Source organism: Polypterus senegalus, chromosome 12 (genome assembly GCF_016835505.1).
Source record: "Polypterus senegalus isolate Bchr_013 chromosome 12, ASM1683550v1, whole genome shotgun sequence".
Taxonomy (NCBI): domain Eukaryota; kingdom Metazoa; phylum Chordata; class Cladistia; order Polypteriformes; family Polypteridae; genus Polypterus; species Polypterus senegalus.
This window is the reverse complement of record NC_053165.1, coordinates 126,453,205-126,741,562: the sequence shown is the minus strand read 5'-3', so window position 1 is coordinate 126,741,562 and position 288,358 is coordinate 126,453,205. Positions and strand designations below refer to the sequence as shown.

The 288,358-nt window shown below is 39.6% G+C and overlaps 1 protein-coding gene across 1 annotated transcript; it reads right to left on the bottom strand.

The window, feature by feature from the left end:
• Positions 1 to 46,957: 46,957 nt before the first annotated feature.
• On the bottom strand, positions 46,958 to 265,029 carry crtc3 (CREB regulated transcription coactivator 3). The gene is made up of 15 exons (XM_039773390.1): positions 263,739 to 265,029; positions 215,369 to 215,476; positions 215,121 to 215,249; positions 204,074 to 204,135; positions 175,532 to 175,594; positions 159,395 to 159,501; positions 154,071 to 154,109; positions 120,966 to 121,051; positions 102,920 to 102,969; positions 82,626 to 82,843; positions 78,610 to 78,878; positions 67,582 to 67,764; positions 49,791 to 49,871; positions 49,511 to 49,700; positions 46,958 to 48,948 (listed from the first exon to the last, which is right to left on the bottom strand). The coding sequence occupies exons 1-15, from the start codon at positions 263,868 to 263,870 to the stop codon at positions 48,746 to 48,748; spliced, it is 1,920 nt and encodes a 639-aa protein (XP_039629324.1). The 5' UTR covers positions 263,871 to 265,029; the 3' UTR covers positions 46,958 to 48,745.
• Positions 265,030 to 288,358: the final 23,329 nt, after the last annotated feature.

Below are 288,358 nucleotides of genomic sequence, written 5' to 3'. Positions count from 1 at the left end.
GCGTTGTTACTCTCACTGCACCTTCATCTTTTTCTTCTTCTTTCAGCTGCTCCTGTTAGGGGTTGCCACAACAGATCATCTTTTTCCATATTACTCTCACTGCACCACTCGGAGTATTTATATCACTGTATCTGAGTGGGGAATCACAGCAGCAGCTGATCGGAAAGAGAATTATCGATATACGGCATCAAGCACATTCACAAACAGTTTCATTCCAAGAACTATAAATGCACTCAATCAGTTCATCAAGAGCTCCTTGTAGAACTGTTTCTACTTATAAGTACAATTACATCACTGTAAACGTGCGATACAGGTATAATATTGCACAACCTGAGCCACTTTATAAAGTGCGTATTTACATATGATGATGATATCATTTTTAAGATGAAATGTAGCAAAATATGTTTATTATATTATACAGAAAAAACTTTCACTTCATTTAAATAATCTATATTGTTAATAAATAAACATGTGAAGACACAGTGTCTCAGCGCTATAGCGAGACGCTGGTACTCCATTCACGGATTGTTTCTGTCTCACGCTGTATTCTTACTGGGACTGGAGAGTTATAATTTCACGAATGTAATGGATTCTGTGTCCTGACGGACGAAAAGAAAACCCATTTAAGAATCACGTAGTGATTCACACACATAGAGCACATAGAAGATCAAATACAAAACAAAGCTTTTAACGTGCTACTTTAGTTACGATGGGATTTGAGAAACTAGTAAATTAAAAGATTTTAAGATGAAGTTTATGATGTTCTACTTTAATGACAAAATAAACTACATGATTAAAGTGAAAATGTCGAGATTGAAGTTGACATTTCGTGCTTTTTCCCCCACTGTGTGCCTACTTCTTTTCTCTGTACCCTAATAAGCTTTCATATGACACTCAGACGGTGGACTACAACTCGCCTTTCTACAGTGACTTTGATATTTGACAACTTCTTTTTTATTTCGAGCACTGTGCGACATTATGAATTTGAGCTTTCAAGTCTCTCCAACACTCTATGTCACTCAATCAACTTCCTTTTGTTGTTTATACCACTGTTTAAACCAACAAACAGTATGTTTTTCCTTGCCTCCACTTGGTATTCGCTGAAATTCTTATATTTTCCCTCTTGCTTTTGCCATTGCCTTTTCACAGAACGCTGAGCTTAAGGGCTATTTATATTGATTTGCATATTCAAAAAGGCGTAATTCTGGTTACTTTTCACGCTGATCAGGATTTATGTAGCGGAAGAATGTGGAAGTTGGTGAATGCACAGATTTATGCATCTGGATTTTTCTGTGCATAAGCACACTTTGGCTTTTGTGCTTACGTCATGTTATAGTGTGAATTCTACGCACAGCGTTATGCATGAGGCCCCAGATGTGCAAGCTGGCTTCAGGAAAGGCACAGGCACTCATGATCGCATTACTAACCTTCTATGGATTTCCACAGAGTATCAGGAAGATCTCTACATGTATTTCATTGATTATTCAAATGTGTTCAATGTTCTCTAGCTCAACAAGCTCTGGGCCTGCCTGGAGGAAATGGGCACACCACCACACCTGACAAAGCTCATAAAATTGCTCTATCAAGATCAAGAAGCTATAATCCCGACACCACATGGAGACAAGGATTGGTTCAAGATTGGAAAGGACACATGCCAGGGATGCATTCTGTCATCAGCAGTTTTCAACATGGATGCAGAAGCTGTCATGTGGCGAGCAGGCCTGGATGAGTTGAAGACTGGCGTGAAAATACACAGTAGAAACACCACCAACCTCCGATATGCTGATGATACTACTCTGCTGGCTGAAAACAAAAAGGATCTCAAATATTTAATCATTAAAGTCAAAGAAAAAAGTGAGAAGGTTGGACTGCACCTGAATATCAAGAAAATAAAGATCATGACAACAGCAAAAAATACAAGCATCAATATCAAGATCAACAATGAAGAAATGTGTTGAAGAATTCATCTTTCTTGGCTCTAAAATTGATTGCTGTGGCAAATGCACTTCTGAGATCAAAAGACAGCTGGCACTTGGGAGAAATGTGATGATCAGTATGAATAATATATAGAACAGCCTGGCAACTAAATGTAGATTAGTCAGTGTGCAATATATGGCTGTGAATCCTAGACACTGAGAAAGGCATACAGGCAAATGATCGATTCTTTTGAGCTGTTGTGCTGGAGACATCTGCTATGCATTCTGTAGACAACCAGAATAAAAAATTAATCACTTCTGGTATGGATGAAACCGAAATTATCACTGGAGTCCAAGATAAACAAAAAGCTCTCCTAATTTTGTCACATTATGCAAAGCAAGTCACATGAGAAGGATGTCATGTTTGGAAAGGTCAGTGGCAAAAAAGGAAGAGGTTGCCCAAGAACTCGCTGGCTAGATACCATCAAGAAAGATACTGGAAAGAAATGAAAGAAGCCATGAGAGATCAGAACACATGGGAGTGTCTAAAGAGTCATATTTAGCTGACCAGGTAAACGAAACATTTGGATGTTGACTGAGACACGCCCAGTGATGATGAGTAGCTGTCTTGTGGAAGGAATGTAACATTTAATTTTTAACATTCAAAACATTTTTAACATTTTATCCTTGAAAGAAAATGTCTTCTTTATATTTTATAATTATCAAAGAACATTTTTCCCTAAGACTTGATCAGGGTCTGAAGGAAAGATGTTTTATACATATAAACATTTTTAAGCAAAGTGGAGACATTTTAATTTATGAAATATTATGCATTTTCAAAACTCACATTTTAACCCAAATAAACTCAGAGCTTTAGAAATGTATCAGATATTTGTACATTTGTGCACACAATATCGCCCTGTGGTGGGCTGGCGAGCATTCTTCAAAAGCGGTCTGTTGCAGCATGGTCAGAGAAGCAAAGAATAGAGGTTCATAAACTATTGAATTTACATACAGTGTCAATCAGTGCATATATTTACTCTGGGTGGTTTGTTGATTTACACACAACTGACTTTAATAAAATAAAAGTCTATTATATTATATTCTGGTTCTTCTTATACCTTTGAGTTGATCCACCACTCTTGAAATTTCTGTGCATATAACAATTGTCCATTCTGGTTGTTTTACAGGACATCTTCTGATTTCTTAGTCATTTTTCAGTATAATTTGTTGTTCACTTGACCTTTATCTGGTTTCCTGAGTTGCCTGCAAAGGTTTCATTTATTAACCCTTTATGCTATTTCTTTAAGATGAATGCTATGTTACCCTAAAATTATTCTTCCACAATCCATTCAAAAGTATAGGGTGGTCCAGATCTAATTATGCAATTTTCATTACGCAATAACTTATTAAGTTCATTACACAGAAAATCACCCTAAAAATCCTGGACCACTGAGAAGTCTGCGAACTGACGACATGAAGAATTGTCTTTGCGCTGGACTGGAATCGTCCGCACATAAATCAAAGTCATCCAGACAATCTGGACCACCCTGTAGGTGAATATATTACTATGTCATTTGTTAGATCGTAACGGTAACAGTATTTAGATGGGCCCAATGCCTGTTCTCATCTGAGAGCTGCTCTTGCTCAATTTCAAACGCAAGCTGGGTTTTTTGTTCTCCTTTCCAAACCCACAGAGTTGCCACAATTGCTGTAAAGTCCACCTGCTCTGTCATGCTGGTGAAAATCCTGCTATCTATGCCCACTGTAACAGGACACAAAAATACAATAAAAAGAATTGCGGAATTGTGGTGATTCCCATATATTGTGGTGGTTGAAAAGCAACTGATAAATATGGTAAATGAGAAACAGCCATCTTCTTCAGAGGAGAGCCTTCATTAGGCTGACCTGTAAATGGTGTGGATGCCAGTTATGATGTCTGCAAGCCAGAATGGACGATTCCAGGAGGCTGGTTCAGAGTGTAACAACTGTTAAATGAGCTCTGAGGTTGTCACCCAGACCTACATGTGTGACATAATGAAGAAGTAATCAGTTCTTGAGTTAACTTTGTTTTAGATGTCATAGCTGCTACAGATGAAGACTATGGTGGAGTGATATCTACTCTATATATAAATAAAATCCTAAGCCTAAAAGTGCAACGATTTTATGTGACTTTTTTGTCATGATTATACCTATATTGTATCATTCTTTTCAGAATTTATCGAACTTTAATATGATGTTGTTAGATTTTCAGATTCTTATTCCATTTTTAAATCATAAACTAAAAAATATCAAGAACTCACATCCTGCGAGACGAGACTTTGTGCTAAGAGATTTAACTACACCTGGGGCCGGAAATAAAAGACAAAGAGTAGGACAGCTGCTGTACAGGCTTTTAAATGTTCAAAGCACCATGCAAGTGGCAGGTCACGAAGCGCGGCAACAGCAGCAAGCCAGCAGCTGATTGAGCAAAGCGAAGGTAAAAAAAAAACTGTATTTGTTTCCCATTGTATCACAGTTTAAGAGGGGGTTTCAGAGGAGCGACCGTGTTTCCTTGGGGTGCATTCAGCCCCCCTCTTCACAACGCGAGCGGCAGAGACACGAATTGGCTGGCGAGTAGCACAGGCCGGCGGGGGAGGGGTTTTGGCAAGCAAATCGAGCAGGGTGGCGAACCCTCTAGTGTTGCATATAAGTTGATAACATTATGTATGACTTTATTTATAGAAATAGCATTTTACTTGCCATTATGTTTAAAACCCAGGCACAGGAGTTGCACAAACCAGTGTGTGTCTTCATGCCAGTCTGAAGACTGGATAAATGAGGAGGCTTACGTCAGGAAGGGCATCTGGTGTAAAATTTTGTGAAATCAAAATGAGGGGGAAGACGTGTCCGGAGGCAGGAGGAGAGGAGGAAGGTAAAGAGAGTGGAGCTGAGGGTAGGAACATTGAATGTTGGCAGTATGACTAGTAAGGGGAGAGAGTTAGCAGATATGATGGAGAGAAGAAAAGTTGATATATTGTGCATGCAAGAGACTAAATGGAAGGGGAGTAAGGCCAGTTGGATCGGAGGTGGATTCAAATTGTTCTATCATGGTGTGGATAGGAGGAGAAATGGAGTAGGGGTTATTCTGAAGGAACAGTATGTCAAGAGTGTTTTGGAAGTGAAAAGAGTGTCAGGCACAGTAATGATTATGAAGCTGGAAATTGGAGATGTGATGATGAATGCTGTTAGTGCATATCCCCTCGCAAGTTGGGTGTGGGATGAGAAAGAAGATTTTTGGAGTGAGACAGATGAAGTGATGAACAGCGTACCCAAGGGACAGAAAGTGGTGATAGGAGCAGATTTCAATGGACATGCTGGTGAATGGAACAGAGGAGATGGGGAGATGATGGGTAGGTATGGTGTCAAGGAGAGGAATGAAGAAGGTCAGAGGATAGTGGATTTTGCCAAAGTATGGGCATGGCTGTGATGAATACGTATTTTAAGAAGAGTGAGAAAAATAGAGTGACGTACAAGAATGAAGGAAGATGGACACAGGTAGATTACATCCTATGCAGAAGAGTCAATATGAAGGAGATTGAAGACTGCAAAGAGGTGGCATGGGAAAGTGTTGTTAAGCAGCATTGGATAGTGGTCTGTAGGATGACATTGGAGATCAAGAAGAGGAAGAGAGTGAGGGCAGAGCCAAAGATCAAATGGTGGAAGTTGAAAAAGGAAGACTGCAAGGTTGAGTGTAGGGAGAAGATGAGACAGGCACTGAGTGGCAGTGAAGAGTTACCAGACAGTTGGAAAACTACAGCAAGAAGGGTGCTTGGCGTGACATCTGGACAGAGGAAGGAGGAAAAGGAAACCTGGTGGTGGAATGGAGAAGTACAGGAAAGTATACATAGGAAGAGGATGTCAAAGAAGAAGTGGGATAGTCAGAGAGATGCAGAAAGTAGACAAGAGTACAAGGAGATAAGGTGCAAGGTGTAGAGAGAGGTGGCGAAGGCTAAAGAAAAGGCATATGATGAGTTGTATGAGGGGCTGGACACTAAAGAAGGGAGAAAAGCCGATTGGCTAGACAGAGAGACTGAGCTGGGAAAGATGTGCAGTAGGTTAGTGTAATAAAGGATAAAGATGGAAACGTACTCACAAGTGAGGAGAGTGTGTTGAACATATGGAAAGAATACTTTGAGAGGCTGATGAATTATGAGAACGAGAGAGAGAAGAGGTTGGATGATGTGGAGATAGTGAATCAGGAAGTGCAACGGATTAGCAAGAAGAAAGTGAGGACAACTATGAAGAGGATGAAGGATGGAAAGGTCATTGGTCCAGATGACATACTGTGCAAGCATGGAGGTGCTTAGGAGAGATGGAAGTGGAGTTTTTAACCAGATTGTTTAATGGAATCCTGGAAAGTGAGAGGATGCCTGAGGAGTGAAGAAGAAGTGTACTGGTGCCAATATTTAAGAATAAGGGGGATGGGCAGGACTGCAGTAACTACAGGGGAATAAAATTGATGAGCCACAGCATGAAGTTATGGGAAAGAGTAATGGAAATTAGGTTAAAAAGTGAGGTGATTATTAGTGAGCAGCAGTATGGTTTCATGCCAAGAAAGAGCACCACAGATGCGATGTTTGCTCTGAGGATGTTGATGGAGAAGTATAGAGAAGGCCAGAAGGAGTTGCATTGTGTCTTTGTGGACCTGGAAAGAGCATATGACAGGGTGCCTCAAAAGGAGTTGTGGTATTGTATGAGGAAGTTGGGAGTGGCAGAGACGTATGTAAGAGTTGTACAGGATATGAACGAGGGAAGTGTGACCGTGGTGAGGTCTGCAGTGGGAGTCACGGACGCATTCAAGATGGAGGTGGGATTACATCAGGAATTGGCTCTGAGCCAGTTCTTATTTGCAATGGTGATGGACAGGTTGAGAGATGAGATTAGACAGGAGTCCCCGTGGACTATGATTTTTGCTGATGACATTGTGATCTGTAGCGATAGTAGGGAGCAGGTTGAGGAGACCCTGGAGAGGTGGAGATATGCTCTAGAGAGGAGAGGAATGAAGGTCAGTAGGAACAAGACAGAATACATGTGTGTGAATGAGAGAGAGATCAGAGGAATGGTGAGGATGCAAGGAGTAGAGTCGGCGAAGGTGGATGAGTTTAAATAAAAACCTTTTTAAATCAACAGTACAGAGTAATGGGGATTGTGGAAGAGAGGTGAGAAAGAGTGTGCAGTCAGGGTGGAATGGATGGAGAATTGTGTCGGGAGTGATTTGTGATAAACAGATATCAGCAAGAGTGAAAGGGAAGGTTTACAGGACAATAGTGAGACCAGCTATGTTTTATGGGTTGGAGACTGTGGCACTGACCAGAAAACAGCAGACAGACCTGGAGGTGGCAGAGTTAAAGATGCTAAGATTTGCATTGGGTGTGATGAGGATAGAGAGGATTAGAAATTAGTACATTATAGTATCAGCTCAGGTTGGACGGTTGGGAGACAAAGTCAGAGAGGCGAGATTGCGTTGGTTTGGACATGTGCAGAGGAGAGCTGCTGAGTATATTGGGAGAAGGATGCTAAGGATAGAGCTGTCAGACAAGAGGAAAAGAGGAAGGCCTAAGAGGAGGTTTATGGATGTGGTAAGAGAGGACATGCAGGTGATGGGTGTAACAGAACAAGATGCAGAGGACAGGAAGATATGGAAGAAGATGATCCGCTGTAGCGACTCCTAAAGGGAGCAGCTGAAAGAAGAAGACGACTTGTTATTATGTCTAAAAGTTAAGGAAAATAGACAAACCAGTATTTTTTTCTCTTTAAAAACTTTAGGAATGCTAAATTCCTGAATTGCTGGCCACCTGTGATAAAGAGGGCTAGTTTTAGTGACTTAATGACTTGAATTTCCTTTCTTGGTTGTTTGCTTAAAGGATGCTGGAAAGAAGCAAAATTTTTCATAAGTTGCCCGTATTGACCCCTAATTAAGACAGTGGTGCAGGGGCCATTGGAAGGCAATGGTAAGGAAAACACTGATAAACTGGTACATGGCATTGCGAGAATCTTTGGAACTCTTAAAAAGAAAAAACAGAAACTGAGGTGGCTAAATTCTGCTGATGACACACCTCAGTGCATGCATCAAACCCAAGTGAGGAGTTAGAAAGGTTGTGCAGGCTGTACTGATAAACCACAATGTGGTAATGTGAGTATGATCTAAATTCTGAAAAGAAAGACCTTAAATCAAGGTGGCTAAGTGGTTGAGTTGGTTAAGTTCTATTAAGGTGGCACACCATGGTACATGCACCTTCACTCTGTTAAAGGGTAAGCTCAGAGATATGCAGGTAGATGAGCCTGAGTTGTCTTGGGTAATGGACTGTCTGTCAGGCACACCGCAAGTTTGTGAGACTTCAGGACTGTGTCTCTGATACGGCTGTGAGCAGCACTGGAGCACCACAAGCAACCGTCTTATTTCCTTTTCTCTTCACTCTGTACACCTCCACCTACAAATGTAACACCAGGTTATGTCACTTGCAGAAATTCTCAGATTATTCTGCACTTATGGATTGTAATGATGAGAGGTATGAGAGAGATTATATGTTACTTGATGCAGAAAGCATTGTCGACAACTTAACAAGAACTGGTTACTGACTTTTGTTTTTGCAAGAACTTCTGTTTAATTAAGGTCAGTTGCAGGTCATTTCAGGGGCACATCAAAGGTTCTTTGTTTGTAAACCAGTGACCAGGTAGAGCTGATTGCCTTTTAATTGTGGGTAGTTAGCACTGCAGCTCTAGCAGAGTGTTTAAGGAGTTACAGAAAAACAGCATCGCAGAAAGAGCGGAGTAATTTTTCACAATATGAAACCAAACAATAGCAATACCAAAAGAATACTGTCTTGAAAAACCAATTACCAACATAAAATATTAGAGAAGAATCTGTAAAGAAGAAAAGTAGAAAAATGGTTCTCAAGTCCATCACCTGCAATACATGTAATATGTGGGCTGTTATTCAAGATCCCACCACATATGTGATAACTGTGTGAAAACCTCACCACAAAGGGTTTTTACTCTTGAAAAACAGCTCTAGACTCACCAAACTGCAGAAGTGCAAACCAAATTTTTTTTTATACTTCTGTCCAAATTAAAGAGAGCAGCAAGCAGTTAAAGACTCAAGTACTCAAAAGAGGAATACGTATCTCATCAGAAAGCAAGATTGGAGTAACCAATGGATATACCTTGCTTCAAATGTCTGAAAAAAATTCTGCCTTCAAGCCAAGTTAAACAGAATGAGGGGCAGAAGAGGGAAAAATTTGTTGTTGGAGATTCAGTCCTCCAAAATACTAGCAGCTAAGTATGCAGTAGAGATTGTGAGTCAACCACGGTATGCTGCTTACCAGGAGCAAGAGTTTCCCACATAACCAAAAGTGTGGACCGCTTACTGGAGAGGGCAGATGAAGATCCCTTGGTTATACTGTAGATCATATTGAAAGAAATCATATTGGAAAGACAAGTGCATGTCCTCTGGAGACAAGCTAAAGACCACATCCAAATCTGTATTTTTTTCCAAAATACTTCCAGCACCAGGGAAAATACTACACAAGCAGATTTTAAATATTCAGCTGTAAGGCATGGATGAAGACATGTTGCGAACAAGAAGGTTTTACTTTCTCAGCCACTGGAATGCCTTTTACCGTAAACATTTACTGACCAGATGGACTACATCTACAAAAGGAAAGGAAAAAACATTCTAGGGGGAACTGTGCTGACATTTTTAGATAATGTGGGGGTGAAAAACTGAGGAAGGCACAAAAAAACCCAAAAAAACAGCCAACCCGACCAAAAAAAAAACTTAACCGGTAACACAAAAATGTTTAAAATGTTTACTCCTTAATACGAGAAGCATTAAAAATAAAATGCATGAACTAGAGGCATTGACTTGGGACTGTGATATTATATGAATTACAGAGTCATGGCTAAATGGGAGCGACAGAGAGCAATATTAGTGGCTGCTCATGCTTCAGGAGAGACAAACAAGGAAGGAAAGAAAGAAAGAAAGAAAGTGGTGAGACGCTATATATGAAAAATAATATTCAGACCCAAATCTTCAAGAGGCGAGCAGGAAGCACATCACAGTCACTGTGGGCTAAGCTAGTAAGGAATAAAAGGCAGAGATCTGGTTATCTGAGTTTACTACAGGGTGCCAAATTGGCATGTTAGATAATAACAAATTATTTAATCAAGTAAGACATACAGTGGTGTGAAAAACTATTTGCCCCCTTCCTGATTTCTTATTCTTTTGCATGTTTGTCACACAAAATGTTTCTGATCATCAAACACATTTAACCATTAGTCAAATATAACACAAGTAAACACAAAATGCAGTTTTTAAATGATGGTTTTATTATTTAGGGAGAAAAAAAATCCAAACCTACATGGCCCTGTGTGAAAAAGTAATTGCCCCCTTGTTAAAACATAACCTAACTGTGGTGTATCACACCTGAGTTCAATTTCCGTAGCCACCCCCAGGCCTGATTACTGCCACACCTGTTTCAATCAAGTAATCACTTAAATAGGAGCTGCCTGACACAGAGAAGTAGACCAAAAGCACCTCAAAAGCTAGACATCATGCCAAGATCCAAAGAAATTCAGGAACAAATGAGAACAGAAGTAATTGAGATCTATCAGTCTGGTAAAGGTTATAAAGCCATTTCTAAAGTTTTGGGACTCCAGCGAACCACAGGGAGAGCCATTATCCACAAATGGCAAAAACATGGAACAATGGTGAACCTTCCCAGGAGTGGCGGCCGACCAAAATTACCCCAAGAGTGCAGAGACGACTCATCCGAGAGGTCACAAAAGACCCCAGGACAACGTCTAAAGAACTGCAGGCCTCACTTGCCTCAATTAAGGTCAGTGTTCACGACTCCACCATAAGAAAGAGACTGGTCAAAAACGGCCTGCATGGCAGATTTCCAAGACGCAAAACCACTGTTAAGCAAAAGAACATTAGGGCTTCTCAATTTTGCTAAGAAACATCTCAATGATTGCCAAGACTTTTGGGAAAATACCTTGTGGACTGATGAGACAAAAGTTGAACTTTTTGCAAGGCAAATGTCCCGTTACATCTGGCATAAAAGGAACACAGCATTTCAGAAAAAGAACATCATACCAACAGTAAAATATGGTGGTGGTAGTGTGATGGTCTGGGGTTGTTTTGCTGCTTCAGGACCTGGAAGGCTTGCTGTGATAGATGGAACCATGAATTCTACTGTCTACCAAAAAATCCTGAAGGAGAATGTCCGGCCATCTGTTCGCCAACTTAAGCTGAAGCGATCTTGGGTGCTGCAACAGGACAATGACCCAAAACACACCAGCAAATCCACCTCTGCATGGCTGAAGAAAAACAAAATGAAGACTTTGGAGTGGCCTAGTCAAAGTCCTGACCTGAATCCAATTGAGATGCTATGGCATGACCTTAAAAAGGCGGTTCATGCTGGAAAACCCTCAAATAAAGCTGAATTACAACAATTCTGCAAAGGTGAGTGGGCCAACATTCCTCCAGAGCTGTAAAAGACTCATTGCAAGTTATCGCAAACGCTTGATTGCAGTTATTGCTGCTAAGGGTGGCCCAACCAGTTATTAGGTTCAGGGGCAATTACTTTTCACACAGGGCCATGTAGGTTTGGATTTTTTCTCCCTAAATAATAAAACCATCATTTAAAACTGCATTTTGTGTTTATTTGTGTTATATTTGACTAATGGTTAAATGTGTTTGATGATCAGAAACATTTTGTGTGACAAACATGCAAAAGAATAAGAAATTAGGAAGGGGGCAAATAGTTTTTCACACCACTGTATGTGCAACAAAGAAGACATAATGGTCAGAGGTGATTTTATCCGGGATGCAAAGAAGGTAATTGAAATGGTGCAGATGGCAAATGCCATTTTTTCCCCCAGTTTGCCTCCATCCCAAGACGTGGTGATGTCTGTCTAGATCTCATTTGTTCAAACAATAAAGACATAGTAACAAGAACAGACAATACCGATTAAGCAACGGCAATCACAACATAGTAAAATTTGAGATAAGCTTTGAAAACACACAATTTTTTCAGTACTACTTCAGTAAAAAGATGATAAAAGAGAATTTAAGAAACCTTAGGGACACAAATGGATAAAATATTTCACCCAAGTATTTATAAGGGAAAAAACAGGTGGAATGCCTCATGCAGAAATAAAAACAAAGTCTAAGTTCAACATTTTAAAATAAAAGAGTCAGATGTGCTTCAAGCCCTCAATACAAACCCCTGAACCTGGTGGGATCCTACCAATTGTATTGAAGGAAATGAAAGATGTCATCTGTAAACCCTTATCAGTCAAATTTCAGCAGTCACTTCAAAATGGAGAAGCACCTAAGGAGTGGAAAGTTGTAAATGTGACTCCAGTCTTCAAGAATGGAGACAAAATGGATCCAAGTAATTATAGACTAATTAGTCTTACTTCTGTGCCATGCAAAATTATTGGAAATTATAATAAGAAATAAATTAGAAAATGGCCTAAATGAAAATAATATTCTAAATAGTAGCCACATGGGTTTATAAGAGGAAGGTCGCTCCAAATACAATCTTTTAGATTTTTATGAAGAAGCAACTGGAATTGTCGACAAATACAAAGCATGCAATGTAAATTACCTACACTTTCAAAAATCCTTTGACCCACACCAAAAAGATTAATTCTGAAAGTAGAAGCTGTAGGCATCAGAGGTAACTTACAAAACTGGATCTCTTGTTGGCAGGAGACAAAATATACAAATAATAGGAGAATGCTCCACATGGAGAAAAAGGTCTGGAACCCCAAATTTTCTTTGGTACTTTTTATTTATTGCCTTCACCCTCCATATCTGGCGTAGTCATCAGGATTTGTTGGGGTAAAATGACTGAACTCGCAGACCAAACATCAGACGGATCATGTCACCCAGATGCAGTTGCAGGTGGCCTGGGACAATGCTGCCAAAGCACAATTCCCTGTGTTGGGTCTTCTATACAGCTATTGGTCCCCATGCATCCCAGAGATGACAGCCATGCCTCAGCACTGGCCGCAATGGGAGTGGGTGCATCTTCTACCTCAGTTTTTGTCAGGTGAGGCACAATGTGCCTACTATGATATGGAGGTGCACCTGCTGATTAACCGACATTAAAAAAAGAGATTCTGGCCCACTATGGGCTTATCCTAGTCTGTCAGGCCCAGTGCTATTGGGACTGGTGGTTTGACTGTGAAGTCTGGCTCAAGCCCAGGTGTTTAATTTGTCGAGAAAGCTGGCCCGCTGGCTACCCCCTAGGTAACAAAATAGCAGATCAAGGGGTGAAAATAGTCACAGCTGATTACCTCATCCACACTCTACCAGAGCACTTGGTGGCAGATGATACAATGGACTGTGGAGAATGATGTGAATACGAGGCTGTGGATAATGCTCTCCTGTTTCCTTTTTCAAGTGCGGCCCTAATCAAAGAGCATCCTGGCTCTGTATGGTATAACACCACCATTATTGCCACCACTTTGCCCCAACAGAACAATATGATGGAAAGCAAGCCTGTCCTACCTGTAAACATGGAGAGGCCTGACACCATCCCACTACTGTCTGTTGGGTGCACAAGGAACCAGCCAAAAGCTGCATGTGGTCATGGTGTCACAATCTTCATACACTGCGAAACTGGGAAGAGACTGGCTGCAAAGAAAAGTTGGGGAGTTCCACCTGCATCTGCCTCTGAATGGTAACCTCATGATGAATGGAGACGAACCACCCCAAGCTGATACATCTCCATACATGTAAGCAGGTGAGGGCATGGCAACCCAGTATGATGTGAGCAATGTGAACAGCAAGAACAGGGGTGGGGGAGGGGGTGGTTCAGGGGTTGGGGGGATGTGGTGTTGTGTGCTTAGGTATGTCAACTGTCATTTGGCACCACGGCTCACTCCTTAGCCTCCATGCAGCTTCAGCCCCACTTCCTGCCAGTCCCCTTTAAAAGCGAGCAGTGGAATGATGACTCCTTGAAGTTTGCAAGGAATGCAGTCACCTCTGTAGATGGTCAAATGACCAGGGGCCTCATGTATAAACGGTGCGTACGCACAAAAATGTTGCATTCTCCTGTTTCCATGCTCAAATCATGATGTATAAAACCTAAACTTGGCATAAAGCCACATAAATTTTCACAGTACCTCATACCTTGGTGTACGCAAGTTCTCCACTTGGTTTTGCAAACTGGCGGCACCCAGCGTTAAAGCAGTGCTTTTGTTCCAGTGTAGTTTCCCTTTCTTTTTTAGATCCACATCCCTGATGCGGCTTTATCAAATACACTGAAATTAACCACATATTGTTTATTAGTTTAATGCATCTGATTGTAATTAACCTGTAACAATATAATGGTCCATGGAATGGTCACACTATTCTAAATACCATAGCAGCTTTAGCATTGTTAGTCTCACTGCACCTTTTTCTTCTTCTTCTTTCAGCTGCTCCCATTAGGGGTTGCCACAGCGGATCATCTTTTTCCATATTACTCTCACTGCACCACTCAGAGTATTTATATCACTGTATCTGAGTGTGAATCACAGGTGTACAGCAGCTGATCGGAAAGAGAATTATCGGTATACACCATGAAGCACACACTGCCACAGCCATGCTGCCTATTTGAACTGCTGTCACACGGCAAACATTTCAGAGCCTTTCTTATAGGGACATTGAGGTTCAGAAACTGTTTCACCCCAAGAACTCTAAACGTATTCACAGTCCATCAAGTGCTCTTTGTAGAACTGTTTGTACTTATTAGTACAATTACGTCACTGTAAACTTGCGATACAGTTATAATATTGCACAACCTGAGCCACTTTATAAACTGCGTATTTACATATGATGACAATATCATTTTTAAGATGAAATGCAGCAAAATATGTTTATTATTTTATACAGATAAAATTTTAACTAATCAACATTGTTAATAATTAAACATGCGAGAACACAGTGTCGTAGCGCTAGCAAGGATCTATTCCTGGATTGTTCCTGCCTCGCTCTGTATTCTTTCTGGGGCTGGCATGACACTGGAAGGAAAGATGGATAGAATAATTTAACATGTACTACGAAGATATTTCAATGTTACTTAAAAGTTTTGTAGAATCACCATTCTCAGCTTACAGATGGCTTAACATATATTACATAGCTTATTGTGTGGCGATTGGGTACTTGGAGAAAGAAAAGGAAGGACAGGAATTGGGAATTAGTACGTTTGAAAGAGACAGTACTGTATGGTGCAGCAAGCATCTTGTGTGAGGCAGAAACAATCACTGCACCACCGTGTTCCCATGTTTAACAACATGCTTTAACTCCTATCACCATGAAAATGATATCAATTATACATCTCAGTATTTTAATTATTCAGAGAGCTGTAATATCACGAATGTAAAGGATTCTGTGTCCAGTCGGAGGAAGAGAAAGCCTGTTTAAGAAAGATGGGATTTGAGAAAGTAGTAAATTAAACGATTTTAAGATGGAAGTTTATGATATTCTACTTTAATGACAAAATAATAAAATATTAAAGTTGACATTTTGAGCTTTTTTCCCCCACTGTGTCCCTATTTTTTTTCTTTTCTCTGTACCCTAATAAGCTTTCATATGACACTCAGACGGTGGGCTACGACTCGCCTTTTCACAGCGACTTTGATATCTGACAACTTCTTTTTTATTTCGGGCTCTGTGCAATTTTGTGAACTTGAGCTTTCAAGTTTCTCCAACACTATGTCACTTGATCAACTTCCTTTCATTGTTTATACCACTGTTTAAACCAACAAATAGTACGTTTTTCCTTGCCTCCACTTTGTATTCGCTGAAATTCTTCTATTTTCCCCCGTGCTTTGCCATTGCCTTTTCACAGAACACTGAGCTTAAGGGCTATTTACTGTATATTGATTTGCATATTCAGAGAGGCGTAATACTGGGAGGAGTTTGAGGAGTGGCAGCAGGTGCAGGCACGAGCATTACTTTTCGCGCAGACCAGGATTTATGGATCGGAAGAACGTGGAAGCTGGTTTTCGCACAGATTTATGCATCTGGATTTTTTTGTGCGTACAAACATTTCCGCTTTTGTCTGTATGCCATGTTCTAGTGTGAATTCTACGCTCTGTGTTATGCATGAGGCCCCAGCTCTTTCATGCCTCCCAAACCACACTTCATGTTACAAAATGATTTGTTGGATGAGATGGCTGAGCCTCAAGGCAAAATGCAAACCCAGTTTTTAGTCCCCTGCCTTTATCGCCAACAGGTCAGTGACATTGTGTATAACCCACCTAATGGGGGCTTATCTGGCGTTTGAAAAAACATTGGAGAGAATCAATGCACGTTTCTTTTGGCCTGGTGTGCATAAAGAGGTGTACAGTTTTGCAGAATGTCAAGGAGTGTCAAGGATAACACACCTCGCGTTTACCTGCCAATCATTGACATCCCGTTTGAGGGAATTGGCGTGGATATGGTCGGCATACTCGAACTTTCATCATGGGGACATAAATTCATTTTTGTGTTTGTAGACTATGTCACCCACTATCCATAGGCCATTCCTCTTCAACTGGCTAACTCCAAAACCATTACCCGAGAACTTGTAGGGGGCTTTTCATGCATCAGTATCCTCCAAGGAGGTCCTGACAGGCCAGGGGTCACCCTTCACTTCGCAGACCTTTAAGGGAGGTTGTCAAGCTGCTCTGCTTTACCTACCTCAAAATGTTTGTGTACCACCCTCAGACTGATGATGGCCTAGCAGAGCATTTTAATCAAACTCTAAAACAGATGTTGAAGATGGCGGTGTGTGCAGAAGGGAGAGATTGGAACCAGCTCCTGGTTCTTTTTGCTTTCCAGGAAGTGCCCCAAGCCTCAATTGGATTTTTCCCCTTTGAACGCCTGTATGGAAGATGTCTAAGCAGGCTGTTGGATCTGATAAGGTAAGGCTGTGTGAAGGGAAGAAGGAGTGTCCCCCACCCTCAATATTCTAGACTAAATTACAGCCTTACTCGACTTCTTTTTAAAACTGTGGCCCTTGGTTTGTGATTACTTAAAAGCAGCTCAGCATAGTCAGACCCGCCTTTACAACCAAGCCTGCAAGAATTCCACCTGGGGGACTGAGTAATGGTTCTAGCCCCCACATCGCACTTCAAGCTCCTGGCAGGACCCCAACAAGGTCAAGGAGTGAATGGGACTGGTGGATTATTTAATACGCCAGCATAATCTGCATCCCTCCGAGCCTATTTATCACGTAAACCTCCTCAAGTCCTGATATGACACGGCTGACTCACGTAGCATGGCTTCTCTTGTAGTAGCCTTATATAGGTGCACCAAACAGCATAATTTTAGTTGCATTTTTTCCAGGTTTCCAAAATCGAGCAGCTACTGAGTTGGGAAAGTAGGATCCAACAGGTTCCAAATGTGTAACAAAAGAAATTTCTCAGTCACAGAAAGTTCATTTTAAAGAGGTTTAGTGAAAATTAAAAAAGGCAATTCACAAAAATTCAGTTTTTACACACAAAGAATAAAAGGCAAAAAAAGAAAAAAGGTTTCTTCCCGGTTTCTTTACAATCTTAACTTTCTCTTGTTAAACTTCTGTTACTTTCTATTACTTAAAATTTGTTACTTTTCTATGGCAGAGTTACAGGCTTCACTACAGAACATACAATGCATTCAGTACGATTTTAAAACTGTTTGCCCTCCATGCCTTATATGCTGCAAAGCAGATCGTTAACTGAACTAGGCTCTCTAGTTAGAATGACAAAAAATAATTAGTATATACCATTTACAATTTAGTATGTGGGGGTTAAAATAGAACCTTCCATTGGATATGCATTAATATATAGGCAAACATTTTAACATAACTAAGAAAATGCTATCAATTTAACATAACCTAACTAACTAACAAATGGCTGTTACATTAATTATAGGGAAACATATGGCAGAGGCAGCTACTATTCGATGCCATAGCCCAGGTGCAAGGAGCAGTCAAACCTAGGCCGGGGCAAATGGCGGTGATTGCCCACGACATCATGAATGAGCCAGGGGACGTAGTAAGGGAACATCAATACTGCCAACCAGAGACGAAGTGGGCCAAGGTAGAGCTGGAAATAAGATGGACTTGGGAGCTATTGAGCAGACTCACAGCCTCTGGTCCAGTCCCATCGTACTGATCCCCAAGACTGACAGAAGTTGGCACTTCTGCAATGAGTTCCGCTGGATTAATCACGGCAGAGGGGACTGGGCGGTCTCATGGTCTGGAATCCCTACAGATTTTATTTTTTCTCCAGCCGTCTGGAGTTTTTGTTTTTTCTGTCCCCCCTGGCCATTGAACCTTACTCTTATTCGATGTTAATGTTGATTTATTTTTTATAATTATGTCTTTCATTTTTCTATTCTTTAATATGTAAAGCACTTTGAGCTACTGTTTGTATGAAAATGTGCTATATAAATAAATGTTGTTGTTGTTGTTGTTCTGTTTTGATGCCTATTTCATGCCAAGAGTGGATGACCTCCTTGAACAGCTGGACCAGGCCCAGTACCTGTCCAGTTTCAACATGATGAACGGATACTGGCAGATCCCCTTAACAGAGTTCACAAAAGAGAAGACAGCGTTTAGCACTCCTAGTGGCCATTAATACCCATGTCTTACCCTTTGGACTACACAGGACCCCAGTGACTTTCCAATGTCTGGTGGACATAATGCTGCATCCTCATCGTTGTCTATGCCAGCACCTGGGAAGAACACTTGCAATATCTCTCGGCCACATCCTCTGTGCTATACGGGAAGCGGGCCTCTGGATCAAACATCAAAAATGTTATTTCAGGCTGACTGAGCCTAAATACCTGGGTTACATGGTGGGCAGCGGAAAGGTCAAACCACAATGGTCCAAAGATGGTACCATTTGCAGTTGGCCACACCAAAACACACCAAAAGGCAGGTTCAAACCTTCCTAGGATTAGTAGGATATTATCTGAGGTTTGTGCCCTGCTTCATTGAGATGGTGGCGCTTTTAATGGATCTCAAGAAGAAGAGGGTGCCCAACACAATGAAATGGGGAACTGAAACAGAAGCCACATTCTGTGGCTTGAAAGTGATCATCACATCTGCTCCTGTATTAATTACCCATTATTTCTCTTGGTCTTTTTTTCTCCTTGACCCCATAATGAGCCAAATCCTCGATGGAGCTGAAGACCCCATCAAATGTCTCATCCCGAAACTTTTGGATCAGGAGAGAAAGCTATACAGCGATCAAATGGGTGGCGAGACACCTATGTTACTATCTGCTTGGGAGGGAGTTCACTCTGATGATGGACCACACTGCACTTCAGTGGTTAGCCCCTCCATTGGGAACCCCCGATCGTTCCTAAACCTCCAATCATGCAAGTTCACCATCCGGCATTGGTGAGCGACATCCCACACTAATGCCAACACCCTCTCCCAGATCCACAACATCACAATAAGATCTGCCTGCCCCGCTGAGGCTGGGCTGGGGCAGGGGCTTATTATGCCTGGGCATCTAAAAATCACCTTCCAGGTTCAAACAAGGCATGGAATAACCCACTGGGACAGGAGGGGGTGCCAAAGCTAACTGTATCATCTCTTTTCTCTTCCCTACCTCTGAGAAACTCAGGGACGAATCCCGTAAGCTACACACCTTATGGTCGGGAAAGTATAAAGCTGAAGGCTAATGGAAGACTGAGTCTCAGTTGAGACTAAAAGAGCATATATTAAGCCTGTTTTTCAGTTGCACCACTGCATGCATATTTCTTTTCTATTTTTTGGACAATTGCACTAAACAGGGTGGCCCAGTTGGCAGCTCAGATGTCCTTTGGTAATTACTTACTGCCTCCACAATATTTATTTATTCATTCATTCATTCATCTATCTATCTGTTGCGAGCTCATGGGAGTGCCACAAGCCCACACACCCCAGACACAATTATGCCAAGATAGTCCTAGGTGAAAATGTTTTTTTTTTCACAATACCTTCTTTTTCCAGTATTTAAAGTCCACACCACAATCAATGATGAACAGTGTCTCCTTCTGCTCCTCCAGTTGAGTTTTACAATCTGCCATCCAATTGTGACTCAAACTTTGAGGCAAGACGGGTTACTTTTATGAAAACCCTGCGAATGTCCAGACTGGGGCCAAACCAGAGAAGCACTGGTCAGAATCCCCCAGTCCATCCATTCTTCTTTAATCTCAGCTGGGATAGGAATCAATAACCATCCGGGACGTGCCTCCTCTCACATTGTCCTTCTTTAACGGCCTCCTGGCAACAGTTCACCTTCTATCCCAGTCGGGACGCCAGTCCATCCACCATAGCACTTACTTGTCTACCTAATAAAGAGCTTTTCTAAAAAACCCTCACCCTACAGTAATAGTACTAACCCTTTACTATTTGAAATGATGTAGTTTTAGACCTACTGTAAGTAGTAATTTTTGGAGAATCCCTCTGGATGGTTAAGATTAGTTGGAAATTTTACTTTACTGTGGATAGAGACCAGTATACTTGGGCTCATATGCTACAAGGCTTCCACAATAACCAAACTTGTTTAATTGTCCTGACATGCAGTGTGAATTGTAAGACTTCATATACACAGATGTATGCCTTTCTAAACAATGCCCAATCAATTCAGTTTGCCACAGTGGGCCCCAGAAATGGTCTAGATACATCTCAAGGATAATTAAAACTCATAGGATGTACCTGGGCCAGATTTGGAGTGCCAGAGCAAAGTGTCTGAAAACTTAGATAAATGACAGATTTTTTCTTTGACTTTTAATACATTTACAAACCTTCCTGCTGACATGGTTTCATTTTGGCATTAGTGTTACTGGGTGTAGATTGATGGGTAAAAATTAAAATAAATCAACAACTTAATAAAGTGTGCAGAAAGTGAAGAGGTCTACATACTTCCTGAATCCACTATAAGTAAAATAGAAAACATCCATAATGGAGAAAGAGTCCAGGGGTGTTTCTGGGAAGCAGAGCAGCAGGTGTAGCACCTCACACACATATACACACTCACACCAACAGAGCATCTTAGAGCACCAGAGGAGAATAGCTGAAAACTTGAGCGATAAAGTAATCAAATCTACCAGTAAAGAAATAAATTACAGCAGGTGGAAAAGCTGATATCCGACCAGGAGAAGAAATCAGCAGCATGAAGTCGGCAGCCAGCGGATGATGCAAACTTAAATGTGAGGGTCTCCCATTAAACCAGCTAAATTTGAAGGAGCCAAAGTTACTGAAGACACAAAAATAAAGATGAACTCAGTGTTACATGTAAGGTCAACTTGTTCTTTGCCTGTCAAAGGCACATTTATACATTGTGTGTCCTGCAGTATGTACAGTACAGCCTATGTTTTCTGGCTGAAAATGCAGACAGCTTCACCTGGAAAAAAAAAAAAAGTTATTTGATTGGGAAAATATGTGCATTGGAGGACAGCATTAGTAATCTGATAACATTTAGGAAAACGAAAATTGGATTGACTCAGTTTGTTTAGACAATTCAGCCATTTCTAATTCAGCTTCAGTTCTTCCAGGACCACTGTAGTCAGTGAGTGGCCAAAATCAACAGCACCAATGGAGCACCAATTCAGTCACAGGGTGAGTGGTTAACATTGTGACAGGGGTCTATGAAGGCAAAGTTTAGTTTCTCAGCCCCCAGGTCACCAATTCAGACCCAGAACAGACTATCAGTGCTTAGCAGAACATCTGTCAAGGCCAAGAAAAAACTCATAATGGGCAACTCCATTTTGTTGAACGTTCGAATTCCAAATTATGTTAATCCAACAGTTAAAGTTAAATGTTTCCTTTGGCAAATGCATCTGACGCAGAGGCTAAATTAGACTTTCTGGCAATGATTAAGTATCTGCCTTTTTGTTTTATGTTGACACTAACGATAACACTTTACAGCAATCTGAGGTATTAAAGAGGAACTTCATATCTTTATGCAAGTTAGAAGAAATTGTCAAAATTTCATTGTGTCTCACCCTTAATCAAAATTATATATAGAGGATGTAATTGATAGCAGACTGTATTCCCTTCACTGCTTGTTAGAGACCTTAGGCCACATATATAAAACTTGGTTACACTCAGAAACATTCGTAAGCCATTTTTATGCCAAAATCAGGATTTATAAAATACAAACTTGGCAAGGAAATTGACTTAAGGTCATTGAAGGTTTTAATCATCTGTTAGTCCTACGCACACCTTTTTCAAGTTGGCATTTTAGGGACTTGTTATTCTAATCCTGTAATTGAACAAAGATTATGTGATTTCTGCATAATGTAAGATCCAATTCAGCAAACAACTCCAGCAGGATGGCCCTGGGATATCTAAATTAGCTTGTAAGTCAGTTTTCATCACAAAAATTATAGAAAGATTGTTTTTTTTTTTGTTTGTCTACATATTTTAATTTTGGCACAATAGGCACTTTCTTATTTTGAGAAGTTAGAAAATATATGAATAGCATAACATTTTGGTACAACTTAGTTAACAGGAAAGTTGGAGCGCTTCCTGTTATCGGTCTCTTTGATGAAGCAAATAAAGATCACATTTTTGTGTTTCAAATATTCTGCAACAGGGTATGTGTGGCATATGATGCAGATTTCCTCAGACTGCCACCATCACCCTGTGTACAGGCAGGCATAAGCCACAGCCACACACAATATTGTTTTAATCGCTTATATTGACTACTGGTGATCTGTTTTGTCATCTGTGTCTTTCAAGCATATACAAAAGAAAAAAAAAACTAACTACACCAAATTCAAACTGAAATAACCTCTCTCAGACTCAATCAGAAACAGCAAACTAACCTGCAATTGAAGAGTATTTATCTGTTAAAGGATTTGTGAAAGGCAAATAAAAGTTGCTTTGGACAGGACACATCATAGTACTCACTCACTGATCCATCCATCCTCCCTCCAAACCTGCTTATCTAAGGCAAGGGGGAAGCAGGAGCCAAGGTTATTATAGTTTTGCCTTTTTATATTAGTTTTATTTCTGTATTATTTCTGATCTTTCTTGGAAATTCAGTTTAGTTTTAGTTTTCCTTCACCATGTATTTTTAGTTTTAATTTACTTTTTATTTCACAAAGACATTTCAATTTTATTTTTTTATATATATATTAGTTTCAGTTTTAGTAGTTATGGTATGGTTAAGGAGCTACTATGGAGTTTAGTTTTGTGTCACAATCAGACAATTAACGGGTTTGGATATGATACAAGTTTAATGCTAGTGAAAGCTTACAGCACTACATGGTTTACTATCTGGTTTTGCTTTGTCTGATTAAAACCAAGCACCAGATACTGAATATGAACAATTGTATACAATTGTATCATTTAAAAAAATATTTTCTATGTCATTTGTACTGAACAATTGTGTGCGGTTGTTGGCACATTTCTTCTTTTCCTTTTCTTGCCCAGAATGGGCCAATTTGTGATGAAATGTAAGTGAATTTTAATGTTTGAGAGTTTTTTTACTGTAAATGTCTACAGCCTACAATATGTCCTGCTCAAAAACAATGTGCTTACAATTAATGCCTGCAATATTGTACTAAACTAGGGGGCTTCGCTCGCCAATATCCCTGGCCAGCGCTGCGCGCCAGCCACTTCACATCTTTGCCGCTCACGTTGTGAAGTGAGGGGCTGAGCGTACCCCAAGGAGACGTGGTCGCTCCTCCGAAACCCCCACTTAAACGGTGATACAATGGGAAACAAATTGTTTTTTTTTTTTAACCTCCTCTTTGCTCAATCAGCTGCTGACTTGAATCCGCACCTGGCATGGCACACTTCTGTCATATCACCTATGTCCATATATTCGCTTTTACTTTTTCATCAATATCGCATTGAATTTTTATTCCGTGTTTGGTATTACATCGTGACAACACAACGTATAATTGCCCATGAGTGAATATCATTTTTTTCTCTCTACAAGAAATGTGTCTGGCAATAGCATTCACACAAATGAAAAATGATTTCTCTTGCGGGATTTCACTTTCACCAAACAACAAATATTTTAATTCTCACGGATACACCTCTTCATTGGGAAGAAACCCTACTTTTTTTTCCTTGCTGGCAACACGAATTAGATGATGTACAAGTCTCCCACTTGAAGTTTAAATTTGAACAATATATTCAATCTCTTCTCACTGTTCCGTTATTTCACCGAGTAATATTTCCTGTTTGTTCACGCTAATGTGATCTTTACTATACTTTTTCGAGACTTTTGAATTTTTGTACTTCCATTATCTTTAACTTGCTCTGCATGTGTATCGCGCCAATGTTTTTGAATTCTATACAACATTCTATTTTGTCATCTACTATTTATTTCCGGCCCAGGGCATAGTTAAATCTCTTGGCACAAAGACTTGTCTTGTGGGATGTGAAAGTGTCTTTCCGAGAATATCACATCTTGTCTCCTTCCAAGATTTTTTTTTTTTTTTTATAGAGAGAAATCTCCCATAGTGTTGATATTTTCTATCAGCCATATTGATGACTGTTTCCATCTCAGGCACATAAAATTTATAGATGGAACTAAAAAATCAGAAAATAGATTATATTGTGTTCTGAAAGGTGTGATCATGAAAATCATGGGGGCTTAGGAAGAACAGGGCTTAGGCTTGAATCAGTGTGCAGACCCCAGCTAGCTGTATTGAGAGAAACAAAGAAAAACAAGCATGTAGTGTCAAGGTTAAGAGTAGTGAGACTTGAGTAAGAGCAGGTAATAGGAGTATGGACAGCCACAAAATGACAGAAACAGCATCTAAAATTAGGAGCAATATATACATTTTCTAAATTCACTTATCCAGAACCGGACTGCAAGGAATCATGGAGCCTATCTAAGCAGCTTTGGATGCAAGACAGGAAAAATCCCTGGACAGGGTTCCAGCCTATTGCAAAAACATTATATGCAATATGTATGACATGACTGATGTTAACACAAAAAAAAAAATGTCAACTATCTATTTTGAGAGGGAGAGAAAGATTGAAAAGAGGAAGACAAATATGTTAAAACATAATTCTGCCACCGGATTATTTTCACAATATCATGTATTTTGAGCTGTGAATGTAAGCTAAAAAAGTTGAATTAATAAATACAGAATAAATACAAAAACACATTAGTAGGTTTAGTTTTTCAGTAGTTGGCAGATTCTCTTCACCTACCTACCTGTAGTTGAGTAGAGACATTGCCAACTCAGGAATTTTACAAGGTTTGTACCGGTTCACTGTTAAACAACCTTTTTAAAGCAAAAGTGATGCTGATCTTATATGTTGACTGTCAGTCTCTTGATCAGTGCCATTTTATGTTCAAAAAGAATTTTTCCTGTGCGAAGTGGCAGGTGAATTACTGTCAACAAAATGCATGCAACTGACAAATAAACTAAAACGTTACTAACACAAGGTTTTTCTGCCCATACAATAAAGATTCTGTTAACCAGCGCATTCTAACTTCATGTGTTTGCGCTTCTTGTATATCAAGATGTAATTCAAAGAAATGCAGCTCATCATAACGGACATGCAAATCACACAGCCTGGAATTTAGCTTATTGTGTGCTGCTGAATTAATTGCTGTGTACATACTGTATCTTGGACTCGGTCAGAATTACAGCTAACATGCCGTCATTTATGAACATAATTGAAATTCTGTAAGGGATTATCTGTATCTAAGACTCCTCTCTTAGCTTCACTAACACTTGGACCAGAATTTGTCATGCTGTCACTATCAGCTCCTGAAGAACTGCCACTATTATCCCACGCGCCGCTATTCAGATTGCACTGTCACCGCAAATGCTTTGTGAACACCTGCCCGCCGTCACATCACTGGATGTACAGTATATATGCGGGCGACTCATGGCGGATGACTTTTTGTTTTAGAGTTTAAAGTTTCAAGGGTTAAAGACTAACAGCAGTAATATTTATTCAAAAACCAAACATTGATTTCTTATAAATATTTTGATTCATTTTTGGTTAAGCTCAACTCATGTCTGGTTGTTATGAAAACTATAAATATTTTTTGTAAATAATTTTATTTCAGTTACTCTTTTTACCTACTTTAATAGTTTTGTTTAGTTTTTCATTTTAGTTTTGTTTATTTTATTTCAGTTTACAAAAATGTTTTTTTTATTAATAGTTTTAGTTTTCGTTAACTATAACACCTTTGGTCAGAATTACAGCTACCATGCCGTCGTTTATGAACAGAATGAAATTCTCTAAGGGATTATCTGTATCTAAGACTTCTCTCTTGAGCCCCAGAGATCCGGTAAACCGCAGCTTTGAAAGCTACTGAGCGCATTCAAAGCAAAATCATCACCTTGGTGTGCTGACACCTCCAGAATCTCTCTTGCTGTCGATATCAGCTCCTGAAGAACTGTCACTTATCACACAGCAAATTGCTTTTTATTTCACACGCCCGTATTCAGCTTGCTCTGTCACTGCAAAAGCTGTGCCAACACCTGCCCTCCGACACCAGCCGTCGTTTACTGGATGAATGCAGTATATGAGGGCGGCTCGTGGTGGGTGACTTTGTTTCAGAGTTAAAAGTTACAAGGGTTAAAATACTACTGGCAGGAAAATGTATTCAAAAATCAAATATCAATTTCTTGTTAATATATTTTGATTAATTTTGGGACCCCTGCAGCCGAGGTTACCCTTGTGTAAGTCTGGTTGCGATATAAACTAAAAATACTTTTAGTAAATTATTTTATTTAGTCTTTTTAGCAACTTAGTTTTTCATTTTGGTTTTGTTAATTATTTTATTTCAGGTTATGATTTTTTTTTTATTAATAGTTTCAGTTTTGATTTTAGGTTTTGTTAACTATAACAACCTTGGCTTGAGCCTATCCTAGGAAGCAATGGGAACAGGCAGGAATAATCTCTGGTCAGCCTATCACAGGGTGAACAACACATACCTGCATAAACTACCATTAAAAGTTTGGGTTTACCCTGAAATGTTCATGTGTTTAAACATACCTTTATTTATCAAGATACTATTAAATTGATTTAAAAGTACAGTTAAGGCATTACTAATGTTCAATGTAAAAATCAAGGTGGATTTAAAGAATTTATGGGTTATCATTGACTCTAACCTAAACTTTAAATCACATATTAACTACATTACAAGGACTGCATTTCTTCACTTAAGGAATATAGCAAAAGTTAGAACTCATAACTTTACAAGACACTGAAAAATTAATTCACCCTTTTGTTTTTAGTCAACTACATTACTTTACTACTGTCATGGAATTAGTGTACAATGAAGCAGCCAGAATCTTCCTTGTAAAACACAAAATCTGAGCACATCTCACCAGTTTTAGCGTCATTATGTTGGTTACCCGTGTCGTTCAGAATTGACTTTAAAATACTACTAATGGTGGATGAAGCCTTAAATAATCTTGCTCCATCCTATATTTTGGAATGCCTGTTCCCCTACACTCCAAGTCGTAACCGTGTATGTTCAAAGGAAGATCTGCTTATAATTCTAAATGCCAACCTGAAAAGTGGTGGTGAGGTGGCATTTTGCTGTTATCTTGAATACTTTAAGCATAGAAATTCACCAGGCTAATACTGTAGAACATGATGCTAAAATCCCATTATTTTAAGTTGTCTTTCTCGTAGCTACAGTTGTATTCTTAATAGACTGTATGGGTAAAGAATTATTATATTCTTCAGGGATCTGCAGTCTTTACAAATCCCCAATATCCTCTGCTGCCTTTTCCGGTTCTTCTGTGGTGCTGATCTGTGCCACCACCACCTCATCAACTCACCATGGAGCCCCGTGAGATGATGGAATGAAGGCAGGTGTCTTATCTGTCCACGAGACCAACTTATGCTGGGTAGAGTGCCCAGTGGGGGCTGGGTGGTCCCTGGGAACCCCTGCAGGTTTTGTCTTTTTTCTTCAGCCTACATGGAATTTTTATTTGTTTTTTTCTGTCCTCCCAGCCATTTGACCTTATCTTGTTTTGTTGTTACCGATTCTTTAATATTATTGCCTAGTCTTGTTTTTATTTGTTTATTTTTTAAACTTCTAATCTTGTAAAGCACATTGAGCTACACTGTTATATGAGAATGTGCTATATAAATAAATGTTGTTTATAATGGCTATGTTTGCTTGAAATGAGATTTATTATTCACAAACGGCTACAAAGCCCCATTATTCTCAGAATCAATTCTGTCAGGGTTCTAATGGTAAACTCAATCAGCTTATCTTTAATTATTCATATGTCAATGCTAATCTGTTATTAGAGAAACCTTTTGAACTGCATTAGCACCATTGGAAGCTGCCATCCTGAAGTTCAGTTCTGGATTAAAAAATGGACAAAATGAAACAATGTTCTCTCAAAACAGGTCAGTCTATTGTTTTTTTTTTTTTTTTGCAGAATGAGAGCTATTTCATGTGCCAAATTACCAAGAAACTGAAGATTTCATACAAAAGTGACCACTAATGTCCTTAGAGAAGAGGACATAATGGATCTAACCAGGATAAAAAGAAGGGAAGGCCCGATGGACAACTGCATTAGAAGATAAGGACATCAGAATCTGTAGTTTAAGAAATAATAACACGTGCCAAACACCAGTGACATCTGCAACAGAGATGACGACTCCAGGGTGCTGAGCCTAATACATTTACCAGTCATCTTCTATCCACTGTCTGTTTGTTTGTCTTTTTGCCCATTTCAACCTTTTCTTTTTATTTTCACATACAACTTTTTCTTTAAAACTCTGCCTCTAAGACCAGCATCCTAGAGTCGTGTTTTCTCTGTTGCAGATAACACTGGTGTGTACTTAAGCATTTTAGTTTTACATGTTTCCACTGGGAACTATTGCTAGAAAATGTAACTTTAATTTTCCGTTGAGATGACACAGAACTTTACCTTCTTTTTAGACCAAATGACATTTTTCTGATGCTGCCCTTAATCTGTTGCATCAGAGAGATGGAGAGAATGATGCTGGATACAACAACGTTATCTTGAAACTAGCATATAGTTTAAAGCACACATTTCAAAACTATAAAAAACATTATATACTGTAAATATTGAAAAATAAGACATTTTCTAAATATCAGGGATACTGAGAAACTAATTCTTGCACTTATTTCTAGTAGAATTGACTGCTGCAATGTGGTGTTTGCTGGCTGTTCAAATCGTTCTTTATGTACCTTTCAACAAGTCAAAATGCTGCTGCAAGAATTATTACACAAACCAGAAAGTACAAACACAACTCCAGTTGTTAAATCCTTACACTGGCTCCTGGTTAAGCTTAGGGCTGACTTCAAAATCATGCCTTTAAATGGCCAAGGCCCTCTTCTACTTCTAGGTGCTGTACAAGTAGCAGCCTTTTAACACTAGAATTACTGAAGCCCACCTTAAAATCCCTTAAAAGCACCTCTCCATCAGCGTCTTTATGTTATTTTTTTTGTACATGTGTCAATCAGCACAAGCAGCCTGCTGTCCCATCGCCCGCATTGATGGAGCTCAACTCTCCCAACTCAAGCCAAGGCTCCTTATCTGCGTGTGAGATCTGGAGTTGTACAGGATAAATAACACAGTATAGTGTATATTGTTATCTGGAAAAAAATGCATTTCATGTGTGTTCTGTGTGTACAAAGATAAGTGTAAGTGTAGGATGAAAGGAAATGTGAGGCAAGAAATGCTGAACGATTACCTAAAGCAGAAACATTTTCCATGTTATACTAATAATGACGTGAAGTGTATAATGTGTGAAGATTTTAGTCTAAATATCAAATAAACACGTGTGCTTTTATTCAAGAACTAAAAAATAAAAAAAAATCATTTGATGTACATGTTGCTGTCAATGAGTTAAAAACTCAAGCTCAAATGTCAATTGACAGGAAGTTGATATGTATTATTGAATGATGAAGAGGTAAGAACTGCTGCTTTATAACCCAGGGTACCGGGTTCATGTCTTGGCACTCTGAGTACTATAATATAATAAAAACATACATTTGATTTGAGTCTGTATTACCCGGTGTAAATTTTGGTTACTTAAAAAAAGAAAAAAAAAAACAAACAAGTGCTAACTTTGACAATATTCAGTTTTATTTGGTCAGTGATGTTCATGTGGTACAACGAACTTGCCTCTCCCTCTCTGAGTGGATGGCATTTATCTTCATTCTTTTCACAAGACCAGCGATGACCACAGTTGGTGCTGTGGCTGACGCCTGCTCAGAACTATCTTTTGTATCGGCAATCAAAGATACCCCGTGACCGCTATCAGACTACCATACGGCATTTGCGTTGATAAACCCTGTGAGTCAGTAGTTATCTGACTCATACTTGGTACATCATTTATTATTTAAATCACTCTAGATAAAACACAAACTATAGAAAATATAAAAGCAATGTGGTATTTATTAATGTAGAAAAATACCATATAGAAGAAAATATAATAGAAAATAAAATAGCAAAGTCTGGAGTTAGTCTTTGAAATTTTACTAAAAGTCAGAAGTGTCATGGAGTGTATGTTCTGGGTGGCTTTTGGTTTAGCGATCAGCATTGTTCACAGTTACATTTTCTGACATCCAAATCAGATGATCTCATGTCTCTTGATCTGATGTTGCTGTTCTGTCATTGATTTTCTTCCCCTTCTTTTTTCCTCCACTTTTGTCCATCAGATAAGCCATATTTAAGTTAAAATGCACACATGGGCTTTCGGTACATGTGACATTGTACACATTTGATTGGCCATCCTGTCCTGATGACGAATTATTCTGATCAAAGTGATCTTTAAAGTAACTCCACACTCCTTTGTTTCTCAAGATGTAAACTAATTTGGTAATCTCTAGTTCTATGGCATTCATCTGTTCACAAGTTATAAATTGATTAAAACAGGTTCTGTGGTATGTGCTCATTATCCATTCCCAAATAACATAGTAATTAAAAAACAATCAGACTGGAACAAATGCATAAATTACTTTTACAATGCAAAAGGATGCTTGCAATGACTGTAAGTCCTGTAAACTTAGTTCATCCTAGTTTGTTGGAGAAAAATGATTCAAATTTAGTTGGCACTTGAAGATTTTCCATACCAGAACAATGAGCAATGTTCAAATAAGATAGATAAACTGTCTGCTCTTGTAGCGGGTCATGGAGCATACAACTACTGTGTCATTTTGTGTTTGACGGGAGTTGGCTTAAACCTCATTTACCATGTCCTGGAGTGAAACATTGTCAATTTTTCAAACTGTAGACTGCTTTAATTAAATTCTTAATTATTTGCTCAAACACACCAAGGTGAACTACATTTACAGAACTTTAATTACAGGTACTGCAAGGACACTTTCTCATACATTGTTCCAGTATTGTACTAGTAAATTACATAACCTTACTGCATCTGTGCTAATTGGTTTACAACTAGAAAAGGACAGAAAAGGAGAAAGGCACCCGTTTCAATTAGTTTATAACCTGGAAAATGGACACAGCAGGAGTAGAAGTTACAGAATTAGTTTATAGTTTGAGAAAGGAAGTAGAACAGAGGTACTTAAAAGATCAAACACTGATCAGATTCATTCATCATAAGGACAAGATAGCCAGTCAAATGGGTAAAATGTCACATATCCCGAAACCCCACGTGTGCATTTAAAATAAATATGACTTGTACAAGTGACCAAAAGAAACGAAGACCAAAGGGCAACAATGGAAGTGATGTCAAAGATTGAGACACTTGTGACAAATTCATCTGGTCGTCAGAGAGAATAATCATTGAATAACATTGACTGCTAAACCAAAAGCTGCCCAGGACAACATCAAATCCTTGACATTTATGATTTTTAGTAAGCTTTTTTTTATCTCCCATTTTCTTCTATTTGATATTAATTTATGTTAATAAGCACACCGTGTTGCTTTTATTCTTTGTTATTTATCTAGAGTGACTGACATATAGTAGTAAACTAGCAAAATACCCGCGCTTCGCAGCGGAGAAGTAGTGTGTTAAAGAAGTAATGAAAAAGAAAAGGAAACATTTTGAAAATAACGTAACATGATTGTCAATGTAATTGTTTTGTCACTGTTATGAGTGTTGCTGTCATATATATATATATATATATATATATATATATACATACACACACACACACATATAAACATATATATATATATACATATACATATATACATACATATGTACATATATATATATATATATATATATATATATATATATACACTAATAAAAGGCAAAGCCCTCACTGACTCACTCACTCACTGACTCATCACTAATTCTCCAACTTCCCGTGTAGGTAGAAGGCTGAAATTTGGAAGGCTCATTCCTTACAGTTTCCTTACAAAAGTTGGGCAGGTTTCATTTCGAAATTCTACGCGTAATGGTCATAACTGGAAGCTATTGTTCTCCATATACTGTAATGAAGTTGAGCTCGAAAGCCGTGGGGGCGGAGTTTTGTGTGACATCATCACGTCTCCCACGTAATCACGTGAACTGAATGTCAACGCAGTGCGTAGAAAACCAGGAAGCACTCCAAAAAGCGCTGAAGAAAAAATGCATTATATAATTGAGAAGACAGCGAAACAGTAAGAAGCGAGCGAGTGACATATACAACCATATTCATGAGTGCTGCTACCTCGGAAAGAAAGCAAGGTGTAAACCTAAAGTTTAAATTAAGTTCATAGACAGGCTGCCGCTGGCGTTTCACATGCCCACAGGTAATGCGGGATACAAGTTTAATGAGAGGATGCAGGATATAAATGAGAGTTTTGATCACTTTGTAACTAAGTTAAAATTGTAGGTGAAGGGCTCCGAGAGACTGTGTTTGTGGGGGATTGACAGTTAAGGCGGGTGGGGGAATACGTCATCAACTCCCCTCCCATTCACCTCATTTCGCTCTGAGGTGAGCACCACAGCTAACGCAGTCTTACAGAAGTGACTTTGTGACGTTGCCACCAAATACTCACAGAAAAATCCACAAGTTAATACACACGCTGTCTCTAGAGTTTCTCCACACTGAATCCTCCAGGCACTACTTACAAAAGGTTACATTAACAATCGTGTTACGTTATTTTATAAATGTTTCCTTTTCTTAGCACAAGCACAGCTGAGAAGCTTCGATGCACGTGCTCCATAACGTGCTAAAAAATAATGCATTTAATCACACTTTGCATTCCAAACAAAGGGGAACTTCTCTCAATGCATGATTCCCTGGTACACCGATTACATTGATCAGCGCTTCCCGATTCATTTTACCCTCGCACCACCTTGGTTTGAGAAGAAGTATGAAAAAATATGAGGTTAACACAGAAAAACAGATCACCAATTGAAGCTTTATGAATAATCGATTCGCCATCAATGATTGTTTTGGTAAAGCTATACTCAGTGTAATCCTCCTTCCATTTTATAATTTTTCCGCCACTAGCCATGATTAAATGAATGGTAAAGAAGTAAGAGTTAAGCGAGGGTGACTTATTCAGGCAGGCAGGCGACAGCTCAATAGCTCGAATTTGGATATAAGTGGGTTCTATTTAGTCGCCAGAAATATCTTTGGTAGGAATGGAAGTTGAATTTAGTCTTCAAATTTCTATGGTAAAGAAAATGTTATGCAATGATGACTAAATTTAACTATATAAAGTCAAAACTTGTATATATAAAGTCAGCGCTGCAATATCCATCCATTTCCCAACCCGTTCAATTCGACCACAGGGTCACGGGGGTCTGCTGGAGCCAATCCCAGCCAACACTGGGCGCAAGGCAGGAACCAATCCTGGGCAGGGCACATGCATCATTTTCAAAATATTAACCGAACAGTGTTTTTAAATTTATTTTTCTGAATACGTTTTTGTTAACTTAGTTCAGTTCAGTGTCGTTTCAATCAATATATTTTGACTTTATATATTCAGGAATGACTTTATAAATTCAAGTTTTGACTTTATATATTCTGACGCCGACTTCAGAAAATCAATGTATTTGCCTGTTTGGCAGCCCATAGTATATGTGTGTGTGTATATACAGTACAGGCCAAAAGTTTGGACACACCTCCTCATTCAATGTGTTTTCTTTATTTTCATGACCATTTACATTGGTAGATTCTCACTGAAGGCATCAAAACTATGAACACGTGGAGTTATGTACTTAACAAAAAAAGGTGAAACAACTGAAAACATGTTTTATATTCTAGTTTCTTCAAAACAGCCACCCTTTGCTCTGATTACTGCTTTGCACACTCTTGGCATTCTCTTGATGAGCTTCAACAGGTAGTCACCTGAAATGGTTTTCACTTCACAGGTGTGCCTTATCAGGGTTATTTAGTGGAATTTCTTGCTTTATCAATGGGGTTGGGACCAGCAGTTGTGTTGTGCAGAAGTCACGTTAGTTGGACGATCATTTATTTTTCAACAGGACAATGACCCCAAACACACCTCCAGGCTGTGTAAGGGCTATTTGACCAAGAAGGAGAGTGATGGAGTGCTGTAAATGGTCATGAAAATAAAGAAAACAATTGGACTTTTACCTGGTGTCTGGAGTCGTGGACAGAGGTTCAACGGAGCGAGAGCGCCCCCTATCTACCACAATATATATATATATGTGTGTGTGTATATGTACAGTGGTGTGAAAAACTATTTGCCCCCTTCCTGATTTCTTATTCTTTTGCATGTTTGTCACTCAAAATGTTTCTGATCATCAAACACATTTAATCATTAGTCAAATATAACACAAGTAAACACAAAATGCAGTTTTTAAATGATGGTTTTTATTATTTAGGGAGAAAAATCCAAACCTACATGGCCCTGTGTGAAAAGTAATTGCCCCTGAACCTAATAACTGGTTGGGCCACCCTTAGCAGCAATAACTGCAATCAAGCGTTTGCGATAACTTGCAATGAGTCTTTACAGCTCTGGAGGAATTTTGGCCCACTCATCTTTGCAGAATTGTTGTAATTCAGCTTTATTTGAGGGTTTTCTAGCATGAACCGCCTTTTTAAGGTCATGCCATAGCATCTCAATTGGATTCAGGTCAGGACTTTGATTAGGCCACTCCAAAGTCTTCATTTTGTTTTTCTTCAGCCATTCAGAGGTGGATTTGCTGGTGTGTTTTGGGTCATTGTCCTGTTGCAGCACCCAAGATCACTTCAGCTTGAGTTGACGAACAGATGGCGGACATTCTCCTTCAGGATTTTTTGGTAGACAGTAGAATTCATGGTTCCATCTATCACAGCAAGCCTTCCAGGTCCTGAAGCAGCAAAACAACCCCAGACCATCACACTACCACCACCATATTTTACTGTTGGTATGATGTTCTTTTTCTGAAATGCTGTGTTCCTTTTACGCCAGATGTAACGGGACATTTGCCTTCCAAAAAGTTCAACTTTTGTCTCATCAGTCCACAAGGTATTTTCCCAAAAGTCTTGGCAATCATTGAGATGTTTCTTAGCAAAATTGAGACGAGCCCTAATGTTCTTTTTGCTTAACAGTGGTTTTGCGTCTTGGAAATCTGCCATGCAGGCCGTTTTTGACCAGTCTCTTTCTTATGGTGGAGTCGTGAACACTGACCTTAATTGAGGCAAGTGAGGCCTGCAGTTCTTTAGACGTTGTCCTGGGGTCTTTTGTGACCTCTCGGATGAGTCGTCTCTGCGCTCTTGGGGTAATTTTGGTCGGCCGGCCACTCCTGGGAAGGTTCACCATTGTTCCATGTTTTTGCCATTTGTGGATAATGGCTCTCCCTGTGGCTCGCTGGAGTCCCAAAGCTTTAGAAATGGCTTTATAACCTTTACCAGACTGATAGATCTCAATTACTTCTGTTCTCATTTGTTCCTGAATTTCTTTGGATCTTGGCATGATGTCTAGCTTTTGAGGTGCTTTTGGTCTATTTCTCTGTGTCAGGCAGCTCCTATTTAAGTGATTTCTTGATTGAAACAGTTGTGGCAGTAATCAGGCCTGGGGGTGGCTACGGAAATTGAACTCGGGTGTGATACACCACAGTTAGGTTATTTTTAACAAGGGGCAATTACTTTTTCACACAGGGCCATGTAGGTTTGGATTTTTTTTCTCCCTAAATAATAAAAACCATCATTTAAAAATCAGATTTTGTGTTTACTTGTGTTATATTTGACTAATGGTTAAATGTGTTTGATGATCAGAAACATTTTGTGTGACAAACATGCAAAAGAATAAGAAATCAGGAAGGGGGCAAATAGTTTTTCACACCATTGTATATATATTATATATATCACACACACACACACACATTTATATATACATATGTATGCATATTTATATATATATATATATATATATATATATATATATATATATATATATATGTGGATTTATGTATATATGTGTATATATGTGTGTGTGTATATATATATATATATATATATATATATATGCCAGCAACACTCATGACAATGACAAAACAATATATTGACAATCACGTTACATTATTTTCAAAATGTTTCATTTTCATTACTTCTCTAACACACTACTTCTCCACTGCGAAGCGCGGGTATTTTGCTAGTTTTAAATACAAATAATTTTTATTTAGTCGACAGAAATATCTTTGGTAGGAATGTAAGTTAAATTTAGTCATCATTGCATAAATTTTTCTTCACCATAGAAATGTAAAGACTAAATTCAACTTACATTCCCACCAAAGATATTTTTGTCGACTAAATAGAACCTACTTATATCCAAATAGAACTTGAAAGGATATATTTTTTCGAATCTGATCGCGCATTTTAGATCAACTTGATGCACACCACATCGAGCCCGCGTGCTATTGTGCTCTCGCCTGCCTGCCTCATTAAGTCACCGTCACTTCGCTCTTACTTTTTTACCGTTCATTTAATCATGGCTAGTCACTAAAAAAATTAGATAATGTAAGGAGGATTACACTGAGTATGGCTTTACCAAAACAACTATTGATGGCGAATAAAGTATCCATTATTCATAAAGCTTCAATTGGTGATCTGTTTTTCTGCGTTAACCTCATATTTTTTCATACTTCTTCTCAAACCAAGGGGGTGCGAAATTGGCATCGTCCGTCACAGGGGGTGCGAGGGTAAAATGAATCGGGAAGCGCTGATATATATGTATGTGTGTGTGTGTATATATAATATATCTGTTGTCGAGGATGCCAGGGGCCACGACCCGGCCGGGACACCTTGAAGGACTGGAAGTGTGCGTGCACCCATCTGGGATCACGTGGTGTCCGCCTTCCTCGTTGCTTTTGGGGAGCCACGGGTTCAGGGCATGGAAGCCCCACCCTGTAGGGGCCCGTGGTCACCGCCAGGAGACGCCCCAATGCCTTGGGGACTTGTGACCTCAGCACTTCCGCCACATCAGGAAGTGCTGGGGGGAAGATTTAGAAGGGCACCCGGAGAGCTGCTGGGAGAACAGCCAGCACTTCCGCCACGCTGACACGTTGCCAACGAGGGAATGCCGGAAACCACCTGGGGCTCATCCGGGAGCGTATAAAAGGTGCCGTCTCCCTTCATTCGAGGCTGGAATCGGGTGGAAGAAGGACAAGGCACGAGAGAGGTGTGGAGGAGGCCTGAAGAAAGGCATTTTTGAGGCCAGGACTGTGTGTTTGGGGTGTTTTGTGCACATTGAATTGGGTCTGAGTGACCATTTATTCTTGTAAATATTGTAAATAAAACGTGTTGTGGTGACAAACAAGTCCAAGGTCAAGTCCACATCTGGCCTGTTTCAAGGCGGGGACCTGATAACAAATTTGTTGTGGACAGCGCGGCGCAGCAGAGGATCCCACCCACGTACCGCGGATGCTTCGTGCACACAGCCCCCCGGGGTAAAGAAACCACACGGACAGCCAGGGGTCCGCAGGAGGGCCGTTTTCCCCTGCGGCGGCAGGCGGCGTGCATGGAAGGAGTGCAGTGGGCTCTGATGAGCGCGCTGTTGCTGGAGGCGCCCGGGACGGCATGGCGTCCAGAGAGGCCACGCCGAGGATGTTTCCTTGGTTAGACGAGTCCGGGGAGGTGAGTTCCCTGCCTATCGGCAGCCACGTGTGTTTTCTTTTACAGGCAGGGACTTCCCGGATCCGCGTCAGTGGTGGGCGCATGCCAGTCTGCGGGGCTCTGGCAGCACGGCGGCAGCCGCGAGGGCTGCAGAGGAGGAAACGCTGCAGCTCGAGAGGCGCCGGCAACAACAAGGCATGTCGCCGCCGCAGAAGGGGAGGCAAGATGGCCGCGGACCAGAAGTTCCTCCCCCTGACAGGCATGCGATTGGATGGTGTGTCTTGTGTCCCCGCCAATGACTGCAGAGAGGCGGGGCCAAGGAATGTCCATCACGTGCAGGGGGGAGACCCGATTGGGCCAGAGGAGGAGGCCCACAGGAAGTTGCCGGCGTCGGAGGCTGACAGACAGGTAGGCTCCGCGTCGGTTAACTTCCTGTCTTTGCCGGCTGCTCTGTCGGAGCTGGATGCGTGCCTTCAGCCCGCGGAGCAGCGTTTATTCCAGGTGCTACGTGCCCTCCGGGCAGAGATGCAGGTACTGGAGAGGAAGGCAGTCGCTTCCATAGAGGAGCTACAATTAGCGATCCCACGGCACGGCGCTGGATTCTCCAGCCGGAGCAGCATGGCGGGGAAGGTAGGTTTCGCCGTCCCCGTAGAGCATGAGGGAGGGTCTGCTGAACATGGCCGTGATTCTAAAGATCAGCTTCAAGTAAGCAGCCCTCCGACAGTAGGTGCGGCGCAGCTGGCTGTACGTGCGGCGAGGGGGCAGTACGTGAGGATGCTGAATGGACACGGGCTGCTAAGTACCCCGGGTCCTAGCTCCCTCCGCCCCGAGTTGGCTGCGGTCTCGTGCCGCTCTGCAGGGACGCAGACGGGAAAGAGGCTCTTTCTTTGTAATAAGGAGTCTCAAACCGTCAGGGCGCCCCAGAGTGACAGGAGGAATGGCAGGCTGAGTGCCGGTTCCTCCGATATGTTGGGACGTGGTGCTGGGTGCACACGTCTGGGTGCTGGACCCCTGAGGCCTGCAGGGAGGAAAGGAGTGCAGGCGGTTCCATCTATTCCAGCAAGAGGAGGGACACGGGACCCGCGGAGAGGGCGCCGAACAGGCAAGTGCCGGGGTGTCGGATGGAGGGGGGGAACGCTGCCAGTGCATGGCACAAAGAGACGCCGGGGAAGGGTCTCTAGGCAGCGGTTCTGCCCCTTTCTTTCTGTCTGTTGCAGGACCGGACCCCGAACTGGCAGCAGGACCTACTCCATTGGGAACCTGCCCTCAGGAGACGGGCCGTCTGCGGGAAGGACTCTCTGCTGGCGAGGGGGTGCCACCACGGCTGCCGTAGGCCACGGAGGAGCGAGTAGCTCCTACCAAAGGGGCACGGAGACCTCGGAGGGGGTGCCAAACGAGTGGTCGCCGGGGTGCCGGTAAGAGCGCAACCTGTGCGTGGCACAGGGGGACACCAACTGGTGGTGTCCAGGTGGCGTCTCCGCCCCAATTCCTGTTGGGAGAACAGGGCCGGACCTCGACGACCCAGGAGTAGGACCCGCTTCGGGGATATGCTGCCCTCGCGGGGCGGGCCGCTCCTCCTGCGTGGTCTTCGCTGGCTGTGGGGCAGTGTCGACGATGCCAGGGGCCATGACCCGGCCGGGACGCCTTGAAGGACCGGAAGTGGGCGTGCACCCATCTGGGATCACGTGGGGTCCGCCTTCCTGGTTGCGTTGGGGGCCACGGGTTCAGGGCATGGAAGCCCCACCCTGTATGGGCCCGTGGTCACCGCCATGAGGCGCCCCAATGCCTTGTGACCTCAGCACTTCCTCCACACCAGGAAGTGCTGGGGGGAAGATTTAGAAGGGCACCCAGAGTGGGAATGCCGGGAACCACCTGGGGCTCATCCGGGAGTGTATAAAAGGGGCCGTCTCCCTTCATTCGAGGCTGGAGTTGGGTGGAAGAAGGACAAGGCACGAGAGAGGTGTGGAGGCGGCCCGAAAAAAGGCATTTGTGAGGCCAGGACTGTGTGTTTGGGGTGTTTTGTGCACATTGAACTGGGTCTGAGTGACCATTTATTCTTGTAAACATTGTAAATAAAACGTGTGGTGGTGACAAACAACATGTCCGCCTGTCTGTGTCCGGGTCAAGTCATATATATATATATATATATATAAATAGTTTTTTTCTTGTCAAATAATAAACAAAGAGTATGCTACACATGTTTCGCCCTAATTCTGGGCTCATCAGGCATACACACTCACTGCACACCCTCTCGGGAATCGATCCTCGGACATCAGCGCTAGAGGCGGAGCCTCCTGCGTTGCACCACGGCGTGTGGTTCATTTATTTGACAGTATGTAGATCGGCGTATATATACAGTATATATATATATCAAAATACCCGCGCTTCACAGCGGAGAAGTAGTGTGTTAAAGAAGTTATGAAAAAGGGAACATTTTAAAAATAACATGATTGTCAATGTAATTGTTTTGTAACTGTTATGAGTGTTGCTGTCATCAAGGATTTGATTATCATTATTTCTTTCAATCAGGTTCGTATTTGGAGGATGTGTTGTGTTCAAGTTACATTCCGTGTTTGTCAACTGTTGTAAAGATAACAGGTTTCATTCATTGATTCCTTTCTTACTGCATCAATAAACAGCTCGTCTTCTTCTTTATTTGAGACATCACACACTGCATGCACAGGTTTTTTTTTTTTTTACAGTCTTCCTTTAGCTGGACATTGACTTTTTCCACCGTGTGCTTTGCTTCTGCAGTAGCTGCACTTATGAATATGCTTGTATGCGTCACTCGCTTCATATTCTTTTGCTGCCTTCTCAATTGTGTAATGCTTTTTTGTTCAGCACTTTTTGGAGCTCTTGCTTTTTGTCTGCGTACTGCGTTCACAGTCAGTTCACGTGAGCCACTCGGACTACATGCATCGAAGGTTCTCAGCTGTGCTTGTGCTATCTCGTGGGATGTCCACAGCTTTATTTAATGTTAGCTAAGACCTGGCACTTAAAAGTTTCTCTCGCAGTTTCGCTGAGTTTGTGCCAAACACCACCCTGACCATCTCATCTTCGTTTCCATAAGCACAGCCCAAAACCCAAATATTTAGTGGCAGAGTGTTTCTATTGGATTGCCGCTGACGGACGGCCTTCTATGGGCAGGCACTCAATTACGTGGGAGGTGTGACTGTGACGATGAGAGATGCAACTCCGACTCACACGGCGACGGAGCTGCAGGCTATGGCTGGTATATATGTACATAAGTAGGTTCCAGTTATGACCGTTACGCGTAGAACTTCGAAATGAAACCTGCCTAACTTTTGTAAATAAGCTGTAAGGAATGAGCCTTCTACCTACACAGGAAGTTGGAGAATTAGTGATGAGTGAGTCAGTGAGTGATTGAGTGAATGAGTGAGTGAGTCAGTCAGTGAGGGATTTGCCTTTTATTAGTATAGAAGAGCACCAAGTGTGGGGACGATAGCTGTTTTCTTGCCTGCAGGGTTTATCAAGGCTATTGTCACTCATATACATTAAAACAACTGAGGTAAAAGTAGGACAGTATTTGGTTTGTAAGCAGCATATAATAAAAACAGTTGAGCATGTTTGTTAGCACTGGTGATAGTGACTTCCTTTGTAGCAAATTTGATGTAGAAAATTGCAGAATGACTGACAATTGTCTTCACTCAAGACTTTGTCTGCCTAGGATCTCTATGCGTGTAAAAGGAATTCTCTGTGGAATACTGTAGGATGACTGGCAGTTAACATTACCCAAAACTTTGTCTGAATAAATGTGTGTATGTGTATATGCTCTGTGTGTGTGTGCATCTGTGTGCATGTTAATCTTAATACTGAGGTGTGGGAATGGACCAAATCAAATTATGAAAATTGTGTGCATCATCAGTTCTACAATAATATATACCTGACAGTCTTTTAATGCGGGATAAATTTCATGTTATTCATGCAGACAGAGACCCCTCTCTCCAAATGGGGACTCGGCAATTCTCGGAGACACCAAAACTTTATCGATGGCTTATTCTGATCCTACAATTATGATCAGAATAAGCTTTTGTAATGTTCCACTGGAGGAGATAACAAGCTGCACCTGATGTATGTAAATGTTAAAGATGCCTTTAAGTGTTAACTACAGACACCTCTGGGCATATCTGACCACAACCTGATTCATCTTGTTTCCAGCTACAAGCATGTCATTAGATGGCAACCCTGTTACCACCATGATAGAGAGGAAGTGGAGCCTGGAGGGTGAAATGGCTTTGAATAACTGCTTCAAAATGACAGACTGGGAAACGATGTCCGAGTCACATTAAGATTATACTAAGGAACTCAGTCACTGCATCACTGAATATATTAAAAACATTAGAACAATCTAGACAAGAACAGGCCATTCAGCCCAACAAAGGTTGTCAGTCCTATCCAATTAATTCTTCCAAAATAACATCAAGTTGAGTTTTGAAAGGCACTAAACTCCTGCTATCTACCAAACTACTTTGTAGCTTACTTCATGTGTCTATGGTTCTCTGTGTATTGAAAAACTTCCTATTTGTGCAAAATTTACCCTCAACAAGTTTCCAACTATGTCCTCTCATGCTCTTGATGAACTAATTTTTAATTAACAGTCTTGATCCACTGTACAAATTGCTTTCATAATTTTAAACATCTCAATCCTGTCTCCTCTTAATCTTCTTTTGGTTAAACTGAAATGTTCAGCTCTTTTAATCTTTCCTCATAATTCATCCCCTGCAACACTAGAATGAGCCTAGACGCTCTCTGCATTATAAAGTCTTGAACATAACCTCCATAAACTTGAACTCTTCACATCATGCTATAATCTAACCTGACAATTGATAGTATCGAGTCCACTACGTCTAAATCTTTCTCATAAAAGGTATACTTTTGATTTTCAGACCTCCTATTTTGTATTCAAACCTTATATTTTTACTTCCTACATATAACACTTTACATTTACTAAGATAAAATTTCATCTGCCACAAATCTATCCAAGCGTGTATGCTGTCCAAGTTCCCTTGTATTGATTTAATAGAATATCTGCCAATCCACCTAGCCTGGTATCATCTACAAACTTAACCAGCTTGTTACTTCATCCTTAGTAGTCCCTTTTACCACTGGGAGGTTATCCACTTCCTCACACGTGAAGGCCTGAGGAAAAAAATGCAAGTTTAGAGCTTCTGTTATTTCATTGTCTGTCTTCTGTGTCAAGTCTTTGTTACCCTCAAAGACCATGCGTTGCTTTCCAAACAACAAACCCAAGCTTACTAAGGAGGTAAAACGTCTTGTGAATGATAAAAAGAGCACTCAACTATGGTGACAAAACGGCTCTGAAGGAAGCACAGCAAACGCTGAAGAAAAATCTGAGTAAAAGAAAAGCTTACAAAGCTAAAATAGAAACAAACTCACTCAGAATAACATGAAAGATGTCTGTAAAGGACTGGACATTAATTACTAGACTCATGCAATCCAGGGCTCAGGTGCTAGAAAAGGATATGGACAAAGCTAATGCCCTGAACCAATTTATTAAACAGATTTTCCCTCTCACTGCCACCTTCTTTCTAAGTCCAATCCCCCTCACCCTCCGTACTACATAAACACGTCCTACCACTTTAACTACCACTGAAATGGCCAGTGATGAGTCCACCTCGGAATATTAGTATGGGCTGTAAAGTCAGACCTAACAAAAGCTGTGGGAACAGATGAAGTCAGTCCAAGATTTTAAAACCTGTCCCAATTGCTGTTCTGTCTATCCTTAAGGCTCAAGAAAGTGCTGCTGCTGTGGAAAACATCTTGCATATCTTCTGTTCCGAAGAAGATACATACCTCTTCACCTAATGACTACAGACCAATAGTACTTACATCTCACATTATGAAGACCTTTGAGGGGCTGGTCCTGGACAATACAAGTCTTCTTATAGTAGACAACTCAGGTCCAACTTCAGTTTGCCTAACAAAGACGAAGTGGAGTAGAGGATGCAATTATACATCTGCTCCACAAGGCTTAGTCTGACCTGAACAAAGCTGACAGCACTTTGGTGGTTATGTTTTATTAATTTCTCCAGTGCCTTCGGTACCATCCAGCCATCCACCCCTGTTAAGTGGTAAGCTCAGAGATATGCTGGTGGATGACATTGGACAATGTGTACAAAAGACCACAGTTTATGAGACGCTCAAGGACTGCGTCTCTGATAAGGATGTTAGCAACCCTGGAACTTCACAAGGAACTGTGCTGTCTCATTTTCTCTTTACTCTGTACACCTCAGTTTATAAATATAACAGCAAGTCATGCCACTTGAAAAAATAATCAGATGATTCTGCACTTATGAGGTGGATGAGACAGTGTATAGAAGTCAAGTGAAGAACTTTGTTTCTTGGTGTAGAAGGAATTATCTGCATCTTAACACTAGAATCCCTAAAGCCTACGAAAAAAAGTCCAATCACACATAAGAACAACACAGCTGCACCAGGCGTAAAGACAAAAGATGGCACCTTTTGGATGAAGCAAGAGGTTGGGCATCGTCCTGCCAGTGGATATTATTGGTCAAACTGCCACGCATGTCCTTCAACGAAACAGCAGGGCATGCCGAGCTCTCCATGGTATGCAAAGTTCTGTTTGTGATGGTTTTTATATGAAAAACACTCATATGTTACTAAAATAAAAGCCACATCAAAAGTTATTTACCTTGATTTATTTACTTATCTCCCTACAGCGTAAAGTCACAAGTAGACTACAGATCTTCCTGTGTTTGATCGACATGGGCATGCTGACAATCTACGTGTGCAATGCCACTCCTTATTCAGGAAAAGATCCTAGTTGTCCCATGGGAGAAAGACTTTTCGAGACTAAGGTCATAAAGTTATGAAATCGTAACAACAGTTGTGGAAAGTGTGTCAGGAGCTTCCACCTGCAGCAAAAGTCTTTCGCTTACTGAAGCAGCACTGCACATGTAGCTTTCAGCATGCCCGGGTTGATCAAACACAGGAAGCTCTGCAGTCTACTTGTGACTTTATGCTGTAGAGAGATAAGTAAATAAATCAAGGTAAACAGATAAATAACATTCGACGTGGCTTTTATATAAGTAACATATAAATGTTTTCATATAAAGACCATCACAAAACAAAATCACAAACAGAACTTTGCACGATACCTTGGCAAGCTCGGCATGTCCTGCTGTTTCGCTGAAGGACATGCATGGCAGATTGACCAATAATATCCACTGGCAGAACGATGCCCGACCTCTTGCAGCTTCCAAACCGTGCCATCTTTCGCTTTTACGCCTGGTGCTGCTGCGTGTTTCTTATGTGTGAGTGGACATTTCTTGCGGGAAGGCCTTCTGTTTTCTTTCTCCGATGAAGAACCCTCATCCGAGTTCACCTCTGTTATAGTACGTCTTTATTTCAAAACAGCAGTGTCAGATCAGGAGGAATGTAAATGTGACTGGGAGAAAAAAAAAAAAAAAAAAACACACTAACCATTAAAAGTACCATAAATTTACACCGGCTGTTAAAGACTCAAACCAAATGTAACTTTTTATTCTATAATAGTAACAATAAGTGCAGCTAACTACTCAAAATGATAAATCTGGTTAGCGGCCGGGCTTGAACCTGCGACCTCTTGATTATAAGTCAGTAGCTCTCACCACTGCACTACCCAAGCGAATGTGTCAGCATCATACCCTAAACAGATTTCTTTCTCTTTTGAATAAAAGCACGCTTGTTTTGTTATACGTGTACCTTTTGTGAAAGTGTTTGATACTTGGATGTCAGTTTTCACACATTACATACTTCATGTCAAAATTTTGTTGTTAGCATTGTAACATGAAAAAAAGATTGCTTTTGGTATGTGTTCAACATTTCTTTCATTTCTCACATTTCCTGTCATCCTAAATTTACACAGGACGTTGGGGACATGGAACACACATGAAATGCATGTGTTCCAAATAATTAGATATTATTTACCCTACACAACTCCAGTCACCTTACACTGAAATTAACAAGACTTGAGTTGGGAGAACTTTTTGCCTGAGTTGACTGCAGTGCTAGGGGGGAAAGGATAGCAGGCTGCTTGCTGCTTGTGCTGATCGACACAATTACAAAACAAAAGATGCTAATGGAGAGGTGTGAAGGGATTTAAGTTGGGCCGGATTTAAGTTTTTTCGTAGGCTTTAGGGATTCTAGTGATGACATCAACAAAACTAAAAAATAGGATACTGACTTTTGCTGAATCAAAGAGCCTGTAAGTCTGGTCACTATTCAAGGAGTGGATGTACAGGTGGTCCGCTTCTACTTGGGCAATCCACATTAATGACAGGTTGGACTGGTATTGTAGCACAGAGAAACCATATAAGAAAGGGCAGGTTTCATTATGGGAAGCATTTTGGACCCCCCGGAGGTAGTATCAAAGCAGAGAATTAAAACAAAACTGAGTGCCATTATAAATAATGGTGCACATCCTCTTTCGAAAACATTAAAAATGAGTGCTATTAGCCAATAAAATATTTAGCTGAAGTGTGTCAAGAAACACAACTGGGCCTCCTTTACACCAAATGCAAAATGACTGCATAATGCCTCATTTTGACTGAAACTGCCAAGTCAGAATTTTCTTTCTTTTTAATTTTCTTGCTTTTTAGTTATTCTGATTTGTGTTAAACAATAATGCATGTGTGTAAATATATTTATTTCTCTCTTTCTCTATCTATTTGAAGCTATTACTTACAATAATAATAATAATAATCTTAATATTAAGAGCTCAAGATGCCGGCCACTTAGATAATTCCATAGATTAAGAAAATAACAGTGGGAGGGATGCTTTTATAGTACTAACAGGAGCCTGAAGCTGTGGAATGATCTACCTGTAACTATAAGAGGTGCCCCTTCAGTTTAAACTTTTAAATTCAGGCTGAATTAATTAATGGGTATATACTCTTTTTTTTCATTTATGTTAATCACTTTCTACTTGTTTTTTTTGTGTGTTTATATGTACTGTTTCTGAATTTAGTGTAATCTATTCTTGTGTTTTAACCTGAGAATCTGTCACAGTGCTCTGCACCTTCACTCAATAAAGGACACTGTGCAAAAATAAATTGTATTATATTAATACAAGGTATCATTCAAACACAAATAATTGTTCAAGAAAAATTGAAGTTATGTTTTTATTACTGGATTAAAAGCTAAAAATATATTGTATCCCTTAACCCATCTCATGGGAAGTACCACATTTACATCTGATCTTTCTAGCATATTTTTCTGTACATAATCTGGTCAGATGTGCATCTTTTTCAACCTTATGAGGGGGAGTGGAACCCCCACAAATTCCCAGAATCGGTCAATAGCATGGGAGTAGGGTTTAGTTATTGACTATGCCACTAGGTACAACATTACTACAGTTTTGGTAATCAGTCTACTATGTGATATTGTGCCATACTGGTCGAGATGTGTATTTATTCTACAAATGTGTACATGACTTTGGCACATTTTTTTATTACAAACCGAAAAAAGCATGTCAGGGCATATTGAACATGAAGAGAATGACGAGTGCATTTTGTTGACAATAACAGACTAGTTAATAAAATGTTTCTCCTGGACAGGCTGTTAATAGGTAACATTACGCTGAACTGCTGAGGCATCTGTGGGAAAGCATCAGGTGCTATATAAATAAAACCTATTATTATTATTACTAGGAAATAAACACTGCGGTGGGTTGGCACCCTGCCCAGGATTGGTTCCTGCCTTGTGCCCTGTGTTGGCTGGGATTGGCTCCAGCAGACCCCCGTGACCCTGTATTCGGATTCAGCGGGTTAGAAAATGGATGGATGGAAATAAACATGCTATGTGGTGGCTCATATAAAACTGCATACATCATTGTACCATGACAGTGCACCTGAACACACCATGTTATCAGTCAAAGAGTTTTTAACCAAAACCAATCTGATTTCACTTCCTGCGACGTTGCTTTGCTTCTGACATTAAAAGTGAGACCGAAGGGAAGATTATTGGCTGCTATGTTAGAGATCCTGAGAGTAAAAAAAAAAATCGCAGGAGGCTCTAGACATGGTAAGAAAAGTACAGGAAATGTTTCCAGGAATGGATGTAAGAAGCAAATAGTAGTATTACATCTAAAGAGGAATATCTGAAAAGTGACTAAAAGGGAATTGGTGTAAGTTGCATATTAAAGTTTCTTTCTTTTATATAAATTCCAAGAATTTTTAAGTCACCCCTCACACTTTACTATTCTACTTTAGCATACTTATTTCTTGCAATTTTGTACAGTTCATTAGGCTCAAGCTGTTATACAAATAATTTGTTACAAATACCTTTAGTTTCCCATATTTTACTACCTTCAGAATAAATCTAATTTTTTTTGTATAAAAAGTAAGGGAGATGACAACTTCTTAAATCTTAGACACACTATAACTAATACACATTTCTGCTTTAACTGACTTCTGGTATATTTACTCTATCTCAAAATATCCCTATTGGATATTTTGTTGAAAGTTAATCTTGTGGACAAAGAAAAGGTTTCAAAAATATTTCGAAATCCTGTAACAGTACCATAAGATTTGTGGTAGCTAATCTCAGAAAACAAAGTAATATCTCTTCTTGTAACCTAGTATAAAAGGTCGCATTCTTTGCTGATATTTTACAAGATGTCAAGCAAATACTTTAGAACATGCTTTGGAAATGATTCATACTTCACATGATATGTTGGAGCTAACAAGTCCAAAATACTGAAGATAAAGGATAACTTTCTTTTCAGTTTTTACAATATTATGAGACAAATGAAATTATGAAGAAATAAGAAGTCCCCCACCCACACCTTAAATGTTCCATTTTGTTCTTGTTTCATCAGATTCTCTCCTTTACTATAGCTTGTCATTGCGAAATCCATCTTCCACTGAGGGATCAGGCAAAATCAAGTCAGGATCACTTAACATATTTAGTCCATCAAGAGTAAGGGGCTCAATATGGAGTTCATTTTCCAAAGGGAAAACACTCTCTGAGTCGAAGCATTCTGGAACCCCAGCCAATGCACTGATATCTTTCGATAATCTTGGATTAGACTCATCTGCAAAAAGACAAGAGAGACCCATGTAAAGCATTTACTGTAAATCAATTCTCTATTCACATTTTGTAACAAACTGTAGATCTAGAAAAGTACAGGTTGAGTATCCCTAATCTAAAATGTTTAAATTCCAAATGTTATAAAATCTGGAACTTTTTGTGTGCCAACATGGCATTTTAACCACTGAGTGTATGTGAACAACATTATAGGCAGATTCCAAACAGCTTTATTCATTCTGAGCAGGCATGTGTGGTGGTTTGCAGTGTCTGGTGCAAAATAACATATCCTGAGCCTATACTTGGTAAACAGCTCTATAAAAATAAACTGAATTATGAATAATAACATCAGTTTCACACAATTTTATTTGGAGCTTAGTACAATCTTTGCTAAAAGTTATTGGAGTGGTGAACCAGAATGGATAACTTAATTCAAAAAAGATTAAAAGAAAAAGACATATGAAACATGCTTGAACAATATATAGCACATCTTTGTACAAAATAGCAATGGCTATGAATTACAATGTCATATTATTTAACCCTCAGTAAAAAGTATATAGTGCATTTACCAGTCAGTATAATGTTGGGGATGTTACTTTCAAAGCACTGCTGTATCTGCAGGGAGTCTTGTAAGTTTCTCTGACTGCAACCAAGCTTTATCCCAGAAGATGGTGAGCAGCTGATGTCTGAACTTTGGTTGAAATAGCAGCCTCCAGGTAAAGACCCAAATGCATTCTCCAATGTGTTAAACTGCCTAAGCTGCAGAAGTGGAAATATCAAAGACTTACAAATAATCACTTACATTTGAAGAACATATATTTCATTTTACATTAAATACATTTTTAGTACCTTATATGTCAGAGATTTTGGATACTCCCCTGAGGTATCAGTATCCATGAATGGATCAACCAGGAATTCTCCAACAAAATCCTAATGTTGAGAAAGACAACGAGGGAAAGACGAGATAAGAAACATTGCTAGCACATAAAACACTTTTATTTCTATATGAACTTTAACCATGTATTCAAATGGCTCTAAAAATCCACTTATGGTAGATACTTTATTTAAATATAAATATATTATGGTCATTAACTAATTACATTTCATCCATTTCCACTGGTAATGGTCTTATAGTCATAGCAGGTCAGTTTAAACCTATAACCTGGAACAAACCTCAAGTGACTCCCACATGCTTCCTGGGTGACTGACACATATTTGTTTAACCTGTTTTGGGCCTTTACACAGTACTGTAGGCTGTGATTTGGCTTTACTCCTGATCCTCCCAAACTCATCAGCTTCTTATCATGTTTTGGAACGTAAGACCACTCAGTCGGTAGAGCGGGTGGTCCAGCAATCGGAGGGTCGCAGGTTCGATCCTGGCTCCCGGCATGAGAATGCAGCTGTTGTGTCCTTGGGCAAGACACTTAACCTACCTTGCCTGCTGGTGGTTGGTCGGAAGGATTGGTGGCGCCAGTGTTCGGCAGCCTCACTTCTGTCAGTGTGCCCCAGGGCAGCTGTAGCTACATAGTAGCTTATCATCACCAGCGTATGAATGTATAGGTGAATGACTGTTGTGTTGTAAAGCGCCTAAGGGGTTCTTGAACTCTAGTTAGGCGCTATATCAAATACTGACCATTTACCATTTACATTATCATCATCTGCAAATAACAGAGATGCAACTTTCAAGAACCCAGAATCAATATTTTCAAAAGCATGAGCTACCCACTACATTTGTTTCTGAAAAACAAAACAAGCTGAAGAAATAAAATACAGCCTTAAGCAAAAGTCCCATTACACAATGTTTTCTCAGGATTGCTGAAAATCATAACCTATGTCATATTTACATATTCTAGCACTGTCATTCTCTCCTCTTTTCCTGCCAGCCAAAGACGTACTGCCTGATGATCTGGCAATGTATGAATGGTTAATAGCTGTTGCGAGATCTACTTGAAATCTCACCCTTCATTTATTTTTTCCATGCTGTTATGGTATGTAACAAACGAGACAGCAGACAGACAAGCTTCTCTGTTATTTGTAGCAGGCATGTTGAAAAATTCCTCATGGCTACATCTTATGCATTGTACTTCTGGCTGAAGGAACTACAACTCTCAACTCTTGCATTCAAAAAGTCCTTCCCTCCTACTGAAAAGAAAATCAAACCTGTTTGATTTTATCCTAGTCAGTGTCAGACTAATTGGTCTCAGCCACTGGGTATGTCACAATAAATGTTCGGCTTCACAGGAGCACACCGGAGAATGACTTCTGACTGGCAAAGATTATGTAAACAAAGCCTGTGAAAATAACTAAAAAAGTCATCTAAAGTGACATAAATGACATAGGACCCCTGCAGTGATCCCAACTTCATGGAGGGATAGTATTTCTTTGTAGCAGCGCATGGTGTGACACATCAGATTTGCAAGATAGTGCTAGTACTTATAGTCAACCACTCAGAACTATTCCTTACCTAAGCCCACCCTCAATAGTTCCTGGTTAAATGAAAAGTACATACCTTTAAGTAGGAGCTTAAAGAAGTTCCAAGAACTAAAAATGGCCTGGGTTTCTCAAGTGGGAAAGCACCTTTAACTGAGTCACATGCCCACTTTATACAGGTTCCTTTCAATAAGGATGTAAATAACTCTGCTTATACAAAGACTGAAAGGTACATAGTAAAGGCCCCTGAATTCAATTTACCTTCAGCAGTCTGTGCAATATATCGCCAAAACTTGTGAAATTCTAGTCAAGACTGGAATACTATAGCAAACCATCAGATATTTGTTCAAGGACAAAAGGTGATCCATTGTTCTGCAGAAAAGCAAGTGCATATTGCTTTTAATACACTGACTATCTGAGAATCAATGAACAACTAGAGTATACAATTAATGGCATTTCCAAAAGAGGGGAAGAGCAACAGGAACACATTGTTTTGTATCTCTTATTTAATTATGTTCTTACATTTAAAAGCAGCCTTTATTACCCTTGACAATTCCATTTTATTATACACACTTTGAAATTTATATTGGGTCCCTGGCAATGTAATTATGTAATTTAGTACATACCTATTAAAATAATTTTAATATATACAAAAATTTGATGGCAGTAGTCAGGCATTTCATTTAGAAAAATAAATATATAGTGCCCCTCAGGGATGCATTCAGATCAAAGCTGTTTTCACTTCACTTATTGTCATTAGGAGATATAGTTACAAAAAATGATATCTTTCACATGAATGCAGATACTCTGCTATAGATTTCCTTTGGAGTAAATTATATTTCTTCTACTGTGTCTTTAATTGTTATCAGCCTGTTAAAATATTGGATTAGCCTTAACTACTCGTCTCTGAATATAGAAAAAACTGGTAGAAATTATACAGAAAAGAAGTAGTTCCTGTCACTTTTTAAAAGATAAGTTCAGCATTGTTCAGGACAAAGTTATTTCTTCACAGATTAAGTTCTTCTTATAAATTTTTAAATTCTCAGACTGTACTCGCATTTTAAAATGAAGCTTGAAGGACATGAGTCCAAATATGAAAACAAACACCTTAAATTACTGGATATGTTCACTTTGAAGCAACAAAGGTTTCAATTCAAGAAAAAGTGCCTTATTCATTTCTGAGGCATGCTTATTAGAACTTTTTAAACTTAAACTTTTATTAGAGATTCTTGGTACTATTTTTCTTGAGGTAACTCTCTTTTTTAATATGTTGTGCTGATGGACATAATGAATTAATGTTATTCCTTGTGCTGGATGCTACTTTTATTATAGAGAACTCATATGTGGTATTTTAGACTGTTTATATTATTTGGACAAAATTTAACTCTTCGTTTTGGTTTTTGCAGTCAGTTGTTTATGCAACACATAGATCATGTCATGTAATGGTCAGCAGCGCAACAATGGCGTATGCAAAGTTCCGCTATAAATATGGAGGCTCCACAATGTAGTATCATCCTTTGTTGGAATTTTTTTTTCCAAATAAAACCTTTGAACATAGTTAGTTTAACAGAATCACACACAGATACAGTGGTTTAATGGCATATGATTATTTTGTCTTAAATGGCACCTTGTATAGAGTCAAGTTCCACACTGTATTGGTCCTTCTAGCTACAGCCTTAGATGCTCTGCTGTGAGGATACCACCTTCCTGCACTATGCACTTCATCTGTGGCTTGTTCCTTCCACTCTGTTCCATCTCCTTTTTTTCCTGCATATGGAAACTGGTGTAGGCTGTGTACTAATTATTTCAAGTGTGTGAAAAACATAGCAATGCCATTGCAATGTGGGATGATTGTGGTAGGCGATACTTTTTGTCTGCTATGTTCTGTGTTATTATATTTTACATAACCTACAGTGACATTTATGCCGAGCGGCAGCATAGGTCATTTTGGTCAAATGTTCAATTAACAGTTCCATTGTACTTTGTACACATGAAAATTAAGCTGAACTGATTATACTACATTGCATTTTTTACCTTAGTCTTAGATATTTGAAAGAGCTTATGCCACCTACACATTGATACTAAATTCACAACACCAGTTAACCCTCAGCTTTGAAAAAAAAAATACTGGGCAAATAAAAATGACAGATAATGTGATACAGCAAAGTCACAATGAAACAAACTGAAAAGTCACAAGACAGTTATCAAATTTTATATTGTAAGCTGAGTCACTCCTGTTGAGGGCATACTAATAAATGAACAACTGAGTAAAAAGTAAGTAGTAATTTTCACTGTTTCTTTTTGGTAGACATTTACGCAAGCCCAAAATGTTTCTGTGGTGCATAACTGAAATAACTGGAATGATGACATTTTTTTTGCATTTGTCTATAATTTTCTTCATGTAACATAATGAAAGACTGAGTGTGACATTTTTTCACTAATTATCACCTTGTTATCCACAGAACAGAGACAGCAGTTCAACCAAGGAGTGCAACATTCAATAAGGTCAATTATAACAGGAGGAAAGGATATTTTAAGGTGAAAAAGATATGCGAGAGGAAACATGTACCTGGGGCTAAAAGGTAGACAAACAGTGAGGTAAAGCACACAGCCCACCTTCTTTTAAAATGAACAAATCTCAGGAATTTGTTTTGCTCTTTTTTTCGCATCCAAAAACAAAATTGAAAAGTTGTTTAAAAGCATGCAAGTTATCTCAAGATGTGGATTAATACTCAGCAACATGCCGAGTAAAAAAAAAACAAAAAACTGATGAAGTCAATAGGTTTTAGGCTTTTTTTCATGTTTGAATTTGTGCCTCCTTGTGAAGCCCATTTGAAACTGCAAGAATAGACACGATACTTTTCAATTTATAAAAAATGCTTCACTTTACATCACGATTATTAATTATACAAGTTAGTAAAACTACTATTTTAAATAAAGAATATTCAAGATCACCATAATAATTGAATTCAAAGATGGACATCTTTTATTACAACAATCTTAAAGGACTGCGGTGGGTTGGCACCCTGCCCAGGATTGGTTCCTGCCTTGTGCCCTGTGTTGGCTGGGATTGGCTCCAGCAGACCCCCGTGACCCTGTTCGGATTCAGCGGGTTAGAAAATGGATGGATGGATCTTAAAGGAGCCTGTCATGTGATTAGGTCTGTTAGATGTAACAATCCAATAATAATAATCTACATATATAATCGACCAAGTCGCCCAACCATGGGAAGCACGACGGAGCCCCGTCCTCCAACTCTAACCCCCCACGCCCACCCTTGCTCTCGAGACATGCGCACTGCCTGCTCATGTGCCCGCCCCCAACACCTCACCAAACACATGTTTACACGCTGCATACAGCGATTCCCATCCGCAACAAATATGCTTCTTCTTAGATGGTCCTGCAGGAACAGGGAAAACCTTTGTCTACAAAGCCCTGATTCATACCATCAGAGCTAGGGGAGACATTCCTACAACCGTAGCATCTACAGGAATAGCTGCAACATCAGAGGTGTGACCAGAACATCATGTGTGGGTGGGCATTTGGCTTGTCTGGGGGGGCAAAAAATATCCATCCATCCATCCCCATTTTTGTAGGGGGGTCAAATAACAATAAGAACATAGTTTTATATAACATATAAAAGCAAAAATTGTGGCATAAATCATAACCTATTGTTCAATAAAATTAACAGAGGCAATGGAACTTGCATTATTATTTTTTGTGAACAAATATAGAGCTACATCTACAAGGTAAATATCAATAAAGTCAAATGTATACAACATATGAGAGCAAGAACAGAAACGTTGCTCATTGTAGTCATTAGGGAGGCTATGGGATATCAGTTTCCAGTGTTTAACCTGGATATTATCTACAGGAACAGTCTGCGGTTGCTCTTGGCAAATTCTGAAATAAATTCATTCATGTCTAGATTTACTGTGATGTTTTTCTCATGTGCCAGAATGAATAAATTTCTCTTCCTTGAATGAAGCATTGTTCGGCGGAGTGAAGTGAGAATGCGGTTCAAAGTAGAGAAAGAGCTTTCGCATGCAGCTGAAGACACACCAATGATAAGTGCTGTGACATATAGCGAATGCAACATAGGGAAGGCCTGTTTATACTGCTGAATGCATTTGCGTGCTTTAGAGAGATTAGCATCAGCTGGCAATTTATTGATCAACATTGCTTTTGCCACAGCAATTTCATTTTGCAAGCACATGCTGTTTTGCTCTGTGCCTGCAAGTGCCTGAAGTGGTTTCAGGAGAGAATGATCAAGAAATAATTCTGATTTTGGGAGGAGAAGCGATGTGGCCCTCAATAATTCAACATTTCTCTGAGAGAATCTTGTCTCCATTTCTACAATAGCTCTATCAAGAATGCTGAACATACACACGTGGACAAAATTGTTGGTACCCTTCAGTCAATGAAAGAAAAACTCAAAATGGTCACAGAAATAACTTTAATCTGACAAAAGTAATAATAAATAAAAATTCTATGAAATTTAACCAGTGAAAGTCAGACATTGATTTTCAACCATGCTTCAACAGAATTATTTAAAAAAATAAACTCATGAAACAGGCCTGGACAAAAATGATGGTACCCCTAACTTAATATTTTGTTGCACAACCTTTTGAGGCAATCACTGCAATCAAACGATTCCTGTAACTGTCAGTGAGACTTCTGCACTTCTCAGCAGGTATTTTGGCCCACTCCTCATGAGCAAACTGCTCCAGTTGTCTCAGGTTTGAAGGGTGCCTTTTCCAGACGGCATGTTTCAGCTCTTTCCAAAGATGCTCAATAGGATTGAGGTCAGGGCTCATAGAAGGCCACTTTAGAATAGTCCAATGTTTTCCTCTTAGCCATTCTTGGATGTTTTTAGCTGTGTGTTTTGGGTCATTGTCCTGTTGCAAGACCCATGACCTGCGACTGAGACCAAGCTTTCTGACACTGGCCAGCACATTTCTCTCTAGAATCCCTTGATAGTCTTGAGATTTCATTGTACCCTGCACAGATTCAAGACACCCTGTGCCAGATGCAGCAAAGCAGCCCCAGAACATAACAGAGCCTCCTCCATGTTTCACAGAAGGGACAGTGTTCTTTTCTTGATATGCTTAATTTTTCCGTCTGTGAACATAGAGCTGATGTGCCTTGGCAAAAAGTTCAATTTTTGTCTCATCTGTCCATAGGACATTCTCCCAGAATCTTTGTGGCTTGTCCACATGTAGTTTGGCAAATTCCAGTCTGGCTTTTTTATGATTTGTTTTCAACAATGGTGTCCTCCTTGGTCGTCTCCCATGAAGTCCACTTTGGCTCAAACAACGACGGATGGTGTGATCTGACACTGATGTTCCTTGAGCTTGAAGTTCACCTTGGATCTCTTTAGAAGTTTTTCTGGGCTCTTTTGTTACCATTCGTATAATCCGTCTCTTTGATTTGTCATCAATTTTCCTCCTGCGGCCACGTCCAGGGAGGTTGGCTACAGTCCCATGGATCTTAAATTTCTGAATAATATGTGCAACAGTAGTCACAGGAACATCAAGCTGCTTCGAGATGGTCTTATAGCCTTTACCTTTGACATGCTTGTCTATAATTTTCTTTCTGATCTCCTGAGACAACTCTTTCCTTCGCTTCCTCTGGTCCATGTTGAGTGTGGTACACACCATGTCACCAAACAACACAGTGACTACCTGGAGCCCTATATATAGGTCCACTGACTGATTACAAGATTGTAGACACCTGTGATGCTAATTAGTGGACACACCTTGGATTAACATGTCCCTTTGGTCACATTATTTTCAGTCTTTTCTAGGGGTACCATCATTTTTGTCCAGGCCTGTTTCATGAGTTTATTTTTTTAAATAATTCTGTTGAAGCATGGTTGAAAATCAATGTCTGACTTTCATTGGTTAAATTTCATAGAATTTTTATTTATTATTACTTTTGTCAGATTAAAGTTATTTCTGTGACCATTTTGAGTTTTTCTTTCATTGACTGAAGGGTACCAACAATTTTGTCCACGTGTGTAGCCCTTTTAAAAGTCAGATAAGGAGCAATTTGTTTATTACAATCACCATGCCCAAGCGTAGACACGACAATATTATCATCAAGCTGTGAATTAATTTTCCATTTCCTTTTGAGCGAATTGGTAGGCCTACTTTCACACTGAGAGAAATGCTCAATTGCATTGGCTGGTGTCAGCACACTAAGCACATGAAGGAGGAATTTTCCTGAAGAAATTCTGCCTTTTTAATTGTGTCAAAAGACCACATGCCTCTATGTAAATTTCAAAAGGGGCAGTGTCAGCCTCTGCTACCTCTGAGAGAAGCCCCCTTATAGCTTCCTCATTGTTGACAATGGACTTTGTGACATCATAATGACTGGTCCATCGTATTTCTTGAAGTCTTTTAAGTGTGGGTGTATCGTATGTGTGTGAAACATAATGTCTGTGAAAAAATGTGCTCAATGAATTTGACCAGTCAAAGAACTTCTTAGCCAAAGGTTCTGATTCCATTGTATGTATCACTGCTAAATGGAGCTGGTGGTTGTAGCAGTGTACATATGGAATGTACTTACCAACTTTGTTTTGTAACAAAGCCTGGACACCACGCCTTGCCCCAGACATGACAGAAGCACCATCAAAACACTGACACACTAAATTGTATGGGCTATAACCTAACTCAGAGAGATGTGACAGAATTTGGTTACAAATATATTCAGCATGAAGCTGATTCAGTTCAATTAAGCCAATCAGGTGTTCTTCAGGGATGGAGTTCTGGACGAATCTAATCACTACAGACAAATTCTCAATGTTACAGCGATCTCTGGTACCATCACTGTTAATGCAAAGTCCAGGAGAGTCAGCTTTTTCATATTATTCATTCAGACGCATGTTTGTGGATGCTGCCACCGTCTTTTTCTAGAGCTTTTTTCCATTTAGTGTAGCCGTGTTTGGTGAATATGTCCTCACGGTCCGAACTGGAAACACTAAATTTGCGGCAGGGAAAGCAAAAGCTGGCATCATGGACAACAAAATATTCAAGCCATGGTTGATACTGATACCAGCTTGCACTAAAACATCTGAGTCTTTCCGAATGCGTGCTTGGAATAATTAATTAAAATGGGCTGGGATGGGCTATTAATTAATTAAATGGGCTTATTTAAGTCTGGCAGTCCGGACTGTATATTTTGTTGAAGGCAGAGGTTTGGAGTACCCGACATGGGTGCGGAGCTGGAGGATTGTGTAGGCTTATCTAAATCTTTTGGAGTGTCAGTTCCTGACATGGGTGCGCTGTGCTCCGTATTGGTAGCAGCAGTGCTGGGCTCAACCCTGGAGCCAGCAGCTTGTGGAGGGACAGAGGTTGACGATGTCTGTTTTTTAATAAGCCACTTATGCATAGCCTTTGGTGTTACCAACCAGAAAATAAAAGAAGAATGGTACGTATACGCTGTTTTAATTAAAGAATGCGGTCAACAGTTTCAAAACGTGCTGCAAAATGTGCGGCGAAGTGAACTGTGAGCAGCAAGGTGCCTGTCTAATTAGAAAGCAACTCAGTTTTGAAAATCAAATGTTATTTTTCTCCAGAGCTTCAATTGAACAGACAGAGCATTTCGCAGGGCGGGCACGGCTTGTCTCTGGGGAGGCAGTGCCCACCCCAGCCCCCCTGTGGTCACACCTCTGTAGCAACATTGTTACCGGATGGACGTACTACACATTCTGTTTTTAAAATACCATTGAAGCTGACTACTGCTGCCACATGCAACATCAAACCTACCTCGCCACACGTTCAACATCTTCTGCAATCCAAATTGATAATATGGGACGAGGCGCCAATAACACATGCATACGCATTCCAGGCAGTTGAAAGGATATTATGTGACCTCATGGTTGACACGCGGACATTTGGAGGGAAAACAGTACTATTGGGTGGAGATTTCCGACAAATATTTCCCGTCATTATGTGTGGCTCCCGAGTACTTACTGTCGCCAGTTGCATTAACAAGCAACCTTTGTGGCCTCACATGCATGTACTTACACTGACGACAAATATGAGAGCTCTTTCTCACGAACAACATTTTGCAAAATGGCTCCTTGATGTTGGAGATGGGAAAAATGGAACAGCTGTAACATTACCTTCACATTCTTCGCCTTTTAATTCTGATCCCGTTCAACAACTATATGGCGACATTGACTTCTCAACTGTGACTCTGGAACAACTCAGTACGCGAGCTATATTAAGCGTCACCAACGAAGACTCGCTACACCTTAATGAAGAAGTACTTTTGGGGTTCTTCCAGAGGGTCTTAAAGTGGAGAAAGACAAACAAATTGTGATTGCATTCACTACACTGTTGGCACGCAGACTTATTCTGATAAACTGGAAGAACCCAAACTCTCCTCTTTTAAGTCAGTGGGAAACTGATGTGTTATATTATTTAAAATTGGAAAAAATCAAATACTCAGTTAGAGGATCTGTGCAGACTTTTTTCAAAACATGGCAGGATCTAATCAGTAATATTTTGAAATGATTTTATAAAGCACAGAGAATTTGTTGATTTAGGTATTTTTAAAAGCCTTAAATTTTACACCGTTTGGCTTGCTCTCTCTCTCAAGGGTGGGGATCGATCTGTTCTTAGCATAATTCTTTTTTTTTTTTTGTAAAAACTTGATTGCTATGTATTGATTGTAATAAAATTAATAAATAAAAAAAAAAAAAAAAAAAAGAAGTACTGAAACTTATCCCTACCGACGAAGTAACTTTCACCAGCGTTGACTCCATCGTCACAGACGATCCCGCAGATCAAATTTCATTCCCCGAAGAATTTCTTAACAGTCTTACTCCCACTGGCAAGCCTCCGCATAAACTCAAAATTAAAATTGGTTCAGTCGTCATGCTTCTCAGAAACCTCATGCCAGCAAGAGGTCTCTGTAATGGCACTAGACTGACTGTTACCAGCATTCACCGCAATGTACTGGAGTGTAAAACTATTGCAACTCCTACCTCACAAACTGTCCTTATTCCCCGGATTTCCTTGAACCCATCCGATTCAAATTTGCCTTTTACTTTCACACGCAGACAATTTCCTGTTAGATTAGCCTTTGCAATGACAATTAATAAAGCACAGGGCAAAACTTTCAAAAAGATATGCCTGTATCTGCCAAAACCAGTTTTCAGTCACGGACAATTGTATGTTGCTCTCTCCAGAGTTCCATCTTTTCATTCACTCACAGTCGTATCCTCAAACCCACCCCATTTGGACAACTGTGTCTTTCAGAAAGTGTTCACCCATCAATGAATAATTATGTGGCGTATGCTACGCCGTAGGTCGGCTAATAATAATTCTTTAAGTATCTCTTTTCTCAAAACTCAGAGCTCTTAATATAGTGACTGGGGAGCCACCACTAATGTGTAGCAAGAACATAGATGATACAATGGCAGCTATTTTGCACCAGTACTTTCACCATGCATTGTCTATTAGGTGGTGATGTGGTAAGAAAGAGAGCCAATTAGAAACAGGGAAAGATTAAGGGGCCAGAATGATTGGGCCATGGAGGGCAATTTAGCCTAGACATTGGATGATCCCTGGGTTTTTTCATAAAGAGCAGGGTGCATCCCAAAGGATGGTGCCATTTTCACAGCACAGTGTCCCATCACTGTGCTAGGGATTCACATTCTGACCATAGGGTAAGTGCCTCCTGTTGGCCTCACCACCACCTTTCCCAGCAGTAACTCAAGCTGTTCCAAGTTGGTTTCCTATTCATTTACTGGCTGGGTTCAAACATGCTTAACTTCAGGTGGATGACATCTTTTGTAGTGCATGTGGTAATGGCTACTGGCATACTAGAAAATACAACAAAGCAGCAATCTTAAGTTAGGATCAATTGCATATGTAAGATATTCCGTACCATTTGTATCTCTACACAGATACCAAGGAAATAAGATAATGCAAATTATTACTTTTAATTTTGTGTCGAATAAAATTTATACATAAGAAATTCCTCTTTAGATATAAATATTTACCTAACATTTTAAATCTGTTTAACTATCTTTGGACTGTTGTATGAAATTAGCACATAGGCAAGTTAAAGATTATCTGCATGCTGATTTGTGCAAAACTAATATGTTTCTTTATTGTGTTATGCAATTGAATCTCACTTACTTAAAATTGCTGCTTCACTATATTCTTTAGTTTTGTCATAGAGAACTCTAATTCACATTACAGGCCTCCCTCAAGCTTGTTGTAATAAAGGTGTATCTATTTGTAATGGTGATCTTGAATATTCTTTATTTAACTTAGTAATTTCCCAGACAGGATTATATAGTCAGGTAAGGTCTTTACAAATTTACACAGGAAGTGTTTCTGTAACAATTATTCCTTTTCTTGTTCCTTTAACTAATCAAAGTTTTTAACATCATCAGTTCAAAAGAGATATTATCATCTTTGGATGTAAAACCAATCACAGCAAGAATACCAATTGCTGTTATGAACAAGCCTTGCTAAAATCTGGAAATACAGTTTGCGATCATTATTTTTATTCTTAAAAGAACAGTGGTGTGATATCAAAGGTCAAACCAGTCTGGAATCAGCTTTATAGTTGAAGCTGAAATCCTTGTTTCTCTTTCCTTTCTGTAACTAGGTGGCTGAGGTAATTTGGAGTGAATAGTCAACACATGCAAAAACAACAAGTTCCATGGCACCCTTTGGGAAAAACCGGATAACATTTTATCTATAGGTAAAGTAGTAACCATTAAAGAGAAACTGGGGTTATATGGCGTATGATAAGAGTCATCTTTGGCGCTTTAGCAATTCCAGGAGAACTTGTAACAAGGTAACAGTGGTTTGTCCTTGCAGTTAAATGAACATAAGGAAACCAATTTCCAAAGTAGTCCCACTACAACATAAAACTGACATAATTTTCTACTTTAACCATATCTGCTTCTAATTATATAGTTATGTGTATGACAGTGGCACTGATTGAATTTTCCCTTTTTTAACACTAGAATTACCAGAGCCTACGAAAAAACTCGTAATTCCGTCCCACCTTAAATTGCTTCTTAAATCCCTTCACACCTCTCCGCCAGCGTCCTTTGTCTTCTAAATGTGCTGATAAAGAGAAGCTTGGAGCAGCCGGCTATTCCATCCCCCCACCAATTTAGAACGTGCACGAACTTCAGCTTGATTGAGTATCTGGGAGTGAAGTGGAGTTTTAGAGTGGAAATAATAGATCGTTGTTTGGAACACACGCATTTCATGTCTGTTCCGTTTCTACAGTAATCTGTGTCAACACATTGTTAAAACAGAAACGTTTTTTATATTCTAGTAGTAGATGACAAAATGTAGGCATAAACTATATAATGTTTGAAGCCTGAAGTCCAAATAGCAAAGAAACATTTTCACAAGAATAACACAATTGCGCTTTTATTCAAAAATATAACTGCAGAAACAAAAGCCGCTTTAACATGCAACATTGACAGTAGTTTATTGTAACTGCCTCTGTGGTTCAATAGACTCAGCCCCGCTTGGGAATCAAGAGGTTACAAGTTCGATCCTGCCCCCTTCCGTTTTGAGAAGTAAACTGCACTTAGTCTTACTATTTTAGAATAAATGCATACATTTGATTTCAGTCTGTAACAGCCGGTGCAATTTATGATCCTTGTAAAGGTTAGCTTTTTTTTTATTCACTTTTCATTCTCTCAGTCGCGTCAGAATCAATCCATACAACCCCATCTGACACGGCTGTTTTCACTAAAGACGCTATAGCTCTGCAGTGTCCCACGATGCATACTAACCCCCCCCCGGTTCTGACACACAAACGCTGGCTAAGCTGCCTTCTTCGTATCTCACCGTCACTTGCTTTTCTTTTTTTTCCGTTTTATTGAGTGTTCCTGCCAGTCCCGCATGTTGCTGTATGCTGTTTCTTTTGTACTCCAGGACATGCAGAGGAAAGAATGGTAAAGACCAGTAACTTCGGCGCTATATGCAATCATCAGACACTCCCCATCTGCCCGTGTTGTTCAAACACAGGAACATATATTGGTGTAAAAGTATAACAAAAGTGCACTTTTATTCAAGTGCACTTTTTCCATCGCCTTTTCCTGTAAGAAGCAATGTACACACTTCTCTATGCTGTGGTTTCTATTACACACCTGAAAGAAAGAGACAATATATGTGAAAATATAATCGCACTAATGCAATATTATTTGAAAACGAACAGCGCCAGATCGGGTGTGAATTTATGCAGGAACTGGAAATTCTCTGATGCGGACCTTCCCCAGGGAAGAAAGTACAGTGTCAGGTGCTCATTCAGTGTAATAGAAACCATAGCACAGAGAGGTGTGTACACGGCAAACAAGTACACGTGTCAGAAATGTAGGAAGGACGGTCCTTGGGTGTGTGGGAACTGTTAATATTTGAATGTGATGATTTTATATTGCACTTCTTAGCATTGCACCATGCAAGCTGTCGTATCAATCGCCTACTGTAACTTGCTTTCTTTTTTCTTCGGTTATACAGGTAGTTTTGAATAAAAGTGCACTTGTTTTGTTTGCGAAATGAAGTGTCTGCGTGCACTTTTCGTGGCATTACACGTGTATTTTTGAGCATGCCCGCTTGAGCAGTAAAAAGTATTGAAAAGTATAACAAAACAACGGGCAGATGGGGAGTGTCTGATGATTGCATATAGCCAACTTACTGCTCTTTACTATTCTCTCCTCTGCATGCCCTGGAGTACAAAAGAAACAGAATACAGACGCGCTATAGCTCTGCGTTGTACCACGATGCATACTAACACCCCCCCACCCGGTTCTGACACACAGACGCTGGCGAAGCTGCCTTCTTCGTATCTCACCGTCACTTGATTTTCTTTTTATTCAGTTTTATTGAGTGTTCCTGCCAGTCCCGCATGTTGCTGTATGCTGGATATTTTCACATGTATTGTCTCTTTCTTTCAGGTGTGTAATAGAAACCACAGCATAGAGAGAAGTGTGTACATTGCTTCTTACAGGAAAAGGCGATGGAAAAAGTGCACTTGAATAAAAGTGCACTTTTGTTATACTTTTACACCAATATATGTTCCTGTGTTTGAACGACACGGGCAGATGGGGAGTGTCTGATGATTGCATATAGCGCGGTTACTGGTCTTTACCATTCTTTCCTCTGCATGTCCTGGAGTACAAAAGAAACAGCATACAGCAACATGCGGGGACTGGCAGGAACACTCAATAAAACTGAAAAAAAGAAAAGCAAGTGACGGTGAGATACGAAGAAGGCAGCCTCGCCAGCGTTTGTGTGTCAGAACCCGGGGTTGGCGAATTGCCGTTAGTATGCATCGTGGTACACTGCAGAGCTATAGCGCGTCTTTAGTGAAAACAGCCGTGTCAGATGGGGTTGTATGGATTGATTCTGAACGCGACTGAGAGAATGAAAAGTGAATTTAAAAAAAGCTAACCTTTACAAGGATCATAAATTGCACCGGCTGTTACAGACTGAAATCAAATGTATGCTTTTATTCTAAAATAGTAAGACTAAGAGCAGTTTACTTCTCAAAACAGAGGGGGGCAGGATCGAACTCGTAACCTCTTGATTCCCAAGCGGGGGCTAAATCTATTGAACCACAGAGGCAGTTACAACAAACTACTGTCAATGTCGCATGTTAAGGCGGCTTTTTGTTTCTACAGTTATATTTTTGAATAAAAGCGCAATTGTGTTATTCTTGTGAAAATGTTTCTTTGCTATTTGGACTTCAGGCTTCATACATTATATAGTTTATGCCTACATTTTGTCATCTACTACTAGAATATAAAAAAACGTTTCTGTTTTAACAATGTGTTGACACAGATTACTTTAGAAACGGAACAGACATGAAATGCATGTGTTCCAAACAACGATCTATTATTTCCACTCTAAAACTCCACTTCACTCCCAGATACTCAATCAAGGCATGAGCTGAGAGAAGTTCGTGCACGTTCTAAATTGGTGGGGGAATGGAATAGCCGGCTGCTCCAAGCTTCTCTTTATCAGCACATTTAGAAGACAAAGGGCGCTGGCGGAGAGGTGTGAAGGGATTTAAGAAGCGATTTAAGGTGGGACGGAATTACGAGTTTTTTCGTAGGCTCTGGTAATTCTAGTGTTAAATGTCAAGAAATGTGCTTTTGCAAGTTTTACATAACTTCAAAGGTTCTAAATGTGGCAATTCAACACTCAGTGCATATACATGTGTCGTAATAAAACAGTTCACAGAAATCAGATTTCTAAAATTCCATGTCAACTGTTATTCCAGTTAGAAAAATTGGGTTATTAGCCTCTGAGAAACCTAGTTAACAGAGGTAGATTTCTGCTTGAATAGCCTGGTTATGTGGCCATGTAAAGCCTTAAACACGCTACTGTTAAGGATTTTGTAGTCTGCACATGTCTGTTGCACTTTGTCAGCCAGTGCATTTATTTGCTTCAAATATACTTTCAGCAGCCATAGGTAGAAGCTTCCATAAATCAAATTTCCAGAGACAAATGTTTGGGTGATCACATCATTCTTTCTGCCTATAATTTCAGAAATCACTGAATTTATGTTTGATCTGAACATATGTCTAAAAGCAGTAGGGTCACACATTAAAAGTAATGCAAGTCACATAGATTACTTGTTACTTTAGAAAAGCAATTGTACTAACAGAATAATCATCTTACTGAAATAAAAATACCTGGATTACTATTATTCCAGCAAGAAAAACACATACTGGGTCCTTTTCAGGGTCCAATCGTACAGGCAAGGATAAAAATGCAGAGTGCAATCCGGAAATAGAAACATATAAATAAAGTGTCAGTTTGACTAAGCATATTTATAAAATACAAGAAAATTATCAGAGGTGTCATGCTTATTTTCAGATTCACAATAGTTGAAGATTATGATCTAACTCTTTATTTTTGTGTAGTCTAACAATGCTGAAACATTTTGACAATAATAAATTTGCCGCAAAAGGTCTGCAGCCAAACCCCATCTTAGATACCTCATCACATTATCAAAGGCTGCCTGAACAATGCCATGCTTTGTGTTGACTTAGATTGACCTTTTTATTTTCTTCTTATCCAATATATATTAGTTTTATTAGTTTCTCAACGTACCCGGTCTTGTGTTTCGTCTACAATCAGATCATTCAATAGTGCTGTTAGTAGCATCAAAGGCAGTGTTAGCATTCACTTCAAAAGCCATTGGCTTATGTTACCAATGACATTTGTAGATAGATAGATAGATAGATAGATAGATAGATAGATAGATAGATAGATAGATAGATAGATAGATAGATAGATAGATAGATAGACAGACAGACAGACAGACAGACAGACAGACAGACAGACAGACAGACAGACAGACAGACAGACAGATAGATAGATAGATAGATAGATAGATATTTGTACAAGAAAGAGTAGAGGTAGAGTCTTCATATAAACAACCATGCTCACATACACAAAGTCAACTGTTGATTTAAATGTGGCCATGCTCTATGCTAGGATCTCAAGTTTTCCATTAAAGAAATATCTGTGCTGAACAGTAGATGTGAGTCCTCCCTTCAGAAGATGTCAGCACTGCTCATTAATGCAAGACACTGGCACATTTCAGGAATAAATATGAATTGTCTGAGCCATACTGAAGCTTCTTTACTGATGTTAAAAAGTCTCCTGTTATCAGCTGGGATCCTTGATTTGTATCTGGGCTTTACAACTGAAAAACTTCACTCCTGCGTTCACTCTCTACATAAGATTCACTGCCTCTGCTGAGCCCTAATGCTACATTGCGTGTCAAGAAGCCATAATATTAGTGCTCTGTTCTGCGTTCCTACCAACAGCTGTTAGTTTAAACAAATCTCTGCCTATACTAATTGAGTTAAACCCTTTGGTTTTGAGTGTTTTTATTTCCAAAAATACTGTTAGATAAAACCCCATACATTTGCTATCATAACTCCTGGTTAACAAATTTCCCTTTACATTTTGTGTCCTTACAGTTAAAACCCATACTATACAATGTAATTTTAAAATCAGCTACCAGTAATGCTTTAATTAGGTAGACTTTATCTGGCATACACATTTCCTAGCATCTTAAAATACTAGCATTGAATGATAAAGCTTCTTCAGGTAGTACTGTAATTGCTAATGTGGTAACTGTTATTAAATTGTATTAGGAATGTCATGCAATGTGTAACACAAATGTAAGAGATCATAAGTACCATATTCATGCAAGCAGGGTCAAGACGTATAGGTGAGACTGGCTGATGATGCTGATTATGTTGCCGCTGTTGGGATGCCTCTGCTGGGAAATTCTGGGAACGTGACTGCTGTGAAGTCTGCTGATAGAAGGGGTAGGGAGGTGGCGGTTTTATTGGTAAATTGCTGGTGCCCAAGGAAACATCCTAGAATCAATAAAGTGCACATGTAAGTGATAACTCATTTATTATGCCCTCTTCAATGTACTGTGAGTATGCTAATCACCTTCCTCTAAAATTCTATGCTTAAAATTTGGCAGTAATATATAGTACAGTATATATAATATATATATATAAGATGACAAACATATTATAAAACAAGCCATTTAGAGCAAAATAATTCACTGTTTTCAACACATTTATTGTTTCAAAATATGTCAAAAGTGAAATTTGGGGTATAACATGACTTGCCCTATTATGAACATTATTAACTCTTTCCAAACTTTTGTGCAACACATTTTAGAAAAACTATACCTAACAAGACATTTCTATGCATATTCCTTTTTTGTCCTCCTCAGGCTGACATCCATCTAATCTCTCTGAAACTGCTAATATACCTCTTTCAGGCTTTACAAAATTTAAATGCAGTATGCAGTAACACATTTTGTAATTCATTACAATAGTTTCAATAGGAATTTAACTTTAAAACTTTAAACAACATCAATTAGGGTATAACCATTGACAATATTATTCAAATCATATTGAAAATCTACTGATGCAGAGTGCTGTAGCAGAAATTAGTTTCCAACTCCATCTTTATTACTTGAGATTTTCCTCTACCAGAAGTATATATGGTGTTTTAATAAAAATAAGCAAACAAACAAAAAGCAGTAAAAGTAAATTGTAAATACTTTTAAAATGTTCACATATGAAGAGAATTGTATGAACAAGAGAATAATAAAAAAAACAAAATGATATACGGATTATTATACAGGCTTCTACCAAATTAACTCCAATAATGTTACTCAAATTTGTGCATGCAAAGAAATTCTTTTAAATATCCTGATTTGTCTTACAAACTATGATAAAGCTGAATTTTTGCAGTTAACGAAGACCAAATCTGAAATGATTTTCAAACACTTGCTGGTAGCGCTAACACTGTATTTTCTTTGCAGTCATTCCAAGTACACCTTGTTGTAGTGTATGTTGGGAGAGGGCTGCACATTGGTAATGCTCATTCACAAACTCAGTAATTCTCACAGCTGATACTGTGCTCAAAGTCCATCTGCCAGCCTGCCAAACAGGAAGATGCTGGAACCACAGGTTGTAGTGTGGTTTACTTGTGTGCTCATATTCTACCTTCAGGCAAGTTGCCACCTGTGTTGCTCGCATATCTTCTTACAGTATACTGAGCATTGTGACTCCAGATATAGCATTTTCTCACCACAAATGTGGGATATTGTTGGGGTCAGGAATGCTTAAAACTGTTTTCAATTTAAATTAGTAATTTTGTGTTTACGCTACAAACTTTCACTTTATGAAGGCGTTTGCATTTCCCAAAAATTATCAAGCTTATTGAATAACAAACAAGTCAGTGAACCATGTAGGTTAAAAATAAGGGAGTTTTGCAAGTGTTTTCTGAATCCCTGTGTTATCCAACATTTAACAAACGTGTTTAAAGCACTTCTTTGCTGGTTCCTCTGCAGAATCCATGTCAGAAAAGCACAAACTATTGATAATGATCTCACATATTTTAATTCTCAACTATATATTATATTGTCACGTCAAACATGTGAAAATATTTAAAAAAAAAATCAGTTTTGATTAAAAGAGGTAATCAAATCTTAATTAAAACCAGCAAAAGTGCATAAAGACCAAATCAGTTTAACCAATTAGTCAAAAATCTATAAATGGAATCAAAACTGACATGGCTTCCTTGCAAATTAGATACATAAATAAATAAATAAAAAGCTTGACAAGCATCAATATGAGGAAGCAAAAACTTCACAAAAGACAAGTTAAAACAACTTATGGAGGAGGTGGCAAAGAAATGAAGTGCTCATGGAAGTACAGTGATCCCTCGCTATATCACACTTTGACTTTCGCGGCTTCACTCTATCGTGATTTTTTTCTCATACACGCTTACGTCACTACGCATGCTTTCTGAGAACTTTTATCTAAGCCCTACGATGGCTCCTAAACGTGCTGCTTTTTCTAAGCCTTCTGACAATAAAACTAAGCACCGGAGGAAGATGCTAACTATCCAGGAGAAGGTGAAACTCTTGGATATGATTAAAGATGGCAATACCCTACAAAAGCCTCCTCACGCATATGAAAAGACAGCGCCAGCAACTGCCTATCAAGATGTTCTTCAGCCGCGCACCCAGATACCCACTGCCTACTCCTAGTGCTTCTTCAGCGGAAGAAGACAACAACGCACCTGCTGAAGATACTGCACCTCCTGAAGACTCTCCTACTGAGGTTGTGCCTTCATAGGTTAGTGGTTGTGTGTAAGAACTGTGTGTGTTTGTGTGCAATTAAATGTACAGTACAATAATCTACTATATAAAAGCGTTCAGGATTGTCCTTCCGTCCCGTGAGTGCAAAGCGTAACGGTATTCCGCTTATTACAGACTTACTACTTGCGGCTTGAGGTATGAAGCGACGCGATGTGAGCAGAGTTCTGGTGCTCTCATCGTTCCCTTGCTTTTGTGCACGATGCGCTGGAAAAATAGACAAAATTATGTCTCTGGAAATAATTAATGTTGAGTACAAATGCCTCACCACGTAGTAAATATCAGGGGAGATGGTGCTTGCTTATTCTCATCTATAGCTTATTTAGTGCATGAAACTCCGGCTTTAGCGGTACAGATTTGGGCTGACATTGTACGACTTTGGACAGGCACTTGAGGGGATAAAAAACTTAGGTTTTCGGGAGATGTTATGAATGGGCACTTTGATGTTCTCATTCCCTACACTTACATGCCTGATGTACACATGGAGCGCACAAAAATTGAGGATAAAAGTCGGTCGCCTTAAATGGCGAGTGCGCCTAGTAATATGATATTTGTAACGTCTAATATGTCTTATTTTCTCTTATTTTGTCTAATATATTGGGTAATACGAGTGCAATGGTGACTAAAGGGTGTTATTTCATGTCTAGAGGGCTCTAATAATGTTAAAAAAACGTACTTAGAAGGTCGTAAACAGGTTTTCTATACTCTAACTGCAAAATATTCGATTTATAAATAAAGAATCCTACTTCGCGAAAATTAATTTATCACGGTAGAGTCTGGAACGGATTAACCATGATAAACGAGGGTTCACTGTAATGGCAAAACCAATTTTAGTGTCGGGCATCCCCTTCTATTGGAAACTGTATGAAGTTGCATGTTTATTGCAATAGTAACCTGGTCACTGCATACACAGATATGGACAAAGCAGCCTTGCTGAGGACATGTGCATCACCGACTATGTACAGGAATCCAATGGTGGCATAAAAAGGAGAGCTATCATAAGTTGCACAGTTTTATATCGATAAGAGGTCCATGGCACACTGCATCTTTTAAATAAATAATTGTGTCCAGGGGAGTGTGGGCTTCAATTGGGTGCAAGTGTGTGTAAGCATGCTTCACTCCAGAGTTGATTGGGGTGCTTGGGTAATCGCGCATACACATGCAAAGGCGAGTGGATCAGTCAGGTGCCTCATTTACACCTCAGAAGTAGCAGCATATCACACCTGCACAAATCAGGCCAGATTAAAGGGGACGGCACAGGACAAGGAGGAATCAGAACAGAGAAGGAAATTGGAGGATAAGGAAAAGGAATGGAGGTTAACAAAAAGGATGAAGGGAAAAGGGCAGGAACTGACAGAGCCAGAGCAAGACAGTGAGAAAGCAGGACGACAGGAAAGTGAACCAAGAGGAAGTAGAGAGTGGCTGGCACTCGGGAAGGGCCTGTGGGTCAATCCTGTTGAGCATCCTACAGAGCAGTGAAAGTTTCCGCAGACATCAAGGGTCTGGTGGCAGTAGTAGGAGCAGGCTTGGAGTGGCACCCCATGGAACATTGACAGATTGGTGGTGTGGACATGGATGTGGATTAAGGGTTGTCTGCGCCTGCTGAATGACGTCTCATGCTGCAGGATTTGAAAAGGGTGAGCCAGGGAGACATCGGAATTTAGATAGGAAGCACAGCACCGTAGCTTGCTTTGTGATTTTTAACCTCATTTTAGAGGATTTTTTACTGAAATTGTTTTTAACTTCCACATTCACTTGTTTTAATGAATTTTTTATTTATTGAAGACTTTGATTTGAGGCAATGCACTAATTGCACTTGTTTTTGGTTTGATTTTTAACCCTTAACTACTGTACTTGCGCTGGTGTATTTTGTACACTAACTTCAATTATTTTTGTCCAATGTCCTTTTACTTGAACCAGCCCGTAGCATCCGCCATCTATCCTCAGCTTGATTTACTACAAGTATAGTGTCCCTCCAGTGTGCCCCCAGCTGGTTTTATGAGTGGATGCGCAGTTTCAAGTTCAATATGCTGCATTTGGTACACCACACAGATACTTCCACATGTATGACAACAATGAGATTTTCATCTTGCAATGACTTTGTCTGCAAAGAATATTCAACAACTAAAGTGAAGTGTGATACATGTGCATATCCTGTAGTGGATTAAAGTATGATGTCCTAGATTGTGTTATACTATTCAGTGATATGGTATTAAATTACGTTAAAAACGTACAATTTAAAATTACAGGTAAAATTCAGTTACAACGAATATCTTCACAACAAAATTTTCATTACAACAAAGTATTTTTATGGTCCCGACAGTCTTCCCATATAACACGAGTCTATAGAAATCTCATTACTATGAAATACATTCAGCAGCTACTTTCATTAGAATAAAGTGCCCAAAAGACCTTGAAATGTCTGAATGAATCATCCACAGAGCAGTTAGTTCTGTGGTCACAGCTAAGTTGTAAACAACGATCCCCAAACAGAAACATTGTACATTTTTTTTCTTTCTTCAAACTTTGCCCATAATTTTCTGCAGGAATTTCTCCCTAGCCATCTGCCTCAACGAAGGCATTTTTTATCATCTCTTCATCTTGGAAGGACTTCTTATGCTTAATGATCGAGTGACTCACCTGGAACGATGCTTCGGTGTGTCTGCCTTTGCTTTTGAATTCAGCCGAGTGAAGAATGACGGCTGTCCGATTAACTGCAATTTTAGTTCCCTCTCCTTTCTCTTTCTCAGATCGCTTTTTGGAAGGAAGTCAGTTTCGTAGTTTTTATGAACAGTTCGAAAGTGCCTTTCCACATTTTCTTTCTTTGGAATAGCAATGATAGATTGACAAGTCAGACAAACGCACTTCGATTGTGACATTGTGACAGAAAAAAATTCTCTTCCTTTCCACATCCAGCCCATAACCAACGCATTTTTTTTAAATCCCTACTTTAGTCGATATAAATTGGAAGGCTAACTAGATCACTTAGAAAGCCTGACTTTTTCAGTAGCTTGCGTGTTTGATCGTGTATACGGGATGACCAGTGTGTTAGAAGAAAAGAGATCTCAGACTGGCCGCCCTATATGTCAATCAAGTGGCAAATGCCACAGGGAGGATATATGATAGACTAACATTTAAAAAAAAAATTTTATTGAATGCAACGTGATCTATCTGCACTACCTTTCCGATTTCCAGTCGATCGCGATCGACGTATTTGGCACCCCTGAGATATGCTATACCTGAGAGACAGCAGCCCCCTAGTAATTTTTTTTTCACCTTGTGGTTTAGGTATTTTGTAAAATTTTATGTTGTCTGACTGTGAAAATATTCTTTCCTCTGCTTTTTCTTAACCTGCTGGCTATTTTGTAAACATTTCACTATAACCCTGCTTGCAAAGAAACTGACAAAGCAGGCTACTTTCACATAATGTGACACATAATACTCAGAAATAGATAATAATGCATATTTTTACAGACTAAATTACCATGGAGGACAGATGGGTACACCAATAGCATATAAAGGATGAACCAGCTGAAGCCAGGAGCATTTCCATCTCCCATATGACAGGTGACAGTGGTTTTACCAAAGTGCTCCAGTTTGGACACCTGCAGAGGTACAAGGGAGTTGGTGTCTGAAAGTGCAGCCCTCTTGGGGTCCCTGGATGGCACTATAGGGTGCTGTTGGGGGAGGACTTCCAGTTGACCCGGAAGTGCTTCCAAGAGGAAATACTATGACACCAGAAATATTCCTCAGTCCAGAATAAAAGGAGCCTGGCATCTCACCTGAATGAGTTGGGGAATACTCAATAAGAAGAGCAGAAGAAGAAGACAAAGAAGATTCACTTGTTTAAAATTGTGATTTGGTTGGTATTGCACATTTTGTGATTTATTGTGGGGAAATAAAATCCTTTATTTGAACCTGGGACTGTATTGGGTGGTATTGTGTCTGAGGTTTGGGACTCAGTGGCCACCCTTATTTGCAGATGAGTGTATCTGTTGTGTCCATAAGTAATGTAAGAGCCAGTGATCTGGCACATAACTTGTCTCATAGCTATGTACTTCATCTGGTGGAAAGAAAAGAAATTGCAATGCAAGCTAAGACATACTGCAGGCATGGCACACTAGTTGACTCAACCTCATAATGCAAGCTCTCATGTAACAGGCACTGTATAGTATAGTATGTACTTTGTCACCATTTTCAAATACTTCCTGTGTTCGTCTGAATATGGCATCCAGTGACAGGTACAACAGAGTTTTCCTTACAGGTAAGCACCTTGACTGGATGCTGACCATTTAGCAGAGTTCTTCCTAAGCATGTGTCCCAGCCTTCACAAGGAGTAGAGCCACTGAAATGGGGAAGCAATTACTTTGCATCATCAGTTAGTGGTGGATTTTTGTGCTATTATTATGTCCCTTCCATCTCTATGAGGTACTGTATGGATGTTCTTGCATAGGGTCAACATGCTATACTGTATATACTCATGGTTCCAACTCAATTTAAATTTGCTTTTGTTATTTGTATTTTCAGATTACATTAAAGGCTGTGACTTAAAGGTAATAATACTTACAATTTAAAACAAATAATGAAAACTTTATCAGTTTACAAGGGCTGATCTCACATTCAAGGTTATTATAGTTAACGAAAACTAAAATCAAAACTGAAACTATTATTAAAAAATAATTTTCGTAAACTGAAATAAAATAATTAACAAATCCAAAATGAAATACTAAAAGAAACTATTAAAGTAGCTTGAAAGACTAACTGAAATAAAATAATAATTTACTAAAAATAATTTCAGTTTTTAAATGAATATTCTTGTTGTTAGTTCTTAACCCTTATAAATTTTAACTTTAAAACTGAAAGTCATCCACCACGAACCGCTCGCACATTCATCCAGTGAACGGCAGATAGTAAAGGAGGGTGGGTGTTCACACAGCAAGCTGAATACGTGCATAAAGTGTGTGGAATAGAAAGCGATTTACGTGTCGCCTTTCCTTACGCTTGTTGTATATAAAGATGTAATTCAAATGCCTGAAATCGGAATGTGCTGCTTTACCGTATGAAAAAAACAACAAAAAAAAACACGAGTGAGTAAAGTTTCAGTTTATTTCTCAGGTGCCTGCTTTTTGTTGACAATAATTCACCTGCCACTTTGCACACGAAATATTGAGAAAGTATAGTAATCATAAAACAAATTCGACCTCGAGATTTTGATGAATCTCTCCATTTTAGACCTTCCCGAGCCTGAAAATACAGTTTTTTGTAATTATGTTATTGTGTGTGTATATAAACATGATAACGCAAAATGCAACTAGATAGATGGATGAAATTTGGCATGTGGTTGCTGCACCAAAACTGTAGATCTGTATTAACCTTTGGGCAAAATCCGTCAAGTGGTACTTTACCTGAACACATACTCGATTTTTTTTTTTTTTTGCAGCTCAGAGTCTGATTTATTCAACTTAACTTTTATAATAATTGTTCAATATATTATTAATTTGATTTGTTGTTGATAGTTCTTTAATATACATAATATAATCATTTTCTTGCAGTTGACTCCTCAAATATCCATCCCCATATCTGAGTATACAAGAAAGTCGAGGGGAGACCATTCCCGATTTTTGAAAATAAAATGGCACTGATCAAGAGACTGACTAGGTCATCATACAAGATCAGCATATTATACTATTCTGTCCTCTGCATCTCTTGGAGTTCAAAAGAAATACCAACATGCAGCAACATGTGGACACTGGCCAAGATCGGAACAAAAAACCAAATGCGGTCACTGACTACAACAGCATGAAGGTATGCAAATGAATATAATGTTGCATAAGTGCAACAATGTTTTCCGAAATGTACAATACAGGTCATAAAATTAATTATTCCAAATGTCATATATACCTACCTAAGTCTCTCTTTTTGGCAGCGCAGCTCTGACATCATGGATCAGAAGGTGCATACTAATTCAGCGTGAGCAGGAGCACTCAAGAATAAAACTGAATAAAAACAATTGACATCTACAGTCATTCTCAGTCACGCACGACACTCACATTCACGTCCACAGTTTTCCCAGTCCCAGTCTCGTTCGCGCACAAGATCTGACACAGTTTTCAAATAAAGAGAGGGTTTGTTTGTTTGTTATACCATGTCTTTATCTGAAAATGGTGTCAGATCTGGGGGGTGTGTGGGAGCTTGAACGTGAGTAAAAAAAAAGAAAAAAAAGAAACCGCTAACTTTAACTATAAATTTACAGATGCAAATCAAATGTATGTTTTTATTGTATGATATTAACAATAAGAGCAGCTCACTACTGAAAAATGGTACATTTGGGAAGCAGCTGATATTGAAACAGCGACCTCTTGATTGGAAGGCAGCAGTTCTTAGCATTGCACCATTGCACCAACCTGCTTTCTTTTTTCTTCGGTTAAATTCTTGAATAAAAGTGCACTTATTTTGTTATACTTGTACCTTTTGTGAAAGTGTTTATTTCATATTTGTATTTCAGGCTTCACACATTATACATTTCATGTCTACATTTTTTTTCAATTATTACTAAAACATGAAAAACGTTTCTGTGTTAAAACACCGTTTTTACATAGATTGTTGTTGACACGGAACACACATGAAATGTATGTATTCCAAATGACGATGTACTATTTTACCCTATAAAGCTCCAGCACTTCACTCGAAGATAAACACTGAGCACTGACAAACTTCTTTGTGAAATGAACTGCAGCGGTGGGTGGGGGGATGGGATACCAGGCTGCTTACTGCTTATCGACACATTTACAGGACAAAAGATGCTGACGGAGAGGTGAGAATGGATTTAAGGTGGGCCAGATTTACGAGCTTTCTCATAGGCTTTGGTAATTCTAGTATTAAAGAAGGCTAATTTATTTCTACTATGTGATTTCTTTTTTCTTTAATTTTATTTTTTTTTATTATTAATTTTATTACAATCCATACATAGCAATCAAGTTTTTACAAAAAAAAAGAATTATGTTAAGAATAGATTGATCCCCACCCCTGAAAGAGAGAGCAAGCCAAACGGTGTAAAATTTAAGGCTTGTAAACATACCTAAATTAATAAATTCTCTGTGCTTTATAAACTTATTTTAAAATATTACTGATTAGATCCTGCCATGTTTTGAAAAATGTCTGTACGGATCCTCTAACTGATTTTTTCCAGTTTCAAATTATATAACACATCGGTTTCCCACTGACTTAAAAGAGGAGAGTTTGGGTTCTTCCAGTTTATCAGAATAAGTCTGCGTGCCAACAGTGTAGTGAATGCAATCACAATTTGTTTGTCTTTCTCCACTTTAAGCCCCTCTGGAAGAACCCCAAACACAGCTGTTAATGGGTTAGGAGGGATTGTGAGTCCAAGGTTGTCTGAGAGGTAATTAAAATTTTTGTCCAGAATAATGTTAATTTGGTGCAGGCCCAGAACATGTGACCCAGTGAGGCTGGGACTTGGTTGCAACGTTCACAGGTTGGATCATGCCCTGGAAACATTTTGGAGAGTTTTAGTCGAGACAGATGTGCTCGATATATAATTTTGAGTTGTATAATTGTATGCTTTGCGCATATGGAGCTCGAGTGAATTCTCTGCATTGCTAATTTTCACTCCTTTTCTGATATATTAATTGAGAGATCTTTTTCCCAGTGTCCTCTTGGATCTTTGAAAGGAAGGGATTGTAAAATGATTTTATATATTGTAGAGATGGAGTCTAATTCCTTAAAATTGAGCAATATTTTTTCCAGCGTGGATGAGGGTGCAAGATGAGGAAAATCTGGAAGGTTCTGTTTAACAAAGTTCCTGATTTGAAGATAGTGAAAGAAATGTGTAGCTGGAATTTTAAATTTGGAATGTAATTGTTCATAGGATGCAAAGACGTTGTCTATATATCTCCTATGTGATTTCTTACCGCTGTGTCAGTAAGGGAGGGGTATCACCTTTTAATATCATGTCTATAAAGATTTAGGTTATGCAATTACAAAATAACTTTTTCCAACAAGAGAGCTAATGCCCCCTGCTGGATACAGGCCAACACAATAATACTTTAATAGTAGGAAAAACAAGTAGACAGATAGATAGATAGATAGATAAATAGATAGATCGATAGATAGATAGATAGATAGATAGATAGATAGATAGATAGATAGATAGATAGATAGATAGATAGATAGATAGATAGATAGATAGATAGATAGAATAAAAAGAGATTCTGCTTCCTCAATTTAAATGCTTATTCTAAAATGTTACTGATTAGATCCTGCCAGTTTATGAAGTTTTGTAAAGATCCTCTAAGTGAAAATTTGATTTTCTCCAATTTCAGATAATATATAACATCAGTTATCCATTCACTCGAAAGAGGTGAATTAGGATTCTTCCAGTTGAGCAAGGTAAATCTACATGCCAATAGTGAAGTAAAGGCAACTACAGTTTGTTTGTCCTTCTCCACTTTAAGCCCATCTAGAAGACTTCCTGAATCTAAGTGCAACATGTGCACTTGGAGAAAAAAATGCAACTCACCTGGGCTATAGAGGATACAGATGGTGAGATAGCAGAAGGGAATTGCTTGGTAGGGCTCCCACAGTGTTCCACACCAGGTGACACAGTAAGAGGGCTGACTGGTGTACGATGGCGCCGACGTGATGATCCACTTAGGCCTCCCGGTTGTGGACTCGGAAGTGAAGAAAATCGCAGAGGCATGTTAACTGAGGGATTGCTGAGAGGAAACTGAAGGTGGGGACTCTTAATTGGGGCAAGGAGTGAAGGATTGTTCAAGGATGGAGAGATTCCTGCACAAAAATGCATAATAAATAGACAAAGGGTATTACATTTTATGTAATGTAACTACCTTAAAATTAAAGTAAACATTTAAGAATATAATTTCCTGGTGCTTAGTCTAAAATTGCCCAGTTTCCATTCATCCATGTCAAATTCACATACTCAGGAGTCATAATTAAGTTTTAAAGACCTAACTGAGAAAAATGTAGACTTCCCTCCAAAAACATGTCATGCATGACCAGTCTAAGTGTAATTTTTTTTTTTCATTTTATTAAAATCCATTCCACATTCCATACAAATAAATCAATTTTTACAAAAATAGGAACGAAAACAAATCAACCACCACCCCTGAGAAAGAGAGCTAGGCCAGCAGAGTAAAACTTAAAGCTAGTAAAAATAAGTAAATAGATGAATAGGTGAATAAAGATAAAAAGAAAAAAATGGGGAGAGTATCTGCTTCCTCAGTGTTTTAAAAGCTTATTCTAAAATTTTATAGATTAGATCATGCCAAATTTTGAAATAGTTTTGCACAGATCCTCTAAGTGCGAATTTAGATTTTTTCCAGTTTTAAATAGTATATACCATCAGTTACCCACTGACTTAAAAGAGGAGAGTTAGGATTCTTCCAGTTGAGCAAGATAATAAGTCTATGTGCCAATAATGTAGTAAAGGCAATTACAGTTTGTTTGTCTTTCTCCACTTTAAACGTACAATATATTAATCATTGAAAGAAATCACAGGAGTTAAAATGAACATTTTCTCATAGGCGCTAAGATTTTTGAAAAGGGGTTGTGACACCACTTATTGAAAACAGGAAAGAAATCCTCACTTGAAGAAATCTTTTTCTGGGAGAACTAAAATAAAGGGATATCATAAACGCTTTCATAAAGTATATACAAAAATCAAGGAATAACTTGCATAGCTAAGAGCTACCAGTCAGAAAGGACTAGGCAAGCAGAAGCTCCTATTATTGGCTTTACTTACTAGTGCACATTTCAGTATTAAAACATAAGAAAACGTGCTGAAAACAGACCATTCAGGCCAACATGCCTGTCTGTCCTGTTCACCTAGAATCCCCTAAGCAGCATCAAGCTGAGATTTCTAAGTCCCTAAAGTCTAACCTTCCACCACACAACTTGCCAATTTATGCCATCTGTCTCTGGTTCTTTGCCTGAAGAAAAACTTTAACATTGTGCAAAATCAGCCCTTAGCAAGTTTTCAACAGTGTCCCTATGTCTGTTTGCTTAAAATACTCCACAAGACCTGCCATATTGGGGATGCTTTGACCATGTCACTGGCCCGCCGCCAGGGGGGGGACAAACGGGACTCTGGTCCGGGGCCCTAACAGAAGGGGGCCCCTTCACGGTTGATTTTTTTATGCTGATGTTGTGTGCATAGATATATATTCGGACAATTATTCAAGACATGTGTCAGAGGTGGCTGGGGTCGCGACCCGGCCGGGACGCCCAGGAGGACCGGAGGAGGGCTTGCGCCTTCCCCAGACCATCTGGGGGCGACCGCCCTGGTTCCTTTGGGGGCCCGTGGTCGCCCCCATGCCTTTGGAGTCCTGGACCACAGCACTTCCACCACACCAGGAAATGCTGGGGGGAAGAGGAGCAGGGACACCCAGAGTGCTTCCGGGGATGCAGCCGGCACTTCCGCCACACGGGGGTGTTTCCATGGAAGGTTGCCGGAACCCACCTGGAGCACATCCGAGTGATGATAAAAGGGGCCGCCTCCCTTCATTCAGGGCAAGAGTCAGGAGTGGAGTGGACTGAGCTGGAGAAGAGAGAAGGAGGCGGTCTGAAGAAAGGCATTGTGTGGTCAGGACTTTGGGGGTTTGTGGTGCACCTTGAGCTGTGTAAATAGTGTAAATAAACGTGTTTGTGGGTGACATGAACGTGTCTGCCTGTCTGTGTCTGGGCCAGCCTCCACACATGTAATAGAAACGTTAAATCATTTAGCTTACAACAATACAAGTGAGTGTTTTAAAAGCCGCACGCTCCGCGCAAGTAGATATCGTGCTTATGTCGTGTGAAGCACGCTTGTCAAAGAGGGCTGGCAGCGGCACACTTCTCAAAGACAAAGGAGAGCCGACGTCCTTGAGCTTGACGTTGAGTAGTATGTTTGTTGTACAGGGTACATGGATAATGGATTGACTTTGCCGCTGTAAGTGAATACTTCTGTTTCACACACACAGGCACTGTTCTGTTTCAGACAACAGTGATATTGTTGTGCACTATCGTGGATGTTGACGTGTATGGTGTAGCAGAAGTCCGTCTCCGCAGTTTGATAATTCATTCGCTTGGGTGTTTATTGTTGCTTTTAAAGCAGTGATGAGTGTACGTTGGTTTTGTGTGTATCACTAAAGATTCTGGATCACCCGGATTTTTTGAAAACTTTGAAGTTTGACACAGCAAGTTACTATACTGATTGTACACCATGTAGATAACCCTAACCGTTAGTATATATTAAAATGTTCAGATGTTACTCCTATTCATTGCATTGGTATAATTGTACCGTTACACGTTAGATAATACATAGGCCTATCTCATTAATGTATTGTTTCAATTCTGCTACGAGCTTCCGTTAGCACTGGCTTCCCTTCTCGTAGTAAAACTTTGATGTGCGAGAAGGCGTAACTCAAGTATAGTATTCATAAATGCAGCATTGTTGCTGTCGGATAAACTACATTTTGATAATTTTTTATACGTATTTGAAGGTTTTGGCATGTGGGGACCCGGGGGAAGGCAGAGGGGCCCACACGTACCCAGTTGTCTGGGGTTCAAATATTTCTGGCAACGGGCCTGCATGTCATCTTGCCATCATAATTTGATCCTTCTCAAAGTCGGTGAGATCCAAACACTTTCCCATTATTCCTGCTTCCAACACATCACCTTCAAGAACTAACTTGTCACTTACTCCACGATATATCCCACCCCTCGACAAGAACAATTGTAAGGAGATAATCAATGTTACTCACTTCACGTCATTGGTTTTAATGTTGTGGCTGATCAGTGTAGAATGGTATTTTGGCGAAGAAGCCCAAACATACATTGACAGGCTGGATCTGAGTGATAATCTATGACTTGGGAAAATGGTTTGTTGTCAGTAAGATTTTATTGCTGCAACTGCTGCAAAAGGTGACTCCATCTAACACTAATGTAATGGATACTTATGTCAGATTATTTTTGTTATATTTTTTCTTCATTTTTGCGGTTATAAAAATAAGCATAAGCTGCATACATTTAGATTTGGACTGAAACATACAGAATTACTTTAGACTTCTGGTAATATCTTAACCTTTTCAAAACAGTCCAAAGTAAAATTTTCTAATGTTTCCTCTGCATCATCACCTTCAAGTGCTGAGACTATTCTGACACTAAACATTTTACTACTGCACAATTTTGCTATGGAAAAACTCCATAAACATTAGGGAATTATACATTTAGGAAACTATAAATGTAACTTTTAAGTCTTACATATATTTAAGTTGAAGTTTTATACTGAGCATGTTGTGTTGACATGTCATTTAATTTGTAAATGGTAAGTAAATTTAATTATTTTTCTAAGTTTTTAAAAATATTGTAAAATATTTATCATTTATTTGTTTATCAATGTATAACACTCAACACAAAACTATTATCCAAGAAATCGTTTCAAGTCTAATAATAATTAACCTATCTTGTAAATCATACAAAATTATTCTCAATCTGTTACATCATGTGTTTCCTACACCTAAACACTAGCAAACAAACCTTCAGAGTTTCCAAAGCCAAGCTGTCTCATAGCAGAAGGCAGATTGCCAGTGCTGTCCCCACCGCTCAGTCTGGGATATCTAACATCTTCAGGGTCCAATGGGATGGGTAGAGGTGGGGGAAAATGCAAGCTTGTCAGATCTGGAAGTGATCCACCACTATTTAAGGTCCCCTGGAAATGGGAGAGTCCAATATTCTGGTCCATGGATGGAAATACACTGTGTCAAAAGAGACAGAAAACAAGGACTTTACTTTGAAATATTTCTTTACAGAAAAATACATGTTATATTTGTACAAATTATCTGAACAGCTGGCTGTTTGGATAGGTCATGAAGTTACTTTAAAATAAAATTCAAATATGTGGCTGACTGTACTTAACACTACACAATTTTCTTCATGTTACAATATCCTCATAAATAATTGCAGTAAAGTTATAGCTATGTCAATTTTAACCCTTGAAAAAATAGCATTCTTTGATAAAAAAGGGTTCACATCCTTCTGCAGATTTTTAAAGCAACTTTTACACTCTTCAGCATTATTACATTTGCAACCATGTAAAAAGTAGTTCACGTTTACTGATGTGTATGCTGAGTACAATGAGATTCTTAACTACATTTAACAATAGTAGTAAAACAGGTCAGACAATAAGCAAATCTAAGAGTAATATACTAAGCTAATTTAATTTTTAATTTGTACGGCTTTGTATCCCTTAGCTGAGTGGGAGCTGTATCACAATGTCAAGCAGCCAGTTGTGGATGTATTCCACTTTGCACCTAAAGAATTTGGAGAGCATAAACAACACGAGGGCTTCCCTCAGATGTATGAAGAAGTAAAAGCTATATAAACTGTACTGACAACAGCAAAATGAAAAACCAAACTTAGTCAAGTGGAAACCTGGGGTCTCACGTGTAGTATTCATTGATTTATCTATCCATTCTCTAAACCTCCATATCCAGTACAGGGGGCAGCAGGAGATTATCCTAGCAAGCAACAGTTACAGGAAGGAACAACCCTTGCACAACTTTGCAGGGTGAACACAAAAACACACACACACGGCCGATTTGACATTGCCAATATTCCTAACTGCTTAACTTTATAGACTGCTGGTTGGAGAAACATTACATTTACTTATTTGGCTGATGCTTTTATCCAAGGTGACTTACAACCTTTATGATACAATTGGTTACATTTCTTTTGGTTTTCCAATTGGAGCAGAGGCAGGTCAAGTGACTGAATTGCTAAACTGACATTACTGGAATTGTTTGACCTGTTTAAGAATTAACAGTTTGTCTTTGTTTCAGCATTCTTATCTGATTAGGTTAATGTCTAAGAAATTATTGATTTTTATCTCTGACAATAGGTTCCATCTGGTCATTCAATGGTATATTTGTATATTAATTAGTTTTTCTAAAGGACAAGTAGGAGGCATGGCTCAGCATTCTTAGGATGGTCATGCCTAACAAATAGATGACATAAAATAACAGACAATATTCTATTGTGGGGTCTTTTTTCTTTATGTTTGAGAATGACATAAGGTGCTGTGTGTACAATGGCCCTCAAGGGCAAAACACAAAACAAACGAGTGTGGAATTAACATTAATAAGTAAGAGTGTGAAATTATCTTTAGAAAGTGAGAGCATGAAACAAATAAAAAGTGAAAGCATCAAATTAACAACAAAAAATGACAATGTGAAATTAACAATAAAAATGTGAAAGCATCAAATTAATAATAATATTTGAGAGCATGAAATAATGAAAAAGAGCATGGAATTAATAATACAAGTCCAGAGTGCGAATTTAGTATTAAAAGCTGAGAGCAAAAAATTAAGATTTAAAAGTGAGTGTGAAATTTACAATAATAAGCAAAAGTGTAAAATTAACAATAAAAAGTGAGAGCATGAAACAAAAAAGTGAGAGTTTGAAGTCATCCATAAAAAGTGGAATCATGAAATTTAAATAAATGGGAGTGTGAAATTACTAATAAAACATAATAGTGTGAAATTAAAATTAAAAAGAGATAGCATGAAGTTGATAAAAATGGAAAACAGAAATTAACTTCACAATGGAAATAGCAAAAACAGAAATGGCATTTTGAAAATGGAAGTAATGCACACAGTGGCTGCACAGCATGCTGGAACCTGGAATTTACCCATGGTAAAGATGAGTGAATAACAAAATAGCCACAGATTCTAAGAAAATCAAGTCATCAATGTGTTGAAATTATCCACACAAGGGTAAACAGCCACTGCTTTCCACTATGTCACAGACAGATGTGTGTCCATCAAAGCAGTGGTAAAACAGAAGTGCAATTCGCCTGGGTCTGCTGGGATTGCAGATATAATCTACTATTTATATGTAAAATGTACACCACCTACTGACCCTCACTGACATCGTTAAAGTAAAACAAACAGTGTTACCTTTTAATAGATAGGATAACCTGCACCTGTAAGCCTACTGATCTGAAGAACTGTATGGGAGTTTATTGCATCTTCTCACAGAAAACCACAACATTAATTTCAAGGATTTTATTCACTCACACATATCAAGACTACCCAGTATTCTATTAATATGAAATATATGAGACATACATGGTATTATTGATGGGTAGGTGAGGTAAGCCAAACACAAAGCAATAAGAATACAAAGCCAAATGTCACTGCATTCTTTCCTGCAACATCGAGCCAAAGGCAGAGACAATGCAGTGCATCTTGATGATGTGTGAGCAAATAAAAGCAGTGAAGGAGGACAAGCCTTTCAGATATGAGAGAAATGTACAAAATTCATCCAAATATCTGACGTGTGATTCAATGATGTACATTATTGTTATATACTGTATATAATATATATTATATACAGGTATATGTGGCTGTAACATTGGAACCTCCAAATTCTGGTATCTTCATGTGCATCTTGTAATATCTACTACTATGCTTCTGCTGCTTAACTATTGCTGCTTATCTGCGCCAGTACAACCTGTCCGGCTCACCTCCTCTGCTGTACTGCTTCTTTGCTACTATCAGGTATTGTTCTGTACTATGGTAAAATAATCTTATGACAAACTCCTTCATATTAAACATTTTGTCCAGAACAAATGGTCAGATTGGAATGACCTGGTATTGTGTGTCGCCCAAAATATCTACATCGTGGGTCAGGTTACCGCCACCGCTGGGCTGCAAATAAAAAGTTCAATGATGGCATTTTCTCAGGAATTCACCATCGTATTCATGGCTATGCAAATAGGAGTGTCAGCGTGCCATATTTGCAATTTGGTAAAATAAACTCTGATCACAGATCTGTCCACAATGAAACCTTGACAACTTATATTGCATCACTTAATGGCATTGCGCTGGTGCTATCAGAATTCATTACAGACTCCAACCTTGACATGCTTTGCCTAACAGAAACTTGGCAAAAACCTAATGATTTTACATCTCTCATAAAGGCAAAAACATCCGGATACATATACTTCTCAGAGCCTCACAGCTTAAGACAAGGAGGAGGAGTCGAATAATTGATAGAACTGAAGTAAACATCAAAAGAGTCCCAGTTGACTGCCTATTGTCTTTCAAGTGTCTGGCTCTTAAGCTAATAATGAAATCATGTCCTGTCTTACTCGTTCTCTATCGTCCCCCAAAATACAATGTGTCTTTTTTATCTGATTTGACTGAATTATTAACCCACTTAAGTCTCCTTTCACAGGGAGTCATTCTTCTTGGCGATTTCAACATCCATATTGACATTACTACATGTAAGGTGAGAAATGAATTCCTATCCTTGCAAGTTTTAACTTGATACAACTTGTGGTCATATATTGGACTTGAACTGCACATCTGTCTGATCTGTTAGCAACACTTATAGCAGTGATTTTAGACTCTCTGATCATAAAGCAATACTTTTCACTGTCTCATTACCTCTCCCTATATGTCAAAATTCTTTCAGAAACCTTAGAACTAACAATTATAGAGGGACAGATATTTTTATTTCTGATCTTTTTCTGTCTTCACCTTTTCTATCAACACTAGGTAGTCTTGTTGACTATTATAACACAGCCCTTCTTTCAGCACTAAATAAAACAACTCCTTTAAAGCACAAGAAGTGTTTCCTTTAAGCACTCAGCTTCATGGTACAATTCAGAGTTACTGTCTATGAAAGCAGCTGGCTGACACCTTGAGATAATGTCACGAAAGACTGGCCTCACTGTGTACATTCAGGCTTTCTCTGACCATCAAAAGGCATACATGGATGCATTAACTGCAGCCAACAACTATGGAAGAATAATTTTAGGGTAACATAGCATTCATCTTAAAGAAATAGCATAAAGGCTTAATAAATGTCAGAAACCTGTTCTGGCACACCAGGAAACCAGATAAAGGTCAAGTGAACCACAAAATGTACACTGAAATATAAGAACTGGTTTAGGAAAAATACTGAGCTGGTCAAGAAAATCATTTACCAAAAGAAAGGTTGATGTAATATACAAAATGTATTGAAAGATGACTAAGAAATCAGCAGCTGCCCTATAAACGAAAATGAACAATTGTTATATCCACAGAAATTTCAAGGGTGGTGGCACAACTCAAAGGTATGAGAAGAACCAGAATATAACAGACTTTTATTTTATATAAATCATTTGGGTGTAACCCAGTAAACCAACCAGAGTAAAATGTATGCACTGATTGACAAAATATGTAAATTCAGTAGTTTATAAAATTAAGCTCTATTCTTTGTTCTCTTTGACCATTCTGATTATTCTGACCAGGCTGTAATGGACTACTTTTGGAGAATGCTCACTCTAAGGCATTTTGCAGAGGAGTAATTAAAAGATACAATGAACAACTTTTCTCCTGCCCGATTACTGAATTGTCCTGTTAGATGATGTTTCTTTCTTTAATGCGATGTTAAATTTCTACCACAGAACACACATTATGGCAGAATAATAGAAATTGCCCATTATAACCCAAGGGTTTCGTTCTCTGTAGTTAACAAACTACTTCAATCTGTATCTGGCCCAATTACCTCCTCTACCAAAGTCTGTGAAACATTCCTTCACTTTCTCCGAAATAAAGTTGAAAATCTAAATAATTCAACTAACGTAAATTATTTCAGTGTCTTCCAGCTCCTTTTCTAAATTTTCACCAGTCACATCAGAATTTATTAATGAGCTGGTTTGTAAGATGAGGCCCACTACCTGGACCCCATCCCCAACGCACTTCTTAAATCCTGCCTTCACAACATAATCCTGACTGTTACAACAATAATAAATACATCCCTACATCCCATTAACACTGGCTTTGTGCCAGTCACTTTTAAAATCCCAATGTTAAAGTCTGGTTTTGATGCTAAAAATCTTAACAATTTTCAGCCATTTCTCACTAACCTTTTCTGTAAAAATTGCTTGTGTACATTGTAGCCTCCCAACTCACCAATTACTTAACTTCTAATAATTTGATCAAATCCTTTCAGTCTGGTTTTTAGGGCAAAGCACAGATGTGAAACTGCTCAGCTATGGGTAACTAATGATTTGTTTATGGAAGCAGACTCTGGACAAACCAGTATATTAATTTTGTTAGACGTTAGTGCAGCATTTGACACTGTCAGACATGACATTCTACTGTCCAGAATGGAGAACTGCTTTCCAGTGGTTTAAGTCCTATTTGAGTGACCGATAAGAGTTTGTTAGTCTTGGCAACAGCAAGTCCAGCTCAGTGCTGGTCACACAAGGAGTTCCTCAGGGCTCTGTTCTGAGCCCTCTGCTCTTCTGCATCTACATGCTTCCCTTTAGGTCATATTATTCGTACCTATGGACTTGGTTATCATTTTTAAGCAGATGGTACTGAACTCTATTTAAATGTCAAAAGCGAAACTTCATCAGGGCTTCCTCAGCTCACAACTTGCCTAAGTGAAATTAAAACCTAGAAGAACTCTTTAAAATGAAATTGCAACAAAACTGGACTCTTACAAATTGGCACCAAAGTGCAGCTTAAGGAAATGAGCTCCTTCTCAGTCACCCTTGACAGTGATCTCATCAGACCTTCTTCTAATGCAAGGAATCTTGGTGTCATTTTTGATCCCCCTTTTCTTATTCCACCCACATAAACCACATTAAGAAACGTTCATACTTTCACCTCCGTAACATATACTTTGTTCGCTCATTCCTATTCTTTTCTTAATGCTGAGAAACTTGTCCTTGTTTTTATCACATCCCGCATCGATTATTGTAATTTCCTGCTGGCAGGTGCTGCTTTTAATCTTCTATCACAGCTACAGTTGATTCAAAACTCTGCTGCAAGAGTCTTAACAGAGACCAGCAACAGCGAGCACATAATACCCATCTTGCTTCTCCTCACCTGGCTCCCCATGTCTTAGACCGAGTTTATACTTAACGGGACACATGCTCCTGTGAACGCTACAGCTACACAAGCACGTGTACTTAATGGAAATCTGGAAGATTCCACCAGGTGGCAGTGCAAGATATCATTACCGTGAGGACAAGTTTGGCTTTGTTGTGTTGAGAATTACTTTAAACCCCCATTAAATTTCGAGTTGGTCTTGTCCGATGCGAGAGATGGACGTCTGAAGTGGAGCTTATTTGCTTATTATCCTGAGATATCCTGTATCTATTCAACCCAAGGAGACTGCTACAGTATATATGTAAGTATATATAAACATGGCCAGCAAGAAAGGGGGTCCGAAAGAATCGAAAACTAAAGCTGCACCCAAGCTAAGATCAGCAAGCCCTAGCTCAAGATACGGCCTTTCAGAGAAAGCCTGGATCAACTGGGCGAAAGTATAGACTCTTCGGGACCAAGGTCCGCTACATCATCGCCGGCTGAGAGTGAAAAGGGGAGCGAATGTACGATCGTGAGTGCAGATCTCGATAGCTCGCCGATCGGAGAACACCTGAAACTGGAAAAGGCCTTACAGTCCGTGATCTCAATTACTCCATGCTAGCCGGGAATAGCGGGGACACCGGCTACAGTAGAGCTTGACGCTTCACCTATGGTACAAGAAAGCACAATTGAAATGTCTACACTGCAGGTGATGTTCGCTGAACACATACAAGATATAAAGAAAACCGAGAAGGCAAACGAGAAAGCAAAGACAAAGGCAAATGAGAGACTGAAACAGGAATTGAAACAGGAGATGCTGGCATTGAAACAGGAATGGCAACAAGCAAACTAAACGCAGCGGCAGGAGTTGCAACAAGCAAATGAAATGCTGCGGCAGGAGTTGCAACAAGCAAACGAAACGCTGCGGCAGGAGTTGCAACAAGCAAACGAAACGCAGCGGCTGATGCTGCAACAGGCAAATGAAAGGCTGCGACAAGAAATGCAAGTGGAGATGCGACTGGTGCTGGGTAAAACTGAAATGCTTACTGATCAATTGGAGGATCTCAAGGAGAAATTTATGACTAGGATTGAATTAGCCGAAAATTTAGCTACCAGTGCTGAAGAAAAAGCAGAAAATGTCAGTTCCGAATGCAAAAAACTCGGAGACAGACAGACAATAACCTAATTTATTTGGAATTCAAAACATCCACGCATCAAAAGAGCGACCCTACAAAGACAAAAGGCAGAAGGCAGCATGGCTCTACCTAACTTCCAGTTTTATTACTGGGCAGCAAATATACAGGCGATAAGAACCTGGACACAAATAGAAGAACATACATAGGCTTGGACCGCAATAGAAGTAAAATCTTGCAGTACTTCTTTGTATTCCTTTGCTCTGTGCTCCAATAAACACACGTTATCGGCAATATACAAATAACCCAATTGCGCTCCACTCACTTAGAATCTGGAACCAATGTAGAAAGCATTTTAAGATGGAGAAGCTTCTATCTGTGGCACCTCAGCAAGAGAACCACCTCTTTCAACCTTCACAAACATATGCAGTTTTTAATATCTGGAAAAAATTTGGAATTAACTTGCTTAGAGATCTTTATATAGACGTCTTTGCATCCTATGAACAATTACAATCCAAATTTAACATTCCAGCTACACATTTCTTTCACTATCTTTAAATCAGAACCTTCCAGATTTTCCTCATCTTGCACCCTCATCCATGCTGGAAAAAATATTGCTCAATCTTAAGGACTTAGACTCCATCTCTACAATATATAAAATCATTTTACAATCCCTCCCTTTCAAAGATCCAAGAGGACACTGGGAAAAAGATCTCTCAATTAATATATCAGAAAAGGAGTGGAAAATAGCAATGCAGAGAATTCACTCGAGCTCCATATGCGCAAAGCATACAATTATACAACTCAAAATTATATATAAAGCACATCTGTCTTGACTAAAACTCTCCAAAATGTTTCCAGGGCATGATCCAACCTGTGAACGTTGCAACCAAGTTCCAGCCTCACTGGGTCACATGTTCTGGGCCTGCACCAAATTAACATTATTCTGGACAAAAATTTTTAATTACCTCTCAGACAGCCTTGGACTCACAATCCCTCCTAACCCATTAACAGCTGTGTTTGGGGTTCTTCCAGAGGGGCTTAAAGTGGAGAAAGACAAACAAATTGTGATCGCGGAAGGACCTAAGAATTCCCAGAATTCATCTTGGTTCCTTCCCAGCATGCAACACTCTTCATTTCCGGTCCCTCATCATAAATCTTCCCCCATTCCGCCATTTGGGCAGTCTCTGTTAGAACCTACAATTAATGTATGAATCTACATTGACTCATCTTGTTACAGTATACGGGGCCAGAAAACCCCAAACCTTTATGTTTGTGTGGACTCTTTATTACAGTGGCGTAGTCGGCAGGATTCAGAAAGTCCGAAAAATGTCTGAAGGACAGGACGTTAACTCCGTACTGACAGGAATGGCAGCCCAAATCCAAGCTCTGCAGCTCGAACAAGCCGCGACCAAACGCGAGTTGGAGGATACCAAAGCCCGGTTGGCCTCAGCAGAAGCAGTAAGACCTGATCCGCCTTGACCACTACCTCATCCTATCGTTCCACTCTCCGAGGCGGACGACATTGAATTGTATTTGGGGATTTTTGAACGCACCGCCATCCGGAATCAGTGGCAACGGACGGAGTGGGTGTCCATATTAGCGTCGTACCTGAAGGGGGCTGCGCAGCGGGCTTATTACGATCTCCTTGAGGAGGAAGCCGCAAATTATGACCTCCTGAAAGCTGAACTACTCAGCCGCTACGGCATTACCTCGGACCAGCAGGCGAGTGAATGAAGGAATTGGCAATTTGACCCTGATCGCCCTGCCCGACCTCAAGCTTTTGAATTTTGGGGTAAGATGGGCTGCTGGCTAAGGCCAAAAGGACCACAGGCACGCCGAGTGGTTGAACAAGTGGCATGTGAAGGTTTAGTTAATGCCATACCTAGCTATTTCGCCCAGCAGGTCCGAAGACATCCATTCAAAGATATGAAGGGTCTCTTAGATGTTCTGGAGCGTCAACTCGCGGTGCACTGAACCGGGTGATTGGAAAGGCCAGTTCACGGTGCTCGACAGGGACACGCTGCTACCCCCGAGCCCTCCCACCGCGCTGCGGAAACTTCCTCCAAACTCCGAGAAAAAACGGCCGGACCGCGCTGTTTCAAGTGTGGTGAGGCCGGACATGTGCTGCCAGCCTGTCCTCTAAACATGGGGAATGTGGAACCAATGGACTGCAGTTGGGCCGCCAGTGAGAGGTACTGTGCTCTGTCTAATCCTCTGGCAATTCTGAACTTGGGAGTGGTGTTGGTGAACGGGCATATGGTTGTGGCTTTGTTTGATACCGACAGAAACATTACCATTGTAGCTCGCTGTTTTATTCTACCGCAACAGTGGCTTGGGCACTATACAAAAGTTTCCTGTGTGCATGGAAAGACCAGATCTTATAAGTCCGCTCGCTGTTACATCTCATGGGAGGGAAACTTAACAGCTGACTGTAGCTGTGTTACCCGAACCTCCCTTTCCTGTAATTTTAGGACATGATTGGTCTCAGATTAACCGCGGTAGACTAAAAACCACTCCTATAACCAAGTTGGGTGTTATTATGGAGGGACAGGACACCCGCCCCGCGGCCCCCACGCCGTGCTTACCGGCGAACAGTGATGACGTAGGTCTGATGGAGGAAAATATTCAGGCGACGGACCCAATCCCGGAAATAGATCAAGGGGAAGGCCCAAGCCATAAAATTAATATTTTATCAAGACCTGTTGATCCTTTAGATAATATGGATCATCAATTTAGATCTACACCCACCTCGTTTAGACGGGAGCAGTGGAATGATGACTCCCTAAAGTTCGCCAGAAATGCTGTTGTGTCTATTAATGGCCAATTGGCAACTAGTTCCCTGCCACCGGAGCCCTACTTTGTTTTGGATAACGATCTGTTGTATCGGGTCGCTAGTCACGAGGGTGAGGTTCGGAAATTGTTGTTAGTGCCAAAGACCTTCTGACGGGAGGTCTGCGAACTAGCTCATGCCCACCTCGGGCCAAAAAAACACTAGAGAGAATTAAACTCCGCTTTTATTGGCCTGGAATAAATGAGGAGGTCAGGCGCTTTTGCCAGTCCTGCCCAGTGTCAGATACAGTATGTCAGATTCCTAGGAGGGACCGCACTCCTCTTGTTCCAATTCCCCTAATTGATATTCTCTTTGAGCAGATCGGTATTGATCTAGTTGGACCCCTAGGACCCTCGAGCCGTGGCCATAAATATATATTAGTCATGGTTGATTATGTGACATGATACCCATAGGCAGTTCCGTTGCGCTCCGCTAATACAAAAAGTATTGCACGGGAATTAGTCCTTCTTTTATCCAGAGTGGGAATACCTAAAGAAGTCCTAACGGATCAAGGTACTCTCTTTACTTCAGATACGTTTAGGGAGGTGGCCAAGTTACTCCGTGTTAAGCATCTCAAAACGTCTGTCTATCATCCGCAAACGGACGGGTTGGTAGAGCAGTTTAATCAGACACTTAAACAGATGCTGCGCAAAGTAGTCAGCGCGGATGGTAGGAACTGGGACCAGCTTTTGCCTCTCGTGCTTTTTGACTACTGGGAGGTGCCTCAGGCCTCCACGGGTTTTTCCCCTTTTGAGCTCCTATATGGACTTTTGGATATAGTAAAAGAAGGGTGGGAAGACGAAACCCCTCCTTCTACTAATGTATTGGAATATGTCTTAACTAAAATTCGACCTGTTTTAAAAGAAAATATGATACATGCTCAAACAGCGCAAGCGTGGTGTTACAACCGGAACTCAGTACTCCGGGAATTTCACCAGGGAGATCGAGTAATGGTGCTTGTGCTCACATCCCATTCTAAATTATTAGCTCATTGGCAGGGCCCTTATGAGATCAAAGAAAGAAAAGGGCTTGTCGATTATTGGTTAAACAACCAAATCGTCGACCGAGCGAGAGGGTCTACCACGTGAACTTATTAAAGCCATGGAGAATCAGGGAAGAAATTCCGCTCTCCGGGATGGCCCTCTCCCTTTTCGCAGGCAAGTCGGCTCTTAACTTCAGTCCGGAGCTGACAACCTAACAAAGATAGGAGTTAGAGCAAACCATATTAGCTGTCCCTGAGGTAGTTAGCGAATCACCTGGCCGTACTTCGCTGATTGAGCATGATATCATTACAGAACCCGAGGTGGTAGTCAGGGAAAGACCCTATCGCCTCCCGGAAGGCTAAACGCACAGAGGTAGAGCTGGAAATCCAATGGATGTTGGACCTGGACATTATTGAAGAAAGTCACAGTCCATGGTCCAGCCCTATCGTCCTCGTTTCTAAACCAGATGGCTCTTGGAGATTCTGTAATGACTTTAGATGTCTGAACCAGGTTTCCAAATTCGATGCTTACCCAATGCCTCGGGTCAATGACCTTATTGAAAGATTGGGTATGGCCCGATATTTGACTGCTCTTGACATGACCGAAGGGTACTGGCAAATTCCCTTAGCAGCATCTGCAAAAGAAAAAACTGCCTTTAGTACCCCTAGTGGACATTGGCAATATAAGGTCCTTCTCTTTGGACTGCACGGGGCACCTGCGACCTTCCAACGTCTGGTAGACAGAGTGCTCAGGCCCCATCAGTCCTATTGTGCCGCCTACCTTGATGACGTAGTCATTTATTCCGGCACCTGGGAGGAACATATATTGCAGATATTTAAGGTTCTCTCAACACTAGCGAAAGCCGGTCTCCGCATTAACCCACGCAAGTGTTTCTTTGGATTACAGGAGGCCAAATATTTAGGCTACCTAGTGGGTGAGGACAAATAAAACCACAATGTTCCAAAATAAAAGACATCTTGGAATGGCCCCGTCCGATTACCAAGAAACAGGTGCAAGCCTTCTTGGGGTTAGCGGGGTATTACCGCCGGTTTATGCCCTGTTTCTCTGAAAGGGCAGCGCCTTTGACTAATTTCACAAAGAAACAGGCTCCTTTATATGTGGCATGGGACGACAAGACAGAACAGGCATTTAGTGACTTGAAGAAGGCCCTGACTTCGGCACCTATTTTGAAAACTCCTAATTTTTCTTTACCTTTTATTCTCTAGACCGATGCTTCGGACACAGGCCTGGGTGCCGTGCTGAGCCAGAGCATCGATGGTGTCGAACACCCCGTTTTCTACCTAAGCCGGAAACTTTTGGATCGGGAGACCAGGTATGCGGCTGTGGAGAGGAAGGCCTTGGCTATTAAGTGGGCGGTGACTCATCTGAGGTTGCAAGGTCACTCTGGTGACGGACCATGCCGCTTTACAGTGGATGGCAATTCATAAGGAGTCGAACCCCCGAGTCACCGGGTGGTTTTTGGACCTTCAGCCTTATAAGTTTTCCATTACTTATCATCGAGGTCCCCTTCAAGCCAACGCCGATGCCCTCTCCTGGATTCACAACCTCTTGGTTCGGGCCGCCCGACCCGATGGGTCTGGTCTGAGGCGGGGGGTCATGTCACGCACGTGCGAGTAGGGGGCCACGGAAGGACCTAAACGGGAGCATGAACGCACATGCCAGAGGAGATTGAGGAGTACTAACCTCTCTCTCTTTTATCCTACAGAAAGAAAGATGCACCACCGCCAAGATCCTGCTATCATTTCCTGATTCTGCATCACCACTTCTGCCCTCCCTCTGTCGAGTCCTGATGACGTCATCAATCCCAGAATTCATCTTGGTTCCTTCCCAGCATGCATCACTCTTCATTTCCGGTCCCTCATCATAAATCTTCCCCCATTTGGGCAGTCTCTGTTAGAACCTACAATTAATGTACGAATCTACTTTGACTCATCTTGTTACAGTATACAGGGCCGTCAAACCCCAAATCTTTATGTTTGTGTGGACTCTTTATTACAATAGTTTAATGCATTTCATCATGAACGTGATATCAAGTAAAAAATCTAAGGATTGTAAATGTGCACAGAGTTGGAATATCAAATTTAATGTGTTCTGTGTGGCAATTATTGCTTGCTGCTGCTGTCAATGCAGAAGGAAGCCCCAGAAACATGTAATGATTAACAACTGGGTCTGTTTTAAGATATTTACGATGGTCTACTTCAATGATAAAATAAACTACAAAATTAAAGTGGACATTTTGAGATTTAAGATGAAATTTCCACATTAATCACAAACTAACTTTTTTTTTCTCCGTGGCTCAAATACACCACCGTACATTGTGATACTGTTGTATGGGAGGGGCGGGGAGGATTAACATGGCACAGAAGATAGCGAGACCTTTAAAATGTATCTCGTCATTACGCTGGGGAATATGTGATGCCTAAATAAGGAGCCAGCATGCAGAGCCTCTCTCTCTCTCTCTCTCTCTCTCTCTCTCTCTCTCTCTCTCTCTCTCTCTCTCTCTCTCTCTCTCTCTCTCTCTCTCTCTCTCTCTCTCTCTCTCTCTCTCTCTCTATATATATATATATATATATATATATACATACAGTAGTACCTGAGATACGAGTGCCCCAACATACAAGTTTTTTGAGATACGAGCTGTCACTAGGTCGATTTTTTTGCCTTGACTTACGAGCCAAAATTCGTAATACAAGCCATCAAATAGCTTGTCGCCGCACATTCAGAGAAACCAACGATGGAGGAGTTGACGGAACTACAGACGCGGCAACATATGGAGGTTCTGCAGGAGATCGGTATTGCGGAGGAGGTTACCTCATAAAGTGAGATAAAGGAAGTGTTTGCAATTTGGGAAAAAGTTTCGAACTTTAAAGAAAAGAAACACCCTGAAAAAGTTGCAACTGATAGGCAAGTGTCATCAATAGTGCTGCTGCACTAACGCTTGACTTTATTGAAAAGAAACATCCTGAAAAAGTTACAACTGATCGCGCAGCGGCTCTGTTTTAATGACACTTGCCTAACGCTTGACTTTATTGAAAAGAAACCCTGAAAAAAATTACAACTGATAGTGCAGCAGAGGTATTTAATGACACTTGCCTAACGCTTGACTTTATTGAAAAGAAACATCCTGAAAAAGTTACAACTGATCGCGCAGCAGCTCTATTTAATGACACTTGCCTAAAGCTTGAGTTTATTTAAAAGATAACCCTGAAAAAAATTGCAACAGATAGTGCAGCCGCGCTATTTAATGACACTTGCATAACGCTTGACTTTATTGAAAAGAAACATCCTGAAAAAGTTACAAATGATCGCGCAGCAACTATATTTAATGACACTTTCCTAATGCATTTTAGAAACATTCTGAAAGAGAGGATTAAACAGACCGAATTGGACAGGTTTTTATCAAAAACCCCTGCAGATGAAAGTGAGGAAGGTGAGACGAAAAGGGCAAAAATCAGTGAATAACATTCAGTTATTCAGTTCAGCCTTTCTCCACCACCTTCATCTTCTTCATTTTATCTCCAAGGTAAATGCTGTACATTATATTGTACTTAATAAAACCAGTTTATTGCAGTACATTCTATTGTATTGTGTTTTAAACAATATTCGATATTTATAAGTACATTTTTCTTATTTAAAAGCAGTGTTATTTGGGGGTCCGGAACAGATTAATGGCATTTTAATTCATTCAATGGGGAAAATTGGTTTGAGATAATATGAGCATTTTGACTTAAGAGCTCGGTCACGGAACGAATTAAACTCGTATCTCAAGGTATCACTGCATATATATATAAAGAAAAGTAAGGAAGAATACCCTTTTTCTCCAAAGTGGATGTTTATTCTAAAATGTTATTGATTAAATCCTGAAATGTTTTTTCTTTAAAAAGTTTTGAACTGATCCTCTGAGTGAGAATTATATTTTTTTCTATTTCAAGTAGTACAGACATCAGTTACCCACTGACTTAAAACTGGGGGATGGGATTCTTCCAGTTCAGCAAGATAAGTCTATGTGCTAGTAGTATAGTAAAGGCAATTACAGTTTGTTTGCCCTTCTCCACTTTAAGCCCATTTGGGAGTGCACAGCTGCTAATGGGTTCAGAATGATTGTGACACAGTGGCTGTCTGATAGGCATGCAAAGATTGTTGTCCAAAATGTTGTTAATTTGGTGCACACCCAGAATATGTGGCCCAGTGAGGCTGGAGCAAGACTGCAACATTTATAGTTTGAATCTTGCCCTGGATACATTTTGGACAATTTTAAATGAAATAAATGTGACTGATAAAATATTTTAAGTTGAGTAATTGTATGCTTTGCACATATTCTGTGCATGGCTGCCTTTCACTCCTTTTCTGAAATATTAAGTGACAGATCCTTTTTGTGATGTACTTTGGTGACTTTGAAAGGATGGGCCTTTAAATTTTTTTAATAAATTGCAGAGGTGCTATCTGAGTGTTCAATTCTGATCAATATTTTTTTTGGAGTAGAACGAGGTAGGAAAGTGAGGAAAATTGGGCAGATTCTGTTTAGCAAAGTTTCTAGCTTCAAAGTAGTGGAAGAAATGTATTGAGGAGAGGTCAAATCTGAAGCATAATTGTTTGTATGATGTGAAGACATTATCTATGTAAAAGTCTCTTTAATCCCGAATATTTTCCAGACATTAAATAGTGTATGAGTTTGAGATGGTGGAAAAAGGTGGTTGTCATGTAGAGCAAAAGCGTCTCTGTCTTAAAGTGCTTCCTACATTGGTTCCATATTCAGAGAGAATGAAGGGCAATTGGATTATTAGTGGATTGATGGTAATTTGTATTAACTTGGGAACAAAGTAGGGGATATAAGGAAGTACGGCAAAATTTTATTTCTATTGCAGACCAGGCTTGTGTAAATTCATCGATTTGTGTTGATGTTCAGGTCTTTATAGCTTGTATATGTGCCGTCCAGTAATAGATTTGAAAGTTAGGTAGTGTCATGCCCCCTTCTGCTTTGGGTCGTTGCAGAGTCGCCCTTTGGATATGTGGATGTTTCGAATTCCAAATAAATGAAATTATGTTTGAGTCTAATGTCTTAAAAATGACTTGCTAATGTATATGGGGATGCTTTGAAATAGGAAGAAAAACTTGGGATGGATAGTCAACTTAAAAATGCTGATTCTCCCTGCTAAAGTAAGATGTAGGGTAGACCATCTATTCATGTTGTTTATTTTTTTCCCCATACAGAAATTTTTAGCTTTATATTTGCTTATGATATCTACTCCTAGATATTTAAACTGATCTGATAAAATAAATGGGAAGCCAGAGAATTCACTGGAAAGAAAACACTTTTAATCAAATTGATTCTGAGTCCAGAGGTCTTTTGAAAATCTGCTTTTAGGACTGCTGGCACAGATTTTTGTGGGTCAGATATATACAGTACCATGTTGTTTGCATATAATTATATTTTCTGTTCAAGTCCTTCTCTGAGAATTCCTTTTATCTCTGATGCATTTCAAAAGTAGACAGCTATTGGTTCAATGGTGATTGCAAAGAGCAAAGATGATAATGGGAATCCTTGTTGAGTACCATGTTCTAGTTTGAAGTAGTCTGAAATAATGTTAAATCAAACTGACCTTTTTGACTAGTATAAAGTAGTTTGATCCATGTACATATGTTTGGGCCAAACCCAAATTTGTGCAATGTGGTGAAGAGATAGTTCTGTTCTATCATATCAAATGTTTTTTTTGCATCTAAATATAATAAGATCTCTGGGGTGTTAGACTTAATGGGGGAATATATTACATTAAACAAACGTTGAAGGTTAGAAGTATCTGTCTTTAAATAAATCCAGTTTGGTCTTGTGATATTACAGAAGGAAGCACTTTCCCAGCCCTTCTGGCTTGAACTTTGGAGAGTATCTTAGCGTCATTATTCAGAAGTGAGACTGGTCTATATGGTGCACATTATTATAAGTCCTTATTTTTGTTACGATAGATGGTAATAAATGCTTGTTGAAAGGTTTGAGATAAAAATCTGTTGTCTTTAGCTTCTATAACTGTTGCTAATAGTGGAGCTAACTTATTAGAACTTATTTAATAATATTCCCCTTAGATATCCATCATGGTGAATTTATAGCATCTAGCAATTCTCAAAGTGTCAGAGTTTATCCAGTTCAACAGCACTAAGAGTATCCAGCTATGGTACCTGTAACGAATAAAGAAACTCATTAAATTGTGTCTTATCTTCTTTAAACCGAGTAGAATATAAGGACTTATAAGTACTCTCTGAATATGTATGTTATATTTTTATGGTCAATATTTTTTTCTCCTTCTCTGTTGTTAATTGCTGTTATTGCATTATGGACTTCATGCTTGTGGATTTGCTGGGCTAAGATCTTATTGGCCTTCTCTTCGTGTTCATTATAATGATGTTGTGATTTAAATATACACTGTTCTGTTTCGACAGTAGTCAAGATGTTAAATTGTGATTACAAAGCGTGTCTTTTCCTTAAAAGTGCTTCATTTGCAATAATTTAAGCCCCATGATTAGAGGGGCATGGTTAGAGATAACTAGAGCGTCACACTTACAAGATTTGATATTGGGCAAAAAATTGTATTTGAGAAAATGATCAAGTCTTGAGTAGTAGAGATCAAAAAGGAATATGCCCTTAGGTTAGGATTTAGAAACCTCTGATAAGTTATGATTCGTTACAAACTGTACAGTGGAACCTTGGGTCACGACTGTAATTCGTTCCAAAACTTTGGTCGCAACCAGATTTAGTTGTGACCCGAAGTAATTTCACGCATAGGATTGTATGTAAATACAATTAATCCGGTCCAGACCGTACAAACTGTATGTAAATATATTTTTTAAAGATTTTCAAGCACAAAAATAGTTAATTATACCATAGAATGCACAGTGTAATAGTAAACTAAATGTAAAAACATTGAATAACACTGAGAAAACCTTGAACAGAGAAAACTAACAGGGCAAGAGTTCATGCTACAGCCTTACGAACCACTGTGAAAAACTTTGAACAGGAAAAAACTAATATTGCAAGAGTTCACGCTACAGCCTTAGAAATCGCTCACTGTAAACACTTTTTTTAATGAGTTTTAAGCACAGGGGAAAAAAAATAAACATTTGAAAAATCCTTAATTTATACAAAAAATAACCATAAACAACCAAGAAAACTAACCTTGCATGAGTCGAGTTCTGGCATGAAGGAAGTTGCAGGACGATGGGTGGAAAGGAGATTACAGTTTTGAGGTAAAGTACCTCTGCGCAATGCATGTCTGACCGAGAACAATGTACTGTACAGGGAGAGACTGAACACATGCGTAAATCACTGGCGTGTACAAACCGGAAGGGAAACAAAATAGAGCACAAAGAGTTCATAGCGAATGCACAGGGAGAGACCAAACACGTGCGGAAATCATCGACGCGTACAAACCGGAAGGGAAACTGGCTTGTTTATCACCCGAGTGTGTGGTCGTGAACAGAAGCAACCTATAAAGAACAAATATTTTCAAACCATTCTCAAGCACTGTAATTAAGTATTTGTAGATCACTATTACACAATACTGTATTTTTGTTTGTGTTTATGTCTCACGTGGCCTTAACAACATTTTTCCTATTATTTTGAAAGAATGATTCTATGTTTCCATGCCCTAACTGCTTATTCAAGCCTTTTAATTCCTTTACTCTTTATGGGTGTTGCTTGTCTAATCTAAATTCAAATATTTAAAAATACAACTTAGTAAACTTTTCTTTTACAATACATTCATCATAATTAGGATAGTCAGGACAGTTTGTTGGGGGTATTCTGTTTCCTTCTCTTGCCTTTAATTTGTCCCTGGCACCTTTCATCTGTGTGTTTCTATATAACATTAGTTTAGTGTTTGTCACATGATAGATGATGAACAGCACAGAATAGTTGGTGGTTTTACTTAAGTATTGCTAACCTTACTCATCTGCTAAATCATAATCAGGTTCCCATAATGCATTTATAACAACAGTCAGGCCATACTGTCATAGAAATTATCATTACAGACTGTTAGCTTAGATGCTTCATATGTATATATTAATATTCTCTTAAACCCAGTTTCAGACTAGTTCAGTCCAGAAATAAATCTCTCTAGTGAAAACAGATGTACATCAAACTACAACTAATATCATATTGGTTACCTAAGTATATCTATCACTGCTTCTCATGCAAGGCTTTTTAATATCTTAACAGACAGATATTCTGGTACATAAAAGTAGCCAGAGGTGCAATAAATCTAATTTCAAGTATGCTTTGATATGAAGGCTCACCAAACTGTATTTTGTGCTACAGTACAGTAATCATATTTTTAAAATAACTATATTCAATCAGAAGTCCATGCCTACCTTAATACATGGTTGCACAATGGTTATTGTTGCTTCTTCCAAACCTGGTCTGGTTATCGTCTTTAAAAATGTTAAACCATCGTCCTGTGTATGTTTTTTTAAATAATTATTCTGGCATAAGTTAACTGAGGACTCAAAACTGACATGACAGAAGCGAAGCTGACAGTCTATATACTGTAACAACAATCTGATCACCATGAAAGGATCCTGTACTCTTGAAAACTTGTGATGGTAGGGGGGTTTATAGGTGTTTGGGATATGGATGATGAGGTATAAACCTAGGATGGTAAAAATACAAAGTATTTAACACTAAAATTAAATTTGTTGTGTGTTAATTTTCAGTGTTCCACATGTTCTTCCCTTTATTTCTGTTTTGGCATAAATCCTTACTTCCTCTGAATAAAAGCCTCTTTACAGTTAATAAGACTATAGTGCACAAAGGATTATCAGGAAGGCAGCAAATATAGACATAAATAATATTGCTTTGTACAGCAATAGTAGAAAAAATATTTATAAACAAACATTCTTATAAAGTGCAGTTTGGCTTAGCAGAATGGAAGAAAGTAATTGGCAGGTATTTAATATTAAATTCATTCTAATATGGGCATTTGAGTGTGAAGTAAAAAATAAAACTCACTTATTTTTAGGCACGTCACAGGATTTTGGACGGGAAGAAAGAGACTGGACCTATAAAGATTAATGTAAAGATAAAACAAAATTAGCAACACTTCAATAACATCATTGTGGTTCTATTTAGTACCTCTTCTGCAGTTACATTTTTGCATCATTTAATGAACTTGTTATGTTTGAATTGGACAGAACAGAAAATCCAGTAGGACAAGATGTTATTTTTTGAGTTATATGTTATATGTGCTACTGATCTACTTTAGGAAACTGAGCAAGAAATTTTTCAGATTCAAAGACATGTTTCTGCTACACTGAGTGTCACTAGGTAACTGCCAAAACCAAACTGCAAAACAAACACAGTAGTCAAAAACAAAGTAAAATTTTAAAAAGTGTTATTTTCTATTAAATATTTACAGTATTCTAAAGGGTGAGTCTTTCGCAGGCCATTACAATGAGTATTTTAAAACTCAGATCTCTGCTTACTTCAAGCATTCTTCATTAATATCCTTAAATATTAAGTCTGCCATGTATCATATACCTATATAGTAGTCATGCAATATAGTAACACCCAGAAACAAAAAAAGGTGGAACCGATGAAATCTACAAACAAAAAAAACAACACACACACACTGGCACAAGTTTAATAAATAAAATAATAATGAATTCCATACTGTCCATAATATCATTGTGGCTAAAGGAAAAACAGCAAGTCTGAAGACTAAAGAGTAACACATACTGGGAGATGAACAGCGCATTTAGGGGAAAATAAATAGGAGAATTGCTAAACACTGTCAAATTGTCAAAATCCGGAAGTCTAATAACATTAGGGCCCCAATAAATTAGATAGTATGGCATTACTAATAAACAAATGTAACAAATATGTTTATCTTCATAACTAAGAAATCTAATCAGTGCCTACACATTAATGACTCATGGCTGATTGTTCACTGGACCATGTCCAGTAAATGTCAAAGTGAACTGATTTGATTTAGACTTTATGCCAAAATAGGCAGAGATATGAAAGTTCAATTCCTTTCAATAAATTTTTGAAAGCCAGCAATAGAATGTGAATTGTTATAGCTGAAAGTTTTTAGCTTTGCTCACCAACCTCTCTGTTTAAATTTTTTAAACAGTCATAATATTTTTAGGCAAGGCACTTTAGTGACACTTTTTCTTGCTGTTAAATAGTAAGTCGCATACTCAGTATGCCACATGAACAGTATGGCTTTTTTTTATAGCATCTACTCTCTATTCTTGAGCTAAACAGTTTAAAAAAACAATGTCAATATTGCCTAGGCATTATTTTGACATTCCAGTAACAATGGTAGCAGACTTCACACTACGAAGAGAAAAATGTTTAATTTCATATTAAAAATATAAAACCCAAAATACTGCAATCTCTGTAAGTCTATCCTCAGAATTAATACTTAATATTTGGCGAGGGAGTTAATTATTCCTACTAAGAATAATGCTGAATACTGAGAGGTGCATATACTGTAAGGCTGTCTGGTGACTGCCCAGAAAAAAATGAGTCTGTGTGTGTGTGACCGGTGATAGGCTGATGCAATTTAGGGACTGGAGATGGTCCCTAACATGCGTATGATGCAGTGGAGGTTAGACTTTGCCCAAAACCCGAACACTGAATTTTTTAAGCTGTTTCAAGAATTTTGTTAAATATTTTGTTTAATTTTTATTTTACGCCCACTGTAGAGCATAACTGTCCGGGGTCCTGGGTATGACGTTAAACTGCATCCGGCCCTGCAAGTGGTCCTCCAACTTGCAGGGAAATCATGGGGGTTGGTGGCAGGATTAGCACTCTGGCCACTGTAAAAAAAAAATTTCACAAAGCTCCGAGATTGCAGAAAGGACTCCTTTTTGCTCTCCGCGGGAGTAGCTCTGCTCTCGCATCATGAAAGGGATGGGGTAAAGCTCTCGGGAGCCCCATCCCCGGAAGAGTCGAAACCATTGGAGAGCCAATAGGGTCAGGTCTGTTGGGGATTGGAACTGGTGTGGTGCCGAGATGTCACCTGTTGCACGGCAGCACTTGGGTCCCAATTTGAGGCGGCCAATACGGGTGGGCGCATGGAACGTCTGGTCTCTCTGGCAAGATGATCATCTTCCTCTGCTGTCGGAGGAGCTGCGTAAACTCTGCATTTCAGTGGCGGCACTCTCTTTAGGTGCGCAGACCGGGGACTGGCCAGATCTCTGTAGGTGGATACACCTTTTATTGGTCTGGTCGGTCTGATGGCTGTCATACTCAGGGAGTAGCTGTTGCTGTAGCAGATTGGCTTCTTCCAATGGTGTCCGATGTCACTCCTTTCAACAAGCGTACTATGGGACTCAGATTACGGCACTCCCTGGATGCCTTGTCTGTTGTCCAAGTGTATGCTCCGACCACGGTGAGAGATGTCTCGGCAAGGGAGACATTTTACTTGCAGCCTCGCTCAGTGGTTGATGGGTGCCCACAGAGTGACACTCCTCTGGTCATGGACGACTTCAATGCAGCCACTAGCACTGACAGGGCTGGCTATGAGGATTGTCTCGGTCCCCATGGGTCTGGTGACCGTGGTGAAAGTGGCTCCATGTTCCTTGACTTTGCAAAAGGTCAAGGGCTGCGAATCACTGGATCCTGGTTCCAGCGCCCTGAACCGCATCGTTGGACTTGGTACTCCAATACTGGTGGTGGGGTGAAAGAGATCGATCACATCCTCGTGGGCAGACGCTCGAGAATCTTGCAAAACTGCAGGGTCTACAGAAGTGCCCAGTTTGTGAATTCTGACCATAGACTTGTTGTTGCTACTTTTAGGATCCAGCTTAGGTCCAGTAGGTTACCACCTGCTAGGAAAATGAGCCTGGACTTGGCTAGATTCCAAGACCAGGCTGTTTCTAATGAGTTTGCACGTAGTTTGTGTGAGGAAATTTCAAATTTGGGTATGACTGCAGATCCTAATGTGATGTGGGAGACCTTCCGTGACAAGACCCTGACGGTTGCTGAGGGTTGTGTTGGTGTTACTGGTGTTCCCAGAAGGAGGTGTTTCATCTCGCATGGCACCCTGGATATCATTGAGAGGAGTCGCAGTGCACGGCTCAGTGGCAACTCTGGTCTGTACTGGGAACAGAGAAGAATGCGAGCAAGGGCTCTGAGGGCAGATAAAGAGGCGTTTGTTAGAGGAATCTGTGAGCAAGTGGCACACCATCTGTGGTCTACAGACCCATGTCCTGCTTACAGAGGAATCAAAGCATTACGCACATCTTAATCTGTTCCTCAGAGAGTCGCAGTCAGGGCAGCTGATGGAACGGTCCTTAGAGATGACACTGCAGTTGTTACCCGCTGTGCTGGCTATTTTGAGCAGTTGTTCAAAGCTGATCCTCCGGCTAGGACGTTGGATATCTCTGGGCCCACGGTTCTTGAGGCTGATCCTCCAATTAGCTGTGAACCACCCAATCTCATTGAGATTGCACAGGAGGTGAATCAGCTGAGGGGGGGAAGGCTGCAGGGATCTGTGGTATCTGTGGTGAACTTCTCCAGGCTAGTGGTAATGCTGTCCTCCTGGCATTGCAAGCAATCTTTGCTTCCATTTGGGAGACCGGCATCATCCCAACTGACTGGAAAACGGGACTTGTCTTGCCTATCTGGAAAGGGAAAGGTGATTGCCTGGATTGCAGCAACTACAGGGGGATAACACTGCTTTCGGAGCTGGGTAAGGTCCTTGCTAGGGTCATCCTCAATAGGATCCAAGATCACTTGCTCACCTACCAGCAGACCGGAACAGTCTGGTTTTACGCCTAAGAAGTCTACCATCAACCACATCCTGGCACTGAGGGTTCTCATAGAGCACAAATGCGAATATCGGCAGAGTTTCTTTGCAGCCTTTGTCAATTTTCACAAAACGTTCGACTCAGTTGATCGAGATGCCCTGTGAGACATCCTGAGGGTTCATGGGATCCCCTCGAGGTAGCTGGATATCATGGCTCGCCTGTACACTGGTACTGTGAATTCTGTGCAGAGTGGAGGCAGGACCTCTGCGTTTTTCCCAGTTGATTCTGGGTTTCGTCAGGGGGTGTGTTCTTGCTCCTGCTCTGTTCAATGCTTGTATGGACTGGGTGTTGGGCAAGGTTGTGAGGTCCAGCGGCTGTGGGGCATCTGTTGGTGAAGAAAGATTCACGGATCTTGACTTTGCTGACGATGCTGTGATCTTTGCGGAGTCAATGGAGGCTCTGATCGGGGAGCTTGAGAGACTGAGTGAGGAGTCCGAGTGTCTGGGCTTGCGAGTGTCCTGGATAAAAACCAAGTTCCAGGCCTTTAGTGACCTCTTGGGCACAGCCATCAGCAGTGTGTTTGTTTGCAGAGAGAGTGTTGACCTTGTTGAGAGGTTTACTTACCTTGGCAGTGACATTCATGTCTCTGGTGACTCTTCCTGTGAAGTCAGTAGACGGATTGGGACAGCATTCATGAGGTCGCTGGTAAGGGGTGTGTAGTGCTCCCGATATCTATGCAAAAGGACGAAGGTCCAAGTCTTTAGAGTCCTGGTGCTTCCTGTCTTACTATATGGTTGTGAGACATGGACGCTATCCAGTGACCTAAGACGAAGACTGGACGCCTTTGGTACTGTGTCTCTCTGGAAAATCCTTGGGTACCGTTGGTTTGACTTTGTGTCGAATGAGTGGTTGCTCATTGAGTCCCGAAAGAGGCACATTACCTGCATTGTGAGGAAGTGTCAGTTATGGCATTACGGCCATGAGGCGAGTTTCCCAGAGGGTGATCTGGCTCATAAGATCCTTATTGTTGGGGACCCAAGTGGATGGACAAGGCCAAGGGGTCACCCACGTAACACCTGGCTGCGACAGATAGAGGGTCATTTCCGGAGGGTAGGACTGGACCGTGTGTCTGCCTGGGGGGTTGCCAACCGGGATCCTAAACTGTTTCGATATGTAGTGGGTGCGGCAACGCACTGTACCAGTGCATGCTCCCCAACTTGACTTGACTTGTACAGCATAACACAAAGCATTTACAATGTTCTTTATTAAACATTGTTAGAATTACTGAAATGTATGCCTTTCAGCTGCTGAGTTCATTCCAGTTTACCCGATAATCTGGTTGCCTGTCTAACAGTATATCCAAAACAATGAGGAATACTGCTTTTTTGGTTGGAAAAGAATAAATCTAATTTATTTGTACAATTGATACATTGTTTACATGTCAAAGACTAAATGAAACTGCAAATATTTAAGCAAAAAAATAATAATCATTCAGGCCTCCAAATAAACATACTGTATATAAAAAAATGTTACTTGGTAGTGAAATTTAACTTGAGCTGGTATCTTGTATTTGTGGAAACATATTCATATCAATATGTGACATTGTGGGGAACAGGTAGCACTGCTGCCTTGAAACAAGGAGGCTGATGCTTATTGCAAGGAGATTGCATGTCCATCTTGTGTCCACATTGGCTTCTTCCACATGCTTCAGTCTCCTCCCACAGTTCAAAGAGATGCAGGTTAGGTGGACTGGCAATTTTAAATTGACCTAAGTGTGTGTATATGTGCGCATTTTCACCCTGAGATGGACTAGCACCTTGTCCATCTTCTTCATGGAATGAGCTCCTGTAGCCCTTCTTAGGGTAAAGAGGGTTTAGAAGATAGATGGATGAATGTTTTTATAAATGTGTCAGTGAAAGCAATATTATAGTGAAAATAAAACAAATAAAAGAAACATGTGGAATTTGTACTAAAGAAAATGTTGACATATGACCCTATTCTTAATAATATAATAGACACAGAGACACATCTATAGAGAAGATAACAAAAAGACAAGTATAAAGAAAGCATTAACAAAAGGAATAATAATAACTGATAATTAAGAGACAAAATTCCAACGTAGTTAGTTTTAATATCAGAGATCACATTTGGGGTCAAATTAACAAAAGAGGCAAAAAATAGGTGCTTTACAAAGCAGAAATGATGACAATGCAGTGCATAACTCAACCTAGTAGTAACAATAATAAAAAATGCAAAGAAAATCAAGTGCCAACACAGTGCAATTTTATTTTGCCAATAATAAAACTCTGACTTAAGATATATTTTTATTTTACTAAACTTTACTAGTCCCATCCTGTATGGAAAAAGAAACTTAAAACAAGTAAGAAACTGCGCACATGGCATTACATTCAGATCCATTTGCAGACTTGGTTAGCTGATTTGATAAATGGAGCTTTTTAAAATCCTGTAGCCACTTTATGAAGGAGATTGTTATCACAACTTTTATTACATACTTTTGTAACAATGTGACATATTTAAAAATAATTGTAATATGGAATTTGATTACATGTATGATTACTGCAAAACATCTTTTTCTAATAACATTTTACAATATTATGAGGCCGAGATTGCTGTCAAAGACAGCAGATTCCAATTCAAAATAAAAGATCCCTGTGCTTACTATAAGCTATTATATGTGAAGAATCTGTAACTTATTGTAGTCCAAACATCTTAACCATACATTTTTTCAAAGAAGCACCAAATGGAGATTTAAAATCTGTGATAAAGTCTCAAGCTAAACTTGCCAGCTGTATCCAAGCATGACAGATAGTACATCACTGTGGTGCTCTGCCAATATATTATATAGACAGCAAAATACTGAATCATTATAATCTTTAGATAATGCAGCTGTAAGGGTGGTCTTAGTGTAATGAAAATACTAAGTACATCTTTAGTCCCTGTAGCATGAAGTGTCACTGTTACGGAAAATACTACCTAAAGAAGAGTCTTGTGCAATAGTTATATGTCAAATTGTTGTGTGCGCCTTCTTCAAAGCATTATGACAGACTAAAAAATAAAAGCTTCCTTTACCAGTTAGGTTCATTTACATAACATTTAAATATATTTTAATTTTCACCAATCAACTTTAAATAAAAGGGACACTAGAGAAACACACCTCCGAATTAAGCATTACATAAAGTCCCAAACTAGTTAAACATGTTAAAAGTCTTAGTTATAAGAAATAAGATTTTTCATATGTAAAATGTTATCACAGAACAAAGCACAAAGTTTAATATTCTAATCCAAAATGAGCTGATACAAATTAATTCAGGGTGTCCAAGTTTAACAGGTAGGCAGTTTCAAGCACTTTTTTTTTCTTTTTCCTTACAGTCACCAAGTCATCTTTTATACATTTTAACAGTTGCTTTTATTTTTATTAAGTTGCTTTTTATTTTTCAGTTTTAAGAACATGATGTCACTTACCCACTTTGATTTCAAATAGCAGGAGTTGCTGCTGCAGCTGAGGTTTGTGCAAGATGCTGTGCTGCCGCAGAGACAAATGTAAGAAAGTGTGGAAGCACAGGCCTGACTGTCAGCATACTGTATAACATGACTTACTCCTGCTTTCTGGTACAGTAAGGGACAATTTGATGTGAATTTCCCCTTGGGATTAATAAAGTATCTATCTATCTAATTTCACACTATATGGAGATTAAATAAACAATATACAAAAGGGCAGGCTGTCATTTCTGCAATTCTAATTTTAAAGAATTAAGTGCCAGGCAGAGCAGCATAACTGGCAAGGAAGTCTTTGCCAAAAATCTGCCTCTATGCCACATGCCAGTAAGTTAAGACTGAGGAGATTAGAAGGCTAAACATATGGCTTGATCTTGGTGAAGAATAGAAGGGTATGGATTTATGAGGCTCCTTTATGATTCCTTTTGGAACAAATGGGACCTGTCCCATTACAAAGAGTTACATTTGAGCTGGAGGGGCAACCAATATGTTGAAAAGGCACAGGAGTAGATTGGTTAAGTATTGTTTAACACTAGAATTACCAGAGCCTACAAAAAAACTCGTAAATCCGTCCCACCTTAAATCGCTTCTTAAATCCCTTCACACCTCTCCACCAGCGTCCTTTGTCCTCTAAATGTGCTGATAAAGAGAAGGTAGAAGCAGCCAGCTATTCCATCCCCCCACCAGTTTAGAACGTGCACAAACTTCTCTCAGCTCATGCCTTGATTGAGTATCTGGGAGTGAAGTGAAGTTTTAGAGTGGAAATAATAGATCGTTATTTGGAACACACGCATTTCATGTCTGTTCCGTTTCTACAGTAATCTGTGTAAACACATTTTTAAAACAGAAATGTTTTTTATATTCTAGTAGTAGATGACAAAATGTAGGCATAAACTATATAATGTATGAAGCCTGAAGTATCAAAGAAATACTTTCACAGAAGGTATAAATCTAACACAACAATTGCGCTTTTATTCAAAAATATAACTGCAGAAACAAAAAGCCACCTTAACATGCGACATTGACACCTGTTTATTATGACTGCCTACGTGGCGCAATAGAATCAGCTGCCGACTGGGAATCAAAAGGTTGCGAGTTCGATTCTGCACCACTCTGTTTTGAGAAGTAAACTGTTCTTAGTCTTACTATTTTAGAATAAAAACATACATTTGATTTCAGTTTGTAACAGCCGGTGTAATTTATGATACTTGGAAAGGTTAGCTTTGTTTTTTTTTTGTCAGTTTTATTATCTCGGCCGCATTCACGAGCCCAAACACACCCCACCCCAGCATCTGACACTGCTGTTTTCACATAGACGCGCTATAACAGAGGTAAACTCAGCTCCCTTCTACATCGGAGCAAGAATGCACATACCATTACTTGCATACTAAAGTGTCAGCAGGCACTTTTCGTGGCATTACACACATTTTTGAGCATGCCCTCTGCACACTACTTGTGACTTTAGGCTTTAGGAAGTAAGTAAATAAATAAAGGTAAATCGTGTCATAAAATGATTTCTTCAAAACATCACATATATTTGTCTCTTTTTTTTAAATGTGCGTTGATCACCGCCAGCATGTTGTAGCACAAAGCATCTGGCTACCTGCATGTTCTTGCGTGCACTGAATAAGAGACAAATATACAGTCTCACTGAGAGAATCAGACTGAAAAAAGCAAACATTTAGAAATGTCATACTTTTACAGCTGATCGGATGCTGTTCGTTTTCAAATAATATTGCATTTCTCTCTATGCTGTGGTTTGTATTACACACCTGAAAGAAAGAGACAATATACGTGAAAACACCATCGCTCAAATGTACAGTGGAACCTCGGTTCACGAACGTCTCGGTACACGTACAACTCGGTTCATGACCAAAAAAGTTTGCCAAACTTTTGCCTTGGTTCACGACCACACACTCGGTACATGAACAAGCCAGTTTCCCTTTCGGTTTGTGTGCGCCGATGATTTCTGCACGTGATGCATCGTTCTTGGTCAGACGAGCATGCCTGCGTGGATGCATTCATGCCTGTCTGCTGCTGAGAGAGAGGGAGAGGGTGCGTGCTGCTGAGAGAGGGGGGAGGGTGCGTGCTGCAGAGAGAGAGCGAGCCTGCACGTGCGTGCCTGCCTTGCCTGCTGGTTCATATGCACCGATTACTGTATTTAAGCACATGTTGAGCCGCTCCCTGTTCATTGTTCTCAGTCAGACGTGCGTGCTTTACCTGTGATCTCTTTGTGCTCTACAGTATTTCGTGTGCTTTTGCAGTTAACCAAGTGAAGAGTGGTGAGAAGAAAGTTTTGAAGAAAATTGAAATCGAAGTAAAGAAAGAAATTATTGAAAAGTTTGAGCGTGGCGTTCGTGTTACTAATCTTGCCGCCGAGTACAAGAAGTCAAAATCTACGATTTCGACTACTCTAAAGCAGAAAGAATCTATTAAAGCAGCTGATGTTGCAAAAGGAGTTACAGCGTTAACAAGGCAGAGGCTTCAAGTGCTGGAAGAGGTGGAAAAACTATTTACCAGTTTACTCATTTACCAATGTGAGAACCATCGTGCTTTCAAGCAGCACAATGTAAACAAAGCCAGACTGCCAGTAATGTGGAGGGCAAACACGAAAGTTTGGGTTACAAGGACTTTGTTTTTGGAATGGCTGCATGAGGCTTTCGCTCCCACCAGCTAAACAGCTAAAAACACCAGAAACCCAAGAAATCAGAAGAGAGAAAACACCTGAAGGAAAACATCCCTCCATCGCGGAGCCAGACTCTCCCTCAAAACTGTAACCTCCTCTCCACCCAGTTCCTCCTCACTTCATGCCAGAACTCGACTCATGCAAGGTTAGTTTTCTTGGTTGTTTATAGTTTTTGTATTACAGATTTTTCAAAAGTTAATTTTTCAGTTCGTAGCGTCGTTGTTGCAATGTTACTTTTCTCTTTTTTCAAATGTTCGTTTTTTTCCGCTGTGCTTAAAACTCATTTTATAAAAAGTGTTTACAGCGATCGGGCTGTAAGGCTATTAGCATGAACTCCTGCAATGTTACTTTTTTGGTTGCTTGTGGTTGGTTTTTAAATTAAAGTTCGGATTTGATCAAATGTTCCCCTCTGTTCTGAGAGAGAGAGAGAGAGCGCGCGAGCTGCTGAGAGAGAGAGAGTGAGCATGTGCTGCTGACAGAGGGACTGGATGCGTGCTGCAGAGAGAGAGAGAGAGAGAGAGAGAGAGAGAGAGAGAGCGAGCCTGCTCGTGTAGCTGAGCAGGGAGCCTGGGTGTTTTTTGTCAGTGTTATTCAATGTTTTTACATTAGTTTACTATTACACTGTGCATTCTATGTTGTAATTAACTATATTTGTGCTTAATCTTTACATATATTTACATATATCTTTACATACAGTTCGTACGGTCTGGAACGGATTAATTGTATTTACATACAATCCTATGGGGGAAATTGCTTCTGTTCACGACCAACTCGGTTTACGACCAGAGTTTTGGAACAAATTATAGCCGTGAACCGAGGTTCCACTGTACAGTGGAGTGAGACTATTACTTTAAAATGAGTTTAACAACAACACGGTACACAGTTGGAAGCTTGTTAAGGGTAAAACAAACAGCAAACCCCACCCCAAACACAGACCAAACCTCTGGCTTGAAAAACAGAGATCTGCTGCTTTCAATAACTGGCTTGTAGATAGCAGTAAGATGAGATCTACATATAGACGAAACACAACAACAAAACAAAAAAAATCACGAAGGCTTATTTTTTGCCTTTTCTCTCCTAGAAAAGGGCTCAAAAGTTGTGAATTCCATCTCTTTGCTTAGATACCTCAGTTAACCTCAGTTAACTTGCTTAACCTGAAAACGTTCAACTCCTTCAATCTCTCCTCTTATCTCTTAGCCTGAGAATTAGCCTAGTTGCTCTTCTGTAATATTTCTCTAGTGCTACTATGTATTTTTTGTAACACAGTGACAAAACTGAACACATTACTCAAGATAAGGCCTCACTGGTGTGTTATATAATTTAAGCATATCCTCCCTTTTAGCTTTCATGATCACTTGTGTACACTGTGTGGATGTAGACAGTGATCCGTCCTCTAGGACTCCTAGGTTCTTCTCATAAGGCATTCTTTCAAGTTGTGTATTCAAATATCACACTTTGACTGCCTACATGGACTACATTAAGCTTCATCTGCCACAAATCTGCCTAAGCTTGTACACTATTCAAATTTATGGTACTTGTAAAGGTTAGTTTTTTTTTTTTTAATTCAGTTTTATTCTCCCAGTCATGTTCACGCTCCACCCGATCTGACATTGCCGTTTTCACATAATGACATGCAATAACAGAGGTGAACTCAGATGATGATGAGATGAAGAACAACGCAGCTGCACCAGGCTTAAAGGTGAAAGAATGCATGTTGTACTTTTACCACTGCTGTATTTTGTATATAAAAGCCACATCAAATGTTATTTACCTTGATTTATTTACTTATCTTCCTACAGCGTAAAATCACAAGTAGACTGATTAACATGGGCATGCTCACAAAGTATATGTGTAATGTCATGAAAAGTTTGTGCTGATACTTCAGTATGCAAGCAATGGTACAAGAATGCAGTAAGACTTCTTTTTAGGGCACATACACTGTGTCCGGATCTAAACAATAGCATGGAGAGTCACTACTGAAGTACTGAACAGTCTATTAGCCGTAGGAGGGACCTGCCATCACACTTTTGTGCAGCAAAAGTGGGATGTGCATTCTTTCGCCTTTACGCAGCTGTTCTGTTATAGCACATCTTTATGTGAAAACAGCAGTGTCAGATAAAACTGAATTTAAAAAAAAGCTAACCTTTACAAGTACCATAAATTTAGACAGACTGTTACAGACTCAAATTAAATGTATGTTTTATTTCTATAATAGTAAGAATAAGAGCAGCTCACTTATCAAAACTGAGGCGTCCGGGGTCGAACCGGTGACCTTCTGATTACCAGTCAGTAGTTCTTACTGCTGCATCACCAAAGCGGTCATATTAAGGGCTTGTCAATGTCGCACCCTAATGCAAGTTTTTTTTCTGCCGTTATATTCTTGAATAAAAGTGCACTTGTTTTGTTATACTTGTACCTTTTGTGAACGTGTTTATTTGTTATTTGGACTTCAGGCTTCACACATTATACACTTCATGTGTACATTTTGTCAATTATTACTAAAACATGAAAAATGTTTCTGTTTTTAACGATGTGTTTATATAGAATGTTGTAGACACGGAACACGCATGAAATGCGTGTATTAAAATAACGATATATTATTTACCGTAGACAACTCTAGGCAACTCACACACAGGTAAACAGACTTGAGCTGAGAAAATTTTCTGCCATTTCTGCGTTGGTGGGGGGATGGGATAGCAGGCTGCTTGTGCTTATCGCCACATTTACAACACAAAAGACACTGACGGGGTGCAATGGGATTTAAGATGGGCTGGGATTACGAGTTTTTTCGTAGGCTTTGGTAATTGTAGTGTTAAAAACAGGGTGATACAAAGTGGAGGTTAAAATAATCCAATAAATATTCCATTTAAAAATAAGGTTAAAACAACAATGGCTAGAAGCAGTCCTTTAACACTAGAATTACCAAAACCTACGAGAAAACTCGTAATTCCGGCCCACCTTAAATCCGCTTGCACTTCTCCATTCAGCATCTTTTGTGCTGTAAATGTGTCGATAATCCCAAGGAGCAAGCAGCCTGTTATACCATCCCCCCCTCCCCCCACCACCAGAGAAACTGCAAAAACCTGTCCCAACTGTTTGTCCCTTGTTTATCAGGGAGTCAGGTAGAGCTGTATAGGCTATAAAAAATATCGTTATTTGGAACACATGTATTTCACGTGTGTTCCGTGTCTACAAAGATCTATGTAAGTGTAGGATGACAGAAATGTTCAACGCATACCCCATGCTCTCATTCAGATTTTTCTGATGAAGGAATTCAAAGAGATCAGTGGGAGATTTTCCTGCAAAATCACCCATGGCATACATTACAGTCAGTTCTGTTTTTAGCCGAGACAGATCAAAAACTGCTCCGTGGCTCTTGTGTTAAACTGGAGAAGGCTGCATGCGGGAAATTTTTCTTGTATTTCGCGAAACTTCAGGGGGTCGAGGAGCGTGACAAACATCAGTTTTTCGTAGTCTTGAAATCTGGTCTGTGTCTGGCAAATAATATTGTCCAGAATCCTGCCATGGAGTTGGCAGTAGTGTGCGCGAGGATCTTGCACTCGGAGCGCCTGCGGTGCATTTAGTGGCCTCATAAAGTTCCTCATATCGGCGTCTATCGAATCAATGGGTCTGAATACGGTGACGTTGCCGTACGCCTGCTAGAGGACCCTACTGACACCAACTCAAAATCTGATTGGTTGAAGTAACAGTTTAATCGACATTTATTCTGTGTTAGAGGGCCTGCAGAATGGATTGTGAAGGCCTCTCTGCCTGGCAACAAATGATGGCTGAAATGTGATTGATTAAATGGTTTAATACGAAAATACATGTCTGGAAGCAGCACAACCATCGGAAAAGCTATGAAAGAAAGCGGACAGGCTATTTGGAATTATTTGATAAGTATTCATGGAGAAAATATAATTAACATCAGTTTGTGATTCAGATATTTTTTTACGCCAGCAGAGAAGGCCTTGCAGGCCCTGACGGCCCACCACTCAAGCTCATGGTTAATTCATCAGGTCTTACATCACCGGTCAGCGCCAGACACAATTCTCTGCCGCTCTCTCCAATAAGATAACGGAATACTCTGACCTTAGTGTTTTCCTCTGCCTCCGGCATTGCAAGTCTTGTGTATAATGTGAACTCGTCTTTCCATGTTCTCCATGACTTCGCCAGGTCTTTAGCATCAAGGCTTTATACCCTGCGTCTTCTCATTAAACTTGTATCTTGCGAATATCTTGTGCGTTCTTGCGATGTCCATGGCTTTATTTAATTTTAGCTCAGACCCGGCACTTAAAAGTTTCTCTTGCACTTTCGCTGAGGGAGGGTTTATGCAGTAGCTGCACTTATGAATATGCTAAGCACAGTCCTTCACCCGCGAATATTTACCTTATATGGGCAGGCACTCAATTACATGGGAGGCGTGATGATGCAAGACGCAACTCCTTCTCACACGGCGACTGAGCTGCAGGCTATGGCCGTATACAGTATATAGACGACAGTAGGTTCCAGTTATGACCGTTACGCATAGTATTTCGAAATGAAACCTGCCTAACTTTTGTAAGTAAGCTGTAAGGAATGAGCCTGCCAAATTTCAGCCTTCCACCTACACGGGAAGTTGGAGAATTAGTGATGAGTGAGTGAGTGAGTGAATGAGTGAGGGCTTTGCCTTTTATTTGTATAGATATAACTGCAGAAAAAGAACCCGCATTAGGGTGCGACATTGACACCCCTTTGATACAACCGTTTCGGTGGTGCAATGGTATCAACTGTTGACTGGTAATCAAAACTTCACAGGTTCAACCCTGGACGAATCCGTTTTGAGAAGTAAGCTAATCTTATTCTTACTATTTTAAAATAACAACATACATTTTATCTGGTGTAAATTTATGATACTTGCACAAGCCCTCCCCGCAAGAAACGTCCTCTCACATATAAGAACAACGCAGCTGCACCAGGCGTACAGGCGAAAGACGGCACCGTTTGGATACAGGACGGAGTCCGGAGTCATCATGCCAGTCAGTCTGCCCCACACCTGTCCTTCAAAGAACCAGCACGGCTTACAGAGCTCGCCAATGTATCGTGCAAACTCCTGTTTGTGATTATATTTTGTGATAGTCTTTACATAAGAAGCATTTATATGCTATTTATATAAAAGCCAGGTCGAACGTTATCTACCTCGATGTATTTACTTATCTTCCTACAGTGTAAAGTCACAAGTAGACTGCAGAGCTTCCTCTGCTTGATCGGCATGGGCAAGCTCACAAATTACACATGTAATGCCATGAAAAATGCCTGCTGACACTTTAGTACGCAAGCAATGAAATGGTATAAGAATGCAGTCAGACTTTTTTTGGGCACATGCACCGTCCAGATCTAAACACTAGTGTGGAGAGTCGCTCATGTACTGAAGAGTCTCGGAAAGTCTTTCTCCCGTGGGGCAACTGGGATCTTTTCCCAAATAAGATCAAACACCGCTGTGTAGGGTGAGACAGGAGCTTCCACCTGCAGCTGAAGTCACTTCACTACACATGTACACATGTGTCAGCGTGCCAGTGTCGATCAAACACAGGAACCTCTGCAGTTTACTTGTGACTTTACACTGTAGGAAGATAAGTAAATAAATTAAGGTAAATAACATTCGATCTGACTTTTATATACAAAATACAGTGACTGGAAAAGCGCGACGGCAGCTTCCACCTCCAGCTATAGACTCTTCAATACGCGAGCAACTCTCCATGCTAGTGTTTAGATCTGGACGGTGCATATGCCCAAAAAAAAAGTCTAACTGCATTCTCATACAATTGCTCACATACTGAAGTGTCAGCAGGCACTTTTCGTGGCATTACATGTGTATTTTTTGAGCATGCCCATGTCGATCAAACACAGGAAGCTCTGCAGTCTACTTGTTGATTTATGCTGTAGGAAGTTAGTAAAAAAAATCACAGTAAATAACATTCGATCTGGCTTTTATGTAACATATAAATGTTAATGTTTTGGGCACATGTACTGTCCAGATCTAAACACTAGCATGGAGAGTCGCTCGCGTACTGAAGAGTCTATAGCTGAAGGTGGAAGCTCCCGTCGCTGTACTTTGTATATAAGAGCCAGATTGAATATTATTTACCTTTATTTATTTAATTACTTCCTACAGCGTAAAGTCACAAGTAGACTACAGAGCTTCCCTTGTACTTATACAGTACAGCGAAGGCAAAAGTGCAACATGTATTCTTTCTCCGACGTAGAACTGTCGGCATCATCTGAGTTCACCTCTGTTATAGCACATCTTTATGTGAAAACAGCAGTGTCAGATTGGGGGGTAGGATTGTGAACGTGACTGAGAGAATAAAACTGAATAAAAAAAAAACAAAGCAAACCTTTCCAAGTATCATAAATTTACACCAGCTGTTACAAACTGAAATGAAATGTATGTTTTTATTTTAAAACAGTAAGAATAAGAATAGCTCACTTCTCAAAACAGACTCATCCAGGGTCGAACCCGTGAAGTTTTGATTACCAGTCAACAGTTGATACTGTTGTGCCACAGAAGCGGTCATATCAAAGAGGTGTCAATGTCGCACCACAGGCCATCATTAGCGATGCACTCTTTGAGACTATTTCTGAATGCTCGCATGACTCATTCAGCCATTTCAAGGGGAATAGAGGCTAATAGCGTCTTTGAGGGCTTCAAGGTTTTGAGGTCAGTGTGTGTATACCTTTGACCTGAGATAGCCCCACAAGAAGAAATCATGTGGAACAAGATCAGGTGAATGTGAAGGTCACCCAACATTGGCGCGCAAGTGGATCAGCTTCCCCGGAAAAATCTCCCGCAAAACTTGCATGGATTTCAGCGCCGTATGAGCTGTTGCTCCATCCTGCTGAAACCAGGCATCCACCACATCCATTTCTTCCAGTTGGGGCCACAAGAAGTTCTCTAGCATTTCAATGTAACATTCTGAAGTGATGACGATGGTTGCTCCCCTTCCTCAAAAAAGTAAGGGCATACAATGCAAAAATCTGCAACAGCACACCAAACTAACACGCTCACTGTGAAGGGGCCTCTGAAGAAGTTCATGAGGGTTGGTTTCAGCCCAATAGCGAAAGTTTTGCTTATTTAAGCAAGCATTCAAATGGAAATGTGCCTCATCACTGCACATGACAATGGCATCTCAATGAACGGTTTGCAAAATGTTCACGCACAAATCTCTAAGGCTCTACCAGTCTCTCACAGTGAGTTTCTGCATTACCATCATTTTGTATGGATGGTAATAAAGGTCCTCATGCAAAATCCCCCTTAAAGACGTGTTGGAAATGCCTAAAGCAGAAGCATGTTTGCATGCTGAACATCTAGGAGACCGCAAAATTAATGCCATTACAGCTTGGATGTTCTCAGGCATTCATACAGTTCGAGGGCAGCCTAGAGATTTTCTGTTGAATGTTGTACCCGTCTATCTAAATTTAACCACCAACTGAAATAATGTTTTCTGATTGGGGAGGTCACCGCTAAGAGGAATGCTAAGGTGCATTCGGAAGGCACGTTGCGTAGTGATAATGGATTAGTTGTTTCTGAAGAACGCTTTTAGAGCGAAATCCCACCAGACCAAGGCATGTTGCTGACTGAAAAATACAAGGGATCACCTATCAAAGGACCTCAGCTCACTATATAAAAAAAAAAGTTTTTATACATGTTTATTCACTCATTCACCTACTTGTCCCATTACAGTCGTATACAAAGCAATTGCCTAATTCCGGAACACTGAACGGAAGGCATGAAACAACTCAGAATACACATTTTGTCTTTGGTGTCCTAGGGTCAAGTGTGTGATAAAACAAGCCAGGATTTTCTTAATCATTATAATATATACATTAGTGTTAAATTAATAGTATCTTGATAAAACATTTCTATCCAATACATGAACATTTATGAGTGATTCCAAACTTTTGCTAGTGTATACTATTTACCTTTCATGAACTTCTATTGTTCTTAAGAAATTAAAAAAAAAAGTCACAAAAAAGAAACAACTGTGGCGGAAACCACAAGACACACCACACCTAAGAAATTTCAATACATTGTTTCTAAAATTTCTCCACTCACGTTTTTAGTTTCCTGTAACTGTTTAGAAAGTGGCTTGTTGACCCCCAAATGGCTTTCCCCACTGTCCAAAGGTTGAAATGAAAACACTGTGAAGAACAAGAATGAAAGTAATTTGCAGAAGCAAAACACATTAAGCAACAGGCTTCCATTTAAGGCACTTAAATTAACTTTTGTTATAAAAATGAGCATTGCACTCTTATAACTGCTCAATAAGATTAACCATACTATACCTACTTAGGTACCTTTATAAGAGAAATTTCTGCAATTGTCTTGAATGAACAGAAGTCAGGCTTCATTATTCTTCAGAGATAATATTTTGAAAAAGGTGGCATTAGTAAAGCAAACCTAACAACAGGTTTAACTAAACATTATACAAAATTTACTTTTTTTCCATTTCAATTGGCTATAGTATTGAAAAAATATTCTGTTTTTTCCTTTTTTGGAACAAATAACTACACAGGATCATATTAAAAAAAATATTCAGAACTTTGGATATAATACTTCTATCTACACCCTGTCAAGTAAGTGAACCAGCTGCCATGGCGGAATGTCTGAGGCTTCACCTCAGGTGCTGACATCTGAGGGTCGATACCCGCAAGGGAAAGCAAAGGTGCATACATCTGCTGAGTCCCAATTAGGGTGAAACACGTGTTGTGTACTTTTTGTATTACTGTATATTAAAAGTACTCTATAACATGCCTATGATCTGCTTCTTGCAAATGGAAGGGTGCGGTAGCTGATTGTCGACTGGCTAATTAGATAATAAGACTGTGATTCAGACATTTTACATATATATATATATCTATACTAATAAAAGGCAAAGCCCTCACTGACTGACTGACTGACTGACTCACTAATTCTCCAACTTCCCGTGTAGGTAGAAGGCTGAAATTTGGCAGGCTCATTCCTTACAGCTTCCTTACAAAAGTTGGGCAGGTTTCATTTCGAAATTCTACGCGTAATGATCATAACTGGAAGCTATTTTTCTGCATATACTGTAATAGAGTTAAGCGCGAAAGCCATGGGGGCGGAGTTTCGTGTGACATCATCACGCCTCCCACGTAATCACGCAGTACGTAGAAAACCAGGAAGAGGTCCAAAAAGCGCTGAAGAAAACATACATTATATACAAACCGGATTCCAAAAAAGTTGTGACACTATACAAATCGTGAATAAAAACTGAATGCAATGATGTGGAGGTGCCAACTTCTAATATTTTATTCAGAATAGAACATAAATCACAGAACAAAAGTTTAAACTGAGAAAATGTATCATTTTAAGGGAAAAATATGTTGATTCAGAATTTCATGGTGTCAACAAATCCCAAAAAGTTGGGACAAGGCCATTTTCACCACTGTGTGGCATCTCCCCTTCTTCTTACAACACTCAACAGACGTCTGGGGACCGAGGAGACCAGTTTCTCAAGTTTAGAAATAGGAATGCTCTCCCATTCTTGTCTAATACAGGCCTCTAACTGTTCAATCGTCTTGGGCCTTCTTTGTCGCACCTTCCTCTTTATGATGCACCAAATGTTCTCTATAGGTGAAAGATCTGGACTGCAGACTGGCCATTTCAGTACACGGATCCTTCTCCTACGCAGCCATGATGTTGTGATTGATGCAGAATGTGGTCTGGCATTATCTTGTTGAAAAATGCAGGGTCTTCCCTGAAAGAGATGACGTCTGGATGGGAGCATATGTTGTTCTAGAACCTGAATATATTTTTCTGCATTGATGGTGCCTTTCCAGACATGCAAGCTGCCCATGCCACACGCACTCATGCAACCCCATACCATCAGAGATGCAGGCTTCTGAACTGAGCGTTGATAACAACTTGGGTTGTCCTTGTCCTCTTTGGTCCGGATGACATGGCGTCCCAGATTTCCAAAAGAACTTGAATCGTGACTCGCCTGACCACAGAACAGTCTTCCATTTTGCCACACTCCATTTTAAATGATCCCTGGCCCAGTGAAACGCCTGAGCTTGTGGATCTTGCTTAGAAATGGCTTCTTCTTTGCACTGTAGAGTTTCAGCTGGCAACGCGGATGGCACGGTGGATTGTGTTCACTGACAATGGTTTCTGGAAGTATTCCTGAGCCCATTCTGTGATTTCCTTTACAGTAGCATTCCTGTTTGTGGTGCAGTGTCGTTTAAGGGCCCGGAGATCACGGGCATCCAGTATGGTTTTACGGCCTTGACCCTTACGCACAGAGATTGTTCCAGATTCTCTGAATCTTCGGATGATGTTATGCACAGTTGATGATGATAGATGCAAAGTCTTTGCAATTTTTCGCTGGGTAACACCTTTCTGATATTGCTCCACTATCTTTCTGCGCAACATTGTGGGAATTGGTGATCCTCTACCCATCTTGGCTTCTGAGAGACACTGCCACTCTGAGAAGCTCTTTTTATACCCAGTCATGTTGCCAATTGACCTAATTAGTGTTAATTGGTCTTCCAGCTCTTCGTTATGCTCAAATTTACTTTTTCCAACCTCTTATTGCTACTTGTCCCCACTTTTTTGGGATTTGTTGACACCGTGAAATTTTGAATCAACATATTTTTCCTTTAAAATGATACATTTACTCGGATTAAACGTTTGATCTGTCATCTACGTTCTATTACAAATAAAATATTGACATTTGCCATCTCCACATCATTGAATTCAGTTTTTATTCACAATTTGTTTAGTGTCCCAACTTTTTTGGAATCCGGTTTGTAATTAAGAAGGCAGCGAAACAATTAGAACCGAGTGAGTGACATATAAAACCATATTCAGCGGCTCACGTGAACTGACGCAGTGCGCAGACAAAAAGCAACAGTTCCAAAGAGTGCTGAACAAAAACCGAATTACACTTCTACGCTCAAATAGACAAACCACACGCAGTGGCGTAATAGTAGAGGTTTCGCCTCTAGCGCCGGCGTCCGAGGTTCGATTCCCGAGAGGGGATGCACTGAGTATGTCTCGCGCTTTCCGATTCATTTTAGCCTCGCATCCCCTTGGTTTGAGATGTATGAAAAAATATGCGGTTAACGCAGAAAGATCACCAATTGAAGCTTTATGAATAATAGATACTTTATTCGCGATCAATGATTGTTTTGGTAAAGCCATACTCAGTGTATTCATTGGTAAAAAAGTAAGAGCGAGGGGAGGGTAACTTATTCAGGCACGGAGGCAAAACCACAATAGCACCTGGGCTCGATGTACTGTAGTCCGCGTCAACTCGATCTGAATTGCGCGATCACATTTCAAAAAGTATATCTTTTCAAGTTCTATTTAGTCCATATGTGTCAAACTCAAGGCCCGCAGGCCACATCCAGCCCGGCGTGTAATTATATCCGCCCGAGATCATTTTATATATTATTGTTATTAATGGCCCGGGGATATGAAGCGCTGGTAACGCAATAAACTACAGATCCCATAATGCAGCGCTTCAGCTTCTGCACGGCACATGTAAATGTCAGGTCTTTTTCCTGTCCTAAGACAACTCACTCCCCTTCTTCTCTTACGTGTCCACCCTATTGCTTAGTGGTGCTGTTTATCTATACCTCTTATTTGCTGGAGTCCTTCATTTGAATATGCTGGCATGCCACAAATAGGATACTCTTTTTCTATGGGCTTCTGTCATAATTGTACGGAACATTAACACAGTGTACTTAGTATAGTATTATTATGGACCAAAAAATAAAAAAAAAAATAAAACAATAACACATGTCCAAGTGTTTTTGAGATTTTGGGGCATTTAGTTTATCTATTGTATGGGGTATTTTACCTATAAATATTTACATATCAAAATGTCCTTTTCAGGTGCACCATCCTGACAAATTTCAGCTTTAAACTAAACAGGAAAGAGTGTTTTGTTGGTGAGTGAGTGAACTTGTAAACTAATTAAAATGACTCCTTGCTATTACTTCTGAGAAGAGATTTTTTTAAATCAGTTTCTACCTCATTTCCATATGTACTTGGTAAAATAGCAGAGTGATGTCATAAATGTCAGAACATTAAGGATCTTACTGACTTTTATCCATTATCTTCTTATAAGTTGGAAGGGTCTCAGGTGATTGCATTAAAGTATAGCATACTCTCCTGAAACACACGCTACAGATGTTATGTGGATACTGTATATAGTTTATATGTTGATTGTTATTGCTCAATCTGTAAAACCATAAATTGCTGATAATGTACGACTTGTTTTTATACTCATCAGTTTTGGCTTGGATCACTCTGGTCAAAGTACTGTAGGCAATGCCAATGGCAATAACCTTGTACATGACCGACTAGATTATGATTATCTGCCATCAAGAAAATTTTGGCTTGTAGCAACCACATCTATAAGGATTGTCTCCAAGATGATCCTTAACTTGTTCTTTTAAGTTTCCCAATGGTGCATTCATCGTCCTAAAGCTGAATCTATCCAAACTGTTACTGGTCATTCTCTTCTTTTTGTTTATCTTTCCCAGCATTACGTTTTTTTCTAGAGAGCTGGGTTATTACATGTGTCAAAAGTAGGATAATCTGAGCTTGGTCATTTGTGCTTCAAGTAAGAACTCTAGATTGATTTGAGTGAGGATCCACTGGTCTCTGTTCTTGGCTGTTCAATGTATTCTCAGGAGTCTTCTCCAATACCAAAGTTCAAAAGGATCACTACTTTTTCTATCCTGCTTCTTTATAGTACGACTTTTGCTTCCGTAGGGAATACTGTGGCTTGTGGATGGCATGATTTTAATCATTGTATGTACAGACACATCATAGCATCTGAATATCTTTAAGGCCTTCAAGGCTATTCTACAAAGTGCAAGTCTGTCACGTATTTCCTGACTACTTGTTCCTTTACTGTTGATGACTGATCCTAAAAGGCAGAAGATATCTACTACTTCAATGCCTTCTTTATCAATTATAAGGCTGGTAGTACGACCTATTGTCATTATTTTGGTCTTGTTTATATTTAATTTTAGAACCATTTCTTCACTGTGCTCTTTGAGTTTTATTACTAGAGCCTGCACATCCTTTGCATTTTGGCTATGAGAGTGGGGTCATCAGCATTGTGTAGGTTATTGATATTTTTTCCTTCAATATTTAAACCACACACAACATCTTCCAATCTAGCTTCTCTTAATACATATTCTTCATATACAGCAGTAGATTGAATAAATAAGCAAGGAGTATATACAGTGCATCCGGAAAGTATTCACAGCGCATCACTTTTTCCACATTTTATTATGTTACAGCCTTATTCCAAAATGGATTAAATTCATTTTTTCTTCAAAATTCTACACACAACACTCAATAATGACAACGTGAAAAAAGTTTACTTGAGATTTTAGTAAAATTTTATTCACAGCATTTGCCATGAAGCTCAAAATTGAGCTCAGGTGCATCCTGTTTCCCCTGATCATCCTTGAGATGTTTCTGCAGCTTAATTGGAGTCCACCTGTGGTAAATTCAGTTGATTGGACATGATTTGGAAAGACACACACCTGTCTATATAATGTCCCACAGTTGACAGTTCATGTTAGAGCACAGACCAAGCATGAAGTCAAAGGAATTGTCTGTAGACCTCTGAGACAGGATTGTCTCGAGGCACAAATCTGGGGAAGGTTACAGAAACATTTCTGCTGCTTTGAAGGTCCTAATGAGCACAGTGGCCTCCATCAACCGTAAGTGGAAGAAGTTTGAAACCACCTTCCCAGAGCTGGCCGGCCATCTAAACTGAGCGATCGGAGGGGAAGGGCCTTAGTCAGGGAGGTGACCAAGAACCCGATGGTCACTCTGTCAGAGCTCCAGATGTCCTCTGTGGAGAGAGGAGAACCTTCCAGAAGGGCAACCATCTCTGCAGCAATCCACCAATCAGGACTGTATGGTAGAGTGGCCAGACGGAAGCCACTCCTTAGTGAAAGGCACATGGCAGCACGCCTGGAGTTTGCCAAAAGGCACCTGAAGGACTCTCAGACCATGAAAAACAAAATTCTCTGGTCTGATGAGACAAAGTTTGAACTCTTTGGTGTGAATGCCAGGTGTCATGTTTGGAGGCTAATCACCAGGCCAATACCATCCCTACACTGCAGCATGGTAGTGGCAGCATCATGCTGTGGGGATGTTTTTCAGCGGCAGGAACTGAGAGAATAGTCAGGATAAAGGGAAAGATGACTGCAGCAATGTACAGAGACATCTTGGATGAAAACCTGCTCCAGAGCGCTCTTGACCTCAAACTGGGACGACGGTTCATCTTTCAGCAGGACAACGACCCAAAGCACACAGCCAAGATATCAAAGGAGTGGCTTCAGGACAACTCTGTGAATCTCCTTGAGTGGCCTAGCCAGAGCCTAGACTTGAATCCGATTGAACATATTTGAAGAGATCTTAAAATGGCTGTGCACCGACGCTTCCCATCCAACCTGATGGAGCTTGAGAGGTGCTGTAAAGAGGAATACGCGAAACTGGCCTAACAGCTCTAATAGATTTCAGCAGCAACATTTCCATTGGCTCACGAATGTGTTACCACAATGATTGCTTAAAGGAAAAATCATTCTAACCTGCATACATGGTGAAACTCTGTGGTATAGGTCCACTGCTTGCGTCATCAGTAATGAGGGGAACATCTGAATGATGTGAATGGTGGTCCTGCAAAATCCACCTTTACCGGTAATACTGGGACAAGACTGGTCAGAAAATAAAACCGGTAACCTACACCCCACACCCAGTAAATCTTTGGGCCTGGGCAAGGACGGAGAGGAACCAACCCAAACTGTTTCCATACTGTGTAATCCACCGGCTGTAAGGGTCAACACTATTCCTCTGTCTTTTTTAACTTTTCAGTGTAGGCAAACGCCGGCCTCCTTTAAATGGGAGCAGTGGAATGATGGCTCCCTTAAGTTTGCCAGAAATGCAGCAGTCTCCATAAATGGCCAACACACTGATCTTCCTAAGCCTAATGGACCCTACTTTGTTATTGATAATGATTTATTATATTGGGTAGCTGAGCACGAGAGGGGAGATGAGGTCACTGTTGTTAGTACCACAGACGTTCCAGTGGCAGATCTGTGAACTAGCGCATACCCACCTCCTGAGCACCTATCTGGGATCTGACAAAACCTTGGAGAGGATTAAACTCCACTTTTATTGGCCTGGAATTAATAAGGAGGTCCATCATTTCTATAGTTCCTGTTTGGAATGCCAGTTATGACAGATTCCAAGGAAGGACTGTGCTCCTTTAATTCCAATCCCCCTTATTGGATATCCCTTTTGAAAATATTGGGGTCGATATAGTGGGACCCCTTGAACCCTCGGCCCGAGGACATAAATACATTCTAGTCCTCATGGATTATGCTACTCATTTTCCTGAAGCTTTCCCATTATGGACGGCTAATTCTAAAAACACTGGAAAGAAACTTGTAGGGGTCTTCTCATGGGTGAGAATCCCTAAAGAAATCTTAACAGATTAAGGGACACCCTTTACCTCAGACATGTTTAGGAAAGTTGCTAAATTACTCCGGGTTAAGTATTTAAAGACCGCAGTATACCATCCCCAGACTGACAGTCTTGTAAAGCAGTTCAATCAAACCCTCAAGCAAATGTTACATAAGGTGGTCAACATGGATGGAAGGAACTGGGGACTGGATATCTTTAAAGAAGGCAGGGAGGAAGAGGCCCTTGCATTTTGGAATATATCACGCAATTATGTGATAGATTGGCAAAGATTCAGCCCATTCTAAAAAATAAAAAATAAAAAAAACAAAAACAACACACCACATGGAAAAAAGCTCAAGCAGCACAGGCTCAGTGATATAACCAGGGGCCATCCCTTCGGGAGTGATAGCAAAAAAAAAAGGTAGAAGTGGAACTTGAGGTCAAGAGAATGCTGTAACTAGGTATGATAGAGGAGAGCCATAATCCCTGGTCCAGCCTGAGAGTCTTGGTCGCAAAGCATGACGGGAGTTAAGGGTTTTGCAATGACATCCGTCGGCTTAACTCTTTTTAGGCGGATGTCGACTTTGTTGACAGGAGGGGTTGAGGGCACATGTCGACAAAAGTCGACATCCAGGGGTAGAGGACGACAAACAGCTGTTAATAGCAACAGAACTCACCGTTGCGACACAGGCATTCCCTCTCTGCTTGGAGGAATGTTAGATTCATTGACTTGGCATCTAATCCTTGCGTGAGCGTGAATCATGTACGATAAACAAATCTAAACAAAGGCAAGATGGCATCATCATCTCACGAGGGAGTGAAGTGAGTGCAAAAAAGAAAAATACTCAGCAGACGATGTTTTGCACATTATCGCTGAGTTGGACTCTGATTTTTCAGAATCTGATTTTGTTGGCAGTGATCGGGAGATTGAGCAAGAGAGTGAGGAACTGGCATCAGCTGATCCGACACCAGCCGATGCTGCCCCAGCTGATCTGCTGCCAGCTGAGCGCATTCGCGCAGCAGACACACCTACGGCAAGGTGTGTGTGGGAGGAATACCCAGACATTGATCCGTGTGAGCCAAACTGGCTAATGGACTTCACAAAACAGCATGGCTTGCTGTTGGACACGACAGATTACCAGCCACTGGACTACTTCAGGCTGCTCTCCCCTGATGCTGCTTTTCAGCTACTGTCAGACGAGACAAACAGGTATGCAGAGCAATTTTTTGAATTGTGGGCTGCACTTGCACCACATTCTCATTTTTCAAAGTCGAAACCCTCAACGAAAGACGAGATGAAGGGCTTTGTGTAATTACAAATAGAGATGGGACTAGACTGGGGATACAACTTCAGAGAGCATTGGTCCAAACGTGCTTCGTCCCCTGGTGGCTTTGAACAGGTTATACCGCTTCAAATTTTTATTCACTTCTGTGATAACCAAAAGCAAATCTCAAGGGGTGAGCCAGGCTATAACCCCACGTATAAAGTTCAGCCCCTGCTTGACATTGTGGAACCAACATATTAACAATTTTATCAGCCTGGCTGTGATTTGTCTGTGCATGAATCTATGATAAAATAAAAGGGACGCTTTTTTTTCTGCCAATATATGCCAGAGAAGCCCACAAAGTATGGCATAAAGGATTTTGTACTGGCAGAAGCAAACACTGGTTTCTGTCTGAAAGTAATTACATATACAAGAAAGTATTCCCTTCAAAGAGAGAACTGTCCCTTGACAAGTCAGGTTGTGCTGGAGCAACTTCAGGGCTAAGATCATTTGGGTCATGTTGTGTACATGGACAATTTTTATACATGCTTAGAATTGTTCATGGAACTATAGAGCAGGGAAATTGGGGCTTGTGGCACAGTAAGGGTGAACAGGAGACACATGCCTTCACAGCTGAAGCCAGACAGGCTGAAGATGAAAAGAGGTGACAATCCGGCTTTCATGCGGGTAGAAAACTTGGTGGCAGTCGCATGGCACAATGTCAAAGGGGTGACTTGTCTCTCTACAGTACACACTAATAATTTATGTGTGAAAATGCAGCAACAGACAATTGAAAAGGAAACACCAGTGCAACACATATTGTAAGCAGTGCAATGTGGCAATGCATGCAATTGGCTGCTTTGAGTGATATCATACTTTGCAGGACTTTGCTCTGTAACATGTATGTGATATATATGTGAAATCATATAGTAGGCAGGCTCATATAACATGCAAGACAATAACATTTGTCAAAAGTAAATATTTTATGTTGATTTTATATGTTAAAAAATTGCTTTGTGTTCTTTTTTAAAAAAAGCTGGTTTTTAGAAAAATATTCAGCCTTGGGAGAAAAGAAACAAAAAAAAAATTAGCCCTAAAAAGAGTTAATCAAGTGTCCCAATTCAACACCTAACCTATGCCTCGCATGGACAACCTCCTCAAGAGGTTGGGTAGTACGAAGTATTGGACCACGCTTGACATGAATAAAGGGTATTGGCAAATTCCTTTAACGGAGTCTGCAAAGGCTACAACCATCTTTACTACCCTGAGCAGACACTGGCAATATTGTGTGCTTCCATTTGGGTTGCACAGGGTGCCAGCCACCTTCCAACGTCTGGTGGATAAAGTTCTACGGCCCCACAACTCCTACAGTGCTGCCTACCTAGATGACGTGGTCATCTATTCCTGCACTTGCAAGCAATATCTAGAGGAGGTTCAAGATGTGCTTCGAGCACTTGGTAAATCTGGCATTAGGATTAATCCCAAGAAATGTTTCTTCGGATTTACCAAGGCCAAATATTTGGGCCACAAGGTCGGCAAGGGTACAGTGCAACCACTGTTGTCCAAAGTTGAAGCCATACTGAATTGGCCCTGTCCGAAAACCAAGCGGCAGGTCCAAGCCTTTCTTAGAATGGTGGTATGGAATGAAAAGGCTGACTGTATACCTGTACTAATTTCTCCTGATTTTTCTTTGCGTTTCGTACACCAGACCGACTCTTTGGACACAGGTCTTGGTGCCATGCTGTGCCAAAGTGTTGATGGTGTCGAGCACCCCGCTATGTTCCTGAGCAGGAAATTGGTAGATCGTGAAACTAGGTATGCGGCAGTGGAGCGGGAGGCCTTGCCGATTAAGTGGGCAATTACACAGTTGAGGTATTACCTCTTGGGTCGTGAGTTCACCCTTGTTACTGACCATGCTGCTTTACAGTGGATGGCGTTACATAAGGAGTCAAACGCTGGTTTTTAGACATTCAGCCTGACAGGTTTTCTGTCATTTATCGTCGGGGGCCTCTCCAAGCCAATGTCAATGCTCTTTCTTGGGTTCACAACCTCTCGGTTCAGGCCACCCAACCCATTGAGTCTAGGCTGAGAGGGGGGCCGTGTCACAAACCTGGGATTAGGAGACAGTTTAAAGGCTCAATTAATTGCATTTGCCTGTTGCACCAGGGATTGGCACTCTCCTCTATCTCTCTACAGAACAACAGAACCCCCCTCAGCCTAACCATTACTTCTGGTCCCTAGACAACATCACTTCCAGTTCCAGTCCACTAGATCTTGCTTCCTCCTGATGTCACTCCCAGTTCCAGAATGACACATACTTACGACATCATTTCCTTCCACCAACCATATATACCGCCTCCTGTATGTTATAATCAGTTCTGTTTTGGACTCCAGTCACCTGACACCTACAGTATATGGGGGGATCCCCCAAATCTTTGATGTTGTCTGTGTTTAAATTACCATATTATTTATTTATTTTTGTAAACAACATTGACCTGAACATTTATTTTGATTTATGTGACTTCTGTGGTTTTTGGTGGACTTTTTTTTCATTTTCATATAAGCCAAACAAAAAGTCATAATGTTATCTAGGCCAGGGGTTGCCAACTCCAGTCCTGGAAGACCACCGTGGCTACAGGTTTTCATTCTAACCCTTTTCTGAATGAGAGACCTATTTTTGCTGCTAATTAACTTCTTTTGAACTAATTTTAATTGATTTGCTCTTGAAAACCCAGCCCCCTTAATTGTTTCTTTTTCCTTAATTAGTAGCCAAGCTATAATGAGGTACAAAAAACTGGTGTCCATCATACTATATATGAAAATAAAGAAAGACGAAGGTCTCAGGAATGTCAATTTGCTCAGGTCCCCAAAACATCTTTTTTTTATTTTAATCGTATTGAATTTTTTTAAATCAAATAACACTCCATATACATAATGTGTTTGACAAAAAGAAAAAAAAAGGTTTGTAACAATTCAACCCCTACCCCGGAGAAAGAGAGCTAGGCCAGCAGTGTAAAACTTTAAGCTAATAAAGACAAATGAATAGATAAAATAATAAATGAAAAGAGATAAATGGAGTAGAAGAGGGGAGAGAATTTGCTTCCTCAATTTAAATGCTTATTTTAAAATGTGATTGTTTAGACCCTGCCGGGTTGTAAAAAAGTTTTGTACAGATCCTCTAGGTGCGAATTAGATTTTTTCCAGTTTCACATGGTATATAACATCAGTTACCCATTGACTTAGAATAAGTGAGTTAAGATTCTTCCAATTGAGCAAGATAAGTCCATGTGCCAATAGTGTAGTAAAGGCAATCACAGTTTGTCTGTCCTTCTCCACTTTAAGTCCATCTGGAAGTACACCAAACACAGCTGTTAGTGGAATAGTAGGGATTGTGATATCCAACCTGTCTGAAAGGCATTTAAAGATTTTGGCACAAAATGACATTCATTTGTTGCAGGCCCAAAACATGTGACCCAGTGAGGCCGGAGCTTGATGGCAGCGTTTGCAGGCTGGATCTTGCCCTGGAAACATTTTGGACAATTTTAAATGAGGGAGATACACTCAATATATAATTAAATTCTGTGCATTGCTACTTTCCACTCCTTTTCTGAAATATTAAGTAAGAGATCCTTTTCCCACTTTTTTTTTGGATCTTTGAAAGGAAGGGACTGTAAAATAGTGCTGTCCGAGTCCTCAAGACTGAGCAAAATTTTTTCTGGTATACAGGTAGGTGGGAGGTGAGGAAAATTGGACAGGTTCTGTTTAACAAAGTTTTGAATTTGAAGGTAGTGAAAGAAATGTGTTGCTGGTAAGTTAAATTTGGAGTGTAATTGTTTGTAGGATGCAAAAACGTTGCCTATGTACAGATATCTAAGTGATTTAATCCCAAATGTTTTCCAGATATTAAAAACTGTGTATGTTTGAGAGGGTGGGATAAGGTGGTTCTCGTGAAAAGGTGCCACAGATAAAAGCTTATCTATCTTAAAATACTTCCTACATATTCTGATTGAGTGAAGCACAATTGGGTTCTTAGTATTTTGGCGATAACTTGTATGTATATGGGTAAAAGCAAAGAATATAAAGAAGTACTACAGGATTTTATTTCTATTGTGGACCAAGCCTGTGTATGTTCCTCTATTTCTGTCCATGTCCAGGTTTTTATAGTTTGTACGTTTGCTGCCCAGTAATAAAACTGAAAGTTAGGTAGAGCCATGCCACCTTCCACCTTAGGTCTTTGTAGGGTCGCCCTTTGGATACGTGGATGTTTTACATTTCAAATAAATGAGATAATGGTTGAGTCTAATTTCTTAAAAAATGATCTATTGATGTAAGGTGGAACCTTGGTTCACGAACGTCTCGGTACACATACAACTTGGTTTATGACCAAAAAGTTTGCCAAACTTTTGCCTCAGTTCACGACCACACACTCGGTATACGAACAAGCTACTTTCCCTTTCGGTTTGTGCGCGCTGATGATTTCCGCACGTGTTGCATTGTTCTCGGTCAGACGTGCGTGCTTGCACGTGTGTACATGCTTTCGCTGTGAACTCTATGTGCTCGATTTCATTTCCCTTCCAGTTTGTACGCGCTGATTACTGTATTTAAACACGTGTTGAGCCGCTCCCTGTTCATTGTTCTCAGTCAGACGTGCGTGCTTTATCTGTGATCTCTTTGTGCTCTACAGTATTTCGTGTGCTTTTGCAGTTAGCCATGGCTTCTAAGCAAGTGAAGAGTGGTGAGAAGAAAGTTTTGCAGAAAATTGAAATCAAAGTAAAGAAATTATTGAAAAGTATGAGCGTGGTATTCGTGTTACTGATCTTGCCACCGAGTACAAGAAGTTAAAACCTATGATTTCGACTATTCTAAAGCAGAAAGAATCTATTAAAGCAGCTGATGTTGCAAAAGGAGTTACAGCATTAAACAGGCAGAGGCCTCAAGTGCTGGAAGAGGTGGAAAAACTGTTTACCAGTTTACTCATTTATCAATTTGAGAACCCTTGTGCTTTCAAGCAGCACAATGTAAACAAAGTCAGACTGCCATTGTTGTGGAGGGCAAACACGAAGGTTTGGGTCACAAGGACTTTGTTTTTGGAATGGATGCATGAGGCTTTCGCTCCCACCAGCTAAACAGCTAAAAACACCAGAAACACAAGAAATCACACGAGAGAAAACACCTGAAGGAAAACATCTCTCCATCACAGAGCCAGACTCTCCCTCAAAACTGTAACCTCCTCTCCACCCAGTTCCTCCTCACTTCATGCTACAACTCAACTCATGCAAGGTTAGTTTTCTTGGTGGTTTATGGTTAGTTTTTGTATTATGGATTTTTCAAATGTTCATTTTTCGGTTCATAGCGTGAATTGTTGAGATGTTATTTTTCACTTTTTTCAAATGTTCATTTTTTTTTCCCTGTGCTTAAAACTCATGAAAAAAAGTGTTTACAGTGAGTGGTTCGTAGCGTGATTTGTTGCAATGTAACTATTCTTGGTGGTTTATTAAATTACAGATTTTTCAAATGTTCCTTTTTTTCCCCCCACGTGCTTAAAACTCATTAAAAAAATTGTTTATACAGCGATCGGCTTGCAAGGCTATAGCGCGAAATGCTGCAATGTTACAGAGAGAGAGAGAGAGAAAAAGAGTGAGCGAGCACTGGCTCGTGTGCTGCTGAGAGAGCGAGCGAGTGCGGGCTTGCGTGCTGCTGAAAGAGAAAGAGAGAGGGTGCGTACTGCTGAGAGAGAGAGAGAGAGAGAGAGAGAGGATGCCTGCTGTTGAGAGAAAGCGAGCCTGTGCGTGCAGCTGAGCAGGGAACCTGGGTGTTTGTGTCAGTGTTATTCAATATTTTACATTAGTTTACTATTACACTGTGCATTCTATGGTGTAATTAACTATATTTGAGCTTAAAAATCTTTAAAAAAATATATTTACATACAGTTTGTACGGTTTGGAATGGATTAATTGTATTTACATACAATCCTATGGGGGAAATTGCTTCGGTTCACGACCAGAGGTTTGGAAGGAATTATGGTAATGAACCAAGGTTCCACTGTATGTTGGAATGTTTTGAAATAAAAAGAGAAGCTTAGAAAGGATATTCATCTTAACAATGTTAATTCTTCCAGCTAAAGTGAGATGAAGGGTTGACCATCTATGCAAGTCTTGCTTCATTTTTTCCCATACAGACGGCAGAATTTTGTTGATAGCTTTATATTTACTTGTGATAGTGTCCAATCTAATATTGTATGCTTGAGAATTCACTGGGAAGAGCACACTTTTATTTAAATTGATTCTCAGACAAGAGATCTTTTGAAATTCTGTTAGTGTCGTTAGGACTGCAGGCACAATATTTTGTGGGTCTGATATATACAGTGCCATATCATCTGCATATAGAGAAACTTTCTGTTCCAGTCCTTCTCTGATAATCCCCTTTATATCATAAGCATTTCGACAGTGAATTGCGAGTGGCTCAATGGCGATTGCAAAAAGCAGTGGTGACAAGGGGCATCCTTGTCTGGTACCACACTGTAGTTTAAAGTAATCTGAATTGATGTTGTTAATACAAACTGAAGCATCTGGATTGGCATACAGTAAATTTGATCCATGCACAAATGTTCGGGCCAAACCCAATATAGTGAAAAGGTAGTTCCATTCAACCATGTCAAATACTTTTTCTGCATCCTATGATATCATCTCTGGGGTTTTTGACTTTGTTGGTGAATATATCACATTAAACAGGCATCGAAGATTGGAAGCGAAGTGTCGGCCTTTAATAAATCCAGTTTGGTCTTGTGACATTACCAAAGGCAGCATTTTCTCCATCCTTCTAGTTAGGACTTTGGAGAGTATCTTAACATTGTTATTCAGAAGTGAGATTGGTGTGTACAATGCACATTTAATAAGTCCTTACTTTGTTTAGGAAAGACAGTAATTAATACTTGGTGAAACATTTGAGGTAGAATTTAATTTTCTCTAGCTTCTGTAAATGCTGCTAATAGAAGGGGAGCTAGCCGAGTTCAGAATTTCTTATAAAATTCGGCACGGTAGCCATCAGGGCCTGCTGCTTTCCCACTCTGCAGTGAGTTTATAGCATCCAATAATTCTGATAGTGTCAGAGGTTTATTCAATTCCACTGCCCTAAGAGTATCTATTTGTGGTATCTGTAATATTTCCATAAATACCTTAGATTGTGTCTTGTCTTCTTTAATTTCAGTAGAGTATAAGGATTTATAGTAGTCTCTAAATGTGTGCATTATGGTCAATAATGTTGTCTCCATTTGTGCTGTTGATTGTTGGAATTGCATTGCGAACTTCATGCTTGTGGATTTGTTGAGCCAAGATCTTTTTAACTTTCACTCCATGTTTAGTTTCTTTAGTTGTTAGGAGGTTGAACTCTGAATGCAGAGCCTGCCTTTTCCTATGAAGCGTCTTACTTGGACACCTGGCATGTTCTCGATCTATTCTAGTAATTTCTGTGATTAGATCCAATACCTTCTTGGTTTCCAATTTATTTTTGTGGGAAAAAATTGTGATAATCTGTCCTCTTAAGAAAGCCTTCAGGGTTTTCCAGAGTGTTACTGCAGAAACCTCTGAGGGTGTATTTGTCTCTAAAAAAATTGATTTGCATGGATATACATTCTGTACAGTTCTCGTTTTCTAATAAAAGCGGATTAAGACTCCATCTGTGAGATGAGTATGTGGGGCATAGTGATTTTAGCTCCAAAATCAAGAGGGCATTGTCAGAAATAACAATAGCGTCATACTTACAAGATTTAATTTTGGGCAAGAAGTTGTTATCTATAAAGAAATAAATGAATTCTTGAGTAGCAATGATGCACTGGTGAGTAGAAGGAATATGCTCTTGAGTTTGGGTTTAGAAATCTCCAGGAGTCTGATAAGTTGTGATCAGTTACAAACTGTGTAATAGCAGTGTTAGATGTCATCTCCCCTTTGGTAAGAGATCTATCTAGATCTGGATTTAAAACACAATTTAAGTCCCCAGCCATTATAATTTTATGAGCGTTCACATTGGGAATGGATGCAAATACATTTTGCGTGAATTCCCTATCATCGACCTTGGGTGCATAAATATTTATTAAAATCACTTTACAGTTATATAAATTACCCATGACAATCACTTATTTCTCCTCAGGATCAGACACTACATATGTTCTATGTATAAGAATTCCCACACCTCTAGTTTTCTTTGTAAAGTTGGAATGGAATATTTGGCCAGTCCAGTTTTTGTGCAGCTGAAACTATTGTTAAGTTGGCATTTATAATGACAAGGATTAAAAAGATAGATTAGAGATAGCTTGCTCTCTTTCTTTCTTCCCCTAGTTCCCCCACTTTGCCTCCCCACGTGAGGCTGGACCCCACTTCCCAAAGTCCCAGTCCTCTGACATACCTAGAGACAGAGAATGTCCAAAACAAAACAAGCCCCCGAGCAGCGGGGTATGAGGAATAGAATTGAGATATCTATTGCCAATACTATCCATAAATTATTTTTTATTTTATAAACATAAAATCTAATCTTCAGCAATCTTGAGATAGTAAAATAGTAAGCCAGAGAATGGTTTAAAAAGTGGCCCAGGATAAGCATAGTAAACACAATAATAACAATAACAAAAAACCCAGGGTATGATGTTAAACAGTTTTCTTTAGAAGAGGAAAAAAAAATAAAAAATTTCTTTGACATATACACATATAATTGTAATTGAAGCATAAACAAAAAGTCTCAGAGAAGGGAACAGGATGTATAGTTACAGTACCACTATCATTGCAAGCGGATCAAGCAACCGGCAAGATCTTTGCCATGCCATGACAGGATGCGACTCCTTCTACATCCATCTTCCAGTGCAGCAAGTCTGTCTCTGAATTTTTTGCATTCGGAATTTGCAGCAGTTGCTTTCCGTTTGCAGTAGATGCCAGATGTTCGGCTGTTTCAATTCGAGTCGTGAATGTTCACTTAACATCTTCCAACTGACTGCCAAGGTCTCTCAGTTTTTCCTCACACTTTGACGCATTTTCCTGAATGTGTTCCTCAATTTTTTCCAGCATACCTTTAAAGGCTGCCTCAAAGCGATTATATGCACATTTCTCCAGGTCTTTATTATCATGCCGCAGCTTCTCGTTTGTCTTAAGCATACCATTTATTTCTTTCTTTCTATCTTAATTGAGCTCTTATTTCTTGAGCGGTGGCCATGGCCATTATGCTGATCATTACCTTCAGTTCGGACAGATTGTTTAGGCCTTCGTGCTCTGCAGGTGAAGTGATTAGGCCTGTTATAGCCAATGCTCCTGGCTCGCGAGGAATAGATGAAAACAAGCCTCAATGAATCTTTTGGATTTGATGAGATATTGTGACCTGCATCACTTGCACATTGGCTCCCACTTTTGCTCTCAACTGGAGACGATGAAATGGCCCGGGGTCCTGGGAAATCTGTGCTTTTGCCCGTCTGCTCCGGGTCAGTATGTGTAAGGCCATACCTTGAGGTTGAACTTGGACTTGATGCCTGTCTAGGCTTGGGTGTAGCTCTGAATTTATTTTCCCATTTTTTTCTGAGCCCCTTTCTTACTGCTCATGTTTATATATGCTTGCATATACTGCAATAGAACCTCCTCGAGTTGGGTAAATACAGGATACCTCGGGATGATAAAAATAAGCGAAAAATTAACACCACTGCTAACACTTTATCAGGACACTTAGAAAGAGAAAATCAACAATTTCTGAGATGTCTGCTAATGCACCACGAGAGCAGCAACAAGCCACGAAATTAAAAGAACGGGTTTAATTAACGACAATAATTGGCACCTCATTAAGCAGCTGGTTGGAGTGAAATTGGTTGGAGTTTGAGGCCCTGACTTCATTGGTCTTCTGTTGGCTCCCTCACTTCACATTTCATCTCTGTTTGGGTGCCATTTAAGGAAAGAAATGAAGCAATTTAGAGGAACGATGAAGAAATTCAAGGGAACAAATCTTAAAAAAGCAATTCAATTAAAATTAATTCACAACAAGTTAATGAGCAGCACAAAAACGGCACTCAAACAAAGGGTTAGAACGAAATCCTGCTGGCACGGTGTTCCTCCAGGACTGGACTTGGTGACCCCTGATCTAGACTACTTTTATGAACTTTAAATAAAATCTGTGTAATACACTTTGTTTATATAAATATTAAAAACAATTTTACATAGATTTTGGGATCCTTGGATGTATTTGGATATCTCTGAGTGCAGAGGGCACAATATCAGAGGTACCAGAGTTAAAATCCAGAAAGCTCCAGTACAAATTAATAGAATAATTTGATAATAGAATAATTCAATATCAATTAGTGAAATAAAAATTACAATACCTAGATGTTACTTCAGAGTTTATTGGGATTGAAAGTGGAAGTCTGCTGGGTAGCTGCTCTCTCTCTGTTACTGCAGAAATATCACTGCCCTTATCAGGTTGTTTTCTTGTGTCAGCCCTATAAAGTAACTATCTAACATTGTCGAACAGGGGTTCTTCTTATTATTATTATTAATTTTTTAATATGAGGACCAAAACATAGGATTGACATTCAAATTAGGGAACAGTATCCTGAGGCATATCACTGCCAGCATAAATGCTTAGTGTAAAGTTTAGCAAATCTGGGAGAAATAAATTCTACTTTCTAACATCGGGGGAACAAAGGTATTATAATTTTTGAAAGCATATTATCGTTAATCACTTATTTTAGTTACTTGACTCAAAGTGACAGATAAGGAATAAAGGAAACAAGAAATAATGCAGTTTATTTACCTTGTCTTAAATCAAATCTCTTTGGACAATATTTTTCAAATAAGCCCCATCGTTAACCATACATTTGTTATGGGGTTATGCTTCCACCTACAGGCAGACACTATACATAATTTTCTCCATCTTTCAGCTTCTCCTGTTAGGGGCAGCCACAGCATTTTTCCATATTTTCCTGTGCTTTGCATCTTGCTCTGTCACCCCCACCAAATGCATGTCATATCTCACCACATCAATAAACCTACTCTTGGGTTTTCCTCTGGCTTAGCACCTTATCCTTAACATCCCTCTTACAATACACCCAGCATCTCTCCTTTGGACATGTCCAAGCCAATGCAATCTCACACCTATGGCTTTGTCTCCAAAGCATCCAACATGAGCAGACCCTCTTTTGTACTCATTTCTAATTCAATCCATCCTCGCCACACCCAATGCAAACCCTAACATCTTTAACTGTCACCTACAGCTGTCTCCTGTCATTTCATTAGTGCTAATATCTCCAAACCTTATAACGTAACTGGTCTTACTACCATCTTCTCTACCATCACTAGACCTTCCCTTTCACTCTTGCTGGTACCGATTCGTCACAAATCACTCCTGACATGCTTCTCCACCCACTCCACACTGCCTGTACTCTCTTCTTCACCTCCCTTCCACACTCGTCATTACTCCGGTACTGTTGATCTCAAGTATTTAACCTCATCCCCCTTCACCACCCTAACCCGCTTCTCATCTTTCCCAGCTCAGTCCCTCTGCCTAGCCTATAGGCACAGATCCTTTACTCCCTTCCTTAGTGTCCAACTTGTCATGCAACTCATCTTACGCCTCATCTTTAGCCTTCACCACCTCACTCTTCATCTTATGCCATATCTTCTTGTACTCTGGTCTACTTTGTGCATCTCTTAGATTATCCCACTTCTGCGTCAACCTCTTCCTGTACTTCCCCATTCCACCACCAGGTTTCCTTATCCTCATTCCTCCAAACACTCTTCTAGCAGTCTCCCTTACCGCTTCTGCTGCAGCAGACCAGCTATCTGGTAACACTTCACTGCCACCCACTGCCTATCTTAACTGCTCCCTGAACTCCACTTTACAGCCTTCCTTTTTCAACTTCTACCATTTCATTGATGGCTCTGTCCTCACTTTCTTCCTCTTTTTGATATCCAAAGTCATTCTACAGACCACCATCCTATGCTGCCCAACTACATTTTCCCCTGCCACCACTTTACAGGCTCCAATCTCCTTCAGGTGGAGTTACCTGCTTTGGATAAAATCAACCTGTGTGCATCTTCCTCCACTCTTGTATATCACCCTGTGTTCCTCCCTCTTCTTAAAATACATATCTACCACAGCCATGTCCACCCTTTTCGCAAAATCCACTATAATCTGACTTTCTGCATTTCTCTCCTAGACACCATAACTTCATCACCTCCTCATCCCCTCTGTTCCCTTCACCAATATGTCCACTGAAATCCACTCCAATCACCACTATCTCTTCCTTGGGTACACTCTCCACCACTTCACCCAACTCACACACATCCAGCTTGCGGGGCATATGCACTACCAACTTTCATCATCATACCTTCAAATAGTCAACTTCATACTGAGCAATCTGTTAGACAATCTTTTTCACCTCAAAACACTCCTGACACACTTCCTTCAGGATAAGGCCTACCCCTCTTCTCCCATCCACACTAGGGTAGAATAATTTGAACCCGCCTCCAATACACCTGTCCTTACTCCCCTTCCATCTAGTCTCTTGCATACACAATATATATACTGTACACCCATCCTTCTCTCCATCTTATCAGCTAAATCTCTTCCTTTATCAGTCATACTTGCAACATTCAAAGATCCTACCCTCACTTCCACTCTCCTACCATTCCTCCCGACATGTCTTTCCCCTCTTCTTCTACTCCTTCAGCCAACAGTACCCCAATTTCCCCCAGCACCCTATTGGCAGCCATTGCTAACCTGGTCCTCAACCAGTCCAATATGGAAATCTGTACTGTTGCCTGAATATTAATCTGGCAAAATGTTACACCAGATGCCCTGACATAACCATTCCCATTTATCCAGGCTGCAACTGCTCAGGCATTAGAGTGATCCATATCTGTCTGGGGATGCCCTGTTAGAGTTGCGGAATGTTTCTCCCGAGAAGCTTGGTGATAGATAGATGGATAGATTCACAAACTCCAGCAGCAGCATACTGATCAAAACTATTAATTAGAGTGATAAAAATGTAGTGCAAATTAAAAAATGCAAGGTGGAGAGTGCAAGGCAGGTATAACAGTCAATAACATTGTATAATGGTAACGTTCACGGCCCCCACCAGGTGGAATTGAAAAGTTGCATAGTGTGGGGGAGGAACGATCTCCTCAGTCTGTCAGTGGAGCAGGACACTGACAGCAGTCTGTCGCTGAAGCTGCTCCTCTGTCTGGAGATGATACTGTTCAGTGGATGCAGTGGGTTCTCCATGATTGACAGGAGCCTGCTCAGCGCCCGTCGCTCCGCCACAGATGTCAAACTGACCAGCTCTGTGCCTACAATAGAGCCTGCCTTCCTCACCAGTTTGTCCAGGTGTGAAGTATCCCTCTTCTTTATGCTGCCTCCCCAGCACACCACCACGTAGAAGAGGGCACTTGCAACAACCATCTGATAGAACATCTGCAGCATCTTATTGCAGATGTTGAAGGACGCCAGCCTTCTAAAGAAGTATATATGATTACTTGAAGCAATAAGTAGTTCTTCGTACAGCTATGAGTTACCTAGCTAAGGGGTGTGAGCTCCGGCATTGGCAGCTGGACCCTGATCGCCCTATCCATGCTCAGCTGCAGGAGTTGCTTCATCCAATTCAGAGCTGGTTCCGTGCGGACCCATTTCGAGCACATAGTGGAAAAGGTTGCCATCGACATGGTGCTGGCTGGGATACCAGAAGAGCTCTATATTCCTTTGGCATGATATTGACTCACTGTACACTTTGGTGTAAAGGTTGGAAGACACCCAGGCTGCTTGGAGACAAGGTGGAACATTTTCTCCAGTCATGAATCACTCTCAACCTGCCAGATCTCCTCCCCAGAGCAATTGTTGCCCATTGTTGCCTCAGCCGTGGGCCCTGGCCCCTGCAAATCACGTTTCCTTGGTACGGCCAGCCAGGGCTCCCGTCTTTGCTGTTGTGACCCCTCCTGGAGAGGCTCCTGGTAGAAACCGCCGCCGTGGGTATTCTGGCAATGGTGCCAAGCGCAGGTGCTTCCAATGTGATCAAACCAGCCACCTTACCAGGGAATGTCACCTCTCCCCTGCTCAGTCCATGGAGGTTGGTTGGCCAAGGTCTGTTGTTCCCAGGAACCTTCTCTTAAGAAAAGCGGTTTCAGGTTCTCTGACATTAGCAGGCCATGATATCTCTGCCTTTTTTGGACTCAGGTAGTGATCCCGGCGTTGTCAGATGTGACTGGCTCAGGGGTACTTCCCCATCTGGCACTGTGTACATAAGGATGTTAAGGACTATGAGGCAGTGTTGCTTCCTTTGAAGTATAAGGGACACAACTTTAAAGTCTGGACTGTCATTTCGGATTCCTGCCTTTGGCCCTTGCTGCTCGGGAGGAGGAATGCTCTCTTCCCTAGGGTCAGCCAAATTTGACACACTGGCCCTGGGGTCCTCTCTCGCTGTAAAGGAGGGGGAGGAGCTGGTGGCTGTCAGAGAAGCCCTCAAGACCCACTTGGAAATTGAACCCAATGTCTCCAGTGAGGCTGGGAAGGACTCCTTGGATTTCCTCGAGCAGCTAGCTGGACCCTCTAACACTTTGGAGCCTGCACGATGCACCGGCCACCTGGAGCAAACGGCTTGTGAGCAGACCAATTTTTGCACGCTGATAGATCACTAGAGTATGCACATTCAAGCAGGTTTACTTTACTAGTGACTCCATGTTGAATCTCACAAAGGGTTACTGGCAGGTGCCTCTTGAAGCTTCCAGTTACGAGAAAATGGCATTTGCCACCCCTGACGGTCTTTACGAATTTACTAGACTCCTGTTTGGTTTACATGGCATGCCTCTAACTTTCCAGTGTATGATGAATTACGTCCTCATTACAAATAATTCAGGGCGTACCTCGATGATGTCATAATTTTCAGCAATGACTGGCATACGCATTTGGAATGTATTTGTTCTTGACAGCTTGGCAGGCTGGTTTGACAGCTAACCCTAAGAAACGTAGGTTGGGTATGTCTTAAACTCATTACCTGGGTAATTCTATGGGCAGGGAGTTGGTTTGACCTCAACTAAAAAAGATAGACAAGGTGCTTGCTTACCCACATCTGGAGAAGCAGAAACAGGTTTGAGCATTTCTGGGGCTTGCCGGTTATTATAGAAGGTTCATCCTGGATTTTGCGCATAGGGCTGCTCCACTTTCCGATCTTGCAAGGGGCAGAAAGAACTGCCCTGTTATCTGGTCGGACGATTGTGAACAGTCCTTCTGTGATTTGAAAACTGCTTTGCCTTCTTACCCGGTTTTGCGGAATCCTGATTTCTCTAAAGATTTTGTCCTACAGACAGACGCTAGTGCGTTCAAGTTTAGGCGCTGTACTGTCTCAGGTTTTCTATGGTGATTTGCGCCCCATCATGTTTTTGAGTAAGAAATTGCTTCTGCAGGAGAGTAATCATTCAACAATTGAGATGGAGTGTTTGGCAATTAAGTGGGCTGTGGAGGCTCTCCATTATTACAGTCATATGGAAAAGTTTGGGAACCCCTCTCAGCCTGCATAATAATTTACTCTAATTTCAACAAAAAAAAGAGAATAGTGGTATGTCTTTCATTTCCTAGGAACATCTGAGTACTAGGGTGTTTTCTGAACAAAGATTTTTAGTGAAGCAGTATTTACTTGTATGAAATTAAATCAAATGTGCAAAAATTTGGGTACCCTTGTAATTTTGCTGATTTAAATGCATGTAACTGCTCAATACTAATTACTTACAACACCAAATTGGTTGGATTAGCTCATTAAGCCTTGAACCTCATAGACAGGTGTGTCCAATCATGAGAAAAGGTATTTAAGGTGGTCAATTGCAAGTTGTGCTTCCCTTTGACTCTATTCTGAAAAGTGACAGCATGGGATCCTCAAAGCAACTCTCAAACGACCTGAAAACAAAGATTGCTCAGTATCATGGTTTAGGGGAAGGCTACCAAAAAACTATCAGTTTCAACTGTAAAAAATGTAATCAGGAAATGGAAGGCCACAGGCACAGTTGCTGTTAAACTCAGGTCTGGCAGGCCAAGAAAAATACAGGAGCGGCATATGCGTAGGATTGGGAGAATGGTTAAAGACAACCTACAGATCACCTCCAAAGACCTCCAAGAGCATCTTGCTGCAGATGGTGTTACCTGTACATCATTCTACAATTCAACTTAATTTGCACAAAGAACATCTGTAAGACAGGGTGATGAGAAAGAAGCCCTTTTTACAATCACTCCACAGAGTCACTTGTTGTATGCAAATGCTAATTTAGACAAGCCAGATTCATTTTGGAACAAAGTGCTTTGGCCTGATGAGACAAAAATTGAGTTATTTGGTCATAACAAAAAGCATTTTTCATGGAGGAAGAACACCACCGCATTCCAAGAAAAACACCTGCTAACTACTGTCAAATATGGTGGAGGTTCCATCATGCTGTGGGGCTGTGTGGCTAGTTCAGGGACTGGGGCCCTTGATAAAGTCGAGGGTCGGATAAAATTGAACCCTATATCAACAAATTCTTCAGGATAATGTTCGAGCATCAGTCACAAAGTTGAAGTTATGGAGGGGATGGATATTTCAACAAGACAATCACCCAAAACACAGTTCAAAATCTACAAAGGCTTTCATGCAGAGGGAGAAGTACAATGTTCTGGAATGGCTGTCACAGACCCCGACTTGAATAAAATCGAAAAATCTATGGGATGATTTAAAGCAGGCTGTCCATGCTCAGCAGCCATCAAATTTAACTGAACTGGACAGATTTTTTATGGAAGAAGGGTCAAAAATTCCTCCATCCGTCTATAGGAAGCGTCTAGAGGGTGTTTGAAAGCTCGGCCAATGATAAACAAAAATCCAAAGAATTAAGAGGGGTTCCCAAACTTTTTCAAACGATTTATGGGATCGTAAGTTTACCTTGGTGACCAATCACGGTCCCCTTCAGTGGCTATACCAACAGAAGGATATGAACTCCCATCTCACGAGAAGGTTCTTGAGCTTGCAGCCATTTAATTTTAGTGTCCGTCATTGTCCCGGCTCTGCGCACATTAATGTGGATGTTCTGTCACGCCTGGTTTTGCGGGGCGCTTAATTCACAAAGATGTGAACAAAGCTGAAGGAGGAAGCGTGAACATGGTGAATGTGGCCCCAAGGGGATGTGGCTGTTCCTCTGAAACCCCCTCTTAAACAAACAGTGATATAATGAGAAACAAACACAGCTTTCCATCTCCTCTTTGCGGGATCAGCTGTTGTCCTGCTGCTTGCTGCCGTGCCTCGTGATCTGCATCTCGCATGAGGTTTCAAACATTTCAAAGACCATAGTGAGCTGCTATTATTATTATTACTATCATATAATGAAAATATACATTTGATTTGAGTCTGTAACACTATGTATAAATTTTGGCTTCTTGTAAAAGTTACAGCTTGTTTTTTTTATTATTCAGTTGTATTCTCTCAGTGACATTCACGTGGTACAATGAACTTGCCTCTCCCTCTCTAACAGCTCAGTTCTCAAAATGCAGAGTGATTGGTCTCAAACCCAGGACCTTTGGGTTATAAGGCATCAGTTCTTACCTCTGCACCACTCAAGAACACATATAAACTTCCAGTCAATTGACATTTTTTGAGCTTGGGTTTTTAACTGATTGACAACAACATGTAAATCAAATCCTTTTTTCCCCCCCTTTGATTACATTCTTGAATAAACGCACATGTGTTTATTTGATATTTGGACTAAAGTCATCACACATTATACACTTCATGTCATTATTAGTATAACATGGAAATATTTTCTGCTTTAGGTATGTGTTAGCATTTCTTAACCTCGCATTTATTTCCTTTCATCCTACACTTACCCAGATCTTTGTAGACATGGAACACACATGAAGTGCATGAATTCCAAATAACGATATACTGTATTATTTTACAACTCCAGGAACCTTATACACAGATAAAAACCATTGGCTTGAGCTGGGAGAACGTTTTGCCCATGAGCTCCGTCAAGGCAGGGGATGGGATAGCAGGCTGCTTGCTGTTTGTGCTAACCGACACATTTACAAAACAAAAAACCCTGATGGAGACGTGCAAAGAGATTTAAGGTGGGCCGGGATTGCAAGTTTTTTCTTAGGCTTCAGGCATTCTACGGTTAATGGCGTTTTCATTTGATAGCCACAATTCCATCATCTCTCTGGCACTTTTAGTATTTGCCTTGACTCTCACTTGCGCAGTGTCCAAGTTAAATGTGTGCCTGGTTGACTTGGTATTTGTATATAACAGAGACCGTGGGCCCTTCCTTCTGACAGCATTGCAATGTTCTTGTATAGCTGAGAGGTAGTTAGTGGAGGCCAGCACAGAACAACTGATCTCAGATCCTGCACTGCCTTCTGGTCAACTAAGGTGATGACATAGCCAGGTCTGGCATGAGGCAGTGAAATACCTCATCTGTTTTCATTGTTGGTAAAGCACAGATATTTCATAATTCGTGAAAACCTACATTCAGAACATTTCTCCAAAGAACGGTGTTGCCCAAGTTTTGTTCTTGGACCAGTACCATCACTTCTCAGGTTTTATTACAAGTTTTGGCAATATCAATAAACCTAAAAAGGCCCAGATATCAGCAGTTACTGGTTCATATCTTTCTGAATGGGAAACTGCTTAGGTGTATGGTTATTTGCCCGACACTGCTTTGCGTAATGATTCATCTTGACAACAATTTTGTCGATTACGTCATCATCCAGGAATAACTTCACATAAGTGAGTGGATCTTGGCTGTCAAAGTCCATTTTTATTTCTGGTTGTCCCAAAAAATCAAAACAAGGTGTCACTGGTTTATTTGAAGCAGGGCCAACAGACAGCCAGATGCGAGGGTCACTTTTGGATTCATCAAAATCACTTTTGAGGTCACTGTCCATTTCAGTTTTACCACCTGAGGACAGATTCACTTCCTCATCACTGCTGATGAGAAGCTTCTCAGCATCACTGCTTGTATCACTAGCAATAGCTTGCAACACCTGAGCTGCTGAAAAACATTTCTTACAAGACATTATTACGGGGTGGGTTACACTTACAGGTGAGAGGAGAAGACACACCGATAACATTGCCCATGTGATGCTCGGGACTTACGGTGACAGCCTGAGTGATTCTTGGTTCTAACGCTTACACAAGACGCATGCATACATTTGCAGATGTGACACTCGGGACTAAAGCTTTTAACACAGTTTTCGCAGACCAAGTAACACTCAGGTCTAACACTAAGACGACTATAAATATACAAAAATTGGGTGCTGAAGATCAATAACATGATGCATAAGCTGAACAAAAGTGATGAACTAAAAGAAATGTGTACAGGCATAATAACTGGGCAAGGGAAAGCCATAATGAAAAGGTGAAGATGTGGTAGATTTGTTGATTTAGCCTGCTAATCATACACCATGGCAAAAATAAACATAATGACAAGACACAAGGAAATCATCCTGCATCATCAAGGTTTCTCCAAGCAAACAAACATTTACAGAAGTGCCCTCCATGCTCTTCTGCTGAAGCACAATCAAATGGGCAAGTATAAGATCCACAAAAGAAGTGGCTGACCAAGAAAAATGAGTACACCAATTAAGAACTGTGATCAAGGTTACTACGTTTTAAAAATCAACGTCCAGCACTGCTATCAATGAAAAACTGGCAGAAACCACTGAGACCCTGGTGCATTTAACTAGAGTCTAGTGAAGTGGTTTTCATGGAAGAAGTGCAACCAAAAAGCTAATTCACTAAAGTGGAAATAAAGCCAAACGATTACATACGCAGGGAAACACAAGGTTTGCAGAAAAATGGCAGCAGGTGCTCAGGACTGATAAGTTAAACTTTTTGACTCTGAAGCAAGGCAGTCTGTCTGCTTAGGTTTTTGAAACTGGTACATGGATGAATTTCTGCAGGTAACGCTAAAGCACAATTCCACAGTTAGTGATCTGATCAAAATTGATGACCATTCACTGTTGAGAAGTAATGGAAGACTCTTATCTATAATACAGCAATACCTGGCTCAACTTCATTCTGCAGCATGACAATGACTCTCTACACAAAATTGAAATCATAAAAACTATTAGAACTAAGAATTCTGCAATATATTTGTTAAATTTGATGCACTTTCCCAGAGGAAAAAAAAAAAAGAACGGAACATTAGAACAGTATAGATGAGAGCAGGCCATTCAGCCCAGTTCTAGCCATTTAATTATCCCAGAACAAAAAAAAGTCTAGTTTGGAAGGTCCCTAAAGTTCTGTCTAACACACTACCTGGTTACTTATTTCATGTGTCTGTGGATCTCTGGGTGAAGAAACACTTCCTAATATTAATGCAAGAATGTACTTTTGACAAGTTTCCAACTTGGATCAGCCTGACCATGCTTTTTATATAACAGGATAATATATGACATTTTCCAGTACTTCAGAATTTCCCCAGTGTACAATGACTTACTAAAAAATGTGTCAAGGGTTTATACACATACTCAGTAACATTATTTGGTCCTGGCATTTTTTTTAATTTTTTTTTTTTATTTCTATCTACTTAATCTAAGCAGTACTTTTCCCTCTATTATTTCCAAATCACCCAGTACTCCCCTTAGTAGTCCCTGTTACTTTTGGGAGATTATCCACTTCCTCACATGTGAAGAGCATCTGCAACTGTCTTTAATATGCCTGATACACTTCACCTCCTCCTTGACTGTTCTTTTACTACTACAATACTGAATCACTTTGAAACATCTTTCACATTATCTGCTATACTCCTCTCAAGCAATAAAAAAAATTTAAATAAAAAATAATATATAACACCAGTTCAGAAAAATCTTTGCAGTTTTAAATGCTGCTTATTAAACATTAGCAACACACCTGTGCTTCGCAGCGGCAAAGTACTGCCTTAAAACTTTTATTAAGAAGAAAATTAAACCTTTTTAAACTGAGGGAAAATATACCAATAATCATTTGTTAAGGATCTCTTTGTATACCACATTGTCAGTTCGGCCCTCCGGTTGTAATATGACCAAGCTGTGTACTGAGCTTACTCTTGAGCATGCAATGTACAGTTGGCCATGTGAACAGTAATCTTGTTTCAAATCTCACAGCTTGGATTGCTGCTGTCATAATTGGTTTGAGTTTCATGGTTTGTTTCAATTACGACAGTATTTGCAGGACTTGTGTTGAAGTGACATTCGGCATCTGTCAAGCGCTGTAAGCATACAACCGGTTTCATTGATAACTTCGCATCCTGCTTTGGAGAGTTTAAAAATTCATAAACATCAAAGTGTCCACTACTGAAATCGTCACTTGTGAATCTAAGATGTTTAAGAAGAACTGGCGGTTGTTGAAAGGTATAATATATTTGGCCATTTCGATATACTTAAAAGCAACAACCGAACAATTTGGCAGCAGCCATTAACTGACATGCAGAACCACAGGTGAAGGGCACTCTTCTAGTGCTCCTGTGTAGTATAATTATCTCCTGTACTGTCATCAGTTAACACCTTGAACATGTCCCAGTCATTCAATACATAAGACACAATGTTCCTCCGGATATCAAAAAGTGAGCCTGATATGGTCATGCAATATGTAACAAAGAGAATGGAAAAGGCAGGTGCCATCTCCGGGCATGGAAACCACTCGGTAAGTGACAGTTCTTTGATCAATGGTGATCACCTCGATAGACATGTTAATGCGGGTATGGTTGGAACGACAAAGGAAATGGGTACCTGTACAATGTAAAGTAAGTCTAAAATACCTACACAATAACTATAATCGTAATAAACGAACAATAAAATATCGGAGAAGCCGTGGATTAAATAAAAACGCTATAGTTATCAGCAGGGAGACGTGAATCCCGTGGCGAAGCAAGAAAGGGAATGTAGAGACCGGAGCGACGGACGGCCTTATATATGCAGGCAGCCAACAACGTGGGAGGCATTGGGATGAGGGACCCAACGCCGCCTCACACGGTGACCGAGCTGCAGGCTATGGACGTATATATGCACGTAAGTAGGATTCAGTTAGCGTTGGGAACCCGCATACCAAATTTCTTTAGAGGGCCCATAAGTAACAAAGACTGTTGGAAAGTTCAATATGGTGACCGGCAGTGGCGTCATACCACCAAAATAAGTACGTACATTGGTTTAGGTTAGCGCAGGGAGGACGCCTACCAAATTTCGTGAAGATGGGGCCATAAATAAGAAAGTTCAACATGGCGAACGTTGTCAACCGTTATGCATAGAATTTCGAAATGAAACCTGCTTAACTTTTGCAAGTAAGTTGTAAAGAATGAGCCTGCCAAATTTCAGCCTTCTACCTACACGGGAAGTTGGAGAATTAGTGACGTTGGAAAGTTCAATATGGCGGCCGACAGTGGCGTCATACCACCGAAATAAGTACGTACATTGGTTTCGGTTAGCGCAGGGAAGCCGCCTACCAAATTTCGTGAAGATGAGGCCATAAATAAGAAAGTTCAACATGGCGGACTTGTCGACCATTATGACCGTTACGTGTAGAATTACGAAATGAAACCTGCTTAACTTTTGTAAGTAAGCTGTAAGGAATAAGCCTGCCAAATTTCAGTCTTCTACCTACCCAGGAAGTTGGAGAATTAGTGATGAGTCAGTCAGTCAGGGCTTTGCCTTTTATAAGTATAGATTGTCTCTTGGAAACAAAGCTGCTTTAGTAAATTATATTTGTGTCTTCTCACTGAAACCAGGCTTAGTAAATCTGACACTGTTACCTGAGGGATCACCAATTGGATACACATCCCTTCATATATCTAGACATACTGGATGAGGAGATGGTTTGGAATAATTTATTGTGACAAAATGCAAATCACTTCTAAATATTTAGAAGCACTACTTTGGATACAGTGGCTCCCCTTAAAACAAAAGTGATCAAAGCAAGTAGAAACTCACCCTTGTTTAATTAGAGCACTAGAGCTCTTAAAAAACAGTGTTGAAAACTGGAGCAAAGATAGAGAGCAACAAAGCTGCAGGTATTTCAAATTGCATGGAAAGAGAGTGTTAATAGATAACATTAATAATAATCCTCATGTACTGTTTAAAACAGCAGCTAATCTAACAAATGGGCATTCTGAATTACAATGCAAAACACCTACATACATTAACAGTACAAACGTTTATGACTTTATTTAATGACAAAATCTAAAACATAAGATCCCAGACCTCAGCACCACATTGTAAACCTAATGCTAGCTTGGCAAGCCCTGCCTCGTCTTGTATGCATCACTTTACAAAGAAAGAACAGGAAGTTTTAACCTTAATTTCTGTTTCCATTACATCTTGCTTGAAGGTAGCTGAGCTGCCTTGAAAGTTTGCAATAAAACCTTGCCAATAAAAGGTTTCATTTTGCTTGACTTTTCTTTGCATCCATAATGGCTAACATGGTGCAACACCATACTAATTTAATTTCTGAAAAGAAACCTACTATTTATTCCTTAGAACCAGTGCCAACAAAACTAGTAAAAAGCTCAAAGAATGGTTTGGAAGCACAACTCATTCTTAGCATTATCAATATCCCATTACTGAATGGTGCAGTTCCTGATGCACTAAAAGTGTCTGTTATCAAACCATTACTTGCAGACCTAGGCCCACATACACTTAATATGCTCAATTCAAATATACCTTTTCTGTCTAAATTCTTTCAAAAAGTAGTTGCCAATCAGTTTTAGTCTCACCTTACTCATAACAATTTATTTCTGAAATTCCAGTCTTTTGTTTCCACACCAGTCAAAGTACAGAAAATGCACTAACGTGTTATAAACAACATTCTGATATCTTCTGATGAAGGTAATTCCACTGTAATTATGCTGTTAAGAGTTAAATACATTGTTTGATTCTATTGACCATTCTATTTTAAAACAGAGGATGGAAAATGCCATTGTATTTACAGGCACTTCTCTTGCCTGGTTTAGTACTTATTTATCAAATCAATTCCAGTATGTACAGAATGCAGAGTCAGTATTGTCATGAGACATGAATATAAATCATGAGAGCAAAACACACCCAGAATCGTGGTCAAAAAGGCAGGCAAAAGTCGTAAGCGCAGAGACAAAAAAGAATGTAGCCAAAGGGAAAAGTGAAAATCAATATATGATGAAAAAAGTCCAAAGCCTGACACTGAGGCCTAATTTTAATCTGTTATTAAAAATTCACTCTTTGGAATTTATGTAAATAATGAAAACAAGATGACAAATAAATCATTGCAATTAAAGAAAAAAAAATCTGATTTTTACTTACATTTCCTCACAAACTACTTTCCTAAACATTTTGCATGTAATGTACACAATCATTGTGAAAATGAATATCTATTTAATTAAGCAGAATATTGTGGTAAACATAACCACCTAAAGCACACCACCACACTACGTGCCAATAAAATTTCTGCATTTTCACTTACCATCTCCTACTTCATTTGCCTCAGCCTCACTAACGCTTGCTGTTGAAAAATAAACATTATTTAAAAATTGACTTTAAATGATCTCAATAATCATATTTACACAAAACACTAAGTAAGTTGGATAATGATCAGACTCAATGCAACTGCATTTACACTATAAACTGAGCTATATCATTTCCAAAGACTTAACATTTACCTTGTGGAGTACAACAAGTGAGACAAAGTTTGCATGGTGTAATATTCAGGTGCGTTCTGCGACTAAGTTAACTGATTTGAAAGTTGGAGCATTTATTTTTTTTTTATTTCCTTCATTCAAGAGTCAATTACTACATTCTTATTAATTAAAATTATTTTGTAACAATGAGTTGTATTCAAAAGTTAAAGTGATAATAACTAAATTAAATAGGTGCCTTTTAACAGCACATTACAACGGAGTTAAAAACCAAGCTCGAACAGGCTTGTGGTTGGTTACTCAATAGCTTTCATACACAGCTTACTGCAATTTCAGTGATGTGAAAATGGCATTGACCGATGTGTGTCAGTGGTGGAGGATCTGTGGCTAATTATTGTTTTTAAAAAAACAAGAGTATTAGTTAGCAATAGTAATTAGCAATAGAAAAATAGCTATTAATAGAAAATAACCTATACTAGCATAAAATCAGTATCAATATTACCCAAACAAAGGAGAAAAGGTACTGAAATAAGTTTTCCATCTTCCTATTAATATTAATTAAAATACAATAATTCCTTAAAATTATATAAATAAGAAGACAGACAGACAGAAGTGGAATTTCGCCATAGGTGCTTTGTGCATTATATGTGAACACACCTAAAAATGTTTGGGGCTTACAAAGTACATTTCTTACAAATCTCTAAACTTAAACTTGTTATATATACATTCTTAACCATACTGTTTATATATGCTTTAAAAAGAGCAGAAAGCCAGCATTGATCAATTAGGAAAACTACTTTTTACATTAACCATAGTATAAACTTTTAGAGTGCACAGACATTCACACCTTTTTGTATAAGCCAGGAAAAAAGGCAATAGCTAGTAACATCTCATTAAATCTACTGCAGGGTAATAAATCCATTTGTGAATAAAGTATTTCCAGAGTTAGATTATGTTTTGTGAGCAACTACCCTATTATAAATTTCTTTTCTCAAATTAAATGTGATTACTTTACTTTTTATTTCCTGGAAAACCTAATTACATTAGTAATTAATTTACTTTTATGTTACTCTCTAAACCCATAAAATATAGAAAGTACAAGCATGACACTAAAATGTCCCTTCAGTATTTTTAAGGAGGAGATAATCAATAACACTGAATATGATTCTCGTAACGTTTGTTTTGAGCATTGAATGATGCAAACACGAAAAGATTATTGTAGACTCGTATATTTTGCCTGTAGTGTTTGTGGATTCTGCAGTGGGCTAGCGCCATGCCCGGGGTTTGTTCCTGACAAGCGCCCTGTACTGGCTGGGATTGGCTCCAGCAGACCCCCGTGACCCTATTTTCGGATATAGCGGGTTGGGAAATGACTGACCATTTGTGGATTTCACTTTCCCCAAACATCAAATTTTTAAATTCTCTTGGATATGCCTCCTCATTGTGTAGAAACACTATTTTTCCCTGATGGCAACACAAATTAGACGATCTACAAGTCTCTGACTTAAACTTCAAAGCCTTACAATATTTCCATACTTCTGACATATCAGCTATGTCCATATATTCGATCTCTATTCGCCTTTCCGTTATTTCACAGAGTAATAATTTCTCTTAGTAAAGATAGCATTAGCACTAACAATCTTTTTTTTTGATACTTTCAAATTTTTCTGCTTTTATATTCTGTAACTTGCTCTGCATGTATATCGCCCTTAAGTCTTTTTGTGTCTTTTGAATTCCACTGTTTCCATGATCTCTAACCTGCTCTGCATGGGTTTTGCCCCCTCGTTTTTGAACCTCTTTATGTTTTACTTTGTTTTTTACTATATGTTATTTATGATCTTCCTTTGTCCTGATATTTTTCAATTAAAACTGGTCCGTGATGATCATTTTTCCTTTTTTCGAGTATCTTTTTTTTTTTTGAGCCTTTAAAATTTCACTGCTTTCATAATCTCTTATCTACATTTTTTTCTCTCCAACGCTTTTGGGTCTCTTTTCTTCTTCGCTTAGTCGTTGACGTTTCATCTACAACGTATTGTCCTTATATGCTTTAAATGAGCTGAAAGCATAAGATCTGTGTACGCTAAAAGCCTTTACACGACTGAGAGTTTTGATGACCGTGGACTTATTTGAAAATGGTTGTAAGTAGTGCGTCACTTGCAAGAATCTCATGTTCCATGTCCCCGCAAGACGGTCCTGGGACAATCTCTTGGCCTCAAATCTCATCTTTAAGGTACCCGTGAGACGCTCCGTGACCAATCTCTTTCAGCTCGCGGGTCTTTTAAGTGTCTTCCGAGAAGATCATGTCTCGTCTCCCTGTTCTCCCTTCCAAGATTTTTTTTTTTATAATAGAGAGATATTTAGCTGCAAGGCAGAGAATCTGCATTCGTTGGTACTTAAATAAATAAATTTCTACTGGGGCTGTAAAGTCAAATGTTGAACTTTGAATAATTCTCTCCAGGTGGCGCTTTCTTCGAGCACATTTAACTACAGGCCCAGAGTACCCCCACTGGTATTAGGCAATTCAATGCTTCCACCCAATGTACTCATTAGGCTTGTATTTATTTATTTATTGATTGACTGGCTTAATTATCTGTTCTGTGAGCCTGTATTCTTGCTTTTTATGTTTCTGTTGCTTTATGAATTTGAATTTGCCCATGAGATTAATAAAGTTTATCTAATCTAATCTAGAATCCGTTTTAGGAAAAAAGAAAAAAAAAAAGTCACTGTGATATCTTTAAACATACTTTTTTCATATTTTTTTTTGGAATCACCACAAACTGACAGACGAAAATATTCAAATAAACATTTTGATGGCTTTTCTATTTTATTTTACAAGGTGTTTCATTTTCAGTCAATTACAAGATTTTTCAGATTTACCAGTAAAGGGATATTAATTCTAATTAATAAGCATATTGTAAGACACTAAACAATCCAGCCACAGGTGATGCACAAACCAGTATGTTTCTTTGTGCTGGTCCCAAGCCCGGTTAAATGGGGAGGGTTATGTCAGGAAGGGCATCCGGTGTAAAATTTTGCCAGATCAATATGCAGACAATGATACAAATTTCCATACCGGATTGGTCAAGGCACGGGTTAACAATGGCCGCCACCAGTACTGTTGGCCAACAGGGTGCTGGCGGAAATTGGGCTAAAGTTGGCCGAAGAAGGAGAAGAATGGGTTGGGTCATGGAGGAGACGTGTCTGGAGGCAGAAGGACAGGAGGAAGGTAAAGAGTGGAACTGAGGGTAGAAGCTTTGAATCTTGGCGGTATGACTGGTAAAGGAATGAGAGTTAGCCGATATGATGGAGAGAAGGAAGGTTGATATATTGTGTGTGCAAGAGACTAAATGGAAGGGGAGTAAGGCCAGGTGGATTGGAATGGATTCAAATTGTTCTATCATGGTGTGGATGGAAGTAGGGGAAATGGGGTAGGGATTATTCTAAAGGAGCAGTGTGTCAAGTGTGTTTTGGAGGTGAAAATATTATGATTATGAAGCTGGAAACTGAAGGTGTGATGATGAATGTTGTCAGTGCATATGCCCCGCAAGTTGGGTGTTTGATGGATGAGAAAGTAGATTTCTGGAGTGAGTTGAATGAGGTGATGGACAGTGTACCCAAGAGACAGAAAGTGGTGATTGGAGCGGATTTCAATGGACATGTTGATGAAGGAAACAGAGGAGACGAGGAGGTGATGAGTAGGTATGGTGTCAAGGCGAGGAATGAAGAAGGTCAAAGGATAGTGGATTTTGCAAAAAGGATGGGCATGGCTGTGGTGAATACGTATTTTAAGAAGAGGGAGGAACATAGGGTGACATACAAGATTGGAGGAAGATCCGCACAGGTAAATTATATCCTATGCAGAAGAGTCAATCTGAAGGAGATTAAAGACTGCAAAAGTGGTGGCAGGGGAAAGTGTAGTTAGGCAGCTTAGGATGGTGGTCTGTAGAATGACGTTGGAGATCAAAAAGAAGAGGAGGAGAGGGAGGGCAGAGCAAAGGATCAAACAGTGGAAATTGAAAAAGGAAGACTGCAAGGTTGAGTTTAGGGAAGAGGCAAGACAGACACTGGGTGGCAGTGAAGAGTTACCAGCTAGCTGGGGAACTGCAGCACAAGTAGTAAGAGTGACAGCAAGAAGGGTGCTTGGCGTGACATCTGGACAGAGGAAGGAGGAAAAGGAAACCTGGTTGTGGAATGGGGAAGTACAGGAGAATATACATAGAAATAGGATGGCAAAGAAGAAGTGAGATAGTCAGTGAGATAAAGAAAGTAGACAAGTGTTCAAGGAGAAAAGGCGCAAGGTGAAGGAGAGCGGTGACAAAGGCTAAAGAAAAGGTGTATGATGAGTTGTATGAGGGGCTGGACACTAAGGAAGAAGAAAAGGACCTGTGCCGACTGGCTAGATGGAGGGACCGAGTTGGGAAAGATGTGCAGCAGGTTAGGATGATAAAGGATAAAGACGGACACATACTCACAAGTGAGAAGGGTGTGTTGGGCAGATGGAAAAAGTACTTTGAAATGTGTACGAATGAAGAGAATGAGAGAGAGAGAGAGAGAGAACGTTGGATGATGCGGAGATAGTAAATGATTGCGTTGGTTTGGACATGAGCAGAGGAGAGATGCTGAGTATACTATGCTGAGTATACTGGAAGAAAGATGTTAAGGACAGAGTTGCCAAAAAAAGAGGAAGGCCTAAGAAAAGGTTTATGGATGTGGTGACAAAGGACATGCAGGTGGTGGATGTAACAGAGGGTTAGGGTTAGGGTTGTAAGACACTTGTAAGGCAATTGTAAGACACTAAACAGGTTATAGTAGGTCTCAGCCTGTCTTTGTATTGAAAACTGACAACAAAAATAGATCACTGGAAGCATTCCCGATTGTCAATACATGAAAAGGCATCAGTGTGTAGCCTACAAAAAGGGGGGGTTGGGTTACAGCGGTTTCAAAAGCGGTTTCAAAAGCTTTTTTTAATTTAGAGTTGTTGATAACAGATTGTGGACCTATTGAGCATAAGACTGAGTCTTGTATAAATCATCTGGTAATCATTCATTGCAGAGAGAATGAGGATTTTGTTTACAAATATTTAGATAACCCACATCCTTCTATAACCTGCATAATACTCCCATTTACTGAAGCAAATGTGTAACCCACTCACCATTACGCTGTGGAAACACTAATCCCATCTGAGGTATCGTTTCACAATGGGGATCCTGTGGGTTTGGATTCAAGGCACTTGTATGCAAAGCAGAGTCTGAATTTGTCCTGGTAATACAAATGAGAGAAAAACAACCCTCAGTGTACAGAATGTGTAACTGATCTTACACAAATCTTCATTAAAATTAATGTTTTAAAAACATGTAGATCTAGCAGCTTACAACAGCTTTATAGCAATGCACAATGGTAAACCTCACAATATATTAAAAGATCTCAGAAATGAGTAAGTAGTAGTATAATTGTATTGTATTATTTTTATTCATTGGTTTTATATATTGCATTTCAATGAATGACTACAAACCATTCAACTTGTATCTAACTTTGGCTCCTTTTTCAGCATGAGAGAAAAAAAATAAAGAGCATTCAATGGGAAAAAGTCACTCCTAGATATTAAGTCATCCATAGGGTTAGCAGAGGAACAAATAGAATACTTACTTAAATAATAACACTAATGAACAGGTTCCATATTCTAAAGAAGTTTAAAATCGGTCCTTTATAAAGTGAATTAGATTTAATTTTAATTTTAAGCAAAACAGACACCCGATTCTCCTGGGTTTATATGGACCATTCCAGATGCTCAAAATAAGGAGACATGCCAGCAACATAAAATCATTTATCACAAAAAATTATTCATTAAGCAGTAAAATACTATATACAACTCTGAAAGGTGCTGTTAGAGGATTAAGTATCATTACAAATACAAATTTTATATAACTGATTTTTTTAGCATGACAGTTCCAAAACATGTGACCTAAACAAGATGATCTATGACCACAAATTCTTGAGAAGAGTATTTTCTCACTAGCTGATTTCCATTTATCTGTGGCATTTTATTGTACTTAATATAAATCCAATATGAATTATACTTTCTGGGATTTTAATTCTACAGTATATAAACTTTGCTTTAGTCTACTGAAAGTTTTGATTCCTTTTGAAACTGCTATAAGTCTGCTGCTATGCTTTTGTTAAAAGTGAAGTGAAAGGATAAGACAGGCATATACACTTATTATACAGATAAGCAAAGCAATTCATGAGAATAAATAATCAAACGCAATTTGTGGTATTATGAACTGGAGCTACAATATATAATAAAAAAATATATATATACACAGTATGTGTGTATATATATATATATATATATATATATATATATATATATATATATATATATATATATATATATATATATATATATATATATATATATATATATAGAGAGAGAGAGAGAGAGAGAGAGAGAGAGAGAGAGAGAGAGAGAGAGAGAGAGAGAGAGAGAGAGAGAGAGAGAGAGATACACAAACCGGATTCCAAAAAAGTTGTGACACTAAACAAATTGTGAATAAAAACTGAATGCAATGATGTGGAGATAGCAAATGTCAATATTTTATTTGTAGTAGAATGTAACGTTTAATCCGAGTAAATGTATCATTTTAAAGGAAAAATATGTTGATTCAAAATTTCACGGTGTGTCAACAAATCCCAAAAAAGTTGAGACAAGTAGCAATAAGAGGCTGGAAAAAGTAAATTTGAGCATAACGAAGAGCTGGAAGACCAATAAATACTAATTAGGTCAATTGGCAACATGATTGGGTATAAAAAGAGCTTCTCAGAGTGGCAGTGTCTCTCAGAAACCAAGATCGGTAGAGGATCACCAATTCCCACAATGTTGCGTAGAAAGATAGTGAAGCAATATCAGAAAGGTGTTACCCTGCAAAAAATTTGAATGTTCACATAGAAAATGTAATTTCAATGTACCTGTACTTCTTAAAACGTTAATGTTTTACTGTTTAATAACTTATAGACTATAATTTATTATTTTTCCCTTGCACTCAGTGACCAAACCTATACACACACATATAGACACATACAAACATATACACAAGTATATGTATGTGTGTATATATATATATATACACACACACACACACACACATACATGTATATAATTTGTGTGTGTGTGTGTGTATGTATGTATGTATGTATGTATGTATGTATGTATGTGTGTGTGTGTGTGTGTGTGTGTGTGTGTATATATATGACAGCAGCAATCCAAGCTGTGAGAAAACAGTAAAAAGGACGCGTGTCAGACGTCGTGGTACATTTTCTGATGCAGCTACCGAAAACAACTTCGACGCTGCCGCCAAATACACAAAACAATTACTTTGACAATCATGTTACATTATTTTTAAAATGGTTCCTTTTCTTTCTCTTTCCTTCTTTAACACACTACTTCTCCGCTGCCAAGCGCGGGTATATATATATATATATATATATATATATATATATATATATATATATATATATATATATATATATATATAGATAGATAGAGAAATATATATATAGATAGATATGAGAACAACACTCATATCAATGACAAAACAATTACATTAACAATCATGTTACGTTAGTTTTAAAATTTTTCCTTTTCTTTTTCGTACCTTCTTTAAAACACTACTTCTCCGCTGCGAAGTGCGGGTATTCTGCTAGTCTATATATATATATCTATATCTATCTATCTATCTATATCTATATCTATATATATATATATATATATATATATATATATATATATATATATCTATCTATATATATACTGCTCAAAAGAATTAAAGGAACACTTTTTAATCAGAGTATAGCATAAAGTCAATGAAACCTATGGGATATTAATCTGGTCAGTTAAGTAGCAGAGGGGGTTGTTAATCAGTTTCAGCTGCTGTGGTGTTAATGAAATTAACAACAGACGCATTAGAGGGGCAACAATGAGATGACCCCCAAAACAGGAATGGTTTAACAGGTGGAGGCCACTGACATTTTTCCTTCCTCATCTTTTCTGACTGTTTCTTCACTAGTTTTACATTTGGCTACAGTCAGTGTCACTACTGGTAGCATGAGGCGATACCTGGACCCTACAGAGGTTGCACAGGTAGTCCAACTTCTCCAGGATGGCACATCAATACGTGTCATTGCCAGAAGGTTTGCTGTGTCTCCCTGCACAGTCTCAAGGGCATGGAGGAGATTCTAGGAGACAAGCAGGTACTTTAGGAGAGCTGGAGAGGGCCATGCGCCTTTGGGCAAGGAGGAACAGGATGAGCACTGCCAGAGCCCTACAAAATGACCTCCAGCAGGCCACTGGTGTGAATGTCTCTGACCAAACAACCAGAAAGACTTCATGAGGGTGACCCAAGGGCCCCATGTCCTCTAGTGGGCCCTGAGCTCACTGCCCAGCAGCATGCAGCTCGATTGGCATTCGCCACAGAATACCAGAATTGGCAGATGCACCACTGGTGCCCTGTGCTTTTTACAGATGAGAGCAGGTTCACCCTGAGCACGTGACAGAAGTGAAAGGGTCTGGAGAAGCCATGAAGAACATTATGCTGCCTGTAACATCATTCAGCATGAGCAGTTTGGTGGTGGGTAGGGATGCACCGAAATGAAAATTCTGGGCCGAAAACGAAACCGAAATGTTTGGATGCACTTGGCCGAAAACCGATACCGAAACCGAAAATGGCTTTATTAAAAAACATGTTTAAAATATTTTCTTTTTGTTTGTATTAAAAAAACTACAAATTAATTAAGCAATCAAACTTTTATTGATAATAAATAACAGTAATAAGGCTGTTTAACAATAACAAAACTAAATTAAATTTCTTTCTGTAACAAAATTGTGCAAAAAAAATGCTAGCTGCTTTTTTACTTCAATTTTAAATTACTGTACCAAACAACAGTGCACAAACAGAAGAAAAATAAATAAATCCAACCTCTTACTGTAAACAACATAACTATACACACTAAATTGGTCTGCTTTTAATTTAAGCAAAAGAAGCAGGTTTATCTTTATGAACAAAAGTTTTTCAGTTTTCTGGCTGAAGACACAGTTCCTCTTCTCATGAAGAACATACTGCACTGAATAAAATCACTCAGTCTGTGCTAGCTTTTAGTGCCTTTACGAATTGTGCAAAATATTACCTGCATTAAACGTTTTACTTCAATTTTAAATTACTGTGCAAAACAACATTGCAATAACAGAATAAATAAATCAAACCTTTAACTGTAAACAACATCAAATTAGGCTGCTTTTATTTTAGCAAAAGTGGCAGATTTCTCTTTATGAACAAAAGTTGTTCAGCTTTCTGGCTGGAGAGACGATTTCTGTTCTCATCAAGAACATGAGATGCTGCACTGAATAATCTCTCACTGTCTGTGCTGGTGCTTGGGGCAGATAAGTACTTACGCGCAGTCCATGCAAGCAAAGGAAAGCGATCTTTGTTCGCGCCAGTAGTCAAGTGGATTGTCACTTCTGCCAATGGGTAGTTCAGCTAGATAGGTTGCTACTTCTTGTGAGGCTGCGCTTGCTCTTACACCGCTGTGGGTTGGGACGCTTTCCTGTAAAATTTCGTCAAACATATCAGAAAGCGAAGGAATGTGCGCTCATCACTTGTATGCGTGACCGTTCTCAGGCACAGTTTGCTCTGTTCTCCCGTCGCGCTTGTGCTTCACCAGAGGTTTCAAGAGCCGTAAGCTCTGTTTGCACCATTTCGCGTACATCCTGCCTTTTCTCATCGTCAAAGTAATGGTCTTTAAAGCGTGGATCTAATATTGTTGCAATGCCGTAAAGAGGGTTGGACTCAATGTCTTGGAAGCGTTTGTTAACAGCCTCCAGTAGAGTTTTTAGCTGTTTTTACGCCATGATCTGTTTCCGCCTCTTTTCCAAGCAGGCGCTTCAGTGCTGCGATCAGTGGAATAACTTCAGCAACAGACGCTTGAGCTGAGCTTATTTCCTTGGTTAACTGTTCGAACGGGCGAGAAGAGAGACAATGTTTTCCACCAACATCCACTGATGTGCACTCAAAGTTGCTGGCAGGTCGTGATCTGTCATGTATGCAGCTAAAACCCGCTTCTGTTCAAGTAATCCTTGCAACATATAGTATGTACTGTTCCAGCGAGTGGCCACATCTTGCTGTAGTCGTTTGTTGGCATCCCAAACTGTTTTTGCAAATCTTGTAGTCTGGAATAAGCAAGCGGAGAATGCTTAAAATGTCCCACAATTTTTCTCCCAGTTGCTGTGATTTCTGATATGCTCCGCTGACTAAGCACTCCCTCATTCACAGCCAACTGCAGCGTGTGTGCCATGCAAGGTATGCTCTTTAATCCACTGTCATCCATAGCCTTTATCATGTTCCGTGCATTATCTCTCACAATCACATGCACTTTAGACTTGTCTATGTTCCAAGTTTCAAACATGTTAGCCAAAGCATCGGATATTGCTGCTGCAGTGTGTGAGCCGACAAACTCCTGTGCATGAAGCAGAATGTTTTGCAATTTAAACTCGCGTTTATCCACTGCGCTGTCAAACTGAGCATGCTAGTTGGACTAACGTCAGAGCTCCATATGTCTGTGGTAAAACTTAGAGCAGAGATATCTGTGGTCATGAGCTCATGAACATGTTTTGCAACACGGTCATACATTTCAGGTAGAGAGGTCTCTGCAAAATACCGTCTGCTTGGCAGTGTGTAACACGGCTCAATGTGGTGTATTAGCCTACGAAATCCGATATCCTCCACGACTGAAAACGGCTCGTCATCTAAAGCAATGAATTCCATTACTTTCTCTGTTATGTCACGTGCTTTAGCACTGTCATTTGCAAATTTCTTAATTTTTTCGAAAAATGTGGCAACCGAGGGTGTTGATGTGCTAGTTGGCTTAGTTTTAACCAACGTTGTTTGACGGTATTCCTCAAATTCAATTGCGTGTCTTGACTTAAGGTGGTGTATTAAACCTGTAGTCGAAAATGTCTTTGCTGTTAAACCCCCTCTTGAAACTTTTGCAGAGCAAATGTTGCATATTGCAACTTTGCTGTCCTCATCTGAAACTTTGAAGTGCTTCCAAACCGCCGACATACTCCGTGTTTGATGCGTAATGACAGCGCGAACGAGACGGGAGGATGGGACAGGCGTGGCGACAATTTCGGCTTTTACTTTCGCCGCTTTCTTACGTTTCGGCCGAAACCGATAATGCTATTTCGGCCGAAACTTTTCGGCGGCCGAAATTTCGGTGCATCCCTAGTGGTGGGTTAATGATTGTCTGGGGAGGCATATCCATGGAGGGTCACACAGACCGCTACAGGCTTGACAAAGCCACCTTGGCTGCCATTAGGTATCAGGATGAAATCATTGGACCCATTGTCAGACCCTATGCTGGTACAGTGGCTCCTGGTGCACGACAATTCCTGGCCTCATGTGGTGAGAGTATGCAGGCAGTTCCTGGAGGATGAAGGAATTGATACCATTGACTGGCCGCCACACTTTCCTGACCTAAATCCAATAGAACACCTCTGGGACATTATGTTTTGGTCCATCCAATGCCACCAGGTTGCACCTCAGACTGTCCAGGAGCCCAGTGATGCCCTGGTCCAGATCTGGGAGGAGATCCCCCACAACACCATCTGTCATCTCATTAGAAGCATGCACCGATGTTGTCAGACATGTATACAAGAACACAGGGGCCATACAAAGTGCTGCGTACAATTTTGAGTTGCTGCAATTAAATTTTGGCAAAATGGACTAGCCTGCCACATCATTTTTTCACTCTGATTTTTGGGGCGTCTTTGAATTCAGGGCTCTGTAGGTTGATCATTTTCATTTCCATCAAACGATGTGGCATCCTTTCGTTCCTAACACATTACCCAGTCTATATCAGTATAGATATCCAGGAGGATTTCTTTTTCCCATTGAGATCTGATGTGTTTTCAAAGTGTTCCGTTAATTTTTTTGAGCAGTTTATATATACATATACATATATATACATACATACATACATATATACATACATACATATACATATACATACATATATATATATACACACACACATATACATACATATACACACACACACACATCCATACATACATACATACATATTCACCTAAAGGATTATTAGGAACACCATACTAATACGGTGTTTGACCCCCTTTCACCTTCAGAACTGCCTTAATTCTACGTGGCATTGATTCAACAAGGTGCTGAAAGCATTCTTTAGAAATGTTGGCCCATATTGATAGGATAGCATCTTGCAGTTGATAGAGATTTGTGGGATGCACATCCAGGGCACGAAGATCCCGTTCCAACACATCCCAAAGATGCTCTATTGGGTTGAGATCTGGTGACTGTGGGGGCCATTTTAGTACAGTGAACTCATTGTCCTGTTCAAGAAACCAATTTGAAATGATTTGAGCTTTGTGACATGGTGCATTATCCTGCTGGAAGTAGCCATCAGAGGATGGGTACATGGTGGTCATGAAGGGATGGACATGGTCAGAAACAATGCTCAAGTAGCCTGTGGCATTTAAACGATGCCCAATTGGCACTAAGGGGCCTAAAGTGTGTCAAGAAAACATCCCCCACACCATTACACCACCACCACCAGCCTGCACAGTGGTAACAAGGCATGATGGATCCATGTTCTCATTCTGTTTACGCCAAATTCTGACTCTACCATTTTAATGTCTCAACAAAAATGGAGACTCATCAGACCAGGCAACATTTTTCCAGTCTTCAACTGTCCAATTTTGGTGAGCTCGTGCAAATTGTAGCCTCTTTTTCCTATTTGTTGTGGAGATGAGTGGTACCCGGTGGGGTCTTCTGCTGTTGTAGCCCATCCGCCTCAAGGTTGTGCGTGTTGTGGCTTCACAAATGCTTTGCTGCATACCTCGGTTGTAACAAGTGGTTATTTCAGTCAAAGTTGCTCTTCTATCAGCTTGAATCAGTTGGCCCATTCTCCTCTGACCTCTAGCATCAACAAGGCATTTTCCCACAGGACTGCCTCATACTGGATGTTTTTCCCTTTTCACACCATTCTTTGTAAACCCTAGAAATGGTTGTGCGTGAAAATCCCAGTAACTGAGCAGATTGTGAAATACTCAGACCGGCCCGTCTGGCACCAACAACCATGCCACGCTCAAAATTGCTTAAATCACCATTCTTTCCCATTCTGACATTCAGTTTGGAGTTCAGGAGATTGTCTTGACCAGGACCACACCCCTAAATGCATTGAAGCAACTGCCATGCGATTGGTTGATTAGATAATTGCATTAATGAGAAATTTAACAGGTGTTCCTAATAATCCTTTAGGTGAGTATATATATATATATATATATATATATATATATATATATATATATATATATATATATATATACTTATACTGTATATAGCAAAATCCTCGCGCTTCGCAGCGACAAAGAACTGCTTTTAAATTTTTATTAAGAAGAAAACCTTTTTAAACTGAGGGAAAATATACCAATAACTATCTGTTAAGGATCTCTTTGTATACCACGTTGTCAGTTCAGCACTCCGGTTGTAATATGACCAAGCTGTGCACTGAGATTACTTTTGAGAATGCAACATATAGTTGTCCAGGAGAAAAGCAATCTTGTCTCAAATCAATGGCAACCTTTTGTAGGGTCTGTCCCCGAGACTTAATTGTCATCGCGAAGCAGAGCCTTACTGGAAATTTGAGGCATTTGAATTGAAATGGGAGATCAGAGGGTATAACAGTGATGCGAGGAATACATTCAAAGTGTGGCGCTCTGCTGTTTTATTGTGTAGCTGCCTTCACACAGCTTCTCTGCTGCTTTATAAACGAACGGCATACAAGGCTGTCGTTTCTCCTTGCTTCGCGGTTCTGTACTGTTTTATTTCTCGTTTATTACGATTGTCATAGTTATTGTGTAGCTATTCGAGACTTACTTTACTGTTCAGGTACCCATTTCCTTTATTTAATCCGCGGCTTGTACGCTATTTTTTCTTCGTTTATTACGATTATAGATATTTATTGATTCCCTTTTTTAGCTGACTGCCTGTTTATATAAGGCACTCCGCTGGTTTTTTGTGAAGCAGCCTTTACACAGCTTCTCCGCTGTTTTATAAACGAACAACATATAAAGCCATCCTTTTTCCTTGCTTTGCCAAGGAAGCTGCCTTTTTATTTAATCCACAGGTTCTCCGCTGTTATATTGTTTGCTTATTACGATTATTATAGTTCTCTTTATATATCACATTGTCAGTTCAGCACTCTAGTTGTAATATGACGAAGCTGCGCGAGCTCACTCTTGAGAATGCAACGTATAGTTGTCCAGGAGAAAAGCAATCTTGCCTGAAATCAATGGCAACATTTTGTAGGGTCTGTCCCTGAGACTTATTACTTGTCATCGCGCAGCAGAGCCTTACTGGAAATTGGAGGCATCTGAATTGAAATGGGAGATCAGAGGGTGTAATGGGGATGCGAGGAATACATTGAGTGTGAAGAAACTCTAGAGACAGCGTGTGTATTAACTTGTGGATTTTTCTGTGAGTATTTGGTGGCAGCGTGACGAAGTTGCTTCCGCAAGACCGCGTTAGCTGTGGAGCTCAGCTCAGAGCATATTCTTTTCCCACCTTGTCAATTGTGTAATGTGTTTTTTGAACAGGTTTGATGCATGGAAGTGATCACTCGTACTGTGTTCAGTCATTTCACGTGAGCTGCTCTCTTGTGTGATGTTGCGATGTCCATGGCTTTATTTAATGTTAGCTAAGACCCGGCACTTAAAAGTTTCTCGCTACAGCAATTTTAACTCCGTTACAAAGTGATACAAAGTCTCGTTTACACCTCGTGTCTTCTCATTAAACTTGTATCTCGCAAATAGAGTATTTGGCGTTTTTCTTCAGGGCTCTTTGGGAGCTCTTCCTTCTTTTCTACGTAATGTGTTCACAGTCAGTTCACGTAATTACGTGGGAGGCGTGATGATGTGACACGCAGCTACACCCTCACGGCCATCGAGCTAAAGTCCATTACAGTATATGGGCGACAAAATAGGTTCCAGTTATGACGCATAGAACTTCAAAATGAAACCTGCCCAACTTTTGTAAGTAAGCTGTAAGGAATGAGCCTGCCAAATTTCAGCCTTCTACCTACACGGGAAGGTGGAGAATTAGTGATGAGTGAGTGAGGGCTTTTCCTTTTTATTTGTATAGATAAAAAAATTGAGAAAGCACATGTACTTACAAGCACATGTATAAATGTACGGTAATCAGGCAGATGGAAGCAACTAGGCCAGTAAGCTTAACGTGGATCACAAATAAATTAATTCAAGAAATTATTAAGGAAAACATTGAGCAACACATGGCAAGGAGTTTTAAAGGACAGTTAGTCTGGGTTTTGGGAGTTGTGTTTAACTAACATGCTAAAATCCTATAAGGAAATAATAAAAGGATATAATTAATATAGAGCATGCGAGCATCTCGACTTTCATTAAGTATTTGATAAGGTGCCACATGAGAGGTTGGACATCAAACTAAAAGAATTGAGAGTTCAGGGTGTGGTGTGTTGATGGGTGCAAAATTGTCTCAGACACAGGAAGCAGAGTGTTATGATGCGAGGAACCTTATCAGAATTAGTTGATGTTATGAGTGGTGTTCCAAAGGGATCAGTAGTAGGGCTGCTTCGATTTTTAATAAATATAAGTGACTTGGCATAGTGGTCTTGTCGTGATCTGCAACCCAGACAGAGTAGTGATCAAGACAGCTAGTAGGATGCTTGGTTATAAAGAATTTTATGTAGAGTATAAGTCAATGGAATTTATGCTTAAGCTATATAACTCACTAATAAAGGCCTCATCTGGAGTGCTGAAGGCAGAAGGATTGGAGTTCAGACTTTTCAGTTTAAGCAAAAAGACAGTAAGAGATTACATAATTTAAGTGTTTAAAATAATTACAGTGGATCCCTGCGGTTACTTTAAATAAATTCTTATTTAATGCCTGGTTCACATGCAGTGAACATCAAATTTAGTCCTCAACAACAGAGTCAAGTTTATTTCTGTTGTCTGGTTAGAAATCAACAGTTCATAATCTGGATCAATGACTCATGGAGACAAGCTCCCTCTAAGGTTGTGAGACAAGACTCTGTCCAGGGATTGTTACAACCTTGCGCTTAATGTTTGCTGGGACAGGTTTTAGCCACCTGGATAAACGGAATAAAAAGATGAATGAATAGATGGATAGATGGATCCTACCTCTGACCAATAGATATTTCCATATCCATATTCGAGACAAAATTTCTTCCTTTCTGCAGTACACAGCTACCAATAAACTGATGATTCTTTATTAATAAAAATATACTTGACTGTCTTAAAATTTACAAAGATTAAACTATTTAGCCATTAAGCCCCACCAATACAACTACCCAATGGCGACTCATTATATTAGTGCTAGTGGATGAGACCTTTATAAAATTCATCGCTACAGAAATTGACTTTTTATTTATTTATTTTTTTTTAAAAAAAAGATCAGTGTGTCTTCAGGCTTATCTGTGAAAATATTGTGAGTAAGAAGCCCAAGCTCACCCAGATCTGTAGAGTTCGGGCCAGGAGGCTGTAATGCTGATTAATGTATTTTTAATTTTTTTCTTTGAATTTACTTGGAGAAATTTCTCGATTTCTTTTATAAGTTTTTTTTTTATATTTTCAATCATAGCTTTGTAGGTTTATTGTGAAAGTATAGCATGGAAGTGGAGAGGACAACATCATTGACTAAGTCTCTATTTTTTTTATTCAGTATGATAGAATAAGCAACCGGCAAAGACTGATGATGTCATCTCCACGTGATAGCTAGCTGTGCCCCTTCCAGTCATTCAGAATAAAATAATTGTGATGAACAGTAGGTGGTGATGAAACATCATGCAACCAGAAAACAGAAACAGCACCCTCCCATTTTCCAAACTTTGCAGTTCAGTTATTAAATAGGGTTACCCTTTGGATCCTAAACACTTTGATGTTGCAGTGTCTCTTTCTCATTACACATGACTATTTTTAGAACTTTTTAAATATTTATGCCTCATTTGCTTAAATTCTATTCTAACAAACCTATTTTAGGGAATAGATCTTTCTATTTCAATGAAAGATAATTTTAAACATGACTTTATTCCCTTAGTGGTCTACTAAAACAAGGATAATAGCAGCACTTTAAACTTGTACACTTGCCTGCAAGCTGTGAGATGCAATAATATAACACCTTGATTTAATTTCCAAAACATGCTTAACATTAGAAGAGTTATGACAAATACTAATTGGAGTTGAGATTTTAAATCTAAAAAATGTTTAGTGTGCATATCATGATCCTGCCCTTCCTTAATTTTTTATAAATTGATGCAATGAGATTTCTGTTATTGCTACTCATAACAACATGATATCCGTGGACATAGTGGTGATTAAAGTTGCACATTATTATTATTATTATTATTATTATCAGTTCAATTTTTTTCTAAATTTGGAGGACTTTTTTCAGTTTCTGTGAGAAACCTAGGTGCGTAGTTATTAGCATTATATATGGCTCAATTCTCTTCAAAATGCTACATTGAGGTCCGTTTATACATTATGTGCCTGCTAGAATTGGCGACCGTGTGGTTCCAGAATTTTGTGACCATGCACCAACTGTGCGTGTGCTATATAAGAAAACATGGGCACAGTCTACGAACAGCTGCGTGAAGCAATTCTTTGCTGCTCACACCTATACAATGCAATATTAAAAGCACACATTGTTGCACACTGAATACTTGAACTATAAACAGACTAGGGTCCACACCCTTCATGCACAACCACACCTGCAGCGGTCTGCGCCCAAGTATAAACAGTCTTTAGACTCTACATCTGACATAACCTCACTTGAATATTTTAGTAGCTCATGTAGCTTTTTGGTAATACACAGGAGACAAACTCTGCAGTTGGCAGTGATATAATTGATATTGAAGTTCATCGTGAACTCTCTATTATCCAGCACATTTACTGAAGTTAATGCAAAAAGCCACTGAAAATTAAATTGCTGTTCAATAAATCTGGAAACTCCTTCTGGCATCTGTGATAAACTTACTCTCTAAAGCAAACATTTTTGTTGATTGCAGGTCAGGTCAGATTGGGGACCACACAATGGTGCAGTATGTTGCCATACCCACCACATGATGAAAAAGCTCGGGATCCTGGTTAGCATCTCCCCAGACAGACACGCAGTCCAGTTCCACTCCCCGGAAAATTACAATCTATCTGCAACGGCCAAGTGTTACATCAACATGCCCTTGGCCTGGTCTAGCCCCTCAGGTCCTCAGCAATGAAGATCCTGCAAGGTGGATCACCCTTGAGGAATCGCACCACATTAGCATAGTCCTGTAACTGATGGTCCCTCACAATGTAGGTAATCTACATCATTCGGGACTCTGTTAGCAACCGCTCATTCAACACCAAGACAAACCAGCGGTACAAGAGACACAGTACCAAAGGAGTCAAGTCTTTGTCTCAGGTCACTGGAGAGTGTCTATGTCTCGCAACCATGTAGCAAAACAGGAAGTACCAGAATTCTTAAAGACTTAGACCTTTGTCCTTTTCAGGAGATATTTTGGACGCCACACACCCTGTTCTAGCTACTTCATGGCCCGCAGTGCTCTCCCAATCGGTCTACTGACTTCATAGGAACAGTCACCAGAGACATTAATGTTGCTGCCAAGGTAAATACATTTCTTGGTGAATTCGACAAACATGATGCTGATGGCTATGCTCAAGAGGTCATTAAAGGCCTGGATCTTGGTTTTTATCCAGGATACTCGACCCTCAGACTCCTCACTAAGTCTCTCGAAAGCCCTGAGCAGAGTCTCCATTGAGTCCGTGAAGATCACAGCATTGTCGGAAAAGTCAAAATCAGTGGATTTTTTTTCATCAGCAGATGCTCCACAGCAGCTGGACCCCACAACCTGTTCAACATCCAGTCCATGCAAGCACTGAAGAGTAGGAGCAAGAACACACTCCTGACAAACCCCAGAATCAACTGGGAAAAATGCAAACGTTCTACCTCCGCTTTGCACAGCACTCCCAGTACCAGTGTACAGGCCAGCAATTATATCTAGCAATTCTGGGAGGATCCAGTGAAATTTCAAGATGTCCCAATGGGCAGCTTCAACACTTTACAAAAATCGACAAAGGCTTAAAAAAGACCCCTGCTATATCTACGTTTGCACTCCATGTGAACCCTCAGTGACGAAAATCGGTTGATATTAGACTTCTTAGGGTGTAAAACCAGACTGCTCTGGTTGCTGATAGGTGAGCAAGTGATCAAACAGAACCCACTGAGGATGACCCTCGCAATGACCTTATCCCCCTTTGTCCCTGTGTTCTTGATGAACTCATTTTAAAATAAGTCTCGATCCACTGTACTAATTCCCTTCATAATTTTAAACACTTCAATCATGTCACACTTTTGCCGTCACTGCACTTTGTACATAAAAGCCACATCGAGTGTTATTTACCTTGATTTATTTACTTAATGTATCTTCCTACAGCGTAAAGTCACAAATGGACTGCAGAGCTTCCATTGTTTGATTGACACAGGCATGCTCACAAAGTACACCGAAAGTACAGCAAAAGTGTGACAGCAGCTTCCACCTGCAGCTATAGACTCTTCAGTACGCGAGCGACTCTCCATGCTAGTGTTTAGATCTGGATGGTGTATGTTGGCTTAGAATTTAAATTACTACGCATTTTTATTTCTTCACCATTGTTTGTTCCTCCATGCACAGATCAAAACCTGGCCTGTCCTAAACTCCCTGCACCCCCATTCCCTAATTTAAACAATCCTCAACTAGCATACTCAATACATTGTTGTCCCTCCATTTCAGATGTAACCCGTCACAGCAGAACAGGTCCCATCTGTTCCAAAAGTAGTCCTAATGCCGTATAAACCTATACCCTTATACATTGCACCAAGATTTGAGCCATGCATTAAGCCTTCTAATTTTCTCAGTTTTACCTGGACTGGTGTGAGGCACAGACAGAACTTCAGATTGCTTGCAATGCCAGGAGGGCAGCCTTTCCACCAGCCTAGAGAAGTTCACCCCAGATACCACAGATCCCTGCAGCCTTCCCTACCCTTGGCTGGTTCAACACCTGTGTAATCTCAGTGAGACTGTGTCTTTCACAGCTAATTGGAGTATCAGCCTCAAGAACTGTGGACCCAGAGAGGTCCAGTGTCCTAGCCAGAGGATCAGCTATTTAAGTCGACTGCAGGTGTACAAATAAAATAGTTCAATAAATACGCTTTTTAAATGTCAGCAAAGTTAAAGGGAATTTTGAGGAATTATAAATGTTGCAAACTACTGTTTCAACAGTTTTCTTCTACAATTTTTACAACATAATCTGTATTTGCTCACTGAGCTTATCAGCATTACTTAAAAATGCAAGTTTTAAATATATATCAATGTTACAGTTTAAGCTATGTGGACCAACAGCCACCCTACCCAACACAGACAGACAAGTGCAAAGTACAAACATTTTATTCTAAGTGGGGCAGTGCTTTTTCTTCTCTCCCCAGTACACAGCACAGTACAACAAAGCACACGAAACCAAACACAGTCCTCAAGCACAGCACAATGCAAAAATCCTTTTCTTCTCCTTTTCTCTGCCGCCTCCACCCCTCTCCCAGCAAGCTTCGTCCACCTCCTCCAGACTCTGGGTCCTCGAATGCAGTGAGGTGGCCATTTTTATAGGGCACCCAGCAGTGCTCCAGGTGATCCCAGATCATCTTCCGGCAGCACATTCGGGTGTGGTGAAAGTGCTGCAACCGAGGGCTCTGAAACTGTCCAGGCGCCCCTTGGCAGTGGCCAAGGGCCCCAGCAGGAATGAGCTTCCAGGTTCCAAACCCGTGGCCCCGCTGTAAGGCAAGGGGTTACTCTCTCGAGTTTTGGGGGAAGTATGGCCCTGAATATGCCCTCCCCCCCAGTCCTTCCATCACAGGGGCATCCCAGCTGGACAAAGGCCCTGGATGTCTGCCACAGCTATTATACATTAATAAGAAATGTAGTCCGATATCTCCAAAATGATTCCTTCTGTTATTAACAACTATGGATATTTTGTTTTGGTATATTATATTTATACACAAGTATATAACACAAAAAACAAATCTCTAAATTTTACATAGTTATAGGAGTAAAAAAATGCACAATAAAGAAAAAACAAGAAAGAAAGGTGTATCAGTTTTTTCTATATAAGGAGGTAAAAGTTCACCTGTTCAGCTGGGATATTAATCGAAACCCAGGCCGTTTCTCTTCATTCCATGCGCGTTGCTCCCTTTAGAAACAGAAATATTAGAATTTACAATCAACAGATAAAACTCATTTCCCCAAATGAAAAATCTGCAGGCATCATGAAAAAAGCAATAGTAAAAAGGAATTAAGTAGATAAGAAAAACATAGAAAGACATAGCAATAGAAAGGTTATGACTGAATGCTGCTATTTAGTGTTAATTTAATTATTTTCAAATTTCAAATGGTAGAATCAATTTCAAAACTGTTTAATAAAATAGTATAGAAACCTTAGATTATAGAATATATATCTAGTTCCTGGAAGTCCAAAAAGGTTATTTCATAGAAGAAACTGTACACTCACATTATAGAGTGACAAGCATAATGTAATAATAATATGACAAATTGTTTGTCCTGCATCAATAAACACTCATACTCATTTTATTACATATATGTTGATTGTATATTATTTCTGAAGCTCCCACGATTCTAACTAAATGTTTTGCCTTAATTCCTAATAGGAGTTCTCATTAACTTACTGTATAGTGGCAAGATATTTCTATTGTGTGTTTATAACCTGATCTAGGTTAATGACCAGATGTGACCATAAAATCTAAAACTGCTGCAATAATCTCACATCTTATTAACCTCTTTAGCGTTGCATTTTATTCCAAAAAAACGTAAAAAGCATTTTTTAGCATGAAAAATTATATTTTTATTAAATTTCAAAAGTTTTAATAATGATACAAATAATAATGATGAATAAAAATATGAAATGAACATTAATGAAAATAATAATAATAGTATTAATACTACCACTTATGATGCCAAAACAGTATATAATCTCAAAATGAATCCTCTGTGTGGTAAATCTTAAAGCATGGTGAAAAACACAATCCAACGTCACAGTAGGGACAATAATAGCATGTTTCTTCTTGGATTTTCTTTCCAGATTTATCAGTTTTTGAACAGCACACTTCACAGGCACAAGTTGGATTCTGTTTTTTTCTGTTGTAGGTATATAATCAATAAAATGTCTACCAATAAGACATTCTGGATTGATCAGTGATGTGCTGAGTCAACCATGTCTCTTTAGCGGTAGTACGGATCGTGAATGTGCGGCAAGGATTTGTTCTACAAGCTGGCATGTAAAGTTTGCATGAGATACAGTTTTGCCAGATTTTTGTTTGTATAACAAGAATCCATTTGAAATGCACTGTTTCACCAAAAGACAGTCTTTTTGAAACATTTCATTTGTTGTCTCTGCATAATGAGATAGAAAGTAAATTCTTGATCCACACGATTTAAGTTGCCCATCGTGCTACTGTAGTCAATCACAACACAAGACTTCAAAACTTGCTTGTTGCCTTTTGCCTGTACAGCGATTGCAGCTGCATTATGTCAAGTGCTAAGACAAACATCCTTCTTGTCCTTTCATTTCAGTGCAAGCACTTTACCCTTTTTGCCAAGCAACTAGTGCACCTCAATGTAATTTAGCTCTGCCAAAGTCTTGTCCATGGTTACACAGTAACCTTGATCCAGCAGAGTATCTATCAATCAAAGTCGGCACCGATGTCGCCGCAACAATGTAATGATTGTACTGTATCTCTGATCAAACATTGTCCCTTTCCCTGGGTACAGAACAGAATTCCAAATGCATCCCATTTTAGATTCACAAAGCTCATAAAACTTTATGCCATATCTTGCTCTTTTTCATGCTATGTACAGTAAATATGACAGTGTGCCCTTCTAAGCCATGAGACTTTCATTGATGCTGACATTTCAGTCTGGAATGTAAACACTCTGAAATTTTATCTCCCAAATTTTCTTCCTTTTGGGTGCTAGATGTGCATTCTCACAAAGTCTTTTTTGCTCAGCAGCAGCCAGCAGGGCACATGCAACACGGGCACCGTTCTCCTCTCTCCTCCCTACTACCTTCTTAAATCATTCTTGAGGCAGATTGAAGATTTCAGTGCCAGCTTAAGTAAAAAATTAAGGAAAACGTACTAAGTAATTAAACACTGACTTTTAACGCAAAAAAATTTCGGCGAAAGAAGAGAAGAAGCAGGCCGATAGGGTGGAAAAATAGCTGCTCAGGAAGCAGCAAGCACATCAACCTCTGAGCAAACGAATGCTAAATGTACAGAGAAAGAGTATGAAAACAATGAACGCTAAAGTCAAGTATATTCACTGCACGTTATCGCTAACCTAAACTTGGACATTATTTCTCCAAAGAATGACAGCACTTTTACAGCCCGAGTGATTCTTGGTTCTAACGCTTACACAAGACATCTGTACAGTTGCTGAAGTGACACTCAGGACTAATGCTTTTAGCACAGTTTTTGCAGACCGAGTAATGCTTGGGTCTAACGCTAAGGAGGATAGAGGGTAGTAAACAATACGTTACAGCTATTCAGAAATTGACAATTTTTTAATTTTGTAAATATATCAAGTTCTCAGACCATACTCTTTATTTTGAGGCTTAAATTACTATATTGTACTGATGCAACTTCACATTGGTAATTAAACATTAATTTTAACAGACAAAAATATCATTAAACAATATTTTCAAAGAGACTACAACAACTCCAGAAATATTCTGGGAGAAACACAAAGTATTTTTAAGGGATTTTTTCCCACATAAGAATAAATTAAAAACTAAAAGAACATCAAAAATAACTACTGAAATCTCTAATTTCTACGTTGTACCACTCTTATTAATGGCACGGATAAAAGGCAAAGCTGAGCTAGGTCAACAAATGCTTGCAAAAAAAGGAAATATAGAATTCAGTTATGCAAATTATCAATACAGTCGGAATCAAAGACAATAAACAAAGGAATCAATACTAATAAAAGGCCTCACTGACTGACTCATCACTAATTCTCCAACTTCCTGTGTAGGTAGTAGGCTGAAATTTGGCAGGCTCATTCCTTACAGCTTATTTACAAAAGTTAGGCAGGTTTCATTTCGAAATTCTATGCGTAACAGTCATAACTGGAACCTTCTTTCGTACATATATATGGCCATAGCTTGCAGCTCGGTCGCCGTGTGAGGCGGAGTTGCGTCCCGCATCATCACGCTTCTCATGTAATTGAGTGCCTGCCCATATAAGGCTGTCCGTCGGCAGCAATCCAATAGACACGCTGCCGCTAAATATTCGCGGGTGAAGGACTGTGCTTATGCAAACAAAGATGAGATAGTCATGGATGGACTAGTGTTTGGCACAAACTCAGCGAAAGCGCGAGAGAAACTTTTAAGTGCTGGGTCTTAGCTAACATTAAATAAAGCCGTGAACATCGCAAGATCGCATGAGATACCACAAGCACAGCTGAGAACCTCGATGCATGTACTCCGAGCGGCTCATGTGAACTGACTGTGAACACAGTACGCAGAGAACAAGGAAGACCTCCAAAGAGCGCTGAACAAAAAACGTATTACACAATTGAGAAGACAGCAAAAGAATATGAAGCGAGTGACGCATACAAGCATATTCATCAGTGCAGCTAATGCGGAAACAAAGCACAGTGTGAACCGTAAGTTTAAATTAAGTTCATAGACACACTGCTGCTGGCGTTTGTCATGCCTAAGACGAATACGATATTCACGAGATACAAGTTTACTGAGAGGAGTATAAACGAGACTTTTGATCACTTTGTAACGGAGTTAAAATTGCTGATGAAGGACTGTGCTTATGCAAATGAAGATGATCAGAGATAGAATACTGTTTGGCACAAACTCAGCAAAAGTGTGAGAGAAACTTAAGTGCCTAGTCTGAGCTAACATTAAATAATTGCTGGTGAAGGACTGTGCTTATGCAAACGAATAGAAAGCAAATGTTACATTATTTTTAAAAAGTTTCCTTTTCTTTTTAATAACTTCTTTAACACACTTCCTTCTACACTGCAAAGTGCGGTTATTTTGCTAGTAAGAAATACATTTAAGGAATATTATAAATCTCAATACATGTTAGAGTACAGTGAAAGAGAAGCTCACACCAACAACTTCCAGATGTAGTTCCACACATAACTTACACAGGAATTGAGCAAACCACTAGGGCTCATCAAAATTCTACATGCTGTAAATTCTCTATTAAGCAAGAAAGTCTGGGGTTAAGATGTGTACCCAGCAAAGGTCTGTAAAAAATCATCTGTTAATTTTTCCATATTAATTAACCAAACTATGCTTGATGAAGTGAAAGAAGATAAATACCTGTGCCAGGGATCCAGACTGCAACTTAAATAATTGCAAATGTGACACAAAATTTTAATTCATGACAGCAATTTAAAATGTAGATGTCATTAGCAACTCATATTACATCTTTCTTTTACTAGTTTGATATTTTGTTGTATTTTATCTGCGGTTATTTAAACACATCTTTATCCTCTTTACCATCACCATCCAGCACTAGCTGCACCCAAACAGTTAACTTACAGCAATATGTGGGGACTACACACTACTCGATTCCCTTCCCTTTTTCCCTTGCTGACCTATGTGCCCATTTCTTCCATCAGGAATGAGCACCTGATTTTTTTGTAAAAAAGTGTGGTCTTTAACAGGGGTGCCACTTTTTTTTATTTTTTTTTATTTGTGGTACTGTAAAACTGACTGCCTAAAATGTTCTAATACTGCAACAACCCGTGTGTACGGACAGGCCTGCTGATGAAGCCGGGAAGTGTCAGGCCAAGGGCTGATTTTGCACCCTTGTGAAGTTTGACAAGGCTTGTAAGAGACACCAAAGTTCAAATGAGCATTTAAGTCAGAGGTTTTTAACTTCGAGGTTGCATCTTAGTATGCTGGTTGAGTGGATGCAAGAGTCACTTTGACAAATATGCAGCCATGTAGCCGAGTGAGCCTTTTTAAGCTGTCACTTTTCTTGAAAGTGTGGTACAAGAAATTCTAAAAACAAAAAAGATGGCTTCTCTAAAAGGGTAAAGAACCCATCATTCAAGTGCATATGCATTACTGAGAATACTTGGCAGAGTGAAAGTGACATATATTAAGAGTGTGTGATATCAGTGGGCAAATCACAATGAAATTGTGAGAAAGAGCAGGGCTAACCTCATGTGTTTAATAGATGCAAAGTTATTGTTTTGCTGCCTAGAGGTAGTGATCCACTAACTGATCCACTGACATGACGACAGCAGTACTCTATTAATAAGTACAACTTCAGAGAATGTACACGTGTTTGCAAAGTCTAGTCATATCTTGAAAACACACCTTATCAATGTCTGTGTTTCAGATTTTCTAGAACTCTGGGATGTCACTGTCCACACAAACTGATTGTTGCTACTAAAACTACAGTATTGCAGGTGATCAAAAATGAGGTCAAAACATTTTTTGACAAAACGACACAGGCATTTTATATTATGCACAGCTGTATAATATGAGGAGTTAAGTGGATATAGCTTGCCTAATTTAGGAGTTTTATTTTTTTGTTATTTTAGAAGGTAAGATTCAAAAACTAATGAAAAAGTTTGGTATGCTGACAAGGTTATAAAAGTATTTGTTCACATTAAGGTGTAAAGTATAGCTGTTGATGAGGTTTTCTATTACTTACAAGGCTGGGAAATAGCCAGAGCTGTAGACATATTTGCTAGCGTTCACTGTTCAGAAGAATCACCTTGGCATAACTGTTGAATTTTCTGAAAAAATACACCTCTAAAATTCTGTGAAGTAAAAGGCACGTGTGTAAATAGAAAATGGTATTATTTCTGTTGCATCATACAATGATGGTGTTCCATAACATTGTGTTCATTCGACCATTAAAATAAAAATCAAACAGCATAAAGTTAAATTAAGCATAGCATAACATATTTCTTACTAGTTGTGTGCTGTGATGTGAACTCTTGCTGTTAAGGTACATTTGGTATTTCATGTAACTACTGTAGATGGGAATTCCTGCATTTGCTCCTTAGTCTTATTAACATGCGTTATATTAGGAAAAAAATGTAGAGAGGGTTGTAAGGGAAACGAAAAAAAGTGCTTGAAACTACCTGCCTTCTCTTTTTATTTCAAAACATTCCAATATTCATTAATAAATTGTTTTTTTAAGAAATTAGATTCAACCATAACCTAATTTATTTGGAACAAGCTAAGAATAGTATATTGGAAAATCAGTGGTCTGAGGTTTGAAAAGACTACAAAAAACAATAAAGCAAAAAAGCAAGAAGACACTAACTAAAATGAAAGATTCATCTCCCTTACTATTAATTTTTCGAGAAAGGTCTTATTTAACTCATTCAGAAGCTTTCAAATCTGACAATACCTACCCACCAGCTTAAACAGGCTTTATGTGGTGCCGTCAGATGCAACACTGGTGTCATTTGGCTTGAAAGCACTTATGGCAACAAAAACAATTTGGCCATGATGAAGACAATCACATGTAATGGATGGCATAAAAGGGTAAAATTTTTGCTATATATTTTTTCTTTTGTTTAAAAATTATATTGTTACTAGCTGATTACCCAGTGGCTTCGCTCACTGAGTGCAAGGGATAAAAATAAAATGTAGTATATAAATTATTAAACAGTAAAACATTAACATGTAAAAAGTAAAGATACATTGAGCAGTATAGGGGTGCTTTCGGGTAAAGTAAATTTTAAAGGCGCAATAACACAACAGGTAAGTAGCACTAACAGCAGCTTAAATGTATTTGGATCATCTCTTGGTAGCAGATCCCTTGTGAAAGGTGCTACACGACCGCTGTGGTATAGAAATTAAATTTTCTATGCGATCCTGCAAATTTCTGCCTGACAACCTTGTGCTACATGCATGTAATTTAAGAGAAAAATTATTCTGAGTAATGTGGACGCTGCCCTCCCGTGCTTAATGGGCAGTAAGGTCCAAACAATTCCCAAGTCCAAAAATTAACATGAAGAGGTCGGTACATCTTCTTAGATGTAAAGCTGTGGTGTAGCAGGTCCACAGCGAACAAAAAAAGGTCAATTTTTAAATAAATAATCACCATGCTCACGGCTTAGCGAGGGGATGTGGTAGTGTGGCTGAAGAGGTTCTCGGGGCGATCCGCGTTGTGGGTGTTTTTCACCTAAGTGCACAGGTGAGAAACAGTCCACATCTGTGATTGTTCCTGGGGCCGCTTATTTGGCACAGTTGCCATGCCCAATTGATAAATAGAAGCGCGAGTCGGATAGAGGGGAAGGAAAAGAAAGGAAAGAAAGAACGGACGGGAGGTTGCAGGAGGAAAAAGCAGGAAGCAGTGGGAAGAGAGAGAAAGCCGGTGCAGGAGAGCAAGCGAAGGCTCGCATGCAGCTGTGCAGACAGCCTGAGTATTTGGCCGACACCCAGGGCGTAGTAGTTGTGGTCGCTCCCGCAGAGTTTGTTTTTATGAAGGACGGGAGTGACCGGAAGGCGGATGACTCTCTGTGTAAGGCTGCAGAAGGCGGCGGGAGTCAGGACTTGGGACGTGGTGTCCCCAGCGTTAGAGCCTTGTTCGTTGGGGAATCCCAAGTTGCTGTTCATACAGCCTACCGGAGCAAGGGATCGGTAAGACGACCGACCAGAAGGAGAGTGGACAGAGGGCCAGCAGCAGGTAGGGCGACTCCCCTGTTGAGAAGCCAAGATGGGAAGTGTAGGGGAGTTGCCGCAGGAAAGAAGACACCAGGCTTTGTTGTTTTAAAGGATTGCTTCTTGCATTATTTTAACCTCATTGTTTTTAGAAGATTTGTTCTATTTAATTTTAACCTATACAATAACACTCGTTTTAATGGATTATTTATTTAATGACTTTTGATTGCACTGCACTTATTTTGAACACCTTATTTTTGTTGTTGTTTTTAAATAAAAGCACTTGAAACTTTTTCACCATCCCCTTGCTTTGTTGTGCCTCACTGCTAAGCTCATCGGTAACATTACAGATGGTGTAGGGTTCAAAGGCTCCCATGAAGACGTTTGGGAGCATGGAATGAACCCGCATCGTCACAAAACCCTCCATCTTCTTAAAAGAATTAATTACAAAAGCAACCTTGAATGCTGCAGGGTTTTAGTGACCTGAACTCACCTTAAGGGCAGTAAGTAGTCATGCAGTGCAAGTCAGATTGCTATGGAAGAATCTTCCTTGCTGCTGCTGAGTTGACTCAGTGGGATGGTTCATGACCACGATTCATCTATGCCTGTATGCCAGTGCTCTATGAAGACACTGCTTTTGGGAACTCACTTTTTAGAAGGAATTACCAGTATTGAACCTAGTTACTCACTGGTTAGTAGGCACTATTGTTCGAGGGAGTTCCCCTGATCTCACTTCGGATATGGGAAATTTTGCAATCTATTTCACCTCCTTTTTCACTCTTTAAGTCCCTCCTCCTTTCATTTCTTATTTAATCTCCAAAACATGTGACCCTGTCTATGTAGTCAACAAGCTTCTGTTTGCCTATACAGACTGTATTTACCTAAAAACAAAAAAAGGTACAGACGACAAGTAAAAATACCCATGACAACTGTTACAAGAGTATGCGCTAAGATTCTAGATTCTATATTAAATTTGATATTGTCTACCCTAAACAAGTTCAGGCTAGTGATATGCTTGGATGACAGGTGCCAGATAGTACAAGGTATTCCACTGTTGTACTAAGGAAACCTATTCTTTACTCCTTTATCAGCTGTTCATGCAGAAAAAGCATTTGGTTGTGTTCATTGGTTACATATGTCTGAGGGTTTAAGTGAGTTTAAGGGCAAGGAATCTGTGTGTGAGGTTCTACTGGTATTATATTCACAACATTTAGCTATTTAAGTGAATTTTACAGAGGAGTTTGAAAAAAAACAAAAAACCTCTTTGACATTTCAAAATTGAAACAGACAGGGTTGCCCTTTTCACCTTTAATATTTACACTTACTATGGAGGCTTTTGCTAAGCTCATACACTCTCAGTAGGGAATTTAATGTAGTCAAACTAAACCTGAGGTTCATAAAATGATGATACACAGATATTTATGATATTTTAATTGCATTAACAGATCTCCTTAGCTCTGTATATTGTCTCCTACAAATATCAACTGTGTGTTTACCTTGTTTGTAAAAGGCCAATGGCACAAAATGCCAAGCTCTCAGTAAATCTAAACGTGTATCTATCAAAGCAGTTAAAGCTTGAAATTGCTCCAATTGCTCAAATGGAGCATTTGAACTGCAACCAGAAAAGACATGCATTCAAATCATCATCTAGGCTTGGTATCAATCTTTTTCCAGTTATAGAATTTAACTTGTTCTGCTTAGACTTTTATTGACCTTAAACTGTTATTACACTGAAGCTTGTGAATATGAAGTATATTTTTCAAGCTTACATCACTATAAAAAAATTCAAAGTAAATATTTGTAATCAAAAAGAAGGACAATTTTATTTAACTATATATGTTTTAAAACACTCAAGTATACAAGATAATATCATAAAAATAAACAACACTAGGTGGTAGTGACTGAGCATTATTTGCACTTTGGAAAAACTGACATTCCCTGCTTCAAGGCCAAACATCAAGATAACTTTATCAAAAATGCCTTAGCTTTTTCACTGCAAGGTCGACTACACACTTAAATCCGTCCCCATCATTGTGATAACAAATTGTTAAAGACAGTACACAGCTTATCATCAGTATTAGGTGAAAACTGGAACTTTTTTAAATTGTGAAAGGAGGTATTACACCATGTGTCTTCCCTATAACTCTATCAGAAAAGACAACCCTCAAAGAAGGAAAAAATTATGAAAACACCACATAATACATCTGAAAACTCTGAATTCAGGGTAATGACAGCACAGAGATGACCTTAATAAGAAGCGATACACAATTAAAGTGCAGCTGAAACTGTACTCGTAACCTGCAAGAAATAGTCTTCTCTGAACAATAAGTGAATAACAAACACACCCAGCCTTTGTCATAATATTTTAAGACATTCATAGCCTAGTTATAGAAGGTAACTAAAATTTCTTTTTTAGTTTTATTTCACAGCACAACAAAGAATTGCAAATATTGCTTATTGTATGTGCATAGTTATGGGGATTTCACTTATGCCTCATTCATGTGCTATAGGACAGACAGGAAATTCACCATTCAGAAATTTAATGTGAACACTCTTTGAAGTGAGACCTCAAAGTTACATAATTTAGATGAAATAATGCTACCATAAATCTGACAACAATATTAATCTTTTTCCATAATAAAATGAAAAATTATCAAAAAAGTGATCAGCCAAAAATGGCATTTTTGTTGTCAAATTGCAGTGGTAGCAATTTGATACATTTTTAATGTATTTACTATGCTGTTTATATTCATTTAAAAATTAAGTGCATCCTTAAATACCTTTGGTGCAGACATACAGTACAGGCCAAAAGTTTGGACACACCTCCTCATTCAATGTGTTTTCTTTATTTTCATGACCATTTACATTGGTAGATTCTCACTGAAGGCATCAAAACTATGAATGAACACATGTGGAGTTATGTACTTAACAAAAAAAGGTGAAATAACTGAAAACATGTTTTATATTCTAGTTTCTTCAAAATAGCCACCCTTTGCTCTGATTACTGCTTTGCACACTCTTGCCATTCTCTTGATGAGCTTCAACAGGTAGTCACCTGAAATGGTTTTCACTTCACAGGTGTGCCTTATCAGGGTTATTTAGTGGAATTTCTTGCTTTATCAATGGGGTTGGGACCAGCAGTCAGGTTAGTTGGACGATCATTTATTTTTCAACAGGACAATGACCCCAAACACACCTCCAGGCTATGTAAGGGCTATTTGACCAAGAAGGAGAGTGATGGAGTGCTGTAAATGGTCATGAAAATAAAGAAAACACATTGAATGAGGAGGTGTGTCCAAACTTTTGGCCTGTACTGTAGTAATAAAATCACTAGTGACCTTGTAATTTTCTGAAAAATCATACTAGAACTTGAAGCAAAAACAATGAGGTGAGAAGGTGAGGCAGCACAAATGAAAGCTCCATAAACATTCATAGCAAAACACAGCACTAGCAGCATGTGTTATTTTGAACTTATCCCATAAATAATGTGTTGATGCACTTAAGATTTGTTTCAAACGTGGTTGTTATCTATCTACCTATGAAAAGACGTGCAAATGTAGTTTATTTTCATTGATGTTGAAACATGGATTTACCACTGTCTCCCCCAAAAAAAGCAGCAGCATTTTAATAATAAAGCAAAAGTTGTGCAGTGAGAGGTCACTGTGCAAAAAATACAGTTCTTAAAATGTAAGTAGTTTGAAATTATGACTTGTTACTGATAAACTCCTACTGTTACTAAATATTAGATACATTGATACAATTCAATTGCTGTTAACTAATCTAATTAACTAGCAGCAGATGTTCAACAAGCAACTTATTAGTAAGAAGCAAGAAATGGTTAAAATATTTACAAGACTGCACAGTTCTTAGCCAGAAAAGTAGAGCAATTAAGAAAGCGGCAGCGTAAGGGTTTTTTAATACTAAGGAATACACAAAGTGTGAGGTCAGAGTTTTTAAAAAAGGGATTAGAGGGTGCAACATTATAACAAACAGAAAAAGGTAAAGATAACCTCAAAGACAAAAAGCAGGCAATCGTGGGGGAGAATATTACAGTAGCATAAAACTAAAATAAAACTAAGAAAATATTTTATTTAAAAAATTAACTATGAGGCCAGTGTAATCCAAGTCCTGTTGGATGCTGGACTTTTTACAGGATCGCTTGATGTAGCCAGACTTCTATGAAGAGTACATATGAAGAAGATGCCAGTTGATCCATGAACTTTAGCTCAAAGTCTCTGAACTGGAGGTAGTGCTGGCTGGTTGTGCTTTAGAGAGACAGTGTGCACCCATAAGGTGCCGCAGGAGGAGACTCCAGACCAGACAAGTCGAGATAGGTGGGTCAACATTACAAGGCACAAAGTAAAAGGCACACACTTTTCCGAGGCATCAACCGCAGAATTCTAAGTGTCAAACCGTTTTCAGGTCCTTTCAGAGTTAAATAGTGTCTCTGAAGATTCTGAGGTGGTAGGCATGCATGAGGAGCCCCAATGGGTCACCTCAAAACCATTTCCCAAAAAGACAGAGGTATTCATAGTTTAGGAATAAACCATTGTATCATTATATCATCCAGATATAAAGTGTCTTGCATGGTGCTGTTGGAAGAAATTACACATATATGAGGAGCAAAACTGACAAGGTAGTGAAGTTCTGCCTGTGCCACATACCCGTACTGGTAAGACTAAGGAGAGCAAAAGGCTTAACTGGTGGCTCAAATCATGGTGAAGGGTATAGGTTTATGTGGCATTGGGACAAATGGGGCCTGTTCTGCTGCAACTTGTTACATGTGAACCAGAGGGGCACCAATGTGTTAGAAAAGTGAATGAATAGGTGAGTCGAGGATTGTTTAAAATAGGGAACGGGGAGAAGATGGAGATAAGTACAGGCCAGGTTTAGAACTATATAGCATAGGACAATCATGATATTACTGCAATAACAGAAACCTGGGTAAATAAAAAGATGGCAATGAGTACAACATTTTTAGGAATGGTAAGACAAAACAGAAAAGGAGGTGGGGCTGCTGTTTATGTTGAACAGAATTTAAACATATGTCCTCTTCAACTGGAAGATGAGCCCCATCTTAGTGAGGAAATCTAGCTTTGTCTGGAAGTCATTAAGGAAAGATGCCTTGTTTTAGGAGTGTGTTATAGACTGCCCAATGCAGACAGTAATTTCATTGCATATCTTTCTAGTGATATTAAAAAGGCAAGATTACAAGGGGATATTATAGTCATGGGAGACTAACTACCTGAAAATTAAATGGACAACCCATGCAAATAATGGAGCACAGGAGCAGGAGTTACTAGATGCAATCGGTGACTGTTTTTAACACAGTATGTAAAAGCAACAACAAAGAGGAAAGCCTGCCTAGATTTGGCATTTTGCAATAATCAGAACAGAACTGAGGTTGTAGAGATGAGTGACCATGAAATAATACAATTCAGTGTTTGGGAAGAGGGATGCAAAGACCAAAATTGTTTGGTAGGGCAGATTTTGAGCAGATGATTCGGGTAAGTCGAAGGACAATGGACTGGCATAAGCTTTTAAGTACAGGCGCAGTCAAGGAGCAATGGAACAGGTTTAAAAATGTTATACACAGATATAATGCAGGACGGGTATGCAACAAAATTTGATATTAATAGGAAATATAAAATAAAATTCACACTGGGTTAATAAAGAGTTAAAAAAGAATCTGCAAAAGGTAAAAACAGTTGTGTGAAATGAGTAAGACTAATAAATTCAATGAGAGCATAAGGGCAACCATTAAGAAAGGATATTAGTGAAGCTAAAAGGCAGTTAGACAGGAATATAGCAGATAAGACAAAGTGATGAGAGATTCTTTCAGTATTTTAGTAGTAAAAGAACTGTCAAGGATGAGGAATAGTAAAGGGGGAATTTAAAAATAGACACTAAAATAGTAGATACTCTAAATGCTCATTTTTTGAGGTCTTCACAAATAATTGATAAACGATCACACATATAACCAAACATACGATAGAAACAAAATCTTATATACTGTGCATATGAAATGGTAACTAATGATATGGAAATCATGCAGAAGAGATAATCCAGAAAACAGCTCACTGTAAGTAATGTAAAAAGGTCCTACTGATATTCCTGATGTGATGAGATTGAGCATACGCTCTCCGATGAAGAATGAAAACCAATCCTGCACAGTGCTCACACAGTAAGCAGGCACAAAGCAGTCTATACATTCATAAAGGCACGGTGATCAAGGATAAAGACAATAATCCAAAGGTAGATGAGGCTTGACAGCCAAACAGACGGGTGAACAAAGACACAAATCCAGATCTCTGAACCTCATTACTGACTAGCCAACTTCTCTGTTCAAAGGTCCTGCTGGCCAATCATGTCGACAACAGCCTCTGTGCTCTCCTCAGGATGTCCAATCATGGCCACAGCAGGGTTTGCCAGGAGTTGAAGTTCATTCACATAGTGCCGCTACAGGTTAGCAAGTATATATATCAAGCCTTGACACATTTTTTGGAAGTCACCATGCACTAGGGAAATTCTGAATGAATGGAAAACATCCCATTACATAATAGTAATCAGGGAAGAACCAAGCAACTTTGGGCCAGAAAGCTTATTGTGAATCAAATATAAATTAATGGAAGGAATTAAGGAAAAGAATGATCAACACATGGCAAGAAGAAGAGTTTTACTTAACAGTCAGCATGGTTTCAGAAGAGGGAGATCATGGTTTACTAATAATTTGATGGAACCCTTTCAGTCTGGTTTCAGAGCACAGCACAGCTGTGAAACTGCTCTTCTTCGGGTAACCAATGATTTGCTTATGGAAGCAGACTCTGGACAAACCAGCATATTAATTCTGTTAGACCTCAGTGCAGCATTTGACACTGTCAGACATGACATTCTACTGTCCAGAATGGAGAACATACTGGGTATCTCAGGCACTGCCCTCCAGTGATTCAAGTCCTATCTGACTGATAGGCAAAAGTTTGTTAGTCTTGGCAACAGCAGATACAGCTCAGCGCCAGTCACAGGAGTACCACCTCAGGGCTCTGTCCTCGGCCCTCTTCTCTTCTGTACTTATATGCCTCCCCTTTTTGCCATATTATTCTTAGGTATGGACTGGGTTATCATTTTTATGCAGATGACACTCAACTCTATTTCAATGTCAAAAGTGCAACTTCATCAGTTTTCTCAGTTCACAACTTGCCTTAGTGAAATTAAAACCTGGATGGAGCAGAACTCCATAAAATTAAATTGCAACAAAACTGGACTCCTGCAAATTGGCACTAAAGCGCTACTTAAGAAAATGAGCTCCTTTTCAGTCACTCTTGATGGTGATCTCATCAGACAGTCTTCTGATGCAAGAATTCTTGGTGTCATTTTTGATTCCTCTCTTTCTTATTCCGCCCATATAAACCACGTTAAGAAAAACTCTTACTTTCACCTCCGTAACATACCCTGTGTTCACTCATTCCTCTCCTTTTCTAATGCTGAGAAACTTGTCCAAGCTTTTATCACATCCCACATCGATTATCGTAACTTGCTGCTGGCAGGTGCCCCTTCTGATCTTATAACACAGCTCCAGTTGATTCAAAACTCTGCTGCAGGAGTCCTTACTCGAACCAGCAACAGTGAGCACATCACACCCATCCTACTTCGCCTTCACTGGCCCCCTGTGTCTTACAGGATTGAATACAACATTCTATTAATAACCTACAAAGATTTAAATGGCCTTGCACTGGACTACATCAGTGACCTTCTAAATTACTATGCTCCTGTTCGCCTACTAAGGTCCTCCGATTCTGGTAATCTTATTGTGCCTCACACTAACCTGCACTCTATAGGTGACAGGGCCTTCAGCTCCATAGTACCCAGACTTTGGAATGACATCTCGAAATGAATTAGATCAGTCGACTCCATTCATTCTTTTAAAAAACAACTTAAAACTCATCTATTTAGGTAGGCTTTTAACTTAACATTCTGCCCTTTCTTTCAGTTTACCTCTCTGTCCAGGTGCTCAGGATAATTTGTGTCTGTTATATCATAAATTAGCTTATTTGTTAGGTTTGTCTTTTAGTATTGAAATTAGTATTTTACTCTGGTTTATTGTCCTTTATTCTATTTAATGCTTTGTTATCTGTTTCATTGTTCTATTCAGGAAAACATTTGTATACAATGTTACATATACCCTGCTGTTTTTTTCTAAGACTTCTAAGATTCTAAGACCTTGAGCATGGGAAAGGCAATATATAAATAAAATGTATTATTATTAACATGATGGAATTCAATGGGGAAGTAACAAAAATATATAATCAAAGTGAAGCCTATGATGATATTTATCTTATCTTTCAGAGAGTATTTGACAAAGTGCCACATGATAGGTTGTGAGTGAAACTAAAGTGGGAGATTAGAGTATACTGTATAGCATGCAAGATTGGTTCTGACACAGGAAGAGGACGACTATGGTGTGAGGAACCTTTTCAGAATTTGTTGATGTTAAGAGTGGTGTCCCACAGGGGTCAGAGCAAGGGACACTGCTATTTTTAATACATACAGTATGAATGATGTGGATTACAAAAAAGCAAGCTGGTTAAGTTTGCAGATGATACCAAGCTAGGTGGACTGGCAGATAACCTAGAATCCATCGAATCATTATAGAGGAATTGGGACAGCATATCAGTGATATTTTCATAACAAAAATGAGAACTAGAACAAAAAATATTGTTTTACGTTTTACAAGAACGAGAACTGAAATTAAGGCAAACAGAGAAACTAAAACTAAATAAAAATTAGTGATGTGAACAAACTAAAACGAGAACGAAAATTAAGTGAAAATGAAAAAAATAGCAAAAGCATTTTTGTTCAATCCGGTTCAGTCGCCCTGAGCGTTCAGTTACGTTGCGCTATTCCCTATGCGGTGATCTTGTACCTTGGGCTTACTATAGTCATGTGACACAACTTCCGTAAAGGACCGTTGTTTGTTTGTTCAGCACATTTGGTTCGTCGGGTCAAAGCAGTAAGCACATGTGGTTGCCGATGGCGAGTTTTGCACAGAGGTTTGAGGGTAGAAATCAAGACAGTAACGTGTGGAAATACTTTAATTACAACAGCACAGATGATAATAAACGTGCATGTAGCGTGTGAGAAGAAGAAGAAGAAGAAGAAAAGAGTCTCGGAGGTTCAGTGCAGGACCAACTGGAGCAGTACTTAGAGGAAGTCCAGCACTTCTCTGGCACCATGACTGCTCTTCAGTACAGGGACTTGCAATCGATAACAAAAGATAACAAAAAATAAATCTGTCCACTGGTTTGAGCTGTAAATTTGTTTTCTATATGAGTCCAATAATTTTTGTCTTTTTTACCGTCAAAATCCCTGAATTTGCGCATTTCCTGATCAAATACAAGAGAGACACTCAAGGTGCAGTAGCAACAAGTGGGGCCACAGCTCAGACTGCGCATTCCCTCATTCACTGGGTGCTGCGTGTCTGTTGCTACCTCTCTGTGTGTCGCCAATATAATGTTTGCAGACACGTTTACTATACACCGTGACTTTCCACAGTCTGGCTAATATCTTTAACGAATGTGTGTAACATATTGAGTCTTGCTGATCGAACATAAAACCGCAGTGAAAAGGCACAAGGTAGGGCAGACAGTACCGTGCCGCACTGCATGGGGTGGATGTGAACCCAACAGGTGCTTGTTGCTACTTCTTCTACGCAGACATGTAAATAAGTCAAGTGCACTGCAGCGGTCTGTTTATTTTTATTTTTTCTTCCAACTTCAAAATGGAAGATTAAGACTTTTAAAACTAAAGGAAAACAATGAGGACTTTTACAAGAAAGTGATGGAGATTTTCATGGAGAAGGACAGGGCGCGTGGACTTCATTTACAAATAACAGGTAAGACCATAAACAGTTTTCAATTTTATAAAAAATGGGATCAGACTAAGAAAAAAACTCTAATATTTAAAGACTAAATTTTGACCATAAATAAAATATGTGTTTGCTTTTCTTGTTATCCTTTTGTTGAACAGTCTGTAATAAAATTGATTAAAATATAAGAATTAAAATCTTTTAAAAACAACTAAATATTCTGACTAAGGTCAAAATTGAGATCAATTTGTTGTACACCAATCTATACTAATTTTTACTGAATGAGTATATATTGTGAAATTGCAACGGCAAATTTAGAACACATGGAGGGTGCAGAGAAAATGCGGTCTCTCTCGTCACTATAAATGCAACGTTCTTTCTTAGCCAAATATGTTTGTAAAGAATGCTGATGAGATATTAAACATAACCAGTAGTCAGTGTGCATGCAGCCAATCAAACAGTGAATAAGATATGGGTTCATATATTTGTAGATTTGATTCTGAAGAAGTCAGTGCCTCACAAACCTCACCGCACGTCACTGCTTCAGTACTGGCAATAGAAATCATTAACATTTAGTCTTGCTGGTGCCCCTCATAGTGCCAAGGACCTTGTTTGTGCACCTGCATTACAGGCACTTGTCAAGCGAATATTTTCACTGTGTGGCCATCTGTGCAATGGATGTTGTTGCAGTATGAACCAATCTCTCGAAATGCGTACACAGTACAGTACAGTATACAGGCTTAGGTAGATTTGTAGCAGATGATATTTTATATAAGTAAATGTAAAGTATTACATCCAAGAAGTAAAAATGTTAGGTTTGATTACACAATGGGAGGTCTGAAAATGGAAAGTACACATGATAAGTAGGATTTAGGACTCATGCTGGACTCATTACTATCAACTTCCATGTACTGCTCAAATGCCATTGAATGTTAGGTTATACAGTACGATATTTAGAGTACAAGTCCATGGACTTATGCTCAAGCTTTATAACACACTGGTGAGGCCTTATCTGGATTTTTGTTTGCAGTTTTGGTGTCCAGGCTACAAAAAGGACATAGCAGTTCTGGAAAAAGTCAACAGAAGGGCTACTACATTGGTTCAAGGACTATAGCAGATGAGTTAGGAGGAAAGATTTAAAAAGCTGAGCCTTTTCCATTTAAGCCAAACATGTTTAAGGGGAGACCTGATTAAAGTGTTTAAATTATGAAGGAAATTAATACAGTGAATCAAGACTGTTACTGTAAATTGAGTTCATCAGGAACACAGGGACACAGTTGGAAACTTGCTAAGCGTGAATATCGCACAAACATTAGAATGTTTTTCTTTACACAAAGAACCATAGACACATGGAATAAGTTACCAACTAGTGTTGTAGCCAGTAGGACTTTAGGGACTTTCTAAACTTGATGTTATTTCAGAAGAATTAAGTGGCTAAGACTTGCAAACTTTGTTGTGCTGAATGGCCAGTTTTCACCTAAATTTATATTTATTTAGTTATTTATTTAGTTATTTATTTATATTTATATATATATATATATATATATATATATATATATATATCTCCTTTGGGGTGCGAGCAGCTGTTGCTGGGGGTGCCAGAATCCATCGAGGAAAAAAAATGAAAAACATTATTTGTACAAAATTTTAATTTATCTATCCATTCCTAAATAATTAAATGGGCAGGCTATTTCGTATCAGTGCAATACGCTGCTTGTTAAAACGGATGACTCCTGCTCTTATGTGCACTTAGTGCTGCGTGGGTATTATGAACTATCATATCTGTTCAAGTTCTATTTAAATTTTAAATACAAGTCATTTTTATTTAGTCGACAGAAATATGTTTGGTAGGAATGCAAGTTGAATTTAGTCATCATTGCATACATTTTTCTTCACCATAGAAATTTAAAGACTAAATTCAACTTACATTCCTACCAAAGATATTTCTGTCAACTAAATAGAACGTACTTATATCCAAATAGAACTTGAAAAGATATATTTTTTCGAATCTGATCGCGCTTTGTAGAGCAACTTGACGCGCACCACATCGAGTCTGCGAGCTATTGAACGGTCGCCTGCCTGCCTCAATAAGTGACCCTCGCTTCCCTCTTACTTTTTTACCGTTCATTTAATCATGGGTAGTCGCGAGAAAATTAGAAAATGGAAGGAGGATTACACCGAGTAAGACCAAAAGAATTATTGATGGCGAATAAAGTATCCATTATTCATAAAGCTTCAATTGGTGATCTGTTTTTCTAAATTAACCTCATATTTTTTCATACTTCTTCTGAAACTAAGCGGGTGCGAGGGTAAAATGAATCGGGAAATGCTGATTTATATACATTGAATATATTGAAATAGTTTTACTGTCAAATAATGCAAACAATATGCGGCACGTGTTTCGCCCAAATTCTGGGCTCATCAGGCGTACACACTCACTGCACCCCCTGTCGGGAATCGAACCTCAGACGTCAGCGCTAGAGGCGAAGCCTCTCGTGTTGTGCCACGGCGTGTGGTTCGTTTATTTGACAGTATGTAGATCGGGATGAACAAGTTCCTTTCCACTGCAGCTACAGCTGCGACATCACATAAAAATATCAATAATAACTCATAAACTTGCAATATTATTTAGGAAAATCGCAACATTTTACTCACCAAAAATTCGGATTATTTGTAAACAAAATCCATCCTCCTCTCTTTCCTCAAAAAAAGTTTAATTATACTGTCGTATGGATTATCCGTGCGCTTCAGTTCCATCAAACATCCCTTTCTATCGCATTCAAAGCTAATGCTGAAAGGTGAACCCGCCCTATGGTATTTCTGGCATAAGTTTGAATTCGCTTTAGGGCTGAAAATGTTCGCTCGACAGAAGCAGTGTACACGGGAATGCTCACCGCCAAATATACCAATGTGAACACCTGCCCCATGCTCTCATTCAGATTCTGATGAAGGAAGTCAAGGAGATCAGTGGGAGATTTTCCTAAAAAATCATCCATGGCATACATTACAGTCAGTTCTGTTTTTAGCCGAGACAGATCAAAAAGTGCTCCGTCGCTCTTGTGTTAAACTGGAGAAGGCTGCATGCGGGAAATTTTTCTTGTTTTCCTAAAACTTCTGGGGCTCGAGGAGCGTGACAAACATCAGGTTTTCGTGGTCTTGAAATCTGGTCTGTGTCTGGCAAATAATATTGTCCAGAATCCGGCCATGGAGTTGGCCGTAGTGCGAGCGACGATCTTTCGCTCGGAGCGTTTGCGGTGCGTTCAGTGGCCTCAGAGTTCCTCATATCGGCTACTATCCAATCAATGGGTCTGAATACAGTGACGTTGCCACACGCCTGCTAGAGGGCCCGACTGACACCAACTCAAAATCTGATTGGTTGAAGCAACAGGTTAATCGACATTTATTCTGTGTTAGAGTGCCTACACAACGAATTGTGAAAGCCTCTCTGCCTGGCAACAAATGATGGCTAAAATGTGATTGGTTAAACGGTTTAATATGAAACTCCGCCTCCCACGGCTATTGAGCTGCAGTCTATTCTCTTTGCTTGGCAACAAATGATGGCTGAAATGTGATTGGTTAAATGCTTTAATACGAAACTCCGCCTCCCATGGCTATCGAGCTGCAGTCTATTACAGTACAGTATATGGACGAAAATACGTTCCAGTTATGACCATTACGCGTAGAATTTTGAATTGAAACCTGCCCAACTTTTGTAAGTAAGCTGTAAGGAATGAGCCTGCCAAATTTCAGCCTTCTACCTACACGGGAAGTTGGAGAATTAGTGATGAGTGAGTGAGTGAGTGAGTGAGTGAGTGAGTCAGTGAGGGCTTTGCCTTTTATTAGTATAGATAATGAAAAGTATAATTAACCGAAAATTCTTCAGTATGTTATTTTGGCATATCATTAACAATTCCCTCAAAGGATCTTGTTCATATTAACTTTTTTAATCTAGCAGATAAGTTATAAAAAAAAAAAAAAAACACCACTTTTACCATTACCATGCAAAGAGAATTTTAGTAACCAAATTAACTACACTTAAAGATTTTCTAGCTGTTCCTTTTTGCTTTCTAATAAAAACTTACACAAGTCTTACAAAATTTTATTTTGAAATCTCATGAACTATAAATACTGTATATCTACTTTAAAGAGACTAGGTTTCTTGGATGCTAAAGTGGTACCTGATTATCAAAGAGAGGAAAAACTAAATCAGTTAAGGCAATGGTGGTTCTGTAACAATTTTAATACACTGGGTTTAAACAGAGTGGTATTGATATCTGGAAGTTCTACAGTGGGAGTTCAATTTGGAAATAATAGTTCAGTTTATTAAAATGTATTTGGTGGAAAACTTATGTGCACGAATACAATTCTTTTTTTCACTTTCCCCCTAAATTGCTTCTTTTAACTGTATTTCAGCACTTGTTTACAGATTTAAAATTACCTTCATGGTTACAAAATAGACTTGATGCATTAGCTTGCCTTTTATGGTATTTTTTCTTTTTTACTTTCAATATCTCCATGAACAACCTAATATTTCTCATAAGGATTGTTATAAATAACTCCATGCATGCAGTTAGATTTAGTCACTGTCCTGTTCCTACTAAAAACTCTGTTTCTTTTGCAAGATGGTTAACTGATCCTTCTTCTAAAAATATGGGAAAACTGTTTTATGTGCAATTATATATTTGAAGTGAACTTTTATTTGCATTAATGATTTGTATATATTTTGGCCTTTACGATTATGTAATAGGTTTAATGTGGTGCTATAAAATATTTGCAGTATTTGGTCCTTTTACATTTAAAATTTTTCATAATTGCTAATTGAAAATTATTAGATACAAGGATCTGACTGACACTTTGTAAAAGAAACAATTAACTTTAGCAGACACCTTCTGTCTGACCTTCTGTGACTATGAAGCTCCTTCACTATTTCAGTTATTTTCAAAATAATGCTCTTCATTTTTTTCTAGTATTTAATTTGTTCTTCATAGATTGCATATTGCTGTTATCTGAGCTATGGACATCGAACATTAACTGAGACTCTCATCTGCACGCTTTGATTAATCCTATACATGTGGGTGGGGTCCACAACCATTAACATTACATGGTATTCCTTTGTTAATCTACACTATATTACTAAACGAAGGTTGTATATATGCATGGATGCTAGAGGCCAGCAACACCGACAGCGCAAATACACAGTGCCTCAGCACCCCAGATTCAAACCCAGCGGCTTCCCAGACTCAGTAGGTGGCGCCCAAACAACTCAACACAACCTGTAAACTAAAGTTCAGGTGACAATACAACCGCCTCCCGAATGCGAACACCACCGCATTTACAACCTTTGTTTAGTAATGTAGATCTCCAAGCCGGGATCAGAAGCAAGTGGTGCACAATACAACTGCTGCCCGAACGTGAGCGCACACACCACCGCATATATAACCTATTGACATTGACCAGATAAATAACCAAGTGACTGGATTGCTTCCTGGAGAAAGCCACGTCTTTCTAAGTACTGACAGTGTTGATTCTGAACACGAAACTGACTTAAATTTCCCATTACAATATTTAAAAACTATTAGCCCAGCCGGATTACCACAACACAATCTTAACCTTAAAGTAGGGACAATAGTCATGCTATTAGAAACCTTAATACTGAACAAGGTTTATGCAATGACACACGGTTGATCATGAACAGCATGAGAGAAAATGTTATTGAGGCACACTTACAGTATCCCATACTGGCAATACTGTTTTGATTCCCAGAATTGACCTTACAAGCTCTGACCTGGAATTACCTTTTAAATTTAAACGACGCCAATTTCCCATTAAAGCTGCATTTGCCATGACGATCAACAAATCCCAAGGACAAACCATGGACAAAGTAAGGATTTACCTATCTGAGCCTGTATTTGGACATGGACAACTTTATGTTGCCTTTTCAAGAGTCCGCCTTTTGTGTAACGTTAAAGTGAAGGTTTTAACTACTCCATACGATGGAGAGCTAATTCAAGGACAGGAAATCATCTTTACCAAAAATGTTGTTTACAAGGAAATTTTTGATTAACTATTTGGAATTTACCATTTTATGAACTTTGTTTCCAATTTACTTCATTTAAACCTTTGCACTCCGATATTTGTTTTACTTATAAGTGCAGCAACTCAAAGACATTTTGGACTTAAATGACATAACAATTACATTTCAATTTTAGTTTTAATAAATTGGTTAATTTTAGTACAAATATATTTATTTAACTAAATGAAAACTTTCCGAGGACGCTCCCACCATCCATCATTTTTCATCCCTCCAAAGATCGGAGGGAACAGAAAATGATTGCCATTCTTTGATTTGCGATTCTTTAGAGAATTGGGGGTTTACTGGTATTACAGAATTTAAGCTTTCTTTTTAGAATCCTTATTTGAAAAAATCCATCCGTTTGAAATAAAAACACACATAAAGCAGAATAAGTGCAGAGATGTCCATAGAAAAGAAAATTATGTGTGTTAATGCACAGAGCAAAACATTTTGTATGCTACTTTACTATTTTCTTTAAATTTGGAAAACTACATACACTCATTGCTTATTTTCATTAAAGGTGATGTTATAATGTACCACACATGTACTTTAGCAATAGCATGGGTGTGAGGAACTGATTGACTGTTGTTTAATTTATTCTTTGCCATTTTATTTCTAAGCGATGCTTGGAATTTATATGGTAAATCAGTAAGACACCTACTATATTCTCCTTAATTACAGTATATCTGTTTAGGTGGGATTTCTAGCAATTAGACATATATATAAAAGTAACTAAAGCACACTCATTTTGAGGAAAAGAATAATACAATTTACTCATAAACATAAGGATTACAGAAATATCAGTGCTTATATTTCACATAAATAGATAAAAAAAATAAATAAATAGTAAAACAAACAAAAGAGAAGCTGTTTGTTTTTGGTTTGTTTGCACCTTTTCCATATATTCTCAAATTTTCCATATTTTACAAATTTGTCAGTTATGTGTTTCACTTGTGCAATTTTACCACAATGTTATACTCAGTTTGCCCTTGGTGTAATGCACAGCCACGAGTGAAACAGTGTCTAAATGTTGCAAATGAAGGCATTTTTTTCAAAATATAGACAAAAGCTTGTAAAAGCTAGAAGTTCACTGTGACAAAAACAATCAAACATCAGAAAGGAGGCTGTTATAATTTTAGTATCACAGTTGCATAATACCATCCCTTTTAGGATATGTTTAACACTGCTGCATGTTGTTGCTTCGGGTTCAAACAGTGAGCTTTGCTTGCATTGGGAAATGCTCTCTGTCTTTGGCATGTAATCCTTTGTCTGTGGTGTGGGTTTGTCTTTCTTACCATGCCAAGAGGTTCTTTGTAGTATCTTCTTAAACTTCTTAGAGAAAAGAAAAACTTTCTAGCACAAAAGTTTAGATGCTGAATTTCCCTTATTGAAGTACAGTAATGCTGCTCCTCTGTATTTCCAGACTGGGCTCAATTACTGGCATAGTTCTTAAGTCTTAAGTTTCACTCCAAAGTTAACTGGGAAACTGGCTGCTCATGGCACATACACGTGCAGAGGTGGGCGGTTCAGTAAGTCACCTCAGTGATGTCACAGAGGGAGTAGCTCCTCGTACCTGTACCCAGTTAGGAAGCAGAGGATAACAGAGACTGCAAGGTACAGATGAGAGATTGGAAAGGAAAAATGGAAGAAAAAAGGGAGGTTAAAAGAGAGAGAAAGAGGCAGGAGTGAGAGAGAGCCAGTGTAACATGGGAGAAAGCAGGCGGATAGGAATGAAGCCCCAGGAAGCACCATGCGGCCATCGCTTAGGAAGGGGGCTGTGAGATCACTCCTGTTGAGGGATCATGTAGCTGGAGTGACCATTGTGATCTCACCAGGAGAAGCCAGGTATTGAAAGCGGTTCAAGTGGAGTAGACCTCAGAGGCTCCCCAAGGAACGCCACTGGAATGACGGCAAGGACACGGCCCGAAATAAAAGGTTGTCTGCTCCTATTGGTCAACATCTCTCCGTGCTGTGAGGCCCGATCAGGGTAAGACAGAGATACATCCGTTTTAAAAGGAAGGCACCAGGGCTCTGAATTGTAAAGGCCATTTTCCTGCCTGTGTTTATAACCTCATACACATGCATGAAAGGTGCAGCTTTTTATTTCTATTGTTTTCCATCCTGGTTACAGAGCCAGTGTGTGCTTATAGGTGCATTACTTTGTTGATCAGAGTCATTAAGAGCTCAGCTTGTGGTTAAAAGCTTAAAAGGAGTGTCCTTTGGATGTCTCTGCAGACATCCTTCAATTGAGCCTTTGTTATCAAATGAACTACATAGCTATAGTTTAGCCATGCAAGTTAAGCGTTTATTCTGCAATGCAGGCATGGGTAGGGCAGCTAACTTTCTGTGCCCTTACTAAATGTACTCTCATAACATACACTGTGTGCAAACTGAAAAAAACAGCAAAATAGGAAAGTGCCTCCCAATAGTGGGTGATTTAGCGTTTATCCTTTACAGCTTACTTACAAAAGTTAAGCAGGTTTCATTTCGAAATTCTACACGTAACGGTCATAACGGTCAACAACATCCGCCATATTGAACTTTCTTATTTATGGCCCCATCTTCACGAAATTTGGTAGGCAGCTTCAATGCGCTAACCAAAGCCGATATACGTACTTATTTCGGTGATATGACGGCACTGTCGGCCGCCATATTGAATTTTCCAAACAGCACTAATTCTCCAACTTCCCGTGTAGGTAGAAGGCTGAAATTTGGCAGGCTCATTCCTTACAGCTTACTTACAAAAGTTAAGCAGGTTTCATTTCGAAATTCTACACGTAATGGTCATAACTGGAACCTATTTTTCTCCATATACTGTAATGGACTTTAGGTCGATGGCCGTGGGGGGCGGAGCTGTGTGTGACATCATCACGCCTCCCACGTAATCATGTGAACTTTGACAGTAGTACGTAGAAAAGAAGGAAGAGCTCCCAAAGAGCGCTGAAGAAAAACGCCAAATACTTTATTCGCGAGATACAAGTTTAATGAGAAGACATGAGGTATAAACGAGACTTTGGATCACTTTGTAACGGAGTTAAAGTTTCTTGCTACAGCAATTTAAGTGCCGGGTCTTAGCTAACATTAAATAAAGCAGTGGACATTGCAACATCACACAAGAGAGCAGCTCACATGAATTGACTGAACGCAGTACGAGTGATCACTTCCATGCATCAAACCTGTTCAAAAAACGCATTACACAATTGACAAGGTGGGAAAATAATATGCTCAAAGCTGAGCTCCACAACTAACGTGGTCTTGTGGAAGCAACTTTGTTACGCTGCCACCAAATACTCACACAAAAATCCACAAGTTAATACACATACTGTCTCTAGAGTTTCTCCACACTCAATGTATTCCTCGCATCCCCGTTACACCCTCTGATCTCCCATTTCAATTCAGATGCCTCCAATTTCCAGTAAGGCTCTGCTTCGCAATGAGAAGTAATAAGTCTCAGGGACAGACCCTGCAAAAGGATGCCATTGATTTCAGGCAAGATTGCTTTTCTCCCGGACAACTATACGTTGCATTCTCAAGAGTGAGCTCACGCAGCTTTGTCATATTACAATCAGAGTGCCTTAACTGACAATGTGAAATATAAACAGAACTATAATAATTGTAATAAACGAACAATAAAACAGCGGAGAACCCGTGGATTAAATAAAAAGGCAGCTTCCTTGGCAAAGCAAGGAAAAAGGATGGCTTTATATGTTGTTCGTTTATAAAACAGCAGAGAAGCTGTGTAAAGGCTGCTTCACAAAAAACCAGCGGAGCGCCTTACATGAGCAGGCAGTCAGCTAAAGAAGGAAATCAATAAATATCTATAATCCTAATAAACAAACAAAAAATAGTGTACAGGCTGCGGATTAAATAAAGTACCTGAACAGTAAAGTAAGTCTCGAATAGCTATACAATAACTATAACAATCGTAATAAATGAACGATAAAACAGTAGAGAACCGCGAAGCAAGGAGAAAGGACGGACTTATATGCCGTTCATTTATAAAGCAGCGGAGAAGCTGTGTGAAGGCAGCTACACAAAAAAAACAGCAGAGCACCACACTCTGAATGTATTCCTCGCATCACTGTTATACCCTCCGATCTCCCATTTCAATTCAAATGCCTCAAATTTCCAGTAAGGCTCTGCTTCGCAATGACAATTAATAATTCTCAGGGACAGACCCTACAAAAGGTTGCCATTGATTTGAGGCAACATTGCTTTTCTCCTGGACAAAACTATATGTTGCATTCTCAAAAGTAATCTCAGTGCACAGCTTGGTCATATTACAACCAGAGTGCTGACAACGTGGTATACAAAGAGATCCTTAACAGATAGTTATTGGTATATTTTCCCTCAGTTTAAAAAGGTTTCTTTTCTTAATAAAAATTTAAAAGCAGTACTTCGTCACTGCGAAGCGCGGGGATTTTGCTATACACAGTATGTGTATATATATATATATATATATATTATATATATATATACACATACAGTAGTGTGTATATATATATATATATATATATATATATATATACACACAGTATGTGTGTGTATATATATATATGTAGATCTGTAGATATACGTATATATGAGTATGTGTGTATATATATATATATATGTATATTTATCTGTATGTATGTACTGTATATATATGTGTGTGTGTGTGTGTGTGTGTGTGTGTGTGTGTATGTATGAGTATATATATGTTGATGTGTGTATATATATGTAGATATTATATGACAGCAACACTCATAACAGTGACAAAACAATTACATTCACAATCATCTTACGTTATTTTTAAAATGTTTCCTTTTCTTTTTCACAACTTCTTTAACACACTACTTCTCCGCTGCAAAGTGTGGGTATTTTACTAGTTATTTATCTATATATTTATTTATATATACATATACATCATTAGATTTTGTACCAGAGACATTACAGTATACATAAAACCAGGCTGATGACAAAAAATAAGCTTAAGTCTGGGGAAGTTTTTAACAATGCATAAGCCAAAGCCTGCTAGGATTCATGCAGAGATTCGGGAGAATAAGGGAAAAAAAACACCACTTACCTCTGCCAGCTAATGTCAGGTAGTGGAGACAAATAAACAGGTCCATATGGAGAGCTCTCCATGTTCTTATGTTAAGGCAAACTGTTCTGTTCAAACATTAAAATGAAGTTACTGAATACATTATTTTTTTCCCAAAACTAATGTTCTAATTTAAGCAATGCACTGCTAGAATTTAGTAAACAGAGAAGAATTCTTTTTAATGAACACCAAACATCATGAGATCTTCCAGTGATTAAGAACTCTAGGACACACCAAAAATTGTCTATTAAATGGTCAAATTCTTCAAAGTGACTAATCACCTTCCACTTTTCTATATATGGGTAACTTCATCAGGGTTCTCTTTGTTTGAAAAAGTTGTTGCTGCATTTTCTTAATGTAAACCTTTTCTGATCATTTGTTTGGTTGATTTATGCAAAAGAAAAAAAAAAAAATTCCTTTACCCTGCTACTCAATATGCCACTTCAAAAATGGGTTTGTTCATTTATTCTCAATTTTCAGTGGATTATCTTCATCTACTGCTAGGCCAGGTTTATACTTAATGCAATGCGTGCACCTTTGGACGCTACACTACTGTTTATACTTGCACGCGTATTTTACATAAATCTGGAAGATTCCACCAGGTGGCAGTGCGAGATATCATCACGGTGAGAACAAGTTCGGCTTTGCCGTGTTGTGAATTGCCTCAAACACCCATTAAATTCCGAGGACACTTTGTCATATCTTTGAAAAGGATGGATGTTTAATGATTAAATCCATCAATCCAGTGATGTGCCCATTCCAGCTAGCATTGGCTAGAGACAGAAACAATCCCTGGATGGGGCATCAGCTCATCGCAAGGTGAAAACAAACACTCACATACTCAAACCTGCATACCTTTGGAAAGAAACCAGAGCATACTGTGGAAACCCCGCAGGAAAAAATGAAAACTCCAGGCAGGGAACACCAGGGATTCTCTGCCACCGGGCCACCCGTGCATGTGTAATTATTAATGGTATTCATTATTTATATGAAGTTAGCTATCTGTAAAATGTAACATACATACTTAATCACTGTTATGAGGAAATGCATTCAAGTATAATTATAGATTCTAAATGTGCAGAGAACTGGAATATCAAATTTAATGTGTTCTGTGTGGCGATCTATCGCGGCTTGCCACTGCTGTAAGCTCAGGTTCAACACAGGTAACATTACAGGGCAGTACGGTAGGCCCCTTTCTGTGCTCCTTATTTACGTCTGACTGTACGAACAGACAGCACTTCAATCCATCATTAAATTTGCTGATGACACCACCTTTTAAAGGCTTGATCGCCAACAATGATGAGACAGCTTACAGAGAAGTGCTCTGTCAGAAAATGAGTACGTCATTAAGGTATGCTGCAGCATACATGGAATAGAGATGCAGAATCAGATCCATCATCCACTGAAAAATCATCGGTGCGCAATGGAGACCAAATGGGAGACTGGTGAATTCGAAAAAACACATCTCTGGTAGCAAACGTGGTCTTTTTGCAGCTGGATTTTTCCAGCGGCACCTGCCAGTACCTGTTTGTGAGATCCAGGGTGGAAATAAGAGGCTTGCTTGAATCTCTCAAGTAAGTAAGTAAGTAATCAATATATGACATCAGGTACATGTTAAATTTGGAAATCTTGTGTAAACTCCAAAAATCTATATAAACCCAAATGGAGCAGGTTGCTATTACTCTCACAGATCACACCTAAGTCAAGCATCTGCTTCACCTCCTTGCATATCATGGTCTTTGTGACTTCCAGAATACAATACAGGTAGCAGCTGTACCTCTACACTGGATTCAGTCACAAACTAGTGCTCAGCAATTTCAATCTGGCCAGGTACAAATGAAGACATCAGAGATTCTTCCAATCAGAGACAGTAACTGAGCCTTCTGAGTGTCTGTCAAATCATCACCTATAGCAACCTAGGTCTGAGAGACTGTAGCAGTGGTGGCCAATGCCTAATTTGAAGGAGTGACATATATCCTAAAGATTAACAAGTAGGATTTGCACAAACTTGTGTCAGATAAGAATCCTAATAATATGGTTCACAGGACTCCTGCATTCCTCCACTACCTCAGGATCCAGCCATTTCACCAGAAACTTGCGTGGGTCAAACAGGATCAAAACCAGTTTGCATTGCTAATGCTCCACAGTGATGGAAGACAATTTAGAAACCGGTTCTTGAAGCGAATTGAATTGGTGGACAAATTTCACCCCATGAGTGCAAACCCCAATTTATCCCTCCCAAAAAAGGTCCAACACTCCTTGTGGCCACTTGACAAATACTTTAAGTGCATTTAAGCCGGTAGATGCCCGAGGAGATTCCCAAACAGGAAAAAGGGCAACACGTTGTCCCAGGAGGTCGGGTTGTCATGAGCCACCTGATGAATCATAGGTTTTAAAAAGTCTAATTAAAATTGTCCAGTTAGACCATTCATCTGAGGTTGATAAACAGTGGTGCTCAATTTTTTTTTTTTTAACTGCAAGGCTCTCATATAGCTGTTTCATGATGCAGGAAGGGTGTACCCTGGTCAGTTAAAATCTCATTTGGAATGCTAATATGAATGCTAATAGGGCCTTAACAGTCTGGGCGTTAGCCTTTTGCAAAGGGTCTACTTCAGGATATCTTATTGCATAATCAACCTGTCAAATCACCTGATAACCAGTCTTACTCTTGGGATGTGGAAAAACAATGTCTAACCCAACTCTCTCTAAAGGGATGTTGAAAATAGTCATGGGTGAAAGGGGAGCCTTAGCAGGTCTATGAACAGAAACAACTTGACAGTCAAGGCAAGACTGACAAAACATCTCCACATCTGCCCATATTCAGTCAATAAAAGCATTTCAAAATGTGATCCCTTGTCTTTCTCATGCCGAGAGGACCCTAATATACATGGGTGTGAGCAATTTTCAACACCATCTCTCTATGCCCACTTGGGACCACCAACTATTGAGGAAATTTATACTCATGGCTAATGTTTCTTTTTTTCTTAAATGATGAGTGGGTGTGAATATTAGAAAGCTGGCCCTTTCCTATTATGACCAATTTCTTCAGTCCCATTACACTACACAAGCTTTTCACCGTAAAGTATTGATTGATTGGCAGAAAGCACCAAAAAATGAATCAGAAGTTTTCCTTCTGATGTAATGAACACCACTAAGCACCAACACATCAGTGATGAGCTAAACAGGATGGAGAGTGAGCTGCAAGACAACAGCTAAGCAGAAGTTCAAAAGTGCTGCACAACACTCTGAAAAAAGCCCACCGAGACTCAAACATCACTTTATGCTACTTCATACCAGGAGTTAAATTTATGCACATCAGTGACCAACACCAGTCTCAAAGAGCCTGAATTGCAATGACCTGTAAACTTTGTAACAAACATACAACCAATCTGACATGTGGCTAAATGGCAGCCCCAAATGGAGACATAAATCAGCACATGACTATATACTGTGTATTTTGAGTTGCTTCCCGTTATATATATATATATATATATATATATATATACACATACACATATATATATATACACACACACATAGGATTATTAGGAAGACCTGTTCAATTTCTCATTAATGTAATTATCTAATCAACCAATCACATGGCAGTTGCTTCAATGCATTTAGGGGTGTACAGTAATCCCTCGCTATATCGTGCTTCGACTTTCGCGGATTCACTCTATCGCGGATTTTAAATGTAAGCACATCTAAATATATATCACGGATTTTTCGCTTGTTCGCTGATTTCTGCGGACAATGGGTCTTTTAATTTATGCTGCACGCTTCCTCAGTTTGTTTGCCCTGTTGATTTCATACAAGGGACGCTATTGGCGGATGGCTTAGAAGCTACCCAATCAGAGCATGTATTACATATTAACTAAAACTCCTCAATGCTATAAGATATGCATCCCGTGCGTAGCTTGATTGTTTGCTTGTCTCTATCTCACCCTCTATGACATTCTCTGCGCCTGACGGAGGGGCTGTGAGCAGAGGTGCTGTTTGCATAGAAGCTGTTTGCCTAGTGGATACAGACGCACCTCTAAGAAATGCCGCTTTATCGCGGTGCTTACAGAAGCACACTTATTGATTTTTTGATGGTTTGCTTTAATCTCGCTCTCTCTCTCTCTGACGTTCTCTGCGCCTGACGGAGGAGATATGAGCAGAGGGGCTGTTTGCTTAGAAGATACAGACGCTCCTCTAAAAAATGCCGCGGCAAACTTAAAAGCACAAGTATTGATTTTCTGATTGTTTGCTTTTCTTTGCAGGCGCTCTCTCTCTCTCTGAAATTCTCTGCTCCTGAAGAGAAGATCTATTTCCATTCTTTTAATTGTGAGAAAGAACTGTCATCTCTGTTTTGTCATGGAGCACAGTTTAAACGTTTGACTAAAGGGTGTTATTTCATTTCTAGAGGGCTCTAATAATGTTAACAGTGTGGGAGAGTTTACAAGGGCTTAAAATATATAAAAATAACTACACAAACATATGGTTTCTACTTCGCGGATTTTCATCTATCGCGGGGGGGTTCTGGAACGCAACCCCCGCGATCGAGGAGGGATTACTGTAGTCCTGGTCAAGACAATCTCCTGAATGTCAGAATAGGAAAGAAAGGTGATTTAAGCAATTTTGAGCGTGGCAAGGTTGTTGGTGCCAGACGGGCCGGTCTGAGTATTTCACAATCTGCTCAGTTACTGGGATTTTCACGCACAACCATTTCTAGGGTTTACAAAGAATGGTGTGAAAAGGGAAAAACATCCAGTATGCGGCAGTCCTGTGGGCGAAAATGCCTTGTTGATGCTAGAGGTCAGAGGAGAATGGGCCGACTGATTCAAGCTGATAGAAGAGTAACTTTGACTGAAATAACCACTCGTTACAACCGAGGTATGCAGCAAAGCATTTGTGAAGCCACAACACGCACAACCTTGAGGCGGATGGGCTACAACAGCAGAAGACCCCACCGGGTACCACTCATCTCCACTACAAATAGGAAAAAGAGGCTACAATTTGCACAAGCTCACCAAAATTAGACAGTTGAAGACTGGAAAAATGTTGCCTGGTCTGAGGAGTCTCGATTTCTGTTGAGACATTCAAATGGTAGAGTCAGAATTTGGCGTAAACAGAATGAGAACATGGATCCATCATGCCTTGTTACCTCTGTGCAGGCTGGTGGTGGTGGTGTAATGGTGTGGGGGATGTTTTCTTGGCACACTTTAGGCCCCTTAGTGCCAATTGGGCATCGTTTAAATGCCACGGGCTACCTGAGCATTGTTTCTGACCATGTCCATCCCTTCATGACCACCATGTACCCATCCTCTGATGGCTACTTCCAGCAGGAAAATGCACCATGTTACAAAGCTCGAATCATTTCAAATTGGTTTCTTGAACAGGACAATGAGTTCACTGTACTACCACAGTCACCAGATCTCAACCCAATAGAGCATCTTTGGGAAGTGGTGGAATGGGAGCTTCGTGCCCTGGATGTGCATCCCACAAATCTCCATCAACTGCAAGATGCTATCCTATCAATATGAGCCAACATTTGTAAAGAATGCTTTCAGCACCTTGTTGAATCAATGCCACGTAGAATTAAGGCAGTTCTGAAGGCGAAAGGGGGTCAAACACCGTATTAGTATATTTAGGTGAGTGTGTGTATATATATATATATATATATATATATATATATACGCACACACACAATGGAACCTCGGGTTACAAACGTCTCAGGCCACATACAAGTCGGGTTATGACCAAAAAGTTCGCAAAACTTTTGCATCTGTTCACAACCACACACTTGGGTGACAAACAAGCCAGTTTCCCTTCTGGGTCATACGCGCCGATGATTTCCGAGTGTGTTCAGTCTCTCCCTGTGCAGCGAGTGCCAGAGAGAGAAAGTGAGAGAGAGTGAGAGAGCGAGCAAGAGCGAGAAGGCAGTGAAAGAAGGCACTTAAAGAATGCACCGGGCTTGTTTTTAAAGAGATGCTTCGAGCATTGTTTTAATTTCGTATTTAATGCAGACTTTTTTCTATTGGATTTTAACCTCCACTTCACTTCTGTTTTTATGGGATCATTTATTTATTGAAGGATTCTGAAAGCACTGCACTTTAATTTGGACTTAATTTTTGATTGTTGTTTTGTTGATTTTAATAAAAGTACTTGGCACTTTTTGCACCATCCATTTGCTCCATTGTAGTGCCTCACTGTCGTGCACATCGGTAACATTACGAAGGTTATGGTAAGCGAGATGGGAGCATGCAGCAAACCCGCATCTTCACCGACTTTACGTCAAAACTGTAATCTCCTCTCCACCCAGTTCCTCCTCACTTCCTTCATGATAGAACTCGACTCATGCAAGGTTCATTTTCTTGGTCGTTTATGGTTAGTTTTTGCATAAATTACAGATTTTTCAAATGTTCATTTTTTTCCCTGTGTTTAAAATTCATTAAAAAAGTGTTTACAGAGAGCGGTTCGTAAGGCTACAGCGTGAACTCTTGCAATGTTAGTTTTCTCTTTTCAGTGTTTTCTCAGTGTTATTCAATGTTTTTACTTTTAGTTTACTATTACACTGTGCATTTTATGGTATAATTAACTATTTGTATGTAAATACAATTAATCCGTTCCAGACCGTACAAACTGTATGTAAAAATGTAAATATATATAAAGATTAAGCACAAATATAGTTAATTACACCATCGAATGCACAGTGTAATAGTAAACTAATGTAAAAACATTGAATAACACTGACACAAAACACCCAGGCTCCCTGCTCAGCTACAGGAGCTGGCTCGCTCACGCGCTCTCTCTCTCTCTGTAGCACGAGCGCGTGCACACACACACACCCCCCTATCCCCCCCCATCCCTTCCATGTCAGCTGCGTGCTCTCTCTCTCTGCGCTTGCTCACTCGTGCTCTCTAATCTCTCTGTAGCAGGTGCTCGCGCAGCATTTTTTTTTTTTTTTTTTAAAAATGAGTTTTAAGCACAGCAGAAAAAAAAGGAACATCGACCAAATCCGAAGTGCATTTAAAAACCAACTCACAAGCAACCAAAAAAGTAAGATTGCAGGAGATCACGCTATTAAACTTAAAGCTTGATCGCTGTAAACACTTTTTATAAAATGAGTTTTAAGCACAGCGGAAAAAAAGGAACATTTGAAAAAAGAGAAAGGTAACATTGCACCTAATCGCGCTATGAAAAACTCCATTTGTAAACACTTTCATGAGTTTTAAGCACAAGGAAAAAAGCAAACATTTGCAACAAATCACGTTATGAACTGAAAAATTAACTTTTGAAAAATCCGTAATACAAAAACCACCAAGAAAACTAACCTTGCATGGGTCAAGTTCTGGCATGAAGTGTTTTCCTTCAGGTGTTTTCTCTCTTGTGATTTCTTGGGTTTCTGGTGCTTTTAGCTGGTGGGAGTGAAAGCCTCATGCAGCCATTCCAAAAACAAAGTTCTTGTGACCCAACCCTTCATGTTTGCTGGCAGTCTGGCTTTGTTTACATTATGCTGCTTGAAAGCACGAGGGCTCTCAAATTGGTAAATAAGTAAACTGGTAAACAGTTTTTCCACCTCTTGTAATTTCTTTCTTTACTTCGATTTCAATTTTCTTCAAAATTTTCTTCTCACCACTCTTCACTTGCTTAGAAGCCAATGGAAGGAGAACAATGAACAGAGCTCTTGCAGCAGGGGCTTGCTCGCTTTCTCTCTCTCTTTCTTTTTCTCTCAGGCTGCCTGTGGTGGGGGGGATGGTGCGCTAGCACGTACAGCCTGCAGATAGGCAGGCAAACACGTGCAGCAATCTCCTCCTCCCCCTCCCCAGCAGGCACGTGCTCGCTCGCTCTCTCTCTCAGCTCAGGCAGGCAAGGGAAACTGGCTTGTTCGTATACCGAGTGTGTGGTTGTGAACCGAGGCAAAAGTTTGGCGAGCTTTTTGGTCGTGAACCGAGTCGTACGTGAACCGGGACGTTCGTGAACCGAGGTTCCACTGTATTTACATACAGCGCATACGGTCTGGAACGGATTAATTGTGTTTACATACAATCCTATGGGGGAAATTACTGGAAACAATGCAGGAACCTACTTGATTACCACACTACTCATTCACAAGAGTGCTGAATCGGTACTAAAATTTTGACTTTGCTATTGATACCAGCTTTCAGGTGTCAGTACTGTGCCAAAAGAATTGGGAAGCAAATAAAATAAACTCCGAACCCCCAGGGTCTTACTCCATCCAGTCTCTTAGTTTTCCTCTTGATAAGAGAGAAAGGACGGTCCCATGAAGTCACAATCATGTTGAAGCAATGGATAGGCCTGATAGGCCTGATATGCTGAATGCGTCAAAGCATGTGACATCATTTTGTTAAGTATACAGAACAGAGGTCATCAAGGAAATGAGGTAGGTGGATGAAGTGAGAGGAAAGCTGACACTTACTTTCAATAACAAAAATTCTGAAATGCTGGTTGTGCACTGTTTTAAATTGTTTTTTTTTGATACTTTTCCAGTACTAGTATACCACACAACCCTAATCACAAGTTGCACACGCCCACTTACATACTTAATAATTCAGCTTAAAAGCACAGGGATGTAGGAGGAAAATGTAAGCAGACATAAGGAGAGCACGGAAATTTACAGAGTTTCTGGGCTGGGTTTTAAACCCAGTCTATAAGAGGTGTGAGACAGCAAAACACCACAAACTACTACACTACACAAAATACATTCATTAACTGTGAAACTGACACTTCTCATGCCAGTTATGAAAACACAAAATGGGATTTCAAAATGGACCTACCACCCATTCTTTTTCCCCATATAAGTCCTCCCAGGTTGACTTCTGGCACCACGTGTTAGAAAGCACTGCTCCGACATTAAAAGCAGTAAACCTGGAGATGCCTTCAGCAATAACAAAAAATGTTCTTCTTTAAATCTGTCATAGGTGTTCCGGGGTGTAGGGTACTTTTTAAACAAATAAATCATGCCCCATGTAGCATGCAAGCTCAGAATCAGGTGCGGGTGTGCACAAGCATGTTTCATTCAGTTGTTAATTGGGGTGCTTGGCCGATCGTACAATATACATGTGGGGTAGAAGGCGGATTGGTTGGAACCTCATTTGTACCTCGTGTGGAGCGGCTTGTCACACCGGCACCCAACTAGAGAGAACAGTTTAAAAGGAGCCTGCATGGCATTAATGGGGACAGATAGAAATGAAAGAAAGCATGCAGGTTATCAGATGGAGAAGAAGGGCAGCTGGCACTAAACAGAATGAAGCAGGAGAACGGGAATGGAGCCCACAGAAATGAGTGTGTGGCTGGTGCTTGAGGTGGCCGAGGGTCACTCTTGTTGTGCAGCCAGGGAGGAGAAGCAACTACCAATACTCCAGACCAGAGACCCACACCAAACACCCCAAAAGGCCTTGGGATGGCAGTGGGAATCGAAGTGGTGGAGGCTCAGCAGTGCCCTGTAATTGGATGGAAGGCAGGGACAAAAGCAGATCAGAAGGTTGTCTGCGCCTTTTGAATGATATCTCTCCATGCTGCAAGACCTGAGCAGGGTAAGCTGAGGAGATGCAAGTTTTAAAGGGAAGCACAGAGCACCAAGATTGTTAGAAGATTCCTGCCATGTTTTAAACAAATTTTTATGGGTTTATTTATTGGATTTTAACCTCAACGTTCACTATGAATTTTTATGGATTGGTTTAATGGATTTGGAATCTTTGATTTGTTTTGCTGGTTATTAATAAAAGCACTTTGCCACTTTTGCACCTACCTCTCATCTGGATGTATGTGTCCTCATCTGCCTAGCTCATTTTGTTACAGTATTGATGTTGGCAAGTTCAAGAGTCTCCCAAACAGAAATGGGAACGTGGAACTGACCCACACCGTAACAAGATAAAAAAGATAAAACATTTTTTTTCTAAACTTGGTTGTAACTCTTGTCAGCAAAATATTGCAAGGAGTCAATCGCCTAACTGCTTCAATATAAAGATGAAGACCAAGTTAAAATGAAACCAACACACCAAAAACAAAAATCTCTAAGAACACTTGTTCACTTGGAAAAACTTTGATATTATCGGTGACTGGAAGATGAACTTTACAACTCAAGCACACAAAGCACAGTGACTTGAAGGCATTCTTCATTTGCAACAAAATGAAAACTGAAATTCCCACAAAAATCACTCAAAAATTTGTTTTATTTTTATTTTTTTTTTTAAAGATATTCAACCCTATGGACACTGCTGAAAAATCGGAAAAAGAGATCAATGGACTCTTGAAGCTGCAGTGGAATTTATTACAGAACTTTCGTGATGTCAGTCAAAAGTGGTACTTAGCAACAATGGTCTGCAACCTAGCTACTCATTTATCTTAATACTCAGAATAAAAAATTTAAAAACTGTACGCCACTAAAAATGTAATCAAATTACATTCATAGAAACAAAACATATTAAAATAAAGAACAGTAATACAGCTTTCAAAATATTAACCCCAGTATTTTATTTGTTTACTTTATAGCCTGACCTAAAAGTCCAGAGTAAGTAGGCTGCTTTCAGGACTGCAGGGGATGAGTAGTGAGAAAACACTTTTCAGTTTAAGCAAAAGAAGATTAAGAGGAGACATGACTGGAGCTTTTAAAATTACGATGGGAATTAGTACCGTGGATCAAGATTGTTATTTTAAAATGAGTTCAAAAAAAACAGCGGGAAAATTAGAAACTTGCTAAGGGTAAATTTCATACAAACATTTGGATGTTTTTCTTCAAACAAACAGAACCAGGGAGACATACATGTAGAATAAGTTAGCAAATAGTGTTGTAGACTTTAGGAACTTTCAAAACTAGACTATATTGAAAGAATCAAGTGCAAATTAGTAAGCTTTGCTATTTTTTCAATGTTCTAACAAACTTTTAAAAAAAAAAAAAAACCACAACAGGTAGCCCAAACCAAAACATTGCTAATGAAATAAGACACAGATTCTATGAATTAAAGAAAAGCCCTGGACACAAAGGTGAAGAGGGCCACACATTTTTTTTTTCTTCAAAGGATATCAGGCGTCCATGTTTATCAGGAAGATGCCGATGTGGGGAACCGAGTCTACTTCGGTCACGTGGAACTCGCTCAACTAGTCCATGATGTCTAGTGTTACGTGAGTTGTCAAGAACTGGAGAAAATGATCCCTAACAGAGACAAATACATAAAACAGTTAAACAATATTCTGTTTAATATAAAATTAATACAGCATGATGGTATATATATTGTACTTAATCATGACTAAAGCTTGTGTAATACTGTTTACCTTAAATTCTGCATTTGAATTACCAATCTGGTTGACATTAGGCAATGATCCACCATACTGAGTACAGGTCTGGCTTAATCTCATTTGCTGAATTCTCTGAAACTGTACCTGTGAAGAACAGATGCACATCAGCTGCAAAAATAATAATGTGTAATCACAAAACTGTAATTTCTGGAGTAGAGCACATGTGCATTTTGCCATTTTCAGGCCAATCAAGCTAAATAAGAAAGATAATACATGAAAATAAATTCAAATCATAACCTCGTGATTAGGGAATTAATTCCCGGGAATTTGAGAATCCCACCTATCATTCCCGGGTATGACACACAGCACGGGCATCTCATATGTGAACGGTTTTAGAACCGCCACCACTTATTTTTAATAAAACTACTGCAATATGTTGACACCAATAAAAGACTAACCTTACCTACAAGCAGTTCAAGCTGTCATTAAAGTACATGTATCTAGTTAGTGCGGCAATAAGATCGTAGAAAACACAATGTGTCCAGCGTGCGGTCGTGCAGACGAGAGTGCACCTTTGTGCAGAGTACGCCAGCCGCTGAGAAAGCATGCTCTGCCTCCACTGAAGTAGGCGGCACAGTCATCAGATACTGATACACTTGTTCTAAACAACGCCTGCGCTTGCCGTTGCTCTGAAACACCGCCATTTCAGCTTTTACTGAAGCATCCAGTTTCTTGACATCATTCTGTGATGGCAAGTTTCTTGGCACAGATAATGCGAATGCAACAGACTGACACATTGCAATTTCAAGTTGCTGTTCAAAGCTGTTGTCTGACAGACGACAATGAAGTCTGCCCTGTCCCGGCATTCGTGAGCTGCAGAGTGCAGACTCTTCCCAGTCCACTGTGCTCAGTCTTAGTCAAAGCCAGGAGACTGACTGCTGCTGGTCTGTTGTTGACTGAATTAAAATCGGCAACACACTACACCGTGGGCCAAAAAACCATGCCACTTAATTATTTTCAACTATAACTCTGTCATTTCTTGATCGATTTTTACACACTATGCGAGCTTGGCCGTTCTCAGTTTCCCGGGAATTACAGCAGTTTCATTCCCAGGAATACGGGAATGAAAAAGTTCGGGAATTTCAGGAGCCCGAGAATGGATTCCCTACTCGTGATGCTTCATTCATTAAACATTTTCATAAACCAAGTTCCTCTTACATTTATAGTATGGTTTACAAAAACTTCATTACCAGTATATAAATTCATGTCTTACTGGTTTCATATTGTTAGTTTACTCATTTTCCAAATCATCCGATTCTATTACAAAGTTCCAAGGTATGAGAACCTTTCAGGCTCTATATCACAATCTGTCATTGAAAATACACACACATGGATACACCCACTCTTGTTCACAAAGCACCAGCTTAGTGCCAAAAATAAACCTTGTATGAATATGTCTGGGATGCATAGAAAAGTGGATTACCTTTTATGCGGTTGGAGTATGCACAGGGAAAGCGTGTTTTGGGCAAATAATAAATCAACCAAAATGGGTCTGCATCCTCCACACTTTCAAATATATCACACAACAACTTCAACAATGGGAAATTAAAGACAATTCGCCTCTGTCCTAGTGCCACTGGTTAATCTGCTGACACTGTGTGACCAAAACCAAGTAATTTCACTTCTACAAAAAAAAAACACTATAGTTGTATCTAATATTTTGTAAGTCACCTTAGATAAAAGTGTCAGCCAAATAAGAATAATAATGTTATTAGGTCACTAGAGCTGCTTAGCTCACGAGCTACAAGTAGCTCGTAACCCCTTTCCAAGTAGCTCGCCAAAGGGTTAATAAATCCCACATAAATTTGAAAACTTGATTAGTCAAATTAGGGGTGGGCGATCTTTACAAAAAAATAATATCACGATCCACAATCTGAATTGCAATCTCTCTTTTCAATGTGGCATACACTTAAGAGAATATCCAACTCAAACTCAAGACTGAAGTAATACTTTATTTTAAATATCAAACAATGTTGAATTAAATTATTCTCTCATTTGGTAGCTAAGCGGAGTTAAGGTACACACCCTGAAGCTGGCGAGTGAGTGAAGAAGGCCCCTCCCCTCTGCGTGTTTCTGAGATTCGCGCAAATAAATCAGTACCGCAAGTGAACTATGATATATAGCAAAGAGAGAAGTTGCAAAATCAACTGGAATATTCAAGCAAATTATAGAAAAAACCCGATCTAAATCGTTTAAGTTCTCTCGTGAAAAGCAGACAGACATAGAGACATATATAATATATAAAATCCAATGTATTAGTAAACCTTCAAAATAATGTGCTGTTAAAGTCTCAAGAGCATTCTCAGCATTTCTGGAGCTTCATAGAGCCAGATAACTATAAGAATCTTCACCAAGCAGCTTTGAAAATATCTGCTTTGTTTGGGTCAGCATACCTCTGTGAGTTTGCCTTTTCTGACATGAATGTCATGACATCAAAGTTCAGAACAAGACTGACAGATGAACATTTAAAATGACTCCATAAGAGTGAACCTAAGTGGCTACACTCCACCATACACCTCTCTTGTTGATTCCATGCAGTGTCACTCATCTGACTAACTAAAACACACACCACACATGCAACTGGACATGTGAATACTCTTGTGAAGTAAAATAGTAACATGTAACAAAATGACAAATGAATAAGTAATATCTGTGTATTTTGTAATCGCATTGTTTTGACAGCATTCATGTTTTAATTCAATGCTGTGGGATACACTAGAAAATGCATACCGACATACAACATGCACTTGCAAGTGAACTAAATATTTTTTGTGATGTTTTAAGAGTTGTGGACACCAACATTTTGTAAATGTTCAGGCAAAACAAGCTTATTCAGATTGTTTGGGTTGAAATAAGCTAGGAGAATTAATGTTAGAAAACATGAGTAGCTCTCGGCCATATTCATTTTGTAAAAACAGCTCTCAGGGGGAAAAAAGGATGGAGACTCCTGCTCTTGAACATGTTCACAGTTCCCGATGAGTAATAACATTCCTGCATTAGATCAATTCCTGCTTTTCGTAGTGCTTTTGTTGATTGTCATTTCAAAACAATTTTATAGGAAAATGTATTCTTTTGAATTGAAATTGGAATAATGTGAAATCTGAGTATATATATTATTATTAGATGAGGTTTATGATTTTCACTTGTTTACATCATTCACTTAAGTAGTCATTTTGTGTTTTTGTTCAGTTGTAAGTTCAAGGTTGTTATTACTTTTTTTTTTTTAATATATAAATAGCCATAGGCAGACAAAGTTTCACCCTGAATTGTGTTTTACTTTGATTTATTATAAACAGGAATATTTTTTACTTTTGGGATAGTTTTCTCTAGTGCTTAAAAGTAGTACAGGCATTTATTTTCTTCTATGTTTTGAAGGCGTTTTAAAACAATTGGGGTTCCCCTTTGACGTGCGCAAATGCAGATGTATGTATGACGAATATATACAGATGACTCTTATATACACACATATACATATATATATATATATATATATATATACACACACATATATATACATATATACATATACATACATATATACACATATAGACATATATATACAGTCATGTGAAAACATTAGGACACCCTTTGAAAGCATGTGGTTTTTGTAACATTTTTAATAAATGGTTATTTCATCTCCGTTTCAACAATACAGAGATTAAAGTAATCCAACTAAACAAAGAAAACTGAGGAAAAGTCTTTTCAAGATCTTCTGTAAATGTCATTCTACAAAAATACACACACAGATATATATAAATATATATGTATATATATACAGATATGACAACAACACTCATATCAATAACAAAACAATTACATTAACAATCATCTTACATTATTTTTAAAATGTTTGCTTTTCTTTTTCATAACTTCTTTAACACACTACTTCTCCGCTGCGAAGCGCGGGTATTTTGCTAGTTTATAATTAAGACTCACCCACTCGACCAGTAAATTACATACAGTGGAACCTCGGTTCATGACCATAATTCGTTCCAAAACTCTGGTCGTAAACCGATTTGGTCGTGAACCAAAGTAATTACCCCCATAGGATTGTATGTAAATACAATTAATCCATTCCAGACCATACGAACTGTATGTAAATATATATTTTTTTAAAGATTTTTAAGCACAAATATAGTTAATATCATAGAATACACAGCGTAATAGTAAGCTAAATGTAAAAACATTGAATAACACTGAGAAAACCTTGAACAACATAGAAAATTAACACTGTAAGAGTTTGTGCTATAGTGCTACGAACCGCTCGCTAAAAATCACTTTTTTTTTTAATGAGTTTTAAGCAAAGGGAAAAAATGATCATTTGAAAAATCCGTAATTTAATAAACCACCAAGAAAAGTAACATTGCAACAATGCACGCTACGAACCAATCGCTGTAAACAGAAGTGGAGGTTAAAATCCAAAAGAAAAAGGTCATTAAACGCAACGAGGTTAAAACAATGCTCGGATCCGTCTCTCTCTCTCTCTCTCTCACACGCACACACACACACACACACACACACACACACACACGCACACGAGAGAGCGAGACAGACACACACGCACCCGCGCGCGCGAGAGAGAGAGACAGAGACACACACGCACCTGCGCGAGAGGGAGAGAGAGAGAGAGAGAGAGAGAGACAGAGACGCACACGCACCCACGCGAGAGAGAGACAGACGCGTGAGAGAGAGACAGACAAACAGGCACCCGCGCGCGCCAGACAGACAGACAGATGCAAGTGAGAGAGAGAGAGAGACAGACAGATGCAAGTGAGAGAGAGAGACAGCCAGACAGATGCCCACGCGCCAGACAGAGACAGACACACACACACATGCACGCACGCACGAGAGACAGACACACAAGCACCCGCACGTGCATCAGACAGACAGACAGGCGCGCGAAAGAGACAGACACACATGCACCCAAGCGCGAGAGAGAAAGACGCACACGCACCCATGCACGAGTGAAACAGAGACAGACGCACCCACACGCGACAGAAACAGAAAGAGAGAGACAGACACGCACGCAAAAGAGAGAGAGAGAGAGAGAGAGACAGAGAGACACACACACTCTCACTCTCTCTCTCTCGTGTGTGTGTGTGTGTGTGTGTCTCTCTCTCTCTCTCTCTCTCTCTCATGCGCACGCAGGTGTGCGGGTGGGGGGGTGTGGGTGTGTCTCACGCGCAGCAGGTTGTGTCTCACACTCTGGGTGTGTCTCACACGTGTGTACTGTACCATGTTGTAAATTAACTGTCAATTAACTGCAGAGGTGTAGGTAATCAGTTTGACCAATATGGAAAAAAAAAAAAAAAAGTATTAAGAGTAAACTACAGGCAGTCCCTGCGTTATGTACGAGATTGGGAATGTAGGTTTGTACTTAAGTTGAACTTGTATGTAAGTTGGAACAGGTACATTATTTTACTAAATGCTATTGTTGACCGACTGTAACCAAGTGCTCTGCCAATGAATGATGGAGTTTCACCTCTCTCTGACCTTATTATTATTTCTACTTTTTTTTTCCCATAGTGATGCTTTTTCTCATCTTTACTATATCGCCAGCACTTGCATCAGATTTGTATTTCAGAGACATTCTTGAAGGGTGCAGACAAAAAGGTTAAGATGAGCTCTTCTGCACAGCACTGTACACGCTATCACAGCAGGAAGGCACCAGTTGTTAACACATCTGATGTACTGACCAGAGACAACTTCCTGCTATGTACATAACAGTACAAGCAGGCTTGCTATTGAGAATGAATGGGGGCAGTTAAGGGCAGTTCATCACCAGCCCACCTCACAGTCACCTCCACTACAGTATGCTGCCTGCAGAGTCCGCCCACCAAGAACGAACACGGTGTGGCCAAAGGCGGGTAGTTACTGAGGAGCATGCGTCGCAGCTGCGGCCCCGTTCGTAAGTCGTAGGTCGGATGTCCGTAACCTGGGCACTACCTGTATTCTCAATGCTAATGAAAAAAACTACCATTCCCAGATTTTGCACAGTTTGAGGAATTTTTACTTTCTTGTATACACAGTACAGAGAAAGTTTAGGAATCATGAAAAATTTCAGCCTTGAGATTTTGATGAATCTTTATGTTTTAGTCAGAAAATACCAGAAAATAGTCAGAAAATACCATTTTTTAAATAATATATCTGTGTCTGTGTTTAAACACGATAACTCAAAAACACTTTGACATAGGTCATTGAGATTTTGAGCAAATGCTTTTTATCAAAAATAAGGAATGAGATTAACTTTTGGGGCACTAATGGTAACCAGAAATGGTACTTTAACTGAATACTTTTACAAATTTTCAAGTAACGTGTGGATACAATTACAGATAGATGATTAAAATTTTGTATAGATATTTGTCATGATAAAAGGCAAACAGATATGAAATTTGAGAAAAATTATACAACTGGGGTATTTTATTTAAACAACTCTCTGAATTTTTTGTATCATGGAAAGAGAAATGTGTACACGATATTACAAACGATTCAATATAATGCATATTCTTTCAATAACTATTTTAATTTATACATCATCAGTTTAACAATAACGTATAAACATTGAACATGCCACGTAAATATAAAGATGTAATGGGAACAATAAGCTGCTACGTCCCGTCGCGTTCCTGGTAATACATTTAATTTTTATTTCTGCCATCATTATCATAATTAAATTTAGCTAAATGCAGTTTACCTATAACAATTTATTGCAACAAATATTATAATACTGTTGTTTTTAGGTGACTAACTTTTTACTTTGCATGTAATCTAATAATGCATATGTAACCCTGAAAAAATTCAACCTCAGTTTGAACTCCCTAAGTGCGACAATATTTTAACAAAGTTAGATTATAAATAGAGAAATGATTGTGTATTAATATTATCAGTTAGTTATGATGAGAAATTAAAAGATACGATATTTGAGAAACACTGTGCAACTGGAAGTGGTTCTAAGGACCTTTTCCTCTATCTCAGTATACGAGAAAGTCGAGGGGAGTACACTTCCAATTTTTTCTTTTATCTTTCTAGATTTCAGAGCTGGAAAATGCCTGTTTTTGAAAGTGTAGAAAAAAGACGGTTGAAGATTAAACCAAAGGCCAAGTGAACAACAAAGACAACAATGTACCAGGAACAGGTTGATGTAATACACCAAATGTATCAACAACAACAACATAATTTATTTATATAGCACATTTTCATACAAAAAAGTAGCTCAAATTGCTTTACATAATGAAGAATAGAAAAATAAAAGACACAGTAAGAAAAGAAAATAAGTCAACATTAATTAACATAGAATAAGAGTAAGGTCCAATGGCCAGGGTGGACAGAAAAAACAATAAAAAAAACTCCAGACAGCTGGAGAAAAAAATAAAATCTGTAGGGATTCCAGACCATTAGACTGCCCAGTCCCCTCTGGGCATTCTACCTAACATAATGAAACAGTCCTCTTTGGATTTTGGGTTCTCGCGGAAGGACTTGATGCTGATGGTCACGCAGACTTCTGGCTTTTATTCCATCCATCATTGTTGGAGCATCATGATGCTTTGAGGTGCGCCACCACCACAAAGACACCAGAAAAAGAAACAGAAGAGAGAGTAGGGATCAGTACGGATTTTAGAACCACCATGAATAGTTATTATGATGAATTGAACATACAGAGTATCAGGATTAAGTTAAAGTGAAGTTATCAAAAGGCCATGTTAAAGTAATATGTTTTCAGCAGTGTTTTAAAGTGATCTACTGTATTAGCCTGGCGAATTCCTATTGGCAGGCTATTCCAGATTTTAGGTGCATAGCAGCAGAAGGCCGCCTCACCACTTCTTTTAAGTTTTGTTCTTGGAATTCTAAGGAGATACTCATTTAAGGATCTAAGGTTATGATTTGGAATATAAGGTGTCAGACATTCCGATATACAGTAGGTACGGAAAGTATTCAGACCCCCTTCAATTTTTCACTCTTTGTTATATTGCAGCCATTTGCTAAAATCATTTAAATTAAATTTTTTCCCTCATTAATGTACACAAGGCACCCCATATTGACAGACAAAAAAAAGAATTTTTGAAATTGTTGTAGATTTATTAAAAAAGAAAAACTGTGTAGTGACATTAAAACTGGAGAAATGTGCTCGGATTTTCTTTTCCTAGTTAGGATTCTAGCAGCTGCATTCTGCACTAGCTGCAAACGATTTGTGTCTTTTTTGGGTAGTCCTGAGAGGAGTGCGATACAGCAAACTAGTCGACTGAAAACAAACATGTGAACTAATTTCTCAGTATCTTTCAGTGATATAAGAGGTCTAACTTTAGCTATGTTTCTTAAGTGAAAAAATGCTGTCCTAGTGATCTGATTAATATGCGATTTAAAATTCAGGTTACAGTCAACAATTACCCCTAAGCTTTTTAACTCCGTCTTGACTTTTAATACTAATGTATCCAGTTTATTTCTAATAGCCTCATTGTATTCATTATTGCCAATCACTAAGATTTCAGTGTTCTCTTTATTTAACTTGAGAAAGTTACCATTCATCCATTCTGAGATACAAGTCAGACATTGTGCTAGTGAATCAAGAGAATCTGGGTCATCAGGTGCTATTGATAAGTACAGCTGTGTGTCATCAGCATAGCTGTGGTAACTCACGTTGCGCCCCGAGATAATCTGACCTAATGGAAGCATATAGATTGAGAATAACAGAGGAACTAGGATAGAGCCTTGTGGAACACCATATTGGATATCATGTGTCTTTGAGATGTAATTACCACAACTAACAAAGAATTTTCTCCCTGTCAGGTAGGATTCAAACCAATTTAAGACCCTGCCAGGGAGGCCCACCCATTGACTAAGGCGATTTCTAAGAATATTATGATCAACGGTGTCAAACGCAGCACTCAGATGTAAGAGGATGAGAACAGATAAATGGCCTCTGTCTGCATTTACCCGCAAGTCTTTTACTACTTTAAAGAGTGCAGTTTCTGTGTTGTGATTTGTTCTAAAACCTGACTGAAATTTATCAAGAATAGCATGTTTATTTAGGTGGTCATTTAACTGCATAATGACTGCCTTCTCCAGAACTTTACTTAAGAAAGGCAGGTTAGAGATGGGTGTAAAATTTTCAAGAGGCGAGGGGTATGACCGAGACCAGCAGATGTCCTGTAAACCAGTGTTTCCCAACCTCAGTCCTGGGGGCACACTGTGGCTGCAGGTTTTTGTTCAAACAATCTTCTGTTTTAAATTGGACTCCTGGGCTAATTAAGTGATGTGTTATTTCCCAAGGTCTGTGTTTTGGTAACAATATAAAAATTAGAAAACGAAGTTTAGTAAAAAAAAATATCTTTCTATTATAAAAAAAAAAATCTTGGCAAGGGAGACTACGGAGACAAGACCTGGTCTTCTCGGAAGACAATTTGAAGTACCGCGAGAGACACTTTAACGTGCTCCCAGCTCTTAAAACAACGACAAGCGACAAGAAAAAAACGCAGTTCGCCAGCAATAGAAAGCCAGCAGATGATCCGACCACTTCTCCTTGCATGCGTTCAGCCACCCTAAACCCCCCCAATGCAGGCAGCAGACGCAAAGTGGCAAAAGTACAGCTGCTGTACAGACTTTGAAATGATTGGGCAGCGCAACAAGCAGAACAGGCAGCTTGCCAGCAGATGATCCGACTACTTCTCCTTACCATGCGTTCAGCCACCCCCCCTTCACAATGCGAGCAGCGTTATACATCCTGTGAGGAACAGATTTAACCACATCCAGGGCCGGAAATAAAGGACAAGACATCATTTAAAACAAGTCCACAGACATCTAACCTAGCAGTTGACGGATTGCTTCTGGCAGACACGCTTCATGTGCTCCCAGCTCTTAAAACAACAACAAATGACAAGCAAAACACACCAGCTGCAGAAAGCCAGCAGATGATCCAACTGCTTCTCCTTAGTGTGCATTCAGCCACCCTAAGCACCCGCAGGCCCCACCCCCCTTTACAACGCGAGCAGCAAAAGGACAGCTGCTGTACAGGATTTGAAATGATCAGGCAGCGAGACAAGCAGAACAGGCAGCTCGCCAGCAGCAGAAAGACATGCTGATGATCCAACAGCACCTCCTTAGCACGCGTTTAACCACACCTCCTTCAAAATGTGAGCAGCGTTACACGTCCTGTGAGAAAGAGATGCAACCACGCCCAGGGCCGGAAATAAAGGACAAGTATTGTTTTTACAAAAGTTTTAAAGTAAAAGTGAAAATAATGCATATGTAACAATCTCTTTAAAAATTGTATATATGGTAAACCAAACCCGGCAGTGGGCAAGCAAAGTGAGCAGGGGGCAGAGCCCCCTAGTATATACAGTACACCCCCAAAATTCGTTAGGGTTACATTCCTAGAGCACCCGCGAATTGTGAAAAACCTGAATTTTGGATGTGGTTAAAAATAAACCCTAAATATGCCTCCAAAATACTTTAATTTCATTTCAAACTCAGCTTAATTCATTACCTAAAAATAAAGAATGTAAAGGTAAACCTGTATACTGTACTGCTATGTCTGCACTGCACTGCTGGAATGTAAAATACTGATGTTACCGCTATACGTATTGTAATTCATGCAAGCACGTTTTCATTGCCAGAAGCTTTAGACCACAGGTGTCAAACTCTAAGCCTGGAGGGCTACAGTGGGTGCAGGTTTTCTTTCTAACCCTTTTCCTAATCAGTGTCCAGTTTTCACTGCTAATTAACTTCTTTTCCCTCTATTTTAAAAGCCCAGTTTTTAAGGATTAAATCTTCTGAATTGATTTTTTTCTTCATTAAATGACAGCCAAACAGAAATGAGACATGAAACGAGCCAACAGATGACCAGCTAAATTGGGGCTTCAAACTCCAACCAGTTCCTTAATGAGAAGCTGATTCTTGCTGTTAATTAAACCAGTTATTCAATTCCATGGCTTGTTGCTGCTCTCTTTTTGCCACAGCAGACATTTCCAAAACTGTTGATGTTCTGTTTTTTTCTAAGAACTCCTAAAATGTATTGGTAACCTGAGGGATCAGCCTTACTGAGACCTTCATCTTAATTTTCAGATTTTGTTTGATGGGTACAAGTGAGCTGGTCATATCCTGCTTGTTTTATATCTCATTACTGTTCGGCTGCCAATTAAGGAAAAAACAACTAAGGGGCATGAGTCAAGCTAATTAAAGCTAAGGCTAAAGAAGTTAATTAGCATTAAAAACTGGTCACTAATTAAGAAGATGGCTAGCATGAAAACCTGTAGCCACTGCGGCCCTCCAGGACTGGAGTTCGACACCCCTGCTTTAGACGGTGCAGGTTGTTTCGGTGGCATCTTGGGGCTTTAACCCTTAAACTGCTACATACTTGGGGATTAATGCATCCCTGGACACCAAATACTTTTTTGCTGCGCTTTAAGTAAACATCACAATTAACAAACAAAAACTGAAATTTTAATGGAACACATTTTTTTTCATGCAAAGAGCATCACAATTACTTCCACACTGATCATTTTACACACGGCTAATCAACTGTAAAAACTACTGGAACAATATGTACAAAGTGCAACTGATGCCATGGAGGAAACTCAGTAAATCACTGAGCCTACTGCGCTTGAACTGGCTGCACGCAAGCACACAGAGGTAAGCGCTGATGCTTGCAAGCTACCCTTAGTGCAGTGGCTCAATCCCAGGGACAGTGAGCCTGCAATGCTGCAGGGTGTCACGCTTGGGTCACAGAATTGCACAAGAAACACAGGAGATTGTAGAGACAGGAGCTTTATTGAAACATTTCAAACAAACATGTCTCTTTCAGAAGTAAAAGGAGCTCAGTATGCAGTTAGTTATTGATTAAAGAATAGACAAACATCATAGGGGAGCACAACCCCTAACAGGAGCAGAGAATGTCTGGAGGAGGAGAGAGAAACAAAACAATCAGCCAAAAAGGACAGGTACTGTTCATGCTTTTAAGTAAGCGGAGTGTCGTGCGAGAAGCCACAAGTAAGCCCAGCAAGTAAGGGAGCAATGTGAAGGTAATCTCTCAGCGTTTTTTAAGAGGGGGTTTTTAAGTAGCATCGGTCTTCTAGGGGCACATTCAGCCCCCCTGCTCACAAAGGGCTGCCGCGAAGATTCACACCATCGAGAAGATGGCGATTTATTTATTTTTATGGCGGAGATTCCAGGGACGCGCCCAGCGTTGACCCGACCCGCGCACACTCACAAACAAACTAGTAATCAAACAGCAAATAAAGAATGTAATGAAAACAAATGAAATAAGAAAACAACGATACCACCCCTGTTCCCCTTACGTTGCTTACACATTAAATACAACAAAGCACAAACAAAAACACACACACTAAATCACGAAAAAGTTAATGAAAAACGGCAACGGATGAAATGTAATGATGAAAGTCCAGAGATCCGCACATTGAACTGGAATGTAAAGATAGTCCTACCAGTAGTTTCTAAAAATGTGAAGACGGGTGGACGGGTTCAGGAGCGCTCCTTTCTTTGCAAGATGGCCATGAATCTACTTACAGTCCTCCTGTACATAGGTAGATGGCAGACAATCCAGACACACCAAACGATCCAGGACAAAATGAATAAGTACAGGTAACCCAACAGAAGGCAGACAAACAGGAACTTGAAACACAAATTACAAAAAATTTTTTTTTTGGTTTTGGTCACCAGCCCCCTTTTTAAAAGCCGCGCTGACATCCTTTGACCTCAACAGCCCCAGCACCCTCAGCAGAAGACCAATCAGAGCCACTGCAGGGACTGCTGGGAGTTGCAGTTTCAAATTCTATTGGCCACTCTCACCATCCCAAGTTGCGGTTTTCTCTACAGTTGCTTCCTGTTCTCTCTACAGTACAGTATTACCACAAAAAAAGGCATAAAAATTGCAGAGGATATTTGCGGTTTCCACTAACAATTATTAGTTAGGTCCCAAGGAAAAATCTGCGAATGACTGAGGCCACGAACTCTGAAACGCAATTTCGCAGGGGTCTACTGTATATATATTAAAATGTACCAAGCAGTTATATGGGAATAATGTATTTTCATTTTGATTTTCATTCTACTTTTCTATGTGTTCTAATTGTTTAATTCATTATTTACTGATTAGTGGGTCTTATGCTAAAGTAGTTGCAGCCTTTGATTATTCAGTGTTTGCTAGTGTGTCTGCTCTGCTCATTTTTAATTGTCATTGATAAGATACAACGAAGGGGAAAAACTGCACAGATGAAGAGCAAAATACAATGAATTCAACAAAAGAGAGTTAAGCATTTAAATCTATAGCAAAAGCAGAAATATTTCTAAATGTCTTATAAATGTAATAATCATGCTGCTGTGCTTTTCTGAATGTAGAATAAAAGAAAAATACCAGCTAATTAAATGAGCTCAGTGTTATCAGGTGTTGTCACGGATTAGGAATCTGGTTGCAACAAAAACCTGCAGCCACAGTGTGCCCCCAGGACCGAGGTTGTGAAACACTGCAGTAAACAATAAAACTGGACAGTTGTCACATACACGGAGATTAAGGGTAATATCTAAACTAAGAGATATTGAAAAACAATGATGTAATGGAGAAAGACTCACATTTAGAATGGTTGTACTCTATGCAGAACACCTGATGTCTTTTAGCCAATCACAGAATGATATGTAAACATTAAATCAGCACTTATGTAAATTCATTTGTCAAGAAGTATGAACTTATACTTTTATTCTATGATCAGTCTGTAACTGACTATAATGAGGGATGCTCCCTCTTTATCATGGTGCTGTAAGATAATAAATTATGCAATAAACAACTTTTTTCCTGTCTGATTACTGACTCAAAAGGTTTTATCAGACTTGTCCGGTTAGAGGAGATGTTTTTCTTTAATTGTTTGTTTGATTTCACAGTTTGAATGATCAAGCAGTTGATGAAAATATATTGTGCACACAAAATTAGAAATGTCAGATGAAATTTCCAGAACTCGAGTTAATTTAGGTTAAATTATGAATTTCTGAATAGGTTTTGGTATGATGAAAACGTCTCCACTTTTGTTTATAAACTTGCAAAACATCTTTTCATCAGAACCTGTCTTAAGGAAAAAATGTTCTTTTGATAATTTCAAATCACAAAGACGACCATTTCTTTTAAGAATAAAATGCTGCTGATGTGTGTATGATGTTTGTGTATACTTAGTGAGGCTTTTGAAAAAGTACAGAATGTGTACTGAGCATTGATGATACTAGTGTGTGTCACTCGACAAAGAGGTTCCAAATGTGAAGCTTCATACATATGTTATGGATACTGTTATAAATGCTTTACATGAGTTGTTAGCAGTATGGCATTTGTCACGTTTGTTAAGATGGGCAAAATGTTTAAGTGTTAATCATTTCAATTTTTGTAAATGGCTCTCATGTTCAAATATTCTTGCTTCGTGACATTTGTCCTTCCTGAGCCGCCTTACAGTTGGTCGTTCCCAATCTAAGTAGTATATCTGCCACAAATACATGCAGCAAAGTTCATCCTTCTTGTTTAAGCCTTTGGTAGCATAGCCAGTAAGTTTATATCTTTCTATTATAATAAAAAAATCCTGTGGTGATACAAGAATTTTTGAAAGACGAGACTTTTTGGAAGATTTTTTCCCCAAGTCCCTCGAGTTGAGACACTGGCCATCATATTTTTTCAGTCATGCCCTCCTGTCAACCATTTTCAGCCAAGCACATGGTAATCACACCTTCGATATGTGTGAATGCTTTTGACAGACATATTTTCTGCTCTCAGCTCTTATAAATTAACGTTTTCCTCACTTTAACTTCCCAATTAAAGACATATTATGTCTTAATCTTTTTGAAGAATTTCATCACAAAGGGTTATCAACAGAAAAAAAAAAAAATGAGTACATGGGCAATCCTAGCAGCAAGAAACAATGAAGTCAAACGAATGAAGTAAAAAATGTCGATCAGTTACACGGCAAATTGGTTAAATGCATATCAATAGACTATGCTGAAACAGTTGGTGGTGATCATGCGGAACATGAAAACATCAACTTGTATTATCCCGAAGAATAACTACATCTGTTAACACCGTCCGGTCTTCCACCGGATGAATTACTGTAGAAAGAAGGATGTATCCAAGAAAGGTAATGTAGTTCATCTTCTGGGTATAACAGACAACAAAGGAGATCTTGATATGCCATTCGTATTAAAACTTTAAGTTTCCCATCAGAATAGCTTTTGCAAAGACAATTAACAAATCTCAGAGCCAAACATTTGAAAAAGTAGTTTAATTTAATAGAAACGAAATTCAATCACGGGCAGTTATACATTGCGCTGTCACGATGAAAGTCCAAACACTGAATAAAAATTCAATGAGATATTGATGAAAATTTAATTCAAAAAATTGTTTTTACTTAGGCGGCACGGTGGCGCAGTGGTAGCACTGCTGCCTCGCAGTTAGGAGACCCGGGTTCGCTTCCCGGGTCCTCCCTGCGTGGAGTTTGCATGTTCTCCCCGTGTCTGCGTGGGTTTCCTCCGGCACTCGGTTTCCTCCCACAATCCAAAGACATGCAGGTTAGGTGGATTGGTGATTCTAAATTGGCCCTAGTGTGTGCTTGGTGTGTTTGTGTGTGTCCTGCGGTGGGTTGGCACCCTGCCCAGGATTGGTTCCTGCCTTGTGCCCTGTGTTGGCTGGGATTGGCTCCAGCAGACCCCCGTGACCCTATTCGGATTCAGCGGGTTAGAAAATGGATGGATGGATGGATGTTTTTACTTAAGTTTTACAGTAAAAGTGCAAGTTTAAAAAGCATTTGCGTGTTAATTTCAAAGCCGAATTGGAATAAAACTGTATTATCACAGAATAACTAACGCAACATGAAACAATTTACTTTCAAATTATTACGTTTTATTCTTTTAATATGGTCAATTACTCACTGTAATGTAAAATATTTATATTATGCATATGTAACAATTCTCATGAAAATAAAAATCTGTTTAAATTGTACAACTGCATTCCCATACAATGGAGGCACGGTGGTGCAGTGGTAGCGCTGCTGCCTCACAGTAAGGAGACCTGGGTTCACTTCCCGGGTCCTCCCTGCGTCCCTGTGTCTGCGTGGGTTTCCTCTGGATGCTCTGGTTTCCTCCCACAGTCCAAAGGCATGCAGGTTAGGAACACTGGTGATCCTAAATTATCCTTGGTGTGTGGTTGTGTGCCCTGCGGTGGGCTGGCTCCCTGCCCGGGGTTTGTTTCTGCCTTGCGCCCTTTGCTGGCTGGGATTGGCTCCAGCAGACCCCCCCGTGACCCTGTGTTGGGATATAGCGGGTTGGAAAATGACTGACTGACACTCCCATATGCGAAAGACAGAACTGCAAAGAGTAGCGCAGGCATAGGGTTTGGCAAGTGAAGCGAGCAGGTGGTAAAGCCCCCTAGTATGTAAAATATTCAGCACACAAATAATGGGTTTCTTTACACTGTAGTCTCACACGTGTTCTGTTTTGTTAAACTGGAGTTTTGTGCACATAGTGCTAAGCCAGTCTCCAAGTCATTATATTGATAAAGGGAGGTGTTTAGATGCCTGTGTATCTATTGCATCACAATAGCGAGATCACAACAGTGGCACAATGATTAGCGCTGCTGCCCAGCAATGGGAAATGAAGAATGTGTGAATGCTAAAAACATTTAAACCCATCCTGATTTTAAGTGATCTTGTGTATGTATATAAACAAAGTTTAAGTGAGTTACGGAATATAATTTGTTGAAGACAATGTGTGAAAATGCAGTATGTGGTGTTTGAAGGAATGAAGTGATTGATAAAACTATGTATAAAAAAACAAACATATATGGCGTTTAAATTAAAAAGAGCACAGAATTGCTTTTCCTACAGAATCAACAGTGTGGAAGAGATTCAAGGAAAAAGATGGCAACAAAAAAAAAGTGTGCAAGAACAATTAGCCTTAATAGAAGATCATGGGTATAAAAAAAAAAATCAATGTTATTAAGCTTAAATAAATTCTATTTTAACCTATGTAATAACATGGTGCACTAACCACCCTGAAAGCATTTTAAATAAACAGATTTTGAATTAGAAGGCGTTTGATGCCTGAATATATCAATTTCTTTTTTCTCCATCCACTTGTTATGTTATAAATAACTTGTATATTTTAAATGTAAAATACAATAGAATGTTACAGGAAGAAATGTGTCAATTTAAATAGTAAAATATTAGCTTAAATAAACATAGCTAGGATATGAATAAAGAAACTGTTTAGCTTTAAGAGTAAATGTTGAGAAATGAAAATACATGTATTTAAATAGATTAGAAATTAAGTAATTTCTAAAGTCACTTTGCGAGCCCATTCCCTCCCCCCAAACCTGGGGTGCGCCACCCACCAGCCACTTCGTGTCACTGCTGCTCGCATTGTGAAGGGGTGGCTGCTTTGGAGATGTGGACAGATTACCTGCTTTCTTACTGCTCCGCTTGCCGTGCTGCGTGTTCTGCTTCTTGCACTGCGCACCGATCATTTCAAAGCCTGTACAGTAGCTATCCTCGCTTACCACCTCCCCAAGTCCACAACCCAACCCCCCTTGGTCGCGCCAAGTGCCTGCCACTTCATGTCTCTGCCGCTCAGGTTGTGATGGGGGGGCTGAACGCACACTAAGGAGAGCTGTCTTTCTGCTTACTGCTGCCTCTTCTGCTTGCCGCGCTGTGCATTGATCATTTAAAACCATGTACAGCAGCTGTCCTTTTGTCTCACTGCTTTGTCTTGCGGGACGTCAAAGTCTCTCTCGCGGGACGTCCGGGCTGATTCTTACTTTCATTATTTTCTGAATTTGCACAAAGATTATTATTGTTCTCTTGTGCATCTTTTTTTCCTTCTTTTCTCTCTGATGTTTTTGTGTCTCTTTTCGACTCTCTCTTCTTCTTTGCTTAGTCGTTCATGTGCTATCTAGAATGTATAACATTTTTAAGGGGTGGGAGCACATGAGGAGTGTCTGCCAAAAGCATTCCAACAACTGCGCGGTTAGATGTTCCTGAACTTGTTTTAAATTTTTTGTAAGTAGGGCGTGACGTGCAAAAGTCACCATCTCATGGGTCTTTCTTCCTAATGTTGTAATGTCTAGTCTCGCGTGACGTCAAAAAGTGTCTCTCCGAGATGTTCACGTCTCACCCCATGATTTGTTTTATAGAATAGAGATAGAAAGAGATAGAGATGCAATCATGGCTGAAAGTATTGGCGCCCCTAGAATTTTCACAGAAAATGCACTATTTCTCCCAGAAAATCGTTGCAATTACAAATGTTTCGGTACACACGTTTATTTCCTTTATGTGCATTGGAACAACACAAAAAAACAGAAAAAAGCCAATTTGACATCATGTCACACAGAACTCCAAAAATGGGTCAGACAAAATTATTGGCACCTTTTCAAAATTGTGGGTAAATCGTTTTATTTCAAGCATATGATGCTCGTTTGAACTCACCTGTGGCAAGAAACAAGTGCTGGCAATATAGAAATCACACCTGAAGCCATTTAAAATGGAGAAAAGTTGGCTCAACCTTTCTGTTGTGTGTCTGAGTGTGCCACCCTAAGCATGGAGAACAGAAAGATGAGCTGAGAATTGTCTGTGGACTTGAGAACAAAAATTGTGGAAAAATATCAACAATCTCAAGGCTACAAGTCCATCTCCAGAGATATTCATGTTCCTTTGTGCACTGTGCGCACATAATCAAGAAGTTCACAACACATGGCACTATAGCCAATCTCCCTGGACGTGGACGGAAGAGAAAAATTGATAAAAGACTGCAACGAAGAATAGTCCGAATGGTGGATAAACAGCTCCAATCAACTTCAAAACATATTCAAGGTGTTCTACAGACTCAGGGTGCAACAGTGTCAGCTCGAACTATCCGTCGACTTCTGAACGAAATGAAACGCTCTGGCAGGAGAGCCAGGAGGACCCCACTGCTGACACAGAAACATAAAAAAGCCAGACTAGAGTTTGCCAAAATGTACTTGAGGAAGCTAAAATCCTTCTGGGCAAACGTCTTGTGGACAGAGGAGACCAAGGTAGAGCTTTTTGGTAAAGCTCATCATTCTACTGTTTACAGAAAATGGAATGAAGCCTACAAAGAAAAGAACATAGTACCTACAGTAAAACATGGTGGAGGTTCTAAGATGTTTTGGGGATGTTTTGCTGCCTCTGGCACTGGATGTCCTGACTGTGTGCAAGGCATCATGAAATCTGAAGACTACCAAAAAGATACTGGTGCGCAATGTAGAGCCTAGTGTCAGAAAGCTGGGTCTGCATCAGAGACCATGGGTGTTCCAGCAGGACAGTGACCCCAAACACACCTCTAAAAGCATTCAAAAATGGTTGAAGATAAAGCACTGGGAGAGTTCTGAAGTAGCCAGCAATGAGTCCGGATCTAAATCCGATTGAACACTTATGGAGAGGTCCCAAAATCGCTGTTGGAAGAAGGCGCCCTTCAAATCTGAGACACCTTGAGCAGTTTGCCAAAAGAAGAGTGGTTCCAGTCGAGACATGCAACAAGCTTGTTGATGGTTATAGGAAGCACTTGATTTCAGTTATGTTTTTCAAAGGGCGTGCAACCAAATAAAGTTGAGGGTGCCAATAATTTTGACCAGCCCGGTTTTTGAGTTGTGTGTGAAATGTCAGATTTGGCTTTTTTCTTTGTTTTTTTGTGTTTTTCCAATGCACATAAAGGAAATAAATGTGTATACCAAAACATTTGTAATTGCAACAATTTTCTGGTAGAAATGGTGCCTTTTCTGGGAGAATTCCAGGGTGCAGATAATTTCGCCATGACTGTATGGATGGATGGATGGATATATATATATATATATATATATATATATATATATATATATATATATATATATATATATATATATATATATATATATATATATATATATATATATCCATCCATCCATCCATATATATATATATACACACACACACAGGTCAAATTCTGTTATAACGAACATCTTCATGATGAAATTTTCATTACAACAAAGTATTTTTATGGTCCCAACTATTTCTCCATATGACGCGAGTCTATAGAAATCGTTATTACGAAGTACATTCAGCAAATACTTTCATTATAACGAAGTACCCAAAAGGCCTTGAAATGCCTGAATGAATCATCCACAGAGCAGCTAGTTCTCTGGCTGCAGCTCAGTTGTGCACAATGATCCCCAAACAGAAACATTGTAATTTTTTTTTCTTTCTTCAAACTTTCCTTGTACTGTTTTTTTTTTTCCCCTGCCCTTTTTGTTTCCTGCGGTTTTCAATGATACCTTTTGCTTATTGCTCGTCAACATTTAAAAAACATCCATTGGAATTTAACTCATTGTCACCCTCCTATAGAAACAGCAGACACAAAAAAATAATAACAGTTCATATTAGAAAAAAAATGTACATTTTTTTCAGCTCTCGACAACGGCAAAAAAAAAAAGATGTTGCCAGTGAATTTGGAATTTCATCATAGACGCTGTCAACCTTCTTGAAAGGCCTCGGGTTGTGTAATGGAAGGATTTTTCTAAAAAGAGGGGGATCAAGAGAGCAGATGGGCGTTGGTCGCTCAGCGCAAAAACCAGCTTCAAGAAGGAAAAGTACTGGGAATATGGCCAGAGGGTCATGCTGACTTGTTTTTCACTTCAAGGGGCTTCACTACGCAATTCTTATTTTTGTGTGCCTCCTGGTACCAGGTGTCATCATCATCAGGACCAAGTGCAAAACAACACCGCGTCCCGTGGAAAGGTGTGTGTGCTGAAACTAATCACTTCTGTATACACTGCTTACACGTAAGCCGCTTTGGGCAAGGACGCTCAATTAGTATATAAGGGAAGGTTCCGCCCTCAGTTTCTTTGGAGGCTCAACCGTGGGGACAGCGCGCACCGCCCGGTAAATTGGAAAGGCTAAAAGGGTTGATCCTTTGACAAGACTGACAAGTGGGCCCCCTCAGTCTACTGGTCTGGGGTGATGGCTCTGGGTCTTTTGATGTATGTTACTGTATGTATGTATGTTATTGTTTGTCACTTTGTCTAAGTTTGTCTCTTTATTTCTATAACCCATTCATATGTATTTAAATGTTATAATTGATTAAGTAAACAAAATAGAAGTATTGGACCTCTTCTCTCTGATTCTTTGCCTACTTATGTTCATATCCCTGGAACCATTTTCCCATAACAAAACATTTTGGCGTCACTTGCAGGATTTTGGGGAATCAGGTAAAATATTGAACTATTGAGTGAGGCAAAAAGAAATCAGAGATGTCTAAGAAAAGGGATAAAAACCCTGGCACGGTTCCTTTCCCTCTTCCCGACTGGGAGGAAACGGTATGGGAATACTGCGCTAGAGAATTGAGACATGGGGGGGGATTAGCACAATATTGGCAAAGTTTAGGCCCCCCAACACCAGTGAATGTACGAGCTGCGCTTAAGAAATGTCAAGTGTCTGCAAAAGAACCCATAACGGGCTTGCAGACGCGGGGGTGGGTTTTACTAACGGCAGTTAGATGTCTGGACAGCTTGGTAGACGAAAAAGGGAGATTAAGAAAATGCAAATGGAAAAATTTGCGAGCAGCTAGCAGTACACGTAGCAATGTATAAAGAGAATGCCATATAGAATAAGCAACGATCGCTCAGTGTTCTAGTGTGTGGTGGCGCAGTAGTTAGCACTTATGCCATGATTCGAGTTTATTTGTGATTTATGTTGAAGCTTACATGTTGTTTGTTTTGAGTTAATATTCTCAATGATAGTTTAGTCTTTTTGACGAGAGTGCCGTCTTGCTGTAGTATCGAACCGCGTGATTTCTTGATAGTTGGATTTGCCCTAATTGTCGCAGGAATGGATCGCCACGGAAGCAATTCCTCGTTGTCGCCGAGTCATTTCGCCAATGGAGTCTCCTTGATCTAGAAACCAGCGCCGTTTCGAGCTGAGTAGAATCGTGTTAGAGTTAACATCCGTTAACGTCATGAGAGGCTGTTTTATATTATAGTCTGATAAGTAAAGCAGCCTTCAGAAAAATGTAGGAGGATAGCACCAAAAAGAATAACAAGCGTTGAGAAGAATATAATGCGCGAAAAAGAAAAAGTGCACTGTATTTAACATCAAAGGTACCTGGCGCTCGCTAATGTTTGTGTATATGAATATGTCTGTGCTGAACTTATTCAATGTGTGTGCCTGTATACTATGTGTATGCCTGAGCATTAATTGTTCTCTGTGTGTGTGTAAATATGTTTGTGCTAAAATGTGTGAGCGTGCCTGTTTGTTCTGTGGGTGCGTGCGTGTGTTTGGGAGTAAGAAAGCAAAAACATGGAGACTTCTGGGTAATGTAGTTCAACTATGATTTGCTGAAGCTGCCGTGTGCATATAAACGTCCAGAGCTCTGAGTAAATATGGGTTAAAATAAATGTGAGTATGAGTAACATTTGATAAAATGAAGAATGCAATCACCTTTAGTAATAAGTGATAATAAGTAACAAAACTGAGGTAAAGTTGAATGTGTTAAAACAATGGTTTTGGGTGATTTTGTGTATGTTATATAGTGTATTAGAGGGATCCCTATGTGTGTGTATGTTAAATAGGTTTCAGTGTGCTTAAAAGAATGTGTAAAAATATGTGTTGTTTGCAAGAATTAAATAATTGGTATTATTGTGAATGTAAATGTTGAGATTAAAAGAGCTCTTAATTCTAAATTAAAAAAAAAGATTTGAACAGGTGGTGTAAAAAGGTCTCCAAATTAAGCATATTATATGAGCACCCCTTTTATTTGAGTACTGGCCAGACTCTGATAAAAGGGAGGATTTTAATTAAAATGAGTAAATTCCGATTGAAGGAGACATTCTTTTACCAAAATGAAGCAGGTTATTGGTAATACTCCTTTCAAAGCCTATGTTGATTAGTGCTGCTTAGAAAACAAAATTTACTGTATATTGGAGAGGCAGAGCACAAGGAAAGCTGCTATAATGTGAGGGTTACTTGTATGTGGTAATGAAGGTAAGTGTAAGTGACAATATGGTGTGCATTTGTTTGGTGATGGTCAAATGCGACAATGGGTATGAAGAATGGCATGTGGCAGTATAAAAACAGCCAATGCCAAACTGTAAGTGAAAGAAAGGGAATAAGGAGGGTTAACTAAGAGGAAAACAGACTGTACTCTTTGGAGTCAACATTCTGAAAAACGTGTAATAAAACATCTGGAAGATAACAATGAAAGAATGTGCAAGATCAACTGTCTTTGACAGAAGGTTATGGGGAAAAGAAAATCAGTGTATATAATTGAAGTAGATTTGAAGTATTTTCTTAGTTTACCTGATAAACAAGTGGGTTCTTCATTCTAAATATGGGTAGAAATGTGCAAATTTCTTAGAGGGCATTTTGATATATTGATTTCTTTCCTCATTTCCTTTGTGTGTAATATTGACATGTTTGTGTGAAATACAGTGGAATACTGGTATTACAACAAAACTAATGGAAGGCTCACTTTTATACATGTATAGAAACTTTAAAAATGAACACCTTGTGTAAAAAGAAAAATGGTTTTAGGACTTTGCATAACTGGTGATTAGATACCCTGGGGGAAGAAATGTGGAGCCTAACTTTTTTGTTATTTAATGTCACCAAGGAAAGGATTAAGAATTTACCCGTCTAGATTGTGGATTTCTTTCTTGACTCTGCTTGATATGTTATGTTTAATTTTGTTTAAATTTTACATTTTGAAACCAGTTTAAATCTTGGAACAAATGCAGATAATTTGAATATTATGTCAATATTATTGGGACCAATTTTTGTAATGATTTATTATTGAGTACTTTTCCTTTTGTAATACATTGATTGACTTTATTTTAATGACTTGGGACATGTTTTTTTTTTAATTGAGTGGAAATTGCAACCGCAGCCAAACTGGAAACAGCTATAAAGGAGGACTTGAACTTTGTGCTTATCAATCTAAATTTTTACTCTGACTGTTTAAAGACAAATTGACTTAGACAAGCACAGACTGGATTGAACTGACCGTTTGTTTCACTGCTAGCAATATTTTTAATAGGGGTACCCCCAATGAAACAGATCTGACATCTTATGACATATTGTTTTTCGGATCCATAAGTAGCTACCAATGAAGAATTAATATGCTGACTATTTAAATGAGCATTTTTAAGTCTTTACATCTGCAGGTGAAAGCTGTTTTTTTCCTAGTGCATCGTAGATAACAGCATTTGAAGTTGAACCAGAGATTGGGCTGTGATAAAGGTCTGCAGATAAACTAATTATCTGACTCCAAGGAGAACCCAGCCATACCAAAGAGGGAATCAAGTCATGAATCAGGCCATCGATCAGCTGACTACTGGACAACGCACTTCAATTCCAGTTCCAGACATCATGGATACCTGCTGCCAAGAGCTCAACTATGCTGGTGATGTTTGAGCCCAAAAGATCATCGTAGATTCCGAATCATAGATGACATCTGCCTACTTGGGTCCTTTTTGCTTGGGATGTTGGACCCCAACACCTGCTTTGGTCCTTATTAGAGAAGAAAATCTGTCACACTTTTACTCTGCAGGGCTCAATGTTCTTGCTGGAGCCTGCTTTGACTGTCCACTTGTTTGACAAATGGCAACATCTTTTGGGTTAAAAGTATTTGAACTGTGAAAGATATAGAAGGGAAAGCTAATTATTTGTAGACAAAGCAGAATATAGGGATTCCCAAATAATATGTATTTAATGAATGTTTGTATTAATTCATAGTGGTTATTTTTAGATGAATGTTTTGATATGCCTTCTGATATTTTGTATGAGATAATAAGTCACCTTTAAGGACCAATGATTTGGTTATTTGTAAAGTTAATCAGAATTGAATCTAATCTAACATAAGGGGATTGTTAAGTGATTGTCATTGAAGGGACAATGCACTATTACTAGTCAGGGTCAGTCCAGTTTAGATATTTTAGGTTATTGATTGTAGTGTTATAGCAAATAATGTAGAACTTTACATTTAGGTACATTTAATTAATTGAAAAGAATAATAGTAAGCATATGGGATGACACACATGACTAGTACTTTGGGGATAAGGGACACATACTATAGGTCAGGACATCTATAGCTTTTAGAAGAGGATAAAACAGTTTAGGCTAGAATATTGATGGTGATACAGGTCAAATGATTAACATCATGGCTTGATGAGTATATATGTTATGGAAATCAGTGAAATGAAGTAATAATTTGGCCCATAGGAGATGGAGTGTCCTATACATACAGAGTGTGAGGTCCGTGAATTAAAAAGCCCAAATGAAGTTTGAAGATCTCTGAAGATATGAATAAGCTTGGGTACAACCCTTGAAATTGAAATTGAAATTGAAATAAATGTGACCTCAAAAATGACCCAGTGATTTGCATTTTGGAAGTAGTGCTGACATCTTCCGAAGGGAGGATTGACACCTACTGTCCACAAGATGGTTGCATTAATGTGATAAAGGTGGCTCAAGGTTGAGACCACAGCTGGGTGTATATTTGGGCAATTTTATGAATGAGTGTATTAAGATGTGAGCATGGTGAGGTGTGCAAGGACTTTATCTCCGATTATCATTGTGCACAGCGGTGGCAACCTAAAACTGAGAACTTTTGAGTTATTTAAGATAAATATTTATGCCATCTGTATCATCACCAATAATATTAATTGGTATTAACTTTATTTGAACCTGGGTATCATGGGGTTCATGTTAGTGAAGCAGAAATTACTCTCTTAATAGTACGTTGTTGCTTGTTACTAGTTTCCTAATTAGTTATTACTAGAGTTGCTGTCAAACAGGTGTGCACCCAATTTCTTGAACCATGGACACCTTCAGTTAAAGATTCTTATTCTTTTCTTAATGACAATGTGGATGATGAAATACCAAATCAGAAGAAACTCCTTGGGTGAAGTGCTAGTAACCGCTCCCCAGGGAGGTGACCCTCAACGATGCAAAGTACCTGGGTTGAAGAAAAATTGTAATTTCACTGGAAAAATATTTCTCCAAGCGAAGAAAAAGCATTTATTATGGACAATTGTTTTATTATTATTGCTTTAATGACTATATTTAACTGTTATGTATTTTGTGCTTTACGAAAAATTGCAATCAGAACAAGAAGGGCAAGAGCGCTGGGTTTGCTGAGCGAGGGCGAATGTAATGGAAGGATTTTTCTAAAGAGAGGGGGAAATCAAGAGAGCAGATGGGCGTTGGTGCTCCGCAAAAACCAGCTTCAAGAAGGAAAAGTACTGGGAATATGGCCAGAGGGTCATGCTGACTTGTTTTTCACTTCAAGGGGCTTCACTACGCAATTCTTATTTTTGTGTGCCTCCTGGTACCAGGTGTCGTCATCATCAGGACCAAGTGCAAAACAACACCGCGTCCCGTGGAAAGGTGTGTGTGCTGAAACTAATCACTTCTGTATACACTGCTTACACGTAAGCCGCTTTGGGCAAGGACGCTCAATTAGTATATAAGGGAAGGTTCGCCCTCAGTTTCTTTGGAGGCTCAACCATGGGGACAGCGCACACGCCCGTAAATTGAAAGGCTAAAAGGGTTGATCCTTTGACAAGACTGACAAGTGGGCCCCCTCAGTCTACTTGTCTGGGGTGATGGCTCTGGGTCTTTTGATGTATGTTACTGTATGTATGTATGTTATTGTTTGTCTCTTTGTCTAAGTTTGTCTCTTTATTTCTATAACCCATTCATATGTATTTAAATGTTATAATTGATTAAGTAAACAAAATAGAAGTATTGGACCTCTTCTCTCTGATTCTTTGCCTACTTATGTTCATATCTCTGGAACCATTTTCCCATAACAAAACAGGTTGCAAACGTATGTAAACTGCTGCATTTGAAGACGTAGAAAAAGCAGTTTTTAATGTGGTTCATAGATGCTCGTTCAAAAAACATTCCTATTAATGCGGCACTCATTCAAGGTAAATGTGAGGTTTGTAAACTCTCTTGGGACCTCCCCTAACTGGACGACACCCCGAAGAGCGTTGTAAAGTCTGATCTCCGTGTCGATGGACGACTGCTTATCTGTTGTCGGGTTAACAGCTGGCTCAAAAATATTCTGCGTCTCTCAGCTATGCTTCGTCTCTCTGCCAAAGCAAACAGAAAAGATATCGATGGGTGATGCAGCCTGACTGCTTTGTCTGTGTATAGCAGAGTGGCAGATCACTCTACAATAAATAAGTGTGCCGTTCCTGTTTCAAGCTGAATAAAGTTGGTTTTCCTAAAGTACGGAGACTCAGCCTTGTGTTTTTGGGTACAAGACTGGGGCTTATAGCGCAACCCTGATATTTTATGATTTGCTTCTGTGTCACTTCACTGCAGCGCTATGAGCCTGTTTTTGCCCTGCCCCGGCAACGGACACACAATATTCCGCAGATGCTGCAATCAAGTTTTTTTATATTATTTATTTTATATATATATATATATATATATATATATATATATATATATAACAAGTAGAGTAGACAGAACGGAAGAAAATATATTTGAATACATGTGCCTGCGCTGGCACACATTGAATCAGTGCACATGCATATTCAAATCAGATGGTTTTAGCACATAAGGTGCTGACTGCTCTGCCACTATACCACACACTTGGCACACTTTTAAAAACCAAGTCAGAACATAACTGCTGAAGAAACAGAACTGCTGAAACAAGTAGGAAAAAATGTGGCCTGAAGCAATTTAGTGACTTGGGGATACATTTGTGGAAAATGTCAAAGCTCCACCCACAACCCAAACAATGGCTATACACCTAGATATCACCAAGTGGAGAACACAGAAACCAAATCAACTACATCCTGTGTCAGATGAAGTGGCAGAGTTGTGTCTTAGCAGTAAAGACATACCCTTGTGCAGATTACAGATCAGATCACCAACTGATGGTAGCCACAGATTGATTCTGCAATATCAAACAAATGGTAGCTACAAAGAAATTCAACACAGACAAGATCAGCCACAGTTACAAAGTCAAAGTAAAGAATAGATTTGACCACCTCCCGATGGAAGAAAGAAACCCAGATGAGGTATGGAAAGAAGTGAAATCATGCATTATCGAAACAGCCTTAAAATATGGCCCACACAAGAGAACACCAAAAATCAGTCCAATGGATTTCCGATTCAAGCATTAGCATCGCAGAATATTGAAGGAAGGCCAAAGCAAAATTTCAAAGAGAGGACAGAAAAGATTAAAAGAACTATTGGAATGAAAAGTTTCAGAAGATGTAAGAAGTGAACAGAAAATGTCATACACAAAAAGAACTCTACGCCCACATAAGGAGGGCACAGACAACATTCATGGCTTGGAAGGCAACAGTTCGAGGAGCAATGGATAGGAATTACATGTCCAGCAAGCAATAAGTGATCGATGGAACAAATACATCAAGATCAAGAAGCTACAGTCCAAACACCATATGGAGACACAGAGTGGCTCAAAATCAGAAAGGGCACACATGAAGGATGTACCCTGTCGCCAGCAGTTTTCAAGCTATTATGCAGTGAATAGACCTGGATGAGTCGAAGATTGGCTTGAAAATAGGCAGAAGAAACATTAGCAGCCTCGGATATTCTGACAATACTACACTGCAGGCTGAAAACAAGAAGGATCTCCAATATCTGATCATGAAAGTCAAAAAAAAGTGAGAAGGTTGGACTGCTTCTGAATATTAAGATCGTGACAACAGCAAAAAATGTGAACAGCAATATTAAGATCAACAATGAAGAAATTGAACTGGTTGAAGAGTTCATCTTTCATGGCTCTAAAATTGATCATGATAGCGATTGCGCCCCTGCAATCTAGAGACAGCTGGCCCTTGGAAGAAATGCGATGGTCAGTATGAACAGCAAATGGAAGAGTAAAGACATGTCTGGCAACTAAATGTAGATTGGTCAATGTGATCATTTTCCCCAATAACAATATATGACTGTGAAACCTGGATGCTGAGAAAGGCAGACAGAAGGATCGATGCATTTCAGCTATTGGTGCTGGAGATGTCTGCGATGCATTTCATGGAAACCAGAACAAACCATGCAGTTCTGGAACTGAAATTCTCACTGGATGCCAAGATAAAGTAAAAGCTTTCCTACTTTGGTCACATCATGCAAAGAAGGTTGCTTGAGAAAAAAATCCTGCTAGGAATTGCCAGTGGCAAATGAGAAATAGGAGGCCCAAGAACTCGCTCGGTAGATACCATCAAAAAAGATACTGGACAGAATATAGCAGAATTGAAAGAAGCAATGTGAGATCGAGACATGGAGAGCATGGATCCAATGTGGCTGAGAGTCGTACTTGACTGAACAGATAAAAACAAACAAACTACCCACTGTGGCAACTAAGAGCAGACAAGCAAACAGGAAATGTATCCTTTCCTCCAGAAAACAGTATCAAGAATCTGATTATATCCAATACTTCCAATTTATGTTTGTTGTCATAAGCATGCCTTGGAAACAAGGAAGGTATGTTTTCTTAAATTGAAAGTTTTTCCTGCTTCAAAGTAGACAAACATGATAAGTCTTAAGGCTTTTGTTTTCACCTTTGGACCCTAACCCCCAATTTTAAAATGCAAGAACAGGCTAAGTATCTTTTTCTGATGTACTGTATAAATAGCTTCACTTTAAAACAGAATTATACATGGCAAATAAATACCATGATTGTGAAGAAATAATCTCAACTTGATAAAACACCAAAAGTGTCCTTAAAATGATTCGATGATAGTGGGCAATAAAGTGATTATGGTTGTGATTCTATATTAGTATTTAACTCTTATTATACACAATGGATTGTATACTCCAAATAAGCGATACTAAATAGTAAGGGTTTACATTGTTTATTGCATGTATTTAAAAAAGCACTCTTATTGTGGATTAGTGTTAATACCTTTACAAACATTGAACAAAAAAAGTAGAAAACATACATAGTAGACATGCAAACATGCAGTGAGCCCGTGTTAGGTAGAAATTGTTTTATTTTTATAGAGCTACATCAGACAAGAGTTCGGGAAATCAAAATAAAGAAACCACCAAGTCCTTGACACACAAATACAGATCAGTTCAAGGCAAATCTTTCCTGGCATGCATAGTTTTAACTTTCTGCAACTAATGCTATAAAAACTTTCAGTTTAATTCATGTCAAGAAAGGTCCTTCAAACTTTTTTTTTTTTTTTTTAAATTACTGTTATTATATCTTATGTCCACAACTTAAGCTACTGTAATGTCCTGGGTTCAGTCTCTGACATATGGTCATTAACTAAAGGTTATTTTCTCTCCATAGTCAACTGATGAAATGTATTTCACAGGCAAGCATGCCACAACAGAAACAAAACACCATTCTCAACAATTATTACTACATTAGAACATACAATTCTAGCATCACTTCAATTTTGATTCATTCTCTTGCATCTCTGGCATGTTCAAATTAAAAAGCCAAAACAGTACAGATATTAATCACTACAACAATACTTGCTGCACTGACATCTCATTTCATAAAAAAGCATATATTCTACTGAGTTTAAAGAAGACACAATCTAATGCATTTCTGGATGCATTACAGAAATCACAAATAGATACTCTAAGTGCAGAGGAATTGGATAAACCTCTGGTGCTATCAGAATTACTAGATGCTATAAAGTCACTTCAGAGTGGGAAAGCAGCAGGCCCTGATGGCTACCCTGCTGAATTTTATAAGAAATTCTCCACTCAGCTAACTCCCTTTTTATTAGCAACATTTACAGAAGCTAGAGACAATAAAATACTACCTCAAACTCTTCGCAAAGCATTAATCACCATCTTTCCTAAACAAAATAAGGACTTATTACAATGTGCATTATACAGACCAATTTCACTTCTGAATAATGATGTTAAGATACTTTCCAAAGTACTAACTAGAAGGATGGAGAAAGTGCTGGGTTCGGTAATAATCACAAGATCAAACTGGATTTATTTAAGGCCGACACTTAGCTTCCAATCTTTGACACCAGTTTAATGTAATATATTCACCCACAAAGTCAAACACCCCAGAGATATCATCATTGTTGGATGCAGAAAAAGCATTTGATATGACTGAATGGAACTACCTTTCCACAACATTGAAGAAATTTGGGCTTGGCCTGAACATTTGTGAATGGATCAAACTACTGTATAACAATCCAGAAGATTCAGTTTGTATAAACAAAATTAATTCAGACTACTTTACACTAGAAAGTGGTACCAGACAAGGATGCCCCTTGTCACCACTGCTTTTCGCAATTGCCAGTGAACCACTGGCAGTTCACTGTTGAAATTCTTATGAGATAAAGAGGCTTATCAGAGAAGTACATGAACATAAAATTTCTCTATATGCAGATAATATGGTACTGTATGTATTAATTCCACAAAATACTGTGCCTGCAGTCCTAACACCACTAACAGAATTTCAAAAGATTTCTGGTCTCAGAATTAATTTAACTAAACATGTGACTAAACTTTCCAATGGATTCTCAAGCACACAATATTAGATTGGACACCTTCCCTTTTATCATCACAGATCAGTTTAAATACCTAGGGGTAAACATCACAAGTAAACATAAAGCTCTTCTATTAACAACATTTCGCCATCTGTATGGAAAAAAATTAAGCAAGACTTCCATAGATGGTCAACCCTTCATCTCACTTTAGCTGGAAGAATTAACATTGTTAAGATGAATATCCATCCTAAGCTTTTCTTTTTATTTCAAAGCATTCCAATATACATCAATAAATCTTTTGTTAAGAAATCAGATTCAACCATAACCTCATTTATTTGGAATTCAAAACATCCATATATCCAAAGAGCGACCCTACAAAGACCTAAGGCAGAAGGTGGCATGGCTCTACCTTTCAGTTTCATTACTGGACAACAAATATACAAGCTATTAAAACCTGGGCATGGACACAAATAGATGAACATAAACAGGCTTGGTACGTAACAGAAATAAAATCCTGCAGTACTTCTTTATATTCCTTGCTTTGTACCCCAATAAATGCAAGTTATCGCCAATGTACTAAGAACCCAATTTTGCTTCACTCAATCAGAATATGGAACCAATGTAAGAAGTATTTTAAGATAGAGAAGCTTTTATCTGTGTTACCACTGCACGAGAACCACATTTTTCCACCATCACAAACATATGCAGATTTTAATGTCTGGAAAACATCTGGGATTAAATAACCTAGGAGATCTGTACATAGACAACATATTTTGCATTCTACAAACAATTACATTCCAAATTTAGCTTTCCAGCAACACGTTTCTTTCACTATCTTCAAATTAGAAACTTTGTTAAACAGAACCTGCCCAATTTTCCTCACCTCCCACCATGCTGGAAAAAAATATTGCTCAGTCTCGAGGACTCAGACAGCATTTCCGTAATATCCATCCATCCATACATCCTCTTCCACTTATCCGAGATCAGGTCGCGGGGACAGCAGCTTGAGCAGAGATGCCCAGACTTCCCTCTCCCCGGCCACTTCTTCTAGCTCTTCCTGGGGAATCCTGAGGCATTCCCAGGCCAGCCGGGAGACACAGTCCCTCTAGCATGTCCTGGGTCTTCCCAGGGGCCTTCTCCCAGGAAGGCGTCCAGGAGGCATCCTAATCAGATGCCCGAGCCACCTCATCAGACTCCTCTCGATGCAGAGGAGCATTGGCTCTACTCTAAGCTCCTCCCGGATGACTGAGCTTCTCAGCCCAAACACCCTGCGGAGGAAACTCATTTCAGCCACTTGTATTTGTGATCTCTTTCTTTCGGTCACTACCCATGGCTCATGACTATAGGTGAGGGTAGGAACATAGATCGACTGGTAAATTGAGAGCTTTGCCTTACGGCTCAGCTCCTTTTTCACCACGACAGACCAATACAGAGCCCACATCACTGCGGACGCCGCACCGATCCGCCTGTCGATCTCACGCTCCATTCTTCCCTCACTCGTGAACAAGACCCTTTGATACTTGAACTCCTCCACTTGGGGCAGGATCTCGCTCCCAAACCTGAAAGGGCACTCAACCCTTTTCCAGCGGACAACCATGGTCTCGGATTTGGAGGTGCCGATTCCCATCCCAGCCACTTCACACTCGGCTGCGAACCGATCCAGAGAGAGCTGAAGATCACAGCCTGATGACACAAACAGGACATCATCTGCAAAAAGCAGTGGCCCAATCCTGAGTCCACCAAACCGGACCCCCTCAACACCCTGGCTGCGCCTAGAAATTCTGTCCATAAAAGTAATGAACAGAATCGGTGACAAAGGGCAGCCCTGGCAGAGTCCAACTCTCACTGGAAACGGGTTCAACTTACTGCCAGCAATGCGGACCAAGCTCTGACACTGGTTGTACAGGGACCAAACAGCCCTTATCAGGAGGTCCGGTACCCCATACTCCCGGAGCACCCCCCTCACTATTCCCTAAGGGGACGTGGTCGAATGCCTTTTCCAAGTCCACAAAACACATGTAGACTGGTTAGGCAAACTCCCATGCACCCTCCAGGACCCTGCTAAGGGTGTAGAGCTGGTCTACTGTTCCACGACCAGGACAAACACAACACTGTTCCTCCTGAATCCAAGGTTCAACTATCCTACGGACCCTGCTCTCCAGGACTCCCGAATACCCTTTTCTAAGGAGGCTGAGGAGTGTGATCCCTCTGTAGTTGGAACACACCCTCCGGTCCCCCTTCTTAAAGAGGAGAAATGCCACCCCAGTCTGCCAATCCAGAGGCACTGTCCCCGATGTCCATGCACTGTTGCAGAGATGTGTCAACCAAGACCTACAACATCCAGAGCCTTAAGGAACTCAAGGGGGTATCTCATCCACCCCGGGGGCCCTGCCACCAAGGAGTTTTTTGACCACCTCGTTGACCTCAGCCCCAGAGATAGGGGAGCCCACCTCAGAGTCCCCAGGCTCTGCTTCCTCATTGGAAGGCATATTAATGGGATTGAGGAGGTCTTCGAAGTACTTCCCTTTACTTCATCATTAATAATCTAATAACAAATCTTAACGCACGTAAAAAATCTAGGCAGTGCGGCAAAAACACCAATAATTTAATTGAAATTACTACTTCAGATCAACACTGCATTAAGACTATAAAAACGGATTGTAGATTACATAAAAAGTACACACAGAGCGGCGTTAACAAAAATAACTTAATTTTTGTTCCGATTACCGATAACACGCATAAAATTCAGCTCTGCCCTTCAGAAACATTAAATATGGCACTATTAAATGTTAGAGCTTTAACTAACAAGACATTTTTTATAAACGATCTTATTAGTGATAGAAACATTGATTTTATTGCTAAATGAAACATGGCTTAATTCAATGGGGCGGCAGTTTTAATCGAATCTGCGCCCGGATTACAGTTTTACTCGTGCGACCGCCAGGGAAAAGGGGCGGTTTGGCAAACATTTACTCGAGCCGATTAAAATGTAAAGATGTTAGTTTTGGTAAATTTAAGTCCTTTGAGTATCTCGCCGTTGTTATTCATGGAGATTCCCACGTTCTCGTATTATCCGTGTATAGACCTCCTAAATATAACGCGTCTTTCCTTGAGGAATTCTCTGACTTAATGTCAATTTTAGTTACAAACTATGATGCACTCTTAATAGTCGGCGACTTTAACTTTCATGTCGACAATCAGTGTGACCAAAAGGTAAAGGAATTCATGAACCTCCTGGACTCTTTTGATTTGAGGCAGCTCGTAAATCAGCCTACACATAAAGCAGGTCATACGTTAGACTTAGTGATTACTAAAGGACTTAAAGTTGATATAAAGCAGGTCACTGATATCGGTCTATCAGACCATTTCCTTCTACTATTTAATATAGAAATAAAGATAGAAAACGCTCATGAGAAGCATTTTGTTAAAAAACGCTTCTTTGACTCATCAGCAGCTTTAAAGCTTACAACTATTCTAAGCAATCAGTCCGTTTATAATGCCAGCTATAATAGCGAGGATAATGTAAATAGTAAAGTGGAAAACTTTAATTCTAAAGTAAGAACTGCTGTTGACATAGTTGCACCTGAAAAGACAGTTAAAAAATCCTCTAGTACTGTTATTCCATGGAAGACCCAAAGAGTGTCTGATTTTAAAAGAACATGTCGTAGAGCTGAGCGTAAATGGAGGAAAACTAAACTAACTATCCACTATGAAATATTAAAAGTTAAAATAACAGAATACAATAACACTGTCCGTCTTGAGAGGCGCTATTTCTCTAATATTATAAATAACAATGCTAGTAATCCCAGAGTGTTATTTTCAACAATTGACCGTCTGTTAAACCCAGGTAACACAAAGGAATGCCCCAGAATACTTCCAGTGAAACCTGTGAGAACATTGCTGTATTTTTCACTCAAAAATTAATGATATTAGAGATAACATAGTATATCTCCCCAACACTGCAGAACCTCCAAAGCCCGGTACTCCGTTATAAACAAATTAAATGCTTTCACCAGGATAGATTTACCTGAATTACATAGTATAATCTCTCAACTGAAACCTCCACCTCGTCCTTGACCCAATACCAACCAGGTTTTTCAAAGAAATATCAGGCGTCTAATTGACAATATTCTGGACATAGTAAATTGTCATTAGATACGGGTTCTTTCCAGACTGTCTTAAGACTGCTGTAGTTAAACCCCTTCTTAAGAAACATAATCTTGACCCCTCTGCCTTTGAAAATTTTAGACCCATTTCTAACCTGCCCTTCTTAAGTAAAATTTAGAGAAGGCAGTCATTATGCAGTTAAATGACCACCTAAATAAACATGCTATTCTTGATACTTTTCAGTCAGGCTTCAGAACAAATCACAGTACAGAAACTGCACTTGTTAAAGTAGTAAATGACTTATGGGTAAATGCAGACAGAGGCCATTTATCTGTTCTCATCCTCTTAGATCTGAGTGCTGCATTTGACACCATTGATCATAATATTCTTAGAAATCGCCTTAGTCAATGGGTGGGCCTCTCTGGCAGTGTCTTAAATTGGTTTGAATCCTACCTGGCAGGGAGAAAATTCTTTGTGAGTTGTGGTAATCAAATCTCAAAGACACATGATATCCGATATGGTGTTCCACAAGGCTCTATCCTGGGTCCGCTGTTATTCTCAATCTATATGCTTCCGTTAGGTCAGATTATCTCAGGTTACAACGTGAGCTACCACAGCTATGCTGATGACACACAGCTGTACTTATCTATAGCACCTGATGACTCCGACTCTTTCGATACACTAACACAATGTCTTACTGGTATTTCTGAATGGATGAATAGTAATTTTCTCAAACTAAATAAAGAGAAAACTGAAATTTTGGTAATTGGCAATAATGGATTCAGCGAGGTTATCAGAAATAAACTTAATGCACTAGGATTAAAAGTTAAGACGGAAGTAAAAATTTAGGGGTAACCGTTGACTGTAATCTGAATTTTAAATCGCATATTCATCAGACCACTAGGACAGCATTTTTTCATTTAAGAAACATAGCTAAAGTTAGACCTCTTATATCATTGAAAGATGCTGAGAAATTAATTCACGCTTTTGTTTTCAGTAGACTAGATTACTGTAACGCACTCCTCTCAGGACTACCCAAAAAAGACATAAATCATTTGCAACGAGTGCAGAATGCAGCTGCTAGAATCCTAACTGGGAAAAGAAAATCCAACACATTTCTCCAGTTTTGATGTCACTACACTGGTTGCCTGTGTCATTCAGGATTGACTTTAAAATACTGCTTATGGTTTATAAAGCCTTAAATAATCTCGCTCCATCTTATATATCGGAATGCCTGACACGTTATATTCCAAATCGTAACCTTAGATCTTCAAATGAGTGTCTCCTTATAATTCCAAAAGCTAAACTTAAAAGAAGTGGTGAGGCGGCCTTCTGCTGCTATGCACCTAAAATCTGGAATAGCCTGCCAATAGGAATTCGCCAGGCAAATACAGTAGAGCACTTTAAAACACTGCTGAAAACACATTCCTTTAACATGGCCTTTTTATAACTTCACTTTAACTTAATCCTGATACTCTGTATGTTCAATTCTTCATAATAACTATTCATGGTGGCTCTAAAATCCGTACTGACCCCTACTCTCTTTCTGTTTCTTTTCCGGTTTCTTTGTGGTGGCGGCCTGCCACCACCACCTACTCAAAGCATCATGATGCTCCAACAATGATGGACTGAAAGCCAGAAGTCTACGTGACCATCATCATCAGGTCCTTCCATGAAAATATGATGATTTATGTTAGGTAGAATGCCCAGAGGGGACTGGGCGGTCTCTTGGTCTGGAACCCCTACAGATTTTATTTTTTCTCCAGCTTTGGAGTTTTTTGTTTTTCTGTCCACCCTGGCCATCGGACCTTACTCTTATTCTATGTTAATTAATGTTGACTTATGTTTATCTTTTATTGTGTCTTCTATTTCTATTCATTTTGTAAAGCACTTTGAGCTACATTTTTTTTTGTATGAATATGTGCTATATAAATAAATGTTGATTGATTGATTGATTCCCCCACTGACCCATATCGTCCAAATCGAGGTCAGCAGCGCACCATCCCCAACATATACAGTGCTGACACTGCACTGCTTCCCCCTCCTGAGACGCTGAATGGTGGACCAGAATCTCCTCAAAGCCGTTCAAAAATCGTTCTCCATGGCCTCCCCAAACTCCTCCCATGCCCAAGTTTTTGCCTCAGCAACCACCAAAGAACTGGCTGTGCTGGTGAAAAATGTCAGAACCTACAGAGAATGCAGCTTGCTGTGTTTTAGTGAAACGTGGCTAACGTCTATCATCCCAGATGCTAACGTGGAGCTACCGGGTTTAGCACAGTTAGAGCGGACAGAGACGCAAGTACCTGTGGAAAGAAGAAAGGAGGAGGACTCGCTCTCTATGTCAATACAAAGTGGTGCAACTCAGGACATGTAACCGTTAAAATCTCCACTTGCTGCAGGGATATCGAACTGTTGGCCGTAAGTCTGCGCCCCTATTACTTGCCCAGAGAGTTTGGACAGTGATTGCTGTTATTGTTTACATCCCCTCAAGCGAACGCGGAGATGGCGAGTGACATCATCCATTCCGCAGTTGCTAAGTTACAAACGCAGCACCCTGAGGCACTTGTGCTAATCGCTGGAGACTTTAACCATGTAACGCTGGACAAAACATTACCTGCCTTCTCCCAGTATGTGGATTGTAACACTCGGGGAAACAGGACTATCGACCTACTGTATGCAAATGTTAAAGACGCATACATCGCCACTCCGCTGCCTGCGCTTGGGAAAGCAGATCATAACCTGGTTCTGCTTCAGCCTCAATACAAACCAAGAGTGAGGGCGCTACCTACAACTACACGCTCATTCAGGAAGTGGTCCCCTGAGGCAGAGCAGGCTCTGAGAGACTGCTTTGGAACTACAGACTGGGATATATTGCTTGGGTCACATAGTGAGAACATTGAAGAGGCTGTTGAATGCACAACTGATTACATCAACTTCTGTATGGACATTGTAGTTCCAGTAAGAACAGTATGCTGCTATGCTAACAACAAGCCACGGGTTACAAGTGACATCAAGGGCCTTTTGAACCAGAAGAAAAGGGCTTTTAAAGGTGGTGATAAGCATGAGCTCAAGCCGAGTCCAGCTCAGGGCGGCGAAAGAGCAGTACAGGAGAACGCTGAAGCAGAAGTTGCAGAACAACAGCATGAAGGAAGTGTGGGATGGGATGAAGATTATCACTGGCTGCAGCTCGAGCGGGTGCCGCCATCGAGACAGACGTGGAGAGAGCAAACCAAATGAACAACTTCTTTAATAGGTTTGATCACAGTAACCCACTCTCACCTCGAGTACTGCATCCTCCAACCATCCTTCTGCTGATACCAGCATAGGTGAGACATCCCCACCCACAATTACAGCAGCCCAGGTGAGCAGAGAGCTGAAAAGACTTTGTGCCAGCAAAGCAGCGGGTCCAGATGGTGTATCGCCACGATTGCTGAAGGCCTGTGCGTTGGAACTGGGGAGTCCTCTACAGCGCATCTTCAACCTGAGCCTGGAACAGGGAGAGTCCCAAGGCTTTGGAAAACATCTTGTATCACTCCTGTCCCAAAGGTATCACGTCCTAGTGAGCTGAATGACTTCCGGCCTGTTGCTCTGACGTCACATCTGATGAAGACCATGGAGCGCTGCTGCTTCACCACCTGAGGCCACAGGTCCGCCGCGCCTCGACCCTCTGCAGTTCGCATACCAGGAGAAGGTGGGAGCGGAGGATGCCATCATCTATATGCTTCACCGATCCCTCTCCCACCTGGACAGAGGCAGTGGTGCTGTAAGAATTATGTTTTGGACTTCTCTAGCGCCTTCAACACCATCCAACCTCTGCTCCTTAGAGACAAGCTGACTGAGATGGGAGTAGACTCACACCTGGTGGCATGGATTGTGGACTATCTTACAGACAGACCTCAATATGTGCGTCTTGGGTTACTGCAGGTCTGACCTTGTGTTCAGCAATACAGGGCACCAGGGACTGTACTTTCTCGGTCCTGTTCAATCTATATACATCAGACTTCCAATATGACTCGAGTCCTGCCACGTGCAAAAGTTAGCTGATGACACTGCTATTGTGGGCTGCATCAGGAGTGGGCAGGAGGAGGAGTACAGAAAGTTAATCAAAGACTTTGTTAAATGGTGCGACTCAAACCACTTACACCTTAACACCAGCAAGACCAAGGAGCTGGTGGTGGATTTTAGGAGGCCCAGGCCCCTCATGGACCCTGTGATCATCAGAGGTGACTGTGTGCAGAGTGTGCAGACCTTTAAATATCTGGGAGTGCAGCTGGATGACAAATTGGACTGGACTGCCAATACTGATGCTCTATGTAAGAAAGGTCAGAGCAGACTATACTTTCTGAGAAGGTTGGCATCCTTCAACATCTGCAGTAAGATGCTGCAGATGTTCTACCAGACGGTTGTGGCGAGTGCCCTCTTCTACGCGGTGGTGTGCTGGGGTGGCAGCATAAAGATGAAAGACACCTCACGCCTGGACAAACTTGTTAAGAAGGCAGGCTCTATTGTAGGATTAAAGTTGGACAGTTTAACATCTGTGGCAGAGCGACGGGCATTAAGCAAACTCCTGTCAATCATGAATAATCCACTGCATCCACTGAACAGTGTCATCTCCAGGCAGAGGAGTAGCTTCAGTGACAGACTTTTGTCACTGTCCTGCTCCACTGACAGACTGAGGAGATCGTTCCTCCCCCACACTATGCGACTCTTCAGTTCCACCCGGGGGAGTAAATGCTAACATTAATTTTATTTAATTTTTTTCATTTTTATTACTATTTAATTTAATATTGTTTCTTTGTATGAGTATACTGCTGCTGGATTATGTGAATTTCCCCTTGGGATTAATAAAGTATCTATCTATCAAAGCCGAATTCCTCTTGGCCTGCCGGTACCTATTAGCTGCCTCCAGAGTCCCACAGGACAAAAGGGTCCCGTAGGACTCCTTCAGCTTGACGGCATCCCTCACCGCCGTTGTCCACCAACGGGTTCGGGGATTTCCGCCATGACAGGCACAGACCACTTTACGGCCACATCTCCGGTCAGCCACCTCAACAATAGAGGCACGGAACATGGCCCATTCAGACTCAATGTCCCCCACCTCCCTCAGGACGTGGTCAAAGTTCTGCTGGAGGTGGGAGTTGAAGCTACTTCTGACAGGGAACTCTGACAGATGTTCCCAGCAGAACCTCACAACACGTTTGGGCCTACCAGGCCTGATCGGCATCCTCCCCCACCATCGAAGCCTATTCACCACCAGGTGGTGATCAGTTGACAGCTCCGCCCCTCTCTTCACCTGAGTGCCCAAGACATGTGGCCGCAAGTCCGACGACACAACCACAAAGTCGATCATCAAACTGAGGCCTAGGGTGTCCTGGTGCCAAGTCACCGGGGGCAACTTCAGAGTAGTGGAGAGTCCAGCCCCTCTCAAAGAGATTGGGTTCCAGAGTCCCAGGTGTACGTCAAGGTGAGCCCGACTATATCTAGCCAGAACCTCTCAACCTCGCGCACTAGCTCAGGCTCTTTCCCCTTCAGAAAGGTGACATTCCACGTCCCAAGAGCCAGCTTCTGTAGCTGAGGATCGGAGCACCAAGGTCCCCGCCTTCGGCCATCACCCAACTCACACTTCCCATGGGCTCACCACCTATGGGAGGGGCCAAGGAGGTCAGGTGAAGGGGGACCCACGTTGCCTCTTCAGGCTTTGCCCGGCCGAGCCCCATGGGTGCAGGCCCGGCCACCAGGCACTCACCATTGAACCCCACCTCCAGGCCTGGCTTCAGAGGGGGGTCCCGGTGACCTGCGTCCGGGTGAGGGAAAATGACATCCAAATTTTTTCTTCTTCTTTTTTTTTGTTGAACTGCTCTTTGTCTCATCCCTCACCTAGGACCAGTTTGCCTTGGGTGGCCCTACCAGGGGCATAAAGCCCCGGAAAACAGAGCTCCTAGGATCATTGGGACACGCAAACTCCTCCACCACAATAAGGTGGCGGTTCGAGGAATGGATTTCCGTAATATATAAAACCATTTTACAGTCCCTCCCTTTCAAAGATCCAAGGAAAAGGATCTCTCACTCAATATCTCAGAAAAAAAAGAGTAGAAGGTAGCAATGCAGAGTATCCACTCAAGCTCCATATGTGCAAAGCATACAACTGTTCAACTCAAAATTATATACATCGAGCACATCTGTCTCGTCTAAAATTGTCCAAAACGTTTCCAGGGCAGGATCCAAAATGCAAACACTGAAATCAAGTTCCAGCCTCACTGGGTCACATGTTTTGGGCCTGCACCAAATTAACATCATTCTGGACCAAAATTCTTAAATGCCTATCGGACAGCCTTGGTGTCACAATCCCTCCTAACCCATTAACAGCTGTGTTTGTTGTACTCCCAGATGGGCTTAAAGTGGAGAAGGACAAACAAACTGTGCTCGCCTTTACTACACTATTGGCACATAGACTTATCTCGCTCAACTGGAAGATTCCTAACTCTCCTCTTTTGAGTCAGTGGGTAATTGATGTTATATACGATTTGAAATTGGAAAAAAATCAAATTCTCACCTAGAGGATCTGTGCAGTACTTTTTCAAAACCTGGCAGGATCTAATCAATAATATTTTAGAATAATCTTTTAAAAGCACTGAAGAAGCAGATTCTCTCCTCTTTTGTTTTTCTTCTCCATTTGTCTTTATTCAGTTATTAATTCATCCATTTACTTATTTTTACTAGCTTTTTAAGTTTTACTCTGCCAGCCATGCTCTCTTTCTCAGGGGTGGGGGCTGATTTTTTTTTTTGCTCCTATTTTTGTAAAAATTGATCTATTTGTATGGAATGTTGTGTGATTTCAATAACATTTTTTTTTTTTTTAAATGTATAAAAGGTTTTGCCAAGGACGACAGTGCAGTAGAATCCCATTACAAAAACTACTAGCCGAGATACTCCGAGTCACTGCAGTTGTGACCTGCTGGGCAGTCTACTTTGAGCAGCTGTTTAAAGCTGATCCTCCGGCTGGGACATTGGACATCTCTGGGTCCCAGGTTCTTGAGACTGATCCTCCAATTAGCTGTGAACCACCCACTTTCACCAAGACTGCACAGTTGGTGAGCCAGCTGAGGGTAAGGAAGGCTGCAGGGATCTGTGGTAGCCGGGGTGAACTTCTCCAGACTTGTGGTAAGGCTGTCCACCTGACATTGCAAGCAATCTTTGCTTCCATTTGGGAGACTGCCGTAATTCCAACTGACTAGAAAACAGGACTTGTCATCCCTATCTGGAAAGGGAATGGTGATCGCGGCAACTACAGGGGGATAGCACCGCTCATGGTTCCGGGGAAGGTCCTTGCTTGGGTCCTCCTTTCCATAGGATCTGTGATCACTTGCTCACCTAAAAGTGACTGGCGCAGTCTGGTTTTATGCCTAAGAAGTCTACCATTGATCACATCCTGGCACTGAGGGTTCTCATGGAACATAAATGCAAATAATCGGCAGAATTTTTTTTTTTCCAGCCTTTATACACTAGTGCTGTGCAGAGTGAAGGCAGAACATCTGCATTTCTCCCAGTTGACTCTGGGGTTCGTCAGGGGTGTGTACTGGCTGTGGGGCCTCTGCTGGTGAAGAAAGATTTACTGATCTTGAAATTGCTGACAGTGCTGTGATCTTTGTGTCCTGGATAAAAACCAAAATCCAGGCCTTTGCTGATGACTGTGCCCAAGAAATCGTTAATGCATCTGTTTGCAGAGAGAGTGTCAACCATGTCGAGAGGTTTACTTACATCGGCAGTGGGATTTCTCTGGTGATTCTTAAAATGAAGTCAGTAGACGGATTGGGAGAGTCCTGGGGCATCATGTATAAACAGTGCGTATACACAGAAATGTTGCGCAAGGACTTTTCCACGTTCAAATCGCAATGTATAAAACCTACACTTGGCGTAAAGCCACGCAGTTTTCCACGGTACCTCATACCTTGTCGTACGCAAGTTCTCCGCTCGGTTTTGCAAACTGGCGGCACCCAGCGTCAAATCAATGCTACTGTTCCTGTGTGGTTACTCCTTATTTTCCTGACGCGGCTTTATAAATACACTGAAACTAACCGCATATTGTTTATTAGTGTAATGCATCTGATTGGAATTAACTTGTAACAATATAATGGTCCAGGGAATAGCCATAGTATTCCAAATACCGTAACTGCTTTAGCGTTGTTACTCTCACTTCTCCTTCTTTCAGCTCCTCCTGTTAGGAGTTGCCACAGCGGATCATCTTTTTCCATATTAGTCTCACTGCACCACTCGGAGTATTTATATCACTGTATCTGATTGTGAATCACAGCAGCAGCTGATCGGAAAGAGAATTATTGGTTTACGGCATTAAGCACCCGCTGTCTCGGCTACAACAAAACGTTTCAAAGCCTTACCTGTACGGATCTCGCAGTTCAGAAACAGTTTCATCCCAAGAACTATAAACGCACTCAATCAAGCGCTCCTTGTAGAACTGTCTTTACTTAGAAGTACAATTACCTCACTGTAAACTTGCACTACAGTTATAATATTACACAACCTGCGCCACTTTATAAAGCACGTATTTACATATGATGACGATATCATTTTTAAGATGAAATGCAGCAAAATATGTTTATTATATTTTACAGATAAAACTTTAACTTCATTTAAATAATCTAAATTCTTCACTGGGACTGGCGTGAAGGATAGATTAATTAAACATGTACTACAAAGATATTTCAATGTTCCTTTAACGTTTTGAAGAATCAGCGCTCTAAGCTTAACAGATGGCTTAATGTCTATTACAGAGCTGATTGTGTGGCGATACACCATGCATAAGATAACATATTGACATTGGACTTTTTCTATTGGACATAGAGCCGCCCCTGAGTACTGCTGCAATAAATAATTTCATCGAAGGTCGAACACAATCACTGCGCCATGAAATTCATGTTCAATAACGTGTTTTAACTCCTATCATCATAAAAATGATATCACGTATACATCACGGTATTTTAGTTATTCAGAGAGCTGTAATATCCGATATACGAATGTAATGAATTCTGTGTTCAGTTGGAGGAAGAGAGCCGGTTTAAGAAGCAAGTAGTGATTCATACACATAGAGCACATAGAAGATCAAATACAAAACAAAGCATTTAACGTGCTACTTTAATTACGATGTGATTTGAGAAACTGGTTAATTAAACGATTTTAAGATGAAGTTTATGATGTTCTACTTTAATGACAAAATAAACTACGTGATTAAAGTGGAAATGTCGAGATTGAAGTTGACATTTTGTGCTTTTTCCCCACTGTGTGCATTTTTTTTCTCTGTACCCTAATAAGCTTTCATATGACACTCAGACAGTGGGCTACAACTCGCCTTTTCACTGCGACTTTGATATGTGACTTCTTTTTTATTTCCGGCACTGTGCGATTTTGTGAACGTGAGCTTTCAAGTTTCTCTAACACACTATGTCACTCGATCAGCTTCCTTTTGTTGATTATACCACGGTTTATTTGAACAAATAGTATGTTTTTCCTTTGCCTCCACTTGGTATTCGCTGAAATTCTTATATTTTCCCCCGTGCTTTTCCCATTGTCTTTTCACAGAAGGCTGAGCTTAAGGGCGATTTATATTCATTTGCATATTCAAAGAGGCGTAATTCTGGGAGGGGTTGGGGCGTTACATAAAGCGCGTGCACGAGCGTTACTTTTCACGCTGATCGGGATTTATGTAGCGGAAGAACATAGAAGTTGGAGTACGCACAGACTCCTGTATCTGGATTTTTCTGTGCGTAAGCACATTTCGGCTTTTGTGCTTACGCCATGTTATAGTGCGAGTTCTACGCACGGTGTTATACATGAGGCCCCTGGTGCTTCCTGTCTTGCTATATGGTTGTGAGACATGGAAGCTATCCAGTGACCTGAGACAAAGACTGGACTCCTTTGGTATTGTATCTCTTCGGAGAATCCTTGGGTACCACTGGTTTGACTTTGTATTAAATGACCAGTTGCTCACAGAGTCCCGAGTGAGACACATTACCCGCATTCTGAGCAACCGTCCGGTGAACCATTATGGCCATGTGGCACAAATCGCTGAGGGTGATCTGGATTACAGTGGCTGGACCAGGGCAAGGGGATGCCCAGGTAACACCAGGCTGCAGAAGATAGAGGCTCATTTCTGGAGGGTTGGACTGGACCACATGTCTGCCTGTGGGGGTTACCAACCAGGATCCCGAGCTGTTTCATCGTGTGGTAGGTGCAGCAATGGGCTGTACCAGTTCATGCTCACCAACCTGACCTGATGCTTTTAAAAATAATGGAATGAGTCACATACAGCAGTATTTCTATGGAGCCAAACAGGTTTTCTTCACCCTGTCTAATCTACTTGCTGTGAAAGATTTTTTCAAAGTAACTAGTACATTCATAACATTAAAGTGTGCCACCTTAGTCGTGGGCATATCAATATTCTCTAGCTTCCGCAAACCAGCCTGTTGTTAAAATTTTCTCTCTTACTAATGGGAAACTTCATAACCTTTTTAACTTGACAAAAAATTGAAAAGAAAAACTATTTAGATCATCATTTAAGCAAGTTCTTGAATATAAAAAAAAATTCTATTAAATCAATAGTTGTTCAGTGACATAATGAAAGTGATCCTCCTTTATACTTCGTAAAAGGTAAAATCCATAAGGTAGATGTAAATACAGGAGTATTCTACAGCATACACTTCAGCAATAACATAGCAGTCTTTTTAATATTCAAGAAAGAAAACTATTGCAGTAAACTGGGCTTTCTGCTATAGTTAAGATTCTAGAAAGACAAGCCAGCTAATATCAGAGAGCTCCTAATCTTATTTAAATCAGCAGTTCCCACCCTTTTCTTTACCCTGCACCCCTGTTTGTTCTCTCTGCAACAGTAATATAACATTTCAAGATGAAGAAAAAAAATCCAATTTCTGAACTTAAACCAAATACAGTAACGCATGTGAACAAATTGAACTAAAAAAGGTTTTTAACTTGGTGCATAAAATGTAAATATAAATGGGGCAATTTATCTTTGAAAATCTCTAATCTTCAAAATGTGTCCCTTCCTCTTTGTCACGTCATGAAATACTATCAGCAAACCCCCAAGCACATTGGGTTGGTAAACCCTAATTTAAATGAAGGCTTGAGGCCTATTAGCTTAGCATACTGTTTTTAGACATACAATGGAAACTTTTTTCCCCCTTAAATCGGTACAATCATTTTGGTTTTTCTTTTTGTTGCTGGCAACCCAACATTTGACCAATGGTGACATTTTCTAAAACAAGATAAGCCACTGCATACAGGCTTTAGATTATTATTTTCTCAGGAACCTGTAAAGTAGACTTCTGTTTTCTCTCATTTATTTCCAGCTAACCTTTGCTTATTAGTACTACAAAGGACTTTTTCTTAAAGCTTTTAATATTGATAGCTATCTATACAGCATACTGAATGTTATGACATTTCATGTACACTGTCGATGTACAGTACTGCAGATTCTTAACTAGCAAGTCCACTGGCAAAAATGACAAATAAACTTATGAGGTAAAACCTAAATTGCTGAGACTGTTGGAGATCCAAGTGTGAAAAGGACAAAAAATAAAATCACGGCATAAACAACTCTGGCATAACTAATGAAGCAAATCATACTTTTATAGTATTCCATTAATGTCATATATAATGGGACAAAAAACTATTCATTGCACCAGAATAATAGATGGACACTAAACAAAAAATTGCATACATAGCTTCATATTCTTTATGTGACAACCAACCAGTAGTGCCTTATAAAACAACTATGTACAGAAAATGTACCTGCAAAGAGAAATCAAAAGAAATAAAATTTTAAAATTCTGTTTTGGAATTTCTTTTTTTATTAAGTTGTGACTCGGTGAATGAATGTAAACCAGGTTAAAAAAAAAAAAGTTATAAATTCAAACTTCTGGGTCTAAATCTATACAGAGAGCTCAGAGATTAGTCACAAGACTTACTGTAAATATCCTCAAGACAAGTAGTGTAAGGGTGGAGAGAACTTGCACTACAACAGCCTTTCAGTAAGGTTCAATTACTCTTTTTTTCGTTTCCTAAACCACAGTGGAGAATAAAACGCCAAAGCAATTAAACAGATTGTGAAAATGCCGAAATGTACAAATGCGTTTAGTTGAGGACGTTTCTAATATCCCGTGTGACTAAGGTGAAAATCCTACATACGTCGAGGCGTGCACCCGCTCCTTACACAAAGTCTGATGATAAAGTCACCGAGGTACACTTAAGAGAAATTAAAAAAAAAATTGTGATGTTTGTTAAACCTGTTAACTATTGCCACTTTCTTCAAATTAATTGGTTAAAGAAAAAAGCTCAAGTCACGCATTAATCCTAAAGAACATTAAAGTTATTTTCTCGAAAAAAACACATGAATATCCTACAAATCGGCTTAATCCAATATTGTGTCGTATCCCAGTGCAGAGATACACACCCGCACTCGTGCAGTTCCACACTTAAGAATTAACCTAACGTGCAACCGTTTGGGTATGCTAAATGAAAACAGAATTTCCACAAGGAAAACCAACGTAAATATGGGAAACACACCACACTGGACGTTAATTTCTGTGGGGCAAAAAACGCTAAACACTGCGTCACTGTCACGCTCTATTCAAATCATTTCACGCATAAAGCGTCACAAAAAATATTCCAATTATTACCAAAACACACAGGTAACTTAATGTGTATACTTTTTTTTCCTTTGGTACGGCGGCAGATTTGCCTACTTACCCTGGAGAGAGTGATGTCAGTCATAAGCTGTTCAAAGGCCCTCGTCTCCTCGGCCTGTTTTTGGTTGTGCAACGCGATCTTTTCGCTAAATTTCCGTGGATTGGATCCACCTGAGCCCGGAGATCCAGACATGACACAGGCCACGCGTCTCCGCAAACTTGAAAACTGGTTCCACCGCCTCTTAACCTGTCCGTGTAGCTTAAAAACAAAACTGAAAAACTTCGCACCAATTGTTGGTATCGAACTGCAGAAACTGTCGACAGTAAGCGTGATAATACATCAATGTATTTTTACGGTTTGCCATCGTCACATAATCAACATATGCACCGACATAAAAAAAGTTATTCTAGCCGGTATTTCAAAAAATAAAAAAATTTGAAAGAAATCAAAAAGCCACACATTACGTCGTTACTATTAATGCATGCGAAGCCAGGAAGATCAGTTCCTTTTTAGTTCTTAGCATAACTGCTTGGCATTCATTGGTCTCCCAAATGAAAAGATCTTTAAACTTTAACGGAAGCTAAAATGAGAAACTGGAAAGAATAATCATCTTTGTTTTCCACATAATCGAAACTTCACAAAACTGGGGGCTGCCATATTGGATAAGTGCAACTGGAAAACATGATAAAATCCAATGTATACTTTTTAAGTTGTATAGCGCAAAACATCCAATGCAAGTTAAACCTCTGAAAGCAAGGTTATTTTTGGGAAATCGGTATAAAGGTTTGTCCGTATACTGTACATGCTTTCTCTTGCTGCTTCTTGCTCTTCCTGTTTACTTAAAAAAAAAATTATACATCTTATGCTTCAGCTCCTGCTAATAAACTCGTACAAAACGTAAAAAATAAAAATGCAGATTAAGTGACGATTCCAGAAAGGATATTAGCCCGTAGGTATATTTATTTTACGAAGATACCACAGATCTACATTCAGCAAAGCTTCAGTTAACAGCAGCTTCTTATTGGAAATTATTCCTCCATATGCATGTATTTATTTTCGTTGTATCTTGAAAGTCTCTGAGAAATGAAAAACTGCTAAAAACAAGCCGCGGCACAGTTACGCTCTTTTTAATACCTGGAAGAAAAACCTGAAACTACAGAAAAAATTAAACAATTGTCTTTTCCCGTACGTCACTTACTACCTTTTTACGCATAACAAATACAATGAATACCGATGATAGTCACAGTTTTGTCAGTCCTGAAGAACTGTGTCTGAATTACGGACACACCCCTTCCAAAACAAAACAATGGAGAGTCCTCACACTTTTCACAACTTTTCAAAAATGCTGGTTTGTTAAAAGTACTTTATATACTACGGCAGCGTCATCGAGTTGACTCTTCACAACCACAAGGGGGAGATAGCGTCCTCTTAAAGATTAGTGAAAAATCGTTAGCTAACGTTGGCCGCAGTTTATCAAATGCTTAAACTAACAATGCTTTTTTTATTGTGCGTGCATGCTTGCCTCTATCAAATTTAATAGGTACAAAATTCAACACTAAAACATATCAGTTAATGTAACCTTTAGTTCTTTGGAATGGGAGTAACTGGAGGACCCAAAACATACAGGTGCTGGTCATAAAATTAGAATATCATGACAAAGTTGATTTATTTCAGTAATTCCATTCAAAAAGTGAAACTTGTTTATTAGATTCATTCATTACACACAGACTGATGTATTTCAAATGTTTATTTCTTTTAATTTTGATGATTATAACTGACAACTAATGAAAGTCCCAAATTCAGTATCTCGGAAAATTAGAATATCAATTAAGACCAATGCAAAAAAAGAATTTTTAGAAATGTTGGCCAACTGAAAGGTATGAACATGAAAAGTATGAGCATGTACAGCACTCAATATTTAGTTGGGGCTCCTTTGGCCTGGATTACTGCAGCAATGCGGCGTGGCATGGAGTTGATCAGTCTGTGGCACTGCTCAGGTGTTATGAGAGCCCATGTTGCTCTGATAGTGGCCTTCAGCTCTTCTGAATTTTTAAGTCTGGTGTATTTCATCTTCCTCTTTACAATACCCCATAGATTTTCTATGGGGTTAAGGTCAGGCGAGTTTGCTGGCCAATCAAGAACAGGGATACCATGGTCCTTAAACCAGGTACTGGTAGCTTTGGCACTGTGTGCAGGTGCCATGGTCCTGCTGGAAAATGAAATCTGTATCTCCATAAAGTTTGTCAGCAGCAGGAAGCATGAAGTGCTCTAAAACTTCCTGGTAGACGGCTGCGTTGACCTTGGACCTCAGAAAACACAATGGACCAACACCAGCAGATGACATGGCACCCCAAACCATCACTGACTGTGGAAACTTTACACTGGACCTCAAGCAACGTGTATTCTGTGCCTCTCCTCTCTTTCTCCAGACTCTGGGACCTTGATTTCCAAAGGAAATGCAAAATTTACTTTCATCAGAGAACATAACTCAGCAGCAGTCCAGTCCTTTTTGTCTTTAGCCCAGGCGAAACGCTTCTGACGCTGTCTCTTGTTCAAGATTGGCTTGACACAAGGAATGCGACAGCTGAAACCCATGTCTTGTATACGTCTGTGCGTGGTGGTTCTTAAAGCACTGACTCCAGCTGCAGTCCACTCTTTGTGAATCTCCCCCACAGTTTTGAATGGGTTTTGTTTCACAATCCTCTCCAGGATGCGGTTATCCCTATTGCTTGTACACTTTTTTCTACCACATCTTGTCCTTCCCTTCACCTCTCTATTAATGTGCTTGGAGACAGAGCTCTGTGAACAGCCAGCCTCTTTAGCACTGACCTTTTGTGTCTTGCCCTCCTTATGCAAGGTGTCAATGGTCGTCTTTTGGACAACTGTTAAGTCAGCAGTCTTCCCCATTATTGTGTAGCCTACAGAACTAGACTGAGAGACCATTTAAAGGCTTTTGCAGGTGTTTTGAGTTAATTAGCTGATTAGAGTGTGGCACCAGGTGTCTTCAATATTGAACCTTTTCACAATATTCTAATTTTCCGACATACTGAATTTGGGACTTTCATCAGTTGTCATTTATAATCATCAAAATTAACATAAATAAACATTTGAAATACATCAGTCTGTGTGTAATGAATTAATCTAATATGCAAGTTTCACTTTTTGAATGGAATTACTGAAATAAATCAACTTTGTCATGATATTCTAATTTTATGACCAGCACCTGTACATGGAAAATAAGTAAACCGGGTACAAGCCTCCCAGAAACAGTGAGGCAGTGGTACTAAAATTGTAAGGCTTTACTCTCCCTTCACCCAATACATGACTTCTAAACAGACAGCGAAACATTTATACAAGTGACCAGCTGATGCCCTAAACCTTACACTTGCTGCTTGTCTGCATTGTTCCAACTGAGACTGTTCCTTAATAAGCCTATTGGCTAATGTAACGCCTCTGAGAAGAAGTCCATGTGTTTCTACCCAAAATTAGTTATTGTTAAATTATTTATTATTTTCCTTTTAAGGTAATTCATTTTTACGAATGCAGTGGCAGTTGAGTCATTACTTATAAAACAATAAATGAAGTCCAAACTTTGCCTTTAAAATGTATATAGCTAGCTGCTTTACTTTCTAAAATGCTAATAATTGATAATGCCAGCTCCACTACACTCTGGCAAAAACGTAGCCTAGCTGGTTCGTGTAATTTAAAGTAACATTCAACCTGGTGTACATTTTAATATATTAATGACTGATTAAACTGTGACATCAAAAGATAAAAGTAAAAACTCTAATATTAATATTAAAAAACTGGCACACAGAGATTGTGGCATTTGTTGGAAAGCTAACATTGCAGAGCTTGCACAGATGTTATCTGTGACTTTTTAGTTATACTATTCAATCTGGCCAACTATGTTGTGTTATGTCTAGTCATTTAATTATGTCTGTTACTGGCACATTAAGTGTACTACTATTGTGCTCCTATTGAAATAAATGCATACATGTAACCTATTGTATCTCTCAAATGGTGTAAATCACCCTAGTTAAAGAAGAAAGAGAGGGTGAGGCATTCACTGATACAGCATGTTGCCACACCTACCATATAACAAACTACCTCAGGATCCCAATTTAGGGCCTGAGTGTAGCTGTGCAACAGATGACACCTCAGCACCACACTAATTCAAATGAAATAGAACAGTGTGAGTTTCTTTTACAGTGGGTGGAGTGCCAATCTAGCCACCAAGACCCAAGTTTTCCCTGCATGTTGGAGGAACTACTTGCAGGGCTGGATGCAGGTTAACGTCATACTCAGGACAGAACAAATGCACAATAAGGGTCCTGCTCATGGGCCCAACGGAGTAAAATCATTTCTGCCATTTACAGGATTTGAACCGGCAACATTTGGATCGCTGGCTCAGACCCCTGGCCTCAGAACCACAGTTCATAAAACAATCAGAACAACAGGTCCAAGGTAGTTGTGGTAAGATCACGTGCACACTTTTTTATGATGTTGAGGATTTGGTCTTTATTGATTACATTCCTCAACAGGCATTCATAACTTCTTGACATTGCGTTAATTTGTTTTAGCTTTAGCAGCAGTCACTTAAGAAAAAGCAGCAAAGAAAGCTGTCAGACACCTCGACCTACTTCATGACAATGCCCTTTCTAGTACTACAAGGGCTGCAAATGATGCTCAGCAAAATTGTGTATTTGAAGAGATGCCATAATTACACTGTTCTGCAGATCTGCTCAGTGGATACTATCTATTCTCCATTCTGAAGAACTCTGCCTTTGTGGGACATGCTATTCCAATGACAAATATGTCATGCCAGCTACAGAAAAGTTGTTTCACAAGAAACACAAAACATTTTATTTGGGTGGCATAGAAAAGCTGTATGAATTTTATAACAGAAGTATTCAAGGGAATTATGTTGAAAAACAAAAGCTGTTTGTTTTGTCTAGCCTTTCTCTTAATAGGCCAGACTCAGAAATTTTTCAAACTTCTTGTATAGCAAAAACCATTCAGATGTTTTTTTAAATTCTGATTTCTTGTATCCTGCACAAATGCATAACTTTATTCTTTCAAACAGTGCAATTTGCAGCATCCTGTAAAGTATGACAGCATGTTTCATTGTAAGAACTGCTTTTACAGAGGGTCACTCTTTACCATGGTGTTTTATTTCCTTGAATTATCAAAAAAAAACTATCATATCAAGAACATATACAGTATATTTAAATTGTGTTTATATTTCTACTCCTCTTCTTTTACATCTTCATCATTCCTCTAATAACTTTACCACAAATTAGAAATTAAATTAACTGTCTGAATATTTTTAGTTAAGTAAGAAAAATGTTTCAAAGCAAGGTACTACATTCACTAATTACAGTGTCAGAGAGTGGTGATGTGTTGATTGCTGATTATCACATACAAGTAACAATTTTACTGTACTCTGAACATGTGTCACTAATGATCTTATAAACCTGTAAATGAAGAGGGTACCAAAGAGAGCGCACAGGCAGCTCTCACTATATTATTAGCAGAATTTTTGTGGCAGAGCTAACCTCCATAGCACATTGTTGTCTAACAGTGGTGCTGTTATTATTATTATTATTATTATTATTATTATTATTATTATTGATTGCTGTGTTATAGTAGGATAACATAAATATAATATTTGACCCATCCGGACTTGTATAAAAGGGGCCACCTCCATTTATTCGATGACTGGAGTCGGGCGAGCAGAGGATGAAGTCTTGCGAGAGAGGAGTGGAGGCGGCCTGAAGAAAGGCACTGGAGAGAGGGGTCTGAACTTTGGGGAATCGGTGCTGGAGCACTAGGTTGTGCACCCTTGTAAATATTGAAACTGTAAATAAATATGTGTGTGTTGGGCGAGAAAACGTTGTCCGTCTGTCTGTGTCCGGGGATCGTCCCACAATAGAAAGAGTTGTACCTCCCTGATATTTGTCTAAAGCAGTGGTTTTCAAGTTTACACCAGGGGACCACTGTGGCTGTTTTTCCATTTTATTAATCAATGAGGGTCTAGAAAAAAATATCTTTCAATAATTAATGTTGGATAGAGTGGCATTGCCCTCTTGCCTATGCTTCTACTTAAGATGCAGCTGTTAAATAACACTTTCTTCCAGCTAAAGTGTAAGTTTTTCCCAATGGGGCTCTCTTTGGAATGCAGTTTCTTCTGATAAGATCTGATAAGATTGATAATTCACAGGCAGATTACATCCAAGGGTGTCTCAGTATTGCACTGTTTACTCCACTCAATGAACAAAGAACCATAGCTCAACTATTGCCAACCTTGATGGACAAAACTATGCACCAATTAAAAAGTTGCATATACAGAATGTGCACCCTAGAAATGCAAATTGTCCAGTCTTTCATTTCTAACCCATTACAAGTGCTACTCTGTCCACTCTCTCCCTTTCCTTAATTTCTGCTCTGTAGCAAGACCACTAATGGCTTATTGTGTGGCCATAACAAAGGTTGAGCGACCCTTCTGTTCCAAAGGGTAATCTAGTGCAGGACTGTAACAGCAGGAGACCAGCCGTAACAGAGTTGGAAACAGGTACTGCACTGAGCGCTAAAAGACAGCAAGGTGCACAAGCAACTAGTTGTCTTGGTGAAGAAGGCACTCACTTTATCATTAACCTCCCACCAGACATAGTTTTTATGCTAGCAAAAACGGAACACTGCATGTGAAACCTCAACGGCTCTAACTAAACCGTACCCTGCAACCACAAAATGTAACCAAAATGAAAAAGGAAAAAAAAATCTTTAAACAAACAATACAAAAAGCACGATTAACATCCTTCCAAGAGTGCCAGAGGAAGCTGACCCTGAAGGAATAATTAATAATAATTATTTGCATTTATATAGCACTCATACTACTCAAAGCGCTCAGCAATTGCAGGTTAAGGGCCTTGCTCAAGGGCCCAACAGAGCAGAGTCCCTATTGGCATTTACGGGATTCGAACCGGCAACCTTCCGATTGTTAGTGCAGATCCCTAGCCTCAAAGACACCACTCCGCCTAGGAATAGGAACAAAGCATTGCTTCCAACCAGAGATAAGGAATCAATCAGAAAAAATACAGTTTATGCTTTGACTCTGAGACTATTGACTGTAACTTTGTAGTTAGGGTAAAACCAGTAAAAGAAATAATATGTTTCAAGAGGATGTCTTTAGCTGTTATATGTTTATCTTACTAAATGTAGTCAGAAAACTATAGTAACCTTCCATTAATTCAGAGCATAGAGTAACATAGAACTTTAAGCAGTGTGTGGCACATGCATACATGCACATTCTCAGAGCCGCTTTGTGGGGAAGTAAGCAAGTGCAGGCGACCTGTGAAGAAATCAAAGCGTAAATGCTAAGAAACTTAGCATCTGACCTGACTTAGAAACTGACCATCTAACTAACTAAAACATCAAAATTGTGATGAGATCATTAAAAAGCCAGTCTTCATATACAGTTTCCTTTGATAATTATCTAGATAACAATTAAAAAAACAGAGTTCACAAATTGTATAATTTTTTCTATAAGAAAGAAAAGGTTATTTATGCTAATGTGGATTTACGTTTAGTGTTGTTTGTTATTGTCCTAAGTCTGCATGTACTGCTGGGTCTTGGGTTACAACAATTTCTATTTACAGCAATTCTGCAGATTGCCACAGAAGCACATAAAGACACAAATTTATTTTTGACTGAAAATTTTATTAAGATGCAGGGTCATAAAGTGCTATCTTTGTTTTGTACAAAGAAGATCTCTGCTTCTATTGAACTACAAAATGCCACTAAATACTAAACACCACTTTCTGAAAAATACATTTGAAAATTATTTTGAATGTGGCCTTCCATTGCTTTTGATTCAAATGTAGAAAGCATGTATATTTTGCTTAAAGCAATTGAAACATCTACATGCTATGGAGGCATGGTTGCCACAGCGCATGCTCCTAACCTGAAACAACACATTGCCACACCCACTACACGACAAACCAACTCAGGATTCCAGATTAGGACGCGAATGCAGCCATGCAACGGGTGAGACCTCAGCACCACAGTAGTTCAGATGGGGTGGAATCAGTGTGAGGTTTTTATGGTGGCTGGAGTGCCAATTCTGCCACCAACCCCCAAGTTTTTCCCTGCAGGTTGGAGGGCTAACATGCACATTGACGTCATAGGAGCAATTGCCCAGGACGGAGCAATTGAAGGTTAAGGGCCTTGCTCAATGGCCCAACATAGTCATTTACAGGATTCAAACCAGCAACCTTCCGATTGCCAGTGCAGATCCCTCGCCTCAGAGCCACCACTCCACCCCATAACACATAACAACAGTTAATGAAGGTAGTTTTAATGCCACTCATACAAGTCCTAAAACAAAGGTACCCCCACCCCACCCCCAGATTCAGTTTCCTTACAGAACCAATTACTATATTGTTTTAACAACATGGCACCTAATGTAGTAATGTGCAACCAGACAAAGAGAGGCACAGTACAAGAAAGACTTGTCACAAGCTAAGCAGTCAAATGTACCTGCGGCTGATGTAGTTCTCCTTTAGATGAGCAGTAGAATCATTGGCACTGATTCCACAGAATTATGTTTATATTCCATCTGTGCCATCTCAGGGTGGAGAGAGAGCCTCTCCAGTTATACCTGGTATCAATCGAGCAGATGTGCTCTAAATAATAAAAAAGGGTAAGTCTTCAAAATGCAAATTCCGCATTTGTACTTGTATAAGAGGAATAGTATATTCCAGTATCTAATTTCTGATAGGCTGAGACATCTTTAGATTTTTAGATTTAATTATTATATGAACTACCAAACAATTTCTGTAGAGTGTTTGAGTCCAATTGTTCATCCAACAACTCAGAAGAACAAAAAGTTTCTTTAAAATTTGCCACCTTTGGTCCAACACACTCAATTTCACGGATACAGAGATGTCTTTGGATTTACTGATGTTAAGATATGTATAACTTTAAAAAAATATTTTTCTTCCAATACATTTTTCTTACAATATGTATAAATTAGAGATTCCAAAAATATCAGTCTTTACTTTTCAGAAGATTTCTTTAATAAAGCCATTTTTGTTTTCATTATATTTAGTATTTGGCTAAACAACAAATCATCACACTAGTAATATTGCAATAATATTTCAGCCACCATCACAAACCTTATGACATCCTAGTGTGTGAATAGTGAAAACCTCAAAAGTACAGTCTCTAATCTCTTGGTTATTGCAATTTATTGCTTAGTCTACAACCTTATGTTTTGCTCTTTTGTTTTGCAATTTTGTTATGGGGTCACTTTGGTTTTCTTACAGGTATAGATGAAATTTACCTCCTGATTCTTTTAAATTGATTCTTTTAGATAGATAGATAGATAGATAGATAGATAGATAGATAGATAGATAGATAGATAGATAGATAGATAGATAGATAGATAGATAGATAGTGTCATACATATGCTAATGGGAGGCAGCTACAGGGCTCAAAAGAAAGTAATTCCTGGTAAGGCCAGGAATTACTTTTACTTTCCCTTTCTCTTAATTCCCCACAGACCAAACTGGTGAAATTCTGCCTGACTCCCATGACATCACTTCAGGTTCTGCCCCAAAAGACTTCACTTCCAGGTTCCACCCAGAAGACGTCACTTCCAGTTTTACCAGAGAATAGCACCCCTCCTAATGACATGGTTTCCACATCCCAAGAAGCTGCAGCACAATGACTTCATTTCCAGTTCCGTTCACCAGATCCCTCCTTTTCCTATTTTTCAACTATATATCCGTCATGTTTCCTAGCCTGTTTCAGTCCTATTTTGGACTCTGGTCTGTAAAGACCATTTCATCAACCTTTTTGCATCTGCAGCCAACTTTCAGTTATACAGGAGGTTGCCCCAAACCTTTTTGTTATGTCAAGGCTTGATTATTGACCTCAATAGATAGATGACGTTATTTCCTATACCAGCCCCATTGATGACACCACTTCTGGTACTGGAGCAATTGATGACATCACTTCTGGGTCCACAGCTATTGATGATATCACTTCCGGCCCCGATGACATCATTTCTGGTTTCGGTCATGAAGATGTCACTTACTGTACTGACCTTTAAAGTCGCCATGTTCTCACTATCAAATCAACAACAACAACAACAACATTTATTTATATAGTACATTTTCATATAAATAATGTAGCTCAAAGTGCTTTACATGTTGAAGAAAAGATAAATAAAAAACAATGTAAGAATTAGAATATGACAACACTAATTAACACAGAATAAGAGTAAGGCCCGATGGCCAGGGAGGACAGAAAAAACAAAAAAAACTCCAGACTGCTAGAGAGAAATAATGAAATCTGCAACGGTTCCAGGCCACGAGACTGCCCAGTCCCCACTGGGCATTCGACCTAACATAAATGAAACAGTCCTCTTTGTATTTAGGGTTCTCTTGGAAGGACTTGATGATGATGGTCATGTAGACTTCTGGCTTTTAATCCATCAATGTAGGACATCATGGTGCTTTGATTAGGTGGTGATGGCGCAGATCGCCACCACAGAAAACTGGGAAAAGAAACAGAAGAGAGAGTAGGGGTCAGTATGGATTTTAGAGCCATCATGAATAGTTATGATAATTAATTGAATACACAGAGTATCAGGATCAGATGAAGGTGAAGTTATCAGTAAGCCATGTTAAAGTAATGTATTTTTAGCAGTTTTTTAAAGTGCTCCACCGTATCAGCCTGGCAAATTCCTATTGGCAGGCTATTCCAGATTTTAGGTGCATAACAGCAGAAGGCCGCCTCACCACTTCTTTTAAGTTCTGCTCTTGGAATTCTAAGCAGACACTCATTTGAAGATCTAAGGTTACAATTTTGAATATAAGGTGTCAGACATTCCGATATATAAGATGGAGCGAGATTATTTAAGGCTTTGTAAACCATAAGCAGTATTTTAAAGTCAATTCTGAATGACACAGGTAACCAGTGTAGTGACATAAAAACTGGAGAAATGTGCTCAGATTTTCTTTTCCTAGCTAGGATTCTAGCAGCTGCATTCTGTACTAGTTGCAAACGATTTATGTCTTTTTTGAGTAGTTCTGAGAGGAGTGCGTTACAATAATCTAGACGACTGAAAACAAAATCGTGAACTAATTTCTCAGCATCTTTCAATGATATAAGAGGTCTGCTTATATGTCCAGTTCTGTTCTGTACATTGAACCAATCACAACTCAACAAAATTACCCAGTTTTGCAGCCAAGGCATAATATACAGATGGCTGCCCCAAACCTTTGATATTTCCTGAGTCTTTTTGTGACTATAGATAAAACTTTATTAGTCCCCAGGGAATTTTTTTGTTTTTTGCAGAAGCATATTAAATAAATCAATACATACATACAAAAACCAATAACTTATTACATATAGTACACATATAATGATAAATATTATAATATAATATAAATCACATTTATATATTTATGTATTGTAACTTATGCACATCTGAAGACCTCCTCACAGGCTCAATCGAGGAATGTAATAACCTGACAAGAAACAAGTGAGGGCACTGACTCTAATATTGACATTTCCTTCTTTATCCACAGTGCCGAGAAGCCTCCCAGTGAGGGAAACTGACCCTGTCCCTTCCACTTCAGCCACCATAAAAACTTGGAAGTCTTGGAAGGAGGTGTCATTTACTGGCTTGAGCAACATGCCGGACAGAGCTTCGCTAGTAATGTTTTTTTCCACATAACAGGATGTATGGCGAAAACCATTTTGTTTTGTTTTTGCTTTTGTATCCAGACAATAAAATGGTTGACCCAATTGGCGTCCCTAAATTTCTTGGAGTTTTGAGGCTGTCATTCCTGCATTCGGTCACAGGTGATGCAGTCGGCAGGATCATGCTGGGGCAATGGCAGATCCAGCCAACATGGCAGAATTGGTCCAGCAGCTGACCAACCAAATAACACAGCTGCAACTGCAACATACCGCGCTGATAGACAACAAAGTGCAGTGAGATGCCACTGACATATACCCAGCAGGTAGGGGACAAGGGCACATAGAGCTGCTCATTCCCATGAAGCCATGGAATGACATTGAGACCTACCTGCTCTTATTTGGAAGCACGGCCGCCTACCAATGGTGGCTACAGTGTGAGTCGGCGCATCTTCTCGCCCCCTTCCTGATGAACGAAACCCAGCATGCCTATTATGATCTGGATGAACAGGCCGATGCAGACAACCCTACCCTAAAGAGGGAGATCCTTGCCTGGTAGAGGCTTACAACAACCTGATAGGACCAGCACTGTAGGGACTAGAAATCTGACATGGAGCAGCATGTGAGGGTGCAGGTTTTTGACCTGTGGGGCAGAATGGTTCATTGGCTCCAGCCGAGAGAAAACACTGTGGAGCAGATTGTCAAGATGGTGGCAGCCAATTTCCTCATCCACATCTCCCCTGTGTACCTGGCCTGTCCTGTACAAAGACAACTTTGGGTGGACATGGAAGCACTCGTAAAAATAATAGAGAGGCACTGTACTGCCAGTCAGAGTGCATGCTAGGAGGAACAACTCCACCTCCACTCCACTCCCACTACCACCCCAGCCAAGACCCAAAGCCTCAGACAACACTTAGAGTTGCATAGACATCTCCAAAGAAGAGACAGTGATCACCCTTACCTTTATGGTGCTACCACTATGGTGAGCTGGGACATATGGTGGCTACCTGACCCTGCAGAGAAGATCCCATGGACTGTGGATGGGCAAAAGGAGACAGGAAGTGTAACACCTAACCCTCTCACAATTACTTTTACAGGCAGGGCTAGGCTGAATGGATACACCAACATAGTCCTTTACAATTCTGGAAGCAACACATCCATTGTTGTGAGTCATTACATCCCGTCAGAAAAGTATGATGGCAAGCAGCCCAGTATGAACTGCACTCACGGCAAATCCCAAAGATACCCACAGTCTGCTGGCTAGTGGAAGCTCGGACAGCTGCAAGTGGTGGTGTTGCCCGAACCTCCATATACTGTGATTCTTCAGAGAGACTGGCCCCATAGAAGACCTGACAGGAAGTCACTGTGCCAGCCTGGAAAGACGAGCCTCACAGTGGGCGAAAACCAAGTGCCCGGAGGAAAGCCCAGTTATTCAAGACAGCAGATAAAGGGACATCCACCCAATATGACCTCACAGATCTCAGACAGAGTGATGATGAAACCCTCAGCAGGACCAACCTCCTTGACCCCTTACTGATTCATCTCACTGCAGTTTCAGTTTTACACTCTGTCCGCATCATTTAAGCATGGGCAGTGAAAGGATGATTCTCTGAAGAATACAAGTAATGCAATTGCAGCCATAGATGGGCAGCCCACCAAAGGCTCCACATCATCCACTGCTCACTTTGTCCTTGACAACAATCTGCTGTGCCGGGTGGCGGAAAGCCTGGGCAAAACCTGGAGCCAACTCCTACTTCCCTGGCCAAACCTTTGTGAGATTTGTGACCCATCTTCTGGGGGAGCACTTAGGTGCTGAAAAATCAATCAAGTGCATTATGACATGCTTCTATCGGCCAGACATGCTTGATGAGGTGTGCCTCTTTTACAGGTTCTGCCCAGGGTGCCAATTGACCCAGATACCCTGCTGAGAGCACATTCCTCTTGTTCCCCTGCTGATAATTGGTATCACTTTCAAACGGTTCTCCATGGACACCCTCTGCCAGTGGCACAATTAAATTTTCCTGGTGGATTATGCCACTCGGTATCCAGAGTCTGTGGATAGAGTGGGTGGATAATTCTTAAACAATTGCCCAGAAACTTGTAGAGGTCTTTTCGTATGTCAGCATCCTCAAAGAAGTCCTGATGACCCAAAGGATACCTTTCATATCGAGTACCTTCAGGGAGGTTACCAAGCTGCTCCACAACAAGCACCTCAAAACATCCATTTACCATCCCCAGACAGGCGGATTGAACAAACACTTTAACTAAACGCTCAAGCAGATGTTGAGAAAGGTGGTTCGGACAGATAGAAGAGACTGGGATCAGCCTTCCGGCTGGTACTGCAGACCTCAACAGGGTTCTTCCCCTTTGAGCTGCTCTATGGCCAGAAGCCCAGGGGTCTACACAATCTGATCCATGAAGTCAGGAAGGAAAAAGCTGCCCTTTCTTCCTGGAACATGCTGGAACACATTGCTGACCTGTGTCACTGGTTTGTTCAGTCCAGTCTCTTGGTAAAGAAGCATCTGAAGGGTGTTCAGTATGTGCTAGATTCGTCTGGGGGAAAGGGTCATGGTCTTTTTTTATTTTATTCATTTTATTGAAATCACACAACATTCCAATTAATTTTTACAAAACAGGATCAAATAAATCAACCCACACCCCTGAGAAAGAGAGCTAGGCCATCAGAGTAAAGCTAGTAAAAAATAAGTAAATAGATAAATTAATAAGTGAATAAAGATAAATGGAGAAAAAAAAAGAAGGATAGAGAATCTGCTTCCCTGTGGTGGGCTGGAGCCCTGCCTGGGGGTTGTTTCCTGCCTTGCAACCTAGTGTTGGCTGGGATTGGCTCCAGCAGACCCCCGTGACCCCGTAGTTAGGATATAGCGGGTTGGATAATGAATGGATAGAATCTGCTTCCTCTGTGCTTTAAAAACTTATTCTAAAATGTTATTGATTAGATCCTACCAGGTTTTGAAAAAGTTCTGCACATAACCTCTAAGTGAGAATTAGATTTTTTCCAATTTTAAATAATATAAAACATCAGTTACCCACTGACTTAAAAGAGAAGAGTTAGGATTCTTCCAGTTGAGCGAGATAAGTATGCATGCTGTGACACTAGAGGGCGCTGTCGCTCCTCTAACCCAACAGACAAACGCCCAGGACACCAGGTAAAAGCACCAAGAATTATTCTTTTAATTATTTTTTCAGTATATAGTGTCTTTAAAGCACCACAGCCACAATAAACACTGGTAAATTGATACCAACACAATTCTTCATAATATAAATTTCTTCTCCACACCTCCCAGCAAGCTTTGTCAACTACCTCCCAACTCCGGCTTGTCTGCTGGGTTCCCATCAATCCTTTAAATAGTCTTTGACCTGGAAGTGCTTCTGTCCTTCCAACCACGTGACTGGCTGGCACTTCCGGGTCTAATAAAGAGCTGGGATTTTCTTCAGCCCAGAAGTACAAGGTAGTCACGAGGACAGAAGCCTCGAAGGACTAGGAAAAGGAAAGAAAAGGTCCTTTGACGGTTCCTCCTAGTGGCACCCACGGCACCCAGCAGGGCTGTGTGTGTGAACTCCATGTCCCATACTGCCCTGCGGGAATCCGGGGTATCACTGCACTCAAGGGGAGCTCCCATCTAGCGTTTTGGGGGAAGCAGTGTCGGCAAGTAGCTGCCTTCACCCATCCTTCCATTTCAGAGGTGTCCCGGCTGGGTTGAGCTGCCGGCCTTCCATCACAGTGCCAATAGTGAGTAAAGGCAATTACAGTTTGTTTGTCTTTCTCCACTTTAACCCATCTGGGAGTACCAAAACACAACTGTTAACGGGTTAAGAGGGATTGTGACACCAAGGCTGTCTGATAGGCATTTAAAGATGTTAATTTGGCACAGGCCCAAAACATGTGGTCAAATGACACTGGAACTTGATTGCAATGTTTGCAGGTTGGATCTTGCCCTGGAAACATTTTGGATAATTTTAAGCAAGACAAATGCGCTCAATATATCATTTTGAGTTGAATAATTGTATGCTTTACGCATATGGAGCTCGAGCAGATTCTCTGCATTGCTAACTTCCACTCTTCTTCTGAGATATTGAGTGAGAGATCCTTTTCCGACTGTCCTCTTCAATCTTTGAAAGGGAGGGACTGTAAAATGGTTTTATATATTGCAGAAATTCAGTCTGAGTCCTCAAGACTGATAAATATTTTTTCCGGCATAGAGGTGGGTGGAAGGTGAGGAAAACTGGGCAGGTTCTGTTTAACAAAGTTTCTGATTTGAAGGTAGTGAAAGAAATGTGTTGCTGGAAAGTTAAATTTGGAATGTAATTGTTCGTAGGATGCAAAGATGTTGTCTATGTACATATCTCTAAGTGATTTAATTCCAAATGTTTTCCAGACATTAAAAACTGCATATGTTTGAGAGGGTGGGAAAATGTGTTTCTGGTGCAGAGGTGCCACAGATAAAAGCTTCTTTATCTTAAAATGCTTTCTACATTAGTTCCATATTCTGAGTGAGTGAAGCACAATTGGATTGTTAGTATATTGGTGATAACTTGCACTTATTGGGATACAAAGCAAGGAATGTAAAGAAGTACTGCAGGATATTATTTCTATTGTGGACCAAGCCTGTGTATGTTTATCTATTTGCGCCCATGTCCAGGTTTTATTAGCTTGTATATTTGTTGCTCAGTAATAAAATTGAAAGTTGGGTAGAGCCATGCCACCTTCTGCCTTAGGTCTTTGTAGGGTCACTCTTTGGATATGTGGATGTTTTGAATTCCAAATAAATGAGGTTATGGTTGAATCTAATTTCTTAAAAACAATTTATTGATGTATATTGGAATGTTTTGAAATAAAAAGAGAAGCTTAGGAAGGATATTCATCTTAACAATGTTAATTCTTCCAGCTAAAGTGAGATGAAGGGTTGACCATCTATGGAAGTCTTGCTTAATTTTTTTCCATACAGATGGTGAAATTTTGTTTATAAAGAGCTCTATGTTTACTTATGATGTTTATCTATAGGTATTTAAACTGATCTGCAATGATAAAAGGGAAGGTGTCCAATCTAATATTGTATGCTTGAGGATTCACTGGAAAGAGCACACTTTTATTCAAATTAATTCTGAGACCAGAAATCTTTTAAAATTCTGTTAGTGCTGTTAGGAATGCAGGCACAGTATTTTTTTCTGGGTCTGATATACACAAACCATATCATCTGCATATAGAGAAATTTTCTGTTCAAGCCCTTCTCTGATAATCCCCTTTATCTAATAAGCATTTCTACAGTAAACTGCCAGTGGCTTAATGGCAATTGCAAAAAGAAGTGGTGACAAGAGGCATCCTTGTCTGGTACCACGTTCTAGTTTAAAGTAGTCTGAATTAATTTTGTTTATACAAACTCAAGCTTGTGGATTGGTATACAGTAGTTTGATCCATGCACAAATGTTTGGGCCAAACCCAAATTTCTCTAATGTAGTGAAAAGGTAGTTCCATTTAATCATATCAAATGCTTTTTCTGCATCCAACTATAATATCATCTCCAGGGTGTTTGACTTTGTGGGTGAATATATTATATTAAACAGGCGTTGAAGATTGGAAGCTAAGTGTCGGCCTTTAATACATCCAGTTTGATCTTGTGATACCAAAGGCAGTACTTTCTCCATTCTTCTAGCTCAGACTTTGGAGAGTATGTTAACATCATTATTCAGAAGTGAAATTGGTCTGTATGATTCACTTTGTAATAAGTCCTTATTTTGTTTAGGAAGGACGGTGATTAATGTTTGGTGAAAAGTTTGAGGTAGAATGTTATTGTCTCTAGCTTCTGTAAATGTTGCTAATAAAACTTTTTTATAAAATTCGGCAGTGAAGCCATCAGGGCCTGCTGCTTTCCCACTCTGAAGTGACTTTATAGCATCTAGTAATTCTGATAGCACCAGAGGTTTATCCAATTCCTCTGCACTGAGAGTATCTATTTGTGGTATCTGTAATGCATCCAGAAATGCATTATATTGTGTCTTGTCTTCTTTAAACTCAGTAGAATATACTTTTTTATTGAAAGAGATGTCGGTGCAGCAAGTATTGTTGTAGCGATTTAATATCTGTACTGTTTTGGCTTTTTAATTTGCACATGCCAGAGATGCACGTGAATGACTTAGCGATGCTAAGATTGTATATTCTAATATAGTAATAATTGTTGAAAACTGTGGTTTGTTTCTGTTGTGCCATGCTTACCTGTGAGATACATTTCATTAGTTGAATATGGAGAGAAAATAACCTTTAGTTAATGACCATATGCCAGAGACTGAACCCAGGACATTGCAGTAGCTTAAGTATGCGGACATAAGATATAATAACAGTAATTCAAACTTTTTGAATATAGAATATAAAGACTTATAGTAGCTTCTAAATGTGTGCATTATATTTTTATGGTCAATGATTTTCTCTCTGTTTGTGTTGGTGATTGCTGGGATTGCATTGCGAATTTCTTGCTTGTGGATTTGTTCAGCTAAGATCTTATTAGCTTTCACTCCATGTTCATAGTAATGATGTCTTGATTTAAAAAATAAGTTGTTATGTTTCTTTAGTTGTCAATCGGTTGAGTTCTGAATGCAGAGCCTGCCTTTTCCTATTAAGTGCCTCACTTGGACACCTGGAATGTTCTTGATCTATTCAAATAATTTCATTGATTAGCTTTGATACCTTCTTGGCTTCCAATTTATTTCTGTGGGAAAAATATAAAATAATCTGTCCTCTTAAAAAGGCATTCAGGGTTTCTCACAGTATTCCTACAGAGACCTCTGAGGATGTATTTGTCTCTAGGGTCAAGATCATGGTCTTAATCTTCACATCACATTCTAATCTCCTATCCCACAGGTGAAATTTGGGAGCACAAAAGTCTCATAGATAACCTGGTCTACCATTCCAATCAGCATCTGAGGGAGCACATGTACCACATCAACCTCTCAAACCCAGTGACACAGCAGCTGTCTCATGCTGCTGCTGTTAGCTGACACTGAACATCTGAACTAGGGGGATACCCACAGTTCTTGACAAAAGAAGGACCTGGGAGGCATCATACACTCAAGTCACTGATAGCTGATAGCCCTCAAGATTGTGACTGAACCAGGTGTGGCAGTTCACAAATTAGATAGATAGATACTTTATTTCCCCTTGGGATTAATAAAGTATCTATCTATCTAATGCCTACCAGAAGTGAAGAAAGTGGAGTTGAAACAATATAACTGATCTTGGAACTTGGGGTAATTGAGGCCAGCCACAGTCCATGGTCCAGTCCAATTGTGTTAGTCTTAAAGCCAGATTGAAGTTGGTGCTTCTGTAACAAATTATGCCAGCTTAACCAAGTCTCTTTCTTCAATGTATAGCTCTTGCCCCGGGTGAATGACCTCCTGGAGTGTCTGCGTAATGCCCAGTATCTGTCCACACTCAACATGATGAAAGGTTACTGGCAAATCCCCATGACGGAAGCAGCAAATGAAATGACAATGCTCAGCACCCCTAGCGGCCACTAGCAGCACCATGTCCTGCTCTTTGGGCTGAACAGGGCCCCAGAGATCTTCCAGCGTCTGGTGGACAGACTGCTCCACCTCCAAGCTGCCTATAGTATACCTAGTATACCTATACCTAGATAATGTGATCATCTATTCCAGCATCTGGGTAGAACAATACAGCACATTTAAGATGTCCTCTGAACCACCTGTGATGCCAGCCTTAGTGTGAACTACCAGAAGTGTTTTTTCAGGCTGACCGAGGATAAGTATCTGGGCTATATGATGGGCAATGGACGTATTAAACCACAGTGGTCCAAAGTTGCTGCCATATGTGACTGGCCCTTGCTGTAAACAAAGAGGCAGGTGCAAGCCTTCCTTGGGCTGGTGAGGTATTACCAATGGTTTGCCCCCCGCTTCTTTCAATGTGCTACGCCTCTAACTCAGCTGACAAAGAAGGCACCCAACACTGTGACATGGACTTCTATGACTGAGGCCACATTTTGTGATTTAAAAATGGCCTTTTTGTTGGCTCCCGTATTGCTTTTTCCTAACTTCTTCCTTTCCTTCCTTCTCAGGACCGAAGCTTTAGACACCGGCCTCAGAGCCGTAATGATAATGATAATCCAGCCTGTTATTGATATGTACCTCCCAATTACTTGTAGCAGTACACGGCCTTTACATCCATTCTAGTGGATTTACATTATAATTTGAATCCACTGAGCCCCTTAATCGTGGCTTGCAAGCTCATCTTTATTTTCCTCTCAGAACTTATTTTTAAAAAGAGAAATACAAATTAATTCCTCCCAACATATACTGTATCTGAAAGCTATAGTTTTAAAGGCAGTACCAGTCACTTGAATACATTCTCCTCTTGGGATGATTGCCCTAAATTCTTTCAAAAACTCATCTAGGCTAAAACAACAATGTTGGTTTGAATCTTACAGAGTAGATGCCCATTCTAAAGGCTTCTCGTGTAATAAAGAAATTATTAAAGTAACTTTATAATGATCAGTTGGATAGGTTTCTGGCTGCACTGCACTTTTCTGTGATTTCCTGAGAACCTGCTAGGATGGGGAATAACATGTTCTCTGGTGCTACAATTAAACCGAGGAATGGAATAAGTAAGGGAATTAGTAACTTGAATTACTAAACTTTAGTTGCAGATTCCCAATATCATCTGCAGTTAGGTAGGTCACTACAGGCCGCAAATGCAACATTAAAATAGGTTATGAGACATGAAAAACCATGGCCAAAAGCAAACAGGAATCTAAGCCATGATCAAAGTCTCATTTATCTATCTATTCATCCATATGGAAACACCAAATTCCAAAACATTAATCAAAAGGTATATTTGAGAAATTTCAAGAGAACCTAAAATTGTTATGTTTCAGACAGCATTCATCCACTGGCTGGGGTTCAAATGTCTTTTTTGTTAATTTTTTGATTCTTTTGTTTATGTTGATATTGTTGGTCATTTACTTTTTATATATTTATGTATTATGCAGTAGGAGTGATGAATGCATTCAAGGTGGAGGTGGGATTACATCAGGGATCAGCTCTGAACCCTTTCTTATTTGCAATGGTGATGGACAGGTTTGCAGACCAGATTAAACAGGAGTCCCCGTGGACTGTGATGTTTGCTGATGACATTGTGACCTGTAGCAAGAGTAGGGAGCAGGTTGAGGAGACCTTGGAGAGGTGGAGATATACTCTAGAGAGGAGAGGAATGATGGTCAGTAGGAATAAGACAGAATACATGTGTGTAAATGAGAGGGAGGCCAGTGGAATGGTGAGGATGCAGGGAGTAGAATTGGTGAAGGTGAATGAGTTTAAATACTTGGGATCAGCAGTACAGAGTAATGGGGATTGTGGAAGAGAGATGAAAAAGGAGTGCCGGAAGAGAGGAATAGGTGGAGAAGAGTGTCAGGAGTGATTTGTGACCGACAGGTATCAGCAAGAGTGAAAGGGAAGGTCTACAGGATGGTAGTGAGATCAGCTATGTTATATGAATTGGAGACGGTGGCACTGACCAGAAAACAGGAGTAGAGCTGGAGGTAGCAGAGTTAAGATGCTAAGATTTGCACTGGGTGAGACGAGGATGGATAGGATTAGAAATGAGCACATTAGAGGGTCAGCTCAAGTTGGACGTTTGGGAGACAGTCAGAGAGGCGTGAGATTGTGTTGGCTTGGACATGTGCAGAGGAGAGATGCTGAGTATAATGGGAGAAGGATGCTAAGGATAGAGCTGCCAGGCAAGAGAAAAAGAGGAAGGCCCAATAGAAGGTTTATGGATGTGGTGAGAGAGGACATGCAGGTGATGGGTGTAACAGAACAAGATGCAGAGGACAGAAAGATATGGAAGAAGATGATCCGCTGTGGCAACCCCTAACAGGAGCAGTCGAAAGAAGAAGAAGAAGATGTATTATCTGATATGTCCCTTACAGTTTATTTAAATAGGCTTATGGTGTTGGTTTGTTCTAATTTGTATTGCTTTGTTTAGTATTTATTATTGGATTTAGACCTTTTGCAGTGTTTTTTGACTATACTTTGGGTTTGTGTACTGGGACATAGTGTAGCAGTGCTACTAAGTAAGAACTTCATCTCCCAGCAGTCCTTGCAGGGGCTGCTGGGGTCAAAGGTGGTCAAAGGAGGTTAAAAGGAGGGCATGGGGCAAATAGAGAAAAAGTTTGTTTTGTTTTGGTGCGTTGTGTGTTACGTTTATCTGTCATGCTTCCTGCTGTTATTTAAACCTTAGTCATTGTGTCCTGGACTGTATTCATTTGTTGGGGTCTGGATCGTCTGTCTACCTGTGCACTGAGGACTGTGTTGGAGTTTATTGATTTTCCGGAAGAGTGAAGCACTCTTGAACCATCCCTCTGACTTCATCCTTTCAGTAACTACCGGTAGGACTGAGTTTTCTTTCACCCTTTCAACTTACAGATTGCTGGACTCAATCTCATCACTTCTCATTTCATCCGGTTGTTTTTTTCATGGACTTTGCTGTGTGTTTATTATGTTCATTTGTTGAATGTAATATCGCCAAAGGGGTCAGGGGTGGTATTATTGTTTTCATTTAGTTCATTTAATTTCATTATATTTTTTATCGTTTAATGTTCCCAGTGTGCTTTATTTGGTCTCTGTAGTGTGTGTGTGTCATTCCAAGGCTGGAGTTGTCCCTGGTAATCCAGCACTAAAATAAATAAATCACCATCACATTGACGGTGTGAATCTTAGCGGTACTTGACCGCTACATAGTTTGCTGTTGGATTGTATATTTGTACATTGTACATATACTGTATGCCTATCAGAAATTCCTTTGTATAAACAGCTTTTTGAAAAAAAAATATTTGTAAAGATTCTACATTTGCCTTTTAGTGACTACCCAGGTATGATGATTCCCCCCAAGTGGCCATTTTTCAGTCATTTTTGGGACCTAAGGTTTTATTTTCAATCCAGAAATCTAACTGAAAATAATGCTGGCACCTTAAAATAGTGTTGCCAGGATAATACCAGATATTCAATGTATAGTGACAGCAACTAAGCCCTGTGGTGTGAAAATGCTCAAAATGGCAGAGTGTGCAGCCTAAAACAATATAGAATATGGCAATGCAGTGAAGTTATCAAAATAATAATTAAGAAACATCAATACTCCAAAACACAAATTAAATACACCAAATGAAACTGAAACTGAAATTAGAGAAGCTAAAAACCCAAACTTACAACATCAAGCTGTTGACCCATGTGTGTTTTACTTTCCCCCTGTTGTTGGTTATCAACTGGTTGTGTTGTGTTGTTCATGCCCTACTAGGGTGAATGATGTAACTTTGTTATTTGTGGACCTGCCTAGAAAAAGCTGCTTTACATTGTTTGTTAAGTTTCTTTAACTTCAGCGCAGCTGTTGCATTTTTGAATGGGATAGTTTCTGACACACACAACAAAAGGAAAGGGAGTGAAACATAATATGTTATTTAGTGGCAGATTAAAACAAACATTGGGAACCATCTTCTTTGTGAGCTGGATGAGTGACATAGCTCGTTCAGAGAAGTGCAGGACAAACCATGAATAATAATTAGATACAATATTCTGAAGTTTCTTTATTTTATGTTATAAACTGTTAAGGCACAGAGCTGGGGAAAGATGTTCCTCATTTTAGTGTATGAGTTCAACAATTATGTTTCATTTAAGTGGAATTTTATGAGGTTCATCAAAGTTATGAAAAGCTTTTTTAATTTTTGAACATGTAAAATTAAGACTATATGAGATTAAAATATTAATACAGTGTCAGACACGTGCACATGGGAGGCAGCTAAAGGGCCTGAATGAGAGTAATTCCACGCCAGACCAGGGGGTGGAGGAGTACACTGACTCTTTATCTCACTTCTCTGCAAACCAGTTTATGGGAAATACTGCCTGGCCCTGATGACTTCACTTCCATTTCCGGCCATGATGGCACCATGTCTGGTTCCGGTCCCATTGATGAAGTCACTTCCTCTGTTTGCCTTTAAAACTGCCATCTTGACATTCTCAAATCAGTTCTGTTGTGGAGTCTAACCTGTACTATTATTACAGTATTCATCCAATTTTGGAGCCAGGAAAACAATTTACAGGTGGCAACCCCAAACCTTTTTGTGTCTTTTTGTCAAGATTATAACAACTGTCGTAGTTGGCAGGATGATGGACTTCCTGAAGAACCAGGAGCAGGACCTGATGTATAACCAGGTGGGAAAGTACCGTGGCCGAGATTCTAGGTGGTGAGTTTGTCCCGTGGTTCAGAAAGACCTGGTGCAGGTTCTGCTCCCAGTACACATAACTGGGCAAACTAAAGAACGCGAGGAATGTGCGTGAGAAGCAAACAGGATTGGGCTGGTCCAGATGGGGGAGGCAAAAGGGGCTTATTATGCTCTCTCAGAAGAAAGTTCCCGTATTCCTCACCAAAGCCGAGCCTTTGGCTAAATGTGGGAGTACCCCAGAAGCAGGTGAGCAAAATAAAACTCTGGAAGTTTGACCCAGAGCGGTCAACCCACAAACAGGGTTTCTCCCTGTGGGTGAAGGTAGGACGCTGGCTAAAGGTAGAAAAATACAATGCCCTACAAATAGTGGAGCAGGTGGCCTGCTACCTACTCCTAAATAGCCTTCCAAAGTACTTCACCCAGCCGGTCTGGGGACAACAGTTTTAAAACATGGTAGAGCTCATGGAGCTGATAAAAACAGCTAGGATGGCCTCACAGCCTGGGAGGGTAGAACATTCCTTTAGTCAAACCCGGATGAATTACATCCCAACAAATTGGCCTCACCACTACAAACCGGAGCTTGTGCTAAATTCCCCAAATCCACGGACACGCAACCTCGTCAGGGACAAGGAGGAATGCAGATGAAGGGGGAATGAAGGGTGGTGTGCTCTAACTTATCCTCTGGTGATTCCGCATGCAGGAGTGGTGATCGTTAATAGTGTGAATAAAGCA

What these genes read in the sequence shown, in the direction of transcription:
- crtc3 (XM_039773390.1), bottom strand. Translation starts at nt 263,870, where the DNA reads ATGTCTGGATCTCCGGGCTCAGGTGGATCCAATCCACGGAAATTTAGC. An exon ending in GGCAAATGAAGTAGGAGATG is followed by an intron (nt 121,052 to 154,070) that starts GTAAGTGAAAAT and finishes TGTTCTTCACAG; the next exon opens with TGTTTTCATTTCAACCTTTG. An exon ending in AGTTACAGGAAACTAAAAAC is followed by an intron (nt 102,970 to 120,965) that starts GTGAGTGGAGAA and finishes TAATCTTTATAG; the next exon opens with GTCCAGTCTCTTTCTTCCCG.